The sequence below is a fragment of the Cannabis sativa genome, chromosome 7 (genome assembly GCF_029168945.1).
Source record: "Cannabis sativa cultivar Pink pepper isolate KNU-18-1 chromosome 7, ASM2916894v1, whole genome shotgun sequence".
Classification (NCBI taxonomy): domain Eukaryota; kingdom Viridiplantae; phylum Streptophyta; class Magnoliopsida; order Rosales; family Cannabaceae; genus Cannabis; species Cannabis sativa.
Genome location: NC_083607.1, coordinates 61,423,491 through 61,711,848, shown reverse-complemented (window position 1 = coordinate 61,711,848; position 288,358 = coordinate 61,423,491). Strand labels below are relative to the sequence as shown.

General features: G+C 32.1%; 19 protein-coding genes and 3 long non-coding RNA genes across 25 annotated transcripts; 10 read left to right on the top strand and 12 right to left on the bottom strand.

The window, feature by feature from the left end:
- Positions 1-91,755: 91,755 nt before the first annotated feature.
- Positions 91,756-97,335, bottom strand: LOC115697580 (acyl-acyl carrier protein thioesterase ATL4, chloroplastic). The gene is made up of 5 exons (XM_030624652.2): positions 97,161-97,335; positions 94,465-94,830; positions 93,100-93,212; positions 92,890-92,985; positions 91,756-92,032 (listed from the first exon to the last, which is right to left on the bottom strand). The coding sequence occupies exons 1-5, from the start codon at positions 97,285-97,287 to the stop codon at positions 91,937-91,939; spliced, it is 798 nt and encodes a 265-aa protein (XP_030480512.2). The 5' UTR covers positions 97,288-97,335; the 3' UTR covers positions 91,756-91,936.
- Positions 97,336-110,906: 13,571 nt separating this feature from the next.
- Positions 110,907-113,348, bottom strand: LOC133039937 (uncharacterized). The gene is made up of 2 exons (XR_009688884.1): positions 111,642-113,348; positions 110,907-111,152 (listed from the first exon to the last, which is right to left on the bottom strand). It is a non-coding gene; the product is annotated as an uncharacterized LOC133039937 (long non-coding RNA).
- Positions 113,349-119,179: 5,831 nt separating this feature from the next.
- On the top strand, positions 119,180-119,791 carry LOC133039808 (uncharacterized). The gene has a single exon (XM_061118764.1). The coding sequence runs from the start codon at positions 119,180-119,182 to the stop codon at positions 119,789-119,791; it is 612 nt and encodes a 203-aa protein (XP_060974747.1).
- A 1,774-nt stretch (positions 119,792-121,565) lies between these two features.
- LOC133039938 (uncharacterized) lies at positions 121,566-122,665 on the top strand. Its single transcript, XR_009688885.1, has 2 exons — positions 121,566-121,930; positions 122,420-122,665. It is a non-coding gene; the product is annotated as an uncharacterized LOC133039938 (long non-coding RNA).
- Positions 122,666-123,931: 1,266 nt separating this feature from the next.
- Positions 123,932-127,125, bottom strand: LOC115697585 (acyl-acyl carrier protein thioesterase TE1, chloroplastic-like). Its single transcript, XM_030624661.2, has 4 exons — positions 126,637-127,125; positions 125,671-125,780; positions 125,426-125,521; positions 123,932-124,480 (listed from the first exon to the last, which is right to left on the bottom strand). Exons 1-4 carry the CDS (start codon positions 126,977-126,979, stop codon positions 124,346-124,348), a joined length of 684 nt encoding a protein of 227 aa, XP_030480521.1. The 5' UTR covers positions 126,980-127,125; the 3' UTR covers positions 123,932-124,345.
- Positions 127,126-130,726: 3,601 nt separating this feature from the next.
- LOC115697587 (acyl-acyl carrier protein thioesterase ATL3, chloroplastic) lies at positions 130,727-133,379 on the bottom strand. Its single transcript, XM_030624663.2, has 4 exons — positions 132,942-133,379; positions 132,737-132,846; positions 131,313-131,408; positions 130,727-130,986 (listed from the first exon to the last, which is right to left on the bottom strand). Exons 1-4 carry the CDS (start codon positions 133,303-133,305, stop codon positions 130,894-130,896), a joined length of 663 nt encoding a protein of 220 aa, XP_030480523.2. The 5' UTR covers positions 133,306-133,379; the 3' UTR covers positions 130,727-130,893.
- An 8,174-nt stretch (positions 133,380-141,553) lies between these two features.
- On the bottom strand, positions 141,554-142,345 carry LOC133039807 (uncharacterized). Its single transcript, XM_061118763.1, has one exon. It carries the CDS (start codon positions 142,343-142,345, stop codon positions 141,554-141,556), a length of 792 nt encoding a protein of 263 aa, XP_060974746.1.
- Positions 142,346-142,887: 542 nt separating this feature from the next.
- LOC115697559 (protein WHAT'S THIS FACTOR 1 homolog, chloroplastic) lies at positions 142,888-146,003 on the top strand. 2 transcript variants are annotated; one of them, XM_061119072.1, is made up of 2 exons: positions 142,888-143,132; positions 144,248-146,003. In XM_061119072.1, the coding sequence occupies exon 2, from the start codon at positions 144,439-144,441 to the stop codon at positions 145,615-145,617; it is 1,179 nt and encodes a 392-aa protein (XP_060975055.1). In that variant the 5' UTR covers positions 142,888-143,132; positions 144,248-144,438; the 3' UTR covers positions 145,618-146,003. The 2 variants fall into 2 exon arrangements, with proteins under 2 accessions (XP_060975055.1, XP_030480487.2); XM_030624627.2 differs by having other exon boundaries at positions 142,919-143,132; positions 144,236-146,003.
- An 18,714-nt stretch (positions 146,004-164,717) lies between these two features.
- On the top strand, positions 164,718-169,809 carry LOC115697548 (MACPF domain-containing protein CAD1). The gene is made up of 6 exons (XM_030624610.2): positions 164,718-165,408; positions 166,230-166,468; positions 167,201-167,396; positions 167,524-167,707; positions 168,228-168,382; positions 168,904-169,809. The coding sequence occupies exons 1-6, from the start codon at positions 165,115-165,117 to the stop codon at positions 169,561-169,563; spliced, it is 1,728 nt and encodes a 575-aa protein (XP_030480470.2). The 5' UTR covers positions 164,718-165,114; the 3' UTR covers positions 169,564-169,809.
- A 3,829-nt stretch (positions 169,810-173,638) lies between these two features.
- On the top strand, positions 173,639-177,930 carry LOC115696804 (protein NRT1/ PTR FAMILY 4.5-like). Its single transcript, XM_030623687.2, has 5 exons — positions 173,639-173,773; positions 174,375-174,592; positions 175,672-176,115; positions 176,814-176,941; positions 177,039-177,930. Exons 1-5 carry the CDS (start codon positions 173,674-173,676, stop codon positions 177,928-177,930), a joined length of 1,782 nt encoding a protein of 593 aa, XP_030479547.2. The 5' UTR covers positions 173,639-173,673.
- A 1,183-nt stretch (positions 177,931-179,113) lies between these two features.
- On the top strand, positions 179,114-181,406 carry LOC115697582 (oil body-associated protein 2B-like). Its single transcript, XM_030624656.2, has 4 exons — positions 179,114-179,419; positions 179,531-179,613; positions 180,260-180,374; positions 181,007-181,406. The coding sequence occupies exons 1-4, from the start codon at positions 179,134-179,136 to the stop codon at positions 181,249-181,251; spliced, it is 729 nt and encodes a 242-aa protein (XP_030480516.2). The 5' UTR covers positions 179,114-179,133; the 3' UTR covers positions 181,252-181,406.
- Positions 181,407-190,528: 9,122 nt separating this feature from the next.
- On the bottom strand, positions 190,529-196,191 carry LOC115697597 (uncharacterized). Of its 2 annotated transcripts, none has more exons than XM_030624679.2 (4): positions 196,111-196,191; positions 191,369-191,534; positions 191,035-191,267; positions 190,529-190,921 (listed from the first exon to the last, which is right to left on the bottom strand). In XM_030624679.2, exons 1-4 carry the CDS (start codon positions 196,180-196,182, stop codon positions 190,778-190,780), a joined length of 615 nt encoding a protein of 204 aa, XP_030480539.2. In that variant the 5' UTR covers positions 196,183-196,191; the 3' UTR covers positions 190,529-190,777. The 2 variants fall into 2 exon arrangements, with proteins under 2 accessions (XP_030480539.2, XP_030480538.2); XM_030624678.2 differs by lacking the exons at positions 190,529-190,921; positions 191,035-191,267; positions 191,369-191,534 and adding exons at positions 195,021-195,365; positions 195,479-195,711; positions 195,814-195,982.
- A 6,095-nt stretch (positions 196,192-202,286) lies between these two features.
- LOC115696803 (uncharacterized) lies at positions 202,287-203,375 on the bottom strand. 2 transcript variants are annotated; one of them, XM_061119069.1, is made up of 3 exons: positions 203,261-203,375; positions 202,926-203,158; positions 202,287-202,811 (listed from the first exon to the last, which is right to left on the bottom strand). In XM_061119069.1, exons 1-3 carry the CDS (start codon positions 203,370-203,372, stop codon positions 202,668-202,670), a joined length of 489 nt encoding a protein of 162 aa, XP_060975052.1. In that variant the 5' UTR covers positions 203,373-203,375; the 3' UTR covers positions 202,287-202,667. The 2 variants fall into 2 exon arrangements, with proteins under 2 accessions (XP_060975052.1, XP_060975053.1); XM_061119070.1 differs by having other exon boundaries at positions 202,926-203,152.
- Positions 203,376-210,237: 6,862 nt separating this feature from the next.
- LOC115697590 (uncharacterized) lies at positions 210,238-211,441 on the bottom strand. The gene is made up of 4 exons (XM_030624667.2): positions 211,319-211,441; positions 211,030-211,198; positions 210,696-210,928; positions 210,238-210,582 (listed from the first exon to the last, which is right to left on the bottom strand). Exons 1-4 carry the CDS (start codon positions 211,388-211,390, stop codon positions 210,439-210,441), a joined length of 618 nt encoding a protein of 205 aa, XP_030480527.1. The 5' UTR covers positions 211,391-211,441; the 3' UTR covers positions 210,238-210,438.
- Positions 211,442-214,989: 3,548 nt separating this feature from the next.
- LOC133039806 (phosphopantothenoylcysteine decarboxylase subunit SIS2-like) lies at positions 214,990-215,763 on the top strand. The gene has a single exon (XM_061118762.1). The coding sequence runs from the start codon at positions 214,990-214,992 to the stop codon at positions 215,761-215,763; it is 774 nt and encodes a 257-aa protein (XP_060974745.1).
- Positions 215,764-223,076: 7,313 nt separating this feature from the next.
- On the bottom strand, positions 223,077-223,532 carry LOC133039805 (uncharacterized). Its single transcript, XM_061118761.1, has one exon. It carries the CDS (start codon positions 223,530-223,532, stop codon positions 223,077-223,079), a length of 456 nt encoding a protein of 151 aa, XP_060974744.1.
- Positions 223,533-224,064: 532 nt separating this feature from the next.
- LOC133039934 (uncharacterized) lies at positions 224,065-226,593 on the bottom strand. The gene is made up of 2 exons (XR_009688882.1): positions 225,148-226,593; positions 224,065-224,665 (listed from the first exon to the last, which is right to left on the bottom strand). It is a non-coding gene; the product is annotated as an uncharacterized LOC133039934 (long non-coding RNA).
- A 1,933-nt stretch (positions 226,594-228,526) lies between these two features.
- LOC133039933 (uncharacterized) lies at positions 228,527-230,965 on the bottom strand. The gene is made up of 3 exons (XM_061119068.1): positions 230,137-230,965; positions 229,949-230,054; positions 228,527-229,869 (listed from the first exon to the last, which is right to left on the bottom strand). Exons 1-3 carry the CDS (start codon positions 230,733-230,735, stop codon positions 229,225-229,227), a joined length of 1,350 nt encoding a protein of 449 aa, XP_060975051.1. The 5' UTR covers positions 230,736-230,965; the 3' UTR covers positions 228,527-229,224.
- Positions 230,966-230,973: 8 nt separating this feature from the next.
- On the bottom strand, positions 230,974-234,599 carry LOC133039803 (uncharacterized). Its single transcript, XM_061118760.1, has 2 exons — positions 234,302-234,599; positions 230,974-234,183 (listed from the first exon to the last, which is right to left on the bottom strand). Exon 2 carries the CDS (start codon positions 232,054-232,056, stop codon positions 230,974-230,976), a length of 1,083 nt encoding a protein of 360 aa, XP_060974743.1. The 5' UTR covers positions 232,057-234,183; positions 234,302-234,599.
- A 1,643-nt stretch (positions 234,600-236,242) lies between these two features.
- Positions 236,243-239,876, top strand: LOC115697588 (cyclic phosphodiesterase). Its single transcript, XM_030624664.2, has 3 exons — positions 236,243-236,881; positions 238,957-239,011; positions 239,413-239,876. Exons 1-3 carry the CDS (start codon positions 236,489-236,491, stop codon positions 239,616-239,618), a joined length of 654 nt encoding a protein of 217 aa, XP_030480524.2. The 5' UTR covers positions 236,243-236,488; the 3' UTR covers positions 239,619-239,876.
- Positions 239,877-241,241: 1,365 nt separating this feature from the next.
- Positions 241,242-243,565, top strand: LOC115697595 (cyclic phosphodiesterase). The gene is made up of 3 exons (XM_061119067.1): positions 241,242-241,829; positions 242,431-242,485; positions 242,976-243,565. The coding sequence occupies exons 1-3, from the start codon at positions 241,554-241,556 to the stop codon at positions 243,179-243,181; spliced, it is 537 nt and encodes a 178-aa protein (XP_060975050.1). The 5' UTR covers positions 241,242-241,553; the 3' UTR covers positions 243,182-243,565.
- Positions 243,566-246,813: 3,248 nt separating this feature from the next.
- LOC133039936 (integrin-linked protein kinase 1) lies at positions 246,814-250,380 on the top strand. Its single transcript, XM_061119071.1, has 12 exons — positions 246,814-247,265; positions 247,364-247,438; positions 247,517-247,612; positions 247,698-247,783; positions 247,876-247,996; positions 248,467-248,546; positions 248,981-249,043; positions 249,193-249,299; positions 249,390-249,475; positions 249,643-249,764; positions 249,856-249,967; positions 250,048-250,380. Exons 1-12 carry the CDS (start codon positions 246,933-246,935, stop codon positions 250,150-250,152), a joined length of 1,386 nt encoding a protein of 461 aa, XP_060975054.1. The 5' UTR covers positions 246,814-246,932; the 3' UTR covers positions 250,153-250,380.
- Positions 250,381-288,358: the final 37,978 nt, after the last annotated feature.

Here is a 288,358-nt window from a genome sequence, read left to right as displayed (position 1 = left end):
ATAAATAATAAAGTAGATTGAAAATAATGTGGCCAAAAACAAAACATACATAATATATAAAGTTTGTGAAAGAAAGAGAGATAGAGATATGAAAAATGAGAAGTTTGATAATTTATACCAGAAACATTTTAATCTATCACTTATAGAATTACATAAATATAGATAATAGATACATACATTATATATACACACAATTATTTAAAAGATAACAAAAAAGAAAAAAAAAATGAAGAAATTGTACCGTAATGAAATTTGTCAATAATGAAGTTATTGTATTTTGTATTTCACTCTTAGCTTGTTGTGATTATCATTTCTTCAAATCTATATGTGTATATATAGTGATGAAAATACAATAATATTCAAAGGAGTTATGGGTAAGTTAAAAGGTTGTAACTTAAGTTTTTATATTTATGTATTTATATATAGTGATAAATATGCAATAATAAAATATGTTATGAAGAAGTGGAAAAGTTATAACATTAAATTATTTATTATTATTAATTAATTATTAATTATACTTTTTATAAATACATGAATATAAAATAATAAAAATATGAAAATTTTTACAAAAAAAAGAAAATAGTGATCGAATGAATGTAGAGTGTCACCTAAACTTCTATTGTGCTTTCCTTTATTTATATATATAGATATATAGATAGTTGCTTATAAAGAATTTCACCATGCACAGAACTTATCTACAAATGGGAATGTTAAAAGTTCGGACAATTCCATCTACATTCCCACCAATAATTTCATTTTAAGTTAAGCAAAGAAACATGAAACTATCTAAAGATAGAATCAATAATCAAAACTCAGCTCAATTCAATAATGAGCTAGTGTAATCAATCAATCAATATATCAATATATATATAAAGGAAAGTTTAAAGGAATCCATGTGGCAGCCTAATTAGCATTTTTCCTTAATCTCTCTTCTCCTCATTTTTCTGAATTATTATGGAAGTTTATACGTTATTCTATCCTCATCTCTCTTTTATAATTTTTCAAATTTATTTAAATTTTTATTCTAATTTAATTAGTATCATCATTTAAACCTATAAAACCGTTTTAAAATTTACATTCATTGTACCGTATTAACTTCCTAGGGTTTCATTTAGGAAACCATACTTCTTCTCAAAAAAGATAAATATCGTCTCATTCGTTTGCTCCACCATCGTGGCCTCCTCTGCTCCACCAGTCACCACCATGTCTCGAGGAAATTGTTAATCAAGATCATGGTTATCTGCGGGTAATCTTTCTTATTTCTATTTTCTTTTATAGATTTTACTTTTTCTTCTTTTTTGGAGAGAAAATCTGTACTGTGTTTCATTTATTTTTTCAATATGAGGTTTCAATGCTTTATACAGTGTTCGGGAGATTAATAAAAGAGATGAGATAGCTTGGTATGCAGACGGGGATTATACAATGAACAATGAGTATATAATGATGGGGATTATAAAGTGTCAGTATTAAACACAAAATACTTTGAGTTTTATGCATTATTATATCAGCCATGAATGATGAAAACCTTGAATTAAGGTTTTTCAGCAAGTTGATTGTGGTACCGTTGAAGACGGTCATGGTAACTTTATTAATTCTTATTGCATTAAAAATTAATTTTTTTTTGGTTATGTGAATCTGATTATATAATTTTTTCTGACATTTTAAAATGGATTTTTTATTTTTGTCTTTTTTTTTTTTTATTTTAGTTTTTGGTACAGGTTATATCATTAATGATGGCTTTACAGATGAAACCGAAGAGAATGCAAGGACCTTTTATTTTAATTTACTGATGTGCATCGATGTTTTTTTTTTTTTTTGAGTGAAATGTGCATCGATGTTGGTTCTTCCTTTTTCTTGCTATGTTTTTATTGAGCAAGAAATAATTACGACTCTCTTGCATTGAATAAAAGTATCTTTCTCTAAGCTTTATTTTTTTTCTTCTTTGGAGTGAAGATCTAGGCGTATTTCATTCTTTTTTGATGTGAGATTTCAATATTTTATTATATATATATTTGAGTATCGATACTAATTGCACATGGTAATTTTAGTGTTTTTTTTCTATTTGGTATAGATATGATGAATATATTGTTGTCTTACATAATTCCCTAATGGCTGATTCTTATTGTCCAAAGGGTATCTCCCTTTTTACTTGATAAAATAGTGATCTTCACTTGACTTCATTACTAAAAATTAGTAAGTTTTGTTTTGTTTTAAATAGTAAATATTTTGAAAAGCTAGCTAGATATGTATATGAAAATAATATATACTAACAAAAAAAAAATAGACCAAATTAAAGTAATGCATTTGGTAGTTCGTAGTGTCCTTTTGTTTCTTTTTGACTTTTTAAAATAAATAAATAAATAAATTTTTATGTTCTTTTTGATTCCTTTCTTCTAATGTTTTTGAGAGGTAAGGAAAGGTGGAGGGTAGCACATATTCTATGTATAGAAGGGTTTATACACATTTTTAAATTCTTTTTACTTCATTTTAAATTCTACAAATTATGCTTCTAATTTTAAAACTGTGTTTTTTTTTTTTTTATGATTCTCATCCAAACGTTATATTTTAAACTTGCATTATTAGAATTGCATTGTTGCTATTACTAAATTATTAATTAAGATATCAAATCTAATGCATTTAATTCTATCATATTTTTATATATATAAATTTAATTGAAAGTTAAATTTAGGCTGGAAAAATATCCACTTAATTTATCAATACTTTTAAATAATTAATTATATAAGTTACATTTTAATAATTAATAAAATAAAAATTGAAATTAAATATTTAAAAAAAGAATGATTAATGAATTAGTTGAAAAAAATAATTAGTTAATTGATTTAAGCAAATTTTAATTGAAATTTATTTCTACTTACTTTTATTTATATTTTAAATAATCAGATTAATTATATTTTATCAAACAATAAAATAATTAAATTTATATTTTTTTTAAAAAAAAAAACTACTTTTTATGGAAAAAATAGCTCAAAATTGACAAAAGAATAATAAAAATATAAGTTTATAATAAAAGTTGGACACACCGCGCGAAGCGCGGCTTAGTTCCCTAGTTTATTTATAAAGCAGAGTAATACATCATTACACAATAAAACCCAGTAAAACCCAGTAAAACCCAGTGTTCTGATAAATTTAGGAATCCTTTATTCACATAGTCGTGTTTACTTTCCACTGTGTTGACAACACAATAAACATGATCAAGTATGTGAAAAGGGTTTGAATGAATTTATAAATCAAATAGACAAACAATTGATAAGGTGAACCAAAACATACACAAATAAATGAAAAATACTTCTGTTACTTTATTGATATTGAATAATCTAGATTACATTGAAATAGAGTTTTATTTAGGGCATAAAACCCAACAAACTCCCACTTGCACTAATATAAAACTAATCAGTACATTTCAATTAACCTTAAATTCTGACGGTGCTTTTCGAATGCAGTCACTGCCAAGACTTTGGTGAATGGATCAGCTAAGTTATCTTGTGTGTCCACTTTCTCCACCAGTACATCCCCTCTTGCCATATATTCTCTGATAATATGATATTTTCTTTCTATATGTTTACTTCTCTTGTGGCTCCGAGGTTCCTTACTGTTGGCTATAGCTCCATTGTTATCACAAAGCAGGACTAGAGGCTTTTCCATTCCAGGTACTACACCAAGACTGGTGAAGAACTTTCTAAGCCAGACAACCTCTTTAGCTGCTTCAGCTGCAGCTATGTATTTTGCCTCCATGGTAGAATCCAAAATCGCGGTTTGTTTCGCACTTTTCCAAACCACTGCTCCACCCCCAAGAGTAAACACCATCCCAGATGTAGATTTCCTGTCTTCAAGACATGCCTGGAAATCTGAGTCTGTATAGCCTATGGGATTGAAAGCACCACCCTTGTAGACTAATACATAATTCCTTGTACTCTTTAAGTATTTCAGAATATACTTAACAACATTCCAATGTTCCTGTCCTGGATTTGACTGACACCTGCTCACGATTCCAACTGCATAGCAGATGTCGGGTCTAGTGCATAACATTGCATACATTAGACTTCCAACTGCAGAAGCATAAGGAACTTTTGCCATGTCTTCTATCTCTTGAGGATCAGTAGGACACTGTTCCTTAGATAGACGGATACCATATCTAGAAGGCATATTTGCCCCATTGGTATTAGTCATGGAGAATCTCTCTAGAACTTTGTCAATGTAAGTTGTTTGAGAGAGAGCAAGAGATCTGTTCTTCCGGTTTCTGATAATCTGAATATTGAGAACATAGGCTGCCTCACCAAAGTCTTTCATGTCGAATTGAGTGTCAAGCCATTCCTTGATGTGAGTCATTTTCTTGACATTGTTGCCAATGATCAAAATGTCATCAACATAAAGGACCAGGAATACTACTACTTGGTCTTCCTTGAGTTGGTAAACACAAGGTTCATCTTCATTCTGATGAAAGCCGTAGGTTTTAATGATCTCATCAAACCTTTTATTCCATGAGCGAGAAACTTGCTTAAGTCCATAAATGGACCTATTTAATTTGCAAACTTTATTTTCCTGCCCAGGAAGAACATATCCTTCTGGTTGCTCCATATAGATGGTTTCTTCAAGAAGCCCATTAAAGAAGGCTGTCGTGACATCCATTTGCCAGATTTCATAATCGAAAGCGGCTGCGATGGAGAGAAGAATTCGGATGGATTTGAGCATGGCAACTGGACTAAAAGTTTCCTCATAGTCCACACCTTCTCTTTGGGTATAACCCTTGGCGACCAGTCTAGCTTTGAAAGTTTCGACTTTGCCTCCAACACCTCTTTTCTTCTTGTAGACCCATTTGCATTCAATTGGATGATAATCATCGGGTGGATCTACATATTCCCAGACTTTGTTCTTTTTCATGGAATCTATTTCTGAATCCATGCCGGCTGACCATCACTTCCGTTGCGGACTTGCCATTGCCTGTTTATAGGTTAATGGGTCGTCATCAATACCGTCACCAATGACCATATTGATTTCACCATCCAAGCCATAACGAAATGGTTTTGTAGAAACCCTCCCACTACGACGAGGAGCGGTGACCTTCTGAACAGGAGCTTTGGTAGTATTTTTCTCAGTTACTACAACTGAGGGAGTGGGATTATCCTCTTCTTGAGTAGAAAAGGATGGAACATTTGAAGGAACAGTATCTGTAAGCATTTCCTCTAATACAACTTCACTTTTCGGTTTTTTGTCTTTCATATAGTTATCTTCAAGAAAAGTAGCATTTGTAGAAACAAATACTTTGTTATCCTTGTGACTATAAAATAGTCCACCCCTAGTCTCTTTAGAATTTCTGACAAACATGCAAACTTCAGTTCGCGATTCCAGTTTGCCTTCTTTCTTTCTCAAGACGTGAGCAGGGCACCCCCAAATCCTATAATGGTGTAAACTAGGTGTACGACCATTCCATAGTTCGACGAGTGTCTTAGGGACTGCTTTAGATGGTACAACATTTAAAATGTCGTTTGCCATTTGAATAGCATATCCCCAGAAGGACGTAGACAGAGTTGAATAACTCAGCATGGACCTAACCATTTCCAAGAGAGTGCGATTTCTTCTTTCTGCAACTCCATTTTGCTGTGGAGTGCTTGGGGCAGTATATTGGGATTCAATTCCAAGTTCAGTTAAATGATCTTTGAACTACATATCTATATATTCTCCACCCCTGTCAGTTCGCAAGATCTTTAATGTTTTACCTAATTGGTTTTGAGCCAAAGCATGAAATTCCTGAAACTTTTCAAATGTTTCAGATTTCTTTTGCATTAGGTAAAGAAAACTATATCTAGAGAAGTCCTCAATGAAAGTGACGAAATACTCATAACCACCTCGGGCTTTTACATTCAGAGGTCCGCAAACATCTGAATGCACTAACCCTAGGGGTTTTTTGGCACGCTCTCCCATTGCAGAGAAAGAACGTTTGGTCATTTTTCCTTCTAGGCAAGACTCGCATACTGGCATTTCTCCTAAGACGACATTTTTCAATGGACCGTCTTTTGTTAGCCTATTGAGTCTATCAAAACCTATATGACCTAAACGTAAATGCCATAGATAAGTTTGATCATCATTATCAATCTCTTTTCTCTTAAGGCTTCTAGGTTTAGCTACATTGAAAAGTTCAGTATTTAGTGAGATCTGAGTATCAGGTCTTAAAACATAAAGCCCTTGTTCCATGTTAGCAACACATATATGAAATCCATTACGAGAAATTGAACAATTTTAACTCGAAAAATTCAATATATAAAATTGTGCTTGTAAACATGAAACACTAATCAAGTTTCTACTAAAGTTTGGAATATATAAAATATTCTATAAAAGTAAAAAATTCTTTGTATGAAACGTGATTCGAGCTGTTCCTCTAGCTTTAACTGATACCAACTCGCCATTTCCAACTTTTAGCTTTAACTCATCTGGGTGAAGATTCTCCCAAGTTTCAAGCAGCTGCAATGAAGAACATACATGGTTAGTAGATCCAGAATCAACAATTCAGGTGGATTTGTCATTTTCTAAAACACATGATTCAAAGACAAAAGCATCACCTTCGTTTGAATTGTCTAGAAGCCTGGGACATTGTTCTTCTTTATGTCCTTTTCCATTACAATCGCACATAGAACATGATGTCTGATAATTGTATTTGAAGAAGCAGCTTTGTTAGAGCCCTCATGCTTAATCATCTTCCTCTGATTAAAGTTTGCAATACCAGGAGGTCCCATTGCAGTCAAATTCCGCTCATGGGCCTTCAACTCAGTTTCGAGTTTGTCCATGTCGGAGGAGTGAGGATTGTTCAACAAGTAATATAGAACAAAACTGTCATACTCCGGAGGAAGACTATTAAGGATGAGTCGTACCCATTGTTCGTTTGATAAATCAATTCCAAGTAGATTTGCCTTTTGGAATTTCAGATTCATCAACAATAGGTTCGAGTTAATGCAACTACCAGGATGCATTTTCACACTATTGAGTTCTTTTGCAAAGATACTAACTAGGAGTGGATCGGGGTGAGGGTTATTCATATTGGCACTACAACATATCAATAAACAGAAGTAAGGCTTTGGTTCTATAAATTCATACACAAGTTCAGAAAATAACAAATAATCACATATGTTATAAAAATACTAAATCTAACATAGTTTATTTTCTAAGGTTTCCAACGAACTGATACAGTGTCCCGTTTAGGCGAGAGTCAAAGCATCATCCATTGAATTGAGTTGTCAATTCATCTAAAATGACAATCATTCTAGCAACCTTTTATTCGATCAAGATTGGAATTCAGCGTTGTCCCGTTTAGGCGAGAGTCAAGGCAATTCTATCTTATGAGCGTCCACCATTGTTTCATACTCTTGTAAGTCTTATACAGTCGCCACCATTAGGGTGGTAAAAAACAATATAAAAAACTTATAAGAATACTTATCTTTCGAGATTAAACGGTGCTAACTTGCTAATGAACGTTCCTCCATTAGGGAGGATTACTCACTAAAACAATAGCTATGTAAAACACACAATGGAGATCGAATTTCTCTTGATTAAAGCTCATGATTTAAAATATGTATTTTGTTTAATCATTTATATTCCATATCTCAATAATGAAATATTGCAAATTAAAGTTAAAAGAAAACTTTAATTAAATTTCAAAAAATGGAGTAAAATTGAAATAAATCTTATTTAAGTTGTTTAGAAAAAATCTAAAAAATCCAACTTAAATATTCTTCAATCAATGACTTAATTGAATATTAACAATTAAGTAGTAACCACTTAATTTAGAAGATATTCCATTTTAAGTTTCCATATTTATAAAATATCAACTTAAAAAATATCCAAAGAATCTTAATAACCAATTCCTAAAATTCCTCAACTTAATTTATAATACAAAATTCAAAAGATATTCAAATCTAAGTTGATTTGTTAGATATAACTAAATCTCAACTTAAATAGGAATATTTAATGAAATTATGAAATTAAGCTTCAGAAAGAATTTACATGGTTATAATTCTATATTTAATTAAAGACAAGAAAAATACATATAGTTTTTCTAGAATATTATTCTTCAAACTTTATTTTTCTTAAATTAATTTCAAGGAAGAATGAAATTAATTCTGTTGAATGAAATTAATTATGTTGCTAATCAATTTTATTAGGTCAAACTAATATAATTAACCTAGCACAGTTATCCAAATCAGGCAAATGGGCCTTCACAATTGGGGTTGTTCATGTGAGGGGGGCTGGGTCCAGTATGTCGTACCCACTTCTATGGCTCCTAAGTCTCACACAAGGCCCAAAAGAGAGGAATTTAACCTTAAAATGAACAACTGTTATTAATTGAATAGGCTCACTACTAAATGAGGCTAAATAAAATCTGTCAAGTTATGACATTTTATTTAGCAACAACAACCTATATGTATCTATAAAAGAAATTAAACATATAGGCTCACACAAGCACACAGATTTGGATGGATCCTATCATGTTACTAGGTCATACACAGATGAAAGAAGAATGTAAAATTTACCTGTTACAAATTATTTACTTGATCTATCATCAATTGAACAATGGGTTAAAATCAGATCATTGGATTTGTCAACAAGTTAACCATGACAATTTAGATCAAGCAATAATAGGTTTTAGAAAACTTACAAACAATCTAAAACACATACTCCTGCAACAAGTTAGATTTGGATAGTTGGTTGTAGGATTTATTTAATTTTTAAATATATATATTTCGAAAATAAAAAAAAAATTCAGTTTTAAAAAAATGTTTAAAAAATTAAACCTACAATTTTAAAAAATTAGGTTTTAAGTAACCTAAATATCATTTCAAAATAAATTGCTAACTTTCCTTTTAAATTTTATGTTATTTAATAAATTAAATATTCAATAAAATAGAAAATGGTAAATACATACCCTTTTCTTATTTTACAATTTAATTTAAGTAAGAATAACAAAATTTAAAAGTTAACAAAAATATCTTATTTTCTCTTTTAAAATATCATGATTATTTTGATCTTATTCTAAATAAGGTCAAGTTACCAAAAAAAATTAATGTCTGACCTTAAAAAAAATAAAATAATCAAATTTTAAAAGAAATAAGAAAAAGAGGTAAGAAAAAATTGATTTTAACCTATTTTCAAATTCAAATTACACTAATATCTAAAATTAATTTTGAAAAATCAAATTAATTTATTTCTGATAATTAGATTTGAAATTTGAAAAACAAAAATCAACATACAAAACTACACAAAAAATCGGAAGTTAATTCCATGAAATAGCATGAAAAATCGAAAAAAAAAATGAAAAAATTGATGAAGAGTACGGATGGTATGCATAGCATACCCATCAGCGCGCGCCCCTGGGATTCTGGCCGAGCTTTCACGGCGCAGGTGCTCATCATCCCAATTTTTCCAATTTTCAAAAATTCATAACTAATTCAAATTAAATCGAAATCGAGTTCTGTAAAAAAGTAAATTGCTGAGAATTTTCCAAATTATCCAATAAAAATAATTACAGAAACAGAAAAGTAACTATTTTTCCCAGAATTCACAAACAACAATCAAACATCAATATGACACACAAAGCAACATGATACCATCCAAAACACAAACAAATCGTTTTAAGTCCAAATTTCTTGCAAGCAAATCAATTACCATGACTCTGGTGCCAATTGTTGGAATTATTTTACCAGGATCTTAGATCTACTCACAAGTATGTTGATTTAACAACCTAAATATGAACTTCTAAAACGATGGAAAATTAAACACATAAAAGTAAGAGAAATCTTACATTGGGTGCAGCAGAATATATGTCTCCTCCCACTCAGATCTCTAACCCTTTATTCCTTTTGGTCGCAGAGTATAATCAAGATCTGAGCCTGATTGTCCTTCTTTGTTGTCTCTGAATTCTACACAGCCTTCCTCACTATGATTGAGGTATTACTTGATGTGTGTGAGCACTACTCTATCACTTAGAGAATTTCAAAAACAGAGAAGGTAGAAAGAGAGAGAGAGTGGCGGCTTGAGAGAGTTTTTGTCTGTTCTATCAAAAGTGTTACAAAAACTGAAGCCTTTACCTTCTATTTATAGAAGACCACCTAGGGCTATGGTTGAATTACTTGGCATTAAAAAATTGAAAAATCATTGGGAAAAGGGAAGCAAAGTGGCCGGCCTAGGCATTGTGGAAACAAGGCTTACCACTTTTCCAACTTTTCTTTTCCTACATTGCTAGTTTCCTATTTTGTCAAAAACTGCCAATTCCTTTATTCAACCACATAAATGTCAAATCTAATTATTTAATAATTAAAATTAATTATCAAATAATATAATGTCATTTATTTATTAATAATAAAACTAATTAAAGTTTCCCAATTAATAAATATGCCCTTCAAATTCTCTATTTATTGTTTTGCCCTTAATAAGTGATAAATTCTCAAATAGACACAGTCTAACTTGAGAATTATAATTGATTATTTAAAACCAATTAAATGAGTCTTACAAATAATGTTGTCTCAACTAGTGAGGGGACCATGGGTCTATATATCCGGGCTTCCAATAAGCAGATCAAGAATTTACTTCTTAAATTCACTGACTTATTCTTTCTTCGTTGAATCTACGCATAGAACTTAGAATTGCACTCTCAGTTATATAGAATGCTCTATATGTTCCACAATATAGACACATCATTAGTTATCCATTGTTATAATCCTAATTTGATCAGTGATCCTCTATATGGATGATTTACATTGTAAAGGGACTTAATTACCGTAACACCCTACAATGTATTTTATCCTTAAAACACTTAACCCTGTACAAATAATATTTCAGCTAAGTGAAATGAGTACTCCACCATTTATCTTCGTTTGGTTAAGCTCGAAGGAAATCATCCTTTGCTTACTATTCGCCAAATAGAAGCTATAGATTCCATGTTTATGTTAGCGCTCCCACTCAATTGCACTATCGTGTTCCCAAAATGTACGTATCACCCTGACCCAAAAGTAGGCTTAACTAACAAATCAAAGAACACGAATAATACTCTTGAGATTGAACCTAACCATATCAAGATTTAGATCATTTTATCTAGGATCAACTTAGTGATATTGAATTGAATAGATATTACGGTAAGTTTTATAAATTTATTTCAAAGTTCAACATCGGTCCATTCCAATGCATACTCCATGCATCCAACCTGAGCTTTACTTTAACCAATGTTCTGGAAAGAACATAGCATTTCTCCAAATGCAAGTAAACTCTGTTGTAGATTTTCATATCAGTAAAATCCACTGTTCTGATAAATCTAGGAGTCCTTTATTCACATAGTCATGTTTACTTCCACTGTGTTGACAACACAATAAACATGATCAAGTATGTGAAAAGGGTTTGAATGAATTTATAAATCAAATAGACAAACAATTGATAAGGTGAACCAAAACATACACAAATGAATGAAAAATACTTCTGTTACTTTATTGATATTGAATAATCTGGATTACATTGAAATAGAGTTTTATTTAGGGCATAAAACCAAACAGTAGATATATCTTTTGACTTTGAATATCTTAGATTAGTGGTATCATAATCCGTGAAATCAAGACCAACAAAGAATTTGGTGTGAGATCAAACTAATCTATGTCTGTAGCAATGCATGGTGGTGTTACAAGTTCATTTGTTGCATGATTTGCATCAGATGGAGAGTGAGTTTCGGGCTGAAAAGACTTTTTGACTATGGGAGGTAGTGTTTGTGTTGGTTGGTCAGTCATTTTCTAGTTGGAAAACAAGAAGAAATGTCCAGGAGTGTGGAGTTTGAACTTCAATATAGTTGGCTCTTTTTGGTGAGTATTTAAGAAGCCAGTTTTATAGGGAAATTCTTTCTCATTGAACATTACATTCTTTGCTATATATTGCCTACCTTTGGAGCTTAGAAACTTATATCCTTTGTGAGATTCATTATACCCTAGGTTTTACACACTTTGTGGAGTGAAATTGGAACTCATGGTTCTGATACGGCCTAAGATAGGGAAACAAGCTACCCCAAAGACCTTGAGAAACTTGAAATTTGGATTTTTGGAATTAACAATTTCAAAGGAAATTTTTAAGACAGGTGTTGGTAGTCTATTAATGAGATAGACTGTTGTTGGGAAAGAATTAACTCAATACTTAAGTGGTAGAAGTGCTATAGCAGAAAAAGGACTCAAAACTTGATTGGAACCTGGAGAATCTTCACTAGATTGTGAAAATTTTGTTGAGACAGAAAAGCAAGTTGATGGAGTGGACTGTGTAGAGTGGAAAGAAGAATTCTCAAGCTGATACAAACCATCTATAAGCTTTTCCTTCATAACCACTTTCTTTGTTGCTAAATCCTTCACAAGACAAAAATAAAAAGAAAAAATCAAAACCCTATGTGGGTGGCGACATGGTATGGACATGAAGTGGCCCATGTTTTTGATTGGAGGCTCCTTGGTACAATTTGGGGTAGGCAGATGGTGTGCCTAAAGTTTATGGGCAAACAAAATAAACCATTCGATGAAATAGAAAAACTCATGCCATGGCGCACCTAGAATTTTCGGACAAAATGAATGCAATGCCACGGAATTGCATCACCAATGCCATGGCCTCTGTATAGCATCCAAAATGCAAACTTTCTGCCAAACTTTTCACCAAGAGCGCCTTGGCATTGAATTTCTATGTCATGGCCCTAATCCAACTTTTTTAATTCCTTGGTTTTAAAGATTCAAGCTTTCCCAAAACTTCCCAAAGACTCCAATTTTGGCATGCCAACAACGAAAATACATTTCTTTCTCTATTTTGCAACCATTTTTCTCTACTCATTCATTTTCTTCCTTATTCACTAAACCTAAAAATACAAGCAAACTAAATCATAAAATAAAACTAAATGACATAAAACTAACTAAAATAACTTAATAACAAGACCCAAAAAAACGTAAAAGAATATCTAACAGCTTATTATCATAGCTAAGAAGAACTTCTTGAAGCTCTTGTCAGCTGATTGATTCCCTAGCTTCAAGAATACATGTTATTGGTCGATATTCCAGAATTAGGCCTCCTAGAACATTAGCCACCAAGCGATGTTCAAGATAAGGATATCCTACTAAGGAAAGCATGTCTACCCAAGATCTCTTCAATTGAAGGTAATTTTCTATTGATGTGCTCCCTTTTTGAATAATTTGAAGATTCTCTGTGCTCATCAATTCCAGCTTTTGAGTGAGCTCCAAACAAACTCTCCAAGACAAGTCATCGACCTCTAGCTAAATTGCATCCCATAACCTTTGTTGATATGGTTTTTATCATAGATCCATAGAGCCCCATAAGAAGTTGGTCACAAATAATCCATTACTCATACGCTCACGAACCCCAATTCTGGTAGTCTATGACTTGCTGGAACTCCACAGGTACACACTCTTGTCGAGCTTGTTTTAGTCCATTATCATAGCCATCTAATCTTGTCTTCCAGAGTGTATAATTGTTGTGATCTAGGTTGAATGCAAATGGTTGTGATAGAGTATTACCAAAGAGAGTATGAGCGATACCTCCTTGTCTAGGATGAAGACCAAATTGTGAGCATCAATTTTTACCTAGAAAGGAGCTGGTTTGATAAGGGTTTTGTACCCTCTGTGTTTTCTGCTACTGAGCATCAATTCCAGGGTGCTGACAAATATCAGCATTGTCCTGAGTGCCTTGTCATGTTTGTCTGGTACTAGACAACATTGAAGCATGAGCAGGTTTGCTTTGATACCAAGATGAGAAAGGGACTTTTCAAAATAAATTGCAAAACTAAGCTCAAGAATAGTGAGGTTGAGGGTATTCCATATAGATTGGGATAAGCCCTTACAAAATTTGGTTATAGGCAGGGGACCACAACCTTTTACACAAATGAAAACGAAAAGGTGATGATAATAGAACGAACAAAATGTGCCTTTAGCACAGCTATACAGTACACAATGTATTACTGAGGTAAGTGTGCATTAGTGGTGAGGTTACCGTTTTCTTAACATAAAGTAGAGTTATGCTTTCTGATCTTCAACCCTAAATCTCTTCTCGTTTAGAATTTAAGTATACTCTTTTATACCCTAATTTCGAAAGTGGGCGCACTGTTAGTGTCCAAAATGGTTTAGTTAGTATGAACATCGATTAACAAGCCTTGATATATTAGTTATTTAGTTGAGTTGTACTAAATATCTCACTAGGAAGAATTGTTGTGGGACTACTCAGTTGTTGGTGACAAAGTTAACTTTTAGAGCTGACTAATCACTATAAAAAAATCTTACTTTTGATCACAATAAAAGTGTTGTGACTAAAAGTAAAAAATTTGTAACTAATTATAAATCACCATTCCTATGTTGTGACTACAAAGTCCGTGGCTAAAGATATTAGTCACTAAAATCACAATTTGTTGTGAATAAATGTGTTTTTAGTCACAACACTTGTTGTGACTAAACCTAAATTAGTGACAACTTGTATGTAAGTACTATTAGTGGTGTGCATAAATTGATCCAATAGAATGATAACCGACTGATCTAATTACAACTAACTGCCAAACATTGGATATGCAATTATGATCAGACCAGATTGGATGTTATTTATAAATATCTAATTGGATTAAATTAGATGTTGGATGGGGTATCCAAAAATCCAATACATCTAACATTCAATAGAACTAATTAGTATGTTCATTTAGTTTGGATGAGTTATTAGATTTTATATTGTTATACGTAACATATATATACATATGAAAATTAACATTAAAATTTTACTATTTTTTTCTTGGATTGGATGGATCCAATCGAATCCATTACATACTGAACCTAAAATAGTAGATGGATCTGATCAGATCAAAAAAATACTAGTTCTAAAATATGAGATAAGCCAAAATTAAACCAATAAATATATTTGAAATACATCTAATGGATAAAAGTGATCAAATTCAACATTTAATGGATATTGGATCGATAGGATAACTAAAATTAATTGGATTGGATTGGATGGTAAAATCTAACATCCAATATTAATTGGATTGGATCTGGATAGGCCTAAAAATACTAGATATGATCCAATGAACACTCTTAAATATTATGTTTTAGTCATAAGTAATTTTTTATTGTGACTAAAAGTCAAATTTAGTCATAAAAATTTATGTTGTAACTAAAAAATTATCACTAAAAGTAGTTTTTTGATGAATATAAATTAAAAAATTTATTAATTTTAATCTGAACTTTAAAGTTAAATTACACGAGAAACACATCAAATTTAGAGTTTAAGTTTCTAAGTGTATAGTTCGATTAAAAAAAAAAAATTCCTTTTCGGTATTTGAGCATTCCAATTTGCTAAAAGAAATTAGTAAACTGATTGTGATAGTATCACTGAGAAAATGAAGGCTAGAATAAAATACCATTTTATTAAAAATAAATGAAACATAATGCAGCAGGCATGCATACATATCATGTCATGCACACGTATATAACATTATCATTATTATTATTCATTACACTTATTTATACGATTGACTTTATTGATAATATTTCATATATATTTATAAATATATATATAAATGTCAATCAATAGATAATTAAATTACGTAGTTTTATTTTGAAGGGCCAATACAAGCTCCAGTACCAACCGCTCCAACACAGGTACATCCAGATTGGCAAGGACTCCAAGGTGCGCAAAATTTACCCCAGCATTGATTTTTCTGTGACAAACTTTCGAACAATACTTCTTGTAGAGAAGCAGGTTCGATAATAGTCACTATCTTTCCATCTTGGCTGTTGATTTCAGATTGTGATTGATCAGATGAGTGAAGTTGAATGATATTATTGAGAGCTCTTCCACCTGAAATTGCAAAAGTAGTAGATGAAAGATTAAACACAATAGCAAAAACTACAATAAAGCTTATTATGCTACTCATCTTCATCTGTGCCATATTCGTATATATAATTTCACTACCTTATTGTGTAATAAATTCTTATATGTGTATGATGAGTTCTGCAAGCATTCTATTTATAATAACACTACTACTACTAGGTTCTTTAATTAGGTATCGTAATAAATGAGGTGATGGTGGGTGAATTTATTTTGTCTGATTTATCTAAACAAGACATTAATATTTATTATAAAAAGATTATCTTATCTTATCATATCTTATATATATGTTGTGTTCTCGTTAGTGTTAGAGAAATATTAAAAGGAATTAGTATCTAATACTTTATTACGTGTAAATATCGTTATTAGTATTAGTAAGTATCAAGTCTCATATAATTTTATATAATAACTTTTATGTTATATCGTTAATCAATCATAAGACGTACATGTTTAGAAGGTGTTAAACCTACTAGTATCTAATAACAATACTCTTATTATTAGGGATCCATAGGCATGAAAATCCACATATTATATATATGTGAAATGATAAAGGCCGGGCTTAGCACCCTTATAATGTGTAATATCGTTAATTGTGTATATAATTCAATATTAAATCTCGCATATTTTACTTATTATATAAAGATTGTAAACCACTAATAACAATTATTGGTGCTAGATAGTGCCCCATAATAATACTCTCTATAAATCTTTATATATATATATATTTGTGCAGAAATTCCTTATATGTAAGTTATTAAAAGTGAAAATATTTTCTGTGTAATAATATACTTAAATTACGATTTGATCACCTGATCATTCTTTCTTATATGTTTCATTATGTCACTTATTATTTATTATTTTAATTTATATAAAACTTATAAATTAAAATATACTAATAACAATTTTCAACTTTTATCACACCCTAAGATAGTAAAAAAAAAAATATATTACATGCTTGTATGTACATATTATATATATATATATATATATATATACCTACGTGCTACGTGTCTACTATGTATGCATGCATGCAGCTTTAGATATTTTCTTAGTCTCATGCATGATTTGTCTCAAGTCTCAACCAAACATATGAGGTTCTTTTTCAGAAAAATAAAAAATAAAAAAATATAGTTTACAAAATACACATATATCTTAATTAATAAATTTTATTAGCAATAAAAAAATTATTTATTATTTTTTAATGTTAATTGTAAATTTTTTTTTTAAGCAAATCAATTATTCAATCTCGAATAAAATTACGATTGTCAATAAAAATCTTAAGAAATATTTAGATTTACAAAATATAAGGTTAATAAAAATTTGAGAATTCCTCCAAATCTAAATATAATCAATATTATCCCTGACCATGATTGTCCTACTATCCTCAAAACCACTTCTTGTATCACCATTAATATTAAAATTAATAACATAAAAAAAAATTATATTATATATAGCAGATAATTTAAAATATGTCACGTAAATATAAATATTATCATGTATTAATGGTGCTATGTTTTTCTGAACAAGACTTATTGAAGTGTGGTCGAAGATCTTATCTTCTCATTAATTATTATAGGGTTTAGGGTTTAGTATATGAGTATTATTATTTAGCACTTTAAATATTTAATACCATATTAATGTAATATCTTATAATTAGTTAGCAGATTCTCATATTAATTATTTCAAAATGTATGGATCCTGATATTAGAATGCACTAATATTTTCTACCTCCTGTGATACTTGACATCTTATATACAAAAATCTATTATTTATGGTATCGTTTGGTAACACTTTTGTTTTTTAATTTTTTAATCACAAAATAAAAGTAAAATTTTTGTTTTTAAAAATTTAGTTTTTAAAAAACAAAAATGCGTTCTGAAACTACTTATATTTTTCAATTTTAAAAACAGAAAACAAAAGTATGTTCTGTAAAGTTCATTTTTATTTTTATTTTTTTGATTTTATTTAAGTCAGGTCTAGGTCCGGGGTCGAATTCGGATCCGGGTTAGAGTTCGTGTTCAGCACAAGGGCCGTGAGAGAGGATTTGGGTCCGGGTCTTGTCGGAGTCCAAAATTAAGAGAAAAAACTATTTAAAAAAATATTGAAAGTGATATATATTTTCACTTTTCTAATTTTAAAAACAAAAAATTAATTAAAAAAGTGTTACCAAACGCCACCTATATATATTTTTTATTTTGTAGTGGGACTCACATGAGTCAAATGACTCTTTTTCTTCTATATATCTCCCTTGACAACTTGTTCTTTTTCTTTTATTATTCACACAAACCATCACCGCACAAGCTTAGATCTACTACCCACTCAGCTGCGCGTCATTTTTTAAATGCATTGGACCAGTGCGATTGGTGACCTATGGTGATCTCACACCTCACTTTCGGTGACAATTGAAACTGAGACGCACTCATACGAGTGGTGCAAAGTTTTGATGTTAAAAACTTTAAGTCAATATTACAACCAACTTCGGCGACCATTTGAGGAATGATTGGTACAGTTGGAATCAAAGTCATGAAAAGAATATCGATCACTAAGTCATTTTTGGCAACTCACTAAATTTTAGTAATAAGATTTTCCTTTGGAAGTATTTTTTTTATGAGGTTGGTGCTTGTTTGGGCTAGCAGGTTATATATCCGTGATCTACTCGCTAAGGGTGTCATTTTGATATATGTTATGTCAAGATCCTTAATATTACTTGGAACACCGTCTTTTTTTTATAATTGTTCGCCTTTTTTTTTTATTTATAGAGAGCCATGTTGATCATGATTTGTGCATATTGTTGTTTCATAACCTAATCTCTATGTCATCATAGGTAAACCAGGTGTGCACTCAAGTGTAGATAAAAGACCGAGAATTTGTATAGGAAATTAATGAAATTTGAGCCTCCGGTATTCTAGTGGTTATCAGGCGCGACTGCTCAGTTTATGATGTTATTTTCTATGATTGATACTGAAAACTAGGGGTCTAGAAAACAGTATGATATGTACAAATAGCTTGTCTCTTGTGATTACTTGTGATCTCACTATTTTTTTTAATACGTGATGATGATGATGATAAGATTCTTTAATTTTAAAAGCTAAGCATGCATAAATTTTTATCAATAAATTATTGGTCCTTTGATATTAAATATTTTTCTAGTGGGCATTATAAGCTCGCACCCTATATTTCTCCTTTTAAGAACTCAATTTGGTACTTGTAAATGAGAGAAAATCGTTGATAAAAAATGATGTGATTAGCTTAGTCTAATTTTGTTATTAATTAACTATTCTTTTAAAGTTTGATCTCGCATCTAAATTAGAATGGATGGTCAACGAGGAATGATGGATGCTAAGTATTTATTTTCGTGTTTTACAATTTATTAAATTAATCATTTGATGATAGCATAACCATGAACATACTATTGTTTATATACATATATACTGATATAGTCTTACATTTATTATAATTATTTTTTATTTATTATAATAGTTATTCTATTATTTTAAATATGCATTCTATAAAATTTTGTAGTCTAAATTAAAAGATAATTTGTAAGCATTATATACTAACAAGGGTTAAATTGTGAACTTTGACCACTAAAATCATGGATATTATATATTTGTCACAATTTAGGATTCAAAGCGTGAAACCTTAAAGTGTTCTTGGATAGGCTAATGAACGATCAGCTAGCTGTAGTATAACAATTGTAGGTTTAATTAACTTCTCCAAGTTGTAGCCTCTTAAATATTGACAAGGGCATAAGGTTGATACTGGCCCCCAGATCACATAATGCATGAATGTTTCTGAGCCTCCCAATAGTGCAAGATATGGTAAAACTCCTAGGATCGTTCAACTTAGGAGAGAGTTTCTTCTGAAGAATCGCACTACACTCCTCTGTTAGAGCTACTGTCTCAAATTCTTCCATCTTTTTCAATCTCCTTCATGAATTTGACATAGCTTGGTATTTGTTCCAGACCTTCTGCAAAGGGAATGTTGATACGTAGCTTTTTAAATACTTTAAGAAATTTACTGAACTGCTTATTCATGTTATTTTTGCGCAGCCTCTGAGGATAAGGAATTTTTGTGTGATGATCAATACTAATAGGAGGAGAAGTTTCTTTTTGCTAAAGAGCGTTAGTAGTCTTCTTCTTTTCTTGTGTAGGTGCTGGTTGATCATCATCTTCATCCTCTGATTTATCTTGGCTTGGCCCAACATAGTTCTTACCACTTCTCAAAGTAATTGCCTTACAGTACTTCTCTTTTGGATTAACTTCGTGCTAGGAAAGTTACACTGAGCCCTGTTAGTGTTTTTAGAAGCCAACTGCCCCACCTAAGTTCCAAGACCTTAATGGAAGATTTAATCTCTGTCATAAATTGCAATAGCGAGTCTATTTGAGAATTAGACCCTCCACTAGAGCCTTTTTGTTGCTGTTGATTTTGTTGGCTTAGCTGAGATTAATTTTTCTGTGGGTAGAACCCTTGTTGTTGCTGGTTGGGAAACTGCTTTTGAAAGTTCCACTGATGACCCCCTTGGTTGAAAGCATAATTGTTGTTCTGATAGTTTCCAATGGCTTGGGCTTGCTCCATTTGCAAACTGTCTACATCTATAGGGCAGGTGTCAGAAGTGTGAGGTCCTCCACACAATTCACACACAACTTGAGCTTGTTTTGCTTATGCAGTCACCAACTTCGTTAAGGCCCCTGGGTTGTCAACTTGATTATAGCAACAACTTCATGCATACCAACAACCTTTTTAGATTGGACTCTCTCTGTTGACCACTATTGGTTAGTCATGGCCATCTCTCTTCAAGTAATTCAAAGGCCTCACTAGCACGTTTCCTCATAAAAGTCCCACCAACTGCAGCATCTATGAGTGTGCAGGCATTCCTAACCAATTCATTGTAGAAGTTGTGCACTTGCAGCCACTTTTCAACCCCATGGTTGGGGCACTTCCTCAATAAGTCCTTCAATCTCTCCTAGGCTACATAAAGAGATTCGTTGTCATGCTGGGTGAAGTTGTTAATTTTAGCTCTTAGTTTGGCGATCTTAGCAAGACGAAAGAACTTAGAAAGGAATTTCAGGGCCAATTCCTCCCAAGTGCTGATAGAATTGGGTGGCAAAGATACCAACCAAGTCTTGGTTCGCTCCCTTAGTGAGAATGGGAATAGCCTTAGCCTGATGGCATCGTTGCTAACTCCATTCACCTTAAATGTCTGACAGAGTTCTTCAAAGTTAGCGAGATGCACGTTTGGGTCTTTTGTTGGCAGCCCCTCAAACTAGACTGAAGATTGGACCATCTACAGTATGGTCGGCTTGATCTCAAAATTATTGGCGTCAACGGCACGTGGTCTTATACAAGATCTGGCCCCTGTCAAATTTGGTAGCAAATAGTCCCTCAAGCTATGGTCATTGTTGCGACCAGTAGCCTTGTCTTCTACAACACCTCTATTGTTACCATTGTTGCCATTGTTGACGTTATCTACCATGACTACGTTGTACTCAATCTCTATTGCAGCCTTTTCTAGTCTTTTCCTTAGTCTATTCTGTCTGGAAGTCTTCTCAATTTCAGGATCAACAGGCAATCTGGCAGTTGCACCTTGACATCTCATACTGAACTTGAGAATTTGAAACCAACATGATTAGTACTAAAATTGAAAAGAAAAAACCAAATAAAAACAAAATTTAATATTTAATAATATTAACTAACAATTTCTGGCAGCGGCGCCAAAAACTTGGTGATTGCAATACGCAAGTATACGTATTGTTTTAACAAGTATTACTAACAAAGAGTGAGATCGATCCCACGAATTGTAGTTAAGTACGTTAAAATTAAACTCTTACTTCTATTTGGCTGAATAAAATTTGAGATAAAATTAAACTAGAAAACAATAAGAACAATAAAAACCAGGATGCAAGTAAATTGATAGGCAAATTAACAATGTAGAAAAGTTACGGTTTTCGATTATAATTGTATCAACTGATTATGGCCTAATATGATTATTTTCCTATCACAAATTTTTATGCAATAGCAGGTTTACTAAGATAATTTATAGTCTTCTCACATATATAAATCTATATTACATGCAAATTTTTTACTTTCGTGATAAATTAAACATGTAATATGCATTAAACACACAAACCCTATAAGCTATCTAAATTATATAGGTACACTCGTCTTATATTGAAATTTTGTTATCTTGCATCAAAATCATAAAACAATTAACTGATGGTCACGCAATTAAAAGTAATTAAGTACGAATAAAATAAAATACATAGAAATTGAGGGAAAATTAAATCATATTAGAACTATTAATCAATATCAAACAATCTGCATCTAGACCCTAATTAACTGTTTAGCTATTCATGTTCGTTGTAGCGAATTCACACATATTAATTTAAGAAAAGAGAAGAAAATAAAGAAGAAGAGAATGCTGAAAACCCTCTGAGAAATGCCTCCAGTACTAAATTCAATCTTTGAAATTTGTACTTCCTTGAATGTCTCTGATTTCCTTCCGAATTTCTTACCGAAATCAACTGAAGTTCACTTCTTATATACATAGCCAATGAGGGAATAAAAAAATAGAAAAGATAGCACATGTTGAAAATCCTATTCAGCTTTGAATTAGATAGGAAATAAGCCCACATTGAAAAACTTATATTTATCTTCGAACTAGTGGGCGGGCCGCGGCATGCTCCTCCTGCACCGCGGTCCGTGTATGAAATTTCTCACATGCTGCACGCTTCTCAGGAACACGGGTCGCGTCATGCTTCTACACATGTCGCGGCATGGCCCATCTGCACACTTATCCTTGTATGCGATCTTTTGTCCTTTTTCTCATCTTTTTCTTTTGATATTTTCTAATCTTCTTCTATATTAAATCTGCAAAAATAAAAGATAAAAAGTATAAAATTACTCCAAACACGAGTAAAATAAAATTTAAATTACACTAAAATTAATTTAAAAATAATACTAAAAACAACCTAACAGCAGCCAAGAGTAATGTACCTGTGTATAAGAGTCATAAGACTGTGGGAGAAGGTCCAATGAAGACTTGAGGCGAGGATGTTACATTGCTTGTTAATAGAAGGAAAATTTCTACAAGTGATCACTATAGGTTTTATGATTTTGTTTGTAATATGTAAGTGTTATTAATGTGATATGTGTTGGTTGTTGTAGCAATTGTTGAGTTTTATTAATAAATTTCATTTTAATAATAATAATAATAAGAGTAATTTGCGGCATAAATACTTACTCCTAGTTGCAAATAAATACTTAAGTTTAATTTTTGACGGCAATAATATACCTAAGTTATATTTTTGAAACTCTGTATGTACCTAACTGTTAAATATTATGTCATTATCCACGTGTTATTTTCTTATTGGTATATTAAATTTAATTTTTTTAAAAAAAATAAAAATTTAATGACTTGGACCAATCAGAAATCGCCACGTAACAATTTTCTTAACAATTAACAGTCAAGTATCTACAAAAGTTCCAAAATTATAACTTAAGTATTATCACCGCTAAAAATTAAACTTAGATATTTATTTACAACTGGAAGTTAAACTTAAGTATTTATGCTACAAATTACTCTAATAATAATAATAATAATAATAATAATAATAATCAAATTAAGGGTGAGTTTATGGTCTTTGGTTTGTCACTCCAAAAAAATTTATTTTTAGTCACAACAAAATTTCTGACTAAAACTGAAAAAATTGTGAGTAATTATAAATTATTATTTTTATGTTGTGACTAAAAGGGATCCGTGACTAAAGGTATTAGTCGCAAAAATCACAATTTATTGTGACTAAATATATTTTTAGTCACAATACTTGTTCTGACTAAAATTAAATTAGTGACAACTTGTATCTAAATATCATGTTTTAGTCATAAGTAAATTTTTGTTGTGACTAAAAGTCACATTTAGTTACAAAAAATTTATGTTATAACTAAAAAATTGTCACTAAAAGTAAATTTTTTTTTTTAGCATGTGTTATTTTTACTTTTGTAAAGTTACATATTTCTTAGTTTGAGTTTCTGAGTTGGGTTTCTCCATAATGAACATTCTTCATTATAAAAAGAAAAAAATAAGAAAGAAATTAGGTTTCACATAAAATTATTTTTCATTTAGCTTTTTTATTTATATATTTAAGTGATTTTAATAATTTCTTAATTTTTAAATAATTTGGACCAATCAAAAGTTGCCACATGTATACATGACACTACTAGAAAATGAATATTTTATCCCACTTTCTATACTTGAAATAAAATAAAATAAAAATGGGATAAAGGTCTGCTAAGAGTTTTTACCCCACGTTTGTATAAGGCACAAGGATCATGTTTGATTGAGCACTAAAAAAAGAAAAAATTACACTAAAAAAAGTTAAAGATTGTTTTCTTATTGACTGGCCAAACACGCCCTTGATGGGTCTTCTATCACACTTTGGAGCAAGGGTTACTGTTTGGCTGGTCACCAATAAGTTAAATTTTCATCCTTTATTGTTTTGTTTGAACCAAACAGGGTGTAAAGGAGAAACCCTTTTATCGCTGTTTTTAACAAGAAAACCATGATAAAAGAGTTTTCCTAATTCTTATATCCCATTAGGGTTTTATTTGGAGTGATATATTCCTTTCTGACACATATTTCTTCAGTCGCTCTTTGTATCTTTCTCCCGATTCTATTTCAGCTGCGCATGAAGGCTCCTCTCCAAACGGGCTCCACGCCCTCTGAAACTTCTAGTTACCATTCATCTTCTTCTTTTGTGTTGTTTTGTTCTTGAGAGATTCAAGCTCCATGCCCACTTATCTCGTTCTTCTTTTTCCTTTTTTTTTGAAACACCGATCAGCTCGATCTCTCTACTTCTCTCTTTTCTCAGGTGCAAAGGTTTGTTGTTGACGGTGGTTCTAGTTCGCGGCTTTTCATGGTGGACACAGCTTCATTTATGTATGATTGTTTATCTTACAAAAAAGATTGTAAAGTTCTAAGATTTTTTGGTATAAAGTTTAGCTTCTATTGTAAAGATTTTAAAATTCTAAATTGATATAAATTTTCGGTTTCTGATTGTAAATACGGTGGTGGCTTTCGTGGAACTGATATAAGTACTTTTGTTGTAGTTTAATTTTTTTTATTATATTTGTTGACATTTAATCCTTATTTTTAAACTAAAATTGGGATAATAAATGAGGTCTTTAATTATCCCATTTTTTTTGTAAAAACCAGAATTAAAAATTCTTTGTTATCCCTTTTTTTTGATAAGATGTTTTATTGCATATATCCCGATTTTTATTTTAGTGAAAATTGAGATAAAATGTCCTTATTAAAATATGGGATAAAAAGTTCATTTTTATAGTAGTATGATATATAGTGACAAACTTTCAAACAATATAATTCCACAAAGAATTTGTGGTAGTAAAGTAGTAGATAAGATATGGCTAATAATGAGGGCTCATCTTGAAGATAAATCTCCGATCATTAATTAATATTATCTTTGTATATAGTTGAGGAAAAGATATCAAAACTCATAAATGTCATGATAGAATAATTAATATGATCAACATATTCAATTGAAGTAGTTGTACGTAGCATACTATTATAAATAGAATGTTAATATATGTAGAAATGATATACAAACACAAACATATATATTGTGAGATCATCAATCAAGAAATCAAATCATAATCCAAAATATATATCATATCAATATGGAGAAGAGTGGTGTGATGGTGATGATGATTTGCATAGTAGTTATTGGTCTTGTGTTTGTTCCATCTCCTACTTTTGCAATCTCATCATCAGATCAGGATCGTGTCATGATCAACGGTCAAGATGGAAAGATGGTGAGTATCATGGATCGTGATTCTCTATTGGAGGTACTGTTGAAGGAAAGGTTGTCACAAGATAATCAATGCTTGGGTAAAGGTTGTGCTCCTTGGAGTCCTTGCCAACCAGGTTGTCATTGTGTTGGACCCTCTGGTTTTGGAGCATGCATTTAAAAATATGAATATCTCTCTATATATATTAATAATTGTAATGAATAATAATAATGCATGTTATATGTATGCATGCATGCATTATAAGTTATATCTACATATGGGTATATGAGTATAACTATGTACTTTTTATCATGTGTTTTCTTTTATCTTTAATCAAATAATGAAATAATATTATGTCTGCTGTCGTGTATATCATGTAGATAGAAATAACAAGTTAATTATATATTCTTTAGCAAAAAAGAAAATTATAAGTTATCTAAAGAGATGAGAAAGGGATTTTATACAAATGAAAACCAAAAAGCAATAACAGAAATTAAGGACATAAACGTGCCTTTAGAACAGCTGTACAGTAAACAATGTATTAGTGTGAGCAAAATGTTGTGTATTAGTCATGAGGTTACCATTTCTTAACACCACCCCTCAAGTAAAAGGGGATGTTGTCACACTGAGCTTGTCGTCTAAAAATTGGAACTGAGAATGAGATAGGACCTTTGTAAAGCAATTTACTATTTGTTCGCAAGATATATATCGAATGCCTAAATGTCTGTCTTCTTCTACAGTACTGTGCTGGCAAAAGTGACATTTCTTGTAGTTGTCTTTCATGAACAAAGTGAATGTTCAACTTTATGTGGTTGGTACGAGCAATATAGATTGGGTTGGAAGCATAGAGCACTTGTACTGGTGTTATCACACCAGATTACGGGTAATGAAGCAAGAGTAAACTACACTTCATGAAGCAGAGGTTCAAGCCATATAATTTCAGAAGAAACTTGAGTAAGAGCTCGATATTCTTACTCACTGCTAGATCGAGACACAACTATTTGTTCTTTCACTACCATGACATGAGTGTTTCACCAAAGTAGACACAATAACCTCCTATTGATTTTCGATCACCTGGGCAGCATGCTTAGTCATCATCTGATCAGTATCCAACAAGACACAGATTTTCACTTTGTTTAATATGCATACTATGATGAAATGTACCTCTGAGGTATCTCGGACATTTGAGAAACTGACTTAGCCTATTCACTACAAACTCTATGTCAGGTCTTGTATGTGTGAGGTATTGCATTGCCCTTATAATGCTTCGATAGGTGGTTGGTTTGTTCAGAACTTGACAATTGTTAAGTGACAATGGTTTTCCAACAGTCATAGGTGAGGGAAAAGGCTTCGAATTCAGCATATTCATCTTCTTAAGCAATTGTGTAATATACTTCCATTGACTAAGATACATTCCAGTTGTTTCTTTATATACCTCAATTCCAAGAAAGTAATTAAGATCTCTACAATCTTTGAGAGAAAAAAATCTTGTTCACTTTTTCAATGAACTTCTTGAGTTCTATTGAGTTGCTCCTTGTAATTATAATATCATCTACATAGATGAGAGCCATAACAACATTTTGTGGAGTTTTCACATAGAATGAAGTGTCGGCTTTTCAATTGTCAAAGTTCCAGGTGATCAAAGTGCTCTTAAGTTTCTCAAATAGGCCCTTAGAGGATGCTTTAGTCCGTAAAGAGATTTCTCTAGATTGCGAACATAATCCGTTCTGTCCTTAATTGTTCACAAAGCTCTACGGTTGCACCATATACACAATCTTTTCTAACTTTCCATTTAGAAAAGCATTATCGATGTCAAGTTATATCACTATCCACCCTTTAGAAGTTGTTACAGATAGCACTACCCGAATTGTTGAAGATTTGATGACAGGACTAAAGGTTTCCCTAAAATCTAGGCATTGTCTTTGATGGATCCCTTAGCAACAAGCCTTGCTTTACACCTCTAAAATGATCCTTAAACACTACTTGCTTCCAAGTACATTGTAGTCTGGTGAAGGTGGGATAAGAACCCATGTCTTGTTTCTCGAAAGAGCATAAAATTCTTTAGTCGTTGCTTTTTTCTTGCCTCTGTGTTGAAGTACTTCAAGAACAGTAGGTTCTTCATCATTCAGATTCCTTTCAAAGCATTAGCTGGGACCAAACAATCTTAGAAGAGGGTAACAGAAGACCATCTCATGTTGACCGCCCATTGCATCGCTAAAACAATTGCCTTAAATTCAGCATCCAAAGCCGATAAACTTTCAGCACTACTGCAAACCGAATGTCACTCAAGGTTATTCCTATCGAACCCAATTGTCGCCATCCCACAACGACCCTCTTTAAAGGATCCATCAGAGAACAAAAACTTTGAATTGAAGGGGGCCCCACTTGGAACCTATTCCACCAACCGAGGGCGCATCGTCAGATCAGACACATTAAATTAACACAAAAAAGGTATAACTTGGTCAAGGAATGAGATTGTGGGAGTTGCTCTATTTCTTTGTGTAATAAATTAGTCAATCTTAGTATCTTTCTTTTGCCATTTTTATATTTGTTGCTTTGTGATTCGGTTATAATTTTTAATAGGGTACCCCCTCTATGAGTGTTTATAAATAACTATATATTTGGTAGTGTTTTGTACCATTTAGTTGATTTTAAGAAGTAGAATCTAAAACAGATAAAACAGAGAAAGTTGAGACAGAAAGAGAGTGAAACAAAGTGTGTATCTTCATCAATGAACTTGCAAGATTACAGGCTATACATAATAGTAGAAGAGTACACTAGGGAGCTTAACAACCTAACGGAAAACTAACTTAACTAACTAGCCAATACTGACAGTTGGTTGTTAATCATAACTGTCACTAACTTCCTCAACATGCCCCCTCAAGGTGTTCGAGAAGTATTCCATGGACAACTTGCTACACAAAAAATTGAACTTAGGAAAGGTTAGAGCCTTGGTGAACATGTCTGCAGCTTGTTCTTCAGAGAAAATATAAGATACTTCAATTTGCTTGTTCATAACCAAATCTCGAACATAATGAACATCCACCTCTATGTGCTTTGTTCTTGAGTGAAAAATAGTGTTGGAGGCACATTTGAGCTCCCCGATTATCACACCAGAGCTTAGGTTTTTGAGGTAAGTTAATTCCAAGCTCATGTAGGAGGGAGGTGATCCATACTAATTCTGTGGCAGTGGTGGATAAAGTTCTGTATTCTGATTCAATGCTAGATTTGGACAATGCTTTTTGCTTCCTTGATGCCTATGTAATTACATTCCCTCCTAGCATAACACAAAAGCCAGTGACAGATTTTCTATCAACTATGTCACAAGCCCAATCTTCATCTGAGAACCCTGCAAGGGAGAGCCATTTAGCTGCTTTAAAAACTAGACCCCTAGACATTGTGCCATGAATGTATATGAGGTTGCAAGCACACAAGTGACTTGTTGTGGGAGTTGCATGTAATAACTGAGTTTATTGACGGTATAGGACAGATAAGGTCTAGTAAGTGTCAAACACTAAAGAGCCCTTACAGTGCTTCTATAAAGAGTCGAGTCTGAAAATGGCTCACTAGTTGTAGTAGAAAACAGGTAATCGGGGCTCACAAGGGTGGTGCAAGTCTTGGAATCAAGCATATTTGTTTTTCTAAGAATGTCATGAGCATACTTGGCTTGACATAGATGAAGGGTAGAGCACTGTCTTGACATTTAAAATCCCAGGAAATAATTGACTGGTCCAAGAACCTTAAGAGCAAATTGTTGATGAAGATTAAGGATAAGTTGTTGAATGCTATGGGAGTTCGCACCAGTGACAAGAATGTCATCAACACAAACAAGTATTATGATCAATTGACTGTCTTGATTTTGAAAAAATAAAGAGCTGTCAGAGATAGAATTGATGAATCCCCAAGATTCCAAAGCATATTTGAGCTTGTCATACCAAGCTAGTGGTGCTTGCTTGAGCCCATAGATGGCTTTATAAAGTTTACAGACATGATTAATTGGGAAATTGTTCATCAACATATCCTTGTGGTTGAGACATGTAAACAATTTTCTTGAGATCACCATTCAAGAAAGCATTGTTAACATCTATTTGTTGAATTTCCCAACCAAAGGTGACAGCAATAGTGAATACAATTCTTATGGTGCTGGCCTTGACCACAAGACAGAACGTGTCAAAATAATCAACTCCAGGGGTCTGTTGGAGCCCTTTTGCAACTAATCGAGCTTTACACTTATCCAAGGAGCCATCTGCCTTGAGTTTCTTTATAATTATATTTATTAATCAAACTATTTTGTATTTAAAGTTTGGACATTTTAATATGTTTAACTTAAAATTTAGACTTTATAGTTAATAATTTTTATTGTAATTGGATATTCAAGTTGAAGTTTAAAATCTATACAATATTATTACTTTTTTTTTTATTGTTTTATTCAATTATTTCATGTTTACTCAATTATATTTATCGTATATTAAAGTTCTTACAATTTATTTAGACTGTAGCATTTTTTTACTTGAAATATAAATAATGTATTTTACTTTTTTAAATCTAGTTTTTTGAATTAGAAACTAAGAATAATAATTATAAAAAAAATGAAGAACGGTTTGGACGGGTTAACCCGACCAAACTGATAAAATTATTGGGCGGGTTGAATATTTCCAATTTTTAATTGGGTGGGTTACAATTGAATATTTGTATCCCGATATTTATATTAGGTTGGTAAGAATATACTATAACCCGACTAATAAACCGACTGACGTACACCTCTAATTGTTTGTTTGGTCACCAAAAAATTAAAGGAAATTAAATTTTCACCCTTTAATTTTTAGCTGGAACCAAATAGGGTGTAAAGGAGAAACCCTTTTATCCCTGTTTTAACAAGAAATCTAGGATAAAAGGGTTTCCCTAATCCTATTATATCCCGTTAGGGTTTTATCTGGAGTGATATATTCCTTTTTGACACATATATCTTTCGTTCCTCGCTTTTTGTATCTTTCTCCCGATTCAATCTCAGGTGCGCACGAACTCTCCAAACGGGCTCCACGCCCTTTGAAACTTCCAATAATTACCATTCATCTTCTTCTTTTGTGTTGTTTTGTTCTTGAGAGATTTGAGCTCCATGCCCACTGATCTCCTTCTTTTTTTTTTTTTGTTGAAACACAGATCAACTCTCTCTCCTTCTCTCTTTTCTCAGGTGCGCGCAAATGTTTGTGATTGACGGTGGTTCTAGTTCGCGGCTTTTCATGGTGGACGCAACTTCGTGGTTGAGGAAGCTTTTTGGTTCATCTCTCTTCATTGTGTCGATGGAGACTCATGATTGTCAAAGGTGGTTAATTGCTATTTGCAGTTGTCAAAAGTGTTTGGTGACTTTTGTTGTAATGATTATTTTGGGTGTAAAATTTATTATGTATGATTGTATATCTTACCAAAAAGATTGTAAAATATTAAGATTTTCTGGTATGAAGTTTAGCTTCTACCGTACTGTTTTGTATGTTTTGAGAAAAAATTATAAAAATCTAAATTGATATAAATTTTCGGTTTCTAATTGTAAAAATGATGGTGGCTATCATGGAACTGTTAAAACTTTTTTTGAGTTTATTTATTTTTTTTTTTTATGTATTTGTTGACATTTAATTCATGCTTTTACACAAAAATTGAGATAATATATCATTGTCACAAATGAAAATTTATATTATCATTAATGTGTTATGTTTATATCTATTTGAAATTTTAAATTTTAATATGAACAAAGTTGTATACACACATGAATAATACAATTAGTTGAATAAATATTGATGTTACAGAAACCCCTCATCTATAATTTAAAAGTCAACATATACTCTGGAAGAGTTATAGAGAATATATAATCATAGATTATATACGATGATATTTTAAAAGTAATTAATAACAATAATCTTATGAGATATATTATCACCAAAAGGATTATGGATCATATGTGCATGAGGGGGAGACATATTCGTGTTGCACTCTTTTTCCCTTAACTCAGGTTTTGTCACACTGAGTTTTTCTGGCAAGGTTTTTAACGAGGCAACTTACAAATAGTTATGAATATGAAATATATATTGTACTCTTTTTTCTTTAGCTCAGATTTTGTCCCACTGGGTTTTTCTGACAAAGTTTTTAAAGAGGCAACTTTAAATAATATTAACATACTTGCATTTTATGAAGCAATAGTAGAAAATGTGTGGGAGTGAGATCATTGACATAGCATATTCGGGAAACATATGTGTTGGATAAATTCCCATACTACTGTCACATAAATAAAGTTACAAGGAAAAATAAATTAGACCTTTTTACAAAGCCTCAACAGACCATTATAACTCATAGAGTTGTCCGTTCTGTTTTCTTAGGCTTAGGTCTTTTATTTCTTTACAATATAAAGAAGCAAACAATATATATCAAGACTCTAACAAACTATCACCTATTCAAGGAAAAAATATCTCAACAGAATATAGCTATTTCTCAGTTCAAACAACACAGGCAGCAACAACATCAACATTATAAATAGAGGTTCAACCTTCTCATTTTAAACAACATAAACACTTCGGCCAGCAGAGAAAGAAAAAGGCAGTAGCCTTGTGATTCATTGTGTAACCCACCTCAGAAACAAGAGAGAAAAATAGAGAGGGTTAGAGAGAAATATTGTATGAACAAAACCAGAAAAATAAAGAAAGAAAAGAGAGAAAAGAGCAAGAGATTACCAGCTGACTTTGTAGCTTGGAATCTCCAAAATCCTTGTAACCCGAAACTGATTTGGATAGGGAAGAATCAAGCGTCTTTGAGGGAAGCTTGACGGAGATGTACTCTTGATTTCAAGGGGAACTCCAAAATCAAATCTATAGTGCTCTTTTATTTTATTTTTCTGTTGGTTTTTTGGTTTAGTCTTCTTCGGTTTTTCGGGTTGTGTGGTGTTTGTTTTGCAGGTGAGAAAGGGATACAAGGAGCAGCCATTTAAAGCTACTGCTGTAGCTCAAAGAAGAGGAAGAAGGAGAAGGCTCGGCTCCCTACTGTCCTGTGTTGCAACAAGAAGGAAAGGAAGAAAAGAAGGTGTTTCGGCTGGGGTGTTTTGCAGCAATAAAAAAGGAAGAAAATAATGTGTCTTGGCTGTGTTGAGTTGCAGCAAGAAGAGAAAGGAAGGAGAAGAATATAGGGCCGGCTGCTATGCTTTGAAGAGAAGGAAAAGTGGTTTGCCAGGGTTTTCAATAAAAGAAAAATAAGCTTTTATATTGCCATTAATGGCAGTAGGGTAATTAAAGGGTATTAGATTTTGAAAAGGGGCATATTCAGATTGGCAAAGGGAATATTCTCTTTGGATCCGCACAAAGAGAGAAGGACAATATTACCCCTATTTTGTGACTGTTGGGGTGTTGGGTGTAGGGGCAGTTTCGGGCTGCGTAATTTCCTACAGTGGTATCAGAGCTCAAGGAAGCAAGAAGATTCAACAACACCTGGAAACAACGTCAAGAAACAAGAAAGATCATCAAAACATTGAAGAAGCCAAATCTGAAATTATCAAGAAATTGATAAAGAGGAAAACTCTAATCTAAACTTTGTCTTGTTACATTCTTGCTTTTATTATCTTGTTATAACAATTAAACATGAGTAATATTAGAGTGGATGTTGACAAGTTTGATGGATCGGGGGACTATAGGATTTATAGGAAGAAGATTAGAGCTCTTCTTGCTCATAACAAATTACTTAGGGTTCTTAGTGAACCTATAGATTGGCCAGTAAATACTTCTAAATCTACACAAGAAGAACTTCTTGAAACTGCTACTGGTTTAATCATTTTTTAATTTGTCTGATGCTATTATCAGGTTAGTTGATAAAGAAGATACACCAGCAAAAATATGGAAAAAGCTTGAAGATCAGTTTCAAAAGAAATTTTTAATCAACAAGATCTTTCTTAAAGAAAGGATCTTTGGTTTCAAGATGAGCACTAGCAAGACTCTTGATGAAAACCTAGATGAATTTCTAAGGTTACATATTGAATTGACTAATTCTGGTGAAAATGAGGCTTTAAGTGATGAGAACCAAGCCATCATCATCTTAAACTCATTACCCGAATCCTACAAAGAAGTGAAGAATGCCATTAAATATGGTAGGACAAAAATTACTTTAGAAGAAGTGATTTCAACCTTGAAGTCAAAAGACTTGGAGATCAAGAATGAGAAGCATGGAGGTTCTAATGGAGAAGTAAACTTCAGTAGAGGGAGACCCAATCAAAGAAAACATGGACACTACAAAAGTAAAAGTCACAGCAGAGATCACCACAAAGGAAAGAGTCACAACAAGGGAAGATCAAACTCAAAAGAACCAACTGATCCTACGGGATGCTACAACTGTGGCAAGCCAGGGCATTTCAAGAGAGATTGCTATTTTCTAAACAAAGGCAAACCAAATAAATATAAAGGACAGGGAGAAAATTCTAACTCTAGACCTAATTTTCTTAAAAATAACCAAGCTAATTATGGTGATGGTTATGAAAGTGTTGATAGCGGTGAAGTATACATTGCTGCATCATCTTTTAAAGATGATTGGATTTTAGATTCAGGTTGTACTTTTCATATGACTAATGACAAGAGTTATATGTTTGATTATAGGGAATCTAAAGGAGGAAAAGTGATCCTTGGAAACAATCATACATGTGAGATTAAAGGCTCGGGATCTATCAGATTTAAAATGTATGATGGGATAGTAAGTGAAAGCCCCAAGTTCTTGTCTAACCTATCTTTTTCATATTTAGATTGATTTTATCTTGATTTAAGCTTGAATATAAAAAGAACAAAATCAAAGATTCAACACCAGAATTTTACAAGCTTCACCTGCCCTAGAAACTCATTCTAGGCGGCTAGTGCTTGGGTTCCTCGAACCAGGGTAATACCTTTCACTATATTCGAAGATGTATCTTACAAAAACCAACAATATTGTAAACAATACACTCTTTTACAAAATACAGTGAATCTATACCCATATCAACCAAGACCCTTGATTGGAGACACAAGATCCCTTTGTGTGAATGATGAGCTCTCTTCAACACTTCTTCAATCTGAACTCCCTTCAGATCTGGTGATGAAGATGATACTGAAATCCCTTCAGTCTGAACTCAACATCTTCAAGCTTATATCTACAACTATGGAGTGATACCTCCAAGCTCAGAGATCACCTGCCATGGAACATAAAGAAGAAACAAGAAGAAAGGAACGTAATCCCTAATCTCTGATCAAAAAGTTCGTCAACAAAATACCCAGAAATCGTATTTATACCCAGCTAAACCAAGAAACCCGAAATAGACAGTTGTTACCATCTGAACAATTAAAACCTAAAATATCTTTGCTGACGTGGACTAACACTAACAGTACGAACTCCAGACAAAATACTATACTAGTCCCAGACGCAACTGGAATGCAACTGAACATAATTTGTCACTACAGAAAATAATGGTTCTTACAGTAAGAACCCTAACAGCAGTGAGGTATGTGCCTAATCTCTCTAGAAATTTAATTTATATTAGTGTGCTTGATGATTTGGGTGTTGTGAGTAAGGTAGAGGCAGGTCATATGTGCTTAGTAAAGGAGCATTAACAATCATGAGAGGAATCAAAAATGGTGGACTTTACTACCTACAAGGCTCTCCTATTTCAAGCTGTAACATTACAACTCACAACGACAAAGAAGATGAGATAGCTACTCTATGGCACAGAAGATTAGGGCATATAAGTGAGCGAGGCTTGCAACTCATGAGTGAGCAACAACTGTTGGGTAAGGATAAAGTGAGTAAACTAGATTTTTGTGAACATTGCATACTTGGAAAGCATCACAGATTAAAGTTCACAGCAGGTACTCACAACTCTAAAAGAATAATTGAGTATGTATATTCTGATCTATGGGGTCTTGAAAAAATCAGTACTCATGGTGGCTGTTCTTATTTTTTATCTATAGTAGATGATTATTCTAGGAAAGTATGGATATATCTACTTAAGAATAAAAATGATGCTTTTACAAAATTCAAACATTGGAAATTATTGGTTGAGAACTTAACTAATGAAAAGCTGAAAACTTTAAGAACTGATAATGGTTTGGAATTTTGTAACAATGAATTTGACCTCTATTGTAAAGAAAATGGCTTGGAGCGACGTAGAACAGTGAGGATTACACCTCAGCAAAACGGGGTGGCTGAAAGAATGAACCGCACCATACTAAACAAAGTATGGTGTATGCTACTTCAATCAGGATTGTCTCAAGGATTTTGGGGAGAAGCTGCCTTGACAGCAGTTCACCTAATAAATAGAAGCCCATCAAGAGCAACTGAAGGTAAAACTCTCGAGGAGAAATTGTCAGGTAAACCTCCAAACCTTTCTCATTTGAAAGTTTTTGGATGTGCTGCATATGCACATCAAAGCATAGGAAAACTTGAACCTAGGGCTTTAAAGTGTGTTTTCTTAGGGTACCCCGAAGGGGTAAATGGGTATAGACTTTGGGTAAAGGAAAAAGGGGGATTTAAAACTATGAATAGTAGAGATGTTATATTCCAAGAAAATATTTTTCCTTGTTTACCTAATAAAAAGTCTAGTGCAGGAATGGAAGATACTAACCTGCAGGTACAAACCTAGAAGTTAAAACAGGTTCTAATCAAGTGGAACAAAATGAAGACACACCGGAAATGGTTCAGGTGGAACCTAACCAAAGCGAACAGCCCATGAACAATGGTCAAGGGGGAGGAACTGATGCTCAACAAGAGATCAGGGATGAAGACACGGAAGAGGACCTTACAAACTGTCAGTTGACAAGGGATAGATCTAAGAGGACTCCGAAGCCTAATCAGAAATTCAGCTACAACATTTGGAGTGAAGAATTGGCTTATGCTCTTCTAACAGATTTGGAAATGGATGATATGGAACCCAAGACTTATAATGAGGCAGTAAATGGAAAGAATTCTAAGGAGTGGAATAAGGCCATGGATGATGAGATGGGATCTCTCAAGAAGAATAAGACTTGGGTTGTGGTACCAAGACCCGAGGGTAAAAGTATTGTGTCTTGTAAGTGGTTGTTCAAGCACAAGGAAGGAAGATCTAAAGATGAGCCTATAAGGTTCAAGGCTAGACTAGTCGCTAAAGGCTTCACACAAAAGGAAGGTATTGACTTCAATGAGATTTTCTCTCCGGTGGTGAAGTATAAAACGATTAGAGTGGTCCTAAGCTTAGCTACACAGTTTGACATGGAGATAGATCAGATGGATGTTACCACTGCCTTTCTCCATGGGGAATTGGAAGAAGAAATATACATGACCCAGCTTGAAGGGTATGTAGAGAAGGGAAAACCAAACCATGTTTGTAAACTGGTTAAGTCCTTGTATGGACTCAAGCAATCCCCTAGGCAGTGGAATAAAAGGTTTGACACCTTTATGATGAAACAAGGTTTTTCAAGGAGTTACTATGATGCATGTTTCTATCACAAGGGAATTGACATCAACACGGTCATCTACTTGTTACTTTATGTAGATGACATGCTTATCATAAGCAAGAAGAGATCTCAAGTGGATGAGATGAAGAAGCAACTCAAGGCTGAGTTTGAGATGAAAGACTTGGGAATAGCATCTAAGATACTGGGTATTACTATAAAGAGGGACAGAAAGTTGGGCAAGTTATTCTTGACACAAGAGGACTACATTCAAAAGATTATAGAGAAGTTTTCAATGAAAGATTCAAAGAAAACTTCTCAGTCAATAACTAGCCAGTACACTTTAACAAAGGAACAATGTCCTAAGACTGAAGCAGAGAAGGAAGCAATGAGTAAAGTGCCTTACTCAAGTGCTGTTGGGACTATTATGTACTTGATGGTTTGTACAAGGCCAGATCTAGCCTTTGCCATAAGTACCTTGAGCAAATACATGGCAAACCCAGGAAAGATTCATTGGCTTGCAATGAAATGGGTTTTTAGGTACCTAGTGGGGACACCTAAGGTTGGACTCATCTACAAGCAACCAAAGTTCAGCACCAACATAGAAGGATACAGCGATGCCGACTATGCCGGGGAAAGAGACTGCAGAAAGTCTACTTCATCTTACATGTTTCTACTAGGAGGAAATTGTGTGAGTTGGAAAGCCCATGTAAAGACCGCTTAGTTTAATTTGGAAATTAGCAGTTAATCACGTTTAATTATGAAATTATTTATAGCTATTTAAATAATTATTTATACTGTTATTATTGAATTCAGAGATGCATTTTTATGTCATGTAGTAGTTTTCATAATTTTGCATTCCGGTGCCCGGTATTTTGGAACTCGGTGTTTGGCTCAGTAAAAATCACAACTTAGTATGTTAATAGTTTGGGACGGTTTATTAGACATTGGGAATGTCGGGAATGGCCGGGAATTTAGAATTTCCCAAAAATACCCCTTTAGTGTTATTTATGTTATTTTAGTGTGGAGGGGCAAAATGGTCTTTTTGCCCCAATGATATTTTGTCTTCTAGTGATTTTTTTAATAATTGAAAAATATATGTTAATTGATTATTTTTGGCTCAAATGAAGTTGATATATGTTAAGTAGCTTTTATTTCATTTTACAAAAAAATTACACTTAGAAAAGAAATAGAAAAATTTCAAAAACACTCTCTCTTTTCCTCTTCTCTTTTCGGCCCTCTTGGAGCAGCAAGAAGCTGGCCATTTTCTTGGGATTTTGCTTGTGATTTCATCTCCCTTTAAGGTTCAATTCAAGCTAGGTTAGCTCCTCTTCCTTTCTTCTTAAAAATGGTTGAATTTTGATAAAAATAGTGTGATGCATGCATGATTATTTGAGGTTGTTGCTGCTGTGATCTTGTTGTTGATTTCTGTGATTTAAACATGTTTATTAGAATTTAATTAAGCTACTTGTAGTGCTTGATAGTTAGGTTATTTAAAGTTATGAATTTTCTATGCTAAACTATGGTTTTCAAAGAGAAATGGTTTAATTTTGTTGCTGTGATGTTGTTGAAGTTTGTAGTTGTTTTCAGAGGGTTATTTATGCATGTTTAAGTAGGTTTGGACTGGTTTGATTGCATGTTATTTAGGTTTACTCAAGTTTGAGTTTGGAACTCAAAGCTTGAGCTTTAATGGTGATTTTTGTTATTGTGCTTTCTGGGTGGATTTGATGCTTTAGAAATGTTCTAGGGGTTATATAGAGCAGGTCTGGAAGTTTTGGTATGGTTTGGAGTTGATTTGAGCAAAGTGTGAAATTTTGAATTTGCTGCCTGCGAGGAACCGAAATTCCGGTTGTACATCCAGAATTCCGGATGGGGTTCTGAAATTTCCCAGAACCGGAATTCCAGTTGGGCAACCGGTCTACCGGTTGGGGAAAATTCAGGAACCCTAGATTTCCTCGATTTTATGTTTTTGGGGGTATTGCCATGCTTTTTATCGATAGGGAAACTTTTAGTTCCTAGTTTAAGTCCCCGGGAAGTGATTTAGCGTGTCACTTATAGTGTTGTGATTTTTATGGTTTAGGAGCCTGTAATCCGCCGCGCAGATAGTTCCAGTCAGGTTGACCGGCACACCTGAATTCGGAATCCAGGTAAGATTAGTATAACAGTATGCATATGTAGATTACATGTTTAGCGTGCATGTAGGAAGCCTGTTAGATTACATTAGTTATGTATGTTGGCTTCGAACCATCCAACGGTGTCACGTCGGTACAGGCTGGAGTATGACCAGCAGCCGGAGTATGACCGGTTCAACCGATCAGGCTGACACTTAGGTTGGTGGTTCCGTACTATTGACGTATCACGTCGGTACAGACTGGAGTATGACCAGCAGCCGAAGTATGACCGGTTCGACCGATCAGGCTGATACTGTAACACATCGGTACAGGCTGGAGTATGACCAGCAGCCGGAGTATGACCGCTTCGACCGATCAGGCTGTTACTTGTCAATAGTACCGTCCCTATGAACGTTCAGAAATCAGTACCGTGTTGGACACGGCAGTTAGGGTTATGATCAGGGGTATGGGCGTCTGAGCATGACCGGGATTTATGTATGAGTATTATTATGCTTTTCTTACTGAGTCTGTCGACTCACAGTGCTACATTTATGTGTAGGTAAAGGCAAGGCTAGAGCTGATGGACCGTGAGCGAGCCGGTGAAGATTGTACATGTCGGGGCGGTTAGGCCTGGAGCGTACGATCATCGGGACAGCAAGGCTAATTTTGTAACTAGTCGCTAGGCGACAATTATTTTGTATGAACAGTAAACTTTTGTAAATGATTTTGTAATCGGGATCCCGAGTCTTTTGTATAAATATTTTATAAGTTTAATTAAAAAGCAAAAATTTTAATTAATCACGTTTTCCATAAACCTTGTTGATTTGCAACGAGCTGCACAACATGTTTAAAAATCACGTAATACGCCTATGTTAGTTAGGGTGTTACAGCCCAACTCCAACCTGTGGTTGCACTTTCAACAACAGAATCGGAGTACATATCAACCACAGAAGCTATTAAAGAAGCCATATGGATGAAAGGACTTTTGACAGAGATCAAGTTACTTAAAGAGGTTCCTAGAGTGTACTCAGACAGTCAAAGTTGTGTACACTTATGTAGGAACCCTGTGTTCCATGACCGAACTAAACATATAGAGATTAAATATCACTTTATAAGGGACAAGGTGACTCAAGGTGAGATACAAGTGGAAAAAGTTCCTACTAAGGAGAACCCAGCAGATATGGGAACTAAGGTGGTGACTCTCAACAAGTTCAAACATTGTATGAACTTGTTGGGAGTTGACACAGGATGGTAAATGGACACATATTCAAGCAATGACCCTCAAAGACAGCAACAAGTAAATAAAGCAAAGGCAGAAACTTTTTTGGACTGGTAGTATGGAAATTTAGGTGGAAATTGTTGGATAAATTCCCATACTACTGTCACATAAATAAAGTTACAAGGAAAAATAAATTAGACCTTTTTACAAAGCCTCAACAGACCATTATAACTCATAGAGTTGTCCGTTCTGTTTTCTTAGGCTTAGGTCTTTTTATTTCTTTACAATATAAAGAAGCAAACAATATATATCAAGACTATAAGAAACTCTCAGCTATTCAAGGAAAAATATCTCAACAGAATATAGCTATTTCTCAGTACAAACAACACAGGCAGCAACAACATCAACATTATAAATAGAGGTTCAACCTTCTCATTTTAAACAACATAAACACTTCCGCCAGTAGAGAAAGAAAAAGGCAGTAGCCTTGTGATTCATTGTGTAACCCACCTCAGAAACAAGAGAGAAAAATAGAGAGAGTTAGAGAGAAATATTGTATGAACAAAACCAGAAAAATAAAGAAAGAAAAGAGAGAAAAGAGCAAGAGATTACCAGCTGACTTTGTAGCTTGGAATCTCCAAAATCCTTGTAACCCGAAACTGATTTGGATAGTGAAGAATCAAGCGTCTCTGAGGGAAGCTTGACGGAGATGTACTCTTGATTTCAGGGGGAACTCCGAAATCAAATCTATAGTGTTCTTTTCTTTTATTTTTCTGTTGGTTTTCGGGTTTAGTCTTCTTTGGTTTTTCGGGTTGTGTGGTGTTTGTTTTGCAGGTGAGAAAGGGATACAAGGAGCAGCCATTTAAAGCTACTGCTGTAGCTCGAAGAAGAGGAAGAAGGAGAAGGCTCGGCTCCCTACTGTTCTGTGTTGCAACAAGAAGGAAAGGAAGAAAAGAAGGTGTTTCGGCTCGGGTGTTTTGCAGCAAGAAAAAGGGAAGAAAATAATGTGTCTTGGCTGTGTTGAGTTGCAGCAAGAAGAGAAAGGAAAGAGAAGAATATAGGGTCGACTTCTATGCTTTGAAGAGAAGGAAAAGTGGTTTGCTAGGGTTTTCAATAAAAGAAAAATAAGCTTTTATATTGCCATTAATGGCAGTAGGGTAATTAAAGGGTATCAGATTTTGAAAAGGGGCATATTCGGATTGGCAAAGGGAATATTCTCTTTGGATCCGCACAAAGAGAGAAGGACAATATTACCCCTATTTTGTGACTGTTGGGGTGTTGGGTGTAGGGGCAGTTTCGGGCTGCGTAATTTCCTACAATATGGATTGCACTCAATAAAGAAGTATCAAGCAGTTCTCTATGAAGATAATACTGCTTGCATCGCTCAACTAAAAGGGTGGTACATTGAAGGAGATAGAATTAGAACACATTTCACCAAATTCTTCTTTATACATTTCAAGAAAATGCATATTGGTATTCAACAAATTTAATCAAGTGTCAATCTTGCAAACTTATTCAGAAAGTTATTACCAACATCAACATTTGATAAGACGGCAGACAAGATCGAAATTCATCGATTAGAAGATCTCTCCGCGAATGCCTAAATAAGGGGGAGTTAGTTTACACTATACTCTTTTTCTTTTGATCAAGTTTTTCAACAAGATTTTTAATGAGACAGTTTTTATGGACATCCAAGAGGAGTATTATGAAATATTATTTATGGATGTCCAAATTACCATATTAATTATCACCATTAATGCTTGATTGTATTTTCCTTTATTACATATTAATTTAGTTTGTCATTTCTTTAGTCAATACTTTTGTATTCACCCCATTGAAATAAACAACTGAAAAATTCTCATTCAGATTCTCTTTCTCTCTTCATCTTCTTCTTCTTCTTCTTTTCTTCATATCTATTTTATATTATTCTATATTATTTTATAACACTTTTCTGTATTTGAGCATTCTGATTTGCTAAAAGAAATTAGTAAATTGATTGTGATAGTATCATTGAGAAAATAGAGGCTAGAATAATATTTTATTTCATTAAAAATAAATTAATGAAACATAATACAAGCATGCATACATATCATATCATGCACACGTATAACATTATTATTATTATTATTCATTACACTTACTTATACGATTGACTTTATTAATAATATTTAATATATATATAAATATATATATATATAAATGTCAATCAATAGATAATTAGATTACGTAGTTTTATTTTGAAAGACCAACGCAAGCTCCAATACCAGATGGTCCAACACAAAGACATCCAGGTTGGCAAGGACTCCAAGGTGCGCAAAATTTACCCCAGCATTGATTTTTCTGTGACAAACTTTCTAGAGAAGCAGGTTCGATAATAGTCACTATCTTTCCATCTTGGCTGTTGATTTCAAATTGTGACTGATCAGATGAGTGAAGTTGAATGATATTATTCAGAGCTCTTCCACCTGAAATTGCAAAAGTAGTAGATGAAAGATTAAACACAATAGCAACAACTACAATAAAGCTTATTATGCTACTCATCTTCATCTGTGCCATATTCGTATATATAATCTCACTAACTTATTGTGTATATTATTATATGTGTATGATGAGTTCTACAAGCATTCGATTTATAATAACACCAATACTACTAGGTTCTTTAATTAGGTATATACTCGTAATAAATGAGGTGATGAGTGGTGAATTGATTTTGTCTATTTTATCTAAACAAGACATTAATATTTATGATAGAAAGATCATCTTATCATATCTTATCTACTATTTACTCATTGTTATTAAATAAATATTATTCAAAGGTATTAGTGGTAGTAGTGTCTAGTACCCTTTTACGTGTAAATATTGTAATTGGTGTAATTAATATTTTTATATAATTTAATGTAATAACTTTTAAGTTGTATCGCTAACCAATCACAAAACAACATGTCTAAAATGTGTTAGGCACTATTAGTGTTCAATATTAATGCTCTTATTATTAGGGGTCCATAGGCATGAAAATTCGCATAATATATATATATATATATACTTATAAGAAATGCTAAAGGGTGCACTTATAGTGCCTATTGCCTAGTACCGGTTGTAATATGTAATATTGCTATTGGTGTAATTTAATATCGAGTTTTACATATTTTACTTATATAAAGATTATAGAGAACTACTAATAACCCCTATTGGTACTGTTAGGCATAACAATGCTCTACATATATATTTATACTAGGTTATTGTTACGTGCACGGCATGTATACTTAGTTATATTTTTAATTTTAATTTTTCTTATATGTATTTTTAAAATTTTATAATTAAAGGAAACTAATTAATTTTTTAATTTTTTTTTTTAAATATTTTAAGTTTTAAAAATTTAAGGTATATAAATATAAAGTTTAAGAATATTAAAATTAACATACTTCCAATATTAACAATAAAAAAATAATAATGTTACAAATAATATATTAATATTTATATATATTTAAATTAATTTAAAATTAGTATAAATTCAATTAATATAAAAAAATATTAATATTTATATATATTTAAATTAATATAAAATAAATAATATTAATATTTATATATATATTTATAAAACTAACGTTACTGAAACCGTTAAATTTAACGAAATATTCTTATATTCTTCAAATATTTTGTTAAATCAACAAAAATTATTAAATAACCACATTATATATATATGGAAGAGGTTTCAATAGTTACATTTTTATTGTAACCATCATGGTTACATTTTTTTAAGTCATTAGATTACTATTAAATGGTTGTGATTAATTTGGAAATTAAATAAAAATAAATAATAAATAACTTGTAACCTGAAAGTAACCTAATCATTTATTTTCTTATAAAACTTTAATTAAGATTAATTATATTTTAAAATTAAATTAATTATAATTATTAATTAATTTTTTGTAATTTATTACTATATAAGGATCTTTTAGCAATTTATTTTTTTATACTTAAATTATTTAAAATTTTATAGCAAAACTTTTTATAATTTAAAATTATACACATATAATTTCATAATTTAAATTTTATTATACTTGTAATCTTAATTTTAAAGTATTACACTTAATTATTTAATTTTTTATTTAAATATTTAAAAATTAAAAAATGAAATAAGTTGAAGGAAATTTTAGAAAAAAAAATGGCTACACTTGTTATCGATTGATTAGCTTGAGGCCTCATACTTAGTTCATATAATTGTAACAAAATAATTAATTATTTGAAAATTTATTATAAGAAGAGAATTTTAATTTGTGTCAAAAGAAGTTTAATTTTTGTAAAAAAAATAAATATTATTGTAAATATTATAATTAAATGGCTTAATTATTAAAATAATTCAAGTAAGGATTTAAATATAAATATTAATTGCTAAAAGAGGTCTTGTTAAATATTTAATTAATTATTTTAAGAAAATAGTTAATTATAATTAAATAATTCTAAAAAAAGAATGTCTACTATTTAATTAATTATTTTAAGAATATAGTTAATTATAATTAATTAAATCTAAAAAAGGAAAATCTACCTATTAGTAATCTGCTATTACAGGTTAAAGAAAAATGTAATCATATAGTTACAATAAAAATGTAACCATTGAATAGTCACCCATATATATATATTTGTGTAGAAATCTATCATATATATGTGCATGATTAAAAGAGAAACTTTTTTCTTTGTACGTATAATAATATACTTAATTACTTGATCACCTGATCATCCTTTCTTATATATATATATTTCATTATGTCACTTCATAATTAATTAATTTTATATTTTACATTATTTATTATTTTAATTTATATAAAATCTAATATTAAAATACACTAATAATAATTTATTTGACACCATAAGATCCTAAAAACAAAATATTGCCCATCCATCTATTTATATATATAAACCTACGTGTCACCTATGTATGCATGCATGCAGCTTTAGATTTCTTCTTACTCTCATAGTGATTTGTCTCCAGTCTCAACCAACCAATTGAGGTTCTTTTTCAAAAAAATAAAAAAAAAAATATAGTAGTGAATAACAAAACTTAGTAACTAGATTCATCACATTTATATTATTAGCTAAATAAATATATAAATATAAATACTTTACAAAATACACATATATATATATCAATAAATAAAATTTTATTAGCAATAAAAAAATAATTTATTATTTTTTAATGATTTTTTTTATTCGAATTTATTTTTTATGATAATTGTGAAAAGACAATTTAAGCAAAATTATTATTCATTCTAGAATAGAAGGTATTATGGAAATATGTCAATGAAAATTTTAAGAAAAATCTATATTAACAAAATATAAGATTAATAAAAATTTTAGAATTCTCCAAATTATCCTCAAAACCACTTCTTGTATCTCACCATTAATACTAAAATTAAAACATAAAAAATAAAAAATAAAAATATAAAAAAATTATTCAAATAATTAAAAAATTTTCACATAAATATATATATATATTATTATCTATTAATGGTGCTAATATGTTTTCCTCAACAAGACTTATTGGTAGATCTTATCTTCTCATTATTATAGGAATCCATTCCTGTTATGTCCTTATTAATGTCTATACAATTTTAATATTTTAAGATGTTTAATACTATATTAATATAATATCTTATAACTGATTAGCATATTCTTATATTATTTATTTTAAAATGTATGAGACCTCATATAAGAATGTACCAATATTTTTTACCTCTTGTGATATTTGACATCTTATGAAAAAATCTATTATATATATCTATATATTATTTTATGTTGGGACTCACATAAGTCAAATGACTCTTTCTCTTCTTTCTCTTGACAACTTGTTCTTTTTCTTTTACTATTCACAAATGCCACATAAACTACCATTGCGCAAGCTTAGATCTACTACGTACCCACCGAGCTGCCAGTTTTTAAATGCATTATGGACCTGTGCAACCGGTAACCTATGGTGATCTCACACCTCACTTTCGGTGACAATCAAAACTGAGACACACTCATACGAGTAGTGCAAAGTTTTGATGTTAAAACTTTAAGTCGATATTACAACCAACTTTGGAAACCTTTTGAGAAACGATTTATACAGTTGGAGTCAAAGTCATGAGAAGAATATCGACCACTAAGTCATTTTTGTCAACTCACTACATTTTAGTAATGAGATTTTCCTTTGGAAGTATTTTTACGAGGTTGGTGCTTGGGCTAGTAGGTCATACATGCATCCGTGATCTACTCATCAAGGGAGTCATTTTGATATATGTTATGTCAAGATCCTTAATATTACTTGGAACACCGTCTTTGGCTACCAGAAAATGCCATTGTGTGTGGCTAAAGTAAGATCTTTGAGCATCTTTAAATGGTATATATTGTGTCATATATCGTTGGACTCTATTTGAATAATTACAATGATGATAATTGATTATTCAAATATTAGATATATTGTAGGAAAATTTAACTTTTGTATGGTTAAGATATTTGGAACTTAAGAATTGGGGGCTTAGCAACGACTCTTTTGGAGAAAGTTTAACGATCCTAAGGAGCTAGAGACTTAACTTGATTATTAGATTTATTTTTATATGCATTGAATGACATTAAACATATTTTAATTTTTATGATTTATAAAATATTTTAAAAATTAAAATTTTATATTCATATTTTTTTTTGAACTGTTCTAGGGCATTCAATGTAAAATATATATATAATGCAAGTTATAATTTTTAGTTTTATTTAAATTACAGTCGTTATGTTGTCAGATTTTTTATATTTAAAGGAAATATGTTTTTTTTTTTGTAATTATTGTTTGCCTTTTTTTCATTTATAGAGAGCCATGTTCATCATAATTATGTGTGCATATTGTTGTTTCACGACTCATGTCATCATAGGTAGACCAGGTGTCCACTCACCTGTAGATAAAAGACCTAGAATTTGTCTAGGAAATGAATAGAATTTGAGCCCTCAATATTATAAGGGTTATCATGCACGACTACTCGGCTTATGATATTATTTTCTATGATTGATATTGAAAATTAGGGGTAAAGTAAACAATGTGATATGCACAAATAGCTTGTGTCTTGTGATTACTTGTGATCTCTTTATTTTTTTTTTAATAAGTGATGATGATAATAAGATGCTTTATTTTTAATAGCTAACCATACATAAATTTTTATTAATAAATTTTTGGTTTTTTGATATTAGTTATTTTTCTATTAGGCCTTATAAGCTCACTCCTTATATTTCTGAACTCAATTTGATACTTATGAATGAGAGAAACTCGTTGATAAAAAATAATGTAATTAGCTTAGTTCAATCTTATCAACGATTGAACTAATTAGTTATTAATTAACTAGTTTTAAGATGTAAATTAAAATGGATGGTCAACAAGGAAGTATTTGTTTTTGTGTTTTACACAATTTATTAAATTAATCATTTGATGATAGCATAATCATTTGAGGGAGAGAGAGAGAGAGAGAGAGAGAGAGAGAGAGAGAGAGAGAGAGAGAGAGAGAGAGAGAGAGAGAGAGAGAATTAACAAAAGTTTCAGTATAATATGCATGAATTATTCTTTTCATTTTATGCTGGCAAAAGTTCTAATACCAACATTGATTTGCCAACCCTCTTTTACCAACACATGCATCACAAGTAAATTCTATTTTACCAGCGCAATATCAACTTTTGCCAGCACAAGTGACATTTCTTGTGGTGTATAACCGGGATCTCGAGTTTAAAATATTTATAACTGATTCAAAATACTTACTACAAAAGTTGTCGCCTAGCAATTATATGTACAAAATACAACCTGTTGTCCCAAACATCGTACGCTCCAGGTCTAATTGCCCCTACATGTACAATCTTCATCTGCTCGCTCTCACGGCTGCTCAGCCTTAGCCTTGCCCTTACCTATACATGCAAACAATAATTGTGAGTCGATAGACTCAGTAAGAAAAGCATAATCATAATCATAAATATAACACGGATTACAATTAGGCGCCCATACACCCAACTATAACCCTATCCCCGCACCCTACGTGGTACTGAGTCTAGAACATTCATACATTAATACTATCAGCCATAAAATCAGCCTATACTCGGTACTCTAGTTATACTCTAGACATACCGATGTGATAGCATCGATTAGTATTGAGTTAAACATACATCTATCAATATCCAATACAACTCTACGTATATTGATACCGCTATCGATGTAATCTTACATGTTTTATAAACATGAACATTAAACATGTAAATACATATGTATATCATTATACTAATCTTACGTCATTTCAAAATTTAGGTGTGCCGGTCAACCTGAGTGGAACAGTTGCTCGACGATTACAGGCCCTTAAATCATAGTATTTGTAAAACAGATGAGTGACGCGCTAAGTCACTTTTCATGGATTCAAAATTGAAACTAAAAGTTTCCCTATCGATAGATAACATCGGAATACCCTAAATATCGTAAAAACAGAAAAAACTAGGGTACCGTAAAATGTCCCAACTGGAAGATCGGTTCTGTGGGGTCTGCCTGGGGACCAACCAGAATTCTAGTTCCTATAGGTCCCACTGAACCGGTTCAATGCAGAAACCCCTAATAAAAACACAAAAATTCGACCCCCAATGATTCCCAACCTTCAAGACCACCTACTTACACCACAATAGGTAGAATCTATGCAATAAAATCAAACAAAACCCTCCTAAGCAAAATTTACCATTGGAGAACCATTCATATGTACATATTTTATTTAGATGAACTGATATTTTAGAAATTTAGCTAATTACTTAAGTTATCTTCACTAGTTATATTCATTCACGTAAATCAACATTTGATTACATCTTTAAGATTACTAGTGAGTTGTATTGTAAAGAACCATGTTATCTCCATTTTAAAACTCAGATTAATTTATTGTTTTAAGGATACATCTCTTATGGTGTATTATAGGATTTCATACGTACTAGGCCTAGAGATCAGAATTATATTGAATTAGTGATCGCAATATCCTTAATTAAAGGTATGCCGCATGATAAAATGAAGATAGGATTCAGTGTTTCCTTATACAATTTTTTGTTTCATCATATTTATATATATATGGAGTTATCTCATATTCATGTCCTCATAATATATGGACCCGTAATAACTAATAATAATGAGGACAGAGAATAGATAAGATATGATAAGATGATTTTTCTATCATTAATATTAATATCTTGTTATCACCTCATTTATTACGAGCATATACACCAAATTGGAGTTTTTTTTTTATTTTTTGAGATAAAATGGTGACATTTTATTAGCAAATTGAATCAACCATTACAATGTTTAAAAGATCATCCGGAGCAGTACTCTCGATGAACATACGAACTGAGTGAAAACAAGAGCTGCGAGCCATATAATGGGCAGCCTTGTTAGCAGAACGTTTAACAAACTGAATCTGAACAGATTTTAAAGAAACAAGCAACTCTTTGCACTCTTGAATCACCACGCCAAAGGGAGAGCGTAGAGGAACCGAAGAATGTAAAGCTTGAACAGCCACAAGACAGTCTGTTTCAAGCTGTACATCTTGCCACTGCTTGTCTTTGATCCAGCTAAGAGCCTCCTTGATGCCAATCGCCTCCACCACTGCAGCATCTAAATAGCCCGGTTCACTACAAGAACGAGCTTCGATAAGATGGCCATGACAATTGCGAGCCACCAACCCAGTCCCAAACCAACCTTCTGCCTCAAAGATAGCTCCATCTACGTTGACCTTAATCTTATCAGTTACCGGTTTAGACCAATGCTCACTTCCTTCATTTTCACCCGAAGCCAAAAATAAAGGACCCTTCTTTCTCAATTGAGCATTCTTCCATTGATTAAGGTTGACTCTAGCAGACAGAATGACATCCGAAGCTGAAGTGCTCTTGCCTTTCCAAATGTACGCATTACGTGCATTCCAAATGGCCCAACAAATCATGACCGCTTCCTCTCTAATTTCAGTACTAGATGGCAAGACAGATGACTCAAACCAATTTGAGAACTTACCCCCCAACAAGACATTCGCACTTAAGGATGATCTATGCCAACAACTTTGAGCAAAAGAACATTCTATTAACAAGTGCACAATCGATTCATCCTCAAAGTTACACATAGGACATCGCAGATCAAGTGGGACATGTCTAGAGACCAGTTGAACCTTCGTGGGAAGAGTTTCAGAGAGAGAGCGCCACAAAAAATGAAGCACCTTAGGCGGGACATTGATGTTCCAAGCTATCTTCCACAATCTTTTCTCATCAGATGACAAAAGCAACCCATCTTCCTTGTGTAACAAATTATAGGCGTCCTTCACTTTATACACACCAGAAGAATTGAGAGACCAATACCAGAAATCAGAAGAAGCTGAAGAAATAGGGAGCTTACAAATCAGATCTCGATCACGGGTGTTAAACAAATCATTCAGCACTTCTAAATCCCACCTTCTATCATGACTCTCCATCAGGCTAGCCACTTTACAGTCATCTAAACCCACCAAATTGAGTCGTTACAAAGGGATTGGATGCATCGGGTAAACTGTGGATCCCGCTGAATATTAATTGAAGTTCCAGAACCAATATTGCAACGCACCCCCGATAAGACAAGCTTCTGAGTATCAAAGATGCTCTTCCAGATAAAACTTGGATTGTGACCAAGTTCAGCATTAAAGAAAGAACCTCGAGGAAAATACCGAGCCTTGTATAAACGACTAACAAGAGAAGTCTCATTAACAATTAATCGCCAAGCTTGCTTACCCAACATGGAGAGATTAAAATCCCGTAAGTCTCTAAACCCCAGACCACCAAAATGCTTATGCTTTGTCAGTTGTTGCCAACTCTTCCAATGAACACCATGTGACTTTGAACTGTCAGACCGCCACCAGAACTTGGCCATCATCCCTTCAAGTTTGTTGCAGGTATCAATAGGAAGAAGAAAAACCGACATAGCATATGAGGGAAGAGCCTGAGCAACTGTCTTCACAAGAACTTCTTTGCCAGCCTTAGATAAAAGACGACCCTCCCAACTTAATATTCTCTTTTCCATCTTATCCTTAAGGAAACCCAGGATAGCATTTTTATTACGACCCATAGTGCAAGGAAGACCCAAATAGAGACTATTTGGCGGGGCCTCAACCATACCCAAAAGAGAACACATTCTAGCTTTGATAGATTCTGTAGTATTCGAACTAAAAAAGATGGTGGATTTAGCAAAATTCACCTGCTGACCAGAGGCTTGTTCAAATAACTGCAGCAATCTAATGACATTCAAAGCTTCCTTGTCGATAGCTTTACAATACAAGTAGCTATCATCTGCAAAGAGCATATGTGATATAATCGGAGCTCCATTACACACCCTGCATCCATGTAACTCTCCCTGAGCCTCGAAGGACTTAATTAGAGATGAAAATCCTTCAGCACAAATCAAGAACAAATAAGGTGAAAGAGGATCACCTTGTCGAATACCACGGGAAGGAGTGAATGGATCCAATGCATGACCACCATGAGTGACCGAATAAGTGACCGTGGAAATACATTGATAGATAAGATGAACCACACGGCTATCAAAACCCATCTTCAGCATCATATCACACAGAAAAGACCACTCAACTCGATCATATGCCTTACTCATATCAAGCTTAACCGCCATGTAACCATCCTTTCCCATCCTTTTCCTTTTCAAGTAATGCATTACTTCAAAGGAAATCATGATATTATCAGTGATGAGCCTTCCAGGAATAAAAGCACTCTGATTATCAGAAATGACCAGAGGAAGAGCAACTTTTAACCGGTTAGCTAACACCTTAGAACATACTTTATAAAGGACATTACATAAGGCAATCGGTCTCAGATCAGACATATGTGAGGGATTCTTCTTCTTAGGAATAAGCACAATGTTAGTATGATTCAATCCCTCAGGTAAAGATCCAAACAGGAAAAAAGAACGAACCTGCTTGATGACATCCTTACCCACAATATGCCAACACTTTTGGTAAAAAGCAGGAGTCATCCCATCAGGACCAGGGGCCTTGTCCGGGTGCATTTGAAAGAGGGCATCTTTGACTTCTTCATCAGTAATTGGCGCGAGCAGAGACACATTATGAGCTTCAGAAATCGTAGGACTAATACCATTAGTAACATTCAGCGATTGGCACGTACCACTGGAAAAGAGGGTCTTGAAATAATCAACTATGACATCAGGAAGACCATTGTCCCAATCGGCCCAAGTACCATCATCTTTCTGAAGTTTATGAATGAGGTTAGAGCGACGGCGCGAGGTAGCTGTAGCATGAAAATATTTCGTGTTCTGATCACCCTCTTGAAGCCACAACTGTTTAGATCTTTGTCGCCAGAAAATTTCTTTTTGATTGAGGACCTCAAAAAGATTATTCTCAGCTTCTTTAAACCGCCTCAAAGACACATCATCACGCCCAGCTTTAAACTTTTTAGCTTCACTCTTCCAATGCTTCAACCGAGAGTGGAATTTCCCCAAGTAATCATTGTTCCACTCTGTAAGCTTATTACCGCAGAGCTTAATCTTCTCTTGAATACCACCCAAAGCAGACTCCACCCAACAATCCTTGACAACTTGGAAACACATAGGTTCCCGGAGCCAAAAGTTCTCAAACCGAAACTGCTTATGACGAGAAATGTAAGACTGACCAACAAGATTAAGCAACAAAGGACTATGGTCAGAGGAGCTCAATTCCAGGTTCAACAATTGTGCTGAGGAAAAATAAACCAACCATTGCTTAGAAACAAGTGCCCGATCTAGGCGAGACTCTATCCAAGCATCCGAACCACGGCTCTTTTCCCAAGTAAATTGGTGACCAACAAGCTCCATATCACTCAACTCACACTCTTGAATTGTTTGCTGAAAACCCTCAATAAGCCAGTTAGGATAAGGAATACCTCCACGCTTATCTTCATGAGACAAGATGTTATTTAGATCCCCAATAACACACCATGGCAAAGAAGAAACGGTAGCCAAAGTTTTCAATTGATCCCAAGTAGTCACCCTTGCACTTCGGTTAGGCTCTCCATAAAAACCAGTTAACCGCCACACACCTTGATCGAAAGAAGTAACCTCAACATCAATATAATTATGAGCAAAGCGGAGAAGATTGATATCCCCATTATTACGCCAAAGAAGAGCAACACCACCACTACGCCCAATTGCATCAACCGCAAATAAACCATCAAAACCAATAGCAACTCTAATTCTTTCCACAACTTCCTTACGACACAAAGTTTCACAAAGAAAAATAAAATTAGGCTTCTTTTGGATCACAAGGTCCTTAAGGAATTGAACGGTCCGAGGGTTCCCAAGCCCACGGCAATTCCAACTAAGAACACTCATAATTCGTGGTGGGCCTGGACACCAGAACCCACCAAAAGCCCATTTTTTGGGAGAGTAGCATTATTGGAAGAAATAATCAACTCAGCCTCCATACCATCATTTGGCCCACTATCCATAAAGTCCACCTCATTCGGCCCATTATCCACAAGGTAAATGTCATTCGGCCTTCTCCTCTTGTGGTCCGAATTCTCCCCATTGACCAATAACAAATTAGTAGTCTTAGGAACATTTAAATTGTTTTGACCAATATTCTCAATAAAAGAATTTCTATTAAAAGAATGAGAAAATAGTGGGGCTTGATTACCTCCCATGATATTAGGAGAAAATGGTTGAGATTTTGTATGACCATGATTCCCTCCATCAGCTAAAACAGGTAACTTTTCTTTACCTCTGCTCGTCGTACCTGTAGCTGGCACAGGGTCTTCATCGGCGTTGACAGTAGCCGCCGGTTCCCTTGGCCCAAATGTTTGGTCGTCCACCTCCGTACCAGTCCGAAGATATTGAGAATGAAGTAAATAGCTTTTCCGACGAGTTTGAGCCCTCAGCCATTCCCCATACGGCTTGACAATAGCCTCCTCCGGCGTATCGAATAGTTTATGGCAGAAGTTTTCTGTGTGGCCAATGATTCCACAGATGTAGCAAAAGCTTGGAAGAAATTCATATTTAAATGGCACCCAAAACCAATCCCCACCAACCTTTTTAAGTTTCATTCGCCTTTTGATCGGTTGATCGATATTGACTCTCACCCGAACACGCAAAAAATCACGCCATAGTCCGTTACTGTTCTTCGGATCGGACTCGACAAACTCTCCGATTACTTTCGCCGCCTCTTTAACCACCCTCTCCGTCATGAACGCTGAAGTTAAGCCATGAATTTGCACCCACATATCCAATCTATTCAAAGGAACAGATTTCGGATCTCCTCCTTGCGGCACTCTTCCAAACAAAAATAATAGACGATTGAACGTCCACGGGCTGCCATTGATGACACGTTTAATATCGATTTCATGATAGAACTGAAAAAGATAGAGATTTGGTCCCAATTCCTTCACAAACAATCCTTTTCCAGGCTTCCACAACCCCGCCAGAGTATGTCGCATAGCATCAAAATCCACCGATCGAGCGTTCAAGAATCTGCCTACTAGACAGAACCGATCGTCAAAGATCACCCCGTCCTCCGAATCAAGAGCATCAATCTCCACTCCCTCCTCTTCCCCTTCAATATCAATGCATGCATATCTCTCTTCTACTTCCTCTAGAGATCTGCTACTAGAAGCCATTACATAGACCAAGCAAAATAGGAACCCAGAAAAAAACTACGTTGTATGGTGAATAGAAACCCAGAAAAAATGAACCCAGAAAAAGAATAGACCCAGAAAAGACAAAAAAGACTTTAGAGAGAAAGACTAACACATGCCAGCTGGCAAGACAAAAACACGTGCACGTAAAAAATTGTTCACCAAATTGGAGTTAGTGTTACGTAGTAGCTAGTAATAGTAGCACTTGTGTTATTATAAATAGGATGCTTGTACAGCTCATATATTTACACATAACAATAGATCACAATAAGCTAGTGAGAATATATATAATATGGAGATCAACAATAAAATTGGTGTGATGATGATGATGATGAGCTATATAGTAGTTGTTGCTCTTGTGTTTAATCTTCCATCTACTACTACTGCAGTTTCAGCTGGGAGAACTTATTCAAATATTATTCAACAGCTTCGATCAAACTCCGAACGTCGTCCTGTTGAGGTCTACGATCATAATGGAAAGATGGTGACTGTTATCGAACCTGCTTCTTTTGCTGAAGCAATAATGATGGAAATGTTATCATCACCGGAAAAAAACCAATGTTGGGGTAAATTTTGCGCGCCTTGGAGTCCTTGCCAACCTGGATGTTTTTGTATTGGAGCGGCTGGTACTGGAGCTTGCGGTGGCCCTCCAAAATAAAACTACGTAATTTAATTATCTATGATCGATTGGCATTTACATATATATATAAATATATATGAAATATTATTAATAAAGTCAATCTTTTAAGTAATTATAATGAATAATAATAATGTTATACATGTACTTGATATGCATACATGCCTGTATGTGTGTTTGTTTATGTATGTTGTATCACTATGTATTAAAAGTGGATGTTTAACGTCAGCTCTTAATTTAATGGTATTTTAATATTTTTGCCGTTAACTTTAACAGACTATAAAAGTGGATGTTTAACGTCAGCTCTTAATTTAATGGTATTTTAATATTTTTGTCGTTAACTTTAACAGAGTATAATTAACATATAGTTGTTAGTTTAATTCACTAATATTATTTTATTCTTCATTTAAATTAATCAATAAAAATTTTATTAATTTTCTTAAATAAATAATATTAATAATAGTAGATATTTTTTTATTTTAACCATAAAAATAGAATAAGAAGGTATGTAATTGCAACCAACATGTGATAATAATATTCTCCTTAATTACAAATTCTTTATCCCAAAAAGTTATCGATCCACTTTATAAATGTAGCTTATTTCGCAGGTTATGAATATCATAGAAATCAAGATTATCGATCCACTTTTTGTTCAATTTGTTTCTAACAAAGTAACGTTAGAAACACCTAATTATCAGGAGCTTACGATCGAAAGATGTTCTGAGGATTCATCATCACTTCTTGGTTCTTTGCTGCATCACCGATTAATTGTATTAGTGATGATCATTTGAGGGAGAGAGTAGGAGATGGAGAGAGAGAGAGAGAGAGAGGTGGTTTGTTGTGGAGGTGGTTGTGGACAACAAAAAAAGGAGGGAGGTTGGATTGATCATGGTAGGTAAGAAATGAGAGAAATAGAGTTAAGTGAGACTGTGAATAGATCTAAAATGTAGATTGTAATTTGGTCAATACAAAAAAAAATGTTAACTTAAGTAGAAAATGCTTAAATTAACACAAAAAAAGGTATAACTTGGTCAAGGAATGAGATGGTGGGAGTTTCTTTGTTTCTTTGTGTAATAAATTAGTCAATCTTAGTATCTTTCTTTTGCCATTTTTATATTTGTTGCTTTGTGATTCGGTTATAATTTTTAATAGGGTACCCCATCTATGAGTGTTTATAAATAACTATATATTTGGTAGTGTTTTGTACCATTTAGTTGATTCTAAGAAGTAGAATCTAAAACAGATAAAACAGAGAAAGTTGAGAGAGAAAGATTGTGAAACAAAGTGTGTATCTTTATTAATGAGCTTGCAAGATTACAGGCTATACATAATAGTAGAAGAGTAAACTAGGGAGCTTAACAACCTAACGGAAAACTAACTTAACTAACTAACCAATACTGACAGTTGGTTGTTAATCATAACTGTCACTAACTTCCTCAACATGCCCCCTCAAGGTGTTCGGGAAGTATTCCATGGATAACTTACTACACAAAAAATTGAACTTAGGAAGGTTAGAGCCTTGGTGAACATGTCTGCAGGTTGTTCTTCAGAGGGAATATAAGATACTTCAATTTGCCTGTACATAACCAAATCTCAAACATAATGAACATCCACCTCTATGTGCTTTGTTCTTGAGTGAAAAAAAGTGTTGAAGGCCAACATTTGAGCTCCCCGATTATCACACCAGAGCTTAGGTTTTTGAGGTAAGCTAATTCCAAGTTCATGTAAGAGGGAGGTGATCCATACTAATTATGTGGCAATGGTGGATAAAGCTATGTATTCCGATTCAATGCAAGATTTGGACACTGCTTTTTGCTTCCTTGATGCCCATGTAATTACATTCCCTCTTAGCATAACACAAAAGCCAGTGACAGATCTTCTATCAACTATGTCACAAGCCCAATCTGCATCTGAGAACCCTTCAAGGGAGAGCCATTTAGCTGCTTTAAAAACCAGACCCCTAGACATTGTGCCATGAATGTATATGAGGTTGCAAGCACACAAGTGACTTTTTGTGGGAGTTTTCATGTAATAACTGAGTTTATTGACACTAAAGAGCCCTTATAATGCTTCTATAAAGAGTCGGGTCTGAAAATGGCTCACTAGTTACAGTAGATAACTTGTAATCGGGGTTCATAGGGGTGGTGCAAGTCTTGGAATCAAGCATATTTGTTTTTCTAAGAATGTCATGAGCATACTTGGCTTGACATAGATGAAGAGTAGAGCCCTGTCTTGACACTTCAAATCCCAAGAAATAATTGACTGGTCCAAGAACCTTAAGAGCAAATTGTTGATGAAGATTAAGGATAATTTTTTGAATGTTATGGGAGTTTGCACCAGTGACAAGAATGTCATCAACATTCTTTCTCTGCAAAGGGAGAGCGTGCCAAACAACCCCTAGGGTTAGTGCATTCAGATGTTTGCAGACCTTTGAATGTAAAAGCCCGAGGGGGTTATGAGTACTTTGTCACTTTCATTGACGATTACTCTAGATATGGACATATTTACCTTATGCATAAGAAATCTGAAACGTTTAAAAAGTTTCAGGAATTTCATGCATTGGCTCAAAACCAATTGGGTAAAACATTAAAGATCTTGCGAACTGATAGGGTGAAAAATATATGGATATGCAGTTCAAAGATCATTTAATTGAACTTAGAATTGAATCCCAATTAACCGCCCCTAGCACTCCACAGCAAAATGTAGTTGCAGAAAGACGGAATCGCACGCTTTTGGAAATGGTTAGGTCCATGCTTAGTTACTCAACTCTACCTACGTCCTTCTGGGGATATGCAATTCAGATGGCAACCGACATTTTAAATGTTATTCCATCTAAATCAATCCCTAAGACACCTTTAGAACTATGGAATGGTCGTACACCTAGTTTACGCTATTACAGAATCTGGGGGTGCCCTGCTCATGTCTTGAGAAAGAAAGAAGGCAAACTTGAATCACGAACTGAAGTTTGCATGTTTGTCGGAAATTCTAAAGAGACTAGGGGTGGAATATTTTATAGTCGCAAGGATGATAAAGTGTTTGTTTCCACACAAACGCCACTTTCCTTGAAGATGACTATATTAAGAATTTCAAACCACAAAGTAAAGTAGTGTTGGAGGAAATGCTTTCAGATATAAGTCCTTCCAATGTTCCGTCCTCTTCCACTCGAGAAGAGGACAATCCCACTCCCTCGGTCGAACCAACTGAGAAAACTACTGCTAAAGTTCCTGTTCAGAAGATCACCGCTCCTCGTCGTAGTGGGAGGGTTTCAACAAAACCAGCTTGTTATGGCTTGGATGGTGAAATCAATATGGTCGTTGGTGACGGTATTGATGACGACCCATTAACCTATAAACAGGCAATGGCTAGTCCGCAACGGAAACGATGGTCAGCCGGCATGGATTCAGAAATGGATTCCATGAAAAAGAACAAAGTCTGGGAATATGTATATGCACCTGATGACTATCATCCAATCGGATGTAAGTGGGTTTACAAGAAGAAAAGAGGAGCTGGAGGCGAAGTCGAAACTTTTAAAGCTAGACTTGTAGCCAAGAGTTATACCCAAAGAGAAGGTGTGGACTATGAGAAAACTTTTAGTCCTGTTGCCATTCTCAAATCCATCTGAATTCTTCTCTCCATAGCTGCTGCTTTCGATTATGAAATCTGGCAAATGGATGTCAAGACTGCCTTCCTTAATGGGGTACTTTAAGAAACCATCTATATGGACCAACCAGAAGGCTATGTTCTTCCAGGGCAGGAAAAGAAAGTTTGCAAATTAAATAGGTCTATCTATGGACTTAAGCAAGCTTCTCACTGATGGAATAAAAGGTTTGATGAAATCATCAAGACCTACGACTTTCTTCAGAATGAAGATGAACCTTGTGTTTACCAACTTAAGGAAGACCAAGTAGTAGTATCCCTGGTCCTTTATGTTGACGACATTTTGATTATTGGAAACAATATCAAGAAAATGACTCACATCAAGGAATGACTTAACACTCAATTCGATATGAAAGATTTGGGTGAAGCAGCCTATGTTCTTGGTATTCAGATTATCAGAAAGCGGAAGAACAGATCTCTTGCTCTCTCTCAAACAACCTATATTGACAAAATTTTAGAGAGATTCTCCATGAACAACACCAATGGGGCAAACATGCCTTCTCTAGATATGGTATTTGTCTATCTAAGGAACAGTCTCCTACTGATCCTCAAGAGATAGAGGACATGGCGAAAATTCCTTATGCCTCTGCAGTTGGAAGTCTAATGTATGCAATGTTATGCACTAGACCTGACATCTGCTATGCAGTTGGAATCATGAGCAGGTATCAGTCAAATCCAGGACAACAACATTGGAATGCAGTTAAGTATATTCTAAAATACTTAAAGAGTACAAGGAATCTTGTGTTAGTCTACAAGGGTGGTGCTTTAAATCCCATAGGCTATACTGATTCAGATTTCCAGGCATGTCTTGAAGACAGGAAATCTACATCTGGGATGGTGTTTACTCTTGGGGGTGGAGCAGTGGTTTGGAGAAGTGGTTTGGAGAAGTGCTATACAAACCGCGATATCGGACTCGACGATGGAAGCAGAATACATAGCTGCAGCAGAAGCTGCTAAAGAGCTTGTCTGGCTAAGAAAGTTATTCACCATTATCGGTGTCGTGCCTAGAATGGAAAAGCCTCTGGTCCTACTTTGTGATATTAATGGAGCAATAGCCAATAGTAAGGAACCTCGAAGCCACAAGAGAAGCAAACACATAGAAAGAAAGTATCACATCATCAGAGAATATGTGGCAAGAGGGGATGTACTGGTAGAGAAAGTGGACACAGAAGACAACTTAGCTGATCCATTCACCAAAGTCTTGGCCGTGACTGCATTTGAAAAGCACCGTCAGAATTTAGGATTAATTGATATGTACTGATTAGTTTTATATTAGTGCAAGTGGGAGTTTGTTGGGTTTTATGCCCTAAATAAAACTCCATTTCAATGTAATCCATTTTATTCAACATCAATAAAGAAACAGAAGTATTTTTCATTCATTTGTGTGTGTTTTGGTTCATGTTATCAATTGCTTGTCTATTTGATTTATAAATTCATCTGAAACCCTTTTCACATACTTGATCCTGTTTATTGTGTTGTCAACACATTGGAAAGTAAACATGACTATGTGAATAAAGATTCCTAGATTTATCAAACACAGGGTTTTACTGATATGATAATCTACAACAGAGTTTACTTGCATTTGGAGAAATGCTATGTTCTTTCCAGAGCATTGGTTAAAGTAAAGCTCAGGTTGGGTGCATGGAGTATGCATCGGAAGGGACCGATATTGAACTTTGACTTAGATTTATTAAAATTACCGTAATATCTATTCAAGTCAATATCGCCTAGTTGATCCTAGATCAAATGATCTTAATCCTGTTATGATTAGGCTCAATCTCAAGAGTGTTATTCGTGTTCTTTGATTTGTTAGTTAAGCCTACTTTTGGGTCAGGGTGATACGTACATTTTTGGAACACGGTAGTGCAATTGAGTGGGAGCACTAACATAAACATGGAATCTATAGCTTCTATCTGGCGAATAGTAAGTAAAGGATGATCTCCTTCGAGCTTGACCAAACGAAAATAAATGGTGGAGTACTGATTTCACATAAGCTGAAATATTATTTATACGGGGTTAAGTGTTTAAAGGATAAAATACATTATAGGGTGTAACGGTAATCTAATCCCTTTACAGTGTGGATCATTCATATAGAGGATCATTGATCAAATTAGGATTATAACAATGGATAACTAATGATGTGTCTATATGGTGGAACATATAGAGCATTCTATATACTGAGAGTGCAATTCTAAGCTCTATGCGTGGATTCAACGAAGAATTAATAAGTCAGTGAATTTAGGTTATAAATTCTTGATCTGCTTATTGGAAGCTCGGTTATATAGACCCATGGTCCCCCCACTAGTTGAGATAATATTACTTGTAAGACTCATTTAATTGGTTTTGATTAATCAATTATAATTCTCAAGTTAGACTATGTCTATCTGTGAATTTTTTACTAAGTAAGAGCGAAATTGTAAAGAAAGAGTTTGTAGGGCATATTTGTTAATTATGATACTTTGTATGATTCAATTAATAAATATGATAAATGACAATATTGTTTAATAATTATTTATAATTATTAAATACTTAGAATTGGCATTTAAATGGTTGAATTTGAAAATTGGCATTTTTGAGAAAATGAGATGCAAAAATGATAAAACTGCAAAATTGCAAAAAGTGAGGCCCAAATCTGCATAGCCATGGCCTGCCACTTTTATAGGGTTTATCATCTCATATTTTAATTATTTTAATGCCAAATAATTCAAACCTAACCCTAGTGGAATGCTATAAATAGATAGTGAAGGCTTCAGGAAATTTACACTTTTCACACTTTTCCTTCAGAGAAAAACCTGAGCCTTCTCTCTCTAACCTAGCCGCCACCTATACTCTCTTCTTCTCTCTTGAATTTCGAACCTCTTAGTGATAGAGTAGTGCCCACACATAGCAAGTGATACCTCAATCATAGTGAGGAAGATCGTGAAGAAAGATATTCAACAAGAAGGAGTTTCAGCACTAAAGAAGGAGAGAAAGAGATCCAGGTTCAGATCTTGATAATACTCTGTGACAGAAGGGATACAAGGGTTAGAGATCTGAACGGAAGGAGACATTTTATTCCGCTGCACCCAATGTAAGGTTTCTCATACTTTATATGTGTTTATTTCATAATCGTTTTAGAAGTTCATATTTAGGGTGTTAATCAACATACTTGTGAGTAGATCTAAGATCCTGGTAAAATAATTTCCAACATGACCTCCTAGGAAGTTTTCCCATGAAGCATGTGAGTGAGGACAAAGCACGCTGGATAACATGATGGACATAATAACTAATATTAATGAGGACATGCAGAGTACATAAGAAATGATAACATGATCTCACTACAAGAAATGTCACTTTTACCAGCACAGTTCGCTACTGCGCTGGTAAAAGTAACTTTTACCAGCGCAATTCGCAAACTACACTGGCAAAGAGATCAAAGTTTTACCAGCGTACATTTGCAGTGGCTAAAATCTAACTCTTACCAGCACATTTACGCGCTAGGAAAAGTCTTTTTTGCCAGCGCTTTTCATTTTATGCTGGTAAAAGTTCAACAGCTTCGATCAGACTCAAAATCTGATGATCATGCTCGTCGTCCTCTTGAGGTCTACGATCATAATGGAAAGATGGTGACTATTATCGAACCTGCTTCTATTTCAGAAGCAATATTGATGGAAATGTTATCTTCACCGGAAAAAAAATCAATGCTGGGATAAATTTTGTGCGCCTTGGAGTCCTTGCCAAAACTGGTTGTTACTGTGTTGGAAAGTATAATACTGGAGCTTGCGTTGGCCCTCCAAAATAAATTTACGTAATTTAATTATCTATCGATTGACATTTATATATATAAGTATATATATATATAATATTATTAATAAAGTCAATCGTATAAGTAAGTGTAATGAATAATAATAATGTTATATTTGTAATTGTACATGTGCATGAATATCCATGCATGCCTAAGTACGCTATATCCATCTTATATGTGGGTGTAACTTTATAACATTATGTATCTTTTATCGTTAATAAAATAGAATATTATATAGAAATTAATATTGTACGTTTTTTAGAGTTACTTAAAAAAAAAAAAATCATGCTGCCTCATAGTACCACTTATGAAAATTCAAAGTCCAAACCAAAACTCCATCATCATGTTCATGAACCACTTTGTTCCTACTAAACAAAATGCACTATAGAAAAATCAACAAAGACCCTAGCTCCTTACTCAAAACAGTCCCACACTCGAAAGAGCTATTATTGACAAACAGAGCATTCACATATGATCGACCTCAAACATGTACATCCTCTTAACGCATGAAAGGTAGTCTCCACAAGTTCATTACAAAAGGGGCACAATTCGTTGTAATAGGAACACCATGGTTCGCCAAATTATTTTAGGTAATGACGGATTCCAACTGTAACACCCTACTAATTTAGGGGTGTTATCGTGATTTTCTATTAATTATGGAGTTCGTTGCTAATAAACGAGTTTATTGAAAATCGTGAGTAATTAAAATTTTTCTTGATTACTATTAATAATAAAAATAACTAACTTTTATATCACTACATGAAATGTCACTTTTACCAGCACAGTTCGCTACTGCGCTGGTAAAAGTAACTTTTACCTGCGCATTTTGCAAACTGCGCTGGCAAATAGGTCAAAGTTTTACCAGCGTACATTTGCAGTGGCTAAAATCTAACTTTTACCAGCTCATTTACGCGTTGGGAAAAGTCATTTTTGCCAGCCCTTTTCATTTTATGCTGGCAAAAGTTCTGATACCAACATTGATTTGCCAACCCCCTTTTACCAACACATGCATCACAAGTAAATTCTATTTTACCAGCGCAATATCAACTTTTGCCAGCACAAGTGACATTTCTTGTAGTGTCTAACTGGGATCTCGAGTTTAAAATATTTATAACTGATTCAAAATACTTACTACAAAAGTTGTCGCCTAGCGATTATATGTACAAAATACAACCTGTTGTCCCAAACATCGTACGCTCCAGGTCTAACTGCCCCTACATGTACAATCTTCATCTGCTCGCTCTCACAGCTGCTCAGTCTTAGCCTTGCCCTTACCTATACATGCAAACAATAATTGTGAGTCGATAGACTCAGTAAGAAAAGCATAATCATAATCATAAATATAACACGGATTACAATTAGGCGCCCATACACCCAACTGTAACCCTATCCCCGCACCCTAGGTGGTACTGAGTCTAGAACATTCATACATTAATACTATCAACCATAAAATCAGCCTATACTCGGTACTCTAGTCATACTCTAGACATACCGATGTGATAGCATCGATTAGTATTGAGTTAAACATACCTCTATCAATATCCAATACAACTCTACGTATATTGATACCGCTATCGATGTAATCTTACATGTTTTATAAACATGAACATTAAACATGTAAATACATATGTATATCATTATACTAAACTTACGTCATTTCAAAATTTAGGTGTGCCGGTCAACCTGAGTGGAGCAGTTGCTCGACGGTTACAGGACCTTAAATCACAATATTTGTAAAAGTGATGAGTGACGCGCTAAGTCACTTTTCATGGATTCAAAATTGAAACTAAAAGTTTCCCTATCAATGGATAACATGGGAATACCCTAAATATCGTAAAAACAGAAAAAACTAGGGTACCGTAAAATGCCCCAACCGGAAGGCCGGTTCTGTGGGCTCTGCCTGGGGACCAACTAGAATTCTAGTTCCTACAGGTCCCACTGAACCGGTTCAGTGCAGAAACCCCTAATAAAAACACAAAAATTCGACCCCCAATGTTTGCCAACCTTCAAGACCACCTACTTACACCACAATAGGTAGAATCTATGCAATAAAATCAAACAAAACCCTCATAAGCAAAATTTACCATTGGAGAACCATTCATACGTACATATTTTATTTAGATGAACTAATATTTTAGAAATTTAGCTAATTACTTAAGTTATCTTCACTAGTTATATTCATTCACGTAAATCAACATTTTATTACATCTTTAAGATTACTAGTGAGTTGTATTGTGAAAAACCATGTTATTTCAATTTTAAAACTCAGATTCATTTATTGTTTTAAGGATAAATCTCTTATAGTGTATTATAGGATTTCATATGTACTAGGCCTAGAGATCAGAATTATATTGAATTAGTGATCGCAATATCCTTAATTAAAGGTATGCCGCATGATAAAATAAAGATAGGATTCAGTGTTTCCTTATACAATTTTTTGTTTCATCATATTTTTATATATATGGAGTTATCTCATATTCATGTCCTCTTAATATATGGTCACATCCATGGAGTATGGACCCGTAATAACTAATAATAATGAGGACAGAGAATAGATAAGATATGATAAGATGATTTTTCTCTCATTAATATTAATATCTTGTTATCACCTCATTTATTACGAGCATATACACCAAATTGGAGTTAGTGTTACCTAGGAGCTAGTAATAGTAGCACTTGTGTTATTATAAATAGGATGCTTGTGCAGCTCATATATTTACACATAACAATAGATCACAATAAGCTAGTGAGAATATATATAATATGGAGATCAACAATAAAATTGGTGTGATGATGATGATGATGAGCTATATAGTAGTTGTTACTGTTGTGTTTAATCTTCCATCTACTACTACTGCAGTTTCAGCTGGGAGAACTTATTCAAATATTATTCAACAGCTTCGATCAAACTCCGAACGTCGTCCTGTTGAGGTCTACGATCACAATGGAAAGATGGTGACTGTTATCGAACCTGCTTCTTTTGCTGAAGCAATAATGATTGAAATGTTATCATCACCGGAAAAAAATCAATGTTGGGGTAAATTTTGCGCGCCTTGGAGTCCTTGCCAACCTGGATGTTTTTGTATTGGAGCGGCTGGTACTGGAGCTTGCGGTGGCCCTCCAAAATAAAACTACGTAATTTAATTATCTATGATCGATTGGCATTTACATATATATATAAATATATATGAAATATTATTAATAAAGTCAATCTTTTAAGTAATTGTAATGAATAATAATAATGTTATACATGTACTTGATATGCATACATGCCTGTATGTGTGTTTGTTTATGTATGTTGTATCACTATGTATTAAAAGTGGATGTTTAACGTCAGCTCTTAATTTAATGGTATTTTAATATTTTTGCCGTTAACTTTAACAGAGTATAATTAACATATAGTTGTTAGTTTAATTCACTAATATTATTTTATTCTTCATTTAAATTAATCAATAAAAATTTTATTAATTTTCTTAAATAAATAATATTAATAATAGTAGATATTTTTTTATTTTAACCATAAAAATAGAATAAGAAGGTATGTAATTGCAACCAACATGTGATAATAATATTCTCCTTAATTACAAATTCTTTATCCCAAAAAGTTATCGATCCACTTTATAAATGTAGCTTATTTCGCAGGTTATGAATATCATAGAAATCAAGATTATCGATCCACTTTTTGTTCAATTTGTTTCTAACAAAGTAACGTTAGAAACACCTAATTATCAGGAGCTTACGATCGAAAGATGTTCTGAGGATTCATCATCACTTCTTGGTTCTTTGCTGCATCACCGATTAATTGTATTAGTGATGATCATTTGAGGGAGAGAGTAGGAGATGGAGAGAGAGAGAGAGAGAGAGAGAGAGAGAGAGAGAGAGAGAGAGAGAGAGAGAGAGAGAGAGAGAGAGAGAGAGAGAGAGAGAGAGAGAGAGAGAGGTGGTTTGTTGCGGAGGTGGTTGTGGACAACGAAAAAGGGAGGGAGGTTGGATTGATCATGGTAGGTAAGAAATGAGAGAAATAGAGCTAAGTGAGACTGTGAATAGATCTAAAATGTAGATTGTAATTTGGTCAATACAAAAAAAATGTTAATTTAAGTAGAAAATACTTAAATTAACACAAAAAAAAAAGGTATAACTTGGTCAAGGAATGAGATGGTGGGAGTTGCTTTATTTGTTTGTGTAATAAATTAATCAATCTTAGTATCTTTCTTTTGCCATTTTTATATTTGTTGCTTTGTGATTCGGCTATAATTTTTAATAGGGTACCCCATCTATGAGTGTTTATAAATAACTATATATTTGGTAGTGTTTTGTACCATTTAGTTGATTCTAAGAAGTAGAATCTAAAACAGATAAAACAGAGAAAGTTGAGAGAGAAAGATTGTGAAACAAAGTGTGTATCTTTATTAATGAGCTTGCAAGATTATAGGCTATACATAATAGTAGAAGAGTACACTAGGGAGCTTAACAACCTAACGGAAAACGAACTTAACTAACTAACCAATACTGACAGTTGGTTGTTAATCATAACTGTCACTAACTTCCTCAACATGCCCCCTCAAGGTGTTCGGGAAGTATTCCATGGATAACTTACTACACAAAAAATTGAACTTAGGAAGGTTAGAGCCTTGGTGAACATGTCTGCAGGTTGTTCTTCAGAGGGAATATAAGATACTTCAATTTGCCTGTACATAACAAAATCTCAAACATAATGAACATCCACCTCTATGTGCTTTATTCTTGAGTGAAAAACAGTGTTGGAGGCCAACATTTGAGCTCCCCGATTATCACACCAGAGCTTAGGTTTTTGAGGTAAGCTAATTCCAAGTTCATGTAAGAGGGAGGTGATCCATACTAATTCTGTGGCAATGGTGGATAAAGCTATGTATTCCGGTTCAATGCAAGATTTGGACACTGCTTTTTGCTTCCTTGATGCCCATGTAATTACATTCCCTCTTAGCATAACACAAAAGCCAGTGACAGATCTTCTATCAACTATGCCACAAGCCCAATCTGCATTTGAGAACCCTTCAAGGGAGAGCCATTTAGCTGCTTTAAAAACCAGACCCCTAGACATTGTGCCATGAATGTATATGAGGTTGCAGGCACACAAGTGACTTTTTGTGGGAGTTTTCATGTAATAACTGAGTTTATTGACAGTATAGGACAGATCAGGTCTAGTAAGTGTCAAACACTAAAGAGCCCTTACAATGCTTCTATAAAGAGTCGGGTCTGAAAATGGCTCACTAGTTACAGTAGATAACTTGTAATCGGGGTTCATAGGGGTGGTGCAAGTCTTGGATTCAAGCATATTTGTTTTTCTAAGAATGTCATGAGCATACTTGGCTTGACATAGATGAAGAGTAGAGCCCTGTCTTGACACTTCAAATCCCAAGAAATAATTGACTGGTCCAAGAACCTTAAGAGCAAATTGTTGATGAAGATTAAGGATAAGTTGTTGAATGCTATGGGAGTTTGCACCAGTGACAAGAATGTCATCAACATTCTTTCTCTGCAAAGGGAGAGCGTGCCAAACAACTCCTAGGGTTAGTGCATTCAAATGTTTGCAGACCTTTGAATGTAAAAGCCCGAGGTGGTTATGAGTACTTTGTCACTTTCATTGACGATTACTCTAGATATGGACATATTTACCTTATGCATAAGAAATCTAAAACGTTTAAAAAGTTTCAGGAATTTCATGCATTGGCTCAAAACCAATTGGGTAAAACATTAAAGATCTTGCGAACTGATAGGGTGAAGAATATATGGATATGCAGTTCAAAGATCATTTAATTGAACTTGGAATTGAATCCCAATTAACCGCCCCTAGCACTCCACAGCAAAATGGAGTTGCAGAAAGACGGAATCGCACGCTTTTGGAAATGGTTAGGTCCATGCTTAGTTACTCAACTCTACCTACGTCCTTCTGGGGATATGCAATTCAGATGGCAACCGACATTTAAAATGTTATTCCATCTAAATCAATCCCTAAGACACCTTTAGAACTATGGAATGGTCGTACACCTAGTTTACGCTATTACAGAATCTGGGGGTGCCCTGCTCATGTCTTGAGAAAGAAAGAAGGCAAACTTGAATCACGAACTGAAGTTTGCATGTTTGTCGGAAATTCTAAAGAGACTAGGGGTGGAATATTTTATAGTCGCAAGGATGATAAAGTGTTTGTTTCCACACGAACGCCACTTTCCTTGAAGATGACTATATTAAGAATTTCAAACCACAAAGTAAAGTAGTGTTGGAGGAAATGCTTTCAGATATAAGTCCTTCCAATGTTCCGTCCTCTTCCACTCGAGAAGAGGACAATCCCACTCCCTCAGTCAAACCAACTGAGAAAACTACTGCTAAAGTTTCTGTTCAGAAGATCACCGCTCCTCGTCGTAGTGGGAGGGTTTCAACAAAACCAGCTTGTTATGGCTTGGATGGTGAAATCAATATGGTCGTTGGTGACGGTATTGATGACGACCCATTAACCTATAAACAGGCAATGGCTAGTCCGCAACGGAAACGATGGTCAGCCGGCATGGATTCAGAAATGGATTCCATGAAAAAGAACAAAGTCTGGGAATATGTAGATGCACCTGATGACTATCATCCAATCAGATGTAAGTGGGTTTACAAGAAGAAAAGAGGAGCTGGAGGCGAAGTCGAAACTTTTAAAGCTAGACTTGTAGCCAAGAGTTATACCCAAAGAGAAGGTGTGGACTATGAGAAAACTTTTAGTCCTGTTGCAATGCTCAAATCCATCCGAATTCTTCTCTCCATAGCTGCTGCTTTCGATTATGAAATCTGGCAAATGGATGTCAAGACTGCCTTCCTTAATGGGGTACTTTAAGAAACCATCTATATGGACCAACCAGAAGGCTATGTTCTTCCAGGGCAGGAAAAGAAAGTTTGCAAATTAAATAGGTCTATCTATGGACTTAAGCAAGCTTCTCGCTGATGGAATAAAAGGTTTGATGAAATCATCAAGACCTGCGACTTTCTTCAAAATGAAGATGAACCTTGTGTTTACCAACTTAAGGAAGACCAAGTAGTAGTATCCCTGGTCCTTTATGTTGACGACATTTTGATTATTGGAAACAATATCAAGAAAATGACTCACATCAAGGAATGACTTAACACTCAATTCGATATGAAAGATTTGGGTGAAGCAACCTATGTTCTTGGTATTCAGATTATCAGAAAGCGGAAGAACAGATCTCTTGCTCTCTCTCAAACAACCTATATTGACAAAATTTTAGAGAGATTCTCCATGAACAACACCAATGGGGCAAACATGCCTTCTAGATATGGTATTTGTCTATCTAAGGAACAGTCTCCTACTGATCCTCAAGAGATAGAGGACATGGCGAAAATTCCTTATGCCTCTGCAGTTGGAAGTCTAATGTATGCAATGTTATGCACTAGACCTGACATCTGCTATGCAGTTGGAATCGTGAGCAGGTATCAGTCAAATCCAGGACAACAACATTGGAATGCAGTTAAGTATATTCGGAAATACTTAAAGAGTACAAGGAATCTTGTGTTAGTCTACAAGGGTGGTGCTTTAAATCCCATAGGCTATACTGATTCAGATTTCCAGGCATGTCTTGAAGACAGGAAATCTACATCTGGGATGGTGTTTACTCTTGGGGGTGGAGCAGTGGTTTGGAGAAGTGCTAAACAAACCGCGATATCGGACTCGACGATGGAAGCAGAATACATAGCTGCAGCAGAAGCTGCTAAAGAGCTTGTCTGGCTAAGAAAGTTCTTCACCATTATCGGTGTCGTGCCTGGAATGGAAAAGCCTCTGGTCCTACTTTGTGATAATAATGGAGCAATAGCCAATTGTAAGGAACCTCGAAGCCACAAGAGAAGCAAACACATAGAAAGAAAGTATCACATCATCAGAGAATATGTGGCAAGAGGGGATGTACTGGTAGAGAAAGTGGACACAGAAGACAACTTAGCTGATCCATTCACCAAAGTCTTGGCCGTGACTGCATTTGAAAAGCACCGTCAGAATTTAGGATTAATTGATATGTACTGATTAGTTTTATATTAGTGCAAGTGGGAGTTTATTGGGTTTTATGCCCTAAATAAAACTCCATTTCAATGTAATCCATTTTATTCAACATCAATAAAGAAACAGAAGTATTTTTCATTCATTTGTGTATGTTTTGGTTCATGTTATCAATTGCTTGTCTATTTGATTTATAAATTCATCTGAAACCCTTTTCACATACTTGATCCTGTTTATTGTGTTGTCAACACATTGGAAAGTAAAGATGACTATGTGAATAAAGATTCCTAGATTTATCAAACGCAGGGTTTTACTGATATGATAATCTACAACAGAGTTTACTTGCATTTGGAGAAATGCTATGTTCTTTCCAGAGCATTGGTTAAAGTAAAGCTCAGGTTGGGTGCATGGAGTATGCATCGGAAGGGACCGATATTGAACTTTGACTTAGATTTATTAAAATTACCGTAATATCTATTCAAGTCAATATCGCCTAGTTGATCCTAGATCAAATGATCTTAATCCTGTTATGATTAGGCTCAATCTCAAGAGTGTTATTCGTGTTCTTTGATTTGTTAGTTAAGCCTACTTTTGGGTCAGGGTGATACGTACATTTTTGGAACACGGTAGTGCAATTGAGTGGGAGCACTAACATAAACATGGAATCTATAGCTTCTATCTGGCGAATAGTAAGTAAAGGATGATCTCCTTCGAGCTTGACCAAACGAAAATAAATGGTGGAGTACTGATTTCACATAAGCTGAAATATCATTTATACGGGGTTAAGTGTTTAAAGGATAAAATACATTATAGGGTGTAACGGTAATCTAATCCCTTTACAGTGTGGATCATTCATATAGAGGATCATTGATCAAATTAGGATTATAACAATGGATAACTAATGATGTGTCTATATGGTGGAACATATAGAGCATTCTATATACTGAGAGTGAAATTCTAAGCTCTATGCGTGGATTCAACGAAGAATTAATAAGTCAGTGAATTTAGGTTATAAATTCTTGATCTGCTTATTGGAAGCTCAGTTATATAGACCCATGGTCCCCCCACTAGTTGAGATAATATTACTTGTAAGACTCATTTAATTGGTTTTGATTAATCAATTATAATTCTCAAGTTAGACTATCTCTATCTGTGAATTTTTTACTAAGTAAGGACGAAATTGTAAAGAAAGAGTTGTTAGGGCATATTTGTTAATTATGATACTTTGTATGATTTAATTAATAAATATGATAAATGACAATATTATTTAATAATTATTTATAATTATTAAATAGTTAGAATTGGCATTTAAATGGTTGAATTTGAAAATTGGCATTTTTGAGAAAATGAGATGCAAAAATGATAAAACTGCAAAATTGTAAAAAGTGAGGCCCAAATCTGCATAGCCATGGCCGGCCACTTTTATAGGGTTTATCATCTGATAATTTAATTATTTTAATGCCAAATAATTCAAACCTAACCCTAGTGGAATGCTATAAATAGATAGTGAAGGCTTCAGGAAATTTACACTTTTCACACTTTTCCTTCAGAGAAAAACCTGAGCCTTCTCTCTCTAACCTAGCCGCCACCTATACTCTCTTCTTCTCTCTTGAATTTCGAACCTCTTAGTGATAGAGTAGTGCCCACACATAGCAAGTGATACCTCAATCATAGTGAGGAAGATCGTGAAGAAAGATATTCAACAAAAAGGAGTTTCAGCACTAAAGAAGGAGAGAAAGAGATCCAGGTTCAGATCTTGATAATACTCTGTGACAGAAGGGATAAGATCTGAACGGAAGGAGACATTTTATTCCGCTGCACCCAATGTAAGGTTTCTCATACTTTATATGTGTTTATTTCATAATCGTTTTAGAAGTTCATATTTAGGGTGTTAATCAACATACTTGTGAGTAGATATAAGATCCTGGTAAAATAATTTCCAACATGACCTCCTAGGAAGTTTTCCCATGAAGCATGCGAGTGAGGACAAAGCACGCTGGATAACATGATGGACATAATAACTAATATTAATGAGGACATGCAGAGTACATAAGATATGATAACATGATCTCACTACAAGAAATGTCACTTTTACCAGCACAGTTCGCTATTGCGCTGGTAAAAGTAACTTTTACCAGCGCAATTCGCAAACTACACTGGCAAAGAGATCAAAGTTTTACCAGCGTACATTTGCAGTGGCTAAAATCTAACTTTTACCAGCACATTTACGCGTTGGGAAAAGTCTTTTTTGCCAGCGCTTTTTATTTTATGCTGGTAAAAGTTCTAATACCAACATTGATTTGCCAACCCCCTTTTACCAACACATCATAGGTAAATTCTATTTTACCAGCGCAATACCAACTTTTGTTGTGCTGGCAAAAGTAACATTTCTTGTAGTGTCTTTCTATCACTAATATTAGTGTCTTGTTTAGATAAAAGAGAGAAAATAAATTCACCATCATCACTTCATTTATTATGAGCATATACACCAAATTGAAGTAGTTTGAGTACGTAGTAGTAATAGTACTTGTGTTATACTATAAATAGAATGCATGTAGAACTCATATAAATAGTAATATACCCATAATAATTTACTAGTACGTACAATAATAAGCTAGTGAGAATATACATATATATATATGATCAACATGGAGATCAAAAATAAAATCGGTGTGATGATGATGATGATGAGCTATATAGTAGTTGTTGCTCTTGTGCTTAATCTTCCATCTACTACTACTGCAGTTTCAGCTGGAACAACTTCGAATATTGTTCAACAGCTTCGATCAGACTCAAAATCTGATGATCATGCTCGTCGTCCTCTTGAGGTCTACGATCATAATGGAAAGATTGTGACTATTATCGAACCTGCTTCTATTTCAGAAGCAATATTGATGGAACTGTTATCTTCACCGGAAAAAAAATCAATGCTGGGGTAAATTTTGTGCGCCTTGGAGTCCTTGCCAAAACTGGTTGTTACTGTGTTGGAAAGTATAATACTGGAGCTTGCGTTGGCCTTCCAAAATAAATTTACGTAATTTAATTATCTATCGATTGACATTTATATATATAAGTATATATATAATATTATTAATAAAGTCAATCGTATAAGTAAGTGTAATGAATAATAATAATGTTATATTTGTAATTGTACATGTGCATGAATATCCATGCATGCCTAAGTACGCTATATCCATCTTATATGTGGGTGTAACTTTATAACATTATGTATAATAAAATAGAATATTATATAGAAATTAATATTGTACGTCTTTTAGAGTTACTTAAAAAAAAAAATCATGCTGCCTCATAGTACCACTTATGAAAATTCAAAGTCAAAACCAGAACTCCATCATCATGTAACAACCTATGTTCATGAACCACTTTGTTCCTACTAAACAAAATGCACTATAGAAAAATCAACAAAGCCCCTAGCTCCTTACTCAAAACAGTCACACACTCGAAAGAGCTATTATTGACAAACACACATATGATCGACCTCAAACATGTACATCCTCTTAACGCATGAAAGGTAGTCTCCACAAGTTCATTACAAAAGGGGCACAATCCGTAGTAATAGGAACACCATGGCTCGTCAAATTATTTTAGGTAATGACAGATTCCAACTGTAACACTCTACTAGTTTAGGGGTGTTATCGTGATTTTATATTAATTATGGACTTCGTTGCTAATAAACGAGTTTATTGTAAATCGTGAGTAGTTAAAATTTTTCTTGATTACTATTAATAATAAAAATAACTAACTTTTATATCACTACATGAAATGTCACTTTTACCAGCACAGTTCGCTACCAGCGCATTTTGCAAACTGCGCTGGCAAAGAGGTCAAAGTTTTACCAGCGTACATTTGCAGTGGCTAAAATCTAACTTTTACCAGCTCATTTACGCGTTGGGAAAAGTTATTTTGCCAGCCCTTTTCATTTTATGCTGGCAAAAGTTCTAATACCAACATTGATTTGCCAACCCCCTTTTACCAACACATGCATCACAAGTAAATTCTATTTTACCAGCGCAATATCAACTTTTGCCAGCACAAGTGACATTTCTTGTAGTGTATAACTGGGATCTCGAGTTTAAAATATTTATAACTGATTCAAAATACTTACTACAAAAGTTGTCGCCTAGCGATTATATGTACAAAATACAACCTGTTGTCCCAAACATCGTACGCTCCAGGTCTAACTGCCCCTACATGTACAATCTTTATCTGCTTGCTCTCACGGCTGCTCAGCCTTAGCCTTGCCCTTACCTATACATGCAAACAATAATTGTGAGTCGATAGACTCAGTAAGAAAAGCATAATCATAATCATAAATATAACACAGATTACAATTAGGCGCCCCTACACCCAACTGTAACCCTATCCCCGCACCCTAGGTGGTACTGAGTCTAGAACATTCATACATTAATACTATCAACCATAAAATCAGCCTATACTCGGTACTCTAGTCATACTCTAGACATACCGATGTGATAGCATCGATTAGTATTGAGTTAAACATACATCTATCAATATCCAATACAACTCTACGTATATTGATACCGCTATCGATGTAATCTTACATGTTTTATAAACATGAACATTAAACATGTAAATACATATGTATATCATTATACTAATCTTACGTCATTTCAAAATTTAGGTGTGTCGGTCAACCTGAGTGGAACAGTTGCTCGACGATTACAGGCCCTTAAATCACAATATTCGTAAAACTGATGAGTGACGTGCTAAGTCACTTTTCATGGATTCAAAATTGAAACTAAAAGTTTTCCTATCGATGGATAACATGGGAATACCCTAAATATCGTAAAAACAGAAAAAACTAGGGTACCGTAAAATGCCCCAACCGGAAGACCGGTTCTGTGGGGTCTGCCTGGGGACCAACCAGAATTCTGGTTCCTACAAGTCCCAGTGAACCGGTTTAGTGCTGAAACCCCTAATAAAAACACAAAAATTCGACCCCCAATGATTCCCAACCTTCAAGACCACCTACTTACACCACAATAGGTAGAATCTATGCAATAAAATCAAACAAAACCCTCATAAGCAAAATTTACCATTGGAGAACCATTCATACGTACATATTTTATTTAGATGAACTGATATTTTAGAAATTTAGCTAATTACTTAAATTATCTTCACTAGTTATATTCATTCACGTAAATTAACATTTGATTACATCTTTAAGATTATTAGTGAGTTGTATTGTGAAGAACCATGTTATTTCAATTTTAAAACTCAGATTCATTTATTGATACATTTTTTATGGTGTATTATAGGATTTCATATGTACTAGGCCTAGAGATCAGAATTATATTGAATTAGTGATCGCAATATCCTTAATTAAAGGTATGCCGCATGATAAAATGAAGATATGATTCAGTGTTTCCTTATACAATTTTTTGTTTCATCATATTTATATATATATATGGAGTTATCTCATATTCATGTCCTCTTAATATATGGTCACATCCATGGAGTATGGACCCGTAATAACTAATAATAATGAGGACAGAGAATAGATAAGATATGATAAGATGATTTTTCTATCATTAATATTAATATCTTGTTATCACCTCATTTATTACGAGCATATACACCAAATTGGAGTTAGTGTTACGTAGTAGCTAGTAATAGTAGCACTTGTGTTATTATAAATAGGATGCTTGTACAGCTCATATATTTACACATAACAATAGATCACAATAAGCTAGTGAGAATATATATAATCAATATGGAGATCAACAATAAAATTGGTGTGATGATGATGATGAGCTATATAGTAGTTGTTGCTCTTGTGTTTAATCTTCCATCTACTACTACTGCAGTTTCAGCTGGGAGAACTTATTCAAATATTATTCAACAGCTTCGATCAAACTCCGAACGTCGTCCTGTTGAGGTCTACGATCATAATGGAAAGATGGTGACTGTTATCGAACCTGCTTCTTTTGCTGAAGCAATAATGATGGAAATGTTATCATCACCGGAAAAAAATCAATGTTGGGGTAAATTTTGCGCACCTTGGAGTCCTTGCCAACCTGGATGTTTTTGTATTGGAGCGGTAATCTTGGAGCTTGCGGTGGCCCTCCAAAATAAAACTACGTAATTTAATTATCTATGATCGATTGGCATTTACATATATATATATAAATATATATGAAATATTATTAATAAAGTCAATCTTTTAAGTAATTGTAAGGAATAATAATAATGTCATACATGTACTTGATATGCATACATGCCTATATGTGTGTTTGTTTATGTATGTTGTATCACTATGTATTAAAAGTGGATGTTTAACGTCAGCTCTTAATTTAATGGTATTTTAATATTTTTGCCGTTAACTTTAACAGAGTATAAAAGTGGATGTTTAACGTCAGCTCTTAATTTAATGGTATTTTAATATTTTTGTCGTTAACTTTAACAGAGTATAATTAACATATAGCTGTTAGTTTAATTCACTAATATTATTTTATTCTTCATTTAAATTAATCAATTAAAATTTTATTAATTTTCTTAAATAAATAATATTAATAATAGTAGATATTTTTTTATTTTAACCATAAAAATAGAATAAGAAGGTCTGTAATTGCAACCAACTAGTGATAATAAATATTCTCCTTAATTACAAATTCTTCATCCCAAAAAGTTATCGATCCACTTTATAAATGTAGCTTATTTTGCAGGTTATGAATATCATAGAAATCAAGATTATCGATCCACTTTTTGTTCAATTTTTTTCTAACAAAGTAACGTTAGAAACACCTAATTATCAGGAGCTTACGATCGAAAGATGTTCTGAGGATTCATCATCACTTGGTTCTTTGTTGCATCACCGATTAATTGTATTAGTGATGATCATTTGAGGGAGGGAGAGAGAGAGAGAGAGAGAGAGAGAGAGAGAGAGAGAGAGAGAGAGAGAGAGAGAGAGAGAGAGAGAGAGAGAGAGAGAGGTGGTTTGTTGCGGTGGTGGTTGTGGACAACGAAAAAAGGAGGGAGGTTGGATTGATCATGGTAGGTAAGAAATGAGAGAAATAGAGCTAAGTGAGACTGTGAATAGATCTAAAATGTAGATTGTAATTTGGTCAATACAAAAAAAATGTTAACTTAAGTAGAAAATACTTAAATTAACACAAAAAAAGGTATAACTTGGTCAAGGAATGAGATGGTGGGAGTTGCTTTATTTCTTTGTGTAATAAATTAGTCAATCTTAGTATCTTTCTTTTGCCATTTTTATATTTGTTGCTTTGTGATTCGGTTATAATTTTTAATAGGGTACCCCATCTATGAGTGTTTATAAATAATTATATATTTGGTAGTGTTTTGTACCATTTAGTTGATTCTAAGAAATAGAATCTAAAACAGATAAAACAGAGAAAGTTGAGAGAGAAAGAGAGTGAAACAAAGTGTGTATCTTTATTAATGAGCTTGCAAGATTACAGGCTATACATAATAGTAGAAGAGTACACTAGGGAGCTTAACAACCTAACGGAAAACTAACTTAACTAACTAACCAATATTGACAGTTGGTTGTTAATCATAACTGTCACTAACTTCCTCAACATGCCCCCTCAAGGTGTTCGGGAAGTATTCCATGGACAACTTACTACACAAAAAATTGAACTTAGGAAGGTTAGAGCCTTGGTGAACATGTCTGCAGGTTGTTCTTCAGAGGGAATATAAGATACTTCAATTTGCCTGTACATAACCAAATCTCAAACATAATGAACATCCACCTCTATGTGCTTTGTTCTTGAGTGAAAAACAGTGTTGGAGGCCAACATTTGAGCTCCCCGATTATCACACCAGAGCTTAGGTTTTTGAGGTAAGCTAATTCCAAGTTCATGTAAGAGGGAGGTGATCCATACTAATTCTGTGGCAATGGTGGATAAAGCTATGTATTCCGATTCAATGCAAGATTTGGACACTGCTTTTTGATTCCTTGATGCCCATGTAATTACATTCCCTCTTAGCATAACACAAAAGCCAGTGACAGATTTTCTATCAACTATGTCACAAGCCCAATCTGCATCTAAGAACCCTTCAAGGGAGAGCCATTTAGCTGCTTTAAAAACCAGACCCCTAGACATTGTGCCATGAATGTATATGAGGTTGCAGGCACACAAGTGACTTGTTGTGGGAGTTTTCATGTAATAACTGAGTTTATTGACAGTATAGGACAGATAAGGTCTAGTAAGTGTCAAACACTAAAGAGCCCTTACAATGCTTCTATAAAGAGTCGGGTCTGAAAATGGCTCACTAGTTACAGTAGATAACTTTTAATCGGGGCTCATAGGGGTGGTGCAAGTCTTGGAATCAAGCATATTTGTTTTTCTAAGAATGTCATGAGCATACTTGGCTTGACATAGATGAAGAGTAGAGCCCTGTCTTGACACTTCAAATCCCAAGAAATAATTGACTGGTCCAAGAACCTTAAGAGCAAATTGTTGATGAAGATTAAGGATAAGTTGTTGAATGCTATGGGAGTTTACACCAGTGACAAGAATGTCATCAACATAAACAAGTACTATGATCAATTGACTATCTTGATTTTGAAAAAAATAAAGAGCTGTTAGAGATAGAATTGATGAATCCCCAAGATTCCAAAGAATATTTGAGCTTGTCATACCAAGCTCGTGGTGCTTGCTTGAGCCCATAGATGGCTTTATGAAGTTTACAGACATGATTGTGAAATTGTTCATCAACATATCCTTATGGTTGAGACATGTGAACAATTTTCTTGAGATCACCATTTAACAAAGCATTGTTAACATCTATTTGTTGAATTTCCCAACCAAAGGTGACAGAAATAGTGAATACAATTCTTATAGTGCTGGCCTTGACCATAAGACTGAAAGTGTCAAAATAATAAACTCCAGGGATCTGTTTGAACCCTTTTGCAACTAACCGAGCTTTACACTTATCTAAGGAGCCATCTGCCTTGAATTTCTTTTTATAGACCCACTTGTTTTCGACTATATGCATATCATCTGTATAGGGAACAAGAGTCCATGTGCCATTCTTTTCAGAGCATAATATTCATTGTCCATGGCTTTACTCCATCTTGGAGATTGTAAGTCTTGTTTCACACTTTTAGGTTCTTAAAAATCAACATTAGTAATAATTAGTTCAGCTGCCAATATTTTAGGTTTGGTGATGCCACTTTTAGATCTGGTTTGTATAGGGTGCAGGTTAACCAGAGGCTGAGGGACTGTGGAGGTTGAAGTGGCAGGGGATGAGTTGTAGTAAGGGGGTTAGGAGTGATACTTGTGGATGCTGAATTGGAGTTGGTCCTGGGAATATTATGGCCTGGAAATGGTGGGTAGATGGGGTGTGGGAACCCAGGTGGGGGGAGTGAGAGGGCAAAGGTGTATCTGGTGTGGTTGATGACACTGAGGTTGATGGAGTGGTTGGTGGTACAATAGGCATATCTGGTGTAATGTTGGTCTGTGGAAAAGGCAGATATTGGTGCATAAAAGTAGAGTTATTGAGTTTAGATTCAGAGGTGGTAAACAAGGTTTTACATGGAAAACAGTTTTCATCAAAAGTGACACTTCTAGCAATGATTAATCTACGAGAAGGGTGTAGACATCTATACCCTTTATGAGCAGGACTGTAGCCAAGGAATAAGCATGCTGAGGTTTTAAAATCAAACTCGCGAGATATATATGGCCTTAGACAAGGAAACAGACACACCTAAAAACATTAAGAAAGTTGTAGTCTGCTTTGGTGTAAAAAAGAAACTCAAATGGGGTTATGTAATCACGTTTTTGGATGGGTAGATGATTGATGAGATATGCTGCAGAAGTGACAACATCCAACCAAAATTTAAGGGGTAACTCAGCTTGAGCTAAGAGAGTGAGAGCCATCTCAATTATGAGATGTCTATGTTTTCGATCTCTCTGCTTTTCCTTGCTGTTGATGTGTGTGGGGACAAGGATGTCTGAAGACAGAACCAAGTTTAAGAAGAATAGGTTTGAGGGGTCGATATTCACCACCCATTCAGCTTGTAAAGTATTTATTTTGCAACCAAATTGTCTTTCAACATAGGAATTAAATTGCAAAAAATATTTGGTGTTTCAGATTTAAGTTTTAATGGAAAAACCCAGATGTATCTTGTAATAAATTCATCAAGAAAGTGGACATAATATTTGTACCCTTCTGTAGAGGCTTCATGGGAGGGCCCCCATAAATCAGTATGCACAATGTCAAAGGGTGCTTTGGCCATGTTTTCAAATGAATGAAATGTGAATTGATGTAATTTGCCAAGTTGACAGGCATGACAAAAATCAACAGTAAAATTGGAAATATGCAAATGTGTAAGAATTTTATTCAAAACATTTATATTTGGATGGCCAAGTCTTTTATGCCATAGATTTACAACTGAAAAATCTTTGTTACAGGAATGTGAAATAGAGCTAGCATCAATAGGTTGTGTCATGGACACTTGAGCAGAGGTGTAAATCTTGGATCTGCAAGATGGGTTTGTGACAGTAGGTTGATGATGAGATTGAAGGTGGTGTATGCTATCTTTAAGAGTGCCCAGAAAAAGATGCTTCTTCGAATCCTTGTCCTTGACAAAACAAAGATCAGGTGTGAATTCAATTGTGACATTATTTTCTTTGGTGAATTGAGATATACTGATAAGATTTTTGGAAATGGTAGGCACATGTAAAATATTTTTCAGATAAAGAATTCAATCAGCAGTGAATGAACTATTACCAATGTTAGAAATAGAGAGTTGAGAACCATTACTTACAACCATTTTTTCCTTCCCTTTGTAGGAGGTCCTCTGCATCAAATTGTTGGCATCTGGTGTGACATGATTCGAGGATCCACTGTCCAGATACCAACAATAATCAGGTGGGGCTGAAGAAAAAGCAACATTGGTCTGTGGAGCAGATTCAGTTCAGGGTGGACCAGCATCTTCGATTCCTGTAAAACTGACATCAATATGCTTGTAGCACCGTTGCACAGTGTGCCCTGATCTCCCACAAAGTTGGCAAATTACACAGGAATTACTAGAGGTCCCTCGACCTCTGTAGGAACCATTGCCTCTGCCTCTTCCACGAGTGGCATTGTGCGAGTTATTAGAAGTTGGCGGTCGACTAGTCTGGGAGTATCCAGTTGATTGTGGTTTCTTGGCTTGAGCAAGATTAGCTTGAGGAGAATTCAGATCTAATAGGGCGATGGAGTGAGTAAGTTCAAGTCGCATCTCATGATTATGCAGCATAAATTGGACTTCTTGAAGAGTGAGTTTATCTTTGGAGATTAGATTCACAACAATAGACTCATATTCATGTCCAACTCCAACAAGAACATAAAGAATTAATTGTTCTTCTGAAACGGAGTTTCCAGCAGCTCGAAGTCCATCGACATAGCCTTTAATCTTCAACATGTATTCATCAATTGACAGGGAGCCTTTCTTGGTGTCTTGAAGGGACATGAGATGAATCATTCAAGCCTTGGATCGAGTGTTGAGTAGTTTCTCCAATGTTTCCCAGATTGCAGCAGCAGATAATTCACAATGCACAATATGGTCAATCATTGGTTCAGATATCGATGACATTAACCAAGATAAAAGAAATTGATCAAGGCGCATCCATTTATGAAATTCAGGGTTACGTACCATGTTTGATGAACCAGGTGCTTCTAGTACGTAAGGATCGGGTCTTGGATGTTGACGCAATAAAATATCTTCAAGATCATGAGCACGGATGGCGGGAAGAACTTGAGACCGCCAAAAAAAATAATTGCTCTGATCTAATCTTAATAGAGGTAAGAACATGGTGGTAAAAACCACGATAGGACTGATGAAATTGTTTGCAAAGGTCACCATTGTCGCGTGCTCTTGATACCAAGTTGATTCTAAGAAGTAGAATCTAAAACAGAGAAAATAGAGAAAGTTGAGAGAGAAAGAGAGTGAAACAAAGTGTTTATCTTCATTAATGAACTTGCACGATTACAGGCTATATATTATAACAGAAGAGTACACTAGGGAGCTTAACAACCTAACAGAAAACCAACTTAACTAACTAACGAATACTGACAGCTGATTGTTAATCATAACTGTCACTAACTTCCTCAACATTATCTTGGATACACTGGATTTTCTATTTGAGGAATCAAATTTGGCCCATTTCTTCACCAAGTGACTTTTAAATGCTTTTACATATTAGTGTTTAATGCTTATGCTTATATGATTTGCAAGAGAAAAATAGAGTGTTACATGGAAGAAAGAGGTGTCAACAATTAGGTGTTAATTGTTGAAGTACCAACATCGGTTCAAGAAAATTTGTGTACAAGTTTGTAAATTTTGTCGGGAGTGATTGAAACTACTTATACATAATATTAATGATAATCAACAATAATTAGTAAAAGTTAGTTGGGATTTGGCTTTTATATATAAAGACCAATCATTAATTAATTTCAAGGGAGAATTAAAGAACCAAGTTTCGAGTGTGTTAGTACTTTGTGATCTCCATGTGAATTGAGAGTTTCTTCCAAAGAGAATTGAGTGTTTTTCTATGTGAGTTGAGAATTTCTCAAGAGATATTTTATTCATGAGAGTTATTTTGAGAGGGTTTTATGTGTAGTTGAGAGCTATTTTTAAGTATTTTATTTTTATGAATAAGAGAAGTTTTATTGCTTATCTAATACAATTTACAACCACCAAATGAAAGGCATAAAGAACAATTATAGGAAACTAAAAGCTCCAAACCAATCTCTATCTTTTTTTTTACTTGTTTTCTCTCAATTAAAATGAGAGAACCAATGATACACTTCTTTTTTTTCAGCAAAAAAATGATACACTTCTTTTTTAATCTTTGTAGCTATAATTTGTACAATATACATGATTTTTTCATCCCACCAACAAATATTTCTAGCCTCCCAAATATAGTACACTAAACACTTGTCACATTCTCTATGAAATTTAGATAACTTATTATGTACGTGTCTCTGCAGCTTGGTCACAAAACACCAAACCGAGATAATTTATCTGTGGGAAATTTTAATCTAGTGTGAAGAACCAAACTAACTTAAATTCAAATCAAGAAACAATTGACAATGACAATATCAACAAAATACAATTCAAAAATTGAGGAGAAAACATAGTAGAACAGAAAAATTATATGAAGCAATAATTTCTTAAAATCAACACCAAAAATTATACTTGTTCAAGTCTGATAAATTGATTTGATTCATATGGCTCTACTCTAGTTCTGAAATTTTTTTTGGTAATTGAGCAAGAATACAGGTACAATGAAATTGAGAAGATTCTCTGTTTGGTTTCTCTCAAAGTGTTTATCTCTCTGAAACTCTTACCCAAGAAGAATTCTTTTTCTATAGAAACTTTTTCTTAAAAATTTCAAAACACAATCTGCATAGTTCTCTCTTGATCTTATTCGAGACTTTTTACAAATGATGAAAATGGGTGTATTTATAAGTCGATGATAGCTAATCCCAAAGACAGTGACTGCAAATTAAAAAAAAAAAAATCATTTAATTTATAAAAAAATCACACATAAATAAATAGCTAGTTTTGTGAAAGAAAAAAAAAACCAATAATATGAAAAATCTCTTACCAATTATAAAATATCATCTCATTATGGTATTTGAACACCTTAAACCTTAAAGTACCAACAAAAATGATCTTCAATAGTAATTGCAATGTTCCACAATATACTATATAACTAGGTATAGTAATTATAATTTCCAACCATACATAAAAAGTAGCTTGGTTTAAGTACAAGTACATAAAGAAAAAACCAAAAGCCACACACACATGCATACATGCATATGTATAACATTCTTATTCATTACTACTTATAGTACCATCGATTGACACTATTATATATCTATATATATAGATATATATTTAGATGTCAATCGATATATATATACATGATTTACATATAATTACTGACTTTTACAAACTCCCATTGGTGGCCAGATTAGAAGGGGAGTCAACACACATTCACCACATCCAGATTCAGATGAGCAATCTCCATACTTAGATATCTTTGGGTTCCCAGGCACTGTTGGATCGCAGATTTCGCCACATTTTTTAGTCGCCTTTATAAATCCATCCACATGGTTACTATTGTCTGAATCTGATGAGTAAAGATGAAGAAGATTATCATTGTTATTCATGAAGGCTCGCGGCCCAGCTGCATAACTAGTAGTGAATAACAATGATAAAACACATATCATCATCATCGAAACAACTGATGATGATGATATTGACTTCTTATTATTCTTACTAATAGTACACTTCATTTTGGATTTGGTATATGATATTTTCTATAACTCTTTGGTTTTAGTATTTATAATTATAAGACACAAGTTATATTATATTTTTACTAGTTAGGGTTACACACAATACAATAAATACATGTAGTAATAAAGTGTAACTACTTTCATTATTATTTTCTTAATATGTGTGCACCCAAATATAATTTTGTGATTGAGGTATCATTTTTTATTTTTTGATTTTTTTTTTTTGGAAAAATCATTTTTTATTTATTAATTTAACACTTACAACAAAGTACAATTACTTTTAATGATAACTTTTTATTAGTCATAACATAAAATTTTTGTGTAAATGTGATTTTTAGTGAAAATAAAAAATTACTTGTGACTAAAACATAGTATTTAAATATAAATTATTACTAATTTAATTTAAATCAAAACAAATATTGTGACTAAAAATATATTTTAATCACAACAAACTTGTGACTAATACCTTAGGACACGAGTCTTTTACAACATAATTAAGTGAAACAAACATATATAATAATTTAAATACAATTTCTTCCTGATTATTTTAATAATTACTGTCTAATAATATATATCATAGATTTGGAAAGTGAATAAGAAATGGGAACATAATTTGGTAAAATCTGGTTTCCTAATAAGATACAATTTTTTAAATTACACATACTAAAATTATAATTGAAATGAAGGTTTTTTCTTTTTTCTTCTTCTTTTTTTTTAAAAAAAAAGATAATTGAAATCATGAAGTGTTGAAGTACATAATAATATATAAATACTTAAACTACTTAGTGTTGGAATTTGCAAAAATTAATGACCACCTAGGGAATATATATGAAATAAATATGTATGTCAGAGGTATATGTTAAGAATTAAAATATTCATATTTATTATGTGCATATTCGATTTTATATATATTGAGAAATTACTTTATATATTATTTTTTTATTTTTTTTTTAAATTTACGATTTTGGTTTCTAAAGTAGTTACAGCGCTTGTTGCAATAGAAGTTTCTATATAATTTTTTGTTACAATTTAGGTTGCAGCGCTAATTGCAATAGGAGTTTCTATGTAGAATTTTTTAAAAATGCAAAATAAAAAAACTGTTTTAAAGTGTAAAAATGAAAAAAGACCCTTTTATATATATACATATTAAAATTTGTCATACTAAAAAGGATAAATACTCATTTGGTACCCTGTGTTTAGTTGAAATACATATTTACTACAAAAAAAAAACTGCTACTTTTAGTGACAACTTTTTAGTCACAACATAAATTTTTAGTGAGTAAATGTGACTTTTAGTCACAACAAAATGTTACATGTGACTAAAACGTAGTATTTAATTACAAGTTGTCACTAATTTAGTTTTAGTCACAATAAGTATTGTGACTAAAAATACATTTAGTCCACAACAAATTGTAATTTTTGTGACTAATACTTTTAGTCACAGACTTTTTAGTCACAACATATATAGGAATCATGTTTCATAATTAGTCACAATTTTTTCACTTTTAGTCACAAATTTTGTTGTGAATAAAAATAAAAATTTTTGTAGCGACTCTCTGTTTTGTTTTAGAACCTTTTGTTTTGCAAAAACTATCACTTTAGTATACCCTCAATGCATTTAAAATTTTAATATTCTCCAAAATACCCTATTTTAATAATTAGTCTGATTATTGTTTAATTTATATCATATTATGTTTATTTAATAATAGAAAACATAAATTAAAATTATTTTTGTAACAGAGACCACTATTGAGACCTGAAACAGAAAACACTAAAATTGAATATACTATACAACTAGGTACGTAGTAATTAAAATTTCCATTTATGAAAAAACCATACATAAAAAGTAGCTTGGTTTAAGTACAAGTACATAAGAGAGAAAAAACCAAAAGCCACACACACATACACACATGCATACATGCATATATATATATGTATAACATTCTTATTCATTACTACTTATAGTACCATCGATTGACATTATTATATCGATATATATAGATATATATTTAGGTGTCAATCGATATATACATATATACATACATGATTTACATATAATTACTCATGAGCTCTACAAACTCCCACTGGTGGCCAGATTCGAATGGGAGTCAACACACATTCACATCCAGATTCAGATGAGCAATCTCCATGCGAAGATATCTTCGGGATCCCAGGTAACGTTGGATCGCAGAATTCGCCACATTTTTTAGTCGCCTTTATAAATCCATCCACATGGTTATTATTGTCTGAATCCGATGAGTAAAGATGAAGAAGATTATCATTGTTATTCACGAAGGCTCGCGGCCCAACTGCATAACTAGTAGTGAATAACAATGATAAAACACATATCATCATCATCATCGCAATAACTGATGATGATGATGATATTGACTTCTTATTATTCTTACTAATTGTATACTCCATTATTTTTTATTTGGTATGATATTTTCTATAACACTTTCACTTAATTTACTATTTATAGCACTTGAAATTATAATAAGTAAGACACAAGTTATATTAAATTATTACTAGTTATTAGGGTTACACACAATACAATAAATACATGTAGTATAAAGTGTAACTACTTTCATTATTATTTTCTTAATATGTGTGCACTCAAATATAATTTTGTGATTGAGGTGTCATTTTTTATTTATCAATTTAACACTTACACAAAATACATAATACAGTCACCTTTAATGATATTTTTTAGTCAAAACTTAAATTTTTTGTGATGAAATGTGAATTTTGGTCAAAATAAAAAGTTATTTGTGACTAAAACATAGTATTTAAATACAAGTTCTTACTAATTTAGTTGTAGTCACAATAAATATTGTGACTAAAAATACATTTTAATCACAACAAACTTGTGACTAATACCTTACGATACGAGTACTTTTAGTCACAACATAAGAATAATAATGATTTATAATTAGTCACAACTTTTTTACTTATAGTTACTTGCTGTGACTAAAAGTAAAAAATTTTGTAATGACTTACTAATTAAAAAGAAAAGCACTTATATTAATTTAAGTAAACAAACATTATAATTTAAATACAATTTCTTCGTGATTATTTCATCAATAATTACTGTCTAATAATTTCATAGATTTGTAAAGTGAATAAATGGGGACAAATTTTTGTAGAGAGCATTGCTATTAGCCACCAATGGTGCTTAACACTTTCTCGACATGTCGCATTGCGATTGGCTAGCGATATTCCCTAAAAGTTATTATATTATATTATATGGGACCCGATACTTAGTTAGCCCAATACCGATTTTGACATATAGGAGGGTGTTAGGCACCACTAGTGCCCTTTAACATTTCTCTTTTGTAAAATCTGGTTTCCTAAGATACAATTTTTTAGAGGTAAAACATACTAAAATTATAATTGAAATGAAGGTTTTTTTTTTGTAAAGATAATTGAAATGAAGTGTTGAAGTACATAATATATAAATACTTATACTACTTAGTGTTGGAATTTGCAAATATATTAATGACCACCTAGGAAATATATATGAAATAAATATGTATGTCAGAGGTATATGTTAAGAATTAAAACATTCATATTTATCATGTACATATCCTACTATATCGATTTTATATATATATATATATATATATATATAAACATTAATTAAAATTTGTCATACTAAAAATATGTATAGTACACATCTTTATTAAGATTTTTACACTACGACAATTACAATAACTTTAATAGTGAGCCTTTAAAAATACTTAATAAGGTAGACATATTAGTTTTTAAGAAGTATCGCTAGTTAATTTCAAGGCAAAATATTTAGAATATGTACTAGACACAGTACTTAATAAGTGCTTATTATTTTATTATCCGTTTCATAAATATTTAAATATGCTTATTATTAGAGCATTTTCAGAATAAAGATTGCTATAAATAGAGAAAATAAAATATATATTATATTTTGAGATTATTTGAACATTTTAAGCATCTTTTGGAGATGCTCATCAAGTTTTTGCTAGAAAGGATTTTAAGATGCCATATATTATGCTTCAACTTTGGTTATTATAAACACTTTCTTTTCGCTTGGATAAGTTTCAATTCCAATATTTGTGAAAATTGAAGAGATAGAAACAAGAAAAAAGAATTTATTTTTGCATGCATTTGACATTATTGCATCAATTATATTATGCTACATTTATTGCATTTCACATATCAATGTTGCATTTATTCTTTGTTGTTTCAATGTTTACAAGGGTTCCTATAACTTTTTATCCACAAATTTTATAAAATATGGCTATGTATTGTATTTTTTTGATTTTTTACATTAACTTTAACAGAATATCTCAATTACTTAACAGAATATTGCATAGCTTGTACATATTTTGTTAACAAAATACATAGAGCTGATTCATCCAAAAAAAAAAAGTTGCAATTATTCTTCATTGTGTTAATGTCATTGGCATTTACGAGGGTTCCTAACTACTATATCCACAATTTTTCATAAAAGTGATCCTTACAAATAGTTAGCAATATTCTATAAAAATTATTAAATTAAATTGTATAGAATTCGATACTTAATTATAATACTAATAATATAACATTTTAGGTAGTGCTAAACACCATTAGACGTATGTCTTTTTGAATTTCTCGTTTATTAATTACTAAAAAATTGGTAACAAAAATACCTATCAATTAAGTAGATTTATTTTTAACAGTACTTAAATACAACAAATGAAACTAGTTTAGCCACTGTTATCTTTATTTTTAATTAAACATATTTATATAATTTGTACATGTTTAATAAATACTTTAAGCAGTGTGAACATTTATATATGATTTAAAGTATGTTCAATGCAATAGAAACTTATATATATATATATATAAATAATTTCCTTCAAGTATATATATTGGAATTTAATGTCACAATTAGTGTTTAGGTCTTATTGTTATAATTAAAGTCAAATTACTAGAAAAGGACTCTTAACACTAATAATTAGGAGAGGGTTAGGTTTGAGCTCAAAATTATTAAATGAGACTAGAGAAAACCTATATAAATAGTTAAAATATGTGCATATGAGTTCATTATATTCATTCTCTACTTGATCTTTTCTATAATTATTTAGCAGTTGCTTAATTAATTTCTCTTTCCTTTATACACGTAGTTATATAAGTCAAAATTTTCTTTATTAAAGCTATTATGTTATCTCTCAAAAATCCGACGTAAATATACATGAATTTTGTTCAAGATATCAAGGAAGTTAGTAAACGAAATGGATATCGTGAAGACATGGTACTACAGGGGAAGAAGCATCACTATGAGTAAGGCCAACCCTACTACTAGCTAGTAGGGTTGATGGCCCTACGTACCACCACAAGAAAGGCCGATCTTGCATGACCATGGACATGGCCAACTCTTGTGATGGAACATGCTCTCGTAACGGGACACGTTGTCGTGATGAGACACGTGTCTGAGACGAGATACAACTTCATTAATTACGAGACAAACCTCCGTGATAAGACAAGACTGACCCTCTGTGACAGATACCACAAGAGCCAACCCTCCGTGACCAGCCACAAGGTCGAGCCTTTGTCATGAGCGACAGTGCCAACCCTGGTGGTTCACCACCTACACTAGGTGCTCGTGGACATGACGCTGGGGAGATACACTCACGTGCTAGGTCACGACTCACGTGTCACTAGGCGGCTTACGAAATATTCTAGATGCATCTCCAAATTTATTATTTGTTATAAGATCTCTATTTTAAATATTAATTATATTTTTTATTATAATTGAACTTATAACCCTAGTTAAGTAAAACATGTATTTGGTTAAAATAACCCCTAAGCCATGCTATTATATGTTAGCCTATAAATAGGTCACTCAATCAATTGTAAGAGGAGACTCTTTCTTTCTCACTCTGAAATAACTCTGAAAAATACTCACTTAAGAATAAAATTTTCAATGAACATAACTCTAGAGAATTATTCTTAATCATATATTGAGATTAATAAAATTATAAGTGGACTAATCTATTACCATTAAAATTGGATGCGAACCACTATAAGATTCAATGTTCGTCATTGTCAATTTTCTTTCTACAACTATGTGTATTGTGATTTATATTTTTTAATTTGTTTATCTTACTTATTTACGATTTTTTTTAAATCAGTTAATAAAAAATCGCGAATTCCATAAAAAATAAAAACTTGATGATAATGAAATATACTTTGAGGAGAAAATCATTAATTACCTAAGTAAATTGTATAGAGTTTCCATTATTAATTCATTCTCTTGAGAGACAATTACCTACCAAACAAAAATAAGATCATATATGATCTCTTTCTTAATTAATTGTTAATTTTTTTATAATACATAAACATGTAGTCCTTTTCCTTTATTTAGTGTAAAAAAAAGTAAATAATATTAATCAAATAATAAACGCATTCTTTATCTGTTGTGGTATACGAATAGGGCTATTCTTCTTATCCAACCAAATTCCTGTGGCTTTTGTTTCCAAAATAGGCTGCACACACATACATATATACATAAATATAAATATATATATAAAAAAAATAATTAAATATTAGACATGATCATGATGAAAATAATTTTATATTCACTTACATATAGTATAAGAAATTTCTAGACCCCTAAAAAGTCGTTCGGGTAGATTCTTTATTTTTTAGACTAATTTTTTTTAGGGGAATTACTTCCTATATAATTTTTTTAACTCTTATTTTTTCAAATTTACGGTTTCGATTTCTAAAGTAGTTTCTCCAGTAGTTTCTATGTGGGTTGCCATACGGATTTTAGTTGCGATTTATAAGTTGCTCCGACAGTTGCAATAGAGGTTTCTATGTAGAATTTCGTAAAAATAATACAAAAAAAAAATTATTTTGAAGTGTAAAAATGAAAAAGCCCTTTTTTTTATGATCGCAAACATTGTAGCTATTTAAAATCACTTGTAAATTTTTAAAAACTTTTGAATAATTTACGGTGCCAAAAATAAAGTTTAAACAGTTACATACCACACGCATTAGAAAAGCAGTCGCGGTTGCAACAAAATATGTAAATTTTATTTTCAGCATTGTAAACTATTTTTTAATTTTTTTAAAAATTTTCAAGTAGTACTAAATAACTATAACGTACATAAATATTTAAAAAAATTGACTAAAAATTTCTGTTGTATACCGAAACAGATTAAGGATCTGCCAAAACACTTCTTTAAAAAAGTGCAGTGTATTCTTACCCTATACCCTATAGTAAGCATAATTTTTATACTCATATCTTTTAGAAATATATAGACCTAGCTAGTAATCTATTGATGATATATACTTTGGTTATATAAATAAATATATATATATATATAAATATTTATACCTCATAATTGGGAAGCTTGACAATTTTGTGCTCAAAGTATACACGAGCAGCTGAAATTCTAGAGACCCTTACCTTCACCACAAATTTATCTCCACTCTAACACAAAACACAAAATTAATTATATGATTAATAATAATAATAATAATAGATTAGACACATGCATGCTCAATTATTATTATATTAATTAGGTAATTAATTAATTAGACATACTCTTAAAGGTGAAATGAATTTGATTGACAAATCTGAGGTGGCTAATGTTTCTCCATTGCGAGCAACTGAATCACAGCTTATACCAATTACACTTGCCATAAACTCATGAGTACCTATAATTATATATATAATTATCATGTGTAGCAAATCACAAAGCTAGGGCATGCACATAGTACGTAATACAAATAAACTTTATATATACATATAGTGGTGAACTAGACCTGTGCTTAAGGCTCACCTAATTAACTCAGAGTAAAAAATAAAAATTGTCCACTTTTAAAATTGTATTTTTTTTTCTAAATGAGGGCTCAAATTTTTTTTTTCTATGGCCCATTATATTTCAAGATCGATGTACATGTACTACAAATCATTTATATACATAGTAGAAGAGCCAGAATAAAACATTAAAATAAGGCTATAATATAAGTTTTTTACGGCTAAATCCTCTCAATTATTATTCCATTTGCATAAGGTTAAATTTTGGTAGTAAAACCCTCTAAACTACTGAACTGTTAGCAAATTTAAGGTGTCATTTATTCTTCACAGTTAACTGATATGGGCTACTTATGTGTATACTCTTATACATGTGGCATATTTATATTAGTACACCTAATATTATTATTTAAAAATTATAAAAATTATTTTAAATATTTTTTATTTATAAATATTTTAATTTTTATTTATATAATTTTATTTAATTTTAAAATAAATTTTGAAAGAATAATATTAGATGTACCAATATAAATATATGTTTAGTATTTTGAAAGATTTTACCGCCAAAATTTAAACTTAGAAGATTAAGTGTCATTGAAACGATAACTGAGAATATTTAGTCACCAAAAACTCCGAATGCATTGATAGTATATAATATTTAGAATAAGCAAACATTTATTCTACATAATTATTTTTTTTATAAATTTTAAATTGTATACTTTAAAGAAAAAGCATAGGCCCGCAAGAGCCTCACCTCCTTCATTGGATCTGCCACCAATGACGGAGGCACACTGAAGACTAGGGGCCTAGCCTTCCCTAAGTCAAATTTTTGTTTTTATATATTTTCATGTATAATAAATGCAACAAAATATATATATATAGGTATTAATAATTAGCCCCCCTAAACCAGTTTTCTCACAATTTGCCCCCCATAACACAATTTCTCTCTCCATCATTGTTTATCACGTAGCATGAGTAAACCTAGGGCCTGTAAACTAGGGTTGCGTGTGCGGGAGATGAATATATGGGATCGAATCTCAGGTGTGTATAACTCAAAAGATATAAAATATAAAGACGCTTCTATAAGAAAAAATAAAAACGCAAACTAGGGCATGCAACACATGCACAGAACGATTAAAAGTAATTACGTACCATGTTGGCAATAACTTGCATAAATGGCATTGTTCACAACACCAAACTGATCGAGCTCATAATCACGAACTTCGAGCTCAATATCAAAATATTCATCATTCATCTTCATTCTTCTTCTATTATTATGCCCATCTCTCTTCACAATTTTTTGGTTATTATAATTATCATCATCATCATCTTTACTACTATTCAATTTCACATTAAGAGTAGTACTACCACCATCACATGTGAAATTAGTCACTGATGATGAAGATAAACGGTGTCGATGGAGACACGTCGCCACATTTACTAATGGCAATGGATAAATCGTCTGCAACATGTTTGAATTATAATAATAATGCTTTCTCCCTAGCATTGTGGCTGGACCTGAATTTATACATAATGTATATATATATACAATATTTTTTTAGGTTACTATAAAAATTTAACTATAATATTAAATTATTAGATTTTGATCTTATTACGAATAATAAAAATATCAAATTTATATGTTTAATTTAACTACTTAATTAAAAGAATATTAAAAAATATCTCTTTATATACTATATAAAAAAATATGTTTGTATAAAAAATATTTAAGTCAAACTCAATTTTTTTTTTTTTGACAAATAAATTTTTCTTAATTTTTTATGCCTCAATCCATATAATGTAAAAAATGATGAGAATATTTTTTAATTAAATAAAAAAATTAAATATAAAAACTTAAATTTTACAATAACACATTATTCCTATTTAAAATCCTTATCTATATACATATATATCAATTAAATATATAAGCCTAAATATTTGAGTCTAAGGAAAATAATCTACATATGGTTTAAAAAATTGTAATTTTACACAAGTTCGTTTGGTACGTCGTATTATACTGTATTGTATTGTATAGTATTATATTGAAATGTATTTTACGCAATATTTTTGTGTAAAACTATAAGTAGTATTAATTTTTATGGACACTGAAATATATAATATTTTAGTATAAATTAAAATTTAATATAGTATTATAAAAATATAATATATAATCTAATTCGATATAATACAATATAATACAATATGACTTAATACGACGTTCTAAACGAGCCCGCAAATAATTATACTTATCTTTATACATTATATGATCATAAATATATATATATATGTGCTACAAAATACAAATTATTCAACCATATATATAATGTACTAGATGAGATTTACGTGGCAAGCCACGTAAATATTGGTTTTATATAAATTTTAGTGGTTTTTGTTTAAGAATTTAGTAACTAAGCAACGACAATAATAATAGTAGATAGATCTATTTAAAATTTTCATATTTGTAAAGATTATTTCGTAAAACCTCAATGTTGTTTATAACCAGTTTTGGCTGCCCAACATGATACAAAACATCAGACGATCAAAATTCAAGGAAAATAGGCAAGCACTAATCTGAACAATACAAATTCATTCAAATTAGCATTGCTTATTCTCCTTCCTCTTCATCCAAATTGTTCAAACAAGCATTGAGAATTATGATATAAATCAAATCTAGCCAAACGGGGTTACTTATATTACCTGAAAATGATCAATTTCAGCAACCATTGACAACAATTCCAACAAGAGGCAAAGCCAGTCAGTACACGAGTTAGCTAAAGACCTTGAAAACCCACCTGTCTGATTCAAATGGGCAATGGCATTGGCTCTCCAATCTTGCTGAACCTTAATAACCTCCTTTGCCAATCTCAGAGCCACAACTGCCTCTCTATAGTAGGAAGCCTCTTCTATGGACAAACTGTTCACTTTCTCGTCCAAACTCAAAACCCCATCAATCTCTTTGGCATTATATCGAGCAGATTGGGCGAAAAGCGCCCGATCCCACAAAACCGATTTGAAAACCTTCTCCGAAATGGCAGCCTTTGGAGAATTATTGCTTCCAATGATTCGTCTAAGTGCTGTACTAAGGCCATGCCATTTGTTAAGGGTCGAAAAAATTTTTTGGGAGCTTATAGTGCCAAGCTTAACACCCTGGTAGGCCATGGATTCTAGGCACTCTTCGAGCTTGGTTCTGCATTCCGACAAGTTGGGTTTCGGGCAATTGGACCAAGAAGTCCATGGAAACGACTCCCCGTGTCGTGGGTGATGATCTTTGATGCATTCGGCGAAGTCTACGTAGCCAGTGAGGTGAGGGCCTTTGTTCCAGTCTTCAAGAAGACATGAATAAAGAAAACAATAATGAGTGAGAAAAATGGTGAAAACAAATTGACACAGAAACGATCGAATGGCGATTCAATTACGTTCGAGAATGAGAGTGGTTTTGCCAACGCCTTTGGGACCATGGAAGATAAGAGACTGATGAACTCGGGGATGGTTAGCGTGATTGTTTAACACAGTATCCAGCAGTGGCCTCGAAAAAATTCGCCATGGTTTGTTGACCATTTTCTAGAATGTCTTCAAGTTGCAGAGAGAATGATTTGATAATTTAGGGACATACGGTTTGTTAGAGAGATATGTGTGGGTAGGATGATTTTTTTTAATTTTAAAAAAAAAGATTGTTTAATTTTTTGGGTTTTAATTATTGGGTTTATTTGTTAACGGAAGATCAAACCTATTAACATCGTTAAATTTAACAGAATATTCTTTTATTTTTAAGGTATATTCTGTTAAACCAAGAAATGCCGTTAGATAGACACTTTTAATATATAAAGATATATATTCATAAATTTTACCATCACTGCAAATCATATTGGCCGAGATTGATGATGATGACGATAATGAAGATGAACGGTCCAGATGGAGACACGTGGCAAGATCAAGCTTATTATTGTAGGCAGCCAATGGAATGGTATGCAACATCTTTAAATTAGTTAATATTATATTGTTTTGCAATCTCCCCCTCTATATATAAATATATGTGTTTATATATAATATAAACTTCTCCTTTTATAATTAATGGTATGAAAATTAGGTAACCGTCCTAGCCTAGCTACCTCTACAACATATTTTAATAATTACTATTTCGTAGATCACAATTTATTTGAAAGATATTCAAACTATTATAGCTTAGCTATGATTTTTTTTTGTTTGTTTGTTTAATTAATTTTTTCATTAACGGGAATATTAATCTTGTGAATGAATATTGACTCGCCAAAAAAAAAAAAACTTAGGTGGTGTTTGATAACACTTTTTTAATTAGTTTTCTGTTTTTAAAAGTGGAAAAGTGAAAATATTTTTCAAAAACATGTTCTATAAAACTGTTTTTACTTTTTAATTTTATAATTAGAAATCAAAATTTTATAAATAAAAAAAAATCACTTGCAATATTTTTTTAAACAGTTTTTTTTTCTTAATCAATCTTTTGGATTACAACCAAACCCGAACCCAAATCCCCTCCTCACGACCTTGGCACTGAACCCGGCTTCTGACCCGAACCTGAATCCAACCCCGGATCATGGCCCGACTTAAATAAAATCAAAAAATAAAAATAAAAATAAACTTTACAGAACACACTTTTGTTTTCTGTTTTTAAAATTGAAAAACAAAAGTGGTTACAGAACGCATTTTTGTTTTTTAAAAATAAATTTTTTAAAAACAAAAATTTTACTTTCATTTTGTGATTAAAAAATTAAAAAACAAAAGTGTTACCAAACGACACCTTAATTACTCGAACAATAATCGAATACTTATATGTTTAATTGACTAACTTAAATATTTTATTTTTTGCGCTATTAAAAATCCAATCTTTTTGCTCGCGCTCCCAAACACTATTATAAATCAAATAACCAAACAGAGTTGACTCTATCAATTTAAAACAATGTAAAATAAATACCACAAAACAAATTTATAAAATGTATAAATTAAATACAAATATATTGAGTACCATTCAACATAAATGAAGCACTTGAACAAACCACACAACTTATCTTGTACCGAATATATCGTATAACAATCGAACAAGTAATATAACTAATATATATCGAGCAACTATCGAACACTATCGAAATATCACCCCTAACCTCTGAAAATATTAATAATCGAGGAAGCATCGAACACGTATTGAATGCATCGACTTTTATGCAAAAAAAAAAAAAAAGTGAGAGAAACCTAGAAACGCATATATGATTTTCTAACTAACAAATCGACAAAACACACAACTAAATATATATACAAGGGACAAAAACAATATACTTGAATAAATTTAACATTAACGATAAATTTAACATAAAATCATACACCCATTTCTAAAACCTTAACAATTTTGACCTTCTCCACCTATTGATTTCTCTGGAGAGGATTCAGAGGTGGAAGCAAAAGGATGCGACTGAGAGTCTCAATCGGAGAACTGATAGGAGTTCTTTAAATGGATGACGAGGTTATTCAAATCTAGAGGTACAATTGAAATTCTTCTCATATTCTTATGTTTCATATGAATTTAGATTTTGGGGTAGGCCAGACAGGGGAGGTTTTGGGGAAATTTGTCCAGTCGAGTGCGAGTGAAAATTTGTGATGATGACATTGAAGGGGAGGTAAATTTCTAGAGCTAATCCATTGTCATCTGGTATTGGGGGCTAATCCTTGGATACAAGTAGAGCATTTTAACTGTTAAATTTTCTTCGATGGAAGACCGAGATAAGGTATTAGTTGGAGGCATCAATGCGATACGAAATCCTTTTTCATGAAGGCTTGGGATCTAAATTTGAATATTTTGGAAGAGAATATTGGAACAATCCCTAATTGGATTCAAATCAAGGATTTAGAATTTAAATATATAATAGGGCCAAAGATCCTTATTCATGTTTAAGGCATATCGAAAGGTCAATCAAGGAAGATTCAATGACTCAGAATAGAGATAGAAAGAATTCAATATGCTTGGTAATGGTGGCGGTAAGCTTATTTCAAGAAATTCTACATAATATAGAGTTTTATTATGAACATGTGATTTGGTTTTATCGTCTATTCATTATGAATGGAAGCCAACTACTTGCAAAACATGTAAAACAAGGTCTACTATATAGTGTTTAGTAAACTGAATCTAGGGAAGAGCAAGAGAACAACGAAAAAAAAGAAGAAGAAACGAAGGCCAAAATCTTCAGATCCGGTAATTAAAACGAGGTCGATAGATGCAATTTTAGGGGTGACTTGAATTGGAAGTTACAACAGAGGAGAGTGATGATGAGGGCATGGGATCGATTATCTCGCCCTAGTTCCACAGAGCTGTTGTTGAACTGTAAAGTGAGATTAGGCAAGATTTATCAATTTGGATGGAAGCAAGTAATAAGGTGGCACATGCAATTTCTCAAGGCAAAATTCCTTCCCTTTATATCTTACGATATGGTAAAATTGTGAAAAATCTAGAGTTAAGTTTCGATCCTCATATATTAGAAGGGGGTGGTGATAAACAGGGAAAAAAATTAAGAGGGTAAAAGAGTCAAAATTGAGCTTGAGCATAATGAAAATGAAATTAATTTTTGGCGAATATCCATTGTGCGCTATTTCTTAGGGGCTTGTCGGCTTCTGCACATTCTTGAAGGTTTTGTGAGGAGAATTTAGAGGGATAAGGGGATAAATAAGGTGGGAGCACTAGCTCATGGAACTTTTATCATTGGCTTTAATAATATTGAGGACAAAGATAGTGCAATGGATGATGGCCTCATCTTCTTTGACAAGAAGAACTTGATTATGAAAACTTGGAATCCCAAGGATGATTTCAAGAGGGAAGATGTCAAATTTATACCAACATGAGTGCAACTGTGTGGCTTGGACCTCAAATATTTGGGTGAAAAAGCTTGTTTAAAATTGTGAGCCAGCTAGGAAGTCCACTTTTAAGTGGATAGGATCACTAAGAACACAAAACAGTTAAATATCCTAGGATAATGGTTAAGGTTAGTTTGGATCAATCATTTACAAGCATAATTACTTTTACAAATGTTGATCAAGAAATTAGGTTATTATTGATCAAATTATTTCCATGTAATTTTTTTTTATGAATTAGAGAATTGTATTGCTTCAACCTCTTTTATGTTAACCTGGAAACTTTCCCTGGTGACGTAGACATCAAGGTTTAACACGTGGCAAGAAAGATGATATAACGGAGTTGACTAGACCCAAGTCATAGCAGTCGACCTGAGAGGGGACCCTAACCCTGCCCCAGGTTGACTTTGAGAGCTCCGAGATGGAAGTTCGAACTTCAATAACTTAAACCCAACCCACTATCTTTCAACATTATGTACCATGAAGACATGGAGCAACTTAATCCAAGCCCCGAGAGTTCAAATTACACGAACCTGCAACCCAGAAGGCAACCTGGGCACCTAAGGTTTCACCTAGTGCCCAAGTTGATATTCCCATCTACGATTTCAGTTTTTCGGACCGTCTTAGCGAAAAAGGGTCAAAACTTGCATTGACACATCAACTAGACATACCACGAACCTATTTGAGGCATCAGAATCAAAATCGAAGCAAGTTTATTTTTGAGCACCCGGGCCTCGGGGCGCCCTGAGCACCCAGTGCCCAGGTTGATAATCTATCAATCTGGGCACCTTCCAAGTATCAAATCAGAGATCCAACTTTTGCATCTTCTTCGTCTTCATAAAAAAATAGGGAAATAGGTCCTTTTAGAGAAGAAACAACACTTCATGGATGCTAGAAGCAAGGCACAGCGCCCAGGTTGACACTTGGGGCTGGCCCAGCGCCCAGGTTGAAATTTTATCAGCTTTGGCCACTTTCAATGAATTTTTCCAAGAACTATTCAAAGAATCTTCTTTGTTTTCAAAAAATATTAAGATTCAACTATTTTTCGGCGACCAAACAGAATTTTCGGAAGGCCAGAACTGGCACCTAACGCCGAGGTTGACACTTGGGGGTGGGTCCAACGCCTAGATTGACATATTGTCAACCTGGGCTATTTCCAATTATGTTAACCAAAAAGGTTTCGGGTATTTATTTCGTCATCAGAAATAATTAAGATATAAGAAAACTTGAGGAGAAAACCACAAACCCAAGCCCCTAGTAACGGGGCCCAGCGTTCAAATTAACCTAGTGTTGGGTCAACCGCATCAACGTGGGACTCTACCTTCAATTGCTCAAATGACAAATATGATTCAACCAATGAATCCAAAATGGTCAAAAATGGGATTGGAGACCTTGTCCCCAAGCTCAAGAACCTTGGAAGTATCAAAACACGATCCAGAGAGCTTGGGAATAGGGTACCCAGTGCCCAGGTTGACAAATGGCCTGGTGCGTTGCGTTCTACTTATCTGATTCTGATTTTGTTTCGATCATACGTCTAGTTTTCCACAATAACTAAGATCCATGAAATCAGAGAAGTCAAATTCACAACTTTGCATTTCTCATTTCCAACATGGGAAACTCACTCAAAAATGAAGAGTTTTGAGTTTCTCATTTCCGTAGAACAACATCTTCGAGAAATGGTGACCAACTTTGCCAGAACAGAGAAACAAATTAAGTGATGTCAAAATATCACTTAGGCATCTTAAAGTACATCCCTTGGATATTTTTACAATTACCCAGCGTCCAAATTGACGTCATATGTCAACCTAGGCGCTGTGATGTCAACATGGGCGCTAGGTCATGAACTGCCTTAAGTAAAACATTCATAACTCACTCAATATTGATCTGTTTGACGCAATTCAACTTGCATTTCGAAACTAATTTAATTCTCTATCAAGTCATGTCTTACACATTAATCGTAATTTTGAAGATATCATCATCAAATTTTACCTACAATGGAGTTACGAAAATAAGCTCCAGGTTAGTTGCAGTAGGACCCGCCGGGCTCCGAAAAATGGCCATCACTACCAAGAGCTAATTTTCACTGTTAGAAAATCATCAACGGTCAAAATATCTAATTTTTATTTTTTTCTCTATTTTTGTGGGCATCCTTCACTTATAAAAGGAGAGCTCCCTTAGCTCATTTTTTACTTTAAGAAAACTACCCACAAGGTCAGAGCTTCTCTCTCTAGTTTCTCTCTCTAGAAATTAGAGCTTCTGATACTTAGTCTTTTTTTGTAATACCATCTCATGAGAAATAAAACTCGAAGTTTATTACATGAACATCAGTTGCAATAGGACAATGATGATATGACTCAATTCTTGCATAAAAGATTGGGACACATTAGTTAAAGAGGCATAACAGAATTGTTAAAGCATGCAGTTTTCAAGGGTAAACTTAGTGGAAAACATGATTTCTATAAAGAATGTATGTTTGGCAAGTGTTGCAACGTTAAGTTTAGCAAAGGAAAGCACACTATAATAGAATCTTTGGCTTACATACACTCAGATCTTTAGGGACCTGTCAAGGTTACATGTCTAGGTGGAGCCAATTATTTTATGAGCATGATTGATAAAGGTATGGGTATTATTTTTAAAACCCAAAGATTAAGCTTTGGAAGCCTTTAAGAATTGGAAGAAACTTGTTGAAAGAGGGTCAAAAAGCTTAGAATAGTAATGGCATTGTTTGCTTACTCAAAAAGTTCTTATATGGACTCAAGCGACTCCTAGATAATAGAATATCAGGTTCAACCCCAGACCATCACTAAGTTTGATTTGTTAAGAGCAATTTTGATCCATGTATGTATTTCAATGAAAACATATACTTGCTCTTATATGTTGATGATATAATTTTGGTTGGAAAAAGTATCAAAGAAATTAACAAACTCATGAAGTGCATTTAAATAATGAGTTTGACATGAAAAGTCTTAGGAAAGTCAAGAGAATTCTTGGTATTGAACTTGAAAGACCAGAACCTGAAATTACAATTTTGCATCAGGAGAAATACCTTGAAAAGGTAATTGAAAAATACAAAATGGAAAAGGCTAAGAATGTGTCTACTCCCTTAGTAGCTCATTTCAAGTTATCTCAAAATTAGTGTCCCAAATATGAGAAAGAAAGGAAGGAAATAGAAAATGTAGCTTACACTAATATAATTGGAAGTTTAATGTATGTCATGGTCTGCACTAGACTAGATTTGGCATATGCTTTGAGTGTTAGTTAGGGCAAATCTAGGTGAAGGTCATTGGAAGACCCTAAAATGGATATTGAAATATTTCCAAGGAACAACAAAGCTTGGTCTAGTTTTTGTTAAAAATTCAGATTAAGCAATACAAAGGTCTATGCATATGTTGATAGTGACTATGCTGCAAACATTGACACAAGGAGGTGGTATTCTGTGTATGTGGTAGCACAATCATCTGGAATTAAAATATGCAAAAGGTGGTTACTTTCTCAACCATGGAGGTATAGTTCATGGCTGCTGCAGATGCTTTCAAGGAAGCTATATGGCTCAAAGGCCTGACTCATGAGCTGGGATTCAACTCCGTCAACATAAACATGTACTGTGATAATCAAAGTGCTTTGTACTTGATCAAAAATCCCATGCTTCATGAGAAATCGAAGCATATTGACATGAAGTACCAGTATAATCTCGAAATAGAAACAGCATAACCTCAAAATGAAAGTTTTATAAAATAGAAACAGTATAATATTCTCGAAATAGAAACAGCATAATCTCAAAATGTATACAACTTTTATAAAAATGAATAAATATAAAAAGTCGTAAAAGTAAAAAAAAAAAAAAATGCAGTATACATAGCAATTCTCTAATAAATAACCTATTTTTCAATTTATTAAAAATCTCACACTCAGCTAATTAGTGAAGTCTCAAAATTATAATCCCATCTTAGCTCCACCAAAAAAGAAACAAATGTTCTTGCTTGAAAAATATTGATAAGTAACATGTATCAAAAGCAACATTTATTAGAAACTTTTTCAAAAATAACTTAATTAAAACTTAATAATACAGATTTAACGACAACATCTTTCTTAATAATAATTTTATGAAAATAAAATAATAATTAATTAAGATCATGAGTTCTTCTATTATTAGAAACTGAACTAACCATGTTGTTCGAATCTGAGTATATACTGACCTTACAAAACCAAACTAATCATACTGGCCTTATAATTACTATACCAAAACTTGCATATTATCCTTAATGAGACATTTTTATATATTAAGTATGATTAAAAGACAGATTTTTAGTTTAACAAATTTTTTTCTTTTCTATTAACTCCTGAAATAATATCATCAGAATACTAGGTTGTTCCCTTTAAACAATATGTATCAAGAGCTATTAGAGCTCCATTAAGAATATTATCATTTTTAAATAGAATTTAATTAATTTTGAATTAAATTATTTTTATTAAATAATTAAATAAAATTTTAATATCTTACTTCAATTATATCACAAAATCAATTTTTTTGTAATATAATTAAAAAAAATATATCTATAATATTTTAATATAACCTAATTAGGGTCAAATGTCTATAGCTAGATTGAGAAAAAAAAATCTACAATAATATGAGTTGGTGTTGTACCTAATTTTCTACAATAAATTACCTCAAAATGAAAAAAGTCATACATTTTATAATTTCATATATAGGCACTACCTAAAAAAAAGTTGTGCCTAACACAACAAAATTTATTTGTTATTAAAAATTAATATATATTTAGCCACAAATTATTACTAATGTTGTTTTAATCACAAATAAATATTTCAATTTGTTACATTTTCTGTGGTTGTAATTATATTTTTGTTATGGTTGTTAATTATTTTGTTAGTAAGTGTTTAATGCATTTTTACTTTTTATTAGCTAATAGGGTATGAGCTAGAGCTAGAGCAACATTTGGTGAGATACCATATAGTGGACACTAGGGGTTCTTGAAGCCTAATCAAGGGATTTCAACTCTTTTTAGAAAACACCCTAAGGCAACCCACGAGGCTCTGACACAAGCAAAGCGACATCCCCTTACGATTGAGGCCACCGTTTGAGGTCGCCAACTGCGAGACCAAGTGACAACATGACATCCTCTCTTGCTATACGCTAGTCATATGCATGGCACCATGACCTTCACTACAAAAAAATTATTTTTAGTGATAGCTTTTTAGTCACAACATAAATTTTTTAAATGTGACTTTTAGTCACAACAAAAAGTTACTTGTGAGTAAAACATAAGTTTAGATATAAGTTGTCACTAATTTAGTTTTAGTCACGACAAGGTGACTAAAAACACATTTAGTCACTACAAATTGTGATTTTTGTGACTAATACATTTATCTACAGACTTTTTAGTCACAGCATAAGAATAATGATTTATAATTAGTCACAACTTTTTTTTACTTTTAGTCACAAGTTTTGTTGTGACTAAAAGTAAAAAATTTTGTAGTGCTTACACTCTATTCGCCTCAACACAATACTCTCCTATGAGAGACCACTTGTTACGCAAGAGGATGTCATCTCGTTATGTAAGCCCTACCTTGCTATACATGCAAGAGGATCCTCCCTCCCGCATGCATGCACCCTTAACCAATAATATGCATGTATGAGGATATTTGTCCATTATAGCAATACTTTATAATGTTAAAAAAAAAATTATAGTTTTATCCTTAATCTTTTCTTTTTGGGCAGTAAATAGACTATTAGACTTCATAGGTTTCTTTATTATTTCTACTTTTCTAACCTTGTATATGTTTCCATTTTATTACTGACTTGATCAAGATTAACCCACTCTGTTAGGATTAATTAAGATTACTTATTATTTGTTTGTTTGGGTATTAGGCTATGTATTGTTTATTCTGCATTCTTTTCATCTCCATGTTTCTTTCATCAATCTTCCATTTTTTTTTGTTCTAAATCTTTATCGAGATTTTTATGATGTCCTCCAATAAATCGCCTTCCACTACTCCAACAATGGCATCAGAATTCAGTGGAGAAGAGATTTAGCTTTCAAGAATTGTTTCAAGATTCAAATAACACAATCTAAAAATGTCTTTAGCAAAGTTCAAAGTGGATAAATTTACAGGCACAAATGATTTCAATTTATGGTGCATAGATGAAAAGACAAGAAGAGAGACAGAATTGAAAACTTATAGTGCAATCCTCTTAAGTCTTGGAGTGAAGTTTTGAGAGAAATCTCTAATGAAGAAACAACCTCAGGATTGTGGATCAAATTGACATCGATTTATTTGAAGAAATATTTGGCCAACAAGCTATATTTGAAGAAGAAACTCTATGCCATGAAAATGGATGACAACAAGGAATTGAGGGGGCACTTGGATGAATTCAATAGAATTGTGCTTAATTTGAATAATATTGGTGTCAAAATAGAAGAAAGGGGTCAAGCTATCATTCTATTAAGTTCTCTACCCAAGATATTTGAGCATTTTGTAGATACGATCTTGTACGGTAAGGACACATTAACAATGTCAGAATTCAAAGTTGCACTTAATTCCAAAGAGATACAAAAGAAATCAAAAGATAAAGGGGAATCAAGAGAAGATGGGGTATACATTAATTGTTAGGGATAGAACTGATAAGAGAGAATTGAAGAACATGAATCGAAGTGGTAGCCAGACCAAATCAAAATCCAAATTCAAGAGTAAAAAGTTCTATTATTACTGTAAGAAAGAAGGAAACTATAAAGATGAATGTAATCCCTTAAAAGCTAAGAGTGCCAGAAGCAAAAGCATGGAAAGAGGTAAATCAAAAAATGTTGCAAAGGATGGATATGACTATGTTGATGTCTTAGTTGTGTCCTGTAACAGTCAGCAGTCCCGTGATCTGTAAGGGGAAACACCGGGTAAGCTGTGCAATCCCACATCGCCTGGGAAAGGTCAAATGGGATGATTTTGAGACTGTGTAGGTATGGGACTACACAGTTGAAGAGTGCTGAAATGGATTGATTGGTACTACCTATATCAACAAGGTGCATCTTGTTTTTTGGTAGCCCATCACGAAATAACTCCATGGTTAAGCGTGCTTGGCCTGGAGCAATTTTAGGATGGGTGACCTCCTGGGAAGTTTTCCCAGGAAGCGTGCGAGTGAGGACAAAGCACGCTGGAAACACTCGTGTTGGTCTGTAGGGTCAGTCATCAATCCAAAAAGCAGCCAGAGTGGCGTACTCGTGTATAAGAACCATTCATTCCGTGGGTGTAAGGACCCAATGGAGGCTTGAAGCGGGGACGTTACATGTCCAACAAAGAGTCTGATGAGGAATGAATACTAGATTATGGTTTCTCATTTCACATGACGCCACACAATAATTTGTTTTGTGAATTCAAGGACATACAAGGTGGAAATATTCTCTTAGAGGAAACAACAAGGCATGCTAGATTAAGAAAATTGGATCTATGTTGTTTGTTATGCATGCTGTCATCAAGGGAACTATCAAGAATGTCAGGTATGTCCTGAACTTAAGATAATATTTTGTCTATTGGTGAATTAGTTACTAATGGATATTCCATTAAGATAGAGGAATCTCTTAGGGTAACTAAGAGTTCACTAGTTTTTATGAGAGGGGATATCAAAAATGGTATCTATGTTCTTAATGTAAAGGCAGTTATGGGAACATCTAATGCAACTTTGAATGACAAGAGCGATAACTAGACTAGAATGTGGAATTTCAGATTAGACCATTTTAATGTAGACTAGAATGTGGAATTTCAGATTAGACCTTTTTAATGAAAGGGGCTTGATAGAATTAGAGAAACAAGGGATGTTAAGAGAAAAATTGAATGGTAAATTAGAAATTTGAAGAATGTGTACTAGGAAAGAGTTGCACAGTGAAATTCCCTACTAATATACATATTACTAAGGAACCACTCAACTATGCCCACTCAGGTTTATGAGGTCCTTCAAGGACAAACTCTTGGGGGTTTTAACTACTTCATGAGCATCATAAATGATTTCAGTAGAAAGGTTTGGGTTTTCATTTTGAAAAACAAGAATCAAGCTCTAGAAACTTTCAACAAATGTAAGAAATTAATGGAAAACCAAATAGGAAGGAAGTTGAAGGTACTCAAGACAAACAATGGACTTGAACACTGCTTAGATGAATTCAGTGACTACTGTGCTAAAGTTGTAATTAAAAGACACAAAATAGTGTTCAAGACACCACAACATAATGGACTAGCAGAAAGAATAAATAGAACTATACTTAAAAGGGTCAGATGAATGTTAAAAGGAGCTGGCTTACAAAAGCACTTCTAGGGTGGAGCTATGAAAACAGCATGCTACTTAATCAAGGTGCCCATCTGTTGCATTAAATTTTAAAACAACATAAGAAATTTGGATAGGAAACAAGCCAAATTATGACCACTTGAAAGTATTTAGGTGTCTTTGCCTACGCACACATCAGACCAGACAAATAAGAACCAAGGGCCTTGAAATGCATGTTCCTTGGTTGTCCTGATGGTTTGAAAGGCTACAAATTACAGTGTCTAGAAGAGGGTCATAAGAAGTGTATTATCAGCAGGGATGCAATATTCAAGGAAGATGAGATGGCCATGAAACCAATTTAGAAACCAATAATGATTCAAGAGAGTAGCAGGGTACATGTTTAGGTGGATCACAATGAAACTAGTGAGAATCAAACAAGTGATACTCTAAAAGCACCTTTGCTATAAATTGCAGATGTAGAGCAGGAATTTGATGATGAAACACATTTTACTGAAGAGAATTTGAGAAGCAATCAACTTGCAAGGAACAGGGAAAGAAGGCAACCAAAAGCACCTGATAGACTTGGCTATGCAGATTATTTTGTATCAAACAGCATAGCTTTTGCCTTTGTTGTTATTGAAGAAATTAAAAGCTTAGACCCTACCAGTTATGCATAATCCATTTAGAGCAAAGCAAGAAAGAAATGGTCGATGGCAATCAATGATGAGATGGACTCACTGATCAAGAACAAAACCTGGATTGTGGTAAGAAGACCTCAAGGTCAGAGAGTAATTGGTTACAAGTGGATTTTTACACAGAAAGAGTGTGACAATGGAATAGGTCAGGTTAGGTATAAAGCCAGGTTGGTTGCTAAAGGTTTCAGTCAAAAAGAATGTATAGATTATAATGATATCTTTCACATGTAGTGAAACAACCTTTGTCAAAATTATGATGGCAATGGCTGGAGAATTTGATTATGAGGTGGATAAGAAGGATGTCAACAAAGCCTTTCTCCATGGGAGTTTGAATGAAGAGATCTATATGATTCTTCCAAAAGGATATGAAGTATACAACTTAGATAACAGTAAGGTGTGTCTTCGTAAGAAGTCACAGTATGGTCTTAAGCAAGCACCAAGATAGTGGAATTTAAGATTTGATGAATATATGATTCAAATTGGTTTCATCAAAAGAAACTATTACCCTTGTGTCTACTTCAATGATCAAGTATATCTTCTGTTGTATGTTGATGATATACTAATCATAAAAAAATTGAGAACTGAAGTAGAGAAGTTAAAGATGAAACTTAGCAGTGAATTCAAAATGAAAGACTTGGGGAGAGCTAAGAAGATACAGGAAATTAATATTGTCAGAAAAAGGCCAGAGTACATCATTTTGTCTTAGAAAGGTTACCTAAAAAAATTAATCCTAGACAAGTTTAGCATGGATAAACCCAAACAAGTAACTACCCATTGCTCCTCATTTTAAACTCACACAAGCACAATCACCACTAATAGAGATGGACAAAAGGTATATGAGTAGCATACTTTATGCATCATGTGTTGGAAGCCTCATGTATTCCATGGTGTGTAGTACTATGCCAAATCTGGCCTATGCCATAAGTGTGGTGAGTAGGTTCATTGCAAATCCTAACACTGAACATTGGGTTGCTCTAAAATGGATTCTTAGATACGTTCAAGGGACTCTGGATACAGGATTGAAATTCATCAAAGACAACATATCACCTTGTGAAATGACATGCTATGTAGATTCAGATTATGCTGGAAGCATAGATACAAAGAAAAGCCTTACAGAGTACTGCTTTACAGTATTAGGTGGATGTGTGCGTTAGAAATAAAACCTACAAAAGGTACTTGCATTATCTACCCTAGTGGCAGAATATATGGAAACTGTAACGTCCCCGCTTCAAGCCTCCATTGGGCCCTTACACCCACGGAATAATGGCTCTTATACACGAGTACGTTACTCTGGCTGCTTCATGGACTGATGACTGGCCCTACAGACCAACACGAGTGTTTCCAGCGTGCTTTGTCCTCACTCGCACGCTTCCTGAGAAAACTTCCCAGGAGGTCACCCATCCTGAAATTGCTCCCAAGTCAAGCACGCTTAACTGTGGAGTTCTTTCGTGATGGGCTACCGAAAAACAAGATGCACCTTGTTGACATAGGTAGTACCAATCAATCCATTTAAGCCCTCTTCAACTGTGTAGTCCCATACCTACACAGTCTCAGAATCATCCCACTTGACCTTCCCCAGGCGATGTGGGATTGCACAGCTTACCCGGTATTTCCCCTTACGGATCACGGGACTACTGACTGTCACAATCACCCCCCCTTACGGGGTCCGACGTCCTCGTCGACCACACTTCCGGCTGGGTCAAGGCTCTGATACCATTTTGTAACACCCCGATTTCCCGAGATGTCACATAGGATAGTCCGTATAAAATAATTTAATAAGATAAAGACAATCAAATACTGCTTTATTGAAAAATATCCAAGCATGAGATCTCATTGTTTAAAACAAAATACTTTTAGTACTGTAAACTTAAATAAAACTAGTTAAGTCAAAATAATAGTTCCAAAATGTTTAGCAGTTAAAAACATTAAAAGCAAAATACTGTGCCAGCCCCCTAACATGCGGTCCACGCCTCGAGCTCTTCATTCTCACTGCTTAGCCTTACCCTTACCTGCACACAGAGTACCCGTGAGCTAACGCCCAGTAAGAAGAGCTATGTAGGACATAACCCTCCTAACTAGTTACTTGACATAATTTGCTCTTTTATATTAATCAACAGTAATTCACATTCCATAAATATATCCACAACGCATGTTGTTCTCACATGCACACATCAAGTCTCATACCGCACATTATACTCACATACGATAATCCACTATTCTCTCATGTTGATCAGACATGAGGTAACCTACCCTGCCTTGTGTTATTCTCACACTTGGCATCCAACAGGGCAATTAATTACCATAAGTTGTACTCACCCATGATAATGTTATAACCTGCAAGTGTTATGCTCACACAAGCAGCATGACCCTAATATTATTCTCATGCTAATGATGCTCACAAAATATAAGGAAATCACAACACTATCAAATTAAATAACAAACCAACCCAAGTTGTATGCATAACATACACCCTGTGTACAGATGTCCACTCTTCTTACCTCAGTTGCTAAGACCACACTTGCTACCTCGAGCACCTCAACGAATTTCCTTGTTGAGAACAAGATCCTAGACATTCATTAACACAACAATACACTCAAAATACATTCAAGTACGAATCTCTAAACTCATACAGAAACTTACGTAAAAATACGTAACACATAGGTCCATTTTACTTGCATGACACACCATACATAAGCATTTATTATTTAGATTCACACAAACATATTGCATGGACTCAAACAAACATTCTTAACGTAAAACATGAATTCATACAACACATTTTTACGTAAAATTTACTAAAATACTATTTATTCTTATTAAAGTCCAAATAAATAGTTAATTAATCACCAATAATTATAATAAATACCTACAGCAACTAATAAATAATAAAACCTATTCCTTTTGACGTCATAGACAGTAAATGGTATTTCAAAAATACATTTTACTATTTTAACAACACTTATCTATTTTTCATAATTAACTTAAGCATTAATTAAGTAAATTCATGAAAAATACCAAAATTAAATTAAAACCGAATCTAACTCTTCTAATACACTTCATAATCTGTAATAAGTCATAAATAATTTTCTTTGAATTTTCTAAGCAACCTAGGTATTTTTCATAATTTAAATAAGAAATAACATCAATAATTCATGAAAAATACATAATCGCCTGAAAATTCAATCTACCAATTTTATAACAGTTTATATATCATAGTCCATCAAATAAAATTAATCTAGATTTTTCTGAGCAACCTAAGTATTTTTCATAATTAATTTAATAAATAACACAAATAATTCATGAAAAATACAAAATTAACCGAAATTCGAATCTACCAATTTTGCAATAGTTTATATCTCATAACTAATCATATAAAATATATTTAGATTTTTCTGAGTAATCTAAGTATTTTTCATAATTAATCTATGAATTATACTAAATAATTCACAATAATTCCAAATAAATTCAGAAAATTATGAAACTTCACCAAGCACCTTAGAATAAAATAAGGAATCAAAATATACAAAAATATCTAAGAAAAACACCTCAGAAACGGTCAGAACGCGGTCGCCGGCGTTCTCGTCGGTTTCGTCGCCGGTAAAGTGTAACTTTGTCTCCGATGGCTCTTGAAGCGTCCTTTCGATTGGGGAAGCTCTCCACAATGCTCAGGACCTCAAAACGATCAAGAAAAGTGGTCCGAGAAGGCAGATCGGGGTTGTCTTCTTCGTTGGCGGTGTACCGCCTTTAATGGAGTCAAAATTTTGGATTTTCGTTTTGGACGTTAAAGCTTCGTTTTCTTACGTCAAAAACAATCCTTAGGGTCCCATGCACTCAAATATAACCTCCCTTGACCCAAGAACAAGCTTAAACACGTTCGAATTTGAGTCCGTAACTAAGCCGCACCTTTGAAGCTTCAAAAATGGCGAATCTCAAAACGACGACTTCCGCCCCTTATACCACGTTAAAAAGCTTCCTTAGGTCGTATATAAGTGATCCCAAACCCCCACGTTCACCCAGGTTTCACTCCGCTTGAAGAAACGAAAGTTTTCGGTACCGTATACGCCGTATACGTGCTCTCTCTCTCTCGTTGGTTCTCTGTTTTGGGTGAACGAAAATAGAGTTTAAAACCTAATTTCTATCGTGTTTAAACCCAAGCAAAATATCGCATTGAACCGAAGTGGAGCGATTCCCATTCCACCAAAATAGGCGTTAGTTCGGTTCGGTTCGTATCACATATGCATATATACTGTTAATAATATTAATAATGATAATAATAATAATAATAATAATAATAATAATAATAATAATAATAATAATAATAATAATAATAATAATACGTATAATAATAATAATAATAATAATAATAATAATAATAATATTAATAATAATAATAATAATAATAATAATATACCCATATAACAATATCCACACATATGTATTTATTAGGCATTATACACATGCCAATAAAATCAAATATTATATCATCATAAAAATAATCCCATACATATTTAAATCCATAAATATGTAACATAAAAAAAATACTCTCAGCTAAATAAAATTACAAAAATACCCTTTCGGAGTTAGCGGATATTACAATTATCCCCCTCTAAAAGAAAATTTCGTCCCGAAATTTTACTCAAATAATTCTGGATATTGTTCTCGCATATCAGATTCAAGCTCCCAAGTAGCTTCCTCAACCACACTGTTTCTCCATAGGACTTTCACCAGGGTAATTGTCTTATTTCTCAAAATCCTATCCTTTTGATCAAGAATCTTTACCGGACGTTCATTGTAGGACAAATCCTCCTGCAAACCCAGTGTTTCATAGCTCAAAACATGCGATGGGTCTGACACATATTTCCGGAGTTGAGATACATGAAATACATTGTGCACCCCAGATAATGATGGCGGTAAAGCTATTCTATAAGCTACACTGCCCACTCTATCCAATATCTGAAATGGACCAACATATCTAGGACTTAGTTTCCCTCTCTTACCAAATCTCTTCACTGAGAGTCCTTTTCGTGGTGTCACTCGAAGAAACACATGATCACCCACTTCGAACTCAATGTCCCTCCGCTTCAGGTCTGCGTAAGATTTCTGTCTGCTCTGCGCTGTGATCATTCTAGCCCTGATCTTCTGAATAGCTTCGTTGGTGTGCTGAACTGCATCTGGCCCTAGGAGTTTGTTCTCTCCCAACTCATCCCAATGCAGTGGAGACCTGCACTTTCTTCCATACAACATCTCATAGGGTGCTACCCCGATAATAGACTGATAGCTGTTGTTGTAAGAAAATTCAATCAAAGGCAGGTATTTGCTCCATGATCCTTGGAAATCTATCACACATGCCCTCAACATATCTTCCAAGATCTGATTTGTTCTCTCAGTCTGACCATCCGTCTGGATGATATGCGATCTTGAACTTCAATCGAGTTCCCAGTGCTCTCTGTAAGCTTTCCCAAACAGACGAAGTGAACCGAGCATCTCGATCACAAACAATAGAATACGGTGCCCCATGTAATCTCACAATCTCATTCACATAAAGTTCAAGAAATGGTCCATGGAGTAAGTCATGCGTACTGGTAGAAAATGGGCAGATTTTGTATACCTATCGACGACTACCCAAATGGCGTCATGCCGCTTTGTAGTCTTAGGTAACCCGATCACAAAATCCATGGAAATCTCTTCCCACTTCCATTCAGGGAGCTTCAGTGGTTGTAACAATCCCGCTGGTCTTTGATGCTCTGCTTTAACTTGTTGACATGTTAAGCATTTGGCCACAAATTCAACTACATCCTTTTTCATGCCAGGCCACCAATACAATGCTTTTAGGTCATGGTACATTTTAGTGGTCCCGGGATGAACTGAATAAGGTGTAGTATGAGCTTCTACCAATATCCCCTTCTTGAGCTCATCATTATCGGGCACATAAATTCGTCCCTTGAACCGAATTAATCCCGTGTCTGATATTTCATAATCTTTGGCGTTACTATTCAAAATTTCTTGCTTTAGTTCACTGAGCTTTTGATCTGTCGTCTGCCCCTCCTTAATTCTTTCTAACAAAGTGGATTGAAGTGTGACCTTTGCAAGTTGCCCTGTAATAAACTCTATACCAGCTCGTTCCATGTCTTCCACTAATTCCCTTGATACTCCTTGTAAAGTGGAAACTAGTCCGGGACCTCTACGGCTGAGTGCATCCGCTACCACATTGGCTTTACCGGGATGGTATATTATCTCGCAGTCGTAGTCTTTGACTAGCTCCAACCATCTCCTCTGCCTCATGTTTAACTCTCTCTGGGTGAAAAAGTACTTTAAACTCTTATGATCGGTGTAGATTTCACATTTCACTCCATAGAGATAATGACGCCGCATTTTTAGTGCAAAAACTATCGCGGCTAACTCTAGGTCATGTGTCGGGTATCTCTCGTTCGTATTCTTTTAATTGCCTTGAAGCGTAAGCAATTACCTTCCCTTCTTGCATTAGAACACAACCCAACCCTTGTTTAGATGCATCACAATATACCGCAAATTGTCCCTTTTCTCGTTGGTAACCGAGGATTGGTGCCGAGATAAGTCTATTCTTCAACTCTTGGAAGCTTTGCTCACACTTGTCCGACCAGAAAATTTTAGATTCTTCCTAGTTAATTCGTTAAGGGTGTGGCTATCTTTGAGAACCCCTCAACAAACCTTCTATAATAGCCTCGCTAAACCCAAAAAGCTTCGAACCTCTCGAGGCGGTCTTTGGTCTAGGCCATTCTTTCACTGCGGCAAAGAACCTTGGCGGGATCTACTTTTATTCCCCCGTTAGTGACAATGTGGCCCAAAAATGCAACCTCGGACAACCGTAACTCACATTTTTTGTACTTGGCATACAATTGATGTTCTCTTAGTCGCCGCAAGGTCAAGCGTAAGTGCTCCTCATGTTCCTCCTCTCGTCTTAGAATAAATCAATATATCATCTATGAATACAATGACAAACCGATCCGTATATTCCTTGAAGACTCGGTTCATGAGGTCCATAAAAGCCGCCGGGGCATTTGTAAGTCCAAATGACATCACCATGAACTCATAATGCCCGTATCTCGTTACGAAGGCCGTCTTCGGTATATCTTCATTTTTGATTCTTAGCCGATGATACCCCGAACGAAGATCAATCTTAGAAAACACCTTTTTCCCTTGAAGCCGGTCAAACAAGTCGTCAATCCTCGGCGGTGGTACCGATTCTTTATAGTCACCTTGTTCAATTCTCGGTAATCTATGCACATTCTCATAGTACCGTCTTTCTTTTTAACAAATAGAACCGGTGCGCCCCACGGAGAGTAGCTAGGTCGATAAACCCTAACTTAAGCAATTCTTCCAACTCGTATTTTGAGTTCTTTCAATTCCGATGGTGCCATCCTATATGGTGCGCGGGAAACCGGTGCCGTTCCGGCACTAATTCTATCACAAATTCGATTTCTCTCGTGTGGTGGTAACCCGGTAACTCCTCCGGAAATACATCAAGAAACTCGGCAACTACCCGTGTTTCCTCCGCTTTCTTTCGCTTTCTTGGTGTCATCAACCACATTAACTAGATACCCTAAGCACCCACGCCGCAATAGTTGCCCGGCCTTCATTGCCGAAATAATAGGAGTGCGGGGTTTCTTTCCTACCCCCCGAACTCGAAAGTCTCTCCATCTTCGGTGTGAAAACAACTTTCTTTTGCTTGCGATCAATAGATGCTCCATATTTGGTAAGAAAATCCATGCCCAAGATTACATCAAAATCAAATAAATCTAATACAATCGTGTCTACAAATAATTCTCTACCATCTATCCCGACGGGTATACCCCTAAGCCAACTTCTAGAGATTACAACCTCCCCGCATGGTAACATGGTCCCAAACCCCACGGTAGAATAATTCACTCGGTGCATTTATATGATTTACAATTGTGCTAGCAATAAAGGAATGAGTTGCACCGAATCAAACAAAACTTTACAAGTGGTGTTGGCCATAGGAATCGACCCGATACAACCGAAGGATCGGCCTCGGCTTCGCTTGAGTGATGGCAAAAACTGCGGGCCGGAACATACTTGTCATCTTTCTTGGGTTCTGCTCTCTGTTCCCGATCCGTCCCCACGTGGGCAATTGCGTTTGATGTGTCCTTCTTTTCCACATTTGTAACATGCTTTTGCGCGACACTCACCGAGATGACGTTTGGTACATTTAGGGCATTCTCGGAATGTTTCGCCCACTTCTTGCCATTAAATCATTGGTCGTTATCACTTTTGTACCTCTTGTCTTGACTTGGCCTGCCCGGACCGGTCCTCGTCCCCGTTTCTTGTGGTCATTAGAATTGGCTCCACCTTTCTTAGATTCTCTCCTCGGCGCATTTTCCTTCCAAATTTTGTTTTCACTCCGCTCGGCCCGTAAGAGCCATTTCGACAACTTGAGCATAGCCGAATTGACCCCTTGACACAATTTCCACATCTCGAGCAACCATTGGTTTCGTGCCTTCCACAAATCGATGTGCTCGCACTCTATCGCAGGTACCGGATCCGGAGCAAATTTCGCCAATCTATCAAATTTTTGTGCATACTCAGTCACAGTAAGACTCCCTTGGACTAACCCAGTAAATTCATCGACCTTTGCTGCTAGAACTGCTGAGTTATAATACTTCTCATTAAAGACCCTTTTGAAATCGTTCCAGTTCATGGTATCTACATCCTTTGTTTGTTCCACCACCTCCCACCAGATACGAGCATCTTTCCTCAGCATGTAAGATGCACACTTCACTCGGTCATTCCCATCTACCCTTAGCATCTGCAAAATGCTTTCTATGCGACTTATCCACTCCTCAGCCACTACCGGGTCTATGCCTCCCTCAAACTCAGGTGGGTGTTGTTTCCGAAATCTCTCTGCTAACAACTCATGTCTAGCCTCTGTAGCAGGATATACCACTGCAGCTGGTGGGTCTCTATTTTCTGCATCCTGCCTTATTTGGACTGGCGGCTCCGGTTGACGTCTCAGCTGACGAAGTTCTTCATCCTGCCTATGAATGATTCCTTCCAGTGCGGCAATGCGCTCTTCCCATCCCTGTGGTGCTTGAGGTGGTTCATTGTTCCCTCCATCATCTCGGCCTTGGCCTTGGCCTCGACCTCGACCTCGACCTCGACCCACTCTAACTGACCTTCTAGGAGGCATTTCTAAACTCCTGAACCACACAAACCAATACACATCAAGATCATTTTGATCATCAATTTTACATGAAAATAATGTTACCCTCTCGCATGCAGAAATTCAAGGCAACTTAATTATAAGTAATAACCACTTACAGTACAGTGAGTCGAGCTCGTCTCATGGCGGTGAACTTTACATGTTAGGGCTAACCACAATCTTTAGGACCGTATTGCTCATACTACACCTTATTCAGTTCATCCCGGGACCACTAAAATGTACCATGACCTAAAAGCATTGTATTGGTGGCCTGGTATGAAAAAGGATGTAGTTGAATTTGTGGCCAAATGCTTAACATGTCAACAAGTTAAAGCAGAGCATCAAAGACCAGCGGGATTGTTACAACCACTGAAGCTCCCTGAATGGAAGTGGGAAGAGATTTCCATGGATTTTGTGACTGGGTTACCTAAGACTACAAAGCAGCATGACGCCATTTGGGTAGTCGTCGATAGGTATACAAAATCTGCCCATTTTCTACCAGTACGCATGACTTACTCCATGGACCATTTTGCTGAACTTTATGTGAATGAGATTGTGAGATTACATGGGGCACCGTATTCTATTGTTTGTGATCGAGATGCTCGGTTCACTTCGTCTTTTTGGGAAAGCTTACAGAGAGCAATGGGAACTCGATTGAAGTTCAGCACTGCATATCATCCAGAGACAGATGGTCAGACTGAGAGAACAAATCAGATCTTGGAAGATATGTTGAGGGCATGTGTGATAGATTTCCAAGGATCATGGAGCAAATACCTGCCTTTGATTGAATTTTCTTACAACAACAGCTATCAGTCTACTATCGGGGTAGCACCCTATGAGATGTTGTATGGAAGAAAGTGCAGGTCTCCACTGCATTGGGATGAGTTGGGAGAGAACAAACTCCTAGGGCCAGATGCAGTTCAGCACACCAACGAAGCTATTCAGAAGATCAGGGCTAGAATGATCACAGCGCAGAGCAGACAGAAATCTTACGCAGACCTGAAGCGGAGGGACATTGAGTTCGAAGTGGGTGATCATGTGTTTCTTCGAGTGACACCACGAAAAGGACTCTCAGTGAAGAGATTTGGTAAGAGAGGGAAACTAAGTCCTAGATATGTTGGTCCATTTCAGATATTGGATAGAGTGGGCAGTGTAGCTTATAGAATAGCTTTACCGCCATCATTATCTGGGGTGCACAATGTATTTCATGTATCTCAACTCCGGAAATATGTGTCAGACCCATCGCATGTTTTGAGCTATGAAACACTGGGTTTGCAGGAGGATTTGTCCTACAATGAACGTCCGGTAAAGATTCTTGATCAAAAGGATAGGATTTTGAGAAATAAGACAATTACCCTGGTGAAAGTCCTATGGAGAAACAGTGTGGTTGAGGAAGCTACTTGGGAGCTTGAATCTGATATGCGAGAACAATATCCAGAATTATTTGAGTAAAATTTCGGGACGAAATTTTCTTTTAGAGGGGGATAATTGTAATATCCGCTAACTCCGAAAGGGTATTTTTGTAATTTTATTTAGCTGAGAGTATTTTTTTTATGTTACATATTTATGGATTTAAATATGTATGGGATTATTTTTATGATGATATAATATTTGATTTTATTGGCATGTGTATAATGCCTAATAAATACATATGTGTGGATATTGTTATATGGGTATATTATTATTATTATTATTATTATTAATATTATTATTATTATTATTATTATTATTATTATTATACGTATTATTATTATTATTATTATTATTATTATTATTATTATTATTATTATTATTATTATTATCATTATTATTATTATTATCATTATTAATATTATTAACAGTATATATGCATATGTGATACGAACCGAACCGAACTAACGCCTATTTTGGTGGAATGGGAATCGCTCCACTTCGGTTCAATGCGATATTTTGCTTGGGTTTAAACACGATAGAAATTAGGTTTTAAACTCTATTTTCGTTCACCCAAAACAGAGAACCAACGAGAGAGAGAGAGAGCACGTATACGGCGTATACGGTACCGAAAACTTTCGTTTCTTCAAGCGGAGTGAAACCTGGGTGAACGTGGGGGTTTGGGATCACTTATATACGACCTAAGGAAGCTTTTTAACGTGGTATAAGGGGCGGAAGTCGTCGTTTTGAGATTCGCCATTTTTGAAGCTTCAAAGGTGCGGCTTAGTTACGGACTCAAATTCGAACGTGTTTAAGCTTGTTCTTGGGTCAAGGGAGGTTATATTTGAGTGCATGGGACCCTAAGGATTGTTTTTGACGTAAGAAAACGAAGCTTTAACGTCCAAAACGAAAATCCAAAATTTTGACTCCATTAAAGGCGGTACACCGCCAACGAAGAAGACAACCCCGATCTGCCTTCTCGGACCACTTTTCTTGATCGTTTTGAGGTCCTGAGCATTGTGGAGAGCTTCCCCAATCGAAAGGACGCTTCAAGAGCCATCGGAGACAAAGTTACACTTTACCGGCGACGAAACCGACGAGAACGCCGGCGACCGCGTTCTGACCGTTTCTGAGGTGTTTTTCTTAGATATTTTTGTATATTTTGATTCCTTATTTTATTCTAAGGTGCTTGGTGAAGTTTCATAATTTTCTGAATTTATTTGGAATTATTGTGAATTATTTAGTATAATTCATAGATTAATTATGAAAAATACTTAGATTACTCAGAAAAATCTAAATATATTTTATATGATTAGTTATGAGATATAAACTATTGCAAAATTGGTAGATTCGAATTTCGGTTAATTTTGTATTTTTCATGAATTATTTGTGTTATTTATTAAATTAATTATGAAAAATACTTAGGTTGCTCAGAAAAATCTAGATTAATTTTATTTGATGGACTATGATATATAAACTGTTATAAAATTGGTAGATTGAATTTTCAGGCGATTATGTATTTTTCATGAATTATTGATGTTATTTCTTATTTAAATTATGAAAAATACCTAGGTTGCTTAGAAAATTCAAAGAAAATTATTTATGACTTATTACAGATTATGAAGTGTATTAGAAGAGTTAGATTCGGTTTTAATTTAATTTTGGTATTTTTCATGAATTTACTTAATTAATGCTTAAGTTAATTATGAAAAATAGATAAGTGTTGTTAAAATAGTAAAATGTATTTTTGAAATACCATTTACTGTCTATGACGTCAAAAGGAATAGGTTTTATTATTTATTAGTTGTTGTAGGTATTTATTATAATTATTGGTGATTAATTAACTATTTATTTGGACTTTAATAAGAATAAATAGTATTTTAGTAAATTTTACGTAAAAATGTGTTGTATGAATTCATGTTTTACGTTAAGAATGTTTGTTTGAGTCCATGCAATATGTTTGTGTGAATCTAAATAATAAATGCTTATGTATGGTGTGTCATGCAAGTAAAATGGACCTATGTGTTACGTATTTTTACGTAAGTTTCTGTATGAGTTTAGAGATTCGTACTTGAATGTATTTTGAGTGTATTGTTGTGTTAATGAATGTCTAGGATCTTGTTCTCAACAAGGAAATTCGTTGAGGTGCTCGAGGTAGCAAGTGTGGTCTTAGCAACTGAGGTAAGAAGAGTGGACATCTGTACACAGGGTGTATGTTATGCATACAACTTGGGTTGGTTTGTTATTTAATTTGATAGTGTTGTGATTTCCTTATATTTTGTGAGCATCATTAGCATGAGAATAATATTAGGGTCATGCTGCTTGTGTGAGCATAACACTTGCAGGTTATAACATTATCATGGGTGAGTACAACTTATGGTAATTAATTGCCCTGTTGGATGCCAAGTGTGAGAATAACACAAGGCAGGGTAGGTTACCTCATGTCTGATCAACATGAGAGAATAGTGGATTATCGTATGTGAGTATAATGTGCGGTATGAGACTTGATGTGTGCATGTGAGAACAACATGCGTTGTGGATATATTTATGGAATGTGAATTACTGTTGATTAATATAAAAGAGCAAATTATGTCAAGTAACTAGTTAGGAGGGTTATGTCCTACATAGCTCTTCTTACTGGGCGTTAGCTCACGGGTACTCTGTGTGCAGGTAAGGGTAAGGCTAAGCAGTGAGAATGAAGAGCTCGAGGCGTGGACCGCATGTTAGGGGGCTGGCACAGTATTTTGCTTTTAATGTTTTTAACTGCTAAACATTTTGGAACTATTATTTTGACTTAACTAGTTTTATTTAAGTTTACAGTACTAAAAGTATTTTGTTTTAAACAATGAGATCTCATGCTTGGATATTTTTCAATAAAGCAGTATTTGATTGTCTTTATCTTATTAAATTATTTTATACGGACTATCCTATGTGACATCTCGGGAAATCGGGGTGTTACAGAAACTGCTAAAGCTATCAAGGAGGTAATTTGGCTAAAAGGGTTTGCACAGGAACTGAAAATAAAGGCAGAAGATATAACTGTGTTTTGTGACAACCACTTTATGGAGTTTTAGTCATATCCCTTTAATAGTCTTTTCCACTAGATCAATGGTATCTAAAGCTATTAACTTCGCTTTCATCGTGGAATGAGAAATGTCAGTTTGTTTCTTAGACCACCAAGAAACCGCTTTTTCACCAAGGATAAATACCTAATTCGTTGTAGATAGATTATCCCCAAAGGTGGGTATCCAACTTGCATTCATGTATGCTTCCAGTATTAAAGGAAATTTGGAGTAGTGAAGACATAGGTTTTTAGTTCTCTTATTAAGTAACCCAAAACTCTCCATATTGTCTTCCACTGATCCACACTTGGATTATTAGTAAATTAACCTACTAAGTTTACTAACCGTAAATGATATGTCGGGCCTTGTACATTGTGAAACGTATATAAAGTTCCTTATAACACTTGCATACTCCAACTAAGCTACCGCTCTACCACTATTTTAACTAATAGTTTACTATGGTCGAATGGTGTCTCCTCAATATTAATTAATTATGGTTTAGAAATATTGCAAGCCCAATTATTTCACAATGACTTCCAAAAACACTCTAAATATTTCTCTTTTAGGAGTCATCATATTGTATATATTATATGTAGTGTCATATATATTATCTTTTATTATAAGTTTCTCTTTCAGTTGGTGAAATATTAGTCTAAAGTGCAAAATACAAAAATTACACTATTATCTCTGCCGAAACAAAGGAAGATTAAAATTCACCTATGAGTATCATTATTTTTCTTATCTACCATTTTTAGATAGATATTATCTTCAATTATCAACAATTTAAAGATTGATTTTTAATTTTCTTTTTTATCTTACACACATTTAAGTTGTGTTTCCTTAAGTATTTGAACATCAATTTTTAGTTTATTTTTGGATTATCTTAAGAACATATTTAAATTATTAAGCTTTCTTAAATACTAATATATTGCATCCAGTATTTACTTTTAATTTTCAAAATTATAAATTATATTATTTAAATATACATAATAATAATAATCTCACCTAAAAACTAATAATATTTTTTCTTTAATTTTTAATTATATCACTTTTAAATAAAATAGAAAATACTTAGTATAAAATTTAGTATGCGTACCTCGCACGTAACTGTAATCTAGTATTTATATAAGGGTAATTGGCGACAAACATCCCTTATGTTTTAATTTTAATTATACTCAACTCTCTAATTTTTTTTTTTTTTTTGTGGCAATATAATACCCCATTAATTTTACTTCTATTTGAAAATTGGAGGCCCCAGTTACCATTAAATACGAACTAAATTATCACTATGTACACTTATGTATACGTAATATATTTTCATCAGAGATTTCAATGTCACGTGTATATATATTACATGTGTATATAATGACATCCGTGTTGACGTTTAACGGTAGAAGTTAAATGGCGCCTTAAATTTGCAAACAAAAGAGCGAGGTATTTCCACAAAAAAATAAATCAAAAGCTTAAGCATATAAAAATTAAAACATAAAAAGATTTCGTTGCCACTTACAATATATTTTTTATTGTAAGAATCTCATGAGGTTACATTCATCTTCTTCTCATTTCTTCTGTTGGATTTATCAAGTAAAGATGCTATCTCCAATGGTATACGGTCTGGACGAAACTTCTTATTTAACCAAACTGTTGTCACTTTTGCTTCCAAAATAGGCTGAATAAATAGAATAATATATAATCAATAAAAAAAAAAAAACAACATTAATACTCACAGTTTACTTTAAATTTACATGAAGAAAAAGTTGAAAAATATGATAAAATTATATATGTAAGGGTAACAAACAGGGACGGACCTAGTAGTATTAATATGGGGGCTATAGCCCCCACTAACAAAAATATTACCTTTTAAAAAATTAAATGTAATTTTTTTAATTTGATAATTATAGACTAAAATAATAAAAAAGCCCCCACAAAATTAAATAAATCTAGTAAGAGTGATTATAATATAAGTATAAATATTTTTTAATGATAAATAAGCCCCCACAAAGTAAAAATTCTAGGTCCGTCACTGGTAACAAAGTACTTTTATATGATAACTAGATAGATAACCAATTACTATAAGGGATAACACCTTATGGTGTTTTTTTAATATTTTTTTTTTTAACTCTTTTGTAAAATTTTCCCATCAAATTAATAACATTTATAAGAAAAAGTTATATTTTTGCAAACTTATCTTTTAAAAACCATGAAAAATGAAATTCTTCAAAAAAAAAAATGGTATTTTTGTAAAATTTTGGGAAAAAAATACCCAATAATACTCACATATTACTTTAAATTTAGGGATAATTACATAAGGCATCATTTTTTGTAGAATAAAATTACATTTTTACGTTTAAAGAATTTTTTTTATATATATATTTTTACAGTTTTCCATAAAAACAACAAGAAAACTACATAAAAAAAATATAAAAATACATCCAAATAACATCAAAACAACAACAAAAAATAATATACAGATAACAAAAAATCAACAACAAATTAACAAAAGTACAACATAAAAAAATCATAAAAATATTTAAAATTTCGTGAAACTATATTTTTATAATTTTTTTTTTGGTAGTTTTTGATTATATATATTTATATATATATATTTACATACCTCATGGTTGGGAAGCTTGAAAATGTTATGCTCGAAGTATGCACGAACAGCTGAAATTCTTGAATATCTTATCTTCATCACAAACTTGTCTCCACTCTATACCCAATTAATTAAGCACAAAATAATTATTAATTAATTAATGATTTTTTAATTTTACCTACTTTTGAATTTTAATTTTATTCTTTTATTAAAATAATTAAGTATAATTAAGAGATAATATTATATAAAATGAGAAAAATGCATACTCTTAAAGGTGAAAGGAATTTGATTGACAATTCTGAGATTGCTAATGCATTCCCACTTCGAACAATGCTATCACAACTTACACCAATTCTTTCCATCACTTCATAACAACCTAATTTATTATAAGAATTAATAATTAATTAATGGGGATTTATAATTTATAATTGTACAAAAAAGATCGAGCAATTAATGTATAAAAGATTCTTGCAAAAACTAAATAAAAATAGATTTTTTTTATTTTTATAGTTTTTTTGGTAAAAAATAAAAATAATGTAAGGTAACCGGTTACCGTAATGAGATAATTGATTACTCTAAAAAAATAACTAGTTACCCTAAGTATTTTTCACATATCTTTCTTTCTATTGATGTATTCCTACAAAATATATTTATTTTGTAAGAAAAAATATATTATTTTTGAGTAAATTAAAACTCATAAAATATGTCATTTTCACTTAATATAAGGGTGAATATGCATATGTTGCGAAAAATGAATTCTTTTTAATAAATCCAATTATAGCAATTTTAGACCAAAAACTTTAATTTAGTTTTTTTTTTTTTTTTTTTGACAAAATGATCTGAATTCGTATTAACTGAATAAAATCTAAAATATAGCATTTCTAAAAACATAATTGGCATTTTTTAAGAGATTTTCGCAGTCGAAATGATTATTCAAAAGATTCTATATTTTGTAAAATGGAAACCCTAACCAAATTTCATTCAAACTTTTTTAGGGTTAAGATCGTATCAAAAATTGGGTCACAATCATTGTTAAAGGGTGTAGAAGAGAATATTTTAGAGTAAAAAAGAATCGAAAAGTTCAACCAATAAAATTGAACTCACTACGTATGAATACTAACCAGTACTCTTACAAAATAAAAAAAAAACACAGAATTCAAAATAGTATCATTCATCCATATATAACTATAATCAAAAAAATTACTTTTATATATAAATATAATTTTACTTACCATGTTGGCAATAACTTGCATAAATGGCATTGTTGACAACACCATATTGATCAAGCTCATAATCACGAACTTTGAGCTCAATTTCAATGTACTCACTCATCATTATTGATCTTCTATTATGGCTACTACTAACTCTCATCATCATACTATCATTTCTACTACTACTACTCAATTTCATATTATTATTATTATTATTATTATTATTATTGGTTGACAATAATATTGATCGGAGATGAAGATCGTGATGAGTAGCTGGGAAAGCCACTGATGATGAAGATGAACGGTGAGGATGGAGACACGTGGCAACGTTTACTACAGCTGATGAAATCATTGTGTGCAACATGTTTCAATCAATAATATCTCATATTAAATATATAGCTAGCATGGTATATATATAAATATATATATGTCATATTAAATGTCATCTTATCATCTTTTGATTATATCTATGTAAGACATAATGTGTATTTATAAGTGGTGTACGTTTCTCTCATGGTCGATATATATATATATATATATATATATATATATATGTATATATTTTTGACAAATTATGGTCGAGATATATTGTATTGTATAATATTTTATTGGATTTTGTTGTATTATGCTAGTATTAATATAATTGTATTAAGATGTGTGACAGAATTAATTTTGTAGGTAATTAGGTATGTATATACATAAGGTATCATAATTCATAAGCATATGAATAATGTATGAGTTCGTTGTACCTAATTTTTTAAATAATAATATAGTTTTATATTTGTAAAAGAGAAACAAATCATGAAGATATCTTATTTGCCCATGTCTCATTATTACTTGAAATTTTCAAAGCTAATAACAATAATATATAAATATAATTGGGTAATAAATGTAAATTATGATGATCGATAAGAAGTAGATTTACATAAATACATAGATCAATTACTAATATTGGTATAGGACTCCAATAATTGGTTAAGAATACTATAATACATTTTTTTTTCATAGGATAACACAGTCAATAAATAAGAAATAGGAAATTAGTAAATAATCTTATTAAAAGTGAATTGTTAAGAGATTTGGTACGAGCAATTCAAAATAATATAATAATATGATTAATTGTAATATAAATTAATTAAAGCGGAGAATATAGTTTTGTTGTTCAAGACAACAAATTAAGTTTTAATTTCTCAACTTAAAAATGTTTATTTACATTTTGTTAAACGATTCACGAAGAAAATAGTTCATATTCTTGCACGAGCTTCTATTTCTATTATATATGTTGATGGTGTCTATATAATGGGAGGACTGCTACCACTATTGCATCCTTGATTTCGGATGACTTGATTTAATGAAGTTACATTTTCATTCAAAAAAAATTGATTAAGAATACTAGCTAATTAGATTTTTTCCATAAGATCAATAACACAATCAAATAAGAAAATAATTAATCTTATTAAAAGTGAATTAAGGCAGCTACTTAATTTTAGTGATAATTTTTTAGTCACGACATAAATTTTTGTGACTAAATATAATTTTTAATCACAACAAAAAGTTACTTTGTAACTAGAACATGGTATTTAGATACAAGTTGTCACTAATTTAATTTTAGTCACAACAAGTATTCTGACTAAAAAATATTTAGTCACAATAAATTGTAATTTTTATGACTAATACTTTTAGCCACGGATCTTTTAATCACAACATAAGAATGATGATTTATAATTTATCACAAGTTTTGTTGTGACTAAAAATTAAAAAAAATATTTATTAAAAAAAAGTTAAAAAAGAATTATAGTGTGGTATAGGAGTTCAAAATAATAGGATTAATTGCAAGCGGAGAATATAATTTGTTGGCAACTTACAAATATATTTGGTCATATATTAGAATACTTACAAATATATTTGGTTATATATTAGAATATTTAGTTAGATTACTATAAATTGAATTATATTGCTTGGCTAAATATAAGGAAATGTGATAAATTGTTGCGAACAGTTATATAAAATTGGGTAAATACCATTTTGGACCCTCTGTTTTACAAAAGTTACTAATTGGATACTGTGTTTTGTTAAATGATAAAATGGACCCTGTATTTTCTAAAATAATACATATAGGACCCTGAATTAATTTTTTGTCAATATAAAGTTTAATTATAATCCGATCTAAAAGTGTTATGAAAAAACTGTTTATATTTTTTGTATCTGTTTGTATTAAGCATTGTCTTCAAGTTGGTTGTATTAAAAAAAAAATAGTCAAAAATTAAGCTCAGGGTCCTATTTTTACTATTTTAAAAAATACTGGATCCATTTTATCATTTAACAAAATACAGGGTCCATTCTGTAACTTTTGCAAAATACAGAGTCCAAAATAATATTTACCCTATAAAATTATCAATATATTAAATCTATCGTATTAAGATTGAAAGGTACTTTTTGGACCCACTTTTTTTTATTTTCCAAACTAAAATTAGAAAATCTCGTACCAAACATAAAAATGTGAAAAATTACCAATCCTATGAAAATATTACATCATACCAAATAATAACCTCTAATGATATTATTGGCGGTAATTATAATGATGATCCTTTAGTGTTGACAATGGTAATGAAAGTTGTGATTAAGTTCAAATCAATTGATTAGTTAGAATGTTAATTTATTAAAAGTTAGTTAACTTGATCTAGAATTTTGTTAGCCAATGAGGTTGTTAGGTTCTTAGTTACCACACTACTAAAAAAATTAATATGGGATGACACACGAGAGACATCAGCTTCTATAAAAATGTCGTCTCGTGTTGAAACTAAACATAAGACGATAGCATTTATAGAACTGTCGTATTAGGCAAACCAAAACTTCCATGAGACGATATTTTTTCGACAGGCTGTCATATCTTGATGTCTATATTGTCTATAACTATGAGCTTTGCAATAGTAATTATGTTTATAATAGCAATTCCTGAATCTCTTTCCTTCTTTTTCTCTTTATCTGTGTCTTTACTCTTGATTTCATCAAGTTTAGTATCAGAGCAGTTGTCCATGAACTTTCCACAAACTCTTTTGTAGTGTGTTCTTACCACCATGCTTTTTCTCCCACTGCGATTGGATTGGAACATTTTTTTTCTTGGCGCTTGGATGTGCTTACCGCCATTAGAGCCCACATGACCTTCAAGAAATTCTTCTCAAACACATCCCTCAACCTCCATTGCTCATTCCTGACAAAGAGGTTTCACTATAAGAAATGTTACTTTTACCAACACAGTTCGTTACTGCGCCGGTAAAAGTTAGCATTTCGCAAACTACGCTGGTAAAAAGGTTTTACCAGCGTACATTTGCAGTGGCTAAAATTTAACTTTTATACCAGCCCATTTATGTGCTGGGAAAAGTTATTTTTGCCAGCGCTTTTCATTTGTGATGGCAAAAGTTCTAATACCAACGTTGATTTGCCAACCCCTTTTGTCAGCACATCAAGTAAATTCTATTTTACCAGCGCAATACCAAACTTTTGTCAACACAAAATATGTTGGTAAAGTGACATTTCTTGTAGTAAATCTAAGACTATGATACGTGATCTTGATCACTTCAATCATTTGGATGTCTTTTGATCAATTTTTGTTATCTTGCCTAATGTCGAAATCCATTTTCTTGCTACCATTGACGATTTTATTCATCAATCACTTCAAAAAAAAACAAAGTCACAAACCAAAAAATACCTAAAGAAATATACACATAAACCAAAAAAAAATACATAAGGGCTTTTTTAAATCCAATCAAAATTTTGTTAGGGCTTCTCCAATGGGCGTTGCCCAAGATTGTTGCAAAAAAAAAAGTTGGTCACATGTGTATGAAGTGGCAAGAGAGAGACAGAGAGAGAAAACAGATATGGAAGCATCGGTGCTCACTAAAATAAAAAAACAAAAACAAAAAAATAATAATTGGTTAAATTTTACAAAGTGTGTCATGTGGGCAACTAATTTTGTTGACGACCACTGCAAATGCCCTTAGGGCTATAATGTTTGACAATCGGTCTGTTATTATTGAAAGAAATTTAAAAATCTATATGAAAGTTAAAAAGATGTTGTAGTTTATATGTAATAAATTATAACAAAAGGAGCTAGAGAATACAAAATCTATTTCATCTTCGATTTTTTTATATTATTATTATTATTAAACTTTTTTTGGCTTAGATGATAGAGAATTAATACAAAATTCTTAAGAAAAAAAAGAAAGAAAGAGAATACAAAATGGCTTTGCCTTAAAATAGTGAATTATTAATTGATAATTAATTAAGGAGTTTATATATTTCGGATGGTATACGAGAAGGACGATACTTCTTATTCAACCAAACCACCGTCGTCTTTCCTTCCAAAATAAGCTATTATATACATAATAACAACAACAACAACAACAAATTAGAATTATATATATAAACACACTAAGAAATTATTAATATATAATTTATAGTGTCGAAAATGATGAAACACAATAACTATAGATGTTATGATTTCGTTGATTATATTATTTGCATCAGTTTATTGTAAAAGTTGAATTCAAGTTATATTAAAAAAATTAGTAAAGAAAGTTAAATAGCTCGGGGTATAATTTTTTTTTTATAAGATCTGAATTATCAATCAACAAAATAAAAAATCTAATCGATAATTTACGAAACACAAAGTTTAATTTTTATATATTTATATATACCTCGTTATTTGAAAGCTTGAAGATTCGATGCTCAAAGTATATGCGAGTTGGTGTCAATCCAGAGATTCTTACTTTCACCACAAATTTATCCCCACTCTAACCAACCACAAAATCATAATAATTAATTTAATACAATTGTATAAGTATTGTATACTTTATAACATATTATATATATATATATAAACAATTTACAACAACAACAAGAGGGGAGTGAAAAAATTAGAAATTATTTCATAAATACCCAAAAATGATAAAAAAAAAATCTACAAAAATATAGATTTACAGTTTTTTTAATTTTTTTCACGAATTATATTTTTATTTTTACAAAAATATGGATCGAAAAAATATTGTTTTCACTTTGTTGCTACATGAAAACAGCATTGCTTTTTTTTAAAAAAAAAAAGAAAAAGAAAATGTAAGTAGAAGAACAACTGTGAGAAAAAATCCTTAAAAAATCAATTTTTAGATATTTTGTATAAATTTTACAAAGAATTATATATATTATATTTATGCATTTTATTTAGGTTAGACTTGGAAGTAACACCAAAAAAGAGTTTGATTGACTTATCTAATTAATTTAAGTAAATACTTAATTTTAATTTTATGCTACATTGAATATTTTCAAGGAAAATTAAATATATAATATATAAGCTAATTGTGTCAATTAATTACATGTTTGAATAAAACACGCAATCTAATTATTCAACAAGGTAAACATGTCGTTTCATATATGGCATGTTAACTAAACGATTTATATTTAGGTTTATTAATACGTTCAGTAATATTGTATCATATCTTAATTGCAGCCTTAAGTTGTATCGGACCTTACGAAAAATAATTTTTTTGGAGCCTTTAATATAAGAATAGATGATATTTTTTCTTTGTTTGGGTTCTTGGGCTGGGTGGGCCCTAGGCGCGGCCTATAGTCCGCATCAATAAAAAAATCAACATAATTAGTGTAGAATATAATAAATTAACAAATTATATGAATCAAATAAAAAAAATTATATAAATAAAATATATATAATAAGCTAATCGTGTCAATCACATGCATGTTTGAATAACACAGCGCGAATATCTAATTATTCAACAGGTTAAGCATGTCATATATCATATATCACCTGATAACTAAACGAGTTATGTTTAGGTTTATTGACACGTTCAATATTGTATCGTATCTTAATCACGACCTTAAGTTGTATTGGGTCTTAAGAAAAATAAATTTTTTAGAGTCTTCATTATAAGAATAAATACTATTTTTAAAAATTATTAAAAAATATATATATATTTTAAAATAATTTTTTCTCTATTTGGATTCCTTATAGGTCGCGCTTAGGGCCCACCCTGCTTAATCGTGTCGATTAAAGGAAGACATAATTAGTATAGAATATAATTAATATTAGCAAATTATATAAATCTCATACTCTTAAAGGTGAAATGAATTTGATTGACGCTTCTGCAGTTGCTAATGCATTTCCTGTACGAGCAATTGCATCACAATTTACACCAATACTGTCCATGAACTCATGACTACCTATTAATTATATAAATATAAATATAATTAATAAATAAATAAAATTTAAAATAAATTATATAAATAGTAATTAATTAATTAATAATATTAATTACCATGTTGGCAATAACTTGAGTAAATAGCATTGTTTACGACACCATACTGATCGAGCTCGTAATCGCGAACTTTGAGCACAATTTCCAAATACTCGTTATTACTATTATTACTACTACTACTGTTACTACAAGCCGTTGAAAATATTGGCCGACGTTGGATGAGAGAATATTGTGGAATCATATTGAGACGACGATGATGTTGATGAATATTGTTAATATTATTATGATTATTTGCCGGTAAAGTTGCAACTGATGATGGAGATGGTGATATTGGCCATATTGGTGGCGACGGTGAAGATGAACGGTGTAGATTGAGACACGTGGCTGACTTATAGGCTGCAGGCAATGAAATGGTATGCAACATTATGTTTTTTGATGAATTAATATTATAATATGTTTCTGAGCTTTTCCCAATTGATCAATTAATTTAACTTGCTCTAACTAATAACCCTCTTATATATTTGTCATGTTTATCATGGCTGACTTTAGGGTTTGGTAAATTAGGCAACCCTAATTTCTGTATATATATATATATAGATATATATATGTAAAATATGTATAGTATAGAGACATAGAGATTAGGTATTGTCCTTTTCGTTTTTGGCTAAATGCACGTTTAGATTTTATGTTTTGTTAAATTACAGTATTTTTACGTTTTATATTTTGCAAAATAGATCAAATTAGAATACAAAATTGATTTTGGTCAAAATAATTTCAAATGTAATAAGATAATTTCATTCTTTGCTCCTGATCATTTTTCTTCAGTTCTATCATGAGTTTTTGTATTGTTCATATAATTGTTTTTTATTAATTTGAAATTATTTAGACATTATAGTGCATAATCTTAAATGTAATATATATATATACAATGCTAAATAATTAATAGAAGTAATATTTTTCAACATAATGTATAAAAAAAATCAATCTTAATAAATACGGATATCATCACCTTTGTCTCTACTATATAAGAGCGTTTGTTTTTATTTTTACTACCTAAAAAGAGTTATTATATCCTAATTTTTCGTACATCTTTTCCGTTGTTCGGGAGTTAATAGGCTGGAAATAACATTCAAACAGTGAGTTGTATACATGTTTATTTTTATAAGAGTGCAACGAACTATTTTAAATTGTATTTTTAATATATTATAATATAAAATGTGAGATCGATATATGTTATAACTAATTAAAATATACACACGCTATATATATAAGAAAAAAAGAGATATAATCTAGGGTAATTGGAGGTGAAACTTAATTCCTTATGTGCTTTAATTTTGAATAAATTATGGCAAAACCCCTAAACTTTCACTATACTTGCAACTAACTCCCAAAATCAATTTTTTGAAAGTAAAACCTCTCAAGCTCATGTTATCTTAGCAATTGACTTTTTTATTCATTTTTTGATGTTAAGTGTCATGTTAGACTGTCTGTTGTCTATTGCATACGTGGCACACTTTTATTGATCCCTATAAATAGTTTTTTGAAAAAAATAACAATTTTTTTCCATCGGTTTTGGGGTTTAGTTGCAAGTGGTGGAAGTTTTAAAGATTTTGCTGCAATTTACTTTTTAATTTTTATACACATAACCCCTATTCTTTTTTTTTTTATTTTTTGTAGCAATCTTCAATTTTGTTTGCAAATTTGATGTGCGTCAGTTAAATTTTATTGTTAATACTAATTGTGTCCACCTATGTGTATGTGAAATTAAAATTTCGAAGCTAATGAAATATGTTAGCATATATATATACACAGTGACATTTCAGTACGTTGATATATTAACAGTGAAATTTAACTAGCGTCTTAAATTTACAGAGAAAAATAAAGTTAAAGAGTTTCGCTACCAATAAAAAATAAAAATAATTATAATATAAAGAAGTTTTGCTGTCAATAATCTTAATATATTTAAGTTAGGAAAAAAGAGAATACTTGAGAAAAAAGTCTATATATTTAAACTAATTAATAATGAGACTAATATCTATGTCATGCATGGTTTTATCGAGTGGACTCTCAATATTAATTATTATGTGAGTCAACTGTGTCTCGATAAAAATCTATAATACAATATTAAAAATCTATTTATTATTAACATTTAGGGATTATATGGAATGAATATAGAGCTTTTTTTATTTTTACATTTTACTATAAAATTTTTTGTATTTTTATGAAAATTTATATAGCAATTTATATTGAAACTAACGAAATAATTTAAATTGTAACCCAAATCTATATAGCAACCCTTATAGTAATTACTGGAGCAGCTACCCAAGCAACCTATATAATAATTATCGGATTAATTACCAGAACAACTCAAACCGTAAAAAATAAAAAGAATAAAAAAATAAACAATAATTTATGGAGTGATTCCCAATGAATATATCTACGTATTGTTAAAAATAAGTTTTATTAGCTCCTAAAAATTTGGCAGCAAATAATATTTTTTTCTGGTAGCTAATATATTTCTACCAATAAATTTGGTAACAAGTGTTTTTTTTTATTTGACCAACAAATGTTATAAATTTATGCCCACTAACTTTTTTATTGCTACCATAATCTGTAGAAATATGTTTATTTTATTGTAATATTTTGGTAGAAATTAAATATTAAAGTTATTGGGTAGTTAAGAAAAATAGGCTACACTAACAAAAATGATCATGATCAAAAAATTAATTAATATTTTGTGTACACAAACTTTTTATATCCATTGGAAATAGAATTTAAGATTGGCTTGATTATTGAAAAATTATATTTATCTAAGAATTATCAATTATCCACTCAAAATTTGAAAAATTAACAGTAAAATAATGCAATATCAAATTAGTTAAAAGAAAAAAAAAAGATTAGGTTATATAAAAAGATAATTAACACAATAAAAAATTGACTTTTTGATTGAATAATTGAATTTTTTTCTATATATATATAAGAATTGAATTATATATATATATATAATTCTTATATATAAGAATTGAATATTGAATATAAATTGTCAAGGGAGAAGTGTGTTGACCATAAGTGACGAGAAGGGTACGACTGTCTTTTCCATCTTGAGCCGGATAACTATCCAGGGTTAGGGTTTTGAGGTTTTTCAAATCTTCTTCTTGCTACAGCCGCACCTCTCTTCTACAGTTACGGTTCTAAATTTCTAATGGGTTTTTAACTTCTTCTCTTTTTCTTTTTCAGATCACGAGTAGGGTTAGATTCTAATGATCTTTCTACTCCTCTTCAGATCACGGTTGGGATTAGAGATATTAGATTCTAGTTTTAAAAATTCAGTCATAAAATCTGAACCTTTCTTCCCGAACTACTCACCACAAATGATTAAATGACCTAAAGTATAAATTGTAAGGCATGGTGTCTTGTCTTTTGACATGCAAAGTTCGTATTGGTTTTGAGTGCTCTGTTTTTTTTTTCTTCTTTTGGTTCTTTGGCAGTGGTACCATGGCACCAGACATGGCTGAAGCTTTAGCCATTAAAGAAGCGTTCAGTTGGATCAAGAATCATGAATGGCATAATGTAGAACTCGAGTCTGATTGTCTCTCAATTGTCCAAGATATTCGAAGTAACATCACCATGGTTTCGCCTCTTGGGAGAGTGGTGATGGACTGTCAAAAGTTTCTATCTATTTTAAACAATGTTTCTTTATTTTTTATTAAACGATTGCTAATATGACTGCGCACAGCTTTGCTTCTTTTCCAGATCGAGTTTTCAGTGGGAGGAATGTTCCTACTGAATTCCGCTCTTGTCTTTTGGCTAATTTAGCAAATTAATAAAATTCTAATTTGCATTAAAAAAAATAATAATATTGAATATGAGTGGCCCTTTTTGATTGCAGTAAAAATCTACTTTTACATTAAGAAAAAATATATATAAAAAAAAAGATAATAATAATACATTGGCTTATATAAAAATATTAATTTATCTCAACTATCGATAATAATAACTTTTGAATTGTAATTAGTTATAATTTTTTTAAGTACTTAATCTAATTTATATTTTGTTTAGTTTTTCGATCGCGGGGATTCCTCGTCTAGCTCTCGACATATGTAGGGATAGAAATGGAGAATCAATGGAATTAAAATAATAAAAGCTTGGGGACATTTAATTAAGGCTTTTTTTTATTTAAATTGTAAATTTTTTGCTACCAACTCTTTAATAGTAGCATATTATTATACCATAACTTTATCAATGGATTCTTTAAAAATTTAGGTAATACCTATATATGTGTTTGTGTTTGGTTAATTAATCTTTTTCCTTTGTAGGATTAATTAATTACCTATATAAAAATAAATTAATTAAAAATCCAAAGCTATATATATTAGTATTTTTAGATTTCATTAAGTTGGTTTTAGATAAAAACAACACTACAACAAAATCTATTATATAGGTATTTATGTTATCAAAGTTTTCACATAGAGAAAGTTTCTGCAATAAATAAAATGAGAGTAGTTGCTAGTGCTACTTAATTTTTTTAGTTAACTGCAATAATTAAAACTACAAACACTACAAAATTTCACTTCAGCACGATAAAATTTGTGATTAAAAGTAAAAAATTTCAATGATAATATTTTAATATTTTAAAATGCAACTATATATAGATAGAAACATAATGAAAATTAATTCATTTCAATTCGATTTCATTATCCCAACCGAACGCGCACTCTTCCATTTGTACTAACCTCTTAATAATTATTATTTTTTATGTATTTATTTTTATTTTAATGTCAAAGAGGAGAGGAAGTAATTGAAGAAAAACAAGAAGATCATTCACACATTATTCAAAGTACAATTAATTGTTGAACTATTTGTTTATATATTATGAGAGGTCATGAATCTATTATTTATAATATTAATTGAGATTATTATAAAACAATCCTTATTGTAAGCTTAATATATAATATGATCGCTAGGAATATTGTTTTGTCAATTTTATTGATGAATCTTAATTAATCACATACTCATCATACCAATTAATAACTACATAACACATAATAAACATTTTGAAAATTTTATTCTCACTATAAAAAAAGACATCTATTTTTAGTAATAATTTTTTAGTCATAATAAAAAGTTTTTGTAACTAAAAATAATTTTTAGTCACAACAAAAAGTTACTTGTCACTAAAACATAATATTTGGATACAAGTTGTCACTAATTTAGTTTTAATCACAACAAGTATTGTGACTAAAACATATTTAGTTACAACAAAATTGTAATTTTTGTAACTAATACCTTTAGTCACGAATATTTTAGTCACAATATAGGAATGATAATTTATAATTAGTCACAACTATTCTTTTTGTTATAATCACATGTGTTGTTATACATGGTAAAGAATTATATAAGCAATAGGAAGAATTTTTGTTGCTTTATAACTTAATTTGGTGAAGGAGCATCAATTAGAACTAGAAACATCCCAACTAGGTTGGCACCCAACTAGTTCACCTATCACATGCTCAACAAACACCAAAACATGTAGAATTTATTCATGTGAAACAAAAGAGTACAAAAAAAAGTTTAGAAACAATCCGAATATGAATGAGAAATCACAAATTGGAATTGGCGAATCACCAACCTAGAATATGCCTCATTAAAACCCTCATAGAAAAAACCCACATGGGAAAAAATCTATTAGGGAAAAAGAGTACATATTCAAAAATAAAACAACACACAACAATAACTTTAAACACCATAACATATATACCGAAGACTCTGGGGAAGTCGGCATCAAATCAACTCCTGAAAGCCCTGAAAATTAAATAATAGAGATTATGATCGCAACAAATTTCTTAATTAGCAAATAGCAACCTTAATTTAAAAGACATATTGATGACATAAATTAATAAACATTATTTGTATGAACAATGCTTTCTCATGAGAAGAAAAAAAGGCCAAAATGCTGATGATCATAAGAAACTCATTCATAATTGAATAAATGAATGATTAATAATGAATATTAAAACATAAAGAATCATAACTAAATTAATATTAAGTATTTATAATACATAACACAAAAATAATGTTATTATATTCTATTTAATAAATGTGCAAAAATGTAATTAAATAGGGAGTCTTTTAATTGCATATAAGTTAACTAAACACATGTTAAAGTGTTATGAATTGCAATCAACTACACTTTGTATAACACATGAAGTTGAAAAATATCCTTTTTTTATATACATTAACTAAATTTACTTTCAAATAAAATTTAATTCAAATATACCTCTTTTCATAAGTATTGTATCTAAATTATCCTCACACACTCACATAATTATAACATAATCTCAAATATAATAGATTTTTGTTCTTTGTAGATGGATGTATAGATTTGTGGGAAAGTTGAGGTAAAATTTTGATTAGAGAAAAATGAAAATTATCGTGAAGTAATAAGGGTAAAATTGGTAGAATAATTGAAAAAAGAGGTAAACATAATAGATTTTAAAAGAAGAGTAAAAATTAATAGCATCAAATTAAAAGAGGCATGTAATGTAATTTCCTTCTAACATCAAATGGCGCTGCTACAATGTCGTCACCAACCTTCGAAGTCACACATTCATCCTTCATCAGAAATTGAGCAAAATCATGGACTATAGCATGCATTTTGCAATGTGTTATTTATTTGTTCTCATTTTTTTTTTCTTTAACACTTAATTTGGTCAAGGAGCATTTGTAACTAGAAACAAGGGATAAGTTTTTAGAGTACTTCTTTTTTGTATCCATTAATTAAAAATACTTTTATTTTATATTTTATTAAAATGTACCCAGTTTTATAAGTAGGTTACCCAATATACTCTCACTCTCCACTTAAGTCTAGCACATAATTTTTATTAACTTATGGAGTATAATGAGAACATCATTTATAAAAATGGGTATATCTTAAAAAATATAAAAATAAAGGTAAAAATTAAAATATATAAAATAAGGGGTGTTCATAAAACAGCCGATCCAATCAAATCTGCACGATCCAATCCAATCCAATCCGCAAAATGCGGATATCCGCACTTCTGCGGATTGGATTGGATTGGAAAATTCAAAATCCGTATTTGTGCGGATTAGATGTTGATTGACATGTAAAAGTAACCGATTCAATATCCAATCCACACATATTTATAAAAAATTAAAAAAAATTATATATACAAATAACATTTTAATGTAAAGAAAATAGAAATTTAATACAATTATATATCAAAACTTAATAAAGTCAAATGTATATTCTATTCTTATATATCATTCACTTATATACAATTTAAAATAAAATTAAATATTTCTTTATACATACAATTTTTTTCTTCCTTGTTATGTACTATTTTATTTGTTTTAATGTATTGTTGAAGACATAAAATAACCATACTTTGTTTTATTTTGTTACTAGTTATGTGAAAAAAAAATATTTTTTTTTTCATAAATATTAAATAATTTAATATTAAAAAGTAACCAATCCAAAATAACCGATCCAATCCGCACTTTTGCGAATTGGATTGGATTGGATTTGAGCTATTGTGCGGATTGAATTGGATTCAAAAAATAAAATCCGCACTTAGTGCAGATCGGATGCACTATGAGCAAAATAGTGCAGATTGAATTGGATGAACACCCCTATATACAATGTAATTTCCTCTACAAATAATCCAGAAAAAATTAGACTCTATACCCTTTTTATATTGTCCTATCTTATTTTTACCCTCTTTTTTAAAGTCTATCATTTTTACCTCTTTTTTTAAATATTGTACCAATTTTGTCCTTGTCACTTCAAAATACTCTCCATGTGACTCTCTTATGTCAGGGTATTTTAAGTACAATACATATAAAAAGAGGTATGTTTCAAATAAATATAAAATTAGAGGCAAATTTGATTAATTGATTAATAAAAGGGGTATTTTTCAACTTACCCCAATAATCCAACTAAGGCCGGCTGTGGGTTTTGTTAAAAAAAAAAAGTATTGGGCCCCTATTATAAAAAATATGTCTATTTTGAAAAATGCTAGAAAAAATATGTAATTTTATAAAGAACAAAATTTTTGAGCTTGGGCTAGGTGGGCCCTACGGTGCAGGTTAAATTGCTTCAGCCCAAGGCCCGGACAAAAAAGATTTATTGGACCCTTATTAAAAGAGTATGACTTATTTAAAAAATACCAAAAAAATATGAAGTACTTTATTATTATTATTATTATTGTTGTTGTTGTTGTTGTTGTTGTTGTTGTTGTTGTTGTTGTTGTTGTTGTTGTTGTTGTTGTTGTCGTTGTTGTTTTTAACAAAAATACATATCGTCATTTTTTGGTTGTTTTAGAAAAAAGACATTATTTCACGTTTCTACAATATTATATGTTATTGTTTTTCTTTTGAGAAAACAACATTTTGTAGAATGTAAAAAAAAACAAACAAGAAGAATTTTCATTTTTACTTAAAGTATAAGTTTGTAAAAATATGATTTTTTTTTTTTCAAAAAGTTATTTTATGGAAAAAAATTAAAAAAAAAATGTGGAAAAAAAAACAGCAAAAAGCACCTGATTATCCCCTTATAATAACTGGTTACCTTCTGATTATCATAAGGGTATTAGATTTTTTTTTTTTTTTTTTTTTTTTTGAAGAAAAGCGTACTTGTATTAGATGAGAAGCTGTTAGACCTCGCGGTCATTACAAAATATAATATCAGGCATAGAGGAAATTGGCAAAGAGCCAAACCTCTGATGGGAAAATGCCCAGTTAGCCACATTATGGGCTATAAAATTACACTGTCTACGAACAAATTGAAAAGTACAACCAATAAAAGAGGTGGAGGTATTTTTACAAAAAGAGACATAGTTATCAAGCTCCCAACAGGACTCCTTCCCATTAAGAGCGTTGATCACCACCCTCGAGTCACTCTCCACAATAAGGAACTCAATACCACGAGTTTTAGCCTCCTCTATAGCCAAACAGCAAGCCGCCGCTTCCCCACAGAGAGCATTAGAAAAATCCAGTCTTTTTGTAGAAACCCAGATCACCTTGCCGACGTGATCCCTTGCAACCACAACAGCGCACATGCTATCCATCCCCACTCTAACGTCGCAGTTGAGCTTCAACCAATCCTGTGGGGGTGGACTCCAAGATTCCGTCAGGCAGCGGGTTGGACAAGGGAGCAAGTAAGCATGATGATCTGCAAAAGAAAAACGAACAGAGTCTATACATTTAAAGATATCCACCGGACTACTATTGTGTACCTTTTCATTCCGGGTCCGCCAGATTGTGTCAATGATGAGCGAAGCATATAAAAAGGTCTCCTGCTCATTAATTCCTTTGTTTTTAAGATCCCATAAGAACTTAACCCAATCCCACATTCTTATACCAGCATCACAGATAGGGAAGATACCCCAAGGAGAGGACCGCCATAGGTGAAAGGCAACATTACAAGAGAGAAATAAATGCTCCATAGTTTCATAAGGGTATTAGATTACCTTTACCTGATTTTCCCATATTTTTCAACCTTTTCTTCAATTTTCCCATATAATAAACTTTTTTTTTAAAAAAAAAAAAAAATCCTACAAAAACCCATAAAATTTGTATTTTTTTTTTTTTAAAAAAAGAGAATAATTAAAATAAACAAAAATAATAAAAAAATTACAATAATACAGTCTGTACAGAATTTTCAACATTTTAACGGTTTTTTAGATTGTATTTACATAAAACACGATCTTTTGGTGTATTTTTATGTTGTACTCTTATTATTTTGTTGTTATTTTTTTGTTATTTGCATATTATTTTTTATGTACAATTTTTTGGTGTATTTTATGTTGTACTCTTATTATTTTATTGTTATTTGCATATTATTTTTTATGTTGTTTTAATATTATTATCTTGTTAATTTCATATTATTTTTTTATATTTTTATTGAATACCGTAAAAATGTAAAAAAAAAAAAAAAAACTATACATAAAAATATAACAATTTTACAAAAATTTGTGTTTTATGTAAAAAAAAATACAAATTTTGTGTAATTTTCCAAAGAATATGTGGTATTTATCTAAAGGCTAATTAGTTTTCTCATAACCAAAAATAATCACTTCACTTGATGCTTTGCTTCTTCTATTCACTCACATTGAGTTTACACTCTTTTCCTTCTCCGATCAAAAACAAGTCTCATCCCATTTCTAATCACCATTAGCTTTGTGGTTTTCCGTCCAGTCACAGCCAAAAGCTTGGTGCTTTACACCATTATTGGTGAGTTATCCATGTTTGGTTGAGTTGGGTTTGTAATTTATATTATTTTTTTTTTCAGTTTGACCACTTATTATCTTTGTTTATGTTTTCATAAGAATATGTTTGCATAATAATCATTAGAGTTTTTGTTTAATAGGACAGAACTTGTGTGCCCATCAAGTGTTTGATTTAATTACTCAATGAAATGTGTGAAAGGTGGATACTTTATGGATTTTAGTTTTTTTGTCATTGAATCAATGAAAGTTATCAACTTGATTTTGAAACTGAATAGATTCTAGTTTTCAAGATTTTGGTTTGGTTACCGATTTCTGCTATTGTTTAGAGTACTCTGTTGTGTGTTATATATTGCTTTCTATGGAGGCAGAGATAGCTCCTATCATTGGAATCCATACTTTTCCCAACTTAATGTGTCTGATGTTGAGTTAGAGGAGGCACTAGCCATCTGCTCGGCGGCTGTGTTAGCGTGTCGTTTAGGTCTGTCAAGAGTAATCTTTCAATGTGACAATGTCCATATGCAAACGCAATGGCCTCGATTCCACAATGCGGGCAATGCAGAATGGATGTTTGATAATGGCTGACATGTAGTGTTAGCTATGTATTGCTACTGAATTTTATTACTTTTATTTCATTGTTGTCTGCTGTTATTGTCTTTTGGTTAGAGTCCTTATGTCTCGGGCAGGCTCTTTGAGACTTTCATTCTTCGTTTCGATGTTGTTTGTTCTAACCTTCTGTTGAGGACACCTCCTCCTTATCAGAAAATAAAAATCATAAGTTATATAACCTTTTCTTTGATTTAAAATTTCCTGAAATCCCATGTTTGATATTAAAGTTTGTTCTAATTCTTGTTTCAATGACTCTCAGTAACAAAAATTGGGTTTATTAGCTAAGCCCAGATGATGAACTGTATTGTATAGCCACTCCATTTTCATGTAGTGCAAATCTTTTCGGTATAATTAGGCAACATGTGGATTTCCCTGTCCTCATTATGTTTTTCCATGAGTGTTGTTGTTTGTAGATAGGAGAGGTAACACTTACACACAGATCAGTAGTAAAGTTTAAAGTATTTCTCTTACCTTGTCTTGTGGCTATATGTTCTTATTTAGGTGCTCGTGGAGGTTACAAAGGTTCAGATCAGTTTGGTTCTACTCAGGCTTTTGTTACTGATGCTATAGTTAGTCATGGTGATGAAGGTGCTTGGTTCTTGGATAACGGCTCAACTAATCAATATCACAGCTGAGTAACATAATCTAACCATTGCAAAAGCCAAAATTCACCATTGGTAATTGCTCTGACTTTCCAATTAACTATGGCTTGGAGCTTTGTTTTCTCCAAGACAAGACCTTTAAACACCTCAACTACCTTCACCATCTTCAATCTCAGACCCTACCTTTCCATCTTCACTTCTGATTTCTCCACCTCCTTCCTTGTCACAAAAACCCCACAAAAATTTAAGAAGCGAAAGAAGAAGGAAAGTCCTCGAACTACACTAGTCCAAACAGAGCCCAACCGAATTCCAGCGCTTGAACGCATTGTTGAGCGTGATGCCTTCTTCCGATTCCTCATCAAATCCAAGGAGTTTCTCTCCAAGCAACCCCAACATGTTCTCCGCCTTGATGATGCTGGAAAGCTCTATCGTGAGCTTGGATATCCCCGAGGCCGAAAGGTTGCTCGGTTCATCCAACGCCATCCTCTAATTTTCGAGACTTATCGCCACGATGATGGAAAAATGTGGATTGGATTCACTGATTTCATGGAGGAGCTTCTGGAAGAGGAGCGATCAGTTATGGATTCCATGGAAATCGATAGGGTTGATAAGGTACGAAAATTGCTTATGATGTCTGCCCAGAAGAGGATTCCATTGAGCAAGATTTATCATTGCAGGTTGTTGTTTGGAATTCCTGAAGATTTTAGAGACCGGGTTGCAAAATACCCGAACTACTTTCGTGTTGTGGTTGAAGATGGCGGGAAAAGAGTTCTTGAACTGGTTAATTGGGATCCAATGCTGGCTGTGAGTGCACTCGAAAAAGAGTTCATGGTAGATGAAGATAAGGTTAAGAGGGCATTCAAGTTTGCTGTGAAACACAGCAAGGATTTGGACTTAGATGAAGACGATACGAGGAAGCTCAACTTGTTGAATACACTTCCACTTGTATCTCCTTACTCGGACGGTTCAAAATTGGATCTTTGGACATTGGAAGCAGAGAAGTACAGAGTTGGAGTCCTTCATGAATTTCTTAGCTTGACATTAGAGAAAAGGGCTTCCATACACCATGTTGTGGAGTTCAAAGAAGAGTTTAGTTTGACTAAGCATACCTATCAAATGCTTTTGAAACAGCCTAGAACGTTTTATCTCGCCGGAACTGAGATGAACTGGGTTCTGTTCTTGAAAGATTCTTATGATGAGAATGGTGTATTGATAAATAAAGATCCACAAGTGGTTTTTACTGAGAAGTTGTTTAAGTATGCTCAAATGCAGGAAAGATAGATATCCTCGATTCTTCGAATCACTATATGACAAACATCGAAGCAGAGGGACTCTAACCAAAAACGACTTATATAAGATCAAGTTATTTCGGAAATTTAAACAAAAAATACAACTTTGAGACTACCTCAAACGAGTCACAGTCTTATGTTTTGTTGGACATGAATTATCTAAGTAGAAATTATGTTGGGCTCAAATCCATGTAGAAAATAGCAACATCATTTTTATTCCCCCTACCGGTAGGGGCATTTCTATTTTTAGCGCTTAGAGAAATTATAATTAAATTTTTTTATATGATTGTGTACATTGTAGTTACAGTAGATTTTCTACTTGTTTTTCGAAAAATTTAAAATAATTTATGGTATTGAAAATAACGTTTAAAGATTCAACTGAACTCGTGCAATCGAATTTTTAAACTCTGTTTTCGATATCATAATGAGTTTTTAAGTACATTGTAAAATGTATCTCCTTGCATTGCTAAAATTATTACTTATCTTTTTCAAAATCTCATAACTATGATTTTGTTTTCTTTATTTCTTCAAACTTTTTTTCTAAAAATAGAATTACTAAAGAGTATCAATAGTGATTAATGCTATTTTACCGTTCATATTTATCTTGTTTCACATATTAATTTAAAGTAAAATAGTTAGGAACTATTACTCAAATGCACTAAGCAAAATATTGTGTTAAGCACTGCTGATGTCTTATAAAATATACATTTTAAACTTTTGATATGTGGGAATAAAAATATTGTTTTGGTCTTTGTGTTCGGGTAGAATATGAGAGCGGTCTCTTAGAGCATCTCCAATGGTGATGCTTGGAGAGAATGCTCAGTGATATTGAAGGATGTTTGAAATGAGCTAACCATTGGAGATGTTTGGATACCAAACTAAAAACTAATATTGATGTCAAAATTCGGCATTGATGTCATACACATTTTTCCCCTTTTTTAAATAAAGTTAAAATAAATAATAATTAGTGGGATATAGTACAGTAGCAAATTTGAGTAGTGTTTATTATTGGAGTACTTTTAGAAGTAAGAGTACTAAAAATAATATAAAAGAGAAATAAAATAAAAAATATATTTTTCGATAATGTGGAGATTTTTAACACATTTGAAAAGTGACATTATTGAAGATGCTCTTATATTACCTAATATACTAAGTTGGGATTAAACTTTTGACTACTCGAAATGTTTATATAAAGTAAACGAGATTTGTCATATCCATAACAACTTTACTTCTAACCTATCTTTTTTACGTGTATGGTAATGTTGACAATAATAGGAGAAAGTGTGAAATTGTGAATTTGACGTGGGAGACACTAGCACACTAGCATACACTTGTCATTTTTTTGTTGGCTCTCGGGTGGATCGATCGGCAAATTGGGCCCATTATGGCACTATGTTAGATGAGAAAATTATATTCGATATCCCTTTTATTTTATTTGTTTTAATTTTTATTTTAATTTTCATAAGATATACTCATTTTTATAGACGATGTTCCCATTATACCCTTTAAATTAATATAAATTATATGTTAAACTTAAGTGAAAAGTGAGAATATATTAGACAACCCACTCATAAAAGTAGGTACATTTTAATAAAATATAATGTGTATTTTTTATTAATGAATACAAAAAAGATGTATTTCTCAACTTATCTCATGTTAAATTGCTAGTGAAGAAAGTAGAATTTTGAGTATTGTTATTTGTCATACCGATGCTTCATTTTATTATTGGTTAACAATTATTTATTATGATGACTAATAAAATGATTTATACTTGTATTAGAGCTTGGGCCGTGTGAGTTGTATTAAATCTTGGGCCGTGTGAAGTTATTTGAGCCCAATTTGATTAATGAAGCCCAGCCCACGTCTAATGTTGAAAATTAGCTCAAAATGATCATTTCACACTAAACACACTTGTGCATATTGTTAAATATTATTAATTTATCAAAGAAATTAAATAGATAATATTTTAAATTAAGTGCATAAAAAGAAATATGGCGGAGATTTAATGACATATATGTGTATAATTTATTTAGATTTTAGTAATAATTTGAATTTAGATTACTAGATTATCTCACCTATCTTTCAATTATTACGTACATATTTAAATTTAAATTTTAAAAAAACAATAAATTACTTAAATTAATTTAGATTTTTTGTAAAATTAAATAATTTTAATGATGTTGGGATAATTATAATTTTCTCTTTATAAAAAAAAAAAACTAAATTTGTGTACATGTTGGATCTGTTATCTAAACTATATATATAATTAGGATCTTTTGTAAAATTAAATAGTCCTAATGATATATATTTTCTTGTTAATCCACCATTAATTGCCAGGTCAGCAAATTTAATTTTTATTTATTATTTAAGACTTTAATTGATGTGTTATTTTCAAATCATATTAATAAAAATTTAGATTATCAAACATAAATTAAATAATTATATTATGATCATAATTGCTTTTTTTTTAAAAAAAAAAAAATAAACAATAAAAAAAACCTCAAAGATTGCAGAAAGGACGGTGGAGTCCTTTGAATAAATAAAGATATTTATCTTTTTTCACAATAATAATAATAATAATATGAATTAGGATATTCTAGAATTAAGATTAATAATAATATTATATCTGATGATAATATTATAGGAAATATCTGATAAAATTATAAAAATTATAGGAAATATTATACGTACTAATTATATTAGAATTAGGGCTATTGTGTATTTAAATACACCAAAAATTAGCTAATTAATCATTTTCATTTTCATTTTCATTTTTTTGCTCTCTCTCTCTAGATCTCTCTCACTCTCTCTCTCATCAATATACGTACGTACTACTTAATTAGTTCTTGACATTATTAATTGCCAAGGTAAAATTATTACGTAATAATTACTAAAAGCTTAAATAATAATTAAAGTTTCATCACTAATTAATACTACTCATACATATAGATTCATATACATATTTTTTAAAATTAATTTGATGAAATATTAATTAATATATACATTTATTTTATATATAGCTAGAGAAGATATGAGGATTAATAGTGGATTGAATAAGATCAAATCTAAACTCCAAATGTGCCACACATCAACAGCAAAGGTAATTAATTCAACTACAACTCCTACTTTAATTAATCAATATGTATATTTATATATTTAGGTTACATGTTCTTAAATATATATTTTTTTGTAATAATTTTTATATTTATATATATAGGTAGAAAAACAATCGGAAGCTAAAATTGCTAATGAGGAAATATCATTGCACAAATCTGAAACGAGAAGATTTACTAATGAAAGAAAATCAATTTCAAAATCATCGCAAAAATCTGAAACTCGAGCTCCATTGGATCATCGTCATCATCATCAAAAGCTAAATCGTTCGGTACAAAAGGTTAAAACTTGTGTTTAATTAATAATTACATGTGTTTTTTTTTTTACTATTGTGTTGTGTTAATTAATACTTACTTTTATATATTGTATGTTATAGAATGAAAGAGTCAATAATCATGATCAATCTATGTTTTTGACTGAGGCTGCAATTCCTTCTTTATCTAAGAAAGGTAATTAGTAGTTTATTTAAGATATATATGTATATATTTTTAATTTAATACATTAATAATTACTAATCAATTTGTTGTTTGATTTGATTAGAATGTGATTTGAAGAAAGCTCTTCTTGCTGCGAAGTCCGTGTGCGCTAATTCAAGTTACGCAGCTTGCACAAAGTATAAAGCCGAGAATGGATTGAAAAAGAGACAACGTGAAATATTTGAAAAGACGAGAATTGAAAAAGAAAGAGAAGAAAGAGAAAAAACTATCAACTTACAACGACAGAATGAAAGAGAAGAAAGAGAAAAAACTGTCAACTTACAACGACAGAAAAAAAGAGAAGAAAGAGACAAAATTGTCAACTTACAACGACAGAAAGAAAGAGAAGAAAGAGAAAAAAAATTCAACTTACAACAACAGAACGAAAGAAAAGAAAGAGAAAAAATTGTTAACTTACAAAGACAGAGAGAAAGAGAAGAAAGAGAAAAATTTGTCAACTTACAACGACAGAAAGAAAGAGAAGAAAGAGAAAAATTTGTCAACTTACAACGACAGAAAGAAAGAGAAAAAAGAGAAAAAATTGTCAACTTACAACGACAGAAAGAAAGAGAAGACAGAGAAAAAATTGTCAACTTACAACGACGGAAAGAAAGAGAAGAAAGAAAAAATTTTGTCAACTTACAACAACAGAAAAAAAGAGAAGAAAGAGAAAAAATTGTCAACTTACAACGAGAGAAAGAAAGAGAAGAAAGAGAAAAAATGGTCAACTTACAAAGACAAAGAGAAAGAGAAGAAAGAGAAAAATTTGTCAACTTACAACGACAAAAGGAGAGAGAAGAAAAAGAAAAAATGGAGAATTTACAACGACTAATTAGAGAAAGAAAAGCTCACTTAGCTCTAATTGAAAAGGTTTGTTATCATATTTTTGTGTTTAATTGGTATCTTAATTGATTGTTATGTAATAACTAATAACTTATAAACTAACTAATATTGTTTTATGATCATAATCAACACAGGTGACACAAGTTGATCATACTGGTCAAAACCTTAAGGATTTCTTAGAACTTGAAAAGTTATGTGGGTACAAACCGTCATGTAGATATGTTGAAAGAAATTCCAAATGGCAAATCTATTCTTCTTCTAACATATTATCTGGGATGCCGTTAACAAAATTGGGATTATTTTTGAAGAAAGATGAAGAAGAAGAAAGCGAACAAGAAGAAGAAAAGTCGTATCGAGAACCGAAGACAAAGAAGCTAAGACAAGCTTAGAGTATGCTAAAATATGTTTTGTAACTAAATTTTCTTTAAGGACATTTTATTTAAGGGTTGGGATTATTAAGCATTACTTGTTTGGTAAGAGTAATTAGTTGGGGTAGTTAAAGCTGTTAATTATAGGAGTTTACTTTAAAGTCTTTTGGTATTCTATTCAATTGCACATTAATTCATTCAACAAAATTTAATATACAAATTTTATTTTTATTTTTTTTCCATCTTTCTTTGCTCCTCTTTTATCATGTGATGATCGAAATTATTTGAATAAAAACTGTAAGTTTATTTATAAGAAAAATCTGATTATAAAATTTATATATTATACATAATGTTATTGTATGTGATAAACCTAATATTTTTATTAATGTTAATTGTGGAGTAACTCTTAATCCAACCTTTTAGTGAAGATAAAATATTAACTATAAAGAGTATAAATTACGGATTGTAAATTACTTCTCTGAGAGTTATCTTTTGTTAGTTTGTTCTTTGTAAAGCGATTTGTGAAATGAGTCGCTCGTATTGTTGTTAGAACCGCTCTTTTTACTGTTGATTGTATTTTTTTTCTGGTGTTGATGCTACCTCGGAGTTATTAACCTCTGTTTTGGTGACTGATTTGAGATGAATAAAAGTTTGAGATGTCTTTAAAAATACTAGAGTATTATAAAACAAATTAAAAAAACAAGAACGATGGACCTATAATTAATAATAATTAAAAAAAAATAACCTAACTAAATTTTATATTTAAAAAAATTAATTTATTTATATATTATTATTATTTTACATTTAATAATTGTTATTATTTTTTTTTCCTCATAAAACTTACAAAATGCTTAAATGTTTTTAGAGAATAAATTATATATATATTATTATTTATTAGTGAATAATTTTGTACTAAATTGTGAAAGATGTATTTTTTATTTTGTATTTTGTAAATATTATTGATAGCAATTGAGACTTGTGGTAATTGTCTATTAAACATATTTGGTTTGCTAGGGTTTCCTATTAATTCTCTCTAGTTGCCACTCTTATTTTTTTTTCCCAACTGCATCCACCTTCATTGGCCTTGGGCGTGGCTCTAGTCGGGACTGCCTTCACTAATTCAATTCCACGATGTGGTGATCTCCTGTCTTTCATGTATGTATTTTCCTTTTTGACGTTTTGCTCTCTGGGTGTGGGGTTTCATATCACTACAAAAAATCTTATGTTTAGTCACAACAATACTTATGACGAAATATGAAAAAATTGTAACTAATTATAAATTAACATTTCTATGTTATGACTAAAAGGTGTGTGGCTAAAGGTATTAGTCACAAAAATCACAATATGTTGTGACTAAATGTATTTTTTAGTCACAATGCGTGTTGTGACTAAAACTAAATTAGTGACAACTTGTATTTAAATACTATGTTTTAGTACAAATAATTTTTTTGTTGTGACTAAAAGTCACATTTAATCACGAAAAATTTATGTTGTGACTAAAATGCTATCACTAAATGTAGCTATTTTGGTAGGGCATGGTCGCTAGGATGTGGTCTTCTTTGTGGGTTCAGATGGTCATTTGCTCTTCAAATATGGTTTTGGCAAACTCCATATACGGTTTAGGAGTTGGTTCATTCTAATGACTTGTAGGCGATGATCTGGGTTTGGGAGGGAGACTGGTCATCGGGGCAGTGAGTAGGTCAGGGTGGTGGTGGTTGGAGGTGGAGGATCGAGTTCAGGAAGCACTGGTATGGGTTGAGAGAAGCATGGAGGGTTTGGAATGCTCACTAGGTTGTATCAATATTGGATATTCTTGTCTTGTTATTTTCTTTGCTTTGTTTTTTTTTTTTTTTTGAACTTTTAATTTCTTATAATAATGGTGCTCCAACACCACTCTACTATGGGTTTTGTAGTAGGGATAATTTGTTTACGGTGATGTTTGTTAGTTTTGTCTCTTGTTGGGTTGTTGGTGTGCTCTCAAATGGCTTAAGGCACTTTGGTGTGGGTGATATGGCTACCACTCTCCATATGGGATTCCTAGATTGTTATTGACCCCATGTTATGTGCATATAACCTTCATTAGAATTGTTATAGACATGGTTGACCTTGCTATTTTCTTGTATATGAGTTTGAATAGTCGGGTTGTTATTATCCAATTTTTATTGGAAGATCTTTGAGTTATAATCATTAATATGTGTGAATTGTCATATATTTATTCAGGTTGAAAATCTTGCATTCTTTGCTCTCTTTTGATGCTTCACCACTAGCGGTTTATTGGTAGACTTTTGGTTAAAAGTGCTATTAGGGCTTTCTCTCTTTGTATTACAAGAGGCGTGATTAGCCTATTTCTGTTGATTTTGCTCTATTAGCAATATCATCATGTAATTGTATTAGACTCTGTTCGATTTACCTATTAATGAAAATTTCAATTTTTCTCAACCAAAATAAATAAATAAAAATTGAGACTCGTGGTTGTTTTTTAAAAATGTTATGTTAATTTTTCTTTCCCTAACCTTAACGATAATGAAATGATTTAGTTTCTAATTTAATCCTAATCATAAAACAATTATACCCAAATTAAACTCAATGTACCATTTTCTTTTTAAAGCAAAAAGCAAAGACCATTGGTTAAAGGAAGGAGATGATAACACTTGAATTTTTTATCAATGTTTAAAGGCTCCTAGAGCTCATATAACAATGTGTAATCAAGTTTAAAGAACTGTAAATGATTCATGTTGTTAATCTTATTACCAGGATTTGTTGGGTAATTAATAAGATGAGGGATAGGCAGAGAAAATTAGGGCAACTATTCTGTCTTTTTTACATTCAGGTCATTTGCTAAGACAAGTCAATAATAGGACTATCACACTTATTCCAAAAACAAATTGTCCATATAGGGTTGGCGATTTTAGGCCTATTTCATGTTTTGATGTTTTCTATAAAGTAGCTATACGAAGATGTTGTGTGGTCGTCTTAAATCCAATTTACCAAATCTAATTTCTCAAAATCAAGGTGAGTTCACGATTCATGGAAGATTCATAGCTCACAATATCATGATTTGTTAAGATGTGGGCGAAAAAGTATGCAACCTAGTTGTGTGATTAAAATGGATCTATAGAAGGTGCCTATGATCCAGTTGAGTGAGACTTTATTGAGGAAATGTTGCATGCTCTGAAATTTCACGTGAGATTCATTCGCTTAGTTATGGTTTATGTTCGCACTCCTAAATTCTCTTCGAAGTTGAATGGGTTTTTTCATGGGTTCTTTGAATCAAAGAAAGGCCTAAGGCAAGGTAACATTTTATCACTGTTATTATTTTGTCATAGGAATGGAGTGCCTCTCAAGAACTTTGGCAAAGGTGGCAACCAAGATGGTTTCGGTTTCATCATAGGTACAAGGATTTGAAATTGAGTCATCTTTGTTTTGCAGATGATTTGATTCCAGTTTGTAAAGATGATTACACATCCATTTATTTGCTCCTGATGTTATTTTATTTTGTAAAGTTGGTATCATGGGATTTTCCAAGACCTTAGGGGTGTAAGCAAATTCAAATAAAACCTTAATGTATTGTCAAGACCTTAGGATATTACACACAGGAACAAAAAAAATACAAGTGAAGCAGATTTACAGTGGTTTCATGACTGTATTGCTATGTAAAGACTTTGTGTGTAGTTTTGTTTGACAATTCAATGAACTTACTCATTTATCAAAAAAAAAAAAAAGTTTAAATAAATTACCATTTAACGAAACAGAAAGATTGGTAACTCTAACCAAAGAATATGCTTAGGGTTGTGCATAAATCGATCAAATTCACAATTGATTAATTCAATTACAATCGACCGTAATATTGAATATCTAATTGTAATCGAATTAAATTGGATGTTATTTTTAAATATTCAATTGAATCGGATCGGATGTTGAACGAAGTGCTTAAAATCCATCCAACATCCAATCAAACTAATTAATATTTTCATTTAATTTGAATGAGTAATTAAATTTTATATTGTTAGTCATAAAAAATAATATGTGAAAAACCGTGTTTTTGCAAATGTCAGTTGTATATACGAAAATATAAAAACTGTACGCGTTTGCAGCAGCAGAAAGTAATTCTGCTACAGCAGAACTGAACAGGCAGAATATAAATATTTGTTGGAAAAATAAATAACTTGACACAAGAGATTTATACGTGGTATCAGTGTTCTCCCGAACACTCCTAGTCCACGGGGCCACGCCCAGAGAATGAAATCAATTAATAAAGTATCAAAATTACAAAGACAATTGACTTAAACAAGTTTAGACTCCCTCTAAAGTATTGTCGCAATCCTTTGTAATCCACTTTATGAATCTGACTTCTTGAAACACCTTCAAGCCCGAACTCCCTTCGTCTTTGAAGTGCGAGTGCTTACTTCCTCCCGAAGTAAGGCTTCAACAAGTCTTCTCCCGAAGACCAAGTGCTTACTTCCTCCCGAAGTAAGGCTTCAACAAGTCTTCTCCCGAAGACCAAGTGCTTACTTCCTCCCGAAGTAAGGCTTTATCAAGTCTTCTCCCGAAGACCAATCTCTTGTTCAGTCAAGTAGTTCTTCACAACCTCTAGGATAGAGTAAGAACAGAAATAGAACAACTAGAACCTAGATGAACAACTAGGCTCTCACAAAACAAAGAAAGACTCTCTTCTCTCAAAAGATAAATGTAGAAAATGAATAATGGAAGAGGTAATTCGAATGGTTGCTCTCTAGGCTCTATTTATAGATCATAGAAACCAAAGAGGCAACCACAAGTTCGAATTAGTACCGTACAAAAACTTTCCTAAAGAAACACGATCCGCTACATCGTATCTTGTCGACGCAAAGAGATCCGACGAATCGGGAAACTTACTAAAATCGGGTCCGATCTTCTTTCAATGCTTGATTCCTGCCAAAAATAGATTAGATATTCTGATTGTATCAAGATACAATCGAAATCAATAAGGAAAAGGCAATAAACAAAGTTTCCCTAAAAAAGACAACTTTCCAAAAGAGAATTCCTTCTCTTTTGAGAAGTTTTCAACAAAGGAAAGTTCAGCTGAAAGTGCAACTTTCCAAACAAGGAAAATGGCAACTACAATCCGAATAAACAAGGTAAGAAATCGGTTTTGAATGCACAAGAATCTTACCATAAAAGAAAAAATATTTTGACAACTAACTTGCCAAAAAAAAGACTTTACAATCTCCCCCTTTGGCACTTTAGATGAACAAAATATTTTTTAACACAAAGTACCTGCAAATTGAAGTTAGCCATAACAAATAACTACTCCCCCTGAGTAACACAATCGAAAACCAACAATAACTAAAGAAACATGCTAACTTTTAAACCAAATAAATTCACAAGTACCAAGCACAACTCCCCCTGGAAAAAGGGTCTAGAGTTGATAAAAACAAATTGAATGCTCAATAAAATGCACATTAATTAAGAAATATTTTGACAACTAAATTGCCAAAAAAGGACCTAACAATCTCCCCCTTTGGCACTTTAGATAATCAAAATATTATTAATTAACAAACACATACAAAACAAAGTTAGCAAAATAAACATAAAAACTCCCCCTGAGAAGCACAACATTAAACCAAAATAAACAGCTAACTTTGACCAAAGATGAACACAAACACAAACCTCAACTCCCCCTAGACAGTTGAGTATACAATTACTCCCCCTTTTTGTTTATCTATAAGGGCCAAAGACAAAAAGAAATGAAAAGATAGAAATATGTCCAACAAAAACAAAAAGGAAGAAAACTTATGCCCCATAAAGCTTGATCAATGAGGACAACTGCTTGGACATCTCTTGTTGAACCTCCTCCATGGCAGCAAGACGATTGGAGCAGCAAGAAGAGCATTGGAGGGGGCTTGTTTAGATTCCACCATTTTCCTTTTTGGGATGCCCTAGGTTCTTTGTTCTCACCATTTTGATGTAAAAGAGACAATGAACAGCAAACAAGCAAGAGAGACAAAGAAATAGAATCAGGTAGGTGGTGAGAGTAAATGACAAAAATTGGTTGAAATAAACATGGGAGAGTTTAGCAAAAAGGAAACCAATTTCAAAATATTTGAGAAACCACCAGCCCACGATTACAAAAGGTAACTGCCCACTCCTTGCAACTTCTTTCCCTTTTTTTTTTAAAAAAAAAAAAAGGAAACTAGAATTACCAACAATATTTCCAAAAATAAGTCAATCTTTCAAGATTAAAGACACATTACCATATAAAGATTAATCTTTACTTGGAAAAATATCAAAATAAATCAAAGAAGAATGAATGTTGATACTTACCATTTATGCACAAGATTTTCTTAACCCATGAAGCAAGTCACACGCCTCCCTCTTTTTTTTTTTTATTTTTTATTAAAACCGAAAATAAAATACAATGTCTACAATAAATATATGTGATTCGAATCAAGCAAAGAAATCAAATATCATTGACAATTGACAAAATAAAATACATGTTATGTTTTTAAGGAAAATAACTAATTAGTATCTCATGAAATAATCATACTTAATTGATGTTGAGGAAAAAGATATGCATGTTACTGAAAATTGTGAACCAGGATTATCAATTTAATTTTAATAGAGGAGACTTACAGATTTGAACACACTTGTCAGACATAAGTGTGTGCAGTGAAAATAGGATCATTGTCCTTGGCAAGATTTTTCATTTTCGCCTTTTTCAATTTGATCCCGCAACTGGATGCTTTCACACCATACTGAAGGTAGCCCTTTTCTATGGTAGTGCATCCTCATCATAGTTGTTAATTACAATGTTCCAGCTTACTCATCAGATGGCTTTCACACCTCAGTATGGGTAGCTCTATTCCAGCAAGGGGCCTGACAAGACTGAAACAAAAAATTGCTCAACTCTGTATAAGAACATTATTTAATCCTAGACACACATAAAGAGTAACATGAACCTTTTAACACAACATCACAAAGTATGATCAGACTGAGATCCTAACTAATTATAATCCAAAAGTATAAACATGATTTGTCAAAATACAATGATAGAAGATTAAGAGCTAGAGATGAATCACATAACACTATTGTACAAAAATTATGAACAGATAAAATTAAACAATGCAAACTCCCAAAGACTTTCTGAGGGAGTCAAAGCGACTTGCATCTAGGGCCTTTGTGAAAATATCAGCTAATTGTTTTTCATTATCAACATATTCTAATTGCAATGATTTATTTTCAACAATTTCCCTGATAAAGTGGTGTCTTATATCAATGAGCTTTGTTCTAGAATGTTGAACAGGATTTTTGGAAATATTTATGGCACTAGTATTGTCACAAAAAATAGTCAAAACACCCAATTCAAACCCATGATCAATCAACATTTGCTTCAACCACAATAGTTGAGTACAACAACTGCCAGCAGCGATGTACTCAGCTTCGGCAGTGGATAAGGAGATGGAATTCTGTTTCTTGCTATGCCAAGATACTAGATTATTCCCAAGAAAGAAACACCCTCCATTTGTGCTCTTTCGATCATCAGCATTTCCTGCCCAATCTGCATTACTAAAACAAGCAAGATTTGAATTGGTATCTTTCGAGTACCAAATTCCATAATCAGGAGTGCTATTAACATATCTAATAATCCTTTTTACAAACTCGATACATGAGATTCCATAGGATTACTTTGATATCTAAGACACACTCCCACACTGTAATGTATATCGTGACAACTAGCGCTAAATACAAAAGACTTCCAATCATGCTACGATAGAGTGTAGTGTCTACCTTTACTCCATTCTCATCTTTTGTTAATTTCAGTGTGGTGCTCATAGGAGTACTTACCTGCTTAGCCGATTCAAGGCCAGCAAAGCCTCTTTGACCTGCATTCTTGTAAGACTCAGCCAGAGACTCCTCACAGATGTCAGATTCATCAGAATCAGAATTAGAATTTTCTTTTTCAATGGTATTATTCAAACATACCAATCTTTCTTTCACCTGTGAATCACAAACAAACTTGGAAGAAACTGAGGTTAGTGCAACATTTTTAGAAATATCTTCATCACTATCATTTCATCGTCACTCCATGTGACATTGAAACTTTTCTTATTCTTTTTCAATGTATTTGCACATTCAGATTGAATATGTCCAAAACCATCGCATTCCCTGCACTGAATTCCCTTTTTGTTAGTCATTGAAGGTTTTGAAAAAATATTACCTTTGGAGAATTTTGGAAAATTCTTTTTGTCACTTATCTTTTTTATGTATTTTTGAAAGTTTTTAGTTAAAACTTCCATCTCATCATCTTCTTCATCATCTGAAGTTTCTTTTTCAGCAACATTAAAAGCAATACCTTTACCTCTATCAAGAATGGACTTGGGTTTGTCCTTTTGCTTCGATTTGCTGATTCAATTCAAAAGTGCGCAAAGAACCCATTAATTCTTCCACCTTCATTGTGCTAAAGTCTTTAGCCTCCTCCATTGCTAAAAGTTTAGTATCGAACCTCTCTGGAAGAACTCTAACAATTTTTCTCACAAGAACAGAATCATCAAGTTTTTCACCAAGAGCAAAATATTCATTAGCAATATCAGATAGTTTTTCATAGAATTCAGTTAGGGTTTCATTATCTGACATCCTAAGATCATCAAATTTGGTCTGAAGCATAATATATCTAGAACGCTTAACATCAGAAGTTCCTTCAAACTGTGTTTGAAGGATCTGCCAAGCATCCTTAGCAGATTCACAAGAAGATATAAGCTTAATATAACCTTCACCTACTCCATTAAATATGGCATGTAAAGCTTTGCTATTATAAGCAGACAATTTATCATCTTCAATAGACCATTCAAGTTCGCATTTTAATTTAGAATTACCTTCGGAATCTACCACAACAAGAGGAGACCATCCTGAAAGAACCATCCTCCATGCTTTCTCATTTTGAGACTTGATAAAGGCTCTCATTCTAACCTTCCAATAAGGATAGTTGGAATCATTGAGGAGTGGTGGGCGAACAATAGAAGTTCCTTCTACAAAGGGAAACATATTGCAAAAACACAAGAAAATGTTGAAAGGACCACACTAAGAGTTTAGTGTCCCGCTCTGATACCAATTGAAAAACCGTGTTTTTGCAAATGTCAGTTGTATATACGAAAATATAAAAACTGTACGCGTTTGCAGCAGCAGAAAGTAATTCGCTACAAATAGAATCGAACAAAGAATATAAATATTTGCCGGAAAAATAAATAACTTGACACAAGAGATTTATACGTGGTATCAGTGTTCTCCCGAACACTCCTAATTCACTCGGCCACGCCGTAAAATGAAATCAATTAATAAAGTATCAAAATTACAAAGACAATTGACTTAAACAAGTTTAGACTCCCTCTAAAGTATTGTCGCAATCCTTTGTAATCCACTTTATGAATCTGACTTCTTGAAACACCTTCAAGCCCGAACTCCCTTCGTCTTTGAAGTGTGAGTGCTTACTTCCTCCCGAAGTAAGGCTTCAACAAGTCTTCTCCCGAAGACCAAGTGCTTACTTCCTCCCGAAGTAAGGCTTCAACAAGTCTTCTCCCGAAGACCAAGTGCTTACTTCCTCCCGAAGTAAGGCTTTATCAAGTCTTCTCCCGAAGACCAATCTCTTGTTCAGTCAAGTAGTTCTTCACAACCTCTAGGATAGAGTAAGAACAGAAATAGAACAACTAGAACCTAGATGAACAACTAGGCTCTCACAAAACAAAGAAAGACTCTCTTCTCTCAAAAGATAAATGTAGAAAATGAATAATGGAAGAGGTAATTCGAATGGTTGCTCTCTAGGCTCTATTTATAGATCATAGAAACCAAAGAGGCAACCACAAGTTCGAATTAGCAGCTGTACAAAAACTTTCCTAAAGAAACACGATCTGCTACATCGTATCTTGTCGACGCAACAGACCGACTCGTAATCGGGAAACTTACTAAAATCGGGTCCGATCTTCTTTCAATGCTTGATTCCTGCCAAAAATAGATTAGATATTCTGATTGTATCAAGATACAATCGAAATCAATAAGGAAAAGGCAATAAACAAAGTTTCCCTAAAAAAGACAACTTTCCAAAAGAGAATTCCTTCTCTTTTGAGAAGTTTTCAACAAAGGAAAGTTCAGCTGAAAGTGCAACTTTCCAAACAAGGAAAATGGCAACTACAATCCGAATAAACAAGGTAAGAAATCGGTTTTGAATGCACAAGAATCTTACCATAAAAGAAAAAATATTTTGACAACTAACTTGCCAAAAAAAAGACTTTACAATATGCATGTGTATATGAAAATTAACATTATTTAATTGGATGGATCAAATTCAATTCAATAGATAGTTTTGGATCTAAAATATTAGATGGATCCAATCCGATCTAATAAATACTAAGTCTAAAATATTGAATAAACTTAAATTAAACCACTAAAAATACAAGAAATGCATATAATAGACAGAATAGATCCAATTCAACATCTAGATGATTGAAACTAATTAGTTCGAATCATATGATAAAATCTAACGTCCAACATATAATTGGATCAGATCTAGATAGACCTAAAAATATTAAATGTGATCCAATAAACACTCATGCTTAGCCAAATCAAAAGCCACAACTAAAAGATTGTGAACCATTATTTATCAAAACTATCTCCAAAAAATTTAGACAATACATTTAGCACGCCCAACACAATAACGTGTCATAGTTAGTTTGTAAATTAAATATCTACAAAATAAAATAAGACAAGAAAATATAATTAGCCCCTAATACTGATATTAATAAAATTGATAAAAGAAAATTCTTAATACTTATAAGAAAATGACTCTTCTATATATTATTTTAAAATTAAACTTATCAGTAAAATTTTTGTAATTATAGGCCTTCAACGAAAATCGATCAACCTACAAAATAATAAAAATAGATATATAATACCAAAGAAAAATAGTAAATTAATCTATTTTAATATAATAAAAAATACTTAAAATATTTATATGTCAAAATTAAAAATCCGTTGAGGTAGAAATTATAAGTACAAAATGGACCACTTCTCTTAGCAATAGCATCCGGGTAATCTCATATTAACATGAATAATACTATAAAACTACCCTAAATAATTAAGAATAAATCGTGATTACAAACACAAAAGGCTTTAAATTATGAAAGATATCAAAGCTATCTATATATATCTATAATTGTGTTGTTAGGGTTGATGAGGTGGCACTCTAATCTTTCTTTTTTCTACCTAATCTATTTTTTCTATTTTTCAATTTTTTATTCACTTTTATTCTTTTAAATTGTTAATAATCTACTAACTACTAATAATATAGTAAAAACATCGTATTATTCAATAATACCAACGTATTATTCAATAATACCAACGTATTAAAAGATTTATGGCATTCTTAATTAATAAAAGTTAATCTATATTATTAATTTATTTCAGTTTTAATTTTGTAGTCAGACTTATGGTATTCTTAATTAATAAAAATTAATCTATATCATTAATTTATCAGTTTAAGTTTTGTGGTGTTGATTAGGTTGCATAAATTAATGATAAATTAAACTTAAACTGAGAAATTAATGATATAGATTAATTTTTATTAATTAAGAATACCATAAGTCTGACTACAAAATTAAAACTGAAATAAATTAATAATATAGAAAGAAAAAAAAAAGGAAAAAAAAAATACCATAAGTCTAACCTTATACAAAAATACTAATGCATCATTAACATATAATTTATGTCTCTATATAAAAATAGAAAAAAAAAAAAAAAGGAAAAAAAAATCTATGTTAAACCTTAGACATTATATTTGAAACGTTGAGTAAATAAAATAAATTTAAATGCATGCAAAATAATTAATGTAAAAGAGGTTATGGTTTTAAATTATAATAATCTTATGGTTTTAGAGAATTTATACATACATAAATGCCTAGCAAAAATTATACATCATACATTTTTATATTTCAACAATTAATAAATAATTATTACCATAAAGCCACATATGCATATAAAAAGAGTCATTTAGACTGTAAACATCAAACGATATATTTTTGGTCCTTTCGAAATCAATCTTAAGTTTCTCTGACAAATGTTATTTTAGTTTAGGTTTTCTTTCAAACTCATAATTCTAATATTTTTAGCATTTTATGGAGTGAAGTGACTCTATGTATGTGAAGTTCATGTCTATTTTGCTTTCAAGTTTTCTCATGCTTTCCCGTATGAACACTTTCTAAGTAGAATTGAGGAATTATTGAGTGAATGTGATTGATTGAAGGTTTCAGATGACTTTTCCACACCATCAAACAAATATCTTTTTTGTCTTTGTTTATGCTCTTCAGTATCTCATGTGTACCGAGTTTATAATAAAGTAGTAGCTCATACGACTATATATTGTGTTGTTGTTTGTTCTCTTCTTTTCCTTATATTTATAATTTTAAAATTTTACTTTATTTATAATATATATATATATACATCCAAATATTATATTTTATATTATATTACTTAATCGGTATTACTTAACAAGTATAAGAAAATTTACAAAACTAGGGCCAAAAATCCGCGCAAGGCGCGGCTTAGTTCCCTAGTTAAATTATGGTGCAGAAAACCTTCCAATGCAAACAAATTCTACATATGTCTACATTAAAATCCAAGATATATTTAATGTATATAAAAGACATTTATTTATTATTAAGAGAAAGTCTTGATTATACATCATTTCAAACACTATAATTAGGGGAATATTGTTATGTTCACTTTATATTAAAAAGGAATGTATGACTTTTTTTTTCTTTTTTTGAAAGGAATGTATGTGTGACTTTTATGTAATTGTAGTTTGTTGGAACTTGGAAGACTTTGTAGTAAACATTCATCCATCACACTCAATCGTGTTTTGGAATAATTATAATTTCATTTTATATATATAATAATATATATTAGAGTGATTTTAAGATATTTTACAAAATTTTAAAAATTTTAATTAATTTATAATATAAAAAATAAGATTTGGAAAGTATATTCAAATGTGCATACAATAAAATATGCACTAGTGCAACATAATGCTTGAAATCTTTTTTCACCATGTTAAATTTTTCGAAATTTTTAAAGATTTACTAGATATTTTAAATAAATACATTGTATATTATTATATAAAAGAATATTAATATTAAAATTAGAGCAAATACTATTTTAAACCATGTATTTTATAAAAATTAAAGATCAGACCATCTGATTTGTTAAATAACAATTCATACATGTATTTTTAAAATGGTACAAAATAGACCTTGAACTCAATTTTTGTCATTTTTTTAAATAACCAACTTGAAACCAATTTCTAACACGAACATATGCAAAAAAAAATATATACATTCTTGTCATAACACTTCTAGGTCAGGTTATTATTAAGTTTTAACAAAAATTAAGTTCAAAGTCTATTTCATATAATTTTGAAAAACACAGTTTGAATTATTATTTAATAAAACATAAGGTCCAATCAATAATTTTTGTAAAATATCCAAAATATTATTAGAAATTTTTATAGTAGGCCCCCTAAAGGATTGTTCTAGTACAATCCTTATTTGTTTCGGCATTCATGAGAATTTTTTAATCTAACTTCTTTTTATAATTGCATACGTTGTAGCTATTTAAGACCACTTGTAAAAATTTTACATTGCAAAAAATAAGATTTAAATAGTTACTCAAAATATATATATATGAAAAACAGTCGCGCGTGCAACAAAAATATATAAATCTTATTTTTGACACTGTAAACTATTCAAAATTTTCTGAAATTTTAGAGGTGATCCTAAAGAACTATAACGTATACGATCATGAAAAAAATTGAACTACAAATTTCTCTTGTATGCCGAAATAGATAGGAGATCTATCGAAACACCCTTTTAGGAGGTGCAACATAGACTTACCCAATATTATTTAGGTTAATTAGGATTTTTACTTTTGAATTTTGATGTGTACCAAATCATACCTCTAAACTTTTCTAATTGTTAAAAATTCTCCTATTGAGATTGTTGAATTTTAAAATTTTTGTCCAATTTCATTCAATTTTAATAATTCTGTAATTGTCCATGTATGCTCTCCAAACTTTGATATCTATCATCATTCGCTTAAATTTAAATCCAACAATCTCAATTATTTAAAAACATTTTTAACGACCTTAAAATTTTAGTAACATAATTTGGTATATATCAAAATTCGGGACAAAAATCTTAATAAACCTAATATTTAACCTTAAAACAATCTAGATGTCAAAAATCATCAAACATTGATGCACCATGGAACTTCCCAAAAACATAAATCAAAAATCAAAACTTTACAAAAACAAAAAAGAAAGATGAGACCAGTCAACTTGGAATGGTGCCTAAGATTCTACGTCACATATTATAACCCAAAATAAAAAACGCGTTTTTAGCCATTATTACAGTCAAAAGCATAAGAAGAAGAAGAACAAGAAGAAAGAACACAACAACATAACCCCATCATCAACCCTTTTCTCAACAACTCCACAAAAAGTCCAACCTTTAACCCCATTGAACCAAAACCCAACCCAAAAAAAGCTTAAAAACTCAAAACCCAGATATATTTCATCCTCTTATTGCACAAAGATTCAATCTTTTTTCTTCTTCTTCAGAAAATGATATCAATCCATTGACCAATCAAACCAACAAAAATCAAACCACCATGGCTGATAATAAGTTAATGAGGGTAGTTACAGCTAGTTCAAGCTCAGATGCTTTGACCACCACACTTTGTAACTCAATCCAAGCTTTGGGTAGGGGATTTGATGTTACTTCTGATATTAGGCTTCTTTACTGTAAAGGGGCACCTGGGTCAAGGCTATTGAAGCTTGATGAGGTTGAAAAAAGGGATCTTGTTCTCTCTAATGGAGTTGTTGTACCTAATGTTCCAGCTGATATTGATTGCTCTCCTGGTAAAAGAGCAACTGAGAAAGTTCCTGTTTGCAATTTCCATGAGGTAATTTTCATTTTTGATTTGTTTGGGTTTTTGTTTCTTCTTGATTTTGGTTTTGTTGTATTGCTAAAAATGAAAACTTTCTATTTGGGGAAGATTGAGAATTTGAATCTGTTTGCTTGGATAGTTATTTCAAAGTGTTTAGTACTTAAATTTGATGTTGAATATTGGGTTTTTAGGATTGGTAATTCTGTTTCTTTCATTCCTTTTTAAGGTTCTATTTGGTCTTATATTCCCTTTTCAATGGTGCTTCTTTTAGGAGTATTGAAGATTGATTGAACTTCTTAACTCCACATTGCTTTTGGTAGAATGGCATTGATAATTAGTGTTTTTCAGAACATAATTATTCATGTCATAATGTGAAAAATACACTCTTGTTCTTTCATTTAGTAAGTTATTGTTAGTGAATATGATGTGTTTTTGATAATCTTGGTTGCAATTTGATGTGAATATCAAATGCTGAACCAGTCTATTCATGAACTCTATAGCTTCTAAGTTCAAATTGATGTGTTCCCATGTCTTTGTTGGCAGTTTTTATTAGTTAATAATCATCATTAGTGTGAGGCAATGATGATATTAGGAACTATATTTTGAAACTCATTGATTTTCTACAAAGATTCTTTAGTTATTGGAACCAGCTTCGCCAACGTTTAAGAAGCCGTCATTAGAGTTTGTAATTTCTTTTCTCATGGATAGACAATGCTCACTAAATCTTCTCAAAAGATTTCGATTTCCATTGTTGTTTTCCCTTGACTGTGAAGAAGTCCTAAAACTATTTTTAAGATATTCCACTTACCTTATTCCTTGAATGCTTGAACTATCAGATGGCGGAGTACTTCAATAAGAAATCAGATATCTCGGGCAACATTCCCCTTGGAAGTTTCAATTCAATGTTCAATTTTACCGGTTCCTGGCAAGTTGACGCTGCAACTACCAAATCTCTTGCCATGGTTGGATACATAATTCCTCTTTTTAAAGTTAAACTAGAAAAGCCGAATTTAGTATTGCGTGAGGAAGTTAAGCGAGCCGTTCCTTATTCTTGGGATCCTGCAGCATTGGCAAGGTGAGAACACTTTCACTTTACACTTATTAAAACATTGAATCCTATGAACTCGATATCTTTTGCTGGTAAGCAAACAAGAACAAATGAGAATGAGTTTCTATATCACTTCCACAAATCAAACATGTATCCTCGCTTGTATCTCCAAACCGAGACAGCCTATCCCTTGTTTGAAGTCTAGTCCAAGTGGCCAGCCAAGCTATGAATTGATTCTTTGAAGCACTACATCTATTCCAAACAATAGCAATCCAGATCTTTTTCTGTACTCTAGGCCAGATTTTCGAATATAACAATGACACCCCAAATTTCATTTGAAGCAGGTCATCTTTTTCCATTTTGTCTTTAATAATCTCTTTCGCCATAACAACCTTTCTCCAATTCCAGCTACTCCCTTGTGAAGCCAGCCACATAGCTCCACCAGTCACTTCCTTTTAAGTAAATCGAGAAAATCCAATGAACTCGATATATATTATCAGCTAAACTAGTATTGAAATGCTAGTTTAACCGTAACATGGATAAATAGTCCACCGAAAAACTCTGTTTTGTGTTTGCCTCTAGTAACAGTTTATGAAGGAACGGCGCCTTAAAACCACTTGTTCTGCAACTCTTTTCATAAAGTATTTAAATGTCCGATTGCAGGCATTATTTCGTATCTTTGATATTGTGAACAATTTGGTTTGAATAACAGAAACTAACAGACACATTCCATTGTTTTTTCTCCCTTTCATTCTTCAGTTTCATTGAAAATTTCGGAACACATATTGTTACTTCTGCAACAATCGGTGGAAGAGATGTAGTTTACATAAGGCAACACCAGTCATCCCCTTTGACAGCATTGGATATAGAGAATTATGTGAAAGACATGGGCGATCATAGATTTCAGGACTCGAATAGTCAGTCAACCGTCGGCCCTTTAAAATACAAAGACAAGGTTAGTATTTGTAACAATTTCCTTAACCGAAAAAAATCAATTTTCCTGTTGATAATTTCATACACTGAGTGTATATTATCTGTTATTTTTGGCCAAAGTCTCTTCCTAATTCAGTTTTCTGCGGCAGGATGTTACAGTAATTTTTAGAAGACGAGGGGGAGATGATCTCGAGCAAAGTCATTCGAAGTGGGCAGAAACTGTAGGATCAGCACCTGATGTAATTAACATGACATTTACTCCAATTGTTTCTTTACTTGAAGGAGTACCTGGAATAAAGCATTTAGCTCGTGCGATCGAGCTATATTTGGAGTGTAAGAATCAATCTAAAACTTACTTTATCAAACCAGACATGAAGAACATAGCTTTATTTCCTAATCTATCATGTTAGGTGACGGGCAGCAGCTCTTTATACGAGAAAAGCTTTAGTTTGGCTCGGCTTCTGCTTCTGATTTTAGCTTCTCAGGACGCTCTTTTTGAGAAAGTTTCTAAAATTAGCTTTTGTTAAACAAACCTTTTAGAACTGAAAGTTGAAACTCAATAGTTGCTCGAACAGTAGTAAAAGTGTTTTCTGAGCTTCAGAAGCCCGAAAGTAGCTTTTTTTAGAATCCCAACCAAACAAGGCCTAAGTAATTTGGTAGTTTATTAGAAGATATTTAAGTGTTGTAGCTCATTGACTATTTATATATTAGTAGTTGTTGACTTTTCCATTTGTATGTTAATACTTAATACTACCAAGTTACCAACTTTGATTTATATCTATAATATATTCTTTGTTCAAAGTATGTCCTTTAAGTTAAATATTTGACATTATTTTCTTAAATATTTGGCCAGTCAAACCACCGATCGAAGATCTACAGTATTTTTTGGATTTTCAAATCGCTCGAGTTTGGGCTCCCGAGCAGAATAACCTGCAAAGAAAGGAGCCCGTTTGTTCGTCTCTTCAGTTTAGTTTGATGGGTCCCAAGCTTTATATCAGCCCTGATCAGGTATATCTCTTACTCTTTAAGACTTGTGGTAGAAGACATAATATTTTTCCCCATTTCATCGAAACAGAGAATATTAAATAAAGATAAATTCTATTCTGGACCCTGTATTTTGTAAATATTATCGATTAGACAATTCAAACTCTGTATTTTACAAAATAATACCTGAGTTAATTTTTTATCAAAATAAAACTTAATAATAGCTCGACTTTGAGGTATTATGACCAGATTAGTTACATTTTTTGTATCTGTTCGTACTAGAATCTAGTTTCAGCTTAGCTATAATTAAAAAAATAACGAAAATTGAGTTTAAGGTATTATTTCGTACCATTTGAAATATATAGAGTTCGATTTATCATTTAATAAAACAGAGCGTCCGATTAATTTTTGTAAAACACAGTCTAAAATAGTATTTGCTCGGGAAATAATACTAAAAGAAGTGGGAAACTTATAGGAAGCACTGAACATTTCAATTTTAAGTGTATATGTTAGTTTTATTTAAGAAAGGTTGTATATTCTTACAGGTAACAGTTGGCCGAAAGCCAGTCACTGGGCTAAGACTAGCTCTAGAAGGGATCAAGCAGAACCGACTCACCGTACATATACAGCATTTAGTGTCTCTTCCCAAAATCCTCCAACCTCACTGGGATACACACATAGCCATCGGTGCACCAAAGTGGCAAGGTCCAGAGGAGCAAGATAGCCGATGGTTCGAACCAATCAAATGGAAGAATTTCTCTCATGTAAGCACCGCACCAATAGAGTTTACAGAGTCTTGCATAGGAGACCTTTCTGGTGTTCACATAGTAACTGGAGCTCAGCTCGGTGTTTGGGATTTCGGTGCCAAAAATGTTTTACACCTCAAACTCCTCTTCTGCAAAGTACCCGGTTGCACAATAAGGCGATCTGTTTGGGATCACAACCCGACCGCTCCATCTTCAGTACAGAAACCCGACGGTTCTTCATCATCATCATCATCATCACAAGTAAACAACAAAACCCCAGAAGATAAAAAGGAAGATAGCTCAACACAAGCTGGAAAACTCGCCAAAATTGTTGACTCGACAGAAATGTCAAAGGGTCCACAAGATATTCCCGGTCATTGGTTGGTAACAGGTGCTAAGCTCGGTGTAGACAAAGGAAAGATCGTTATGCGAGTGAAGTACTCTTTGCTGAACTACTGACCATTTTTTTTCTCCCTTTCTTCGGATTTTGTAACTTTTTTAGGCTTTCTTAGTAGGAATTTTTAGTTGAGCATTCTTTGCACAGGCAGTTGATGATCCTGTTCTTTTGTACATGTTCATTTTGTTTGTAAACCATTTTCGGTTACTGTCACAACAATCATTATTTGTCTGAGATTTTTCATTCTTATAATTTGTTATAACTAGAAGTTATGTTGTTGTTGAGTAATAATATATATAGTTGTTTTAGTTGATAGATATACATACAATGATATGAATTCATATTTATGATAATATTTTCTCATTGAACAACATTAGTAGAATATTAAGGTCTTTTTCTTTTTCCTTCATTTTGAATCTAACCATACTATCAACAACTCGAACGTGAAATGGTAATGTCCATTTTTTATTGTTGAGAATTATGGGGTTCCATCTCAAAACCAATTGGCAATGAGTGGAGTAGCCCATGTTCTTATATATGGCTCAATTCTCTACCATTTATTCCATGTGGGACATTGTCCACAATATTCCCCCTCAAGATGATGGCTATTTTTTGCTCATCAATCTTGAACCGTATCAGAGTGGACATGGTCACTATCTGTATAGGTGCGGATCGGATATGATCACTTGCCCGCAAGGGATATGGCTCTGATACCATGTTGAGAATCATGGGGTTCCATCTCAAAACCAATTGGCAATGAGTGGAGTAGCCCATGTTCTTATATATGGCTCAATTCTCTACCATTTATTCCATGTGTGACATTGTCCACAATATTTATGATACTAATTTCTAACTCGACACAACTCAACATAATATATAATTTCGAAAATTGCAAATAACTATGAGGGCTTGAATCTGGGGAGAATTCAAACCCTGGACTCTTAAGTTATGAAAGTCTGTTTAGCGAGTGGCTTGATAGGTCGATTTACCAAGAGTTAGTTAAGTTTTTGTTATTTACCGTCTTTGTCCAATTATATTAGTCGACTGTGTTCAGTTAGAATCTTACTTTAACTATCTATCTTCAGCTGATTTATTAATGTGAATATACATGTCATTAATTTTTCTCTTGTTTTCATTCTCAACATGGTGTTAGAGTAGCTTTTTTTTTTTTTTTTTTTTTTCTTCTTATTCTATTCTTTGTTACTTCTTGATTCAACTTCAATAGCTGCTCAAACAGCTCAAGTCTTCAATCATGTTGTTTTGCTCACAAAGTTTTTGCTAAGTTTGATGATAATAATTTTTTATTTTCGCGTTCCCAATATCTCTCAGTAATTCGAGGTCATCGTCTTCAAAATTTTATCTCTGATTATTTTCAATTTTTGGTCCCTCATTTGTTGTAAATATTAGGTGTGTGTATATAATGATTATTATGTGGTCGCATAAAGTGACTCTTCTGATTCTGACAGGTAATATTTTTACTGGAAAACTACTATTATAAAATTAGAATTAAACATATCATCTTCTATACTTGAATTATAATAACCAAAAAAAAAAAATACATGTTGCCTTAAATTAAAACCTTACATTGACTTTATCATCATAATATGTCCAAATAAGATTTTTTTTTTGAAAATTAATTTAAACATATATATTATTCACTAAGATGCACTCATACTCAATACTATGTGTAACACACAATAAAAAAAATACTCAACTCACAACTATCTAAAATATTATTTGATAAAAAATTATAAAATTAATAAAAATATTATTTTAGAATGTAACACTAAAAATAAACAATATTTTCACTCATTACTTTTTTTTTTTCAAGGGTATTTTCACTAATTACTCTTCACCAATATTGTTAGATAGAAGTAGACTCTATACATAATAATTGTAAATTGTATATATGTGGTAATATGGAGAAGTGACAAATGGTTATCTAATTAGATAGTCTCAAAAAGTCCAACCACATTGTGCAAGTGGTAATAATTGCTTCTACTAATATATCTTTTTTTGTTTGGGTGAAACCTATTACAATCTTTCGATTATCTTGGCCCTTCTGAGGCTAATTTGCTGTAAGTGGTGTCATTTGTGTGATGAAAATCCTCGAGTAGTTACTGATGACTTAATTAAAGCAGATTGAAGTATAAAATCTTTATAGCTAGCACGTGATCTCCAAAATTATCAAAATGACCATAAAAATAGGGAAGAAATCTACAACAAAGATTCCCAATTAACATTTTCCATAATCTTTCATAGTAATGGACCACATTGATCCCCAAAACTTAACTATCAAGATAATTGGCTTTAGTTATAGGCACTACTTGACATGTCTTTTTTATAATAATAATAAAAAAAAGAGGTTACTTTGACTAGCTTGTTTGAACATTCCCAATAAGACAATTTGGCATATATAAATAAGTCCTTATTAATATTTTTATTTTCTTGTTTATTTATTTGGACCCACCTAAACAAAACTATAAAATCCAATAGTCTCTGCTACAAAAATGACATATTTGAGTTTTATTTTATATATCAACATCTATATAGTTTAATTAATTTAAGACTGTCATGACAGTTTTAGTATCTATATATTAATATGTTGTCTAAAGTGAATGGTAGTGACTAATGAAGAAAGAGGCACATGCTTGTGTCCAACAATAAAAAATCTCTATGACACATTTTTGAAGAAAAAAACCATCTGAAATTTATAAATAAATCATTAATGAATCATTTGGTTGATGGTATTATATTAAATAACAATGAAAAAAATATTATATTGTATTAATTATTACGACTATAAAATTAATACAATGTAAATTTTATTATTTAATACATAACAAATAATTTGTATTAGTTTATATTATAATATTTAAAAAGATGTTCAGAGTTGAAAACCTGAATCCTAGCCTCAGACTCAGATTCTAGACTGGCTCCAAACCCTAGACACGACCCAGGACCCTGATCTGGGACCCGAACCCTAATCCTGACCTAGACCACAACCTGAGACTTGGTCTCGGACCCCGGACCAGGCCCCAGATCCCCCAGACCCGGGTTCGAGGTTAGGATCTGGGGATGGGGTCCGGGTCCGAGTCCAGGTTCAGCCCAAGGATCCAGGTCTAGGACCAGGGTTGAGATTGGAGTCATGTTTATGGTATAAAAATATACTTTTATACAACATATTATTAATACGTGAAATCAATATCAAATATTATATTAAATAATACTAATATAATATAATACAATACATTATATCAAACGAGATTTTAGAGTGTTAATTAAACTATTAATAGCTAGTGTCTTAGATCCATATTTACACTAAAAAAATATTTGAAACTAAAAAGTAGTATTTTGATACAAAAAGTTGTCACTAATTTATTAGTCTTATAATCATAACACACACTTATAAACACATTTAATAAAAAGCACAAATTATTATTTTGTGATTAATATTTTCAACTAAGAACTTTTGATTGATAATATATATAAGCTTAATAATTTTTTTGTAGTTATATATAAATACAATATATGTTTTTAAAGGCAACCGATAAAGATTAAACTAACAAACGTGACATATATAAGAGGTGAAGATGTTTCTTCTATCTATGAACGCTCATTGTCGATCCCAAAAACATGCTTTAGCCAATTTTATATCCCAATAAAGTTGCGACTGACACGAGAAGGAGATGCTCCAAACAAATAGACATCAAAACTTGTATATATATTCTAAATATTTATATTTATATATAAATTATTAACTAGTATTATTGGAGTTTTGATTGAAAATGAATCTGTTTAATAATATGATCAATTATATTAAGTCGGCAGCTTCAAGCAAAAGTAGCAAAAGTGGCACATAATGACATATAAAAGAAACCAAAAATGGTATCATTGATATCTCACAAGGAAGTGGTCTCTAGTAAATCCTTACAATATTATATATACACATACAAACCACACTATATATATCTCACTTCTATATATCAATATATATTCCTCATAATTAATTATATATACACATCTTCCTATATAGCTAGCTAGCTTATTATCTTTATATACATATAGTAATATAATGGTATGTACACATTTCTATAGTATTGATTTTTTCATGTAATTAATTTACACACTTATTGATGATATATATTATTGAATTGGTGTAGGATATAACTATGAAAGGTGATGAGCTTGTTGAAGGAAAATTAGATTGGAAGGGAAGAACAGCTTTGAAGTATAAACATGGAGGATTTAGGGCTTCCATGCTCATTCTAGGTATATAATAATTAACCTCTTTTAAGTTTATATATTGCTAAAACCATATTGTTATTGTTTCAAAAATAGAATTTATTTATTGTATATGAATGGGTAAATTCATTTTGGACCATTTTGTTTATCGATCAGTTTTATTTTATTAAATGGTAATTTAGACTCTGTATTTTATAGAAAGAAACATAATAATACCTGATCGAGGTCTAATTAATTTTGGTCAACATATTTTTTTGTTAGAAATAGAGTAGAATTGAATTACCACAATTGTTAGAGTTAGGGAAATAAAAAATTTTAGGGTTAGGATGAAGATTGAAGACGAGTTAGGATAAAAAAAATAGTTCGACCAAAATCGAACTCATGAGTGTATTAAATATGTTCCTTATTGCAAAACAATAGAACCGAATTTTTCTTTTAACAAAATAAATAGAATCATAACTTGATAATTTTTGCAAAATACAGGATCTAAAATGATATTTATTCTATATAATTTAATTTAATTTTATTCAATTTTGTTTGTAACGTTTGGGTGTGCATATATCGATCATATTACTTATAATTTAACTTAATATAAATTTGAGAGACACTTATGAATATGATTGTGCAGGAACGTTTGCGTTTGAAAATTTGGCGACGTTAGCATTGGCGGTGAACTTAATCACATACTTCATAGCATTCTTACACTTCCAAGTAGCCGATGCTGCAAACCACCTTACAAATTTTATGGGAACTTCTTATATCCTCTCAATTCTCATGGCCCTCTTAGCAGACACCCTTGTTGGTAGATTCAGAATTACACTCATTTCCGCACTCCTTGAACTCATGGTACTTAATAAATTAAGGGATAATTACATAAAATACTATTTTTTTTAAAACAATTTATATTTTTACATTTAAAGATTTTTTATGGTATTTTATGAAAGCAACACAAAAATAATAAGAAAATTACATAAAGGTAATAAGAAAATAACACCAAAACAACAATAAAAAATAACATACAAAATAAAAAATTAATAAGAGTATAACATAAAAATACATTCAAAGACCGTATTTTCTGTAAATAAAATCATAAAATTCGTAAAAATATTTAAAATTTCGTACTACCTTATTTTCGTAATTTTTTTTTTATTATTTTTGTGTATTTGGAAAATAATCTCATAAATTAATACATAATTTTTTTAGATAGGGACTAGTACACTTTTAGTATGGAATGACGTTTCTTATTTTCTCTATATGATGAAAAAATTATAATTTTTTTTTTATGACAACGTACAGGGCCGATTCAGTAAAAAAGTGAAATTGTTGGAATTTGAACTTTAAATCTCTTAATTATTAAACTAATCAAATTATAAGTTGCAACATATATTTAGTATTATAAGTGTTATTATTTATTTTATTACTAAATATATTTTAATTTTTCTTTTTGAAATGGGGGCCTAAGCGGTGGGGGCCTAAGGCGGCCGCCTCCTTCGTCTCACTTTAGGGCCGGCCCCTGCGTACAATATTATATAGCTATAATAAATATTTTGTTGTTTTTTGAGAAATTTTGGATAATTTACATTACTACAAATATGATTCAAATAGTCAGTTGTATGTGTATTATATATATATTTTTTTTTGTTATACACAGTTTTATGAATTTTATTTTCTAAAACAAGTAAAATATATTTGTTATAACTACAATATACAACTTCATATAAAAGAAATTGAGAAATTCTCAATTTCTTTAGGTACCGAAAATAGAAAACACTTCTAAAATAGAAAAAAATTAAAGTGATGACCTTCATCTAGTTGATATTCACTTGATTTATAAATTAAAATACGTAAGACCTGATATCATAAGATTAAGAATAATATAGCGCAAGTGAACCTAGCTAATAAGACTACGATACAAATAAATGCAGGGATTCACACTGCTAACAATCCAAGCCAGTATGCCGAAGCTGAAGCCACCACCATGCAACCTCTTAGACCCAACCGCAACATGCGAGGAGATCTCGGGAGGCAATAAGGCGCTTCTTTTCGTTGGCCTTTACATGCTAGCATGTGGGAGTGGCGGGTTAAAGGCGGGTCTTCCAACACACGGGGCAGATCAATTCGAGGAAAATGACCCAAAAGAGGCGAAGCAGATGTCGAGTTTCTTCAACTTGTTGTTGTTGGCGTTGTGCCTAGGTGGCGCTATTAGCTTGACACTTCTTGTTTGGATTCAAGACAACAAAGGGTGGGATTGGGGTTTTGGTGTCTCCACAATTGCTATTTTCTTGTCTATCATTCTTTTTGTATTTGGAATGCCCATTTACCGGTTTCAAACTATTCAAGGAGATAATCCCATGTTTCAAATCATACAGGTACGTAATTAATTAACTAATTGTTATTTAGTTCAATTAATTAAATCCTTGATCTTTTTTTTTTTTATTTTAATTAGGGTTTTGTTAACAAAATGTGTCATTTATGATTACTTGTATTTTAATAAATAAATACATGTAAGATATATAGAGTCCCAATCTAGACATGTTTAATATTGCTAAAATAGCTTATGGTGAGTATTGACCTAACTGAGGCATACAATTTTCTTTTCTAAAAAATAATTAAAAAAAATCTAAATAATTTATTGTACTTAATTAGAATTCAAATAGTTTGTTGCATATATGCATGCATATTCTTTCGAAATTAAGATTATCTTATTAAAAATTGGTGTCTCATACTCTGTTAAATCTATCAAAATTTGACACATCAATTAATCTAATTTATATTAAATATGTTAACTACTTTTGTTGACTTTATTAGAAGTTTAATTTTTTTATAAATAAAAAAATTAATTGACGTGTCAAATTTTAATTGGTTCAACACAATATAAGACACCACTTTTTAATAAGAGATCTTGATCATTCATTTTTTCGTTTCTTTTTTATGCGTGAAAGAAGACTGTCTACACTTTAATTTGGGGATAATAAATTATCTTTAAATTTCTTAAAATTTTGAAGAAAAAAATGTGTTATAATTACAATAAACACCATAATACAATTTAGAGAAAAATAAATTTCAGGTGTACGTGGCAGCGATTCGAAATAGAAATCTAAGTCTTCCAGAGGATCCATCAAACCTATATGAAAGTAACAAAGACGAAGAAGCTGCTATCCAAGCTAACTTCCTTCCTCATACACAAGCATTTAGGTGTGTTCTTATATCTATTAAGTAGAAATTTAAATTAATTAGATACTATTATTTTTTATATATTAATTAATGAGAAGCTTAATTAATAATTATATAGGTGTTTAGACAAGGCAGCAATAATACAAGAAACAACTACTTCTCCATGGAGACTAAGTAGGGTAACACAAGTGGAGAATGCCAAGACCCTCCTAGGTATGTTCCCGATTTTCGGGTGCACAATAATCATGACACTTTGTCTAGCTCAACTCCAAACATTCTCCATTCAACAGGCTCAAACTATGGACAGAAGTGTCATATCACCATCCTTTAAGATTCCACCAGCCTCACTAGCTATTCTCCCAGTAATTTTCCTTATCTTCCTCATCCCCATCTACGATCGCCTTGTTGTCCCCTTCCTTCGTCGCCTAACAGGCATCCCCACAGGTGTCACACACCTCCAACGCATAGGGGTAGGCCTAATCCTCTCGGCCATCTCCATGGCCGTCGCAGCTATCCTAGAAGTAAAACGAAAGGGGGTTGCCCGAGACCATGGCTTGCTCGAGGCCATACCTCAAGTCCAAGCCCTACCAATTAGCATCTTCTGGCTCTCCTTTCAATACTTCATATTCGGGATAGCTGACATGTTTACCTATGTAGGGTTACTCGAGTTTTTCTACTCCGAGGCTCCAAAAGCTCTCAAATCTTTCTCAACTTCCTTTCTTTGGACTTCTATGGCTTTAGGGTACTTTTTAAGCACTATTTTGGTGAAGATTGTTAATAGTGCAACTAAGAAGAGTACTAGAAGTGGAGGATGGTTGGTTGGGAATAATCTCAACACCAATCATTTGAATCTATTCTATTGGTTACTTTCAATTATGAGTTTGATTAATTTTGTTGTCTATTTGTTTGTTGCTAAGAGGTACAAGTATAGGGTTCAAATAAGTACAAGTCCAACCAATGTGGACTATTATCATTCCAATGAGATTGAGCAGAAGAGCAATGCATTGTGATGATGAGGGAGAAAAAATTGAAAAAAAAAACAAGAAAAATATTTATAGTTATGATTATGAATGTATGAGTTTACTTTTTATAACTAGTAGAGCTTTTTTTTTTTTGTTAATTAATTATAAAATCAATTTGGTATGTACTAGTTGTTATGTTTTATTCTTTAAGTTTAATTTATTTACATATTTGTCATTGTGTAGAGAGAAAAGCTTGCCAAGAGTATTCTATGTAGTGTGTTGTACTTGTACTTCAATCTTCATATTATTTAATATTTAATATGATTTAATTACCAGTTATTTTATAACAACTATTGCAGTTTTATTTTGGAAAAGGTACATATATTGCTATTTTTTTTTTTAATTTTTTACACATATTTGTTTAAATTATTTTATTTTTTACATTTTTATAATATTTTATAAAATATAAGAAAATAATAAGAAAACCATGTAAAAGTAATAAGAAAACAACAATAAGAATATATATGCAAAAAAATAACAATAAAACAATATAAAAATAATATATAAATAACAAAAATAAATAAATAATAAAATAACAAAAGTATAACATAAAAATAAAAACAAATAAAATCTGAGAAAACAACAACATTGAACAGAACAATATTTTGAGAAAACGACAAAATTAAGGAAAAACGACAACACTTTGAGAACCAAGATTCAAATTAAAACGACAAAAATCTAATAAAAGAAAACACTCGTTATTACATATAATACATGCAAGATCTTAATTAGCATTTATCTTTTAACCAAAAAAGAGAAGATAAGGTCCTCAAAACGACCATTTAACAGAAACAACAGTATTTTCGATTAAACGACAATAATACGAAAAAACGACAACATTAAAGGAAAACGACAATACTTTAAAAACTTCAACGTAACAAAGTTCTTACGTAATGTTTCATACATAATCTATAAATGCAAGAATATCCTTTATTAGTTTACATTCCATTTCAATGAAAAGAACAACAAATTTCCAAAAACGACAAAATTTTGATAAAACGACAAAATCTAATAAAAGGCAAACACATACATGCATTCCAAGTGTAAACCAAAAGTTGATAACTATGAGCCACGTCATCCCCTCATGCATGACTACTCTACTTACGTGGAGCCCTCACAACCCTCCACGTCATCTCAAACCCCACTATATATATAACCAAATGAAACTCTCATACATAATAAAAGCTATAAATGGCTTCGAGTGATAAGTCACCGTCTCCGATGCCGGTGCCGGAGAAGAAGAAGATACCGCCGGGAAAGGCTATGACGGTGGAACAACACGTGTTGGACGCAGGAGCAGAGATGATGCAGTCGTTGAAACCAGTGAAGAAGATGAATCAACACGTGTGCAGCTTCGCTCTATACAGTCACGACATGACACGTCAGCTGATGACTCATCATTACGTCACTCGACTCAACCAGGATTTTCTCCAGTGCGCCGTTTACGATTCTGACCATATCTCCGCTCACCTCATTGGTAATTAATATTAGTAAAACGGTGTCGTTTTCGTTTTGTGTTTTTTTGATTGATGTCGTTTTGTTGTTTAAGATTGTCGTTTTGATAATAATAATAATAATTAATTAACAGGAGTGGAATATATCGTTTCGGATAAGGTGTTTGAGACTTTACCTCCACAGGAACAAAAGCTTTGGCATTCTCATGCTTATGAGGTTATTTTATATTTATAAATATATACTTTTATACTTACAAAATCAACTTATGTTCATGGATTTTTTTAATTCTTATTATTATTTAAAGGTTAATTAGGATTTTTATTCTTGTATTAAATTATATTACTGAAATTTTTTGACCGTTAAAAATTTTCAAATTTTTATTAATTTCATTCTATTTCTGAATTATATTCCTTAGACTTTAATATTCACTAAATCATATGTCGAACTTTAATTTGTACTACATCATACTTTTTGAATTTTCATGAATTTTCATGCATGTTTAATTTTTTTTATTAAAATTAGATAAAAAATTTTAAATTTAACAATTTTAATAATTTAAAAAGCATTTTTAATAATCCTAAAAATTTAGATACATGATTTATTACATGTCATAGAGCAAAAATTTTAATTAATTTTATTTAAACGAGTTAACTTGACCTTACATTTTTTTTTTATTATTATTTTATTTGACAGTTATAATTAAATATTTATATCTCAACATTATATTGAGTTAATAAAAATATAATATAACTTGATTAAACATGTACACCTCTGATATGGGGTGATTAGAGTAATGGTTAATTAATAGCAATATTCTTAATTTATTGAGTAAATAAATAAATAATTAATAATGGAAATGCAGGTGAAATCAGGGCTGTGGGTGAATCCACGTGTACCAGAAATGTTAGGAAAATCTGAGCTGGAAAATATGACCAAAACTTATGGCAAATTCTGGTCCACGTGGCAGACCGATAGAGGTACCTTCCTACCTATAAATACTATTCTAATTATTTTTTTTAAATATTTTAAATAAAAATAATTATTATGATATGTATACTTATTTTCAATAATTTTTAATATAAATATTTAAATTTAATTTTTAGTTACAGTGTGTATACTCAATTTAATTTTTAACAATAATATAAAATTATATTTATTTACCTATAATCGTCAAGTTAATAATTATATGTCAGTCTTATTAATTAGTCCAACTAGATTATTATATTTTTATTCAAAAATTAATTTAAATATATTAATTATAAGAAAATAAAACATAAATAATGACTTGATACATAATAGCTAATTAGTTACTTACAGTCTTACAGAAATTCATAAATATAATTTAGAGATTATTATTATCAAAAATTAAATTTAAGTATTTATTTATAACCGAGAATTAAATTTGAATATTTATGTCGTAAATTATTTATTTTAATTTCTCTTTAACAAATTTTGATGTGTATATATTTATTTTATAAATTTTTTAAAAAATTGAAATAAAAGATCAAAAATAAATTTTAAACAATTTATACGTTTTTTTTTATTTATTTATTTTATACGCATAAAATAGAGTGTTTAAATTTTCTTTTTGTCTTTTTATTTGTGTTAGGTGATCCGCTTCCAATGGGTGCACCGGCACTGATGATGTCGCCTCAAGCGGTGAGTCCCGGGATAGTGAAGCCGGAGCTGGTGAGAGAAAGAGATGAGAGGTACAACATATCAACAGAAGCACTGGGAGTGTCTAGGGTTGAGATTTCTGAGTCCGAATGGATTAATCCTCAGGCTGACTATTGGAAGCAACATGACAATAAGGGTTTCGCCATTGATATTCAACCCACTCATATCAAGCTCTAGTTCTAGTTCTCTCACTATAATATACATAACTAATAAATCTAATAAATTAGTATTACTTAATTATTAGTGTAATAAAGATATGTATTATGTGTGCAAGTACAATTATTATAGATCATATGTATATATATATATATTATGCATGTTTTATTGCCTTTCTCCAGGGTCTATATACCTTAATTAAGAGAAATGCTAAGCACCCTCCTACGTGTCAATATCGTTATTGGTGCAATTAAGTATCGGGTCCCATATAGTTTAATATAATAATTTTTATAGAGTATCGCTAACCAATTGCAAGTCGACACATCTAGAAGGTGTTAGGCACCACTGGTGTCCTATAGCAATGCTCCTTAATTAATTAGTTATTGTGTTTTTTAGGCCTTCAAAGTTCAATTCCAAAATTTTGATTAAATTATTACACGTTTAGACATAATTAAATATAAATTAATATATAATTATATTAAAATAAAGTGTTATAAAGTAATGATGAAAATGACTACAAATATTTGACAATGTATAGGATTTTATCTTAAAATATTAAGTTAATTACACCATTATATAATGGCATAAGATAAAAAGCATGGATGTGTTCCCGAGCAACTTGTTTGCTTGGAAAACTTGTACTTGTTGAGCGTTCTAATATTAACGCTCAACACATTTTTAGCTAATTAGAGGCTCGTTGTTCATGACTCTTTAGGAGCACTACAAAATATTTACCTTTAATCATAATAAAACTTGTAATTGAAAGTAAAAAATTGTGACTAATTATAAGTTATTATTCTTATATTATGACTAAAAAGTTCGTGGCTAAAAGTATTAGTCACAAAAATTACAATTTGTTGTGACTAAATATATTTTTAATGACAATAGTTGTTGTGATCACTAAAATTAAATTAGTGACAACTTGTAACTAAATACTGTTAGACTTTTATTTGGGCTTACATTAAGTTTTATTGGTTTTATTAAAACTTGGGTTGATTGGATAGTTCTTTGCTGTGTTAGCCCATGTTGTTGGTGATCAATTGTTAATGGGCTTAGCATCTGTGTGTAAAGTCTAGGTGAAGCAGAAGTGTGGGCTTTTCTAGTTAACTGAAGCCTTTGATGAGCAGGCCCAGTCCAACTAGGGTTTTGTAGCTAAGTCCCCTCCCTAACTCTATAAATACATATTGTCTCATCACAATTGTATACCTTTTGATAATCAGATAAAATAAACTGCTTCTGATTTAGAGATCTAGGGAGGAAGACTTAGTTGATAGTATTGCACTATCGAATTGGAGTAACTGCTGTGGATCAATCAGAGATAATTGCTATGGATCAATCAGGTACACATACCTAAAATATTATATCTTATTATTGTGTTCTATGTTATATACAAATAGATCTTGGGTTAATTGTTAATTTATCTAACATGTGGTATCAGATTGCCTATTGTATATGATTTAGAACCTATAATTTGTATATCAATTAATATGTATATGTTAATTTTCTTCAATTACATATTAATTTCGCTATTATTTTATATTGAATTTTTTGTTTTTCAATCTTAAAAGGTTAGGGATTTTATTCATTATTGAATTTTCTTTCTTTTGATATATTACTTGCTTAAAGTAATTGAACAAATTAGGAGAATTTTAAGATTAAATTTTTAGGGTTTATATTTTTTTTTTCTTTATGAAATTTCATTTGGGATTTTTGATTCTATGGTTTATACACTAAAATTGATGGTGCAAATCTCATTACCAATTGATTTAAAATGTTTCTAGACGTTTGATTTTTTCGAATTGGATGAGACACATAGCCAAATCGGTTCTTTAAGTTCTTATATTTTCGGATTAGTTTCATTAAAATTCAAGCATTGTTTTACATGTTTAATCCCAAATTGAACCCATAAATAGAGTATAAAATCGATTCCGGACAAAACCCCTAGCTTTCCCGTTGTTTTCGTCGATTTTTGGCATTTTTTTTCGTCTCCGACCCGACCGCCTGGAACCGGGTCGTGCGACCCACTTTCAGACCCGGTTCAAGCTTGAAGATGAAGTCTGCCAGCAAAGCCCACTCTCGGAAGCGGCGCGTGGGGGCGCGTGCGGTGCCGTCCGGCGTCGTTTTTTGACGATTCTTTTTTTCCAGCGTTATTAGAATTTAATTTCTGATTTTTTGGTGATTTTTAATTAATTTTTTGACTCCGTTTAATAATTATTATTATTTTAATGATAATTATGCAGTTAAAAAATTATTAAAAATAATTTTTGATGATTTTTCAAAATCCGTAAATCATAGAAAATTTTTTGGGTTTCTTCTCGTTCCATAAGACATAGTCACTCTCTTATTTGATTTATATTGACTATGTAATCTCCACCAATATTTTTTGTTTCACATCTTTTAATTATTTGTTGTTCTAAAGTTATAAAACTTGATCGTTTGATACAAAAATAATGTGTTATGGTGGACACTTTATTTTTTGATTATCAATATAATAAAAGCAATTATATATCTCTTTTGGAAATTTGGTTGAAAATTATTCTTTTTCAATGATTGCTTTATCACCAAATTTCACATGTTGAAGAAAATATTATATCTTTTGGTTGACTATATGTGTAATTACTTGCCCAAAGGTAGTATTTACATATATTAGTTCACATTCCATGAAGTGAGTTAATATTAAATGTATATATTTTAATTATTTGCCCAAAGGTAATAATTTAAATATATAAATTTATTATTATTTTTTGCTTGAATTAATACATATTTTTTAAGAAATTTATTTGCCCAAAGGTAATAAAATTCTTAAATGATATGTATTTTTTCTTTGTTGTTAACTTCATGAAGGTAGATCATGTGTGTGTTATATTCTCACCCCAAAGGGGAGTTTATAATGACCAGTTGATTCTACAATATTTTCTAATGCATTGCTCATATTGCTTATTCAAGTTTTAATTTTTTTTGAATTTTGCGGTCTCCTTTCTGCGAACAACAATAACGTTTTCATCTGAATTCTGAATGCTTCCAACTTTAAGACATGGAAACGAGATGTGAAAATTACTTTAGGCATAATAGATTTGGACTTATGCCTTCGAGAAGAAAAATCTGCTGATCTTATTCTAATATCAGAATTGTTGCCCAAAAATTCTTCATGCACATTGGAAAAATTCAAATCATCTTAGTCTCATTGCTATGAACCGTTTAATTCCTGAACATCTTTTGATGGTTTGCCAAACACCTCAAATACTAATGAGTTTTTCAAAGTAGTAGAAAAACTATTTCACACTAGTGAAATCGCTAAAGCTGGACATCTTATGGATGAAATGGCAACCATTAAGTATGAAAAATCAAAGGAGTGCGAGGTTTTATTCTGAAAATTATTCATGTTCAGATCGAGTTGAAAGAACATAATATTCCTCTTCCCGGCTTTTACACCATTCTTTAAGTTCTTCATGAACTCCCTACCTCTTTTAGCTTTATCAAGACTGCCTAAACACTTATAATAAAACATGGAGTTTTAGTGATCTAATTTCTCAGTGTGTAGCTGAAACAAGCAAGCTAACAAAATGAAAAGAATGAGTCTTCTCACTTTGTTTCTCAACTCAAGCCCAACAAAGGATAAAGAAAATATGAAAAGAAGCAACCACAACCAGGGGCTAAGGGATCTCAGAAAGCAAATAAGTGAGAGGGAGTCAAAGCTTAAAGTGGCACTTATGTTGGAGTTGATGTTATCTATGTTGGCACACTTATTCTTGAATTACAGTTTAGTGTTCAGATTATTTTGAACAGTAATTTCTTGATTCCTACTTTTAAAAGGAATTTAGTTTCGCTTCCGCTTTTGGTTAAACAAGGATATTCTTTTCATTTTGCAAATGATAATGTTGACATTATGCTTGACTCTCGAATTATTGGAAATTGCTTTTATTCTGATGGTCTTTACAAGTTGTCATTGGCTCCTTTAGATTCCTCTTTTAATGTTGTGAATACTGTGGGTAAAAGACCTCATATTAAGGAAACATCCTTATTGTTATGGCACAAAAGATTGGGTCATATTTCTAAAGAAAGAGTTGATCGATTACTTCTAGCTAAAATTCTTCCTCCTGTTGATGTTTCTGGTTGGGATACTTGTGTTGATTGTACTCGTGGAAAATTGACTAAAATAAGAAAGCAGACTGCTATCTATAGTCACTCTTTATAAGAGATTATCCACACTGACATCAGTGGACCTTATTCCACCACGTTGTGCAGAAACAAGTATTTATCACTTTTATCAATGATTTTTCTCGTTATGGATTCACCTATTTAATTAAAGAAAAATCTGACGCCCTTGATAAAGTTAAATCTTTCGAAATGTTCTTCAGAAACAATTAGGAAGAGTCATCAAAGTTGTTCTTTCAGATCGTGGAGGAGAAATTATGGTTGTTATTCAGAATATGGACTACGCATGAGGCCTTTTGCTGCATATTTTCTCGAAAATGGTGTAGTTTCTCAGTACACTATGTTAGGTTCACCTGAACAAAATGGCGCTGCTGAAAGGAGAAATCACACTCTCATGGATATGGTTAGAAGCAAGATGAGTAGAACAAATCTTACAGAGTTTTTATGGGGTGAAGCACTTATGACTGCAAGTTATATTTTAAATTATGTTCCCAGTAAATCATTTCCCAGAGACCCCTTTTGAGTTGTGGATCGGGCGAAAGCCTAGTCTGAATCATCTTCGTGTATGGGGTTGTCCAGCTGAAGTAAAGATTTATGATCCTAATTTGAAAAAGTTAGATCCGAGAACAAATCTTTATTATTTCATTGGTTATCCAATGCACTCAAAAGGCTATCGCTTTTACTGTCCTACTCGTGGTACGCGAATTGTTGAATCTCAGACTGCTAAGTTTCTGGAATTTGATGTTGCTGAAAAAATTCCTTCAACATCTCTTGAAATGGGGGAGTCATCTAAAGGAATTTGTATTCATATGTCATTTTCAAGAGATGATAATAGTAGTCTCCATCCTACTCCAGTTGGTAATGCTCCCAGTGTTGATGAATACATTGCTCCCGATATCGAAGATGATGAAGGTCCTATTATTGATGAAGGGCCTATTAATGATGAGGCTCCTATTGTTAATGAGAATCCTGTTATTGAAGAAATTCCAGTTGTGAAAGATATTATTCAAAACAATGATCAACAAAGAGAAGTTATTCCAGAAGTACCTCCTCTAAGAAGATCTCAGAGACAAAAGAAGTCAACAAAGTGCATGATAATTTTGTTTATCTTGGAGAAGAAGAATATGATATTGATCATTTTGTGGATCCTGTCACTTTTAGTGAAGCACTTAATAGTCCACAATCTTCAAAATGGTTAGCAGCTACGGATGATGAGATCGACTATATGAAGAAAAATGGTGTATGGGAGCTAGTTTTATTACCTGATGGTTTTAAACCAATAGGTTGTAAGTGGATTTTAAAGGCTAAAAGGGATAAAAAGGGACAGATTGAAAGGTTTAAAGCGCGTTTAGTGGCTAAAGGCTTTACTCAAAGAGAAGGTATTGATTACACTGAAACTTTCTCACTTGTTTCTACTAAAGATTCATTCAGAATTATTATGGCCTTAGTTGCGCATTTTGATTTAGAGTTGCATCAAATGGATGTTAAAACTATTGTTCTGAATGGAGAATTGAGTGAGCAAATTTTTTATGTCTCAATCTGAAGGGTTCGAGGAAAATAGAAATGACAATTTGTTTTGCAAATTGAAATGATCCATTTATGGTCTCAAACAGGCATCTCACCAGTGGTACTTGAAGTTTGATAAGGTTGTGTCACTGTTGGGTTTCATCGAGAACAAGTTTGACTAGTGTATTTATATGAAGATCAGTGGGAGTCATCATATTTTTTCTTGTTCTTTATGTAGACGATATTTTACTTGCCAGCAGTGATTTGTCATTACTAAATGAGACCAAAAGTTTTCTGTCTACCAATTTTGATATGAAAGATCTTGGAAAGGTATCTTTAGTTTTGGAGATTGAGATTCATCATGATAAGAATTGAAAATTTCTTGGCTTACCTCAAGAAGCTTACAATAATCGTGTGCTCAAAAGGTTCAACATGGATTTGTGTAAAGCTGGTTTCGTTCCTATTTTGAAAGGGACAAATTTACTAAGCAACATTGTCCTAAGAACGACTTAAAAAGAGAAGCAATGAAGAATATCCCATATGCAAGTGCAGTAGGGAGTTTGATGTATGCTAAGGTTTGCACTAGACCTGATATTGCTCTCATGGTCGATGTTCTTAGGAGATATTTATCTGATCCTGGCCATGATCATTGGGTTGCAGCCAATAAAGTTTTGAGATATTTGCATAGAACGAAGAGTTTTATGCTTGTGTATAAGCATGTCAACAATCTTTAAGTTGTTGGTTATTCAGATTCAGATTTTGGTGGTTATGTAGATGATTTAAAGTCAACTTCTGGCTATATTTTCACTTTTGTTGGTGCTGCTATTTCTTGAAAAAGTGTTAAACAGACTTTGATCACATCATCTACTATGTATGCTGAGTTTGTTGCATGTTATGGGGCATCTTTGCAAGCTTTGTGGCTGAAGAATTTTATTTCGGAGATACGAGTGGTTGATTCTATTTCCACACCTATGCTAATCTATTGTGATAATGATGCTGCTGTTTTCTTTTCAAAGAATAACAAGATTAGTAGTGCTTCTAAACATATGGAAATAAAGTATCTCACTGTCAGAGACTTGGTCAAGAAAGGAGACATTGTCATTGAAAATTGCAAGACCGAGTCGATGTTAGCTGATCCTCTAACCAAAGGGTTAAGTGCCGTCTTTGTTTAATAAACATGTTGTTAATATGGGCATTTTAGAATCTTTTGTTCCTTTGGGTTAGTGGGAGTTTCTTGCTTTATCTTTTGAGATTACATTTATATGTAATTTACTTGTTGATGTTATGAACTACTTTGTGGGCCAATACTTTTTTGATTATTGGATGTTTATGCTTTCAATTAGGCTTTGTTATATTCTCGAGAATAATTGAATTGAAAGCATGTAGTTCATATCTTGTTGTGATCATTGTATTTTAAGTATATTTGCTTAATGACAATGATATGTTGTTGGCTTAATTCTTTAAGCATATTTAGTGACACTAACTTATTTTAAGTGGTGTATGATGAATTTCACTGGCTTATTTATTAAGCATCACGGTATCAGTGAAATTGAGGACTGATAAGGATATTATGTTATTTTAAATTGATCACATGTTGAACATAATTCCTTACCACACTACTAGACTTATTGACCATGTCGATTTAATACTTTGGTATTTGTGATTATGAATGTCTTTTGTTGAGTTAAAAACAATATGACTGTCATAGTTCATTATCAAAGGTTAAATTGGACCGGTATGTTGAGATGCTATCAGAGAACTATCATTTTTTAAAGTGGCCACAAATGTTTTCCTGTTGTTCAACCCATGAGTCGTTTTCAAATAAAATTATTTTGATATATAATATATATGTATTAAAATCAATGTAGCCCAAGTGGGAGAATGTTAGACTTTTATTTGGGCTTACATTAAGTTTTATTGGTTTTATTAAAACTTGGGTTGATTGGATAGTTCTTTGCTGTGTTAGCCCATGTTGTTGGTGATCAATTGTTAATGGGCTTAGCATCTGTGTGTAAAGTCTAGGTGAAGCAGAAGTGTGGGCTTTTCTAGTTAACTGAAGCTTTTGATGAGCAGGCCCAGTCCAACTAGGGTTTTGTAGCTAAGTCCCCTCCCTAACTCTATAAACACATATTGTCTCATCACAATTGTATACCTTTTGATAATCAGATAAAATAAACTGCTTCTGATTTAGAGATCTAGGGAGGAAGACTTAGTTGATAGTATTGCACTATCGAATTGGAGTAACTGCTGTGGATCAATCAGAGATAATTGCTATGGATCAATCAGGTACACATACCTAAAATATTATATCTTATTATTGTGTTCTATGTTATATACAAATAGATCTTGGGTTAATTGTTAATTTATCTAACATATATTTTAGTCACAAGTAACATTTTGTTGTGACTAAAAGTCACATTTAGTAAAAACAAATTATGTTGTGATTAAAATTTTATCACTAAAAGTATCAGTTTTTTATAGTGGAGAATGATTATAATCACTAACAAAATATATGGATTATTAGTCAAAACATTTTACGAAATCTAAGGTTTTTAATAATGTTTATTCTAATTTGACCTTTCATAATTTCTTGTATGAAACTATTTTAAATAAGTAATTTATAGGCTACTTAAGATTTTCGCCTCGAATTATAATTTATGTATTATTATGCTTCTTGAAGTACTTTTCAGCCCATTAAAGATTGTCCAATAATTATTCACAATATTGTAAATTGTTCTCTGTCAAGTTTTGTCACACGTAGCAAATAAAATAATGACATGGCTGATAAGCGAGTTGTCACATCATTGTCATGTAATCTGTAATTAATTTAAAAAAAAATTATTTATTTTGTTAAATTTAGTTTTATATATTTTTTTTTAATTATTAATTGATTTTTAGTTTAATAATTTTTTTAAAATACATGATTTTTACTTTTTTTTATGTTGAATTATACACGTGGCACTGATGTAACAATTTGCTAAACAGTCATGTTATCATTTAGTTTGCCACGTGTGATAAAACTCGACAGATTGACCAATTTATAATATTGTGAATAGTCAGGGATCATTTGTAACGGGCTAAAAAATTGAGGGGTACAATAACACATACATCATAGTTCGGAGAATAAAAATCCTAAATAGCTTAATAAATAATATTGAGAAAACTTCATCTCTTCCTATCTATAAAACAATTAACTATTTTGGAAACCATTAACTTTTGAGAGAAAGAAAAAAAAAATAACTACAATTTTTAAGCGTGAACTAAGAATAAATTTGTTTAACATTTTTATCATTCTTGTGTCAAGTTATTTTTTCAACTTTTCTACATGACCTCGAGGCTCCTACAGTATTTGTCATCGCATTAAAGTTTAACCACTAAGTTCGAGATGGATTAGTGTGGTTTCTCTACGCCTAAGACACCAAAATATCGGTATCTTGCTTGAGCAAAGAAGACGAGAAACGAAGCTGTTTCTCTAATAGCCCTATTGCTAATTTTTTTTTCTTGTAAATGTAATTTTAAATTTCGTTTGCTTCCTTACCAGAAAGAGGGCTTCAAAGTTCTTGTCTTTAATTTACTTTAACATTTTGATAGTTATAATTTACTTTAACATTTTTTTAATTGTATAATTATTGCCAAACCTTACTATAAAATTAATAATTACTTTATATGACATACAATAACATTTTCAAATATTATGAATTAAAATTTTTCTTTGAAGTAATAATTAATTTAAAGTTATTATATTCAAATAATTTCAATCTATCATCCGGAAATTTAATTACATGCAAACAAAGTTTAATTAAGTCTCTCAGCTAGCTTCTTTTAATTCGAGTTTTCTTTGTCATCTTCTTCCTCTTTATTTTAAAAAATAACCCCAACTTCTTGATCAATAACTTCCCAAATAATAAGAAGATTTGATGTACCAATCGAAATTTTTTTCTTCATATGTGCACGACTTATTCCCGCATTGCTTTTCAAGTTCCAAGAAGTATTGAAAGTACTCATTAGGATGAACAACTTGCGCCTCAACCTGTGTTAATTATCGTAATACAATATTAGTTAGTTTATCATCAAAATAACTACGTTTTATACCACTGTCAAATTAATGAGATACCAAATACAAAAACAAGCAAGCAAACTAACCTTTTCAATTAAAGCCAAATGCGCTTTTCTTTCTCTGATTAATCGTTGTAAGTTTGCTCTTTTTTCGCTTTCTTCTCTTTCCTCTTTTTCTTTTTCACTCCTTGTCTTTTCGAATATTTCCCGCGTCCTTTTCTTCAATTTCTCATCGACTTCGATCTTTGTAGCTTGGTAACTTGAGTTGGCATGCATAGATTTTGCATCAAGAATAGTTTTCTTGAGAGGACATTCTATTTCTTTTTTTTTTTCAAAGAAAAAAATATATAGGTTAATAATTTATCATTAACTCTATATATATAAATTAATATTAATTAAATAAATTAAATTAACCAATTACCTTTTTCAAATGACGAAGATGAAATTACAGTTCCACTAGCAGAAACTATCGATTTATGATATAGAGTTGACGTTTCAGAAATTTGAGATTTCCCGTTAGTAAATCTTTCAGATTTGTTCAGGGATTTTCTTTGGATAGGTTTTTTAGGACCGGATTGCTTCTCCACCTATGTATAGAAATTAATATATAAACTATTAGAAAATGCATTTATATTTAATACATAAAAAACAAAGAAACATGTACCCTAATTAATATATTTAATTAAGATGATTAAAGAAGATTATTACCTTTGAGATTGATGATTTGTGACGTTTTTTTAACTCAGACTTGATCAAATTCAGTCCTCTATTAATCGCCATCTTTCTCAAGCTATATATATATATATAAATATATGAGTTGAGTTGAAATTATGAATTTGTATGATCAGTAGTATTAATATATATTTAGTAATGAAACTTATTTAATTATAATATATGAATGGATGAAAAGATGAAAATGAATGAATATGAACGTACTAGGCTACTAGCTAGCTTGGTGTCTTTATATAGCCAAATCATAATAATCCTAATCCTAATCCTAATATAATTATAATATCTTAACCCTAATTATTATTGTGAAAAAATATAGATATTTTTACTTAGTCAAAGGAGTCTCCTCCAATATTTGATTTTTTTTTTATTTAAAAAAAAGATATTATTCTCTTTTTTTTCCAGAAATCTGTACTTTCACTGCCATGGCCACTATCTTATATATCTTCCATCTGAATTTGTGCGATCACATCTCCGGATTTTTCGGCCCCGCCGTTGAACTCTCCACTAGGAATTTCGGTCGTGTCTAGAAAGTTCTCTTCGCAAACACGTTCTCCTTCTTGAATTGACGAGAACTTTCTTGTTGTTTCACAAAGGCAATAGTTCTCAAATTATTTTCCTTTGCGAATTGATCATGAGATTCTTGGGAGTACGTTGGGCCTTTTTTTGGATGCTTTATGTCTACTTTTAAGAACTCTGTTAAGTAAATTCCACTTATAATCAGTCCCTTATACACAAATATCCACATCAGCAAAGTAAAAATAGAAACAAGTAAACAGACACAGTCCTAGGGTGGCTTCGCCTCTAGTGGATCAAGACTTAGTAGTTAGTTACAACTGAAATTGTAACTAACTCCTAAGACCTTGATCAACCGACTCTACAACAATATAAATACATGAATCAAAGAGAAGAAACCTAGATCTAACACATAGAAACCAGATCAGAAAATTACAGAGAGAGAGAGAAAAAGAGAAAACCCTAGTTTGAAGACTTCAGCTCCAAGATCCAACCTCGAGAATGCAGATCTCATGGTGAGGAGACAGAAGGGATGAGTACATGCACAACAACAACAAGCAGAGTTAGATCGAGAAGAAAATCACAAGGAAAAACAAATAAAAACTTGTACAAACAAAGAACTGAGTTTACCTGATCAGATCTGGTGACAAGAAGCTCCAAAAGTCTGTATTTTGCCTTTGATCATAGTGGATATCAAGCTAATCTCTGAGACGAGCTTGACAGAGACGTAGCCCTAATTTTTGGGGTGAACTCTGAAACAAATCTGATGATTTCTTTCCTATTACTTGTTTTTCATTTGTCTAAACCTAAATCTATGGGTGTGTGTGTTTGAATCTGGGTTTTCTGGGTTGGAATCGAGAGAACTTGCTCTGCTAGGGTTTCGATTTGTGGGTTTGTGAGGCTGAGTGATTGAATGTTAGAGTTTCTAGACCCTTCTCAGAGTATTTAAAACTCTGAGGACCAAACAACACAAGGTTGAGTGTCGTGTTGGTCATACGGTGCCGTTTAAGTCTAAAGCATAAGTTAGACTTGGAAAGGTCGGTTTTGACCTTGATACTGATATTTTAATCTTTGTTGGTGTAGGGCAAAAGGGTAAAATCCTACAGTGGTATCAGAGCCTGATTTGGCTAAAGAAGATCAACAAAGATTCAAGGGAAAATATCAGGAAGGAATTGGCAAGAAAATCTTGAAAGAAAGATTGACAAAAAGAACAACACTCAAACAGCAAGAAGATCAAGATTCTGATTCAAATTCAAAATTCAGAAATACAAACTGAGAAATTCTAAAACTCTATCTGTTTCTTTTTCAATTTTATTAATATGAGTAACATAAAATTTGATATTGATAAATTTGATGGTACTGGGGATTACAGAATTTGGAGAAGGAAAATTAGGTCTCTCCTAGCTCAACAGAAATTACTAAGGGTGCTAGATGAACCTATTGAATGGCCAGAAGGAACTTCTAAAATACAACAAGAAGAATACCTAGAAACTGCTACTGGAATTCTAATCTTCAACCTATCAGATGCAATCATAAGATTGGTAGATAAAGAAGAGACTCCATCAAAGATTTGGAAAAAGCTAGAAGAGCAATTTCAACAGAAATCTTTGACAAACAAGATTTATCTCAAGGAAAGGATTTTTGGGTTCAAAATGAACCAATCCAAGTCCTTAGATCAAAATCTTGATGAGTTCTTGAGGATGCACATTGAGCTTGCAAATTCAGGGGAAAATGAGGCTCTTAGTGATGAAAACCAAGCCATCATCATACTTAAATCGTAAATCGATAGTTTCTGCTACCGGATGACGAAACCGAGCATTGGTTGGCACCAAATGTGAATAACATCAAGGTAAATGTCGACGCCGCTTTATTTGACAGTGGCACTAGATATGGATGTAGTCTAATTGCTAGAAATCATTATGGTATGCTCATAGAGGGAAAGACGCTTCTTTTTACTGGTGTGGTTCAAGCAGAAGCGGCTGAAGCTATTAGCGTCCGAGAGGCCTTAAGCTGGATTAAGAGACAAAAATGGCAACATGTTATACTCGAAACGGACTGTCTCACGGTGGTTCAAGCATTAAGAAGTGCGATTGAAATGGTATGGTCAAGTTATTCAGGAGTGTAAAACTTTGTTGTCTGAGTTGAAAACTGTTATTGTTTTATTTGTTAAACAATCAACAAATATGGTAGCTCATAACTGTAGAGCTTCTATATTTTTTCCTGGTTGTACTTTCGATATGGAGTCTGTTCCATTCGATTTGCTACCGTCTTTGGTAGCGGACTTTGATGGTTAATAAAAATGCATTTTCCATTCAAAATAAATAAATAAATAAATAATTTTACCATTTTTATCATTCTTGTGTCGAGTTATATTTTGGCTTTTTTACAAGACCTCGAGGCCCCTACTGTATTGTCATCGTAGTAAAGTTTAATCACTAAGTTCGGGATAGATTAGTGTAATTTTTCTACGCTTAAGACACCAAAATATAGGTATCTTTATTGAGCAAAGAAGATGAGAAACGAAACTACTTCTCTAATAGCCCTATTCTAATAGCCCTATTGCTTTTTTTTTTTCTTTCTTGTAAATGCATTTTTAAATATAGTTTGCTTCCTTACGAGAGAAAGAGAGGGTTTCAAAGTTTTTTTTCTTTTATTTGCTTTAATAACATTTTGGTAATTATAATTTTATTCGTCTCTAAAAGGCTTAGTTGAGAGTTATTGGTTCACAATGAACATAATTATAGCTTTTTTTTTTTAATTGTATAATTATTGCTAAACATTACCATAAAATTAATAATTACTTTATCACATGCAATAACATTTTTAAATATCATGAATTAAAAAACTTCTTTGAAGTAATTTAAAGTTATTACATTCAAATATATCATCCGATTCATTAAGAAAAAGTAATAAAAATATTTAATTACATGCAAACAAAGTTTAATTAAGTCTCTCAGCTAGCTTCTTTTGATTCGTGTTTTCTTTTTCTTCTTCCTCTTTATTTTAAAAAAATAATCCCAACTTCTCGATCAATCACTTCCCAAATAAAAAGAAGATTTTATGTACCAATCGAAATTTCTTTCATCATATGTGCACGATTTATTCCCGCATTGCTTTTCAAGTTCCAAGAAGTACTGAAAATACTCATTAGGATGAACAACTTGCGCCTCAACCTGTATTAATTATCGTAATACAATATTAGTTAGATTATCATCAAAATAACTACGTTTTATACCACAATCGAATTAATAAGATACCAAATACAAAAACAAGCAAGCAAACTAACCTTTTCAATTAAAGCCAAATGCGCTTTTCTTTCTCTGATTAATCGTTGTAAGTTCGCTCTTTTTTCACTTTCTTCTCTTTCCTCTTTTTCTTTTTCACTCCTTGTCTTTTCGAATATTTCCCGCGACCTTTTCTTCAATCTCTCACCGACTTCGATCTTAGTAGCTTGGTAACTTGAGTTGGCATGCATAGATTTTGCATCAAGAATAGCTTTCTTGAGATGACATTCTGTTTCTTTATTTTAAAAAAAATATATAAGTTAATAATTTATCATTAACTCTACATATATATGTATATAAATTAATATTAATTAAATAAATTAAATTAACCAATTACCTTTTTCAAATGACAAAGATGGAATTACAGTCTTGGCAGAAACTATTGATTTACGATATAGAGTTGACGTTTCAGAAATTTGGGATTTCTCGTTAGTAAATTTTTTCATTTCAGATTTGTTGAGTGATTTTCTCTGGATAGGTTTATTAGCACCTGATTGCTTCTCCACCTATATAGAAATTAATATATAACCTATTAGAAAATGCATTTATATTTATTAAAAATAAAAAAACAGACACGTACCCTAATTAATTATAATATATTTAATTAATAAAGATGATTAATGAAGATTATTACCTTTGACATTGATGATTTGTGACGTTTTTTCAACTCAGACTTGATCAAATTCAGTCCCCTATTAATCGCCATCTTCTCAAGCTATGAGTTGATCAGTTGAATTTGTGAAAATGTATGAGTGGTATTAATAATTAGTGATGAAACTTATTTAATTACTCTTATGGCTTTTAGTACTTAATTATAATACGTATTTATTAAATTATTATATGTGGATGGATCAAAAGATGAAAATGAATGAATATGTACGTATACTTGGTGTGTTTATATACTCAAATCATAATAATCCTAATCCTAATATAATTATAATATATAATAATAATATAAATATTTTTACTTAGTCAAAGGAGTCTCCTACAATATTTGTTTTTTTTTTTTAAAAAAAAGGAAATTATATAACACTAAGGAATAAATCATCTTAATTTGAAAATATATATATTATATAATTATTTAACTTATATTTAATAATCTAAAATTTAAAATATTTTGGGATCTAGAATCATCTTTGATGAACCTAAATTTAAATTACGTCAAAAAAAGATTTAAATTTAAATATGTAGTTGAGAGGAAAATAAGATAATAATAATAATAATATGAATAAATTAGGAAATAAATTATAATACGTATTTATTAAATTATTATATGTGGATGGATCAAAGAATATTCCAATGTTCTTTTCACAAATTGTTTACAATTTCATACAAGACATTGATGAGGTTCAACAGTACTAAAGCCAAAGTTATTTTACAAGACATGTTTGCTGAGGTTTTTCTTCCTAATTCAGTTTTTTTTATTACAAATGAAATTATTAATTATTGTAAGAAGATATGGGATGATAATGAGCATAATTTAAGTATAAAAGTAGATGTTGATGTTTTTGTTGACGAACTACCTCAACCCAAATGGTCTGATGATGATAACAATTATGATGAAGATGACGATTACGATTACGATGACGATGATGATAATGATGATAATGACGATGACGATGACAGTGATGATAATTCATATGAGACAGATGATCTTGTTGATTTGATTGATGACGTTAGTATTGATTTCATGGATGATATTCCTATTAATTTTGTGGCGGCGGATGAAAAGTCGATCGAAAAACTAGAAAAAGTGTGGATCAAAGAAGATCTTATCTTTTGTTCGATTTGTTTGGAAAAAGTTTCGGTTGGTTTGGAAGTCACTAGATTACCGTGCACTCACACATATCATGAAAAATGTATTGTTGAGTGGCTACAAATTAGTAAATTTTGTCCCAATTGTAGAGTTGAAATAGTTTAATAATTGTGTAGTTACAAATTGTTTTATATAAGTTATGTAAACATCTTTGTGTATTTTTATTTAAACTAATTACAATATATCTTATAATTTTTAAACTATTAAGAATTTTTATGAAGGAAAGAAAATCATTTTAAATAGTTACACAATATTCTTGTATAAAAATACAAAATTTGAGTTTTTTTTTATTGAGAAAAGTACACTTATATTAATTCACTTAATCAAATATAATACAAGAGACATAATTAAAGGTAGGCAATCATCCAATAAGATCAAAAAAGCAAATTAAGCCAAAACATAAACCACAAAAAGTGTAATTCTATGTATTATATTTGTTGATATAAACCTCCACTTACACTGATACATAAACAACATACAAAGAACAGAACTGTAAATACAAGTAAAATCCTTAAGTTGACCTTCGGTCTCTAAAAACCCTAACAGAAATTAGTTAGAATGGATTTGGTTAAATCCACACCTAACTAATTTCTGTAACTACCTAACTAACACATGCAGAAGCTAAAATAGAAACCCTAGATCTATATATACCTGCAATCTAAGCCCAGATCTACAAGGTTGAGAGTGTTCTTCAAGATCCAGGGCTTTGAATACTTGAAGAACCAGAGATTGAAGCTCGTACATGCACAAAAGAAACAACAGAGAGTTAGATAGTGAGAGAAAGAGGGATTAAACACAAATATACTTGTAATAAAAGAGATTACCAGTCAGAAAAATTACCTGTGACTTGGAATCTCCATTGATGTACTGTTGAACTGCAAGATATAGTGGAAATCGAGCTCTCATCTTTGAGGAGCAGCTCAAACGGAGACGTAGCCAATTTATTGGTGAACTTCGGCAAAATCTGGTGTTTTCTAACTTAAAACTTTCTGGCTTTGTGTGTGTAAGGGTGTTTAGATCAAATCATTGTAGATCTGATCTTGTTGCTGGGTTTGTGTTTGGGATTTCTGGGTTTCTAGGGTTAGGCTTTGAGTTTCTCAGAGAGAAACTCTCTGCTAGGGTTTCGAAGAGAAATCAGAGAAAGAGAGAAAGTGACTGAGAAGATTCTCGAGTCTTGGGGTTTTGTTCAAGCACAAAACGAAGTCGTTTTGGGTGTTCAGACTTTGAAAAGTCTTTGAACAGTGAAAGGTCGAAATTGACCTTAAAATTGATTTGTTTGTTTTGTTGGTGTAGGGCCAAGATAGTAAATTCCTATCTTAAATTTCCTACAATATTAAGAACAGTTCTCCAAAGAAAATGAGAAACAAGATTTTTATAATTTGATTACAAATATATATATCTATATATATATATATATATATTTAAATCACAACCAAAAGCCACAATAAAGATGAATGGCATTAGTGATGGTGTTATTAAATTGCTTTTCTTCTCGTTTTTTTTTTTTTTTTTTTTGAGGGATCGAGCTAGAAGTTGTTTGCAACCTTGGTAGGTATGGAACAATTATAAATTACAGCATGAGATGGCAAAAAAGTTCTTGATTAAGTTTTTTTTTCTCTTTTCAAGTGAGCTCAGTTATATAGTGATATTGGGAAATTATTACCCTTTGAGCAAGAACCACTCTATGATGCTTGAGAGAGAAAGGTTATTTAAGGACTTATTACATTATTGCCCACAACACGGTAATAAAAATTGAATGCAAGTTTAAATTTTCTATCAAAGAGTTAAATGTTCCAATCTTAAGAACAATAGTTGATGATGTTGGGGTGCTCTATATACTAATTAAGACCGCTGATGAAGCCTTCATTTTGATGGAGGAAAATATGGTTACTAATAATAGTTCATCTATTATGGAAAGTGAAACATCATTACACTAGAGGTGCCAAACATTACCTAAAAGTGGCCACTTGCGATTAGTTAGCGATATTTCATAAAAATTATTACATCAAATTAAACGTGACCTGATATTAATAGTAATATAACACGTTGGAATATGCATTACTATAGAAACCTAATTTTGTCATTTTTTAATATAATAGTTCATCAATTATGGAAAGTGAAACATCATTACACTAGAGGTGCCAAACATTACCTAGAAGTGGCCACTTGCGATTAGTTAGCGATATTTCATAAGAATTATTACATCAAATTATACGTGACCTGATATTAATAGTAATATAACACGTTGGAATATGCATTACTATAGAAACCTAATTTTGTCATTTTTTAATATAAGAAATTTACGACCGTTGACAAAACTAACATAATGATCGACCGTATATGCAAATAGTATTTTATATGAAAAGACACATAAGGTTTTGTGCATGTAAAATTTGATATTTACTTATTCGCGTCTGTTATGTAACGCTGCAACCCAAAAAAAATCAAATCTAGCCCAAAAAACCCCAAGCAAGATCTAAAATAAAACTCAAATTCAATATTAGATCTATCCCATAAAGAAAAAATAAACACAACAATATCATATCTATAATATATGAAGATTTGTTTAAACACCAAACTAGACATTTTTAGGTTTGAGGGACGATGATTGCGTTTCACTGAATTGAGGGACTAAACATTTGAAAAAATAGAAAAACAATCAAAATAGAGATAGAAGAGATCGAGAGATAAAGCGAGATTAAAAAAGAAATAGAGAGATAGCACTTATTAGGCAGCAACAAAGGGGTGGAGTAAGTCCGACAACAAGAGAGAAAAAGAGGTTTCGAAGAAAAAGGGCAACTGGGATAGTTCAGGGTTATGATACAGTTTTTCAATCATATATTGCGCCAATTTATAACCGACACAAAGGATGCAAAATACATTTAACAGTTAGTTAAGTACTTATAGAAGTTTCATAAATATAATTTAAGTATTATTATTAAATATTTATTTGTAATTAAAAAATTAAATTTAAATATTTATATTGTAAAATTACTAGAAAATTTTGAATTTTAATGCATATATGTTAATTTTATAAATGTTTTAAAAATTGAAATAATCAAAAATAGACTGTTTTCATTTTATACGCATAAAATAGACTGTTTTTGATTTTTTTTTTCTTTTGATTTGTGTTAGGTGATCCACTTCCAATGGGTACGGTGCACTGACGTACTAATGATGTCGCCTCAGGCGGTGAGTCCTAGGATAGTGAAGGCAGATCTAGCTGGTGAGGGAAAGGGATGAGCGGTACAACATATTGATCGACAGAAGCACTGGGAGCATCTTAGGGTTGAGATTTCCGAGTTCGATCGAAGGGATTAATCCCCAGGCTGACTATTGGAAGCAACATGACAATAAGGGTTTCGCCATTGATATTCAACTCACTCAGATCAAGCTCTAGTTCTAGTTCTAGTTCTCTCACTATATAATATACATAACTAATAAATCTAGTATATATACTTAATTATCAGTGTAATATAGATATGTATTTTGTGTGCAATTACAATTATATATCATATGTGTGTATACATGTTTTATTGCTTTTCTCGAGGGTCTATACCTTAATTAATTAGTTATTGTATTTTTTAGGCCTTCAAAGTTCAATTCTAAAATTTTGATTAAATTATTATACGTTTAAACATAATTAAATATAAATTAATATATAATTATATTAAAATAAAGAGTAATAAATTAACGATGAAAATGACTACAAATATTTGACAATGTAGGATTTTATCTTAAAATATTAAATTACACCATTACATAATGGCATAAAATAAAAAAGCATGATGCTTCCTGAGCAATTTACTACTCGGGAAACTTGTACTTGTTGAGCGTTAATATTAACGTTCAACACATTTTTATCTAATCAAAGGCTTGTCGTTCGTAACTCTTCAGGAGAATGATTATAATCACTAACAAAATATATGGATTATTAGTCAAAACTTTTTACGAAATCTAAGGTTTTTAATAATGTTTATTCTAATTTAACCTTTCACAATTTCTTGTATGAAACTATTCATTAATAAGTAATATATAGATTACTTACGATTTTTGTCTCCGAATTATAAATTTATGTATTATTGTGCTTCTTAAACTTTTTAGTCCATTAAAACCCTGAACTATTCACAATGTTGTAAATTATTAGTTTTTCTGTCAAGTTTTATCACATGTAGTAAATAAAATGATGATATAGTTGCTAAGCGAGTTGTCATGTCAATGCCATGTGTGTAATAAATTTGAAAAAATTAATTTATCTTTTAAATTTAGTTTTATATAATTTTCTTAATAATTAATCAATTTTTAATTTAATGATTTTTTAAAAATATATAATTCTTATTTTTTAATGTTAAATTATACACGTGACATTGATGTGACAATGATTAAACATTTATGTCATCATTTTATTTGTCAAGTGTGATAAAAATTGACAGATTGTCTAATTTATAATATTGTGAATAGTTCACGGGTGAATAGTTCACGGATCATTTGTAACAGACTAAAAAATTGAAGGGTATAATAATACATATGTCATAGTTTGGAGATAAAAATCTTAAATAGCCTAATAAATAATATTGAGAAAACTTCATCTCTTCCTGTCTAAAACACAGTTAACCATTTCGGAAACTATTAACTTTTAAGAGAAAAAACACTAATTTTTAAGCTTGAACTAAGAATAAATTATAATTTTAATATTTTTATCATTCTTGTATCGAGTTATTTTTTGGGTTTTTTACATGACCTCGAGGCTCCTACAGTATTGTCATCGTAGTAAAGTTTAAGCACTAAGTTCGAGATAGAATAATGTGGTTTCTTTACCCTTAAGACACCAAAATATCAGTATCTTGATTGAGCAAAGAAGACGAAATGAAGCTACTTCTCTATATAATAGCTCTATTGCTAATTTTTTTTGTTTCTTGTAAATGCATTTTTAAATATCATTTGCTTCCTTACGAGAGAGAGAGAGAGAGAGAGGGCTTTAAAGTTCTTGTCTTTTATTTGCTTTAACATTTTGGTAGTTATAATTTTAACTGTCATAAAAAGTTGAGTTGAGAGTTATTAATTCACAATCAACATAGTCATGGTCACATTTTTTTAATTGTATCATTATTGTCAAATTTTACCATAAAATTAATAATTCCTACATAACATACAATAACATTTTTAAATATTATGAATTAAAAACTTTCTTTGAAGTAATTTAAAGTTATTATATTCAAATAATTTCAATCTATCATCCGATAAATTAAAAAAAGTACTAATATTTAATTACATGCAAACAAAGTTTAATTAGATCTCTTAGCTAGCTTCTTTAAATTTAAGTTTTCTTCTTCTTTTTCTTTCTCCTTATTTTTAAAAATAATCAAACTTCTTGATCAATAACTTCCCAAATAATAAGAAGAAGTGATGTACCAATCGGCATTTCTTTCATCATATGTGCACGACTTATTCCCGCATTGCTTTTCAAGTTCCAAGAAATACTGAAAGTACTCATTAGGATGAACAACTTGCGCTTCAACCTGTGTTAATTATCATAATACAATTTTAGTTAGTTTATCATCAAAACAACTACCTTTTATACCACAATCAAATTAATAAGATACTAAATACAAAAAACAAGCAAGCAAATTAACCTTTTCAATTACAGCTAAATGAGCTTTTCTTTCTCTGATTAATCGTTGTAAGTTTGCTCTTTTTTTGCTTTCTTCTCTTTCCTCTTTTTCTTTTTCATGCCTTGTCTTTTCAAATATTTCCCGTGACCTTTTCTTCAATTTCTCATCTACTTCGATCTTTGTAGCTTGGTAACTTGAGCTGGCATGCATATATTTTGCATCAAGAATAGCTTTCTTGAGATGACATTCTGTTTCTTTATTTTTTTTAAAAAAAACATATAGGTTAATAATTTATCATTAACTCTACATATATACATAAATTAATATTAATTAAATAAATTAAATTAACAAATTACCTTTTCCAAATGACGAAGATGGAATTACAGCCTCACTAGCAGAAACTATCGATTTATGATAAAGAGTTGACGTTTCAGAAATTTGGGATTTCTCGTTAGTAAATCTTTTCATTTCAGATTTGTTCAGTGATTTTCTCTGAATAGGTTTTTTAGTACCGGATTGTTTCTCCACCTATATAGAAATTAATATATAAACTATTAGAAAATGCATTTATATATAATACATAAAAAAACAGACATGTACCCTAATTAATATATTTAATTAAGATGATTAAAGAAGATTAATTATTAATTACCTTTGAGATTGATGATTTGTGACGTTTTTTGAACTCAGACTTGATCAAATTCAGTCCTCTATTAATCGCCATGATCTTCTCAAGCTATGATATATGAATAATTGAATGAGTTTATGAATATGTATGAGTGGTATTAATAATTAGTGATGATGAAACTTATTTATTAATTACTCTTATAGCTTTTAGGACTTATATATTACGTAATTTTATTGTGAATGTGGACGTACTTGGTATCTTTATATAGTCAAATCATAATAATCCTAAACCTAATATAATAATAATAATAATAATAATAATAATAATAATAATAATAATAATAATAATAATAATAATAATAATAATAATAATAATAATAATCTTAACCCTATTTATTATTGTGAAAAAATATAAATATTTTTGAACTAAGGAATAGATCATCTTAATTTTTTTTTAAAAAGATATTATTATATATTATTTAACTTATGTTTAATTAATTTAAAATATTTTGGGATCTAGAATCATCTTTGATGAACCTAAAATTATTACGTATAAAAAAAAAAATCAAATAAATAATAGTTAAAAGGAAAATAAGATAATATTACTTTACAAAATATTAATAATAATAATTATTATGATCGATTACTGTTAACATATTCATGGTGGAAACTGAGATCTCCGATGATGGAGAAGATTGTGAAGAGTTAATGAATGATGACATGTCACTTGTAGTTGTTCTTGTGAGGATTAATATTATTCTGTTTAGGGTTTGTAATTAATTAATCTTTTATTATGGGTTAGTTCTTAATTTGTAATTAAACTGAAGGAATTTGAATTTTGTTGACAAATTTGAGTGTTTTCTCAGATTCAAATTGGCCATGAATTCTTTTTCAACCATTTCATTAATAATGTGTTTTTTGGGAGTAAGTATTAGGATTTGCAATCCTATTATTTCCATTATTGGTTACTGTTAGTTTCTGTTATTGCAGTTACTACTGTAACTTTCGTTTTCTTATTTTGAGTGTCAGTAGAGTCGGTTAAATACAGTTAGTGACTTAACTAACTTTCACTTGTCTTGTGTAAAGGATCACACCTATATATAGTGTTGTATCTTGTCTCTGTAGTCAATTAACAATTCAGATCAATAAAATACTTTTTCTTCCTTTTCGTAATATGGTATCAGAGCAGGAAAGATAAGCTTTCCTGTCCGATCCTCTTCTTCCAGCTAGTCGTGTTACCTATCTTCTCCGACGAAGCTGTGCCTTATTCCGCTGCAATCTTCCTTCCTTTCTTGCAAGAATTCAATCGTCTCCTCTTCGATTGATTTCCTGCAATGTCTACAAACAATCAACCAAACCAGGGCACTCAAGATGAAGCCATGGTACAAACCACCATTGAAGAAACCCAGAATTCTTCTCTGCAGATTTTGAATTCAAGAAGTCCTCTTGAAGATCCTACAAATCCGTACTTTCTTCATCATGGAGACAATCCAGGGCACACACTGGTTTCTCAGCCACTCACGGGACAAGATAACTACGTAGCTTGGAGCAGGGGAATGCAACTTGCCATTTCTGTCAAAAACAAAATCGGTTTCTTGGACGGTTCAATCACTAAACCTTCACCTTCTGATCTAACTCTTTACAATGCTTGGATAAGAAATAATAATATTGTTATTTCTTGGATTTTGAATTCTGTATCCAAGGAAATTTCATCTGGCATACTTTATGATGAATCTGCCTATGCCATTTGGAATGACCTTAAAATTAGGTTCCACCAGAGAAATGGCCCCCATATATACAATCTTAGAAAAGATCTCATGAACCTTAAACAGGATAATCAATCTATTAGCATGTATTTTACTAAGCTTAAAACTATATGGGAAGAATTAACAAATTTCAGGCCTTCTTGCACCTGCAACGGATGCACCTGTGGTGGAGTAAAAAGACTCCAAGATCATTACCACATGGAACATATTATGTCTTTTCTAATGGGTCTTTCTGATTCCTATTCTCAAGTTCGTGGTAGTATTCTTCTTATGGATCCCCTACCAGAAGTAAGCCGTGTGTTTCATCTTGTCACATAAGAAGAACACCAAAGGGGTACTCAATCTAGCACCAGCAACCCGAACCCTGCTATGGCATATGCTTTTCAAGGAAACAAAAATGCTGGGCAGAAAACTGATAATCAAACCTCAAAGAATCAATCCCCAAAGAAGAACAGACCATTTTGTACTCATTGCAACGTTTTGGGACATACCATCGAGAGATGTTACAAAATTCATGGGTATCCTCCTGGTTTTAACAAGAATAAACCCAAGGAAGCCAATGCAAATCAAGTCGAAACCACTGACAACAGTAGCAACAATCAGCAAGAAAGTCAGGCCTTGTTTCCTCAATTGACTGCAACACAATATCAACAGTTGCTTAATCTTCTTGCCTCTCAACAATCTGGTATGAACATATCTGAACCATCCACTTCATCGGGCAACTCAGGTATCATACTATCCCATAACTCTCAATCTCCCTTAAATGGTTCTTGGATTATGGACTCTGGAGCTACGAGACACATATGTTCTAACATAAAACTCTTTCAATATGTATGTAAGATACCTGCTACCAAACTTATTTTACCAAATAATGATTGCTTCCATGTTCATCAAAGTGGTACTGTTATTCTAAATAACAAAATTGTTCTCACTGATGTCCTTTTTGCACCCAATTTTAAGTATAATATTGTCTCTACCAGCTATATGACACAACATGCTGCTATATCTGTAATTTTCGATTCTGACTTCTCTTGTATTCAGGAAAAAACCAACCAGAAGATGATTGGAAAAGGTAGCAATATCAATGGGCTTTACATCCTTGATGATGCACCAGATTCCACACAAGTTTTCTCCATCTCTGCTGAGACTTGGCACTCTCGATTGGGACATTTGTCAAATAAAAGATTAGATACTCTTAAAGAAATTCTGCATTGTAACACTACTGCTTTGCATAATAAACCATGCTATATTTGTCCTATTGCAAAACAGAAAAGACTCCCTTTTCAGAATAAAAACAATATGGCAAATCATATTTTCGATCTAATACACTGTGATGTGTGGGGACCTTATCACATACCTTCACACACTAATCACAAGTACTTCCTTACTCTTGTTGATGACCATTCACGGTTTACTTGGCTTTATTTAATGCAGCACAAATCTGATGTCAATACCATAATTCCTCAGTTTTTATCCTATGTTCAAACTCAATTTCACTGCATTTTTAAGACTTTCAGGTCTGATAACGCACCTGAGTTAGAGTTCAAAGAGTTATTTGCAAAACATGGGATCATGCATGACTTTACATGTGTCGAGACACCTGAGCAAAATGCCGTTGCTGAAAGAAAGCATCAACATTTGCTCAATGTGGCTCGAGCATTGTACTTTCAAGCCAAGTTTCCCATTAAATTCTGGAGTGAATGTGTCATGGCTGCTACCTTCTTAATCAACAGAACTCCTACACCTTTGCTTAAAAATAAAACACCTTTTGAGTGTCTTTTTAATAAGCAACCGAACTACGAACATCTCAGAACTATAGGATGCCTTGCATTTGCTTCAACTCTCACTGCCCACAGAACTAAGTTCTCACCTCGTGCTCGAACATGTGTCTTCATGGGATATCCTCACGGAGTGAAAGGATATAAGTTGTTTGACCTTAATACAAATCAATTCTTTATTTCTAGATATGTGGTATTTCATGAAAACATCTTTCCTTTTCACAAACTAAATAATGACAATTCTAACTTGGATATTTTTTCTAATGTTGTCTTACCTAGTACTGTGATTAACGACACTACTGTCTGTGACTATCCCACAGAACACAACACCACTATTTTTATGCCTCAACAGGTTTATTCAGAGCAGGAAACACCTGACTCAACCACAAGTATTGTTCCTGATGCGACAAATAACCCAGATAACTCAAACATCTCAAGTGAACATGATACAGCAAACACCAGACCCATTTCCAGTATGCAAACGCAGGCTCCTGATTCAAATCCTAAACAACCCGTGTCACTAAACCTCCTTCTTATCTCAGAGATTTCGAGTGTTATTCCTCAATACAGGATAAATCTTCCACTCCACACAATCTTTCTAATTTTATTTCATATTCCAATATATCTGATCCATATAAAGCCTTTATTTTTGCAGTTGCAACCATGAGAGAACCTCAAACATACCAAGAAGCTATTCAATTTGAAAAATGGGTGCATGCCATGAATCATGAACTAAAGGCTCTCATTGGCAACAAAACTTGGAGTGTTGTGCCTCTCACAACAAACAAAAGTGCTATCGAATGTCGATGGGTATATAAAATAAAATTCAACAGTGATGGGAGTGTTGAACGACTCAAGGCAAGACTTGTCGCACAAGGGTACACACAACAAGAAGGGCTTGATTTTTTCGACACATTCTCCCCCGTAGCCAAGATGGTTACACTGAAACTTCTCCTTGCAATATCTACCATTCAACAATGGCCGATCCTACAACTTTATATTGACAATGCTTTTTTAAACGGTGATCTCAATGAAGAGGTCTATACGACTCTTCCTAAAGGACTAACACTTCCTTCCTCTCTTAATGCAGAACCCAATTTAGTATGCAAGCTACACAAATCTATTTACGGTCTCAAACAATCTTCTCGACAGTGGTACAAGAAGCTCTCGGATGCACTACTCGAGGAAGGCTTCCAGCAGTCCCAAGCTGACTACACATTATTCACAAGAGGCACCAAAGATACTTTCATTGCCCTCCTAGTCTACGTCGACAACATTGTCATTACAGGGCCCAATATTTCTCTTCTCCATCAACTTCAAGACACCCTACACCAGAAATTTAAGCTTAAGGCACCTGGTAATCTCAAATATTTTCTCGGTTTTGAGATTGCCCGTGCCAAACAAGGTCTATTCATATCTCAAAGGCAATACACACTTCAGCTCCTCGATGACACAGGTTATGTAGGCAGCAAACCTACTAAAACCCCTATGGATCCCAAGCTGAAGCTATAATGAACATGGTGAACTACTTGATAATCCATCCCAATATCGACAATTGATTGGGAAATTGCTATACCTTACTCTCTCAAGACCAGATATTTCCTTCGGCGTGAATTGTCTCAGCCAATTTATGGCAACACCAAGGACGCCTCACTTACAAGCTGTCCATCACTTACTCAGATATCTCAAAGGAAAACGTGGCCAAGGTCTTTTTTATTCATCCACATCAGCCTTAACCCTTCGGGGGTTATCAGATTCTGACTGGGCATCATGCCCGATTACTCGACGTTCTACAACTGGATACTGTATTTTTCTTGGTGACAATCTCATATCATGGAAAACAAAGAAGCAGCCTACAATCTCAAAGAGCTCTGCTGAAGCAGAGTACCACGCATTGGCTGCTACAGCAAGCGAAATCACTTGGTTACAGTACCTTCTTCACGACTTTCAAATACCACAGCCACATCCAGCATTCATTTATTGCGACAATCAGTCTGCAATCCATATTGCTAACAACCCCACCTTTCACGAAAGGACGAAACACATTGAATTAGACTGCCACTGTGTTCGAGACAAGATCAAAAACTCAACCATTCGCCTCATTCCCATCTCGGGTACTCACCAACTAGCTGACACATTTACCAAACCATTATCATCCACCATCATCAACACTCTCATCTATCCAAGATGTCCATATATGATATATATGCTCTACCTTGAGGGGGGGGGGGGGGGGGTATTAGGATTTGCAATCCTGTTATTTCCATTATTGGTTACTGTTAGTTTCTGTTATTGCAGTTACTATTGTAACTTTCCTTTTCTTATTTTAAGTGTTAGTAGAGTCGGTTAAATACAGTTAGAGACTTAACTAACTTTCACTTCTCTTGTGTAAAGGATCACACCTATATATAGTGTTGTATCTTGTCTCTGTAGTCAATTAACAATTCAGATCAATAAAATATACTTTTTCTTCCTTTTCGTAATAGTAAGTTTTAAGTTAATTTGAGTAGATGAATATGGAATGCATATTTTGATTGAATCAATCCTTCCATTAGCAATTTCACTAATCAATTTAAAATAACTTTAATCACCTCTGTTCTTTGAAATTTACCCTGTAGTTTGGATTTAAAGTCTTTTCATTTTAAAATTACAATTTTTAAGCTTGAACTAAGAATAAATAATTTACCATTTTTATCATTCTTGTATCTAGTTATAGTTTGGCTTTTTTACAGGACCTCGAGGCCCCTACTGTATTGTCATCGTAGTAAAGTTTAATCACTAAGTTCGAGATAGATTAGTGTGGTTTTTCTATGCTTAATTAAGACACCAAAATATCAGTATCTTGATTGAGCAAATAAGACGAGAAACGAAGCTACTTCTCTAATAGCCTTATTGCTTATTTATTTATTTTTTTTCTTGTAAATGCATTTTTAAATATACTTTGCTTTCTTACGAGAGAAAGAGAGGGTTTCAAAGTTTTTTTCTTTTATTTGCTTTAACATTTTGGTAGTTATAATTTTATCCCTCTCTAAAAGGCTGAGTTGAGAGTTATTGATTCACAATGAACATAATTATGGCTATTTTTTTTTTAATTGTATAATTATTGCCAAATATTACCATAAAATTAATAATTACTTTATCACATGCAATAACATTTTTAAATATCATGAATTAAAAAACTTTTTTGAAGTAATTTAAAGTTATTATATTCAAATATATCATCCGATTCATTAAGAAAAAGTAATAAAAATATTTAATTACATGCAAACAAAGTTTAATTAAGTCTCTCAGCTAGCTTCTTTTGATTCGAGTTTTCTTTTTCTTCTTCCTCTTTATTTTAAAAAAATAATCCCAACTTCTCGATCAATCACTTCCCAAATAAAAAGGAGATTTTATGTACCAATCGAAATTTCTTTCATCATATGTGCACGATTTATTCCCGCATTGCTTTTCAAGTTCCAAGAAGTACTGAAAGTACTCATTAGGATGAACAACTTGCGCCTCAACCTGTATTAATTATCGTAATACAATATTAGTTAGGTTATCATCAAAATAACTACGTTTTATACCACAATCGAATTAATAAGATACCAAATACAAAAACAAGCAAGCAAACTAACCTTTTCAATTAAAGCCAAATGTGCTTTTCTTTCTCTGATTAATCGTTGTAAGTTCGCTCTTTTTTCACTTTCTTCTCTTTCCTCTTTTTCTTTTTCACTCCTTGTCTTTTCGAATATTTCCCGCGGCCTTTTCTTCAATTTCTCATCGACTTCAATCTTTGTAGCTTGGTAACTTGAGTTGGCATGCATAGATTTTGCATCAAGAATAGCTTTCTTGAGATGACATTCTGTTTCTTTATTTAAAAAAAATATATAGGTTAATAATTTATCATTAACTCTACATACATATGTATATAAATTAATATTAATTAAATACATTAAATTAACCAATTACCTTTTTCAAATGACGAAGATGGAATTACAGTCTTTGCAGAAACTATTGATTTACGATATAGAGTTGACGTTTTAGAAATTTGGGATTTCTCGTTAGTAAATTTTTTCATTTCAGATTTGTTCAGTGATTTTCTCTGGATAGGTTTTTTAGCACCGGATTGCTTCTCCACCTATATAGAAATTAATATATAACCTATTAGAAAATGCATTTATATATAATACATAAAAAAACAGACATGTACCCTAATTAATATATTTAATTAAGATGATTAAAGAAGATTAATTATTACCTTTGAGATTGATGATTTGTGACGTTTTTTCAACTCAGACTTGATCAAATTCAGTCCTCTATTAATCGCCATGATCTTCTCAAGCTATGATATATATATATATATATATATATATAAATTTATATATATATGAGTTGAGTTGAATTTGTGAATATGTATGAGTGGTATTAATAATTAGTGATGAAACTTATTTAATTACTCTTATGGCTTTTAGTACTTATAATCAATACGTATTTATTAAATTATTATATGCGGATGGATCAAAAGATGAAAATGAATGAATATGTACGTACTTGGTGTCTTTATATACCCAAATAATAATAATCCTAATCCTAATATAATTATAATATATAATAATAATATAAATATTTTTACTTAGTCAAAGGAGTCTCCTACAATATTTGATTTTTTTTAGAAAAAAAAAGGAAATTATATAACACTAAGGAATAAATCATCTTAATTTGAAAATATATATATATTATATAATTATTTAACTTATATTTAATAATCTAAATTTTTAGTCACGTGGTGTAATTTAAAATATTTTGGGATCTAGAATCATCTTTGATGAACCTAAATTTAAATTACGTCAAAAAAAAAGATTTAAATTTAAATATGTAGTTGAGAGGAAAATAAGATAATAATAATAATAATATGAATAAATTAGGAAATAAATTATATCTTTATATATTAAAAGTGTCTATCTAACGGCAATTCTTGGTTTAACGTCAATTCTTGGTTTAACGATATTATTTTGTTTCCTCCGTTAACTTTAACAGAATATTCCTAATTAATTTATATTATTTTTTTAACAAAAATTTTATATTATTTTAAATCATTCGTTTAAATTGATGGATTGAATTCTTCAAATTTAATAACTAACACTAATATAAATAATATTAATAATAGGAGATATTTAGGATTTTAACAATATAATCCCGAACTCTCTGTTTGAAAAATAAAAATATATAATATAAGATAGAAATTTCAGTCGATTATTTTCTTCTTCTATTTTTATTTTTCTTGGTGAACTGCGATTTTGGGCTTCAAATCTTAACACCTTCTCTCTCCTCTCTAGATCTTACGCCACCGTTGATGGCGGTTCAGCCCTCTCCAACCAGAATCTCCTCCAATAACTGTGTTCACCAGCAGTAGCAGTGTAGTATCAGCTTTTCAAAGAATATATATTTACTATGTATGATTACTATGTTTTTAAATATTATATTGTGCCAGAATATAAAATATCATTACACATTATAGATATCTAATAAAGCATTGTATTTATGGGAATTGCATTTGGAACTCAGTGTATTTTTATTTATATATACTGTAAGATCCTTTCTTTTTTCTATACAACCAAACAGAGTGATACTATATTCATCGAACCGGAGAAGCTACAGTCGCGCGTCCCCGTTGATTGCCAGAGCAGGCTGGCTTTTGGGTCTTGGAGAAAAGAAGAAGACAAGCTTGCCCGATATAGTTAACGCGAGTTAGTCAGTTTTGCACGAACCTGCGAAAGAAGTTGAAGTTGTGGGTTAGGCTCCACAATGCGACAAACTGCGGAGGCTCGACAGTTCGATAAACGACGAGAAGAAAATATAATCAATACACTGTTTCACAGTTTGTTTGCATCTCAAAATCGTGTACTATACATTGATAAGTTTCAGGTTAAATGCACCAATTAATTTTTTGTGAGATTCTGTAATTTATGTAGCTATGACCCTTATATTATTTGTTATCTTTTTTATCTGGTACAACTTATGTACTCAAATTTCATATATATTGTTTATTGGGTCTACATTAATTTCATTTTTTTTTCTTTAATTTTGTATTTCATTTGGGTGATTTGATATCAGAAAGCAGATTTGTAAAGAGCAATGTCATCTTCTTCATCGAAAATATTGGATTTGGAGAGGACTTCTACCAAGATTCTCTCACATTTACGGTGTACACTTCATTTTCTCTCAATTTACAGTGTTTTTCACTGAAATTTTGTTAGATTCATCAAATTAATTCTTTTATTTAATATAATAGTTAATTCACTCTAAATGTTTGTAGAAATGTCTCACTGATTTAGTTCTAAACCCATAAAAGTAGGTGAAGAACAAAGAAGACAAAAAGGAACAGTTGGTTGGGAGAAAAATTCTTTATAGCTTTTGGGTACTAAATCATGCTTTCTAAATAATTAAATGGGTTTACTTGAAGCTTTGAGTAAATTTGTATTATGTTAACCAGAATATGCTCAATAATTTTAATTTCAGCGATGTAATCTCACTAATTACATGATTGTAAGAAGGATAATTGAGTGTGGTATATTTTTGTTTACAATATTTATTAATTGTTATTTAGACTTTTATTTTATGTGAATTAAGATACTCTACAGGTCTGAATTCGAAGAACACAAATTTAATTTTAGTTAGTTGCTTACAGTAGGAAGATAATCTTATACCTGGTTGGTTTTGTATTTAATTCACATTCTACATTTTGAACTTTGAGCTACCATCCTATTCTTTGTAATTGAGTTATGTTTGGAATCATGATGAATTGTTATTTGAGTTTTTCTATTCCATCAGCTTAACAAGCTATATTTTAAATGGCAGATGGAAGTGTTGATTCTAACATTTATTAGAGTTGTGGATCTTTACAATTATGCAAGATTAATTCTGAAAAGGCAAAGAAAGGTAATAAAGGTAGTCGATTAGTCATGTGTGGTTATGAAGATATAAACAAACCTTAGACTTCAATTACACTTCTTGTATGTTCTCTTAAGTTATACACTGCATGTAACTTTTATATCCTTTGCTCTGATTTTCCGTCATTGTAATATGTTTTCGTGTGTATGCACATTTAATTAATTCTCTCTTTTTCTTTTACGGAGCTGAGAGCTTTTTTTCCCTTGGGAAGTTTTGAGTATTTCTCTATTTTCATCAGTGTTGCCTCATGATAGTGGCTATCTCTGTTCAACTCTGAGTGTTAGTTTTCAGCTATGAATAATTAGAAAAAGATCTGAATGTGTTAGATACATTCACCCTAATTTTTGTAATTGGGATTATGGTATAAGTATATTTGAATCATTATGATGTATAAAAGAGGCATTTTCTCTCTCTCTTTTGGGGATATAGTTGATTAAATAATAATATAAAAAAGTAACATTTAGATACTCTTTTAATTTAATTTTATAAGATTAGTTTATGCCATGACAATGAAAAACACCATCATATTTCAAAGTAGCACGATCTAGCCACCCAAACAATTTTGATTCAAAAATCAAATGCTCAATCGTAACACCCTAATCGTAGAACACGAGACCAATTTCAATCATAGGTTTATATATACAATTATGGCATAAAACAAATCGTTTTAAAAAATAACTTACAATTAGTTATCGAATTCTTAAACAAAAACCATTAGAACTTAAATAAAACTAATATTTACGTGGCTCGCCACGTAACTTTCATCTAGTTAATACTATAAGTACGACATTTGGGTTGTTAGGCTAGGAAAACAATTAGGCTTTTAAAATAAAATTAAATATCTTTAAAAATGATATATTTTTATAAAATTAAATAAAACAATTTACCGCCTTAATTAAGCTATATATATAGATATAATTAACTTTTTCTTTCATACACTTTTTTTCCCAAATTAATTATTTGTGTTAGTGCTTAATTATGACTTCTCCAAAAATTATTGGTGATCCCTATTACCATATAGTACCTTATAATGCACCCATCCCAATAGAAATAGAAGAAAATCGTTGGTTTAGCGTTGTCTTATACGCCAAGTTTCTTCGTGTTCCGCTCGAGCACGAAGAATATTCCAATGTTCTTTTCACAAATTGTTTACAATTTTCATACGAGACACTGATGAGGTTCAACAGTACTGAAGCCAAAGTTATTTTACAAGACATGTTTGCTGAGGTTTTTCTTCCTAATTCAGTTTTTTTTATTACAAATGAAATTATTAATTATTGTAAGAAGATATGGGATGATAATGAGTATAATTTAAGTATAAAAGTAGATGTTGATGTTTTTGTTGACGAACTACCTCAACCCAAATGGTCTGATGACGATAACAATTATGATGAAGATGAAGATTACGATTACGATGACGATGATGATAATGATGATAATGACGATGACGATGACAGTGATGATAATTCATATGAGACAGATGATCTTGTTGATTTGATTGATGACGTTAGTATTGATTTCATGGATGATATTCCTATTAATTTTGTGGCGGCGGATGAAAAGTCGATCGAAAAACTAGAAAAAGTGTGGATCAAAGAAGATCTTATCTTTTGTTCGATTTGTTTGGAAAAAGTTTCGGTTGGTTTGGAAGTCACTAGATTACCGTGCACTCACACATATCATGAAAAATGTATTGTTGAGTGGTTACAAATTAGTAAATTTTGTCCCAATTGTAGAGTTGAAATAGTTTAATAATTGTGTAGTTACAAATTGTTTTATATAAGTTATGTAAACATCTTTGTGTATTTTTATTTAAACTAATTACAATATATCTTATAATTTTTAAACTATTAAGAATTTTTAATTATGAAGAAAAGAAAATCATCATTTTAAATAGTTACACAATATTCTTGTATAAAAATACAAAATTTGAGTTTTTTTTATTGAGAAAAGTACACTTATATTAATTCACTTAATCAAATATAATACAAGAGACATAATTAAAGGTAGGCAATCATCCAATAAGATCAAAAAAGCAAATTAAGCCAAAACATAAACCACAAAAAGTGTAATTCTATGTATTATATTTGTTGATATAAACCTCCACTTACACTGATACATAAACAACATACAAAGGACAGAACTGTAAATACAAGTAAAATCCCTAAGTTGACCTTCGGTCTCTAAAAACTGTAACGCCCTTACTTACGTAAAATAAGATGCCATAAATAAATTGGCGTTAAGATACTAATGTTGCCTTTATTTAAAAAAAAAAAAAAAAAAAAACACTTTTCAAAACATGGGTACCCATTGAAAATAAAGTATTACCACTTAGGGAAAAGTAATAGAAAATTTAAACGACAACATCCTCGATAAGTTTAATAAATTAAAAAAAAACTTTCAGCGGAAGATGGCCAAGACCACACGCAGTTACATGATCACACGAGATACACCCCATGCTGCCCAGACTCAACTTGTCACCGAAAGCTTACAGGCTTACTTATCTGCACATAGGGGGTAAATAAGGGGTGAGCTGCAAAGCCCAGTAAGGAAAAACACAATACTATGTACCAGCATTCACACATCATAGCACAAACATATACATCAAACATACAACAACCTAATCATAAGTATAAATAGAGGCAGCCACACAAATACTGAAATACCACACACTCACACTCACAATCACACTCCAGCTTCCATACAAATCTGGAGTGTCTTACGTTCTTAACCAGAGAACGCAGTACCAATAACCAGTGCACCCTTACGTACACTGCCTCACTTACCACATCACCATACATGTGTGGTTTCCAACCACTTCCAAGTACCTGGAACATGATTAAACAACCATATACAATTCATCGATAAAACACTATTTCACCGAAACTATCACATTCCACAAGCTTCAATACAATTTATTCAAGCAACATACTAGATACTCAAACCATATAAAAAGCAAGTATAAAATATCATTATTTTTCCTTACCTCAACTCCGCTGTAATTAACTCTTACGATACCTTCTAGGCCCTATAACAATTAGTGAAACCCTTAGTCCACCGATAAACTCAATATATTTATTACTCTTACTGTACAGCAAGTTTAACCTAGAATTTGACATATAAAACGTTTGAATTAGAAGTCCTACTGTTCACAAAGTTTTTAGTTAATTGAAAGACCTTTCTAACGGTATAAATATCATCAAAATCGGAGCTATAATCTAGGAGTTATGCATGTTTTCTCAAAACAGTTTCTTTAAAATCCTGGATCACGCCGATTTCTGAATACAGCCTAAAAATAAATGTTTTAAAAATAGTTACACCCTGATCTAGACAATACTTTCTTCATAAAAAATGTAGCTATTTTCCTAAGCTTTAAAACGAGATAAAGATCTTTTAAAATGGATCGAAATTGAGAGAGATATTGAATTTTTACTGAAGACACTTTTTCTGAAACGAAACTTAAAACGAAATACCATAACCGAGTAAAGATCCTAACTTTTGACTGGTAAGAACTCCGAACTAGGGAAAGGTTTCTTGAAAGAAAATATGGATTATTGAATTATCTTTCTAACAGTACAAGAATCGCTTGAAAATAATAGATATCGAGAGAGATATGACACTTTTACTAAGGCGATATCGAAAAGAAATTTAAAAAAAAACTGTAATTCGAAAGTCAGTGTAAAACATGAATTTTTTGACATCGAAATATTCAGAATTAGGAAAGAGTTTCTTCATAGAAAATATAGATCATTAAATTATCTTTAAAACGGTACCTAGATCACTGAAAACGGACCTATGGGGAGAGAGATATGATAGTTTTATGAAAGCCTATTTCTCTGAAAACGAAAATAAAAACAAGTACGAATTTTACCTGAAGATTTCGAAGACACGGAACGATGATCGGTTGATTGCTAACCCCGAAGCTCTTAAGATTAAAACAATTGATTTGGTTCAATAGAGAGAATAAAAAAAAGAAATTGAGAGATGGTGAGAATAAGGGAATACGATACTATCTGGCTGCTAGGGTTATAGAGTATATACGTATATAACATATCGTATAATAGGTTTAAATTTAAAAATAAATATCTAACTAATCAGATAAAATTATGCTGATTTAAATTTAAATTTTAAATTTTAAACTAACTAACTAATCTAATGCTTCACTATTTATTTATCTCCCTATTTAATATATATATATATATATCATTTTTTTTTCTAATCACACACACACAACAACAACAACAACAACAACAACAATAATAATAATAATAATAATAATAATAATAATAATAATAATAATAAAAAAAATAAACTGGATATTACATTCTACCCTCCTTAAAGGAAATTTCGTCCTCGAAATTAGACTTACCAAAAAGTTCGGGGTACTGTTCTTTCATGTCTCCCTCCATTTCCCACGTTGCCTCCCTTTCTGAACGGTTGCTCCACAGAACTTTTACTAGAGGAATACTTTTGGACCTTAGCTCCTTCGTTCCTCTCTCTATAATGCGAACTGGTCGCACTTCATAACTCAAATCCTGCTTTAGCTCCATTCTTTCATAGTTCAGCACGTGTGATGGATCCGACACGTATTTTCGTAGCATAGAAATATGGAACACATTATGCGTCTCAGCTAATACTGGTGGCAATGCCAGTCGATAAGCTACCTGTCCCACTCTGTCCAATATCTCAAAAGGACCTATAAATCTTGGACTTAGCTTTCCTCGCTTTCCAAAACGCATAACCCCTTTCATAGGTGACACTCGAAGGAACACTTTATCACCCACTGCAAATTCCACATTCCGTCTCTTTGCGTCGGCATAACTTTTCTGGCGGCTTTGTGCAGTTACCATTCTATTTCGAATCTTTTCTACCGCTTCAGTGGCCTCTCTTACTAGGTCTGGGCCTAAGTATCGCTTTTCGCCAACCTCATCCCAGTGTAGTGGTGATCGACACTTCCTCCCATACAACATTTCATAGGGTGCCATCCCTATTGTTAGGCATGGCAAAAAGATCCATTCATTCGGATCGGATCAGTGATCCGATCCAACGGATCATTACTGATCCGAAACATTCGGATAGTTATTGGATCTTGGATCAGATCCGACCCGCCCCGCTTAATTTTTTTACGGATCGGATCTGACCCGATCCGTTTTAAATATATATATATATTTTTTTTAAAAAAAAAAATTCTACTTTTTAATATATTTTTTTAAAGTGTAAGGCCAATGAAATACCACCATTAGACATATACGATCTGCCCATAGACCACACTATATATTATTATTTTAATTAATTAGTCTCTCAATTTAATTCTTATATATATGCGTACATATATATAAATAAAAATATATATGCATAGGCCACTCTATATTTTAATTATTTGATTATAATAATTATTATTATTTACAAAATTCCTTACATTCTTCTTTTAAGGAAAATCTTAAATATAAGGTTATAATAAGAAAGTAAAGTAACAAATGTTATACACAATAGATCGATTTATTAGTGGAATTTCTAAAATTTGGTAAATTAATTTTTCAATAGTAAAATTACATTTTTATGTGATAAGAATTTGATATATATTTTTTATTGATTTTGACAAATAAAATAAAAATATATAAGAAAAAAAATGATGCATTATTAGTTCTTAAACAAATAAATTTGGAAAAAAAAAATTTAGATATAAAATATATATTTTTTTTTTAAAAAAAAAAAAAAAAGTTGGGTCGGATCAGATCCGATCCGTATAAGGCGGGTCGGATCAGATCCGATCCGAGTATCTGATTCAGCGGGGCGGGGCGGGGCAGATCCGTATATGATCTGGATCAGGTCGGATCAGAGTCGGATCAGATCCGACCCGCCCCATTGACATTCCTACCTATTGTAGATTGATAGCTATTGTTGTACGAGAACTCCATTAGTGGCAAATAGTTGCTCCAGTTACTTGGGAAATCCAACGCACAAGCTCGTAGCATGTCTTCTAGTATTTGAATAGTTCGTTCTGATTGTCCATCAGTTTGAGGGTGGAATGCTGTACTCAACTTCAGTTTTGTGCCCAAAGCACTTTGCACACTTTCCCAAAACTTAGAAGTAAAACCGAACCTCTATCGATACAATGGTCTTTGGGACTCCGTGTAGCCTTACAATTTCTTTTACATACGGTTCGGCATATTGCTGCGTTGTAATTAGTGCGCACGGGCGAGAAAATGTGCCGATTTAGTGAGTCCGTCGATAATCACCCGGATGGAATCCCGTTGTTTGTCGTTCTTCGTAACCCCGTCACAAAATCCATAGCAATATCTTCCCATTTCCACTCGGGAATATCAAGAGATTGCAATGACCTGCAGGGTCTCGGTGTTCGGCCTTAACTTGCCGGTGTAAGACATTTTGCTACAAATTCTGCTATATCATTTTTCATTCCCGGCCACCAATACCTACCTTTCAGATCATTGTACATTTTGGTTGATCCTGGGTGTAAAGAATAGGGTGTAGTGTGCGCCTCTTGTAAGATTTTTGATTGCAACTCCGCTTCCTTAGGTACACACACCCTTGTCTTGTATAGTAGAATACCCTCTTCATTAACTGAGAAGTCCCCGGCTTTCCCATTTTGTAGTTCGACCCGCTTCTTGATTAAAAACTCATCTTGGGCTTGTTCTTCTTTGATATTCTCTAATAAATTTGATTCAATTGTGAGGTTAGCTAGCTTTCCTGTTACTAACTCTATTCCAGATCTCTCGATTTCCTGTTGCAACGGCACTTTTAATGCCCTTAACATTGATAAGCTTGCATAGTTGCGTCTCGCTAAGTGCATCCGCCACTACATTAGCCTTTCCAGATGGTACGGTATCTCACAATCGTAATCTTTTACCGCTCCAACCACCGCCTCTCGTCTCATGTTGAGCTCTTCTCGCGTAAAGAAGTATTTTAGGCTTTTGTGATCCGTGTATATTTCACACTTCTCTCCATAGAGGTAGTGCCTCCATTTTCAATGCAAAGACCACCGCCGCCAACTCTAAGTCATGAGTTGGGTACCTTGTCTCATACTCCTTTAGCCGCCTAGAGGCATAGGCTACCACCTTCTCATTCTCGCATCAACACACAAACTCGAGCCCTTGCTTTGATGCGTCGCAATATACTACAAATTTGTCTTTGTTAGTTGGAACACACGGGACAGTCTTGTTATGAGTTTATCTTTCAATGTCCGAAAGCTTTCCTCACATTTATCCTGTCCATGCAAATTTTTGTTGCTTTCGAGTCAAATTCGTCAATGGTGTGGCTATTTTTGAGAACCCTTCAACGAATCTCCTATAATATCCGGCTAGTCCGAGAAAACTCCGAACCTCACTTGCGGTTTTTGATTTTGGCCGGCTCTTCACTCGCTTCAATTTTCGCAGGTCCACCTCTACCCCATCTTTGGACACTATATGGCCTAGAAACGCCACTTTCTCCAACCGTAACTCACACTTTTTGAATTTGGCGTACAATTGGTGCTCTTTGAGTCTACTTAGAGTTAGCCTTAAGTGCTCCTCATGCTCTTCCATTGTCCTTGAATAAATGAGTATGTCATCAATGAATACCACCACAAACTTGTCAAGATATTCCTTGAATACTCTATTCATTAAATCCATGAAGGTCCGTGGGGCATTGGTTAACCCAAATGACATCACTAGAAATTCATAATGCCCATACCGTGTTCGAAATGCCGTCTTTGCTATATCTTCCTCTCGGACTTTCAATTGGTGGTACCCGGATCTCAAGTCGATCTTTGAAAAGACGATCGCCCCTTGTAATCGATCAAACAAATCATCGATGCGAGGCAAGGGATACTTGTTCTTTATAGTCACTTTGTTCGGCTCTCGATAGTCTATACACATCCGCATACTACCGTCCTTCTTCTTGACGAACAACACTGGCGCACCCCAAGGTGAGTAACTTGGTCTAATGAATCCCTTGTCTAAAAGATCTTGTAGTTGAGCCTTCAATTCCTTCAATTCATTGGGAGCCATGCGGTATGGAGCCCTCGAGATTGGTGCTGTGCCCGGCGCTAACTCAATCACAAATTCTATCTCTCTATCCTGGGGTAGCCCCGGTAGGTCTTCCGAAAAACTTCTTGGAATTCACATACTATGTGGACATTCTCCGGCTTCGAGGGTGGTTTCTCCGGACTTGTCTACTATGCCGGCCAAGTATGCTTGACATCCCGCACGTATCATCTTTTGTGCCTTTAGGGCTGTAACTAGCGGTAAGCTTGACTTGACTTTGATTCCTTCAAATATGAATGCCTCTCCGTATTCGGGGTGAAAGTCACCGTCCTCTTTCGGCGATCTATTGTTGCTCCATGTCGTGATAGCCAATCCATACCCAAGATAAGATCGTAATCCCTCATCTCCACTCTATCAGATCTCCACTAAGTTCCTTGTCTGCAATCCTTATTGGCGCATCCCGCACTCCTCTAGATGATATCATAACCTCGCCCGAGGGCAACTCCGTCATGAACTTATAACTAAAGTTTACATACGGTAGTTCTAACTTATCTATCATCTTTAAAGCAATAAATGAGTGCGTAGCTCCGAATCAAATAAAACAAGACATAGTTTTTCGTAGATAGAAATCGACTCGCAACCACAGTGTTACTAGTCTCAGCCTCCCCTCTGGTTAGTGCAAATACTCGAGCTGGGACAAGTTTGTCATCCTTGAGTTGATCACCTTTTTGTGGACAGTCCTTCTTATAGTGGCCTGGCTGCCCACACTTGTAACAAGTCTTGCCTTTCGCCGACATTCTCCGGATGCTTACGACCACATGTTGGGCATAGCGGGTACTCCACATATGGCTTCTTCCCTTTGTAGTTATTGGACCCTATCTTGTTTCTCTTGTCGGCTTCGTTGTGTTGGTTACTTGGCAGTTTTCTTTTGTTATCACCACCTCCATTACTGGCCTTTCTGGCCTCCCACCTTGTTGTATTGTCTTTCTGTATACGACTTTCACACAACTCAGCTTCTAGGGCTTTTTCCAGTACCTCAAAGATACGTGGTTGCCCTTACTCCCGACATCGCTATGTCCCGACTTATTCGGGAGTCGAGCCCTTCGCAAAACGATGAATCCTCGAAACTCGGTAGGAACCGGATCCGTGGCAAACTTTGCTAATCATCAAATTGGCGAGCATACTGTGAATCGTAGACTTACCCTGCCTCAAGTTTGTGAACTCATTAACTCTAGCTGAGCGTATTGCTTCACTGTAGTATTTTTTGTTAAAAACTTGTACAAAGTCAGCCCAGGTCATTGCGGCTACATCCCGTGTTTGTTTAATAATGTCCCACCAGATGCGGGCATCCTCTTTCAATAAACTAGCAGCACAAGCTACACTATCTCCGTTACTGAGCCACATGTACTCAACAATACCTTCCATTGTTCTTAACCATTCCTCAGCTTCCATTGGATTTGAGCCCCCTTCAAAATTTGGTGGGTGTTGCTTGCGGAACCTTTCATATATTGGTTCCCATCGACCCTCCGGCACAGGCATGTATTGCACCGGCAAAAATTGATGTTGTCCTTGATTGGGTTGTTCCTGACGGTTGAGAGCCTCTTCATCTCGCTTCCTAATTTCTTCCTTGAGACGAGCAACTTCTTGCGCCAAATCTTCTTGTTGTGGTGGCACCACTACAGGGGCATTTTGGTGTTCTTGACCAACTACCCCAGCGGGGACTTCGTGGTTACCCCCACCTTGACTCGGTTCTTGTCCATTTACGGGGGCATTTTGATTCTCTGGTTCACCGCCTCGGCAGGGACATGCTGGTTTCCCCTGCCTCGACCGCGAGCACATCCTCGCCCTCGACCTCTAGCTCGGTCTCTTACAGCCGCTCTTTCATTCAAGCGGGTTGATCTTCTGGGTTCACCGTTTTCCATCAAATCCCTTAACTTGTTCTTCAAAAGAAAGGAGATGGTATCGATAAGAAAAATAACCAAAGATGTATCTCGCTCAAAAAGGAAATATCTATACACTAAATTATATAAACTAAAAAAAAACGTAAATCATCAAGCAACAATTCACCATGTAAAATAAATAAATAAATAAATAATCTTCACTCATAAAAAAAAAATTACACTAATAAGAAAATTGTTTGAGTTATACTAAAATTCTAACTCCGAAGAATCAGTTAATTGTTTCGATTAACATACCCTAAACTTCTAGCTAACTAAAGGAAAATTAAAAGATAAAGACTAAACCAAATTTAACATATAAGACATAACATATATAAAGCATACATACTTGATGACAAGTTGATCCTTTGCAGCGATGGTGTGTATGTCGCGTGAATTCAAGATCAATGTAACTGTGGCTCTGGTACCATTTGTAACGCCCTTACTTACGTAAAATAAGATGCCATAAATAAACTGGCGTTAAGATACTAATGTTGCCTTTATTTAAAAAAAAAACACTTTTCAAAACATGGGTACCCAGTTGAAAATAAAGTATTACCACTTAGGGAAAAGTAATAGAAAATTTAAACGACAACATCCTCGATAAGTTTAATAAATTAAAAAAAAACTTTCAGCGGAAGATGGCCAAGACCACACGCAGTTACATGATCACACGAGATACACCCCATGCTGCCCAGACTCAACTTGTCACCGAAAGCTTACAGGCTTACTTATCTGCACATAGGGGGTAAATAAGGGGTGAGCTGCAAAGCCCAGTAAGGAAAAACACAATACTATGTACCAGCATTCACACATCATAGCACAAACATATACATCAAACATACAACAACCTAATCATAAGTATAAATAGAGGCAGCCACACAAATACTGAAATACCACACACTCACACTCACAATCACACTCCAGCTTCCATACAAATCTGGAGTGTCTTACGTTCTTAACCAGAGAACGCAGTACCAATAACCAGTGCACCCTTACGTACACTGCCTCACTTACCACATCACCATACATGTGTGGTTTCCAACCACTTCCAAGTACCTGGAACATGATTAAACAACCATATACAATTCATCGATAAAACACTATTTCACCGAAACTATCACATTCCACAGTTTCAATACAATTTATTCAAGCAGTCATACTAGATACTCAAACCATATAAAAAGCAAGTATAAAATATCATTATTTTTCCTTACCTCAACTCCGCTGTAATTAACTCTTACGATACCTTCTAGGCCCTATAACAATTAGTGAAACCCTTAGTCCACCGATAAACTCAATATATTTATTACTCTTACTGTACAGCAAGTTTAACCTAGAATTTGACATATAAAACGTTTGAATTAGAAGTCCTACTGTTCACAAAGTTTTTAGTTAATTGAAAGACCTTTCTAACGGTATAAAGATCATCAAAATCGGAGCTATAATCTAGGAGTTATGCATGTTTTCTCAAAACAGTTTCTTTAAAATCCTGGATCACGCCGATTTCTGAATACAGCCTAAAAATAAATGTTTTAAAAATAGTTACACCCTGATCTAGACAATACTTTCTTCATAAAAAATGTAGCTATTTTCCTAAGCTTTAAAACGAGATAAAGATCTTTTAAAATGGATCGAAATTGAGAGAGATATTGAATTTTTACTGAAGACACTTTTTCTGAAACGAAACTTAAAACGAAATACCATAACCGAGTAAAGATCCTAACTTTTGACTGGTAAGAACTCCGAACTAGGGAAAGGTTTCTTGAAAGAAAATATGGATTATTGAATTATCTTTCTAACAGTACAAGAATCGCTTGAAAATAATAGATATCGAGAGAGATATGACACTTTTACTAAGGCGATATCGAAAAGAAATTTAAAAAAAAACTGTAATTCGAAAGTCAGTGTAAAACATGAATTTTTTGACATCGAAATATTCAGAATTAGGAAAGAGTTTCTTCATAGAAAATATAGATCATTAAATTATCTTTAAAACGGTACCTAGATCACTGAAAACGGACCTATGGGGAGAGAGATATGATAGTTTTATGAAAGCCTATTTCTCTGAAAACGAAAATAAAAACAAGTACGAATTTTACCTGAAGATTTCGAAGACACGGAACGATGATCGGTTGATTGCTAACCCCGAAGCTCTTAAGATTAAAACAATTGATTTGGTTCAATAGAGAGAATAAAAAAAAGAAATTGAGAGATGGTGAGAATAAGGGAATACGATACTATCTGGCTGCTAGGGTTATAGAGTATATACGTATATAACATATCGTATAATAGGTTTAAATTTAAAAATAAATATCTAACTAATCAGATAAAATTATGCTGATTTAAATTTAAATTTTAAATTTTAAACTAACTAACTAATCTAATGCTTCACTATTTATTTATCTCCCTATTTAATATATATATATATATCATTTTTTTTCTAATCACACACGCACAACAACAACAACAACAACAACAACAAAAATAATAATAATAATAATAATAATGATAATAATAATAAAAAAAAATAAACTGGATATTACAAAAACCCTAACAGAAATTAGTTAGAATGGATTTGGTTAAATCCACACCTAACTAATTTCTATAACTACCTAACTAACACATGCAGAAGCTAAAATAGAAACCCTAGATCTATATATACCTGCAATCTAAGCCCAGATCTACAAGGTTGAGAGTGTTCTTCAAGATCCAGGGCTTTGAATACTTGAAGAACCAGAGATTGAAGCTCGTACATGCACAAAAGAAACAACAGAGAGTTAGATAGTGAGAGAAAGAGGGATTAAACACAAATATACTTGTAATAAAAGAGATTACCAGTCAGAAAAATTACCTGTGACTTGGAATCTCCATTGATGTACTGTTGAACTGTAAGATATAGTGGAAATCGAGCTCTCATCTTTGAGGAGCAGCTCAAACGGAGACGTAGCCAATTTATTGGTGAACTTCGGCAAAATCTGGTGTTTTCTAACTTAAAACTTTCTGGCTTTGTGTGTAAGGGTGTTTAGATCAAATCATTGTAGATCTGATCTTGTTGCTGGGTTTGTGTTTGGGATTTCAGGGTTTCTAGGGTTTGGCTTTGAGTTTCTCAGAGAGAAACTCTCTTTTAGGGTTTCGAAGAGAAATCAGAGAAAGAGAGAAAGTGACTGAGAAGATTCTCGAGTCTTGGGGTTTTGTTCAAGCACAAAACGAAGTCGTTTTGGGTGTTCAGACTTTGAAAAGTCTTTGAACAGTGAAAGGTCGAAATTGACCTTAAAATTGATTTGTTTGTTTTGTTGGTGTAGGGCCAAGATAGTAAATTCCTATCTTAAATTTCCTACAATATTAATAACAGTTCTCCAAAGAAAATGAGAAACAAGATTTTTATAATTTGATTACAAATATATATATATATATATATATATATTTAAATCACAACCAAAAGCCACAATAAAGATGAATGGCATTAGTGATGGTGTTATTAAATTGCTTTTCTTCTCGTTTTTTTTTTTGAGGGATCGAGCTAGAAGTTGTTTGCAACCTTGGTAGGTATGGAACAATTATAAATTACAGCATGAGATGGCAAAAAAGTTCTTGATTAAGTTTTTTTTTCTCTTTTCAAGTGAGCTCAGTTATATAGTGATATTGGGAAATTATTACCCTTTGAGCAAGAACCACTCTATGATGCTTGAGAGAGAAAGGTTATTTAAGGACTTATTACATTATTGCCCACAACACGGTAATAAAAATTGAATGCAAGTTTAAATTTTCTATCAAAGAGTTAAATGTTCCAATCTTAAGAACAATAGTTGATGATGTTGGGGTGCTCTATATACTAATTAAGACAGCTGATGAAGCCTTCATTTTGATGGACGAAATGGTTACTAATAATAGTTCATCTATTATGGAAAGTGAAACATCATTACACTAGAGGTGCCAAACATTACCTAAAAGTGGCCACTTGCGATTAGTTAGCAATATTTCATAAAAATTATTACATCAAATTATACGTGACCTGATATTAATAGTAATATAACACGTTGGAATATGCATTACTATATAGAAACCTAATTTTGTCATTTTTTAATATAATAGTTCATCAATTATGGAAAGTGAGACATCATTACACTAGAGGTGCCAAACATTACCTAGAAGTGGCCACTTGCGATTAGTTAGCGATATTTCATAAGAATTATTACATCAAATTATACGTGACCTGATATTAATAGTAATATAACACGTTGGAATATGCATTACTATAGAAACCTAATTTTGTCATTTTTTAATATAAGAAATTTACGACCGTTGACAAAACTAACATAATGATCGACCGTATATGCAAATAGTATTTTATATGAAAAGACACATAAGGTTTTGTGCATGTAAAATTTGATATTTACTTATTCGCGTCTGTTATGTAACGCTGCAATCCAAAAAAAATCAAATCTAGCCCAAAAAACTCCAAGCAAGATCTAAAATAAAACTCAAATTCAATATTAGATCTATCCCATAAAGAAAAAATAAACACAACAATATCATATCTATAATATATGAGGATTTGTTTAAACACCAAACTAGACATTTGCGGCAAATAAAATTCTAAACTATTCACAATGTTGTAAATAAAATTCTAAACTATTCAATATTGTCAAATTTTACCATAAAATTAATAATTCCTACATAACATACAATAACATTTTTAAATATTATGAATTAAAAACTTTCTTTGAAGTAATTTAAAGTTATTATATTCAAATAATTTCAAACTATCATCCGATAAATTAAAAAAAGTACTAATATTTAATTACATGCAAATAAAGTTTAACTAGGTCTCTTAGCTAGCTTCTTTAAATTTAAGTTTTCTTCTTCTTTTTCTTTCTCCTTATTTTAAAAAACAATCAAACTTCTTGATCAATAACTTCCCAAATAATAAGAAGAAGTGATGTACCAATCGACACTTCTTTCATCATATGTGCACGACTTATTCCCGCATTGCTTTTCAAGTTCCAAGAAATACTGAAAGTACTGATCATTTCGTTTGCTTCTCCCGCGAGTATTTTTTTGTGTTTGTTCTTCAGGATCACCACTACCTTCTTCCACAGATGGCTGTTCAGGACCATCATCACCATCATAATCCATCCATGCACTCCACTCATCGTCCCCACCTCGTTCCATGATATAAAAGCCTACACAAATTTAAAATCATACATTAGAATATACAAGAATAGTCAAAATAATAGCTAAATGTAAATATATGAAAAAGACTAAATACCAATACGTGTTTGATATATGAATCATGTGTTGATAGATTCGTTCAACCATAATCCTTCACCATCATCACGAGATGATATGATATCGTCCCCAACGGTGACATCAACAGGTGGTGGGGTGATTTGATGAATTTGGTCACTAAGCATGAGATCATCGCCATTACACTCTTGATTATCATAATCTTTTGGTTGTGTCGTCAAGACAACTGACCAGCGTGCATCTAATGGATCACTCATGTAAAACACTTGACTTGCTTGGGACGCCATTATAAACCTATCGGACTTGTGTCCGATTCGGTTCAAGTCCACCAACTTGAATCCAAATTCATCGTCTTTGACCCCATTATCACTCCTAACCCAATCACAAAGAAAAACAGGGATTCGATAACTACTGTAATCTAATTCCCAAATTTCTTGAATTACACCGTAAAAAGACATGTCACATTCAATAGGGTTTTTGTCTTTTGAACTAGATATTTGGAAAGCCTTAGCAACAATCATGACACCGCTATTTTGAGTTTTTCTAGATTTATCACGGGCTTGGGTGCAAAATTGAGTACTATTTATATAGTACGATGGGAACTTGAGTACATCACACGAAGGACCTCGTGATATGCAAAGTAGTGTGTTGGACACACTACACGGAGATTCACACATTTCTGCATATACCTATGAACATAACAAGTTGATTAGTGAGTCAAGGTAAATCAACATATGATGCGTAACAAAACATTAATGTTAATAGTACCTTGTTTTTTAACCATGTACTGAAATTTCGATAATGTTCATCTTGTACCCATTTTTGATTTCGTGCCTTAGTCGGATTAGTAGTCTTGATCCAATTAAAATGTTCCCTTCAAGTGTTCAATGGATTTGTTTTAGTTTGAATTGATATTATTAATATGTTTTAACAATGAAAAATTAACTTAAACTTACTCAATGTACGGTTGGACAACATCAGTATTTTGCAACACAAGCCGGTGCGCTTCTTCACAATCAGCTCGACTCACACCACAAACAGAAAAACCCCTACCCCCTCTGCTTATTTCCCTATCGACCCGAGTAGAGCGAGAGCCAACAGTGGTAACCTCTGACAAGTAGTCTGAGCAGAATTCAATCGTCTCTTCAACGATGTATGATTCAACAATACAACCCTCAGGCCTACTTCTATTTCTGACATAACCCTTCAAGATTTTCATGTATCGTTCGAATGGGTACATCCATCTCAAGTACACAGGTCCACATAACTTTACTTCTCTCACCAAATGCACTGTTAGGTGGACCATTATGTCGAAAAAGGAAGGCGGGAAAAATTGTTCCAAGTAACACAAAACTTCTATAATTTCTATCTTGAGATTCTGTAACTTAGGCACATCAACCACTTTACAGCAAAGAGATTTGAAGAACAAACACAATCTCGTAATTGCATATCTAACTTTCTTTGGCAACACAGAACGGATACTCACTGGTAGAATATGTTGAATCAATATATGATGATCGTGAGATTTCAGACCACTCAAAATTAATTTTTTCATATCTACCCAATCAGAGACATTTGAGGAGTACCCTTCAGGTACTTTCACCTGGGAGATAGAACCGCACAAAGATTGTTTTTCTGCTTTAGTTAGAGCATGACAAGCTGGTGGTAAGAATGTTCGTCGACCAACAACTTGTGGGTGTAAATTGGAACGAATCCCTAACTCTTTCAAATCTAAGCGGGATTTGATTCCATCTTTGCTACGCCCAGGAATATTGAACAAGGTATTAAGCAAGTCAGTTCGACACATTTTTCTCGATGTGCATCACATCTAGATTATGACGTATCAACAAATGCTTCCAATACTCGAGCTCAAAAAATATTGACTTCTTCTTCCATGGCCCTTGAGGTTCATTTGCAACAACGTCACTTTTCTCACGACGACCTTTTCTTTTCTTTGGATTTGCTTTTCGCTTTCCAAGGTGGAATTGAACTTTATTCAACTTTTCTAACACTTGTTCCCCTAGCAAAGGTGGCGGTGGCAATCCAAATTCTTGCTTACCGTCAAATGCTTTCTTCCAAGTGCGAAACACATGTTCTTTTGGCAAAAACCTTCGGTGTCCCATGTAACACATCTTCTTCGAGTGTTTTAAATACATAGAACATGTTCTCTCCTCACAAATAGGACATGCTTTGTACCCTTTCACACTGTATCCAGAAAGATTTCCGAAAGCTGGAAAATCATTAATGGTCCACAGTAATATGGCTTTAAGATTGAAATCTTCTTTCCTAAAGGCATCGTAAGCAGAAACACCCTCATGCCACAATCGACTCAAGTCATCAACTAGAGGGGCTAAGTACACATCAATGTCATTACCAGGCTGTGAAGGGCCTGATATCAACAGTGTAAGCATAGTGAACTTCCTCTTCATTACCAACCAAGGCGGCAAGTTATACATCACAAGAAAAACTGGCCAGCAACTATACTTACTGCTAAGGCTGGTATGTGGATTGATTCCGTCGGCAGAAAGACCAAGACGGATATTCCTAGGTTCATTGCCAAATTCAGGCCACCTAGCATCGATTGATTTCCAAGCGGGTGAGTCAGCTGGATGTCTCATCTTACCATCTACCTTTCTATCGCTGGCATGCCAAATTAAATTTTTTGCATGATTGGCATTTTGAAAAAACCGAACCAAACGAGGTATTGGGGGTAAGTACCATAATACTTTTGCAGGGACACCAACCTTTACCTCGTCAGAATTCTTTTTTTTTTGCCACCTAGACTCACCACAAGTGGGACACCATATTGCATCCACAAACATCTTGCGGTCTAGGATGCAATCGTTAGGACATGCATGTATTTTTTCATATTGCATGCCTAACGAAGAAAGTGTCTTCTTCGCCTCATAAAAAGATGAAGGCACCACATTACCTTCCGGTAATAACTCTACTAGGAAAGCTAGTAAATCCGAAAAGCTCTTATCACTCCACCCGTGTTTGGCTTTTATGTTGTATAATCTAATAAGTGTCGACAACTTAGTAAACCTATTACAATTAGGGTAAATAGGCTTCTCGGCATCCTCTACAAAACTTTGAAATTTCAAAGGATCGACATTTAATTAATTGTAAATTTTTTATATAATTATTTATTATGATTATTATTTTTCATTTTTTATTTCTATATTTTTCTTATTAATGTATATTTTTTATTTTGCAGTTAAAACATTTTCTCTTTTTTGTGGGAGTCTTCTTCACAAGCACAAGATTCTCTCTCTCATGCAACTAAAACGTTCTCCTCCCGCCCAAAGTTGTTTGTTCATTGCTGGGTCTTTCTATTTCTTTTATAGAGAGTGATTCTGAAGTTATCATCAATTTAGTCTTTTTTTTTTCTGAGGTTGTGTTTGGGTGAAGTTGTTTTTTAGTTCTATTAGCTAGATCTTTGTTATCTGATTTCTGATTGTATGTCTTCAATATGTAATGCAAAATGGTAATACTGCAGAACATGGTGAGATTATGCACTACAGATGGAAAACGAGAGGTTTCTTAATTGGTTGGAAAAGTTTTCCTCTTTATTTAATAACCAATATATTATTTGTTTCTCAACAATAAAATTGGTTATTATATTAAAAAAAATAATCTAAATTTTTAGTCGCCTGGTGTAAATTTAAAATATTTTGGGATTTAGAATCATCTTTGATGAATCTATATTTAAATTACGTCAAAAAAATTTAAATTTAAATGTGTAATAGTTGAGAGAAAAATAAGATAACGTTACCTTACAAAATAATAATACTATAAGTAGGTCATTTGGGTTATTAGGCTTGGAATATTACAATTAGGCTTTTAAAATAAAATTAAATATCTTCTAAAAAAATATATATTTATAAAAATTAAATAAAACAAAATACTTAAAATTACCTTTTACCTCCTTAATTAAGCTATATATACTTATAGATGTACTTAATTGACATTGATAGTGTAAAATTTGATATTTACTTATTCGTATCTGTTATGTAATGTTGCAACCCAAAAAAAAAAGATTGAACAACCTTGAGCAAGATCTAAAATAAAACTCAAATTCAATATCAGATCCATCCTATAAAAAAAAAAAAACAAACACAATATCAGATCTACAATATATGAAAATTTGTTTAAACACCAAACTAGACATTTTTAAGTTTGAGGGATGATGATTGCGGTTCACTGGATTGAGGGACTAATAAAACAACAACCAAAATAGAGATAGATGAGATCGAGAGATAAAGTGAGATTGAGAAAGAATTAGAGAGATAGCACTTATTAGGCAGCATAGGGTGAAGTAAAGCCGACAACAAGAGAGAAAGAGAGATTTCAAAGAAAGGGACAGCTGGGATAGTTCAGGGTTATGATATAATTTTTCAATCATATATTCCGTCAATTTATAACCGACGCAAAGGACGCAAAATACTTTTGCGTCATTTAAAAACTAACGCTAGGTTGCGTGAATTCAAAATCAACGATATATTTACCCACTAATATATTCGGTTAATTTTAGACTTTGTCTATAGCTGTGTTGACCAATGCAAAAAATTGCTTTTATAGTAGTAGTGTTAGATACAAATGGTGCACTTTAGTATTTCTCTAATTGATACAAATGCCAATAAGGTTATGCTTTCTAAACTGGCGTGGCAGATGGAGACCAAATGCGATAAGCTGTGGGTGAAGAGCTTGGAAGCAAAATACTGTAATAGAAGCTCATTTTGGGGAGTAGAGAGTCGAAGTAATGATTCAGCTTTGTGAAAGGGGATTTTATCTACTAGAAATATATTAAGATCAGGCTCTGTTACCATTCCAGGTAAGGGGGATGGTATAGACATCTGGATGCAACCCTGGATTCCCTGGCTCAGCTTTCCTGAGTTCAGAATGCTGATGGAGGAGGTCAGAATCAGATTGCCGAATTTGGAATCGGTGGCCGATCTATCAAGGAGTCGCAATGAGTGGGATCCTCACTTACTTGAGCAAGCCTTTGGAAGGGAAATGGGGTGGAAAATCAGTAATATCAAAAGGCTACCTCAGGATTGTGAAGACTCTGTTATTTGGAAAAAGGCAAATGATGGAATATTCACGACTAAAAGAGCTTACCAGGAATGTTGCCAATTTCAAGATTGCAGAGACCAAGATGTGTGGAAAGTGATTTGGAACTCGAAAATCCACCCTAGAGTCGCTGTTATGCTCTGGAGAGTATTAGCGGGATGTATTCCAGTAAAGGAGAACCTTGCATTCATGAAGGATAAGGGCTGTGTTCTATGTGAAGAAGGCAAAGAGTCCCTAAAGCATGTGTTTTGGGATTGTCCTTTTGCAAGGGCTCTTTGGTTTTCAGGTATGTTTCCAGTTGTGAATGCGAGAGCGACAGGCTCAGATTTGAAGGAACTTATCCTTTTCTTTCCAGTTGATATATTGCAGTCGAGAGTTTCTATTTCTAAGAGACTTGAAGAGTTCTACTCTATACAGGAAGAACAACTAGTATTTGGCACAAACACAAAAAGAGTAGAGACTTACCTCTCCTGGAAGATCTCTCAATCGACGGCATTTGTGTGCTTCACGGATGCGTCTTGGAAACAGGGGTCGACAGGCTTGGCGGTCGGTCTGGTAGATCGAGCTTCCAGTCGGAGCTGGTGGTCTGCGAAATGGTCTCGGGCTGAGTCGGCGATGGAAGCGGAGTCCATGGCGATTTTGTGGGCTCTTCAGATGGCATTGGAGGCTGGGATTCAATCAATTGCAGTGGCTTCGGATGCACTGTTGGTGGTCAAGGCGATTGTTGAAGAAAGCTTTCCTCCTTGTTGGAAAGCCAGAGCAGTTTTCTTTGAAATTTGGAAGTTGGTTAAGTTATTTAATTCTTGTAGCTTTGTCTTTATTAAAAGGGTAGATAATGAAGCTGCTGATGTAGTGGCAAAAACTGCTAGAATTGATGGGCACTGTAAAGACTTTATTAATAGGGAGGGTTCCCTTTTTGTGATACCCAACTACCTCTTTTAATACACTGAACTTTTCTGTCAAAAAAAAGTTGACCTGTGTTCGAAATTATATGTCAAAATATTTCTTTTTAATTTTTTCTCTATCGGTATTTGTTAAAGTTATAATATCATCTCTATAAATTTTTGAAAATTCTGAATAGTTTATAGTATCGAAAACAAAGTTCCTAATATCTCAATTTACTACGCGTATTTAAAAAACTTCAAACTTATTTTTTGACATGTAAACTATTCAACTTTTTTAAAATTTATAAAAATGATGTTATAACTATAACGAACATCGTCATGGAAAAAAAATAAAAAATATATATAGTTACATATGTTTATAGATATGAAACTTGACTAATAAATTGTAATAGAATGTTCACTGTAACAATATATAAAATTGATGATACTTCTACAATGCACCTCAATGCACCCCTATACGCCGTTTTGGCATTTCATAAAAAATTTTCGTCTAATTTTTTTATGATCGTCTATATTGTAGTTATTTAAGATATCTTGCAAGATTTTAAGAGTTTAAAAAACTTTAACACACTGAAAACAGAGTTCAAATAGTCTAATGCATGCAACTCTTTTATTTTATACACGTGTAAAATAGACTATTTAAACTCTATTTTTGACTTTAAATTATTCTAAATTGGGTAAATACCATTTTAGACTCTGTGTTTTGTAAAAGTTACAGATTGGACTTTGTGTTCTGTTAAATGATAAAATGGACCCTGTATTTTCTAAAATAGTAAAAATAGGACCCTGAGTTTAATTTTTGACAACTTTTTTTTTAATACAACCAACTTAAAAGACAATACTTAATACGAACAGATACAAAAAATGTAAACAGTTTTGTCATATCACTTTTAGATCGGATTATAATTAAACTTTATTTTGACAAAAAATCAATTCAGGGTCCTATTTGTACTATTTTAGAAAATACAAGGTCTATTTTGTCATTTAACAAAACACATTGTCCAATTAATAACTTTTATAAAACAGATTTCTAAATTTCTCCAAATTTAACAAGATATCTTAAATAAATATAACCAAATATGAGTGCACGAGTATACTTAGGTGTCCCACATGGTATTGTCCCAAACACATTCTCCCCTCAAACTAAGGAGAACCCATCTTCCTCTTCACTACTTCACCATCTTCTTCTTCTTCTTCCTCATCCCAACCAATCATTACTAATTATTATTTTCAAAACCCACACCCCAATTCACTCAATTATATACCACTTTCAATTCCCAACACCAAAGATGGCTTTTTTATTCCTTCCCATCTCCAACAATTCCCATGAATGTTTCACAATCTCCACATAATCAGATTCCTCGCCCTTTTCGGACTCCTGGGTTTTTCTCTTTTCCTCTTATCAATTTCCATGGCTACCCCAGAACCAATCCCATCAGAGCTAATACAGAAGGAGATTTATTCAGTGTGGGCAATTCCACCTGATGAGGTGATCACCAGAGTCAAGAAACTCATGGAGGGTCTTCGAGCTGAGTTTGAAGGACCCCAATTTGAACCCCACATTACAGTTGTTGGAGCCATAAGTTTGACTCCTGAAGATGCTGTTAAGAAGCTCAAAACAGCTTGTGAAGGTCTTAAAGCTTATGATGTTACCGTTGACCGTGTGGCTATTGGGACTTTCTTTTATCAGTGTGTTTATCTTCTCATTCATCCAACCAATCAGGTAAAGAAGAAAAAAGATCACTTTTTTATGTTTTGGTTTGTGTTTTTGGATTAATGGGTGTTTGTTAGATTGTTTGTAAGGTGTTTGATAAAATGCTTTACTCAATTTGAGATCAATTTGTTGTGTGAACTGAAAAAAATGATTGACTTTTTCATCTCTGATGAAAAGTCAAAGGAGTATAAGGCTTTGCTTGTGTGTGCTATGGTGGAAGCTTGTTCACTTTGATCTTTCATTGTTGTTATGTATGATGAAAGTCAAAGCAGTATATAACTACATATAATGCTTGTATTACCAGTGTGTTCCACTGAGGTAATTCTAAAAAGATCACTTTTTTATCTTTGGTTTGTGTTTTGGTTTGATGGGTATTTGTTTAGATTGTTTGTAAGGAGTTTGATAAAAAGCTTTACTCATTTTGAGACCACTCTGTTGTGTGAAACTGATTGTGATCCTAATTTGTTGACTTTTTTAATTTGTTGACTTCATTATAATGCTATAATGCTTTGTATTGTGTATATGATTTTCATTTTTCTTTATCTTGTTTGTGTTTTTGGCTTAATGGGTAATTTGAGTTTAGTTTTTGTAGATTGTTTGATAAAAGGCTGTGCTCATTATTGTGATCCTAATTTCAAGTTTATGTATTGACAACTATGGGATTTCACCACTCAAACCTATTACCACCCAAGACCAAAAGTAACGTCCCCGCTTCAAGCCTCCATTGGGCCCTTACACCCACGGACTAATGACTCTTATACACGAGTACGCCACTCTGGCTGCTTCCTGGATCGATGACTGACCCTACAGACCAACACGAGTGTTTCTAGCGTGCTTTGTCCTCACTCGCACGCTTCCTGGGAAAACTTCCCAGGAGGTCACCCATCCTGAAATTGCTCCCAGGTCAAGCACGCTTAACTGTGGAGTTCTTTCGTGATGGGCTACCGAAAAACAAGATGCACCTTGTTGACATAGGTAGTACCAATCAATCCATTTAAGCTCTATTCAACTGTGTAGTCCCATACCTACACGGTCTCGGAATCATCCCACTCGACCTTCCTGGGCGGTGTGGGATTGCACGGCTACCCGGTGTTTCCCACTTACGGATCACGGGACTGCGGCATCCTGATCACCCCCCCTTACGGGGTTCGACGTCCTCGTCGACCACACTTCCGGCTGGGTCAAGGCTCTGATACCATTTGTAACGTCCCCGCTTCAAGCCTCCATTGGGCCCTTACACCCACGGACTAATGACTCTTATACACGAGTACGCCACTCTGGCTGCTTCCTGGATCGATGACTGACCCTACAGACCAACACGAGTGTTTCTAGCGTGCTTTGTCCTCACTCGCACGCTTCCTGGGAAAACTTCCCAGGAGGTCACCCATCCTGAAATTGCTCCCAGGTCAAGCACGCTTAACTGTGGAGTTCTTTCGTGATGGGCTACCGAAAAACAAGATGCACCTTGTTGACATAGGTAGTACCAATCAATCCATTTAAGCTCTATTCAACTGTGTAGTCCCATACCTACACAGTCTCAGAATCATCCCACTTGACCTTCCCAGGCGGTGTGGGATTGCACAGCTTACCCGGTGTTTCCCCTTACGGATCATGGGACTACTGACTGTCACAAAAAGGTAGTTAAGTTAGTTAACTAACCAATACAAGAGGTTGTGACTCAAGTTCAACTTCTTAAGCTCCTATAAGAATCCAACTGAGGCCGCGGAATCCCACCATCGAAAATGTTGGTTCCAAGTGACAATTCTTGTAGCTCTTTCTAGTTCCCAATCTCCTCAGGAATAATTCCACCTAGAAAATTCTGATCCAATCCAACTTTTAAGCCCTCAAATTTCTCAACAACCCAACTTCATGACCAAAATTCCCACACTTCAAATCAAGATACACTAAATTTGTTTCCCATTTATGTTAAGATCCCATTGTCAAGGACTTAACTTTGTGTAAAGAACACATCAAAGAGTTTATGCACTTGGGTTGGATGTCATGGTGGAGGAAGCTTGTTCACTTTCATCTTTCATTGTTGTTTTATGTATAATGATGATTATCAGTTTTGTTATCTTGTTTAGGTAGTGGAAGCTTCATCACATTGCTGTGAACATTTTGGTTACAACAGCTCAACACGTAAGTCATGTTTTATTGATGGATTTAATATTGATTTTGCTATGAAAATTGAAATATTATAAATCACTTAATCTTCTAAAAGTTTTGAACTTGACATGAACTGAGGTGACCTTTTAGTTTATGGGGTATTAATTTTTGCTGCACTTTTTAGGAACTTTGAGAGTGTTAGAAAAGTAAGTAAACACAATCGAAAAGTGTCTTTCGAAACAAAAATTAGTCTTCTTCTTATGTCTTTGCCGAAAACTGAATTTGCTTATTCTGAACTTTGAACCAGAAGTTGAATACAAGATTAACTTTCGGAGTCTTTGGTGCTTGTTCTTATTCAAATACCCGAAACTAGTTTTGGTGTTCGATAAGTGTTTTCTTTTCTCATCTTGTGATACCATTTTCATGTCTTGCAGCATACATGCCTCATTTAAGCATCCTCTACTCGGACTTAACCGAGGATGAGAAGAAAAAAGCTCAAGAGAAAGCTAACATACTTGACGACAGCCTTAGTGGCCTGACCTTCCCTATAACTCGTCTCGCTTTGTACAAAACAGACACCGAAGACAAAACTCTCAAGTCTTGGGAAAAGATTGCCGAATGCAGCCTCGATCCCAAGTAGATTATTCTCTCATAATACCCTTTTCTTTAATGTCATGGCTTGCAAGTTGTTCGAAGAACTTTAAACTTAACCATATGTGCTATTTTCAGTTAAAAGTTATGGACAATTTTGGCATGTTGTTTGATGATTTGAGATGTTGAATGAAGTTTTAATTCTATTAATAAATCGAGCAATGCTCGATACATACTCAAATTATATATATTTTGTTACCGATACTGTATTATTATTATATTGGCTTTAAAATTTTACTTTCACGTATACACAGGTGTACACAGTGGTCATCTAATTGGTATTTAAAAGTGATATTTAACTGATGTTTCAAATTTGTAAAAAAAAAAGTAAATTTAAGATAATTTTGCCAAAAAAAAAGAAGATAAAGAGTTAAGTGTATAAAAATTAAAATATAAAAGGATTTTACTGTCAATTACTCAATAATATATTAGTAATTTGTGTATGTTTTATTTGGTCTATCAAAGTTAATGCTTCACTTATAATTTTTTTTCCTTCTATTCTGGATGGAGTAAAATTCAAATCACATGATTGAAGAAATAATTTTTCATCATTAGTTCTTATATTTTTTCAAAGCATTACTAGTATTTGTCAAAATATTTATTTCTAACAATGGTTTAGATATTCCATAAAAATATTGGAAGACTAGTTGCTGAAAGTTAGAAAAATTGCTCAAAGTTTGAGTTACCAAAGTGTATTTTTCTCTTTTAACAACACTATAAGTCTTTTTAGTTAGTCTTAGGTCTTTGATTGGACCTTAAATTTAAGAGGAATAAAAGAGTTTGGATTGAATCAATAAATTAAGAATTTTACTTTTAGAAAGTTAAAGCTACTGCAGTATAATTGGATAAAATTTAGATCAATTAAATATATATAAATCATATTAAAGTTTTTTACTCAATTATTAACATGGATTCAAACACTTCCATTTAATTTTATTACAGATACGATGAAAATTTAAGGAGTACGATTTAAATAAAAAAAAAAATTAATCAAACAATATCTATAATACTTAATGGCATGAAAAACCAGCAAAGCCCCTTATAGGAGAGATTATGCTTGTTCTTTTAAGAGTCTAGCTTGTTGTGGCAGTGTCATCCTTAATTAAATGAGAACATACGAGATGCATACCAATAACTCAATTAAGAGATGATGAAATATAAAACTTATATAACTGACACATAGTTCTTGCGATTGTCTAAGCTACCGAAAGGGTATGGAAGAAATATGCACCATGAATCAATTTATTGATGTCGCTACGAATTATTAATATAATTATAGTATTAGGACTTATTTAATGGGATGGAAACTCACCACATATCCTCATAGGAGGGATTATACTTGACCTTTTGGGAGACTAGCTAGTCGTGGCAGTGCCAATCTTAATAGAATATCAACCCATGAGGTGCATACTGATGTCTCAATTAAGAGAAGATGAGATATATAAGACTCCTATAACTGACACATGGTCTCTAAGATTGTCTAAGCTACCGAATAAGTAAGAAAGAGATATGCACCACGAATCAATTTATTAATGTCGCCACGAATTTTTAGTATAATTATAGTATTGTGACCTATTTAATAGGATGAAAAATCTACCACAACTCTTCCCGGGAGGGATTATGCTTGACTCTTTGGAAGGCTAGTTAGATGTGGCAGTGCCAATCTTAATGGAATAGGAACCCACGAAATACATATCAATGAGATATAAGACTCCTATAACTGACACGTGGTCTCCGAAATTGTCTAAGCTAAAATGAGTGGGGAAGAGATCTAAACCATAATACCATTTTCTTCTAACTAATAAAACAATTCCAATAATACTTTGAGACAAAACTTCTAAGTAACATTTTTTTTATTTAACATTTTCACACTCAAATTGATATTGGCTTTCTCTGTTTTACCCAAAAACCAGAAGAGGTTGTAATGGAGAAGAAGGAGATGTATTCAGTGTGGGCAATTCCACCTGATGAGGTTGTAACCAGAGTGAAGAAACTCATGGAGTATCTTCGAGCTGAGTTCGGTGGACCCCAATTCCAACCCCACATCACAGTCGTTAGGGCCATAAGTTTGAGTCTTGATGAAGCTCTCAACAACTTCAGATCATCAATTTCTCAACCTCTCAAAGCTTACAATGTTACCTTTGATCCAATCACTATAGGGTCTGGTGTATTGTACCTTCCAATTCACCCAACCACTGAGGTAAACCAAAAATTCAAAAGAACACATTTTTATTGTTTTGTTATGATTTTTGAGTCAATTAGTTGATGAATATGATGTTTTGTGTTTTTGGGTTAATGGGTATTTGAGTTAGTTTGGTATTGAAGATTGTTTGCAAGGTGTTTGATGAAATGCATCACTCATTTTTAGACTCAATTTCTGTTGTGTGTGATGTTATATTATTGTTAGAATAAATAGGATTTTCAATCATTGAATTATGAAAATTGTTGGATTGTATTTCGTTCATTTTTTGAGATAATTTATTGATGTAGTCACAAACTATTAGTATAATTATAGTATTAGGACTTATTTAACTAACTTAAGCTAGTTGGAATCGTGTTTAATGACTTTAAACATGAACTCTTGAATTACTGGAGTTATAACAGGAAGTTGTTTGCAAAAATGATCGAAATAAAGGGGAAAATTTGTAATTATTTCCATAATTCGAGAGGAATTTTTTTACGAAAAAGAAATAATTCGGGAAAAAAAATCCTATATGAGTGTTATAATTCGAGGGGTGAAATTCATATTTGTTCTTATAATTTATGTATGATGGATTATGATTTTCTTCTCATTTGTTTAGGTAGTTGAAGCTTGTTCACATTGCTCTGAACATTTTGGCTACAAGAGATCAACACGTAAGTCATTATGTTTGCTCTTAAAATATTCTTGAATTCTTGGTTTGTTTAGCTAACTATTGAATAAAAAAGTTGAAAAGATAGTTTATAAACATATCACTTAAGAATATTAAATCAAAATCACTTGTAAGTCTTGTTAAATTTTGAAACTTGGGATGAACTCAGGTGAGCTTATTGCATAAAAATATTTATTCTAAGTCCTTATATTTATTGAATTGAATTGTTGTTTTCAATTTATTTGTGTACATGTTACATATGGTTTCTTGATTTAGGTTTCAATTTAGTTTTTTGTTTTTCCTTTCGAAAAGTGAATTCGCTTAATTGGATTCGATATTACTGCCTTTGATTCTGGATTATTACAAAACTAATTCATGTTCAATTGAAGAAAGTTTGTTTGGTGTTAGATAAGGCATAAGGATATATAATTGTTTCTTTCTTTTCTCATCTTGTGTGATGACATTTTCTTCTTCTCATTTTCATTTTTTCGTAGCATACATGCCGCATTTAAGCATCCTCTACGCAGATTTAACAGAGGATGAGATGAAAAAGGCTCGAGACAGAGCTAACATTCTTGATGATAGCCTTAGTAGCTTGAGCTTCCCTATATCTCGCCTCGCGTTGTACAAAACCGACCCAGAAGACAAAACTCTCGAGTCTTGGGAAAAGATTTTCGAATGCAACCTCGAACCCAAGTAGATCTTCTCACAATACTTGGAATGTTGTTTGATTTTGAGATGTTTAATGAAGTTGTCATCTAGGCCAAATAGTTTGAAGGAATTTTCTTCTTTAGCTTAGTCAAATCTTTTGAAAGGTCAATTGGGTTAAGAAAATTCCAATTATGGCTATGCAAAAGAAACTCGAAATAATTAGGAATAATGTATAGGGCAAGAGATGTTCCGAGTTTGAAGGTGTTGGGCACTACAATAATACAAGAGCGTGAAGTTCATATATTCGTCTGGTGTTTAATATTATTGGTGCCTTGTAACAATATTCAATTACAAGTATTTATAGTACTCGAAAACGAAAAACACCAAATCTAAAGGTTGGACTTCGACATTAAGTCTAGTTTGAACCGACAAAGTCTTGTTAGCAACTAATTCAAAATTAAGAAGGCATCATTTGAAAGCTATATGTGAATAGACACTATTATGGTTTAGCTTAGGAGGAAGAAAAGGTTAACAAATTTATTGAGTTTCAACTTTCTATGATGGATAAGGATTAAGGGTATTGAAGTTAATAGAGAAAGAAAGGAAGAGATTGTTCAATATGTCAAACTTGAACTAACTTGAACTTGAAGGAAGGTGTGAAACTTGTATATATAACTTTGTTTTTCTTTTTTTAATCATAATTTTGTCATATTGTGGTTTTTGTTTAAAATAATTAATTAAAAATCTTAAAGAAACAACCTTGTTATTTTAAAAGATTATTAAATTTAGCATAGAGATCTAAAAAAACATAAGCTATGTATATAATTAAATATTTAAGAATAAGAAAGGGCTTTTTCTTTTTTATGCAAAATAAAAAATATTGGAAATACTTTTTAGGGTTTGACTTTGACCTAAGAATTTGAACAATATTCAATTAGATCATAGCTTAATAAAAATTAAAAAAAAATCCCATTTTTTTTTTTTTAATTAAGCCCACATCTTAAGCTTACAATTTACATTTTCATTAAAAAAAATTGTTTATGTCTTGTTTTGTTCTACCAATGTTTGTACACGATGGATAAAAAATTAATTAATAGTACCTAGTATTTATATAATGTAAGGAATCATTTTCATATACAAAGTAAATTTTATATATATTATGACAACTCACATTTTTCTTCAATAATAAATAAATAATTTGTGATTTCTTAATTATATATATTATGACAACTCACATTTTTCTTCAATAATAAATAGATAATTTGTGATTTCTTAATAAGTAAAATAGAGTAAAAAATGGGGTAGCTCAAATAATCACATGGTTAATTTGTTATTCAAGTATGAAGCTTCTTAGGTAGAGCAAAACTCTTTACCATGGGAGAGTTTTTTGTTTTTGGTATAGAAATCATGTGATTAACATGTTTTATTACTAGATACAATGTGATTAAAATGTTTTATTTTAAATAATATAAAGTTACTATATTTCAAAATAAGTAAGAAAAGTTGCTAAGTCATAATTAGTCAATGGTTGTTGTTAATGAGAAAGTACTAGTCAATTTGGCAAATACAAAATGCTAATCAATTTGATAATAGAATACAAATACTATACAATGGGATTGCCAAAATATACAAGTTGGGTAGCTAGGTTACCTAAATACAATATTTATTGAGAAAATAAGGACAAGTCATATAGATTGATATAGTATAAGGTACGTCTACAATACATTTCTAAAGGAATATTTTGATAGAATTTTTATCTATTTTGATATTTAGAAAAAAAAAAATTAGTTTTTTTTATAATCGTGTATGTTATAGTTATTTAAGACTATCTGTAATTATTTTTTTAAAAAAATCAAATAATTTATAATGTCGAAAATAAGATTTAGTTAAACATATGTTTTTTCTTATATACATGGTAGGTATCTATTTAAATTTTATTTTCGGTATTATAAACTATTTAAAATTTAAAAAATTTATAAGTGATCTTAAATAACTACAACGTACGTAATTATAAAAATAAATAGACCAAAAAATATTTCTGAATGCCAAAATTGACAAAAAAAAATCTAGTGAAATAATCATTTAAGAAATCTTCAACATAATTTTCATTTTCATGTAGTATAATTTTATATTAAAAGATGTTTGAAGAGGGGCAAGTGGGGTTCCAAAGAAAGAAAGGTAGCTTAGTTAGGTGGTAATTTCAAGAAATAACAAAGGAATCTACCATTTTGATGCTATTATTAAATATACTTTAATAATACTATAATTTTTTATTAGTGAAGAGTTTATTAAAATAGCCACTCATGATAGATGATTAGATGATGATAAAGAATGACTTTTTGTGATGATAAAAAAAATGAATGATAAGAGAGAGTGTATATGGCCCACATGGATCCACGTCATCAAGGATTATCCACTAGGATGTCTAGTTGTAAAGCTTACTCAATTCTTTCATTCTTGTGAACTAGAATTAGTCTCATCTCATATTTATATTTTTCACTAGCAAACTTTCTAGATAAGAACAACACAATTTTCTTTCTACTTTTCTTTGTAGAAATAAACCAAAAATATTCCTTCTAAAGAATGACAAATTTTTACAATAATAAGAAAATTCTAAGGTGACAACATACATTAAAAATGATTTCTTTTATATGACGTTTACATTTAGAAATTTAATACGTTCTTAATAGGATAAAATTTCTTGCTTAAATAGAGAATAGAGTGAAGATTGGAATTATATTTTATCTTTGAATATTAAACGGAGTGCGGATAGGGATAGCATCCCCGCCACCAGGAGACCCGTTTAATTTTTATTTATTTTATAAAATTATTTTCTAAGATAATTACTCTACTTAAATTTTAGGCTAATTTAGATTTTTACTCCCTGAATTTTAACATTTGAACTTTTTGAATTGTTAAAAATCCCTCGAGCTATTAAAATTGTTAGATTTAAGAATTTTTGTCTAATTTTACTAAAAAAAAATTAAAATAGATAAAAATTTAGAGAATACAATTCGGTACATGTAAAAGTTTAGGAGATATGATTTTATAAATATCAAAGTTCGGGGACACAATTTAATAAATAGATAATTATCATATTAGTAAAATTAAATAAAAATTCTTAAATTAAAAAACCTCAATAATTAAAACAGAAAAATTAAAAAACATATTTTATTACATATCAAAATTCAAAAAAAAAAAAATTCCAAATTATTTCTAACTTCACTTCTACCAAATAACATACATCATATCTTATAGTACCTAATTTAGAGTGCCTCTTATTATTTTCATTTCCATTATTATAAACTCACGTTCACATAATTTTGTCATTTTAAAGGCACAACCACAAAACGACAGCGTTTCTGAAAAAGATAATGCAAAATAAAACCTTCCATTGCTTCATCCTAGGAAATAGGAAAATAGGATTTAGCAGCCAAAGCCAGCTAACCAATCAGAATCCATCCAGGTCAAACATTGACTTTCTTCACACAAACACACGTAACTAACCAACCAACCCAAACAAACAGCTTGTCCACAGTGACTTTTCTTAACGGCACCGTCACTTTCTTCCACTCTACTCCACCGACGCATACGCCGTTAACTAACGGCATAAACATCAGTTATCGTTTCACGCGCCACCACCAAGCTGGCACACGCGTATTGCATAATCTTTTAAGCAAGTGGACCCCACTCGCTCGCTATTTTACCAACCGAAAAAAAATAAAACCGTCCCGAAATTTTAGCTAAATATTTTCCAATTTTTATTTTTATTATTTTGAAAAAAAATTTGGGAAGAAGAAATGGAGACCAAAACGACGGCGTTGAGATTCACACTGGGGAAGCAGTCATCCATGGCGCCGGAGCGAGCTAGTACGGAGAGGAAGCTGAACGAAGAAGACGAAGACGAAGATTCGGTGAAGATCGATCCTAGAGTGAAGCTTATGTACTTGGCTAACGAAGGTGATTTGGATGGGATTCGTGAGATTTTGGACTCAGGTATCGATGTTAATTTTCGCGATATTGATGATCGGACTGCTCTTCATGTCGCCGCTTGTCAAGGATTGAACGACGTTGTTCAGTTGTTGCTTGATCGTGGTGCTCAGCTTGATACTAAAGATCGATGGGGTAGCACTGTAAGAAAAACTCTGAATTTATGGGCTAACTTTTTTTTTTTTAATTATTTTTGTTGAGTAAAGTTAATAATTGATGGTTGAAACAATGGTAACAACAGCCTATTGCTGATGCAATTCATTATAAACACGATGAAGTAATTAAGCTTTTGGAGAAACGTGGTGCTAAGCCTTTGGTAAGTAAAGTTCTTTTAATCTTGATAGTTTTGTATTATGTAAATGTTTTTGTGTATTGATTTGTGTGTTTTTTTTAGATGTCTTCTATGCATGTTAATCATGCTCGTGAGGTTCCTGAATATGAAATTGATCCAAAGGAGCTTGATTTCACAAACAGTGTTCAGATTGATAAGGTAACATTTACATACTTGTATTATTGATGTTTTATAGAATGAAAAATGTTAATTAAAATTCAAACCTTTGTGCTGGATTTCTCAGGGAACCTTTCGAATGGCATCCTGGCGCGGAATTGAGGTTGCTGTGAAAAAGCTTGAGGAGGGAGTCATTACAGATGATGATAAAGTGTGAGTTTTTTATATCTTGAAGATTCTTGTTAATTGTTTTTCAGTTTTGAATGTAATGGGTTATTGAAACTAACCCCCTTTTCTGTTGGCAGACGGGCATTTAGAGATGAACTTGCATTGTATCAGAAGATAAGGCATCCAAATGTAGTTCAATTTCTTGGTGCTGTGACTCAAAGTAGTCCAATGATGATTGTGACAGAGTATTTACCCAAGGTTTTTCTCATCTCTATATTTTTATTGTTATAGAGTCTAATGGAATGAAGTAGCTAATCTAATTACAGTGAAATAGATTGATAAATCATCTTATTTTCTTACAAGAAGAACAGAGCATTGAATATCATTTTCTTGACAATCATCTTATTAATAAATATTTGATTTCACTGGTTCCCCCTCAAATATAGTTTAATTCACTCCTTTGTTATTTGTGAGTGCGGCTAGTCTCTTTCACCTATATTAATATATTAATCTATTTCATAATTTTGATGGCTAACTCTGGGCTTCCATTTACTTTCTGAATTGCATAACTTAACTGATTTTGTATGAATTTCTTTACTCTATACTGTTTTAGCACAGGTTGGCATGAAAACTCCAATATTGTCTAATACTTAGATAACTATGCATTGGTTAGATTGATTAAGATTGGCTTTCTAATTCGGACCCTTATTTTCTGTCTTTTGATGCAGGGTGACCTTAGAGCATTTTTGAACAGAAGAGGAGCATTAAAACCCGCTTTAGCTTTGAGATTTGCACTGGATATTGCGAGGTCTCTTACTCTTCTAAAATGCACTTAAATTCTCAATTATGTAATTGATTCATATGTAATACATACTGATATTCATTTCTCTTGAGCCCAAGATTAAAACCTAGCAAATTTATAGTGAATGGACTTTTACTAATCAATGGAATAGGTTAAAAGCGATCCTTCTTCTCTTCCATGAGGCTTAATTAATACACCTACAGTGACTTATAGAGACATGAATAGAGTAATCAAGTAGTACATCTTGATAACCTACATTTTGAGTAGATGATATAGAGACATGCCTGGGTATTTTGTATACATATTGGGGATATCCAAATTCAGTGCTATATGAAATGAAAACCCTTTAAGGTTTAGGCACATGGGTGGCTTTTATGTGATTTTTCATATAGAGATTCTACTGTGATGAAAATTAATTATCTGTTTTTGATATTTTGCAGGGGAATGAGTTATTTGCACGAGAATAAGCCAGAACCAATTATTCACCGTGATCTTGAGCCTTCGTAAGTTCTTTTATTGGACTTTATTGCCACTGAATTTGCATCTCTTTGAATATTCTAAGATTCATAGTAAATGTTACAAAATAAACAACTACAATTAGTGTCCAAATCCTCATTCTCATTTTAAATTTTGTTAACATGTGAGATAACAGAAACATATTACGCGATGATTCTGGGCACCTAAAAGTAGCAGACTTTGGAGTCAGCAAATTGCTAACAGTTAAGGAGGACAAGCCTTTGACATGTCAAGAAACTTCCTGTGAGTATTGCTTCATACACGATTTGACATTTGATTTTGATTAAGCTATATTTTGTTTGTAACTCTGAATGTGTTGATTTGTCAACACAGGTCGATATGTGGCTCCAGAGGTTTTTCAAAATGAAGAATATGATACAAAAGTTGATGTCTTCTCATTTGCTTTAATTCTACAAGAGGTAATATCTTTTTTTCCTCTTAATATCTATATTTTATCCCTGTACCTATGTTGCAATAAGAATTGGTTTTCAAGGATTTGATGGTGATCTTCAGAAATGACATTTTTATTTTGTTATGGCAAGACTTACTAATGTATATATGTATATCTATAATATCTCTATTGCAGATGATTGAAGGCTGTATACCATTTTCAGCAAAACAAGATACCGAAGTTCCTAAACTATATTCTGCAAGTGATCGCCCACCTTTTAAGGCTCCAGCTAAGCTTTATGCACATGGGATTAAAGAGTGAGTACAACTCAAAAGCTCTTTCAACTCTTTTCTCCATTTTCTTTTGTTTTCCAATTCAGCTTATAAGTTCTTCATGCTTATATTATAGGTTAATCGAGGCCTGTTGGAATGAAAAGCCTGCAAAGAGACCAACATTTAGAGAAATTATAAGAAAGCTCGAATCCATACACAACACTGTCGTTCACAAAAGGCGTTGGAAGGTATCTACAAACCGAAATTTTCAATATTTGGTTGAGATTTTAGTGTCTTTTTTTAAGCAATATATACTAAACATGTACAGGTTAGGCCATTGAAATGCTTTCAAAATCTAGAAGCCTTATTAAGGAAAGATCATTCCAGTTCAAGCACGCGATCATCAACTCGATCTTCCTCAAGCACCTTATAAAACCGCCAGTAATGGCGAATTTTCTTTACAAATCAATCGATTGTTTCATCAAAAACAGTAGCCAAGATTTTCTTTTCTGTGTAATATCTCTTAAAAAAAAAGGGTGATCTGTTTTTTTGGGTTTTGTTTTTACTCATTTGATTTTCTGATGTGATAATTAATCACTTGTAGTCTATATATAGCTTGTTTATGTACATTTTAATTATATATATAATTTTTTTTCTACCATTAATTAACTTTAATTTATTATAGCTAAGCAAGCTTGTCAATGTTTAATAAGTATTACTACAAGTAATTTGAGTTGTGATGGTAAGATTCATTAATTAGGCAACTTAATGGTATTGTATGAAATCAACTAAAGAGAATGTTTACATTGTACTGATCATTTTGTTACATAATTTTGGAAAATGGTCAAAATTAGTGAATCTTATAATGTATAACAAGAAATAGAAAATTCTAGTAGCCAATGTTGACAAATTTCGATGCTTTTAAAGGATCGGGCTTAAGCTAAGACGGGCTAAGCATTGGTTTTACATTGTTCTCAAGTTCAGTTTTATTCTTTGTGATTGGTTTTACTTTTGATTGTGTTTCTTGAACACTGTTATTGTTGTAACAGTAGTGTTTCGAAAATGATCTTTCACCACAATTAATTTTGAAAATACAAATATGTTTTTAGTAATTTTTGAAAACACCACATTTTCTTTTTAAAAAAATGGCTCAGTAATTTATAACTACCACCTAGGACCTAATTAGTCCCATGGCCAGGCCCTATTAATTATAGCCTCTAAAATAAGTTGTATCTATTTTTACAAATTATTATTGTATGTATGCTATTTAAAAGAAAAGATTAATTGACCTTGTCGGTTCTAGTGATGGCTGCTAAGGGTTTTGTTGGTTCTAGTGATGCCTGCTAAGGGTTGGTTAAGATTAATGTAGATGTTGCACTAGATGTTTTTAATGGAAGATATGGGTTGGGTATAGTGGTTCTTGATTCTGTAGGTGATTTCTTGACTTTTTCTTTGAAGTTAGTCTTAACAGATTTTAAATACAATTTTTTTGACTTTCATTTTACTAGTCTTACTTTCTGTTCTAGAACTTTTAATATTATTATTTATACTTTAGTTAAATATGTCTTATCGGAAGTTATTAATAAAGTTTAGTGGCCTGATTATCCTTCTTGTATCTATGATCTCATTTTACATGAGAAGAAGTAATACAATCAATTTCCCTTTCACCTTCTCTTTAACCTCATTGCTTCAAAGGTAGGCTTTGGGGTTTTTCTCAAAAACTAAAATAAAATAAATAATTACAAAAATAAATATCAAATAACCAAAACTACATGGTTATTGTTCATCCACATTCAACCTTTAAATTCCTTTGAATATCACAAATACATTACTCGTAGTAATGTCACATGATTTAAATGACAAGGTATATATATAGTAAATTAAAATTAATGACACATTTTACATATAATTTTTAGGAAAACAATTTTACTATAATTCGCCTTACTTTTTTTTAAAAAAAATATTTTTTGGTGTATTGTCACATGCATGGTCAAACTTCCAACATATATATATGGCCTCTAAATGAATTAGCTAGTTGAAGCAATTTTTAATTTTTAATTTTATTTTTGAGAAAAAAAACCCATAAATATAAATCTAATTCGATTAAATATTACCAACTTAATCTACATATAGCATGAAATTTATTATCTTATTAGTTTTTCCCCCTTTTTCTAACATAATAAACATACATAAATTATTAGTGTTTATATGATAATAATTAAGTTAAGTCTTCATATTATATTCTTCTTGCCTCATAATTTCTATGTGCGAAATAACCAACTCTTCTATTCTTTTTTGTTTTTATTTTACTTTTTTATATGTTTTTTTAACAATTTTTTTTTTTTTAAAAAAAAATCATATATATCATTATATTACAACAAATCATCATATAGGTACAATACCCTAATCTCTATATTATACAAAAATCACCTTACAAGCTTTCAAAAACCATTCTAAATCAAATTAATAGTTTCATTGGTAAGACTCTTAAGAATTTAAACTTAACATTTTGCTTCACTTTAGAAATCAAAACATTCAATGTTCACAAAGAACTATATCAAAATACTTTATTTTGACTCTTTTTAATGGCTTTTAATTCTCTCATTAACCGAGAGTCAATCTACTTCTAATTAACCTAACCATTCTAAAATAGCTTCTAAACATTGTTTGCTATAATAACATTCTTAAAAAACAAATAGTTTGTTATCTCTACTTTTTGTGTATAGATTAAACAATTATTATCATTATCACTATATTTAATAATATTTTTAATATATATATATATCTTAATCACATCTAATCTTGATAACTAATTAATAATCATTTCCTCTACATCCTCACCAAACAAGACATCAATTTTATTGAAATTAACTTTTAGGAGACATATTATAACTAAATAATAACTATATAAATTTGTTTTATATATTGAGGTTTTTATTTCATTTTTTTTAAAAAAAATATATTTATATAATAATAAAAAAAAAATGGAATACATCACCCACACCTACCAAATTTTATAGAAAAATATACAAGTAAGTTATAAAATTGTAAAATATATATAGTATCATATATATAAAATATAATTAAATTACTACATTAATTACCATGTATTAATATGCATTTAATTCATCAATAATAAAATTGAAATTAAGCTACTTTAAAATTATTTAACCAAAAAAACACAAGATTTTAGCTACAAATGACAAAGCATTTACATAATGATATTATACATAATCATATAATGGTTTGGTGATCTAACATTACAAGTCTTTATTTTATTTTCTTTTAAAAACAAATAAAAGAAGAGATAATTATCATAATAATAATAATTAATTATGGAGAATATCTAGCAACGCAAGCCAAAATCTTTAGGTGGGTTAAGCTTTTGAAGAAAATAGATAGTTTTAGCAAATTTCTCCAAACTCAAAGTTGTTTCTCCTTTGTTTTCATTCTCTATTATATATATAAATAATTATTATATATATATATATATATGTATTTTTTTTTTGTTAATTGTTGTTGTTGTTACCTATTGTTTTCCATCAATATTAATAAGTGTTAGACTTTTATTTGGGCTTACATTAAATTTTATTGGTTTTATTAAAACTTGGGTTGATTGGATAGTTCTTTGCTGTATTAGCCCATGTTGTTGGTGATCAATTGTTAATGGGCTTAGCATCTGTGAGTAAAGTCTAGGTGAAGCAGAAGTGTGGGCTTTTCTAGTTAACTGAAGCCTTTGATGAGCAGGCCCAGTCCAACTAGGGTTTTGTAGCTAAGTCCCCTCCCTAACTCTATAAATACATATTGTCTCATCACAATTGTATACTTTTTGATAATCAGAGAAAATAAACTGCTTCTGATTTAGAGATCTAGGGAGGAAGACTTAGTTGATAGTATTGCACTATCGAATTGGAGTAACTGCTATGGATCAATCAGGTACACATACCTAATTATTATATCTTATTATTGTGTTCTATGTTATATACAAATAGATCTTGGGTTAATTGTTAATTTATCTAACATGTGGTATCAGATTGCCTATTGTATATGATTTAGAACCTATAATTAGTATAATTAATTTGTATATGTTAATTATCCATAATTTCATATTAATTTCGTTATTATTTTATGTGTAATTTTTTGTTTATAAATCTTAAAACTTTAGGGATTTTATTGACCTTTAAATTCTCTTTCAATTGATATATTATGTGTTTGAATTCATAGTCTATATTAAGAGAATTTTAATTTTAAAGTTTTAGGGTTTATATAATTATAATATGAAATTATAAATTGTGTGTTTTGATTTTATGGTTTTTGATCTAAAATTGATGATAGATTTCTCATTATCAATTGTTTATCAATATTCTTACACAATTTATTTCGTGTTCCAACCGAGAATTCATAACACAATCAATTTTTTTTTAAGTTTTCAATTTTCGGATTCAAATTCTTGATCTACCATTATTTTGGATGTTTTATCCCAAATTGAATACTTAGATTGATTAGAAATCTATTCCCGAACAAAACCCATTGATTTCCCGGTGTTTTCGTCGATTATTTGGCCGGAAAAACGAGCAGACCCGACTGGAGGAGATCCGGGTCGCGTACCCGGTTTCAGACCCGCTGGAGGAAGAAGACAGCTCCCAGCCGCGAAGCCCACTCGCGCAGGCGGCGCGTGGGGGCGCGTGGGGCCGGCTGGGAGGTCCGTTTTCGACGATTTTTTTTTCCAGCGTGCTTAAAATTCAATTTCTGATTTTTCTATGATTTTTAATTAATTTTTTGACTCCGTTTAATAATTATTATTATTTTAATGATAATTATGCAGTTAAAAAAATTATTAAAAATATTTTTTGATAATTTTTCGAAATTTGTCAATCATAGAAAATTTTTTATGTTTCTTCTCGTTCCATAAAACATAGTCACTCTCTTATTTAATTTATTTTGACTATGTAGTCTCCACCAATATTCTTTATTTCACATTTTTCCATTAATTGTTGTTCTAAAGTTATAAAACTTGATTATTTGATACAAAAATAATGTGTTATGGTGGACACTTTATTTTTTGATTATCAATATAATAAAAGCAATTATATATCTCTTTTGGAAATTTGGTTGAAAATTATTAATTTTCAATGATTGTTTTATCACCAAATTTCACATGTTGAAGAAAATATTATATCTTTTGGTTGACTATATGTGTAATTACTTGCCCAAAGGTAGTATTTACATATATTAGTTCACATTCCATGAAGTGAGTTAATATTAAATATATATATTTTAATTATTTGCCCAAAGGTAATAATTTAAATATATAAATTTATTATTATTTTTTGCTTGAATTAATACATATTTTTTAAGAAATTTATTTGCCCAAAGGTAATAAAATTCTTAAATGATATGTATTTTTTCTTTGTTGTTAACTTCATGAAGGTAGATCATGTGTGTGTTATATTCTCACCCCAAAGGGGAGTTTATAATGACCAGTTGATTCTACAATATTTTCTAATGCATTGCTCATATTGCTTATTCAAGTTTTAATTTTTTGAATTTTGCGGTCTCCTTTCTGCGAACAACAATAACGTTTTCATCTGAATTCTGAATGCTTCCAACTTTAAGACATGGAAACGAGATGTGAAAATTACTTTAGGCATAATAGATTTGGACTTATGCCTTCGAGAAGAAAAATCTGCTGATCTTATTCTAATATCAGAATTGTTGCCCAAAAATTCTTCATGCACATTGGAAAAATTCAAATCATCTTAGTCTCATTGCTATGAACCGTTTAATTCCTGAACATCTTTTGATGGTTTGCCAAACACCTCAAATACTAATGAGTTTTTCAAAGTAGTAGAAAAACTATTTCACACTAGTGAAATCGCTAAAGCTGGACATCTTATGGATGAAATGGCAACCATTAAGTATGAAAAATCAAAGGAGTGCAAGGTTTTATTCTGAAAATTATTCATGTTCAGATCGAGTTGAAAGAACATAATATTCCTCTTCCCGGCTTTTACACCATTCTTTAAGTTCTTCATGAACTCCCTACCTCTTTTAGCTTTATCAAGACTGCCTAAACACTTATAATAAAACATGGAGTTTTAGTGATCTAATTTCTCAGTGTGTAGCTGAAACAAGCAAGCTAACAAAATGAAAAGAATGAGTCTTCTCACTTTGTTTCTCAACTCAAGCCCAACAAAGGATAAAGAAAATATGAAAAGAAGCAACCACAACCAGGGGCTAAGGGATCTCAGAAAGCAAATAAGTGAGAGGGAGTCAAAGCTTAAAGTGGCACTTATGTTGGAGTTGATGTTATCTATGTTGGCACACTTATTCTTGAATTACAGTTTAGTGTTCAGATTATTTTGAACAGTAATTTCTTGATTCCTACTTTTAAAAGGAATTTAGTTTCGCTTCCGCTTTTGGTTAAACAAGGATATTTTTTTTCATTTTGCAAATGATAATGTTGACATTATGCTTGACTCTCGAATTATTGGAAATTGCTTTTATTCTGATGGTCTTTACAAGTTGTCATTGGCTCCTTTAGATTCCTCTTTTAATGTTGTGAATACTGTGGGTAAAAGACCTCATATTAAGGAAACATCCTTATTGTTATGGCACAAAAGATCGGGTCACATTTCTAAAGAAAGAATTGATCGATTCCTTCTAGCTAAAATTCTTCCTCCTGTTGATGTTTCTGGTTGGAATACTTGTGCTGATTGTACTTGTGAAAAATTGACTAAAATAAGAAAGCAGACTGCTATCTATAGTCACTCTTTATAAGAGATTATCCACAATGACATCAGTGGACCTTATTCCACCATGTTGTGTAGAAACAAGTATTTTATAACTTTTATCGATATTTTTTTTCTTCTTTCTTCTTATGGTCTCACCTACCTGATCAAAGACAATCCAACGCTCTTGATAAAGTTAAAATCTTTCGAAATGTTCTTCAGAAACAATTAGGAAGAGTCATCAAAGTTGTTCTTTCAGATCGTGGAGGAGAAATTATGGTTGTTATTCAGAATATGGACTACGCATGAGGCCTTTTGCTAAATATTTTCCAGAAAATTGTGTAGTTTCTCAATACACTATGCCTGGTTCACCTGAGCAAAATGGCGTTGCTGAAAGGAGAAATCGCACTCTCATGGATATGGTTAGAAGTATGATGAGTAGAACAAATCTTCCAGAGTTTTTATGGGGTGAAGCACTTATGACTGCAACTTATATTTTAAATCGTGTTCCCAGTAAATCTGTTCCCAAGACCCTTTTTGAGTTATGGACTGGGCGGAAGCCTAGTCTTAATCATCTTCGAGTATGGGGTTGTCCAGCTGAAGTAAAGATTTATGATCCTAATTTGAAAAAGTTAGATCTGAGAACAAATCGCTGTTATTTCATTGGTTATCCAATGCGCTCAAAAGGCTATCGCTTTTACTGTCCCACTCGTGGTACGCGAATTGTTGAATCTCAGACTGCTAAATTTCTGGAATTTGATGTTGCTGAAAAAATTCCTTCAACATCTCTTGAAATGGGGGAGTCATCTAAAGGAATTTGTATTCCTATGTCATTTTCAAGAGATGATTATAGTAGTCTCCATCCTACTCCAGTTGGTAATGCTCCCATTGTTGATGAATATATTGCTCCCGATATCGAAGATGATGAAGGTCCTATTATTGATGAAGGGCCTATTAATGATGAAGCTCCTATTGTTAATGAGAATCCTGTTATTGAAGAAATTCCAGTTGTGGAAGATGTTATTCAAAACAATGATCAACAAAGAGAAGTTAATCCAGAAGTACCTCCTCTAAGAAGATCTCAAAGACAAAAGATGTCAATAAGGTGTGATGATAATTTTATTTACCTTGGAGAAGGTGAATGTGATCTTGGTCATTTTATGGAACCTCTTACTTTTAGTGAAGCACTTAATAGTCCACATTCTTCAAAATAGATAGAAGCTACGGATGATGAGATCGACTCCATGAAGAAAAATGGTGTATGGGAGCTAGTTTTATTACCTGATGGTTTTAAACCAATAGGTTGTAAGTGGATTTTAAAGGCTAAAAGGGATAAAAAGGGACAGATTGAAAGGTTTAAAGCACGTTTAGTGGCTAAAGGCTTTACTCAAAGAGAAGGTATTGATTACACTGAAACTTTCTCACATGTTTCCACTAAAGATTCATTCAGAATTATTATGGCCTTAGTTGCGGATTTTGATTTAGAGTTGCATCAAATGGATGTTAAAACTATTGTTCTGAATGGAGAATTGAGTGAGCAAATTTTTTATGTCTCAATCTGAAGGCTTCGAGGAAAATGGAAATGACAATTTGTTTTGCAAATTGAAATGATCCATTTATGGTCTCAAACAGGCATCTCACCAGTAGTACTTGAAGTTTGATAAGGTTGTGACACTGTTGGGTTTCATCGAGAACAAGTTTGACTAGTGTATTTATATGAAGATCAGTGGGAGTCATCATATTTTTCTTGTTCCTTATGTAGACGATATTTTACTTGCCAGCAGTGATTTGTCATTACTAAATGAGACCAAAAATTTTCTGTCTTCCAATTTTGATATGAAAGATCTTGGAGAGGCATCTTTAGTTTTGGAGATTGAGATTTATCATGATAAGAATTGAAAATTTCTTGGCTTACCTCAAGAAGCTTACAATAATCCTGTGCTCAAAAGGTTCAACATGGATTTGTGTAAAGCTGGTTTCGTTCCTATTCTGAAAGGGGACAAGTTCACTAAGCAACAATGTCCTAAGAACGACTTAAAAAAGAGAAGCAATGAAGAATATCCCATATGCAAGTGCAGTAGGGAGTTTGATGTATGCTTAGGTTTGCACTAGACCTGACATTGCTTTCATGGACGATGTTCTTAGGAGATATTTATCTGATCCTGGCCTTGATCATTGGGTTGCAGCCAAGAAAGTTTTGAGATATTTGCAAAGAACGAAGAGTTTTATGCTTGTGTATAAGCATGTTGACAATCTTCGAGTTGTTGGTTATTCAGATTCAGATTTTGGTGGTTATGTAGATGATTTAAAGTCAACTTCTGGCTATATTTTCACTTTTGTTGGTGCTGCTATTTCTTGAAAAAGTGTTAAATAGACTTTAATCGTATCATCTACTATATATGTTGAATTTGTCGTATGTTATGGGGCATCTTTGCAAGCTTTGTGGCTGAAGAATTTTATTTTAGAGATACGACAAGTTGATTCTATTTCCTCTCCTATACTAATCTATTGTGATAATAATATTGTTGTTTTCTTTTCAAAGAATAATGAGATTAGTAGTGCTTCCAAATATAAGGAAATAAAGTATCTCACTATTAAAGACTTGGTTAAGAAAGGAGACATTGTGATAGAATATTGAAAGACCAAGTTGTTGTTTGCAGATCCTCTAACCAAAGGATCAAGTGCCATATTGTTTGATAAACATGTTTTTGATATAGGCATTTTATAATCTTTTGTTCCTTTGGGTTAGTGGGAGTTTCTTGCTTTATCTTTTGAGATTACATTTATATGTAATTTACTTGTTGATGTTATGAACTACTTTGTGGGCCAATAATTTTTATTATTGGATGTTTATGCTTTCAGTTAGGCTTTGTTATATTCTCGAGAATAATTGAATTGAAAGCATGTAGTTCATATCTTGTTGTGATCATTGTATTTTAAGTATATTTGCTTAATGACAATGATATGTTGTTGGCTTAATTCTTTAAGCATATTTAGTGACACTAACTTATTTTAAGTGGTGTATGATGAATTTCACTGGCTTATTTATTAAGCATCACGGTATCAGTGAAATTGAGGACTGATAAGGATATTATGTTATTTTAAATTGATCACATGTTGAACATAATTCCTTACCACACTACTAGACTTATTGACCATGTCGATTTAATACTTTGGTATTTGTGATTATGAATGTCTTTTGTTGAGCTAAAAACAATATGACTGTCATAGTTCATTATCAAAGGTTAAATTGGACCGGTATGTTGAGATGCTATCAGAGAACTATCAGTTTTTAAAGTGGCCACAAATGTTTTCCTGTTGTTCAACCCATGAGTCGTTTTCAAATAAAATTATTTTGATATATAATATATATGTATTAAAATCAATGTAGCCCAAGTGGGAGAATGTTAGACTTTTATTTGGGCTTACATTAAATTTTATTGGTTTTATTAAAACTTGGGTTGATTGGATAGTTCTTTGCTGTATTAGCCCATGTTGTTGGTGATCAATTGTTAATGGGCTTAGCATCTGTGAGTAAAGTCTAGGTGAAGCAGAAGTGTGGGCTTTTCTAGTTAACTGAAGCCTTTGATGAGCAGGCCCAGTCCAACTAGGGTTTTGTAGCTAAGTCCCCTCCCTAACTCTATAAATACATATTGTCTCATCACAATTGTATACTTTTTGATAATCAGAGAAAATAAACTGCTTCTGATTTAGAGATCTAGGGAGGAAGACTTAGTTGATAGTATTGCACTATCGAATTGGAGTAACTGCTATGGATCAATCAGGTACACATACCTAATTATTATATCTTATTATTGTGTTCTATGTTATATACAAATAGATCTTGGGTTAATTGTTAATTTATCTAACAATAAGTACTTTCTTTTTTCACATCTCAACCCATACACTTTGTTTTTTTCTTCTTTCTTTTCTCCAATATACAAACACATATGTTCTTCAATATTATATTATATTAATATATAGTTATAATATGAATAAATTATATATATATACATAAATTTTATTCCTTTGGAGTTGGGTTGACGCAATCTAATTAATTTTGACCATAAATCCCTTTTCATACTTAGTCGGTGACACCAATCCATACCAATATTAGCAAAAGAAAAAAAAGAGTTTTATTAAAAAGAATATTTCATCAATATATAATATTCAAACACATTTGACTATATTATTACCTATATAGTATTTATAATATTTATTACTATTAAGAATTTGTGATATATATATATATATATTTTTAATAATTTGGTGGACTTAGCCATAATTAATTTGACCAATCGAAAACACAAAATATTTTTCTAAAATTTTTATTATATGCACATGAAATAAATTGTTAGTATTATAAATTATTTAAAAATTTATGAAAAATTGTGAAATATTTTAAAAAAAATTGTAGTATACGTCATCATATTAAAAAAAATAATTATAATTTTTTCACGTACCAAAAACAAACACTCTGCTATATTATGGCGAGTCTATTTTTATTATTGTAAATTATTTAAAAATTCATAAAAAATTGTAAATTATTTTAAAAAATTATAATATACATCATCAAATTAAAAAATTAAATTATAATTTTTTCACCTACTAAAAACAAACATGGGATTACTAGTGGGGAAAAAGAGAAATCATATATATATATAAGTATATTATAAATATAGTAAAACAATTGAAGTGAGTAATAAAAAGAGAAAAATATGTATATTATAAATGTGAAATATAATTAAATGATTAAGGGAATGTTAAGGAAAAAGTCTCATTATTTCTACAATTTTATTTTTGTAATATTCTAAAATATATATATTCACTATATATATATATATATGTAAACTTATGATGACTTTCTTTTTATATATGCTAATGTGTCAATTTGTTTTTATACCTATTTGAGTGAATGAAGCTAAATTTAGTGTTCACTTTTCCAGAATCTAAAAAAAGAACAAGCTTAGCAAAAAAAAAAGTAATTGAATAATTCAATAAAAAAATCTGACAAAAATTATGAAAAAGAAAAAATCTAATTAATTAAAGGGTAGTTTGAGTGTGTGTTATATCATTATAGATTCCCAAAAAGTGGTCCTCAATATATGCATATGGTTTAGAACTATAATTTTTTTATAATATATATTATTAATTATTACATGGATTGGAAATGAAAATAATGATTGTACTAGCTAGTTTCAGAGCACATATATATACATTTATAATAGTAATAATTAATAAATGAATATATATATAATAAATAAAAAAAAAATGCCAAAGTCAGTCAAATTATGATCATGAGATGTGCCCACCTTCCCATTTTGCTAGCTGTGACAATTTATACAATTTTGATGCAATTTTATTATTATTGCAAATTAATTAATTTTTTGATTTATATATATAATTATATATACAAGGTATTAAAGACATATATATGTATGTGTGTGTAAAAGTTATGAAATTTCAAATATTCTTGTTTTGTTCATTAATGAAGAAATTAAGCTCCATTTATGTACTATTTATTTTTAATGCATGATAATAATAATAAAGATTAAATTATTATTTCTATGGTGATTTTTGTCCTATATCTATTTTTAGAGAATTGTTTGATTTATATCTTTTTAGGTATATAATTTCAATATATAAAAGAAATTAATAATTTACATTTGGTCTCAATTTGTAAATTTTAGGTACCATTTCGTGTATAATTTGTTCATTTATATATATAAATAAATAATATTAATATATACTATGTATGAGCTATTGTAACTCTTAACAATTTGGCAAAAAATGATCCATTTTAGAGAAATCATTAAATAATAAATATAAAGCACTGATTTGTCCTTTTCAGTAAGAGATTGATTATTAGTAAATTTAAAAGAGGAGTGTTAATTACAACTTTTTATATTACAATTTTTTATTCAACTTTCACGTTTGAAACTACATGTTGAAATATTTTTTTATGGTTATTTTAACAAAATTTAACGTGAAAATAATCTTCATATTCTCGTTTTAGAAGTATGAAATTATTGTGACTAGTGGGAAAAAATATTTCGAGATAGGTCCTGGCCATATTTCACAAAGAAGTACCACTATCAAAAATGTGAAATTTTAATTGTTTCAATCAAAATGATTGTTAGTGCTTAAAAACTATTTTTTCTCTTAACGTGTCCAATAGAAAATTTATGCACATCGATCTTGGCTTTGTCTTTTTCAAATTTAACGATTATTTGAGATGTGTAGGGTGAGATTTTAAGAAATTACTAACGAGTGTAAGAGTAAATAAAAATTTATTAAAATTTATCCTGAAAAATAGAACGTTTTCAATTTTTTAATTAGGGGGTCATATTAACCAAGTTTAACGTGAAAACAATCTTCATATTCAAGTATTAGTAGTATGAAATCATTGTAACTAGTGGAAAAAAAATATTTCGAGATAGGTTCGGGCCACATTTTACAAAGGGATACCACTACCAGAAATGTAAAATTTTCACTATTTCGATTGAAATCATTGTTAGTGCTTGAAAATTACTTTTTCTCTCAACGTGTCCAGTAGAAAAGTTATTCACAACGATCTTGGCTTCGTCTCTATACAATTTAACGATTATTTGAGATGTGTAGAGTGATATTTTAAGAGTTTTGGTAACGTGTGTAAAAGTAACAAAAACTTGTTAAAATTAACCATGAAAAATAGAACTTTTTCAATTTTTTAATTAAGGGGTCATTTTAACCAAATTTAACATGAAAACAATTTTCATATTCACGTCTTAGTAGTATAAAATCATTGTGACTAATGGGAAAAAATATTTCGAGATGGGTTCGGGCCACATTTCACAAAGAGATACCACTATCAGAAATGTGAAATTTTCACTATTTCGATTAAAATGATTTTTAGTGCTTGAAAACTACTTGTTCTCTCAACGTGTCCAGTAGAAAAGTTATTCACAAAGGTCTTGGCTTTGTCTCTATCAAATTTAACAATTATTTGAGATGTGTAGGGTGAGATTTTAAGAGATTTCTAACGAGTGTAAAAGTAAGGAAAAATTTGTAAAATTAACCATGAAAAATAGAACATTTTTAGTTTTTTAATTAGGGGTCATTAAAAAAATTTAACATAAAAACGATCTTCATATTCACGTCTTAGTAGTATGAAATCTTTGTGACTAGTGGGGAAAAATATTTCGAGATAGTTTCGGGCCACATTTCACAAAGCGGTACCACTATCAGAAATGTAAAATTTTCACTATTTCAATTAAAATGATTGTTAGTGCTTGAAAACTTCTTTTTCACTCAATGTATCTAATAGAAAAGTTATGCACAACGGTCTTGGCTTCGTCTTTATCAAATTTAACGATTATTTGAGATGTGTAGGGTGAGATTTTAAGAGATTACTAACAAGTTTAAGAGTAAAGAAAAACTTGTTAAAATTTATCCTAAAAAATAGAATGTTTTCAACTTTTTAATCAGGGGTTCATTTTAACCAAATTTAACGTGAAAACAATCTTCATATTCACGTGTTAATAGTATATGAAATCGTTGTGAATAGCGGGGAAAACAATCTTCATATTCTCAATAAATAATGGTGGTCGGAGTTATACCTACTATTTTCTAATGGGTTCGGATGACACTTGAATAGGGAAAAAAATTAAAACTTTTTGGGTGTATGGGATTAAGTATCAAAATAGAAGATTTAAAAAAAAATATGCTCAAATGGTTGAGAAATGGTGGAGAAAGAGGGTGGCGGAGGTGGTGGTTGGCGAAGGGTTTTCGCTTTCTCTTGTGGCTAGGCTCTGGTTTTGGTTCGTGAGGAAGAAGGAAGAAGACGCGATAGGGTTATTTTATATGACCCAAAGTCATTTAATTCCTAACCGACTCTAAATGGTATAATCCAATTCTACACCTACGGTTTTTTTTAAAAAAAAAAAAACTACCTCTAAAAGTCAATTTTTAATAGGCGGGTATTTTTACACCCTTTAGCTTCCCTTTTTATAAAATGGCATGGATTGAATAAAAAGAAAGCTAAAGACCCATTTTGTAGTAGTGGTAGTACGAATTCATTGTGACTAGTGGGAAAAAATAATCCGAGATGGATCCGAGTCACATTTCACAAAGGGGTACCACTATAAAAAATGTAAGATTTTTGTTATTTCGACTAAATTGTTTGTTAGTGCTTGAGAACTACTTTTTCTCTCAATGTGTCCAATAGAAAAGTAGTGCACAATGGTCTTGGCTTCTTTGCAATGAAAAATCACAACTCTTCGAGATGTGTAGGGTGAGATTTCAAGAGAACACTAACGAATGTAAGAATAAAGAAAAAAAATTGTTAAAATTTACCATGAGAAGAAGAATACTTACAATTTTTGAATTAGGCGGCCATTTCAACCAAATTTAACATGAAACTAATTTTTATATTCACGTTTTAGTAGTACAAATTCATTGGGACTAGTGGGAAAAAATATTCCGAGATAGGTCCAAGCCAAATTTCATAAAGGGAAACCACTATCAAAAATATGAGATTTTCACTATTTTGATTAAAATGATTATTAGTGTTTGAAAATTACTTTTTCTCTCAACGTAACTAATAGAAAAGTGATGCACGATGGTCTTGGCTTCGACCCTGTGAAATTTCACAATTTTTTAACATCTGTTGCGTGAGGATTTAAGAGAACACTAACGAGTGTAAGCGTAAGGAAAGAACTTTTTAAAATTTACCCTGAAAAGAAGAATATTTTTAAATTTTGAATTATGAGGTCATTTTAATTAAATTTAACGTGAAACTAATCTTAATATTCATGTCTTAGTAGTACAAATTCATTAAGACTAGGGGTGAAAAATATTCTAAGATGGCTTCAGGCCACATTTCAAAAAGGGGTACCACTATCAGAAATGTGAGGTATTCACTATTTTGATTAAATTGATTGTTAGTGCTTGAAAACTATTTTTTCTCTCAACGTGTCCAATAAAAAAGTAATGCACAACGGTCTGGGCTCCGTCCCAGTGAAATTTTATGATTTTTCAATATGTGTAGGGTTAGATTTTAAGAGAACAATAACGAGTGTAAAAGTAAAAAACAAAAATTGTTAAAATTTACCATGAGAAGAAGAATATCTTTAATTTTTTAACTAGGGGGCCATTTTAACAAGTTTAACATGAAACCAATCTTCATAGTCACATCTTAGTAGTATGAATTCATTGTGACTAGTGGAGAAAAATATTCCGAGATGGGTCCGGGCCACATTTCACAAAAGGGAACCACTATTAGAAATGTGAGATTTTTACTATTTCGATTAAAATGATTGTTAGTGCTTGAAAATTACTTTTTTTTTTCTCAACGTGTCCAATAGAAAACTGGTGCACAATGGTATTGGCTCTGTCCCAGTGGAATTTTGCAATTTTTTGAGATGTGTAGGGTGAGATTTTAAGAGAAAACAAACGAGTGTAAGAGTAAGAAAATAAATTATTCAAATTTACCATGGGAAGTAGAATATTTTCATTTTTTAAATTTGGGGCCATTTTAATCAAATTTAACACGAAACCATTCTTCATATTCATGTTTTATTAGTTTGAATTTATTGTGTCTAGTGGAAAAAATTATTCTGAGATGGATCTGGGCCACATTTCACAAAGGGGAACCACTATCAGAAAAATGAAATTTTCACTATTTCAATTGAAATAATGGTTAGTGCTTGAAAACAACTTTCTCTCTCAACGTGTCCAATAAAAAAATAATGCACAACACTCTTAGCTTCATCCCTGTAAAATTTCGAGATGTGTAGGGTGAGATTTTAAGAGAACACTAACGATTATAAGAGTACGAAAAAAAAAACTTGTTAAAATTTACCCTGACAAAAATAATATTTTTAATTTTTGAATCAGGGGGTCATTTTAACCAAATTTAACATGAAACCAAGCTTCATATTCAAATCTTAGAAGTAAAAATTCATTGTGACTAGTGGGAAAAAATATCCCGAGATGGGTCTCGGCCACATTTCACAAAAGGGTACCACTATAAAAAATGTGAGATTTTCACTATTTCGATTAAATTGAATTTTAGTGCTTGAAAAATATTTTTTTTTTCTCAATGTGTCCAATAGAAGAATGATGCACAACGGTCTTGGCTTTGTCCCTATAAAATTTCCTGATTTTTTGACATATGTAGGGTGATATTTATAGAGAACACTAACGAGTGTAAGAGTAAGGAGAAAACTTGTTAAAATTTACCTTGAAAAGAAAAATATTTTCAATTTTTGAATTAGGGGGTCATTTGAATCGAATTTAAAGCGAAACCAATCTTCATATTCACGTCTTATTAGTAAAAATTCTTTGTGACTAGTGAGAAAAAATATTCCAGATGGGTCTAGGTCACATTTTCACAAAGGGGTACCACTATCAGAAATGTGAGATTTTTACTATTTCGATTAAATTGATTGTTAGTGCTTGAAAACTACTTTTTCTATTAAGAAAAGTGATGCACAAAGGTCTTGGATTCGTCCCTGTAAAATTCCACGATTCTTTGATATGTTTAGGGTGATCTTTTGAGAGAACACTAACGGGTATAAGACTAAGAAAAAAATTTATAAAAATTTACCTTGAAAAGATGAATATTTTGAATTTTTTAATTAGGGGGGTCATTTTAATAAAATTTAACGCAAAACCAATCTTCATATTCACGTCTTATAGTACGAATTCATTGTGACTAGTGGGGAAAAATATTCTAAGATGGGTCTGGGCCACATTTCACAAAGGGGAACCACTATCAGAAATGTGAAATTTTTACTATTTTAATTAAAATAATTGTTGGTACTTGTGTCCAATAGAAAAGTGATGCACAACAGTCTTGGCTTCATCGCGGTGAAATTTCACAATTTTTCGACATGTGTAGGGTGAGGTTTTAAGAGAACACTAACGAGTGTAAGAGTAAGGAAAAAATTTGTTAAAATTTACCCTGAAAATAAGATTATTTTTAATTTCTGAATTAGGTGGTCATTTTAATCAAATTTAATGCAAAATCGATCTTTATATTCATGTCTTAGCAGTACAAATTCATTGTGACTAGTGGGAAAAAATATTTGGAGATGGGTTCGGGCCACATTTCACAAAGGGGTTCCACTATGAGAAATGTGAGATTTTTACTATTTCGATTAAATTAATTGTTAGTGCTTGAAAATTATATTTTCTCTCAACGTGTCCAACGGTCTTGGCTCTATTCCAGTGAAATTTTACAATTTTTCGAGATGTGTAGGGTGAAATTTTAAGAAAACACTAACGAGTATAAGAGTAAGGAAGAAATTTTTTTAAAATTTATCATGAAAGTAAGAATATTTTCAATTTTTGTATTAGGGGCTATTTTAACCAAATTTATCGCGAAACCAATCGTCAAATTCACGTATTAGTAGTACGAATTAATTGTGACTAGTGGAGAAACATATTTCGAGATGGGTTCGGGCCACATTTCACAAAAGGGAACCACTATGTGAAATGTAAGATTTTCACTATTTCGATTAAAATAATTGTTAGGTCTTGAAAACTACTTTTTCTCTCAACGTGTCCAATAGAAAAGTGATGCAACGATCTTAGCTTCGTCTCCATGAAATTTAACGATTTTTTGACATGTGTAAGGTGAGGATTTAAGAGAGCACTAACGAGTCTAAGAATAAGGAAAAAACTTATCAAAATTTACCTTGAAAAGAAGAATGTATATATTTTTTTAATAATTTCTAAAATTATCATTTATCTTTATAGTAAGGGTCCTAAAAAAATTGTTTTGCCTACGACCCATTTTAACTCAAGGCCGGCTCTACATACACGCATGAGACTAATATTAAAAAATATATTTATTTACATATAAAAATAATTAATTAGAATTTCCTATAAATTTAATAGGGTAAATACCATTTTGGACCCTGTGTTTTGTAAAAGTTACAGATTAGACCCTGTGTTTTGTTAAATGACAAAATGGACCCTGTATTTTCTAAAATAGTAAAAATAGGACCTTGAGCTTAATTTTTGACAACTTTTTTATTTAATACAACCAACTTGAAGACAATGCTTAATACGAACAGATACAAAAAATGTAAACAGTTTTGTCATAACACTTTTAGATTGGATTATAATTAAACTTTATTTTGACAAAAAATCAATTCAGGGTCCTATTTGTAATATTTTAGAAAATACAGGGTCCATTTTATCATTTAACAAAACACAGGGTCTAATTGGTAACTTTTGTAAAACAGAGGGTCCAAAATGGTATTTACCCAATTTAATATGTTGTCTAGTCAATTGATGGACCAATTACTTCCAAAAAAAATTATTATTATTACACCGTACGTATATGAATTCATATATTATACTTTTGGGAGGATCATAAGAGTTACGTTAATAAAGCCTAAACATCCAAATTAAGAATTAATTATCATCCACAAGTTTTCACAATGAATTCTTAATTTTTTGATCCATCATTATAGTTTGTATTTATTTGCTAAATTTGTAATAAAATCATCATTATATTACATTGGTTTATATTTCTAACTTCAAATTATATTTTGGTGCAAAAATATCTAAAATCAACTTTTAATTGCACTTCATTATTGTTAATTTTATTGTTAGATGGTGATGTGACAAATTGATATTAAAATATTTGTAATAAAAATCCACTAAATCATACTAAAAGTTGTACTTAAGTACCTAATTAAATATATATGGATGCTAAGAAGATAAATTATTTTCACCTAAAATATCTTTCTAAATCAATTTTCTATGTGACAATTTAAAGACAAAGTTAATAGCAAATACTTTTGGTATTGCAACTAATTGATTTTGGGTAATTTTTACCCTAAAAAAAGTAAACTTGAATTAGATACTTAAAAATAGAGAAATGTGAAAATGTATTGATGTTTAACAAGGACCAATATGAAATTTAGTGGGTCGGAAAAAAAATAATTTTAGGTCCTTATTCAAAAAAAAAAAAACAAATTGTATTTTAAAAAATTAGTAAGATAAAATTATATATTTTCAAAAGGGAATTTTCTTTTGGGCCCTTGAGCTAGGTGGGCTCTAGGCACAAGTCTAGCCTGCTTATACTTAGGGTTGGGCCTCTATTTAACACATTCTAACGTATTATAACTTTATTAGTACAATTAAATATCAAATTTCATATAACTTAAGGTATTAATTTTTATATAATATACATATCCAATTCAAGAGACCCAGAAATCTATATTGTTTGGTGCAAATGCCAATCCTATAAAGAATTTGTGATAGACATTGCTTACTGTTTTGTATATGCAACTGAAAAATAAATGCTCATGAGTCTCCTGATTCTATCCACAAATGTAACAGGTACCTATTCCTTGCATTCCTTGATTCTCCAAATGATCTCCAGTTCTTAATCTATTCCAGGTTGCCAACCAAGTTACGAATTTATGCTTTGACAAGCTATATCGCTTCCAAATTATGGCTACATTCTAAGTATTTTTTGTCGATTTATTGGAGATGCAGTCACAAGCTTATTGTATAGAGTAATTCATTTTTTCACCTGCTTCTTTGTATAATATTCTAAAAATTGATATTATAAACTATTCAGACATTGAATCACTTATCATATATATAATTTTTTTTTAAAATATATATTAGAAGTCTTGTGAAAATAAACAAATAATTTGAACCTTAATTCTATATTGTAAATTATTTAAATTTTTTAAAAACATTACAAAATATCATAAATAATTATAATATATATCATCATATATAAAATAATTATTTAGACATCCATATGCCTATTTTTGGAGTGCACTCTTGAAGCACAATATTTTTTTAACTTTATCATGCATATACATAATTGGTGAAGTAAAAACACTAATTAATAAAGCTGGTAGATAATACTATCAATTTTCTAGAGTCCATGTGATGTGAATCAATATTGGGAACACCATGTTCTTTATCAAAGTATATCTTATCTAAAAAAAAAAAAACTATAAATTATATCAATTTATCAAATAAACTTTATATCATTGCAAAAAAAATAAAAAAAAATGGAGAAGTTATAATCCTAATGTTTTATATGTGTATGGATGTATATTGTAATTTATTAAAAATTTTATGAAACATATATAAAAAAATATCTATTATAATAAGATTAATTTAGGAATTTAGTCAAAGGGTTTTTTCTTTTCGCTTAGGCCTTGCAGCACTCTGCTGAAGCCATGGCGAAAACTCGGTCGAAGAGAGGGGGGGGGGGGAAACTGAAATCTGATGCTAAGAAACCGAAGAACCAGGGAAAGCGAGGTGGTCAAATGGAGATGCAATCTCAAATCAACCTTCCTGACGAGGTTGAACCGTTCGAACTTTCTGGAAGTGAGGATGAACCAGACAAATTTGGCCAGGGGAGAAGGAGCTTGAGATCGAACCAGGCGGACTTATTTCAAGAACCTCTGTCTCCTCGAAGCTCACTCAGAGAAATTCAAAGGCAAGAGGATGTTCAGCACGATTTTGTGAGCTTTATCAAGGCTACAGAGCAATGTAACAGTAACCTATCCAAAGGTATGAACCCTACTCCTCCTATTCTGAGATCTGCAACTGTAGTGAGAAATTTAGACAATTCATTTAAGAATTCTCAGCAAGATAGGAAGGTGAAGATTGAATTAGAAGATATAGAAGATGAGGTTAACTATTGGAAGCCTTCTTTGGTGTGTCATGTTCTTGGAGCCAATCCACCTTTACATGTCCTTGAAGGCTTTGCAAAACAGAATTGGAATGACAAAGTGGATAAGGTAAAGCTGTTAGCATATGGAGTGTTCTTAATTAGATTTCACTCTGTTGGGCAGAGAGATGAAGTATTGAATGGGGGTTATATTTTCTTCAATAGAAAACCAGTCATTATGAAGCCATGGGACCCGAACTCAAGCATTAAGAAAGAAGATGTGAAAATGGTGCCAAGTTCGATACAATTAGAGGACTTAGATCTCAAATATTGGGGGGAGAAATCCTTGTTTAAAATTGTTGGGCAATTGGGAAAGTCTATTATGGTGGATGCGATTACAAGAGAAAGAGAAAGGCTTATGTTCCCAAGAGTTTTGATTGAGGAAGAACTTTCAGGGTTAATCAAGTTTGAGAATGAGTATGGAAGCATCACTACTGTCATTGTACAGTATGAATGGAAACCAAGTCTGTGTCAACATTGCCATGGAATGGGCCATGTGACAGCCGAATGCAAAAAGAAAATTCAGGCTAAGAAAGAATGGATAGTGAAGGCTGATAACAGGGGAGACAGCAAAAAAAATACACCAGATGAGGAGGGCTTTCAAGCGGTTACAGGGGGGAAAAAACCAAAACAACCAAAAAAAAAAAACCAGACCACAAGAAGCACCCGCAGAAACTGAACTACAAAATGCTTTTAGCATTCTAACAGCAGCAGGTGGTGAGCAGCAGGATGTGCAAGAAGTGGAGCTTGGGGCAAAACAGAATAACACAAGAGAGGGGGGAGATCCCTCTCTTGGAAATGGATAAGTTCCTTTGTTGGAATGTCCGAGGGGCCAACAACTCTCAAAAATAAAGAACTATCAAGCAATTCATTCACAATCAGGGTGTTGGTTTTGTGGGGCTCCTTGAGACAAGGATCAAGGTTCACAAATTGGGGACCTTGTATCTTAATCTGTTCGATGGATGTTGTTTTTCAACAAATATTGCATGGCATCGTGGTGGAAGAATTGTCATTTCTTGGAATCCGGTAAGATACATTGTAGATATTATTAAATGTACAAGTCAACTAATGCATTTAAAAATTTCTACAATGGATCATACCTTTAGTAGTTTTTCTACTATTATTTATGCTTTCAATGATAAAAATGGGAGAGAGATGCTCTGGAAAGATTTGGCTGCTTTAGCAACCAATGATAATTGGTTTTTAATGGGAGATTTTAATGATATTCTCTCTAAGAAGGAGAGAATAGGTCATAAAGTCAAGTACTATCCAGACATAGCTTTTGCGAACTGTGTTGAGTAGTGTTATTTGGAAGATGTGAAGGCAACTGGGAACTTTTTCACATGGTCGAATAAACAACACGGGCAAGATAGAATTTGGTCTAAAATTGATAGAGCCATGGCTAACAAGCCTGGCTAGATCAATACCGAACAGCAGAGGCAAATTTTTTGAGTGAAGGGACATTTGATCACTCTCCTTGTGTATTATCCTTGTATCCAAAGAGAGCTGAAGGGAGGAAGCCATTTCGTTACTTCAAAATGTGGAGTAGTTACCCGAGCTTCAGAAGCAAAGTGCATGAGATGTGGAACAAACGGGTATACGGGACCAAGATGTACCAGGTGGTCACTAAACTTAAATCTCTTAAACCGGTCCTAAAAGAGATTAACAAAGCTGGTTTTTCTGATATGCATACGACTGTACAGAGAGCTAAGGGTGAATTAGAAAGAGTGCAACAACAATTATAGCAAGACCCCCTTGATGTTGAGAAGATTGATAGAGAAATAGCTGCTAGAGCTAAGTTAATTCAAGTGCAGCAGGACTATACAACATTTTTACAGCAGAAGGCTAAGGTCACTTGGATACAAAATGGTGATTTAAATACTGCAATTTTTCATGTAAGTATCAAGCAAAGAGCAAGACACAATCAGATTTTCTCCATAGAAAGCAAGCATGGCACCAGAATCACTGATCCAAATCTGATCTCAGTAGCCTTTGTTGATTACTACAAGGAACTGCTGGGAACAAGCATGACTAACAGAAGATCAGTGCTAAAGAAACTTGTGAGCAAAGGAGCAGTTTTGTCCACACAGCAAGCTGAGAATCTGATGGTGCAATTTACTAAAGATCAGGTTAAAGCTGCACTTTTTGACATTCCTGGGAACAAAGCTCCAGGCCCGGATGGTTATTCGAGCTTCTTTTTTCAAGATTGCTGGGAGATAGTGGGAGATGACATTTTTCAGGCAGTGACATCCTTTCTAGAATCAGGTAATCTCCTTAAAGAGATTAATGCTACAATCTTGACATTAGTTCCTAAAATGAAATGTCCTAACACAGTTAAAGATTTTAGGCCAATAGCTTGTTGCAATGTGATTTATAAGATTGCAACAAAGCTTTTGTGATCTAGAATCAAACTCATTCTCCCTAATTTAGTCTCCTTGAACCAAGGAGGCTTTATCAAAGGGAGATTCATAGGACATAATATAATGATTTTCCAGGATTTGCTGAGACATTATGGGAGGAAGAATAATAAGCCTTCTTGTATTATCAAGTTAGATCTGCAGAAGGCATATGATACTATAGAATGGAATTTCATTGAGGATATGTTGCAGGGCCTCTTATTTCCATCTAAGTTCATTAAACTGGTCATGAATTGTGTGAGAACCCCTCAATTTTCTCTGATGTTTAATGGTACTTTGCATGGATATTTTGAGTCAAAAAAAGGTCTTAGACAGGGTGATCCAATGTCTCCTCTTTTATTCGTGTTGGAAATGGAATACCTTACTCGAATAATGGGGAGAATAGGAGACAAAGCAGACTTCCACTATCATGACAGATGTGCAGCCACCTCACTAAATCATCTTGCATTTGCAGATGATGTGTTACTCTTCTGCAATGGGGATGCCAAGAGTGTTTATTACTTACTACAAGGCCTTAAGCTTTTCTCTGAGACATCTGGATTGAATCCAAATGCCACAAAATCGGCCATGTACACAAGTAATATGCCTGATGATCAAGTTAGGAGAATTATGGCTATATCTGGCTTCCAGCATCAATCCTTGCCTTTCACTTACTTGGGAGTTCCAATTGGTGCAAAAAAAAATATCAGGAAAAGATTGTGAGATCCTGGCTGAGAAAATGATAGCAAGAATCAAAGTGTGGAGTTCTAGAAATCTCTCCTTTGCAGGGAGAGTAGTTCTCATCAACTCAGTCTTGATGGCCATTCACTCTTATTGGTGTCAAGTACTGATTTTGCCTAAAAAAGTTGTGTCCAATATTGAAGCAATTTGCAGGAACTTTCTATGGAATGCCAAAGCTGAGTATTATGGGCCAGGTGCAATTGCTTGGGACTTTATATGTCAACCAAAAGCTGCTGGGGGCATAGGTTTCAAGGATATTGGTGCTTGGAATAAAGCGGCAATGGGGAAGTACATTTGGGTGATTGCTAACAAAGAAGACAGCTTGTGGATGAGATGGATCAATAGTGTCTACCTTCATGATGGTGATTGGTGGGCCTATGAAACACCAAGCCAAACCAACTGGTATTGGAGGTGTTTAGTGAGGCTCAAGGACCAATTCAAAGCAAGTAATCAGTCCATAGTACTACAACAATACAACATTTCTGCAGGGTACAAGATTTTGGTACAAACTCCATCTAAACTTCAATGGACAAGGCAAGTTTGGAGCCGTTTTAATGCTCCAAAACATTGTTTTATTCTCTGGCTTGCAATGCACCAACGACTCAAGACTAGAGATCGATTGTGCAAAATGAAGATCATCACCGAACCAACTTGCTTGCTTTGCTGTGATAAGGCTGAAACACCAGAGCACCTATTCTTTGATTGTCTGAGAACTAAGGAATGTTTACAGGAAATCAAGAGGTGCCTGGGTTGGAGAACAATACACACAAGCCTCACCAACATAATCAAATGGCTAAGAAGATCAAAGGAGGCAAAATTCAAGCTGCTAGTGTACACAGCTGCTGTAGCCGATCTAGTTTACAGTATATGGCAGCTGAGAAACAAGGTTTTATGGACCAAAGAGGAGCAATCAATCCCAGCCCTACTTAAGGAGTTAAAAGCTAACTTGAAACTTAGAATTGAGATGTTTTGGCCAAAAAAAAGTTTCAAAGAGAGATACACAATGGTTTCAAAGTTTGTAAATATATTATCAATGTATAGTTGTTCTTTATTATAGGCCCTTATTGGGTGCTATTTAGGTGTAATCAATTGTTCTTGTGCTAATACAATTCCTCATTCATCAAAAAAAAAATATCTATTATAATTATATGTTATATATAAAAGAAAATTGGAATATTCCATAAAAAAATATAGGATGTAATTTCTCTAAGTATATATATATATATATATATATATATATATAAATACCTTTACAATTAGGGCAACAAATAAACTCCCTACCAAAAATCTCTCTCAATATTATATAAATATATATAAGAACACGAATGATTAATTAGTAGTAACTAACTAGAAGTGAAATATATATTGGGAATATTATAGTCAAAGTCAAAATAAACTCCCTTTTATGATAATTATGATCAAGGAACATTCAGAAGCATGCATATATATAGATATAAATATATATATATATATAAACACTTTAAAATTCCTTAAATTTGATATAATTATTTACGTAGTATATAGTCATTATTATGAATGATCATCCATCAAGGTGTGTTTCTCTTTCCATTTCTTCTATAATTCTTTCTTTTCCTCAAATATGATATTGTACATGCTTCAACTTTATCTTTAAGAAAATGTAGTTGTACCTAAGAGTTTTTTTAATATAGCCAATGAGATATGAAATTCAGCCAACTTATCTTTATCATATATATATATATATATATATAAATATATATACTAGTGAAACACTATCATGAAATAAAAAAATATATCGCTTTTAGTTACAACAAAACTTATTACTAAAAGTGTAATGATCGCATAATTTAAATATGAATTAGTGAGGTTATATTTATATGTATTAATTTTACTATTATTATTATTAGTATTATTATTAATGATTATATGAGTATTATGTTAAATGCGAAATATACTAGTTTTGTAATTCTAGCTCGGTAGCGATAGAAAATACAACAGAGGATTATTTTAATCACATGGGTAATACAAATTTTTTTATGTTAGTAGGTTATAGTGTGTTAAGTTCAAGGTTCGGTTTTGGGCGGGGTAATGGTGTTGGACCATTTTATTTCTAAGCCACTTATTGAATTGAATTATTGTGCAAGTGTAGATGAATCATTTTAATTATTGAGGTGGGTGTTTAATTTTGTGAAGGGCAGGCCCTTAGCTAATTTGATAAAATAAGCATAGTAGTATTAATTTTATATTAGTTGAAAAATGGAGGAATAGCCTAGAACAATCTCTCTTTTCCTTTCTCTTCATTCGACCCTACTCAAAACTGAGAGAAACCAGGGGCAAGCTTCAATTTTTTTGTGTTTTAGCTTGGATTTGATGTGTAGCAAGCAAAGGTAACTCTCGATAAACCCTACTCTTTTAATTGTGAGTGTATAGGTTTAGGGTTGAGGTTTAGGGGATTTTGGTTTTGTTTAGATAGGTTTCGGATAGGATTGTGTTCTGTAAGTTTTAATTGATGATTTATGTTTAATTGGATTGTTGTTGATGGTTAATTTTGAGGTTGAACAAGTTTGAGTTTATCGAAGTCAAACTTGACTCAACAATGGCATGTTGAGTTTTGGTATGTTTCTCTTGTTGTTCTTAAGTGGAAATTATTTTAGAATATGTAAACAGGTATCCTGGAAGGTATGTTTGGATTTGGGAAAGTTTTGGCCAAGCTGGGGAATTTTTGGGATTTGCTAGTGCAAACCGGTCGACCGATTTTACAAGACTTGTGAAGCCGGTCAACCAGTTTATAGGTAGGATTCCCAAAAATGCATTTTTCTAGTTTGTACCATTTTTCAGAACCTAGTTTGGTGTTTTCTCTAATAGTTAGTGCATTATTAGGTTGAATATCATCAAGATTACCCTTGGTTATAAGTTTAGGGGGTTTCGAAAAAGTTTACTCGAGTTATTTACCCAATTATGTAATGTGACTTAGGACCTTCTCGTTTAGCTCGAGAATTTTTCATTCAAGTCGACCAACATGCTTGAATTTGGAAGTAGGGTAAGATTAGCATAAATTATATATATGTTAATGAATGCATGTCATTAGTTATTTACACTACTAACACCGAAAAAGATGTAGTTTTAAGGGTGTTAGTACAGTGTAGGATTTTAAGGGAGGTTACGGTGTTACCAACACGAGTACCAAAGGGTACGTAGTGCTTGGAGTATAACACTTAATAATTCCCGAAAGTACAATAATGCCCCTACCAACATGAGTACGGAGTTGGTACTCTAGTGCATGTAGTACAGTGGTTGACCCTACCCACACGAGTACATAGTCGGTACTTGATTACTCTACGGTATAGTGTTATTTTTTATGCTTTTAAACTAAAAGTATTGTGAGAAGAGTAGTAAAAATGTGTTTGTTGCTGAAATTTAGTGAGTTTTAGTTTCATTTTCTATTTAATAAGCTAACTTTTAAGTCTTGTAAAAATTGATATTATTAGGTGTGTCTTTCTAATTAATTGTGCTTGTTTGTTGTTAAAAAATGAAGAATTAAATTGATAGGAAAAAGAAAAGGAAGAAGGAAGAAGTGGGAACAAAGGCTAAAATTGGGGTAGAATGCTGAAGCAATGCTGAAACAAATTCAACATTCTGGCAATGACGTGGAAACACGAGATTTAGTTGTCCACATAAGCAGGAGTGTATTTGTCACTAAAAATGAGACCAACTGGAAGCTTTGTAAAGGGGGGACTAAACCTAGTGGGCCAAAGTACAAAAAGGATTGGGCTTCTAATTTTAGGGTGTGATTTTGTACCCTAGGGACCCAACAACTAAAAAAGGGAAGAAAAGCCAAGTACACCCATCATTGTTACGAATTTTATGATCACTACGCAAGTATACGCAATCAAGTAGTAGCTCACGCAAGTGAGGTCGAACCACAGAGAATTGGATTAAGTACTACTAAATTATACTTATGATTCTATCTGGTAAAACAATACTTTTTGCAATTTAAAGAAAACAATTCAGAAAATTAAAAGAATAAATATTGATTAATCAAGATGAGAGATTAGGGAGGTGAATCCTGTTGTTAAGTTACCAATGTTAATACCTAATTGCTATCCTTTTCTCGATGTGAATGACAGATTATGAATTAACCTAACTCTTTTTAGATCTTTTAGGTTCTAAATCTCATGTTCTCTAATTAACTTCTTAATTAAACCAACATGAAATCAACATTAAGCAATAATCTTTTTGTCACTAAGGCTATGTAAATACTTTCGTTTCACATCAAAACCTAGACTATCCAATTTTAGCATTCTCAATTCTCACTTTTCAGATTTCGAATTGAGATCATTAAACATGTAAAAGGTGATCAATCTTGTACATGGAATTAAACACAAATATATATAGATAGTATTCACAATCAAGATGGAGGAATAGCAATTATTTATTAACTAGGCATAAACTTAAACAACATTCATCATCCTCCCTTAATGGGAAATTTAGCTCATAAAAATAATAAAAACATCCATGATTAAATCTAAAACAAAACTAAACATGAAAGAAAGAAATAAGGGCAAAAGAAAGAAACTAGAAGGTGATATCGCTCCGGGTCTTCAAGATAGCTTCTTCTCCACTTTCATCCACTATTCAGGTCTATTTCTGCTTGGTTTGACCTTCTGAGTCGTATTCCATATATAGGGATGAAAGGTGTGCCTCCAATTGAGAGAAAAAAATCAAAATTAGGTCAAAACCACGATGTCCGTACCTAGTCGCGACTAGCCTATAAGTTGGTCGCGACTATAGGCAAACCTCGAAAATCATAGGTTCTGCCAAAATCTCGAATTCGCGACCACAGAAAAGGGTCGCGACCTGGCTCAATAGTGGTCGGGACTACTGATGCCTCTCGAGCAGATTTTTCCAATTTTTCGCCAGTTTGTCCCGTCTTTTCCCCAATTAACTGAATTTGAACTTTGATACCCCGGGAACCTGAAACAATGAAAATCAAGCGTAAAACCACTCCAAAAGACACTAATAGACGAGAAAATGCTTACTTTTCAGACCCGAAACATAGGCTAAATATAACCTAACAATTATCTTCTCTCTAACAAGAGGGCTGCTGCATATTTTGGAAGAGAAGTAAATGCAGAAAAAGTACAGCAGAGGAGGAAGAGAAAAGGGGGTCCAAGCTTTAGTGTTTGATTTTTCTTTTACCCTCTCTTAATTATTTTCTTTCTCTTTCTCTTTTTTTGTTTCTTTTACTTAGATATTAAAATTTGTTAACTTGTAAACAAATGGCAGCAACCATGGATGAATGTTTTTTACTTTGGATTTTATTTTCTTACTTGAATATGAGCTAGACTTTTGAGGCTTGAATAGCTATGAACTTCTAAGTTGGGTATGATTAATTTTTAAGCTTACTTTAGTAATTTTACCTTTGTTCATTCAAGTGAGTTTCATTTTTATTAGATTGTTGTTCCTTGGCCATGAATAACAATTTGCTAAGCTAGATCTTGTATCGGAAGGGCTAGATCTAGTAGTTCAACTTGATTGGAGCAAGTAAAAACCTAGATTTGGGGTTTTCTTTGTAAGTGGAATAGGAATATTTTATTTACTTTGCATAACTTAAAAAAAAATTGATGTTTGAATAGTGTTCTGATTGCTGGTTTGATATAGGAATATATTGAACTAAGTGATAGACTTAAATTTGTGAGTGTTGGAAAATTCTCACAAGCCTAGAGGAATTTTTGTTATCTCTGTGCAGAATCTGGAGTAATGCTGAACCGATGTTGTAACACCTGGGAGAAAACCTGACTAGAAGGAATTAGCTATTCAAGCCATTTTTACCATATTATATATTTTTTTCTTACAAGAAATTTTTCTAGCCGCAGTAGTATTAATTTTAGCAAGTTTAATTCCTGTCATTTTTAATTCTAAATCACTGCTCAATCAATTTCATGTTATTTCCTCTTACTTTAATTTGTAATTATTTGGTTTTACAACATATTTTTGTTTGCAATCCCTGTAGAGACGATCTTACTTATCACTTTATTACTTGTGTGACTACGTATACTTGCGTACATAATTTTCACAACAGTACTCTAGTGCATGTGGTACAGTGGCCGTACTACTGTTGAGAACGTTCTTAACATTTGGTGAGCTTAGCATTTGGGCTCAGAACAGCTTAAGCATAAAGCTGGTATTGCATTGCCTATATATGTTTTATGCTTATCTTACTGAGTCTGTTGACTCATCAGTTTGTTACCTTGTGTAGGTAAGGGTAAAGCTAAGCTGGAGGAACAGTGAAATAAAGTTCGATAAAGATTGTACATATCGCAACAGTGCAACCTAGAAGGTTACGATCTTATTACTTTTTGAGTTTGTTGTTATGGTTGCCTTGTAGGTTATAAGGGTTCACATAGTTTAGATCTCTTCCTTACTTTTTTAGTAGCTTAGACAATATCGAAGACCACATGCCAGTTACAGATGACTTATATCTCATCCTCTTTAATTAAGTCATCAGAATGTATCTTGAGGCTTTTCAAGTCATTAAAGATGACATTGCCACAATAAACGAGTCTCCCAAACAACCAACCATAAAATTTTGGCCACCAGGAGCTATAATGGAATTCAAACCCTTACCCAAACCAGATGTGGTTAATTTGTATTTACATAATTTTGTGATATAAGATTTTTACATAACTTTATAAAACTAATACTTAATAAAATAAAATATTTTTAATTTGAAAAACTCACTTTTATATCTAAAAAATTACACTTTCTTTTGCTACAAAGATTCATACACTACTAATATTATACATATTAAATATTTCCAAGGGTTAGTTTTGGAATTATTAAAACTTATAGCCATTCCATGTGGTTATATAGAGTCATTCTATATTACTATAAGTATGCAAATTAATTAATTAAAAATTCCCAAAAAATAACATTTGAGGTTACAAATTCAAATGAATTATTGTGTTCTAGGCTCTAGCTAGCACATATAAATTAAAAACTATTAATATATATATATATATTAAATTATACATAAATAAATTAATGATATATATTTTAAAATGAAACTATATAGGAGAGCCGACCAAGAAAAAGAGGGTATGCTACATTTCCCAAATTAGAAAACCCAATACAATAAAATTAAATTAAAATATTAATTAATTTATTGTGTTCTTTAGTGCATCACAATTTAGGTCAAGCAACTTATTAACTCAGAGTTCAATCAATTGGCATAGTTATTGTTACCAAAAATTAATCAACCAAAAATATTGCAGAACAACTGTACCAATTTTTTTGTACTATAATTCATTTATACATATATATAAACATAACTATGTTCAACTACTATATATTAATAAGTTCAAAATCATTATTACAAAAAACTTTACCTTTATATGTAAATATTAACTAATTTGAGGTCTATACCAGTTTTAACTGTGCCAATGGATTTGAGGAATATTATTTTACAAAACTGTAACTTTTATTACTTAGCTATATAGGTAGTACCTATTTTAATATATATGTATAATTATGTATTATATTTCTTGAAATGGGTAAGAAGCTAAAGCTATATATATGAACATAAGAAAGTTGGGTTTGGTTTACAAAATTAGGAGAATAAAATTTGGTTTTGATCAAAACCCTTATATGTATACATGCATATGTAGAAATGTTATTTATATATACGTACCAATTTTGATTATACTTAACCAATTAATATATATATATATAATGATAGTATATAGTTTATTAATTACTTTCTTACAAATATATACTTCATTACTTGATGCTAAGTAAATATATATTTACAAAAATATCAATATTCCTCATTACACATTAGTTAAAGGTTAAAATTCCCCTTTTAAGGGTAGTAGTTGTTTGTGTTTGTCTAATGCTAAGATTTATGTACGAGAGGTATATGTTTAATTTGAACGCATTTATTCTATTATTAATTTTGTTAAAAGCTAAATTTGAGACATGACTCGTTTATAAACAGATTAACATGACGACATGACTCATGAAACCTATTTTATAAATAAATATTATTTAAACACGTCAACTCATTAATCTATTACTGATCTATTTAACACGTTTATGACATATAAAATATTATATGACCTATTTATAACAGTCCTAAATTAATTTTAAATATGTCATTAACATGTCACTTTCATGTTAGTCGTGTCAAACCAAATATGACTCATTTATTAAATGGATTAGACAAGTCAATACAAAAATAAACCAAATCCCATTTAAGGCAAACCCAAATCCGTAAATTTCGTTTGTTTCGAATTATTTTTTTATCTTCGGCCCATTTTGCTATCTTTATTCCTTAATAACTTATAATCCATGAGCAACTATTACAATTACACTTGAAATGAGAGATTTCAAATATCACTATAAGAAGAAAATCCTATTTCCAAGTGATGGAAGCAAGCTAGAGATATACAGAACAAATCACTAACAATCATCGGCTCTATAAGAAAAGAAAGTATTAAGGCGATTTGGGTAAAAATTTTAAGGGCAAAAAGTTACCCCTAAAATATTGATGCTCCTATAAAAATCCCCTTATGTTTCACTCCTAAAGTGTATTAGGGGCAACAAGTTATCCCCAATCTGTTAAAATTTGACACTAACAATTATAGACACTATAAGAAAAGTGTTCATTGATTTAGATGATCTTTATCAATGATCCTAAACACCCCTAATGTTTCACTTCTAAAGTGTATTAGAGACAACAAGTTACCTTAATATGTCGCTAATACTTCCACGGAAAATATTTCTCCTAAAGTTAGCAATAAAGATATTGTCACCTCTATAAATATAAATGTATTTCCCTTATCACTAATATAAAAAAGTTCTTTATCTTCAATTTTTCACTGATTTTTCTTTAATTTTCACAAATCTTGGCACTTAGTATTATCCAGACAAAGAGAAAGCGTTTATAGTAACCGAAGTCGAAAGGGAGGGTATTAATGAACTTCGATTATAAATTATAAAATAAAATAAGAGAAAGACCTCCTTAAATATCCAAGGACAAACATTTGCGCAAAAAAATGTAACAGGAAGCATTACAACCAATTTTTTTTTACATAGGCGTTACATTGCAACAAACTAAAATTACACAAGTACTAAACCCACAAATTTCTGTAATTTTAATTTAGTAGTCTACTTACCATATATAATTTCTGTAACAATCATTATTTTTATGTGACAAAATATGTCTTAGAGTTGTGTCTGGCATGTGTATTGGTCATCTATATTTTGACTAAGTAGATATTTTGTAGTTACATATGTTTTATTCCTTGTTTCATTTGCTGAGCACAGTAAGTTAGTATGTCCACGTCAACTAAATGAGTGTTAGTTGATTACTGAAATGATTTCAGTAATCGCACAAGATATCTTGTGCATAATCAAGGGATTTGATTTTTGGGTATTTTTCACTTTTGTAATATGGATTGAGTTTTTTTTTTTTTTTTTTTTTTTTTTTTTATATATATATAAGTAGGATATTTTATTGAAAGGAAACTAAACCAAACTAGTAGCCAAAGAGGGGGCCACTTCCCTTAACACACCATTACTTTTGACCTTTGCCACTCTAGCCCAACACGCTAGAGCATCAGCAACCAAATTCTCAGACCGCACAAGCTTCAAAAGCATGCACAGCAGCCATAGAATCTGTCTCGATTCTAACTTGATTGTACCCTTTGTCCATAGCCACCTGTAAAGCGAGAGCAATGCCATTTAACTCCCCTTCCAACACACCCAAAATAGGGCCAAAGTCCACCGCCACCTAAGAGTCTGCCAACTCTGCCTCATTCAGGTGCACTGCAGCAAACCCTGCATCTTCCATCACTACAGATGCATCAACCCTACAGTACCACATATCTCCATCCTCATGTTGCACATGAACCATCCTTCCCGAAGTAGGTGTTTCCTCTTGCTCAAACCAGCAGAGGTTGCTAAAAAACTCTCTGAACCTTCTCACACAATCAAGAAAGATTGCATCCAGATCACACACTTGGTCCTTGAAGATCATCTCATTCCTCCACTTTCAAATTGTATCACACACACGAGCAGTAAACGTGGCTAGCTCGCAATCAATTAGCCCAATCCACTAGGAGCCAAAATCCCTAAGGTTGGACCAGTTTGAACAATCAATCCTAAGACCCCATTGACTTCTGAACTAGATACCATGAGTGACTGAACATTGGCAGAAAAGATAAAAAGAAGATTCAACCTCCATATTACAGAACTTGCACAGCAGTTGATCACCTGTGCCAAATCCAAGACGAGCCTTAGTAGGTAAAATGTCAGAAATTACTTTCCAGCATAATAGTTTTAAACGACGGTGGAGCTCCAGTTTCCATAATTTCACCCATTTCTCACAAGACACTTTAAACCTATTTTGTTGGCTTATCCAATAAGCACTTTTTACCGAGAAAATACCAGATTTAGCTGCCTTCCAAAACAGAATATCAGAACCTTCAGCTAGAGGTTTAATCCTCAGGATGTCATTCGCAATCTTGTCATTAAAGCAGTCTCAAACCAGCCCTTCATTCCATACTCGAGAATTCCCGACGAACAAATCTTTAACCTTCCAGAAAGCATGATTGCTTTTAAACTTTAAATTTTCTTTCAAATCATCAACATGTCTATGTGGGATCCAAGGTCTATCCCACATCTCACTATCCCTATCAGCAATCAGAATACCCGCTCTATTCATGCACATCTTTCTAGCTTCAAGCATACTCTTCCAACACCGAGAGTCAGTTCCCTTCCTTTCCACCATCCAAGTAGAGCTATATTAATAGTATTTATCTCTAAACACTCGAACCCATATCTTATCCTCATCCTTCAAAACCATCCAAAATAACTTAGCAAGTAGAGCAATGTTCATATCAGCAAACCTTTGAATAATCACATTTTTTATTAGTGGAGTTATTACCCTGATTCTTGGGGGACCTAAAGAGTAGTTGGTTGGAATTCATTTCTAATAATTGTAATTAACTTTGTAATTTCTTCGTGTGATTTTATTTTTATTAATTAATAATGATTAAATGTTCTTAAGAGTCAAGAAAATAAACTAGTACTACATTTAAAATTTCTTTTTAAAAAAAATAAAAAATTAATATGTTATATACTCATTTCAGTGAATGAGGAGGAATGTCAAGAAAAGGAACATATTAATGTATGTATATGGGGTATCTTTTTTACCAAAGTGTCTTACTATACCTACTTACAAATGATAATCTTTTGTATGCTACTACTAATTTATACACACATATATTAACATATATATATATATGTTTATATAATTAAATTAGAAATGTGATGAAGTAAGAGAAGTGTATAACTAGTTATTGCCCCACTTAATTGGTCACATGTGTGGTCCTAATTCTTAGTAAGATATGGGGTTGATTTTGTTGTTGTGAGCCATAAATTAACAGTTTTGACCTCTGACGTGTATATATATATATAAATATATATTTATATATCACAATTCTTGACATTCTACTTAATTCTTACAATATATATGCAAAGCAATAACTATGAAATGAAACAATATATAGCATATAAGAATTTCTGCACCTTACATTTAAATAATTGAACTGAACTAACTCTAATAATTCTATGCCTAATTTTAGTACGAGATAAAAAAAAAATAATTAAGTCTTTTATAACAATCTTTTAATCACAATATAAAAATTATTTTTCGGTCTCAAAACAATACTTCTTATATCAAAAGTCCTTTATATATTAGTAAAACACAAAGGTTACTTTTAACTATAAAGTAATATTTTGTTACTCCCCCGTTTCAAGCTTTCATTAATGGGCTTTCCCTCACAGACTAATGACTCTTATACACGAGTACATAATTCTGACTGCTTTTTGAAGTGAAAACTGGCCCTACAGACAAGTGTTTTCAGCGTGCTTTTTCCTCACTCGCACATTTTTTGGGAAAATTTTGCAGGAGGTCACCAATCTTGTATATCCTAGGTCAAGCAAGCTTAAATGTGGAGTTCTTTTGTTAATATAAGTAGTATCAATTAATCCATTTAAGTTATCTTTAACTGTATAGTCTCATACCTATACAGTTTCAAAATTATCACACTTGACCTTCTTCAAGTAATGTAAAATTGCAGAACTTACCTAATATTTCCCCCTTATAGATCACGAAACTATACTAACTGTCACATATTAATTTAGACACATCTATATCCATAAAATTATCCTATAACTAATAAGTTATCACTAAACACAATAATTCTTCTACAAATAATTATGTGATTTGGGAATACTAGTTTTGTAAGATGTTAGACAGATACTTGTCCGCGATTTTTGAGTACTCCTTAACAATTTATCATTGATTTATAGTAAAATGACTTTTCAAAAAAAAAAAAAAAACAAGAAAGTTATCACTAAGCACAAGATTAGCACTTTTCTAATTGTAAGTGCATGCTAATTACAATATTAATACTATATATATAATTAAGAATATTATTATATAAGGATTTCACATATACAATATTTCCAAAAATTTTAGGGTTTGGCATTGGAAAAGTGACAAGTCCAATAACCCTAAACATAAAAAATACAACACCAAAATGGAGTATAGTAAGTGAACTACATTACATGCCCAACTTCTTTGGTCGAATCTAGACTAAATGAAAAGGAATGAAAACTTTTACATGATATATTAAGTAATGTTAGTTTGGTAAAGTCAAATTTATATACATATATGCATATATATACACTTCTCACACACCAACAAATCACAAAAACAAGTACTATATATACTTTCTTACCCAACTCTCCCAAAGTACTTAAAAAAAATTACTTGTACTAGGAAAAAAGCAATAGAGATTGCCTCTAGGCATGGAGAGAGCTAAGATTATATGTACCAAAGTTATATATATTTATATATTTAATCAAATGGATCTAGAGAGAATGTCATGAGATATATATTGAGTCTATATAGATATATTTATATATAGATATGATCACCTCAAGAGGGTTTTAGAAGAAAGATGATGAAGAAGAAGAGTTAGATATATATATATATTTATATATTTATATGTATAATGTCACATGGCCATTTTTGTCATTTGTGCCCTACTGACAAGATGAGAGAGAGTTTAGAGAGAGAGTGGGGTCTTATTGAGTGAGTACTTGGAGAAATTAGTCCAAATATAGGGTTTGGTGGGGTCTTTTGTAATAAAGTGAAAATAAATGAAAGTCTCAAATAGTTAATTACTCATCATTCATATATATACTCTCTTTCAAAAGATTGTAAAATAAAAAAAAAAATCCAAAAAAATTAAAATTATTTATGTAAAATTATGGTTTTTATACTATCGCAGTTGCGAAATGTGTTGGTAAAAATAATTTTTGTCAAGGCATTATACTATTACACTGAAAAAAGTCTCTTTTTTTACACAACTTGTTATGATAGCGCAAATATGAGTTGCGCTAACTTGTAAAAATATGTTTGTAAAATTATAACCGTTACAGTGCAGTTTGCAATACGTTAGCTAAAAGTGATATTTCTTTCACATAGTAATAATAAATAAATAAATATTCAAATAATAAACAATCTTTTTGGTTAATTGTTAACATTGTAGAAAGGCTCTCACTAAATATAAAAGTAATAACTAGCTTTTTTTTTTTTTTTTGAAAACTAGCTTTTAATAAAACATCATTTTAACTATATATATAAATATATTAATTGGCTTTGGAATTAGGTGAAAATTCACTTTAAAACACATACGTACATGAACTAATAACTAACATAATAATTCAATACAAAACCTATAAGATTATATAATTAGGTGAGTAATTAATTATCTATATATGATTTTAAATAATAATAAAACCTAGACATTATAACACAAACGAGTGACATATTTATGTGTATTATTAATGTGTGAGATTTGATTGAAATTGGTACATTTATCAAAGGTATCTTAAGTTTATTATTTTTTATTATATAAATTTATTAAACTTAAAAATAATAATAATAATAATATAGGAGTTGAGGGGGCAAGAAGTAAATTTCATCGAATGTCTTATTCACCTCATTAAATAATCTCT

What these genes read in the sequence shown, in the direction of transcription:
- LOC133039936 (XM_061119071.1), top strand. Translation starts at nt 246,933, where the DNA reads ATGGAGACCAAAACGACGGCGTTGAGATTCACACTGGGGAAGCAGTCA. An exon ending in ATTACAGATGATGATAAAGT is followed by an intron (nt 247,784 to 247,875) that starts GTGAGTTTTTTA and finishes TTCTGTTGGCAG; the next exon opens with ACGGGCATTTAGAGATGAAC. An exon ending in TATGCACATGGGATTAAAGA is followed by an intron (nt 249,765 to 249,855) that starts GTGAGTACAACT and finishes CTTATATTATAG; the next exon opens with GTTAATCGAGGCCTGTTGGA.
- LOC115697559 (XM_061119072.1), top strand. Translation starts at nt 144,439, where the DNA reads ATGGCTTGGAGCTTTGTTTTCTCCAAGACAAGACCTTTAAACACCTCA.
- LOC115697587 (XM_030624663.2), bottom strand. Translation starts at nt 133,305, where the DNA reads ATGTTGCATACCATTTCATTGCCTGCAGCCTATAAGTCAGCCACGTGT. An exon ending in CTCAAGTTATTGCCAACATG is followed by an intron (nt 132,847 to 132,941) that starts GTAATTAATATT and finishes TATAATTAATAG; the next exon opens with GTAGTCATGAGTTCATGGAC. An exon ending in AATTCATTTCACCTTTAAGA is followed by an intron (nt 131,409 to 132,736) that starts GTATGAGATTTA and finishes GTGGTTGGTTAG; the next exon opens with AGTGGGGATAAATTTGTGGT.
- LOC133039803 (XM_061118760.1), bottom strand. Translation starts at nt 232,056, where the DNA reads ATGCAATATGAAAAAATACATGCATGTCCTAACGATTGCATCCTAGAC.
- LOC133039807 (XM_061118763.1), bottom strand. Translation starts at nt 142,345, where the DNA reads ATGGAGCATTTATTTCTCTCTTGTAATGTTGCCTTTCACCTATGGCGG.
- LOC115697582 (XM_030624656.2), top strand. Translation starts at nt 179,134, where the DNA reads ATGGCTTCGAGTGATAAGTCACCGTCTCCGATGCCGGTGCCGGAGAAG. An exon ending in TATCTCCGCTCACCTCATTG is followed by an intron (nt 179,420 to 179,530) that starts GTAATTAATATT and finishes ATTAATTAACAG; the next exon opens with GAGTGGAATATATCGTTTCG. An exon ending in CACGTGGCAGACCGATAGAG is followed by an intron (nt 180,375 to 181,006) that starts GTACCTTCCTAC and finishes TATTTGTGTTAG; the next exon opens with GTGATCCGCTTCCAATGGGT.
- LOC115697580 (XM_030624652.2), bottom strand. Translation starts at nt 97,287, where the DNA reads ATGTTGCATACCATTCCATTGGCTGCCTACAATAATAAGCTTGATCTT. An exon ending in TGCAAGTTATTGCCAACATG is followed by an intron (nt 93,213 to 94,464) that starts GTACGTAATTAC and finishes ATATAATTATAG; the next exon opens with GTACTCATGAGTTTATGGCA. An exon ending in AATTCATTTCACCTTTAAGA is followed by an intron (nt 92,986 to 93,099) that starts GTATGTCTAATT and finishes GTTTTGTGTTAG; the next exon opens with AGTGGAGATAAATTTGTGGT.
- LOC115697597 (XM_030624678.2), bottom strand. Translation starts at nt 196,182, where the DNA reads ATGGCGATTAATAGGGGACTGAATTTGATCAAGTCTGAGTTGAAAAAA. An exon ending in ATCTTTGTCATTTGAAAAAG is followed by an intron (nt 195,712 to 195,813) that starts GTAATTGGTTAA and finishes TTTAAAATAAAG; the next exon opens with AAACAGAATGTCATCTCAAG. An exon ending in ATTTGGCTTTAATTGAAAAG is followed by an intron (nt 195,366 to 195,478) that starts GTTAGTTTGCTT and finishes TAATTAATACAG; the next exon opens with GTTGAGGCGCAAGTTGTTCA.
- LOC115697590 (XM_030624667.2), bottom strand. Translation starts at nt 211,390, where the DNA reads ATGGCGATTAATAGAGGACTGAATTTGATCAAGTCTGAGTTGAAAAAA. An exon ending in ACAAATCATCAATCTCAAAG is followed by an intron (nt 211,199 to 211,318) that starts GTAATAATTAAT and finishes ATTTCTATATAG; the next exon opens with GTGGAGAAGCAATCCGGTGC. An exon ending in ATCTTCGTCATTTGAAAAAG is followed by an intron (nt 210,929 to 211,029) that starts GTAATTGGTTAA and finishes TTTTAAATAAAG; the next exon opens with AAACAGAATGTCATCTCAAG.
- LOC133039933 (XM_061119068.1), bottom strand. Translation starts at nt 230,735, where the DNA reads ATGAAAAAATTAATTTTGAGTGGTCTGAAATCTCACGATCATCATATA. An exon ending in GTTGTCCAACCGTACATTGA is followed by an intron (nt 230,055 to 230,136) that starts GTAAGTTTAAGT and finishes GAACACTTGAAG; the next exon opens with GGAACATTTTAATTGGATCA. An exon ending in GTACATGGTTAAAAAACAAG is followed by an intron (nt 229,870 to 229,948) that starts GTACTATTAACA and finishes TTATGTTCATAG; the next exon opens with GTATATGCAGAAATGTGTGA.
- LOC115697548 (XM_030624610.2), top strand. Translation starts at nt 165,115, where the DNA reads ATGGCTGATAATAAGTTAATGAGGGTAGTTACAGCTAGTTCAAGCTCA. An exon ending in GATCGAGCTATATTTGGAGT is followed by an intron (nt 167,708 to 168,227) that starts GTAAGAATCAAT and finishes ATATTTGGCCAG; the next exon opens with TCAAACCACCGATCGAAGAT. An exon ending in TTTATATCAGCCCTGATCAG is followed by an intron (nt 168,383 to 168,903) that starts GTATATCTCTTA and finishes ATATTCTTACAG; the next exon opens with GTAACAGTTGGCCGAAAGCC.
- LOC115697588 (XM_030624664.2), top strand. Translation starts at nt 236,489, where the DNA reads ATGTTTCACAATCTCCACATAATCAGATTCCTCGCCCTTTTCGGACTC. An exon ending in TCATTCATCCAACCAATCAG is followed by an intron (nt 236,882 to 238,956) that starts GTAAAGAAGAAA and finishes TATCTTGTTTAG; the next exon opens with GTAGTGGAAGCTTCATCACA. An exon ending in TGGTTACAACAGCTCAACAC is followed by an intron (nt 239,012 to 239,412) that starts GTAAGTCATGTT and finishes CATGTCTTGCAG; the next exon opens with CATACATGCCTCATTTAAGC.
- LOC115697595 (XM_061119067.1), top strand. Translation starts at nt 241,554, where the DNA reads ATGGAGAAGAAGGAGATGTATTCAGTGTGGGCAATTCCACCTGATGAG. An exon ending in CAATTCACCCAACCACTGAG is followed by an intron (nt 241,830 to 242,430) that starts GTAAACCAAAAA and finishes TCATTTGTTTAG; the next exon opens with GTAGTTGAAGCTTGTTCACA. An exon ending in TGGCTACAAGAGATCAACAC is followed by an intron (nt 242,486 to 242,975) that starts GTAAGTCATTAT and finishes ATTTTTTCGTAG; the next exon opens with CATACATGCCGCATTTAAGC.
- LOC115696803 (XM_061119069.1), bottom strand. Translation starts at nt 203,372, where the DNA reads ATGAAAAGATTTACTAACGAGAAATCCCAAATTTCTGAAACGTCAACT. An exon ending in ATCTTCGTCATTTGGAAAAG is followed by an intron (nt 203,159 to 203,260) that starts GTAATTTGTTAA and finishes AAAAAAATAAAG; the next exon opens with AAACAGAATGTCATCTCAAG. An exon ending in ATTTAGCTGTAATTGAAAAG is followed by an intron (nt 202,812 to 202,925) that starts GTTAATTTGCTT and finishes TAATTAACACAG; the next exon opens with GTTGAAGCGCAAGTTGTTCA.
- LOC115696804 (XM_030623687.2), top strand. Translation starts at nt 173,674, where the DNA reads ATGAAAGGTGATGAGCTTGTTGAAGGAAAATTAGATTGGAAGGGAAGA. An exon ending in GGCTTCCATGCTCATTCTAG is followed by an intron (nt 173,774 to 174,374) that starts GTATATAATAAT and finishes ATGATTGTGCAG; the next exon opens with GAACGTTTGCGTTTGAAAAT. An exon ending in CCGCACTCCTTGAACTCATG is followed by an intron (nt 174,593 to 175,671) that starts GTACTTAATAAA and finishes AAATAAATGCAG; the next exon opens with GGATTCACACTGCTAACAAT.
- LOC133039806 (XM_061118762.1), top strand. Translation starts at nt 214,990, where the DNA reads ATGACTTCTCCAAAAATTATTGGTGATCCCTATTACCATATAGTACCT.
- LOC133039808 (XM_061118764.1), top strand. Translation starts at nt 119,180, where the DNA reads ATGTTGTATGGAAGAAAGTGCAGGTCTCCACTGCATTGGGATGAGTTG.
- LOC133039805 (XM_061118761.1), bottom strand. Translation starts at nt 223,532, where the DNA reads ATGCCTGTGCCGGAGGGTCGATGGGAACCAATATATGAAAGGTTCCGC.
- LOC115697585 (XM_030624661.2), bottom strand. Translation starts at nt 126,979, where the DNA reads ATGTTGCACACAATGATTTCATCAGCTGTAGTAAACGTTGCCACGTGT. An exon ending in TGCAAGTTATTGCCAACATG is followed by an intron (nt 125,781 to 126,636) that starts GTAAGTAAAATT and finishes ATAATAAATTAG; the next exon opens with GTTGTTATGAAGTGATGGAA. An exon ending in TCAAGCTTCCCAACCATGAG is followed by an intron (nt 124,481 to 125,425) that starts GTATGTAAATAT and finishes CTATTTATTCAG; the next exon opens with CCTATTTTGGAAGCAAAAGT.